At 49.3% G+C, this 280,563-nt stretch overlaps 8 protein-coding genes across 28 annotated transcripts; 5 read left to right on the plus strand and 3 right to left on the minus strand.

The window, feature by feature from the left end:
* Nucleotides 1-1,169: 1,169 nt before the first annotated feature.
* On the plus strand, nt 1,170-93,146 carry LOC102097598 (phospholipid-transporting ATPase ID). 4 transcript variants are annotated; one of them, XM_065047147.1, is made up of 28 exons: nt 1,170-1,307; nt 20,882-20,960; nt 32,181-32,239; nt 44,169-44,282; nt 46,333-46,431; nt 47,384-47,445; nt 49,043-49,115; nt 49,299-49,369; nt 50,521-50,603; nt 54,090-54,248; nt 55,195-55,283; nt 60,167-60,363; nt 62,168-62,376; nt 64,934-64,977; nt 66,539-66,704; nt 67,485-67,673; nt 68,543-68,658; nt 70,170-70,334; nt 72,814-72,925; nt 73,955-74,060; nt 75,373-75,520; nt 78,753-78,936; nt 80,929-81,152; nt 83,299-83,382; nt 84,291-84,536; nt 85,427-85,565; nt 87,449-87,579; nt 90,348-93,146. In XM_065047147.1, exons 2-28 carry the CDS (start codon nt 20,918-20,920, stop codon nt 90,567-90,569), a joined length of 3,534 nt encoding a protein of 1,177 aa, XP_064903219.1. In that variant the 5' UTR covers nt 1,170-1,307; nt 20,882-20,917; the 3' UTR covers nt 90,570-93,146. The 4 variants fall into 4 exon arrangements, with proteins under 4 accessions (XP_064903219.1, XP_064903218.1, XP_064903220.1 ...); XM_065047146.1 differs by lacking the exon at nt 1,170-1,307 and adding an exon at nt 13,820-14,072; XM_065047148.1 differs by lacking the exon at nt 1,170-1,307 and adding an exon at nt 13,857-14,081.
* A 120-nt stretch (nt 93,147-93,266) lies between these two features.
* Nucleotides 93,267-158,850, plus strand: RUSC2 (RUN and SH3 domain containing 2). Of its 12 annotated transcripts, none has more exons than XM_021295354.2 (13): nt 93,268-93,306; nt 117,601-117,706; nt 139,019-141,097; nt 145,213-145,998; nt 146,529-146,729; nt 148,230-148,373; nt 149,484-149,560; nt 151,223-151,397; nt 152,379-152,484; nt 153,533-153,579; nt 155,142-156,123; nt 156,778-156,951; nt 157,251-158,850. In XM_021295354.2, the coding sequence occupies exons 3-13, from the start codon at nt 139,126-139,128 to the stop codon at nt 157,429-157,431; spliced, it is 4,845 nt and encodes a 1,614-aa protein (XP_021151029.2). In that variant the 5' UTR covers nt 93,268-93,306; nt 117,601-117,706; nt 139,019-139,125; the 3' UTR covers nt 157,432-158,850. The 12 variants fall into 12 exon arrangements, with proteins under 12 accessions (XP_064903215.1, XP_021151029.2, XP_021151031.2 ...); XM_005508056.3 differs by lacking the exon at nt 93,268-93,306 and adding an exon at nt 100,796-101,053; XM_005508058.3 differs by lacking the exon at nt 93,268-93,306 and adding an exon at nt 100,796-101,053 and having other exon boundaries at nt 139,019-140,995.
* A 9,604-nt stretch (nt 158,851-168,454) lies between these two features.
* LOC102097950 (receptor-type tyrosine-protein phosphatase kappa) lies at nt 168,455-199,458 on the plus strand. Its single transcript, XM_065047149.1, has 31 exons — nt 168,455-168,678; nt 176,998-177,225; nt 177,734-177,976; nt 178,406-178,645; nt 179,487-179,729; nt 180,788-181,030; nt 181,165-181,407; nt 181,973-182,263; nt 185,840-185,937; nt 187,270-187,462; nt 187,684-187,795; nt 187,933-188,179; nt 188,455-188,494; nt 189,021-189,126; nt 189,307-189,374; nt 189,662-189,804; nt 189,945-190,032; nt 190,654-190,724; nt 191,131-191,167; nt 191,874-191,971; nt 192,156-192,272; nt 193,359-193,516; nt 193,594-193,729; nt 194,472-194,621; nt 194,799-194,898; nt 195,423-195,502; nt 195,932-196,066; nt 196,654-196,779; nt 197,366-197,523; nt 197,806-197,941; nt 198,566-199,458. Exons 1-31 carry the CDS (start codon nt 168,576-168,578, stop codon nt 198,638-198,640), a joined length of 4,506 nt encoding a protein of 1,501 aa, XP_064903221.1. The 5' UTR covers nt 168,455-168,575; the 3' UTR covers nt 198,641-199,458.
* Nucleotides 199,459-199,818: 360 nt separating this feature from the next.
* On the minus strand, nt 199,819-210,677 carry LOC135577425 (uncharacterized). Of its 4 annotated transcripts, none has more exons than XM_065047151.1 (11): nt 209,955-210,677; nt 207,810-208,052; nt 204,516-204,806; nt 204,064-204,161; nt 202,539-202,731; nt 202,206-202,317; nt 201,822-202,068; nt 201,507-201,546; nt 201,118-201,223; nt 200,978-201,024; nt 199,819-200,387 (listed from the first exon to the last, which is right to left on the minus strand). In XM_065047151.1, exons 1-10 carry the CDS (start codon nt 210,064-210,066, stop codon nt 200,982-200,984), a joined length of 1,485 nt encoding a protein of 494 aa, XP_064903223.1. In that variant the 5' UTR covers nt 210,067-210,677; the 3' UTR covers nt 199,819-200,387; nt 200,978-200,981. The 4 variants fall into 4 exon arrangements, 2 of the variants coding, with proteins under 2 accessions (XP_064903223.1, XP_064903222.1); XM_065047150.1 differs by having other exon boundaries at nt 199,819-200,048; nt 209,955-210,178; XR_010469200.1 differs by lacking the exon at nt 201,507-201,546 and having other exon boundaries at nt 199,819-200,048; nt 201,118-201,217; nt 209,955-210,178.
* Nucleotides 210,678-218,127: 7,450 nt separating this feature from the next.
* Nucleotides 218,128-233,694, minus strand: LOC102093450 (uncharacterized). Of its 2 annotated transcripts, XM_065046627.1 has the most exons (11): nt 233,507-233,694; nt 224,844-225,086; nt 224,466-224,708; nt 222,938-223,174; nt 221,992-222,282; nt 221,536-221,633; nt 221,084-221,276; nt 220,328-220,436; nt 219,917-219,963; nt 219,400-219,471; nt 218,128-219,263 (listed from the first exon to the last, which is right to left on the minus strand). In XM_065046627.1, the coding sequence occupies exons 1-11, from the start codon at nt 233,616-233,618 to the stop codon at nt 219,157-219,159; spliced, it is 1,752 nt and encodes a 583-aa protein (XP_064902699.1). In that variant the 5' UTR covers nt 233,619-233,694; the 3' UTR covers nt 218,128-219,156. The 2 variants fall into 2 exon arrangements, with proteins under 2 accessions (XP_064902699.1, XP_064902700.1); XM_065046628.1 differs by lacking the exons at nt 224,466-224,708; nt 224,844-225,086.
* Nucleotides 233,695-251,035: 17,341 nt separating this feature from the next.
* TESK1 (testis associated actin remodelling kinase 1) lies at nt 251,036-263,778 on the plus strand. Of its 2 annotated transcripts, none has more exons than XM_021295366.2 (10): nt 251,036-251,494; nt 258,391-258,512; nt 258,624-258,672; nt 259,571-259,717; nt 259,887-259,969; nt 260,317-260,407; nt 260,651-260,734; nt 261,154-261,243; nt 261,397-261,547; nt 261,749-263,778. In XM_021295366.2, exons 1-10 carry the CDS (start codon nt 251,276-251,278, stop codon nt 262,819-262,821), a joined length of 2,109 nt encoding a protein of 702 aa, XP_021151041.2. In that variant the 5' UTR covers nt 251,036-251,275; the 3' UTR covers nt 262,822-263,778. The 2 variants fall into 2 exon arrangements, with proteins under 2 accessions (XP_021151041.2, XP_005508118.4); XM_005508061.4 differs by having other exon boundaries at nt 251,037-251,494; nt 261,779-263,778.
* A 168-nt stretch (nt 263,779-263,946) lies between these two features.
* On the minus strand, nt 263,947-269,451 carry LOC102093809 (B-cell differentiation antigen CD72). 2 transcript variants are annotated; one of them, XM_005508062.3, is made up of 8 exons: nt 269,206-269,451; nt 269,031-269,120; nt 268,720-268,809; nt 267,694-268,008; nt 267,315-267,463; nt 266,839-266,990; nt 265,335-265,502; nt 263,947-265,021 (listed from the first exon to the last, which is right to left on the minus strand). In XM_005508062.3, the coding sequence occupies exons 1-7, from the start codon at nt 269,288-269,290 to the stop codon at nt 265,361-265,363; spliced, it is 1,023 nt and encodes a 340-aa protein (XP_005508119.3). In that variant the 5' UTR covers nt 269,291-269,451; the 3' UTR covers nt 263,947-265,021; nt 265,335-265,360. The 2 variants fall into 2 exon arrangements, with proteins under 2 accessions (XP_005508119.3, XP_064903224.1); XM_065047152.1 differs by having other exon boundaries at nt 268,983-269,120.
* A 1,580-nt stretch (nt 269,452-271,031) lies between these two features.
* Nucleotides 271,032-274,106, plus strand: LOC102093998 (B-cell differentiation antigen CD72). The gene is made up of 6 exons (XM_005508063.3): nt 271,032-271,303; nt 271,413-271,505; nt 272,623-272,937; nt 273,045-273,193; nt 273,426-273,466; nt 273,767-274,106. Exons 1-6 carry the CDS (start codon nt 271,159-271,161, stop codon nt 273,912-273,914), a joined length of 891 nt encoding a protein of 296 aa, XP_005508120.2. The 5' UTR covers nt 271,032-271,158; the 3' UTR covers nt 273,915-274,106.
* The last annotated feature ends 6,457 nt before the right edge of the window (nt 274,107-280,563 follow it).

The raw sequence follows: 280,563 nt of genomic DNA on the forward strand, positions 1-280,563 counted from the left end.
GGCACCAAAATCCAAAGAATAGATTTAATTTGAAAAAGTCTGCAGAGAACAGTGGTACTGATGAGTCTCTTTTCATTACCTGAGAATAAACGGCACAAAAAAGTCCCTGAACAGACAAGGTGTTTAAGGAGATGTGAACTAGCTTTTAAAACACCTTCCACTTCAATAATGTAGCATATTGCAAGGCAAGTAAAAAAATGAATCTTGTTTCTTTGAAAAAAATGCTTATTTATTTAAACCTGACTTTAATTCTGAATTTTTCAGGCAGAAGATGTCATCAAACCTAAAAGTAGGTGAAGCAGGTTGCAAAAAGGCCTTCAGGAGCAAATCAAGGCTTGTGAATTAGTGCTGGCAGTTTGAATTATAGAATTGTAGGAAAATCGGCAATGTTGATAAATGCCATTATTTAGACTCCTTTTTTTAAATTATTATTTTTTTATTCTTCAGTTTTCATGTCACACCCTATCACATTTGTACTTAGGCCAGTTTTTAATTAATTTTTATTAATTTTTTATTATTTCTATCTCCGAATTATGTTTGTAAACTTTTTTTTTTTGACACAAGTAACTTTGTGTCAAAATCTGAACCTAAAGGTTTTGTTCTCACAGCCATGGCATCCAGGAGCCTGAACCAGGATTTTGTTGTACTTGTCACCATAAACTCCACAAATAATTATCCTACAGAGGTCCCATACATTTAACACATCCTTACGGAAGGTAATGAAATGTCTGACCTTTGAGAAAGAATATGTTTAGTGTTAAAATCACCCAAGTGCTGTCCAAGAAAATAAATCTGTTGACTGCTGGAAGTTGGGCACAATGTCTCACCTGCATGTCTCGCTGCTGCTTTGTCTGCAGCAGTGTGCACTGGCAGGTTTTTAAGGCTGCGTTGCTCTGAGATATAATACAGAGCCCTGCCTATGGCATATACAAACCTTTGTAATACCTGATGTCATACCCGAGTCCAACGATCAATTGCTTTTTATTTACTCAGTGCTACCCAGTGCCATGTTCCACCCACAGCTTCGGGAACTTTGCCTTTTCTCTTGCTGCCCTCACCGGGAACACAAAGCACACCAAGACATCCTGTAACTTCTGGATCGCATTCAGCCTGTCCCTGCCTGGGTTTACCTCCAGATCCTGGAAAGTGTGGTGTTCCCCAGCGAGCTTCGCGGCCCGGCTGGGGAGAACCTGGTGTGCTCTGCTGAGAAACCACCCAGGGATTCTACAAGAAGCTGCAGCCTTTTGTATGGTGCTGAAAAAATCCCTTCTGCTTGCCTCAACAAACAGCTTCAGGTAGAAAAGAAGGTAAGATACACAACAACCAGGCAGGAAAATTGCTTAATTTCTTCTTCTTCTTCTAGAATAAATGCACTGAAATATATATATGTATATGTACACACATATAGGAGCCCTATTTCAGCTATTTTTTTCCTCTCTGTGTTTTTTTTTTCTGTCTTTTCCTTTCACAGACTGGATTATTCTGCATGTTTCAATGTTGGTTCTCGATATTGGGTTTTTCTTTATGTAGTACCAGCAGCACACAAAGGTAGTGTGAGCTGGGACCACTGCAGGGAGGATTTAGCAAAGCTCTCCAGTGTCAATGGGAAAGCACGTGTCCATTTTGCTGGCTTTGGATCTAGGCCCCTCATTTAGAACTTCTGAAGAGAGAGCTGGGCTTCTCTTTCTCTGTATCCATAGATATAAAAGGTGCTCTGAGCTCTCCTCATTGATTGCTTTTTAATTTGATAGTAAAGTCGTGAAACACAGGAACGTCTTGCCCACATCATACAGGGTTTTGCATTATAACTGACTGTCTCTGGAGGAGATGTGCTCTAACTCAAACTGGTATCTGAGCCAGTTAATAAGTATTGTTTTCTGGCCTGTTGTGTACTCAATGATAAATGGTCCCACTGTTTTTAACACTGGAGTGTGCGGGACTGGGATATAGCATTTGTACCACTCGCTTAAGACCCTTGAAGAGATATCACAGGTGATTAGGTTTCACCTGGATATGCTTTTGCTTAGCATGGTTATTTTTGTTTCGATTAACTCATATGTGCCACACCATGCAAAGACATGAGGCCAACTCATGTATGCCCAAAGATTTTTGAAGGTGGAGAACTGATTAGATGAAATGCATCCAAAATACCTTCTGTACCACAATGAAAAATAACTCCTTCCATATCTGATATAGGAAATCTCCCATCCTTCTCCCATACCTGATACTAGCTTGACGCTCAATCCAGGAGTAAGACATGCATGTATCGAAGGGGGATTTTCACCACAAAGCGTTGCTCTTCTCTCTCTGCCCATAAAACTTGACTGTTCAGATACCCTGATGCAAGCAAAAGTCCCACAGAAGCTGGCAGGAGATTTTCTAAGTGAGGCTGCGAGGGGATGAAACTTTTTAGTTTTAGCTGAAGTTAACTTGCTGCACTAACTGCAATGTACACCTCTGCAAATGACTAATTAGTTCAAAAACAGTACTGAAAGATTAAGGCCACACTGTTGATGGAAGAGGCACTTTATCTCTCAGTGTTACTTGCGTGCAAACCATCAGAGCAAAATAACCCATAGCTCATGTTACAAAAGTAACTGTTCACTGCCTTTCAAGCGAACAGTTTGCTTATTCTGAGTGATTAAAACTCTCTCTGGATCTCTCTTTAGCCGACTGTGTGTGGCTTACTGTACTTTGGCTTCAGTTCCAGTTGTTATCTTATTCATGACCTACACATAGTTCAGCATTACTGAAAGTAACTATTCCAGGCTTAAGAAAAACATAGCTGGAAGGAAGACAACAGTGAAGTAGGCTAATTTGCTGATATCAAAGTAAATCATACTGGTTTTTAGGGAATATGAGTCGCTTCAAGTCAGCCTGAAAACCTGCTTCCAATTTCGCGGGGAGCAGTTTATCATCATAGGGCAAGACAGATTGCCAGGGCACGACCGGCCCGCTGGCCGTCGGCTTTAGGCGCTCGCATGGCAGTGCTTAGTGTGGATAGCCATGAAGGTTTGTGTGTGCTCAGCACTGGCTCCAGGACGAGCACGGTTAGGTTTTGCATGTGTGTAAACTGACATAGAGGTGGTGGTGAAGAGCCACCCGAGTCCCAGAGACTCAATACGGTAGGAAAGATCAAATGGGTGATTTCTGCTTTGCTGTCTGTAGCTATGTATTTATTTAAGTATATTTATATGTATTTAAAACTGAATTTTCCACCTCAAAAGTTGCATTATGTGATTTTAGACGTGCTTCCAATGCCATACCCCAAGCAGGAGCACTGAAAGGAGAAAACACAGGTAGGTCACAGTGCATTAAAGACTTCACTTTTCCCTATATATTCCAATGATGGACAGCAGTGTGAGATGCTTAAGCTGAGGTTTGGGCAATACTGTAGTGGAACTGAGGTCAAAGCTGGGTGCATGCCCTGTAGACAGGGCTGATAACTATGCTTCATAGATAAAGAAGACTCCTTTTTCTTTTCCTGGACTCACTCCAGGGGCTTGTGCAGCTCCCTACCTGCCTCCTTAGGTTCAGTGTTATGCTTTCATCCATTCCTTCCTTCATCCACCATTGCTCATGAGATCCTGAGTTAACCAGGACTTGCAGCTACTGCAGGTTGCCATTCCAGTGACCATCTATCTAAATTACTTACTAAATGTTAAGACCTCCACTTTCTTTCCTCCGCCCTTTGGTAAGAGCTGTTGTGAGCAATTTATACTGTTTTTGTTGCCAGGAACATTGCCAGTGCTTTCCCCACCTGCCATTTAACTTATTGGACAAATAAGATTTAGTTTACTTTTCCACATTAAATCTACAGCTTTGGCTTTAGAGCAGTACAAAAGATATTGATACAGGTGTGAGAGAAGCAAGAACAGTACTTTTGCTTAATTTATGCTTGTTTGCAACAGAGTGCTGTCTTGCATCTCAATTAGGGTTGCTCTTTCTGCTATTCTCTTCTGGACGTCTCTACCCTTGGTGCAGTGTCCTTGTAGATTCTGGAAAAATTGTCTCTATCTCAGAGTGTTTCTTTGCAAGGGCTCTCGCTCTGAACTGAGTTAGGATGGCTGGAGTGGCACCTACCTTGCACATCTCCTGATGGCTGCTCTCCCATAACAAAGCCATCCAAATTGCTGCATACCTCCTCCTGAGTTGCTGTAGCTTGTAGGAACTGTCTTGCAAACACAAACTGAAATGGATGGTGATTTATTTTTATTTGCCGGGCTGCAAACCATAACTACTCCGATTAACGTCCTCTCCAGATGTGTCTGCTGCAAGATGAACCAATGCCCCAGCTGCTTGTATTAGACTTCCCAGGTATCTCACAGGAACCCTCAGGCTCCACTCGTAGCAAACACAAGCATCTGCGTGTAAACACATTTAACTCACTGGTTTCCAGGGCTTTTCATCATCATTATATCCATCAAGTACTTGGTTTGTCTTTCAGTTTGGATCTGACTCTAGGGCTGTTTCACTTTATCTTAGCATGCTCCTAGTAAACTGTTTTCTTTTTTTTTTTTTTTCCCATATATGAATCCTTTTCCTCCTGCTGCCCGGCCTTTTCAGGCCCTTAATTGCGTCCCTTCTTCCTTTGACTCTTCCCCATCAAATGTTGTGAGAGCCTTTGGGGAGGCCTCTTCTTGTTTCATTAACAGAGTACTAGAAACACAAGCCAAAAACCTGATTGAAATTGTAGGACACTTGCAAGATGAGCTGCAGACTGAAACCAGCTTCCAGGAAATAATTCATTCAAAAACTTTCCACCACACCAGATATTGATTAATGAAGCAATACACACTTTGGTCTATTTAAATGTTGTGCCTCGATGGCATGGTTGCCTCACATCATAAAGATGTTTGGGAGTCTTGAGGTATAGATATGTGACCCACAACTTTGCCATGTGCCAGAGAGGTTTCTCGGCTGCAGCTGGCCACCAGACACTTCTTTTGACTCTGTCTTCTTGGCAGAGATCATAATTCTCTAGACTGACACCACTGTTTCCCTTCTGGTCAACCCTTGCTGCAAAGCTGTGCCACAGATGGGCTGGCCAGGCTAACGTGTGCTTTTCTTTATTTAGTTTAAACCCAAAATTTCTTCTCAGTATTTTTCCTGGAGTAGTGTAAATATGCTCTTCCCATATATGCTCAGCAAACTCACTTGGGACACTGTCTTTGCTGAACTGCTTTGTGTTTTGTAGTATTTTTTTCTGCTATGGACAAAAGAGCAGTCTGACTGTAGGAAAAAATCCATGTTGATGCCTTTCTGGGCAGACGTGACCTGTCACACAGATGGCATCCAAAGAAACACTCAGACCTCTGTCTGAGCTGTTTGTATCTTCATACCACGTTCCCCAACAAATCTAATCCAATCTTGCTTTTTCTAGAAGAAATTACAACTTTTATTTACTGACACAAGGCATTTATTCTGTTCTCATTATGCCATCATTGCAAAGCTCTTTAGAGACTATATGTGTTTTCTAGTACTTTGCTTCATTTGAGGGAACTTCAAGAGATATTAGCAGTCCTTAGAAGACATTTCTTCTTCACCCAAGCCCTGCAAATATTAACTGTCAAACTAGCCTAAGCAGTTACATGGGCAACTGTACACTTGGTACCAGCAGCCTAATTCGGAGATGGGCAATAAGTAGAGCGGTGCAAAGCTTCACCTTTGAGACGTGCCATGTCTTGGCTGAGGAGTGCTTTGTCACTTGACAAGATTCAAGGCTATAGGGAAGTTTGAAACGCAGATTTGGAAATAATGGAACACAGCACAAAAAAGAAGCTAAAATAACAAAACACACCCTGAAGATGATGCTTAAGAATACAGTTTCTATCTGAAGTAGCTTCCACCTCTTTCTGTTATTTTGAGTTTGGAATGTCCTGTCATTACCTGAAGATTATCTATCTCCTTGTGGGGAAGAGGCACCAAAAAAGGTACAACACCACAGCAGAGGGCTATGGTTCTTGGGTTTTTTTTGGTTTTGTGTGGATTTTTTTTTCCACTTTCTTTTTTCAAGAAAACTCCGTAGAAAACTCTTTATTTCTCCTGACTAGGCATTTGGTGTGGCAGTACTGCTGAAACCTTACTTATTCTCTTTCGTCTCTCAGAGTCTTTGATTAAGTTTTCTGTTGTGTGCCTTCAATAGCACATTCCTCGCTTCAGGCTGTGTGTCATTGCCTTCTGGAGATACACCAGTAAAACCTTGACCACTCTATCAGAAACAGCAAGCACCATCTCTTCTTATGGGGCCCACAGCTAATTTTACCCTGCAAGCAGCAAATGAAAACCAAACATGGTATGTGTCCTGGTTTTGTTAAAAAACAAGTTTATCTTTTAGTGAATTTGCCTGTCAGCTAAAGCTTTCATATTAGCTGCATTTTCCTGGAGAACCAGACACATGTTTTGGTAAACATAGCAATGGAATGCAAACTTATTGATAAGCACGGATGGACATCTTGGGAGAGGGAAGATGAGAAACAAGTGACAAAGAAACTGACCAACTGTGTATAACATTCCATTAACGTGAATACTTCATACAAAAGTGGGAGATCACGAGGATCTTGTCCCTTTTTTGCCCCTTCCCTTTCCCTTCTGCTTATGGCCGACATTAGGAGAGGACCTTGCTAGTCGGCCCTGCAAACTGAGGCCTAGTGAGAGACTGAATCCAGCTCCGGTTGGCTGCAGAGTCCACTCCAGGACTTTGATTGCTGGCTCTGCAGTTGCTGAGACTTTCAAGATTGGTTTTGTATATTTTGTATTATTTTCTCTATTCTTATTAGTAGCATTAGTAAAACATTGTTAATTTTCCCAACTCTCTTCTCTCTGTCCTTCTTTCCCCGCCCCCCCCCCCCCCATCACCTGTCCTTAGTAGGAAGAGGGGAGAGGGAGGGGCAAAAGTGGGAAGCTGGGGGGAGAGGAGGTTAACAATACATCTGCCAGGGTTTTATTGTCACCCCACAATCTAAACCCTCGACAGTATGACAAATTGTAACACTGGAAATAAGACATTTAATTTAAATACCTGCCTCTCTTTCCATGTATCTCCTTGGTTTTAAAAGGATCTTCTGTGATACTGCACCACACCCCAACAGGAGAAATTGCAATGATTATCCCCAAGTAAGAGATATACCCACAGCATCCTTGTGGCTGTGTGCACTGCTGCGTGAGTTTCTCACTGACTTAGCTGCTGCTACCTTCTCTCACTGCCAGGTTCTCCTAAATTGTTGGGAGAAGAACATCCTTAATGGTGCCATCATATTTTGAGGCCCTGTGCATCCATCAGGTTATTCCTTCCTTTCATACAGCCACAGAGTGATTTATGTGCATAACTTTCATTTGAGTTAATGGGAATTCACTGCTTAAAGGCTGACTGTCCATGTGTGTGGAGATGAGAATAATGAAGGCCTTTGTTCTCATCCATGTAAGTGCAGGGGAATGTGCATTTCTGTTAAACACCTGGAGAACAGATAAAGGAACAATCTAACAAAAAATAAAGTTGCTCTGAATAAAAGCAAAGATTGGCAGTTCCAGGACCTGGCGTGCCTGTGGTGTAGCTGTGCTGGCACAGCATGGTTATATACGGCTTATTTACTGCCAACATGAATCTGCAATTGAAGTGCAAACTGTTGATAAAAATGTCATGCAGTCTCCTTGGGGAAATCTCCAGGGACATCAATGGTTTTGTGCCTATTTATGCCAGGTTGTATTAGCGCAGACATTTTTGATCTTTGGTTAATTAGCTAAAATCTGATGTTTCCAAGGGGAGCCAAACTCTCTCTTCTCAATACATTAGGCTCCCTGGGCCTTCTTTTATAAGATGCCTAATTTTTTTTCTGACTTCACCCTGACCACAGTCCTTTGCCACCACGCAGAGGCCTCCTTATTCTTCTCAGAGCTCACAGAGCTTGAGTTATGTTAGGTCAAGAAGTCACCCAGTCCCAGTTATCAGCACTAGAATAACATATTACCACATACTCCTTTTACCTTTTGGGACTGTGCCCCTAGGGAATGCTGGTGCTGCTGCACATCCCTAAAGCAAACATCGGCTGGTTGCCTCTGAGATCCCATGACCTCTCTGAAGTTGTCTATTTTATCACCATCTAGCCAGCAAAAGCTATAACAATATAATAAGGAGATAATGCAGAAAATACTACTAGGAAATATTTGAAAGATCATTGATACTAGGGAGAACTTCATAGAAGGCAACAGGTTGCCTCCATATTTTTCTGGGCAGGATAGATGTGATTGTAACCTGGAAAAGAGACAGTACAGATGCACATACACAGTGTATTTAATCTGTAATGATGGTTGAAGTGTCTATGAGCATAATGGGTATGACATGATATTTCAAGGAATCTTCTCAGAATGCCATGGAATTTTTCATGTGAAGGGTAACTGACTGTCAGAGCAACATATAATGAAAACCGTGAGGGGCTTAAAGAAAGAAATCCCATATGTGATGCTGCAGAATACGCAGAAGCAATCTGCTCCCTGCAGACCCAGGGATCTCCCATCCTTTCCACAGATGCTTAGTGAAGAAAACTGTGGTAGTGGCAATGGGGACAGGGCTGCATTGCCACAGTATGAAACAGCCTGTCCAGCGTGGTGGATACTGCTCCTCAGTGTTCCCTGCAGCTACCATCTGCAAAACTGAAAGGCAGATCCATTGCAGCCCTGTCCTCCTTCCCCCGCCAAGATCTCCCAGCACATCTCTTAGGCTCTGGTGCTTGCTCTCTCATGGCACTGGAGTTTACAGAGAGAGCACACAGGCTAAGCACAACTGGGATTAGAGCATCTCCAGGAGACTGTGGGAGATTAAACATTCTACAGCCATTATACGGCCCTTCAGGTGATGTTATACCATGCCAAAAATGTCATTTCTCCCCTGAGTGAGTGCAGCCCATTTTTCCCATATGCACAGCTCGTGGGAAGACTCTGTAAAATGTCAAGGCTTTTTGTTGGCTCTGCATGGGTTGGATTTCCTCTGTGTGTTCAATCACAGGGTCCCACTGAGGGGTATCCTAGTTCCTCAGTGGTATGAGCTGGGCTTTTTGATGTGTGTCTGAGGAGGGTGTATGTGACAGCGTTTGAAGTGTCACCAGATACAGCATATGTGTTTGTGGCAGCTACTGCCTTGCAAATAACAGCAGGAGGTCTTGTGTAATACCCGTGTTACAAAGGGCACTTTAGTCAGAGACTCTAACAAGCTGGGCTGTTGCTTTGCCCTCAGCTATTGATTTTTTCTATTCATGTAGGCATGATTAGCTTTTAACGAGCCCTCGTAAGCATCCCCCCCCACCCCCGAGATTTCGCTTTGTTCACTGACAATGATTAGGAAATATGTGCTAAAAGCAGTGTAGACACATCTGGGGTTTGCTGCAGTGTCTGATTATTCCCTGTGTTTCCCCATGCAGTTGGGCACATGCAATGTCATAGGCAAATAAGGAGACACAGACCTGTAGTCCAAGAACATAATCCTGAGACTGGTGAATCTCGATCAGCTCCCACCGATTTCTGTGTCCGTCAAATCACCTAATTTCTCACGGGATCACTGCAAACATTTCAGGTACCTGGGACACTTCTCCCCTGGCAACAGCCCCTTCTCTACCAGAGCAATGACATTGTTGCCCAGAAGGGAGTTTGTAAACCCAGGATCCCAAATCTGGTGGCAACTGGACCTCAGAGACGAGATGATCGCGGGTCTCGTTCCCTGCCGAGCTGAGCTCAGTTTTATCTCCCCTTCAGTGTAAACGGAGCAGCTGAACCCAGTTGAAACATCTTTGACCAAAAGGTTTTCAGTTCTGCTCTGTCTCTTATGGGCTATTTTAATTTCTGTTTTAAAATACCAGGAGGTATCACATTTGCAGGTGTTGGTGACAGGAAAATGACAACAATAGTCATCAGAGCAAGTTGCTTCTTTCTTTTTAAAGGCAAGAGGCTGTGCCTTTGTGGATTTCTTGTGATATTCCTCTGCTGATCATTGTTTGTTAAGGGCCTGGAGTACTGGGCACGGGGATCTGATGGAGAAAGGGAATTTCTAGCCATGCACCCTTCCTTCCCTGCTGCAGGTAAGTGGCACTCCACTCAACCCTAACCAGTGTGAGTCATGTCATTCTGCACACACCCACTGAAACTATTTTCTGACCATTTCCATTTGGCACGTACCTTCCAGCACTGTGTCAGCCCCCAGCTGCTGGAGTAAGGGGTTAGGTATGAGAATATTTCTGCATGAACCTGCAGTGCTGAAGCAGCACACTTCAGATCACACCCAGGGAGATGGATGCATACGGGTAGGAATCCAGAGTGTTCCTTCAAATTGAGTTACTCTGGATTTCTATCAGTTTGTCAGTTCCTTGGAGGACCAGTTCAACGAATTTGGCTGAGGAGGTCCCAATAGTCAAGGACAGCTGCAGAGAAACTGGTGGCTTTGTGACATTGCCTTCCTGTGTCCATTGCATTTTCCTCCCACAGTCTGATCATGATAACAGGAACACACAGGGTTTCTTTTTCCTTTCCTCTGCAGCATCATGGTGTGCTTTCTGCTGCCAGTTGGAGTTTCACCTGCCGTATCCTCTGCAGGGATCAAGGACACCGTCAGTATACTTCAAGTTTCCTCACCTGTGAAACAGCATATTTTGGGACCTTTTGTCTTTCATTATTCACTCTATGATTGTGCTGGTGTTTCCTGGACTATGGCAATTTGCAACTTGGATGTTCCTCCTACATCATACTTTTTAAACTGTTCTGTCATATTCAAGGGATAGGCATCAATGTCCCCGTTTGTTCCTTTCAGTCCTGTATTTTTTATGCAACCTACACTGACTTTCCACAGCAGGAGGATGTAGAAAGTCTCTCATAGCGGGGGCAGTTCAGACAAGAGGTCCGTCCAACTCGTTGTAGCCATTGCAGATGCTCATAACAACAGATGTGTGAGTGGTCCCCAAAGCGAAGTATACTCCTTACCCTTCTCCTACACAAGAAGTTCCTCACTTGCCAGGACTTGTTAGGAAAAGGGAGAAAAGTTGGGATGAGGAAATCATAGGCTGTAGGAGCAGGTTTGGTCATTGAAGGCTGACCCTTAGGGGTTTGTGATGAAACCCTTCAGCACCACGTAGAAAGGCTTTTCTGGAACTGTGACTTCTATGGTTAGTATGAGCAATGTGCTTGTATTGTTTTGGGACCTGAAGATGAGGCTGCTCGGGTGGAAAAGATCCCTGCACATTGTGCTGGTTCTGGGCATGGGATAAGCCCAACCTGGCTCAATAAACCACAGCCACTTCTCTGCAGTGAGATGCACCAGCTGTGGTAGAGCAGGTCAAGCTTTAAACCCTGCAGTTCAGGAATTGCAGACTGCAGTTACAAGATAGTGAGGGAAAAGAGTTATCATCAGGGCTCATTTCGAACTATACAGGGTAGCTGGGAAAGCATCTGGGCTGACAGCAATTTTAAAAATAGCATTGACATATGGAGGGTTTCTTGCAAGGACTGACATGTAGTTTAGGTCCACGCTGTGGGATGCTCCAAGTTGTGTTTCTCTCCTGTTTTTCTACTGTCCTCTAGTTATCCTCTCCATTTACTTGGGGGCACATTAAGCCATTCAAAGCCTTACTAGATCACTGGGTATGTTTGGGTTCTGTGTGGTCCAAAGAGGGTTCTCTGCTGTCTCAGCTTTGCTGTTTGGAGGGAGAACATATCTGGCTTGGAAGGTGGGCTGAGGGCATCCCTTAAATATCAGTGTCATAAGTCTTTGGTTTTGCCTCTTGATCATAGTTGAAATGCAGCACAGGCTGAACGACTGGAAATTGTTTTCCCAGTTACAGTCCTAGGATGAGGTCTTAATGGCATGAATTTAAATCCACCGCTCTCTAAGCTGGCACTCTGTGACTAGTGGGCAGTTGGGAAAGTGGAGGATTCAAAGCTGAAGCACCATGGTAGCCACCTGGAGGTAGCCACCTGGCTAAGAAAACTGCTCATTTACTGGAAAGGTGACAAATCAAACTTCTTCCCACTGCATTTCTACCCAACCCATGCTGGCTGCAGTGGGAGCTCAGACACCATGTACATGTACACTCTTTATACAAGCACTGGCATTTAGACAACTGACATTGCACGCTGCAGCTGTCCCTGATGCATTCAGAAATCTACAAAAGAGGATGTGGATGGTATGATTATGAGGAAGATGCTACCCAGGGACCAAAGTGCAAGGCAAGGACAAGAGACCTCAGAGCTGAGTTCATAACACTGAGTCACTCCTGTCCTGAGTGCTTCCACATGTGCTGAGCTTTCCTACATGAGCAGGTTCCTGAAGTCCATGGGGAAGGCATAGCTGAGGGAAAAAGTCATTGTCAGGGTATGTGAGGTGGATTTCAGAGCCAAGAAAATGCATTAACAGAACAGCCTACCAAATTTTTAGCTATTTTAAAGTCTAAACAAGCCTCAAGGCCAGCTGATTTTATGGCTGGGTTCACTATTATGATAAAGGAAGGAGATAAACCTAACTCTAAGAAAAGTGGTTACAAGCAAGTATAAAGAGAGAAGCAAAGAAAGTGGGAATAGTGTGGAATGAATTGTCATTAGCTAACATATTAAAATGGTGGGGGAGAGGGGGGCAGCAGAAGAAAGTTCTAAGAAGGAGGAAAACTCCAGAAGGAAGCAAGATCAAGGGGTTCTCCAAATATATGGAAGGACCAAAATTAATCCAGATCCTTCGTTGTAGGAAAAAATGTGGTATTTGTGGCTGTTGCTATGAGATGGGGTGTGGGTGGTGAGAACGTGAGAAATGGCTAGTGCAGGGGAAATTCCTTCTCAAGGTAGATGATTTTCAGTTCAATAAACTGAAAATCTCCTGCGTCTTGAGGAGATCCTAAATGCCATGTTCCATATTGGCTGTTCATATGGATGCCTTGTCTTGGAATTAGGAAACCAATTCAATGAATGATGTCTCAGATAGGTGCAGCTTGGAAGAATAACCATGAAGTCATTGCAAAGGGACACAGGCTCTTGTTCTTCTTTCAGAAATTGCTTATATTTCTATAGGGTCCTCTTCATTGCCACTCTGCACTTCAGCCTTCATGACCACGGGAGCACTGCCATTGCAGCATCCAGGGTGCTCCGTAGCTTTTCTCTTGACAGGACTTCAGAAAATTTCACCTACTAGAAAATACGCTTTGGCAAAGCCTTGACTCTCGTGTTACTGTAATTAAGCAGCTGATTAATGCATTCAATTGTTTGTGGGTAGGTTTGAAATTAATTCTAACAGTGTTCACATAAATCCAGTGGGAAAACATAGAAGATGAAGGAAAAACCAGAGATAAATATACATAGAAATCTTTCATGTTAAACTTTCTATTGCTGTCTGCAATGAATTGGCATGTTCGTGTCAGGGATTACTTTCAATGCAACTTTGGAAAAGAATATGGTGTTCTTAGAGTAACTGCATTTCACAGGTATAGGGAAGCAGAAGCAGGATTGAAGTTGCAGGTGGTCCAGGTTTAGTCTTTTAGTGCACCTGGTAGGTAAAATGACAGGGGACTGGCACATAGGAGGGCTCTGTATTGCAAAGGGCCCAACAATTTGGGGCAAAAAAAAGTGAACGTTCAGTTGATGGTGGGAGAATGAGTGGGAATGTCAGGAGGCTCATGAGAGTGTGAGGGGGTTTTGGGGAGCAAGGGTCCCCTGGCCAGCAGTGAGGCCAGGCGGGTGTCCCAGAGGGCAAGTGGAGGTCACAGTCCTGGGGATGAGCAAGCCCGGACGTTTTGGCGCCGAAGCAATCCTCTGGCTGGAGGAAGCTCAGTGGTTGGGTTATGCAATTGTGCTCCACAAGCCTTTTCTCTGCAGGGTTTTTGTCACTCACAGCTGTTGGAAACTGGGTGAAGTGGTGCATTGGGATCAGCTTGTAGGACAGTATCTCTACATTTAAGGAGTCCTGACTGACTCCAGAATGGTGCGCACAGAGAGGGGCTGCTGCCGAGAAATAGATCGCTTACTAAGTTCATCCTTTTTTAAAGCAATTTGATATGTTGGACTCTTTTACTCCCTTGGTTTCCTTTTGAAAGCTTCCGCGTCAGCAGGAGGTAGGTAAGGTGAGCAGCAGTTGCCTCTGGAATTAATTGGGGTCCCCCAACCCTAGGTGCTCTGCTTTTCTGCTTTACTCTTTGGCAGCTTGTTGTGCTGCAGCAGTTTATTTTTAAGGGAGCTACTACACTCTCCCTATCTACAGGAAACAGAATTAAAAAAAAAAAAAGGAAGAATTTGGCCAGGAGCCAAACCCAGTGACTGAAGTAAGAAGTAGGGAACTTGGAGTAAGTTTAGTTACCAGGACATTGCATGGCAGAGCGGGTCTGCGGTGGATTTTAAGGGGCTTGGAGGCAAGCACGCGATGCCCATTTCACTGCGCAAAGAAGCTTTGCTTTCTTAGATGAAGGTCTTGGCACTGTGACTACAAGCGAAGCTGTTGGTTTTGGGAGGGAATAAAGCTGCGTGTAAATGAGAAGAGAGGAGTGTACCGGAGTGCTATGGAGGGCAGCAACTTTGTTGTGATTTTTACAAGCCTTCAAGGGTAAGACACAATGCTTTTCTTCCGCCTGTTTGTTTACTTTCTCAGTTTTTGGGGCCAGAAAACTTGCTTTTTTTTTCCGACCTGAGAGTTTTGCAAAGCTTAATCGAAGTTGTTGGGGTTGAGCTTTTTTTTGTGCGGGCGAGCTGATAGACTTCTGGGTGGAGTGAGCTGAGCTGTACATGATTTCAAGCAGCAGCAGCTGCCCTGGGAAGCTGCTATTGTTTGCATTGTTTCGGAGGGAGCAGACTGCAGCCTGCATTTCTGTTTGGGAACTCTCTCTGCCTCAGCTGTTGATCAGTAACTTGAGCGTTACAACTAACTTACCCAAAGGAGCTGAATGCAAATTTTTTTGCCTGCCATTCTGGTGTCAGTTTAAAGAGTGTTTTAATGAAGACAGATGGAAGATATTGGATCATTACTTTAAAACGTGGCAGATAACAGACTGAGTCTGTTTCCCAGCAATTATAGCTAATTGCATTGGCACATTTGAGTGTAGGGGGTAGGAGCACACAGTTCCATGGGTTTCTGTACGTACAGCTTGGAACAGAACCAAAAAATAGCTGGAGGGTTAGCTTACCTCATCCAGGATACCTCTTCAGGTATTTAAAAAGTTACAGAAGTTTTAGGGATACTTTCAAACCCCTTGCACTGAGCTAGTAGATTTAAACCAGAGTCACCACACCTTTTATTAACCCTGATGCCAAGGATGACCATTTATAGCTTTTTGAACTTATTCTAGATTGAATTCAGAGAAATCTGATTTCAGCCCCGAGATTAAAAACACAAGTTTTGGTTGTCCATCTGGCAGCTGACTTTCTGTGTTTCCGACTTGCAAATCAGGGAGTGGTGCAACACATGCTGCTCCTTGTTTTGCCCTTGAGGTGTTTGAACACCAGAGGATGTAAGGAGGAGTGGAGAAATACAAATGCTAATGTATTTCAACGTTAAAAGATTATTAGTACTAATTATTTCTAATGGCTGAAATTTTTGTGTTTGCTTTCGATAGGAGAAAGCAAATGTATTGTGCTCTTTGGAACCAAAATTCGAACAATTTGACTGAAACAGTTAATACCCCAGAAGGTTAAAGGGGTCCCTTTGCGAACATGCCTTTGCAGGGCACATCACAAGGTCAGTCCATGCCAGGGATGTCAGGCCTTTACATTGCTCTTTCTGGGGCATTAGCAAATGTTGTACCATCTCTGATGTCCTCTGTGATACCTGGGAGTGAACACGACTCTCCTTCTTTAGCACCTCACTTTGTGCACCCCCTTAGCAGGCTTGCAACTAAGGCAAGATAACAGTGTTTGGCGACCTGATGTGTTTTGAGCCTTTAGTATTTCTCAGTTGTGCCTCCAAATCCAGTTTAAAGTGATACGTGCTTAAAATCTGGGTACTTAGATTTGGTTCTTGTGGTATTTAACAGCACTACTCCACCAAGGCCACTAGGCAGTACAGACGGTCTTGAACCTTGTCTGTCACAAAGCCCAGTGCTTGGAATCTGCTTTCTAATACATTGAGCTATTGGTTGGATATGTAATACTTTAGCATGGAAAAAAAGAAAAAAATTAAAAGTTCAAAGACCTGTGGGTATTTGTGATTATTACATCAGCTGGAGAGAGATTAAAAAGAAAAATTAACTCATAAATCTTGCTCCTGTACAAAAACTGACCTGATATGGAAAGATGGTGAGTGGAGGCATGGTCTGCTTTCAGAATTTTTACCTGGAATGGGTTATTTAAGCTTTTTAGGGTGTACACATACTGCGCTATATTTGGTGGCAAAGCTAAATAGAGAAATCTTGTTCTCCTGCCTAATTCTCCTGGACTCTGGGTGCTTGCTTCTGATATTACAGCAGAATTTGCTGCCCCCACAGATCTGCTACAGCCACTGCTTGGGCAGGAATTTTGGTCTGTACTGAATTACACCCCATGGTCTGGAATAAAATAACCCTTCCAAAAATGATTCTATTTAGCATGGATCATTTCACAGGGTCTGGGAACAACGTGATGGAAGCAGAAGCATCAAGTATTTTCTAATTCGTATTTGTCACTGTATCTGATATATCGTGTAGATACATTCACAGAAACAGGGCCAAGAAACTAACCATGTTTTCCATCTGCGACATCTGCTCTCAGTTCACCCAAATTGTGCCATGTCTATTCTCATTTTGCTACTCATCACCACCATGGTGGGAAGTGCCTCCCTCCACCTCCAGTTTGCAATACAGCCCTTAGCAAGCCATGGCTTTGGATTAGGCTGTAATCTTTGCAAATTCCACGTGTCGTAGCTCATTGCAACCTGTCCCTCATGCAAGAGGAGCTTTGCAGTTGTGTTCTCAAGCCAAATCTGGCTCTTGTCCCTTTTAAATAAGGCTGAGCTTGGTTTTCGAGAAAGCATCCCTTCCCTATTCAAGAACCTTCAAAGTGGCTTCTCACTGTGGATATTAAATAGCTCAGAGCCCATGATTAAATTGTCAGTAGCTATAAAGCAGGTGGATTGTCTTTGCAGGAGTATAAGCCATAGCTAGACAGTTTGTAGAGCACTGTAGGTAAAAAAGCCTTCTATAGTGAGAAGGGATAATTTATTCATACCTTATCCCCCCAAATCCCCATAAAAGAGGAAATGGAAATCTGGGCTTTACATATTTTTTGCTTTAGCCTTTGGAAATATGGAGAAGTAACATATGTCCTGTTCAGCAGAAGAGTTGGACATGTATGATTATTCAAATACTGTGAGCCCTCATTGATTCCTGAACAGCACAAGGTACTTGTAGTAAACACAAATGAAAACAAACAAACAAACAACAACAAAACAAACACACACCCCCATGAGCAAGCAACAACAAAACACCAACATCAAAACAAACGAACACAAATAAAAACAACAACAAAATTACCAAGTGGAAAATGTAACAACACAAAAAGCCCAGAAGGGCTGACACAGGCTTTGGAAGGCAATTTGAGGAGATTTAGGCAGTGCTTCACTTTGCCTCTGAAAATAGCTGGTGCCAGGGAAAATGAAGGCAAACAGGAAATTGCATTTTTTTTTGACTATGGGAAGTTTTTGTGTGTTTTATGGGTTTTCAGTTAATTCAGGAATATGAGGCCGCGAAAGTGTTGTACCAAAATTTGAGAAGTACTTCATAACACGTGAAAATGAGATGTGAGAGAGATCATTTTTTCCAGAGAGCTCAAAGGGAAATTAAAACCACAGCAGCGTATGTGAGTGATATGAGGCTGAAGACCCATTGTTACAATTTTGGAAGGGAAAGTGAATCTCAGATTTAAAAACCAGAGAGATACGTGAAGAAAACTGAACGGGGACACAAATTTTGATTTATAGTGGAATCTGTGAAAAAAAAAATACCCAGAGGGAGGTTGTTGGAACAGGTGCAAAGATGTTGGACCCTGCAAGGTAGTACTGAGAGTCCAAAATACCCCAAGAAAATGACCTGGAACTGAAAAAAAAGGTTAAGGTCAGCCAAGAGAGCACATCTGTGTGGAGAAGTTGTGGTAAATGACACAAACGGGGGCAGAACTTGAGGCACCACCGAAAGGGACAACTCTACCCTCATTTGCGTAGGTTTGTTTTCACAACCGCAGCCGATGGTCAATGAACTCTCAGACTGAAAACAGACACCTGGAAGTGTGAAGGTGTCCTGGCACAAACAGGGCTGTGAGCAGACATGCACAGAAGCTGTAGCCAGCGTGAGAGAGGCTTGCTAGGTAAAGGAGTATGAGGATTAGGTGTGTGAGTCAATGACAAAGCAGCAAAGGAAGATATTTGTGATATTATGAAAATAAAGGGTACACCTTAATGCAACAGGGGAGTGTCAAGCCCTTAATGCCATCGTGTGTGTGCCCATTGAATTCTGACACATTCTCAAATTGCAGTGTGGTTTGGGCAAGCCAGGAGCTGAGTTTTGCGTGAAGAATCGGGTCAGCTTGGGAAGGATTTGTAACTCCTGGGCTTTAATTAAGTAAGCAGCTATGCTAAAGCTGTGCAATAGAAATGAGGTGCCAGAAATATAATGGCTGCAAATGGGTATGGCAATGTTATCACCCACATCTGCCCTGAAAGACAAGGTTTTACAGGAATGGTGAGCCTGAAAGGACATTTGTGCTGGCCATGATGGTAACTTAAATTTGCCACTGAGCAAAGACGTTCAATGAATGCAATCCTAACCAAATGCACTGTGAAGCTGAATAAATTAAATATACCCTCCATGAAAAAACAGTCTTTTGTTGCAGTCTTGTCATACTGCAGTCATGCCAGAAAACAGTGATTAAAGAATCACAGTAATTAAAAAAAGCCATGTGTCAGGGCTGAATGAAGTTTCAGGTTTTTATTTGTAAGACACAGATCTTAACTCCATTGTTTGCTGCGTTTTATTACTGCTGTACTAAAGGCTTATAACCACCTTCTCTCCTCTTACCCCCTCTGCTGTCATTATATGCCTTGTCAATTGAGTACACAGCTGGAAGAAATTTGGTAGTTACAGATGATAGTCTTTACAAAACATCTGGCAAGTACAGCAAAGTCCAGAATTCATCAGTATAGCCATATGGTGATTACAACCAATAAACCTTTCGCATCCTTGTGCTGCCAGTGGACAGTGGTTATCAGATCTGTGGCTCTTGGTGCCCTAGCAAATCTGAGGTCTTTACCTCTGAGTGTGTGCGAAGCTTGTCTCCCTCTTCCCACCAGTTTATGTCAAGCTCTCAGCCCTCATTAGGAGGCTTTTGTAAGACATAATAGTAATTCTAAAGCATGGAAGAAATTATGTTGAAAATAATAGACTGAGCTCAGTGAGGGATGAAAAACAAGACTAGTCAGCAGCATTGAGAAAGCTTTAGGTTGTGGCATTGAGTATTTTAACTTTAAGCAGTTTAGCTCCACGGACAGAGGAAGTTTTGGGGACAGGTGTTGCTCAAGCATTTGTTTGGGTGGGCAGAAGCAAGTGGCTTTATGTGAGTGAATAGAAAAAGGATCACACTCAAGCACAGAGGCCAGAGGGGCTCCCGAATGCTGCGGCAAGTGGCGGGGAGACCTGCGCTGGGGCTGCACCGTGCTCAGGGTGTGCAGCAGTCGGCTGGCTGGCTGGCCTTTACCTGCTGCTGTTTGCCTTATCTCAGGCTCATTGAATTGCAGCTGCTAAATATAGCTTTGCTTTAGCATCTGGAATAGAGATCTGTGCAGAAATGTTCAACATATGCAATGATTGCAGAGTTTTCCTTAAAGTTTGACTTTCTGAAAAGATGTGAAGCCCAAGCTTGCATTGGGCATGGTCCAGTGATGATGTATCAGGCTTGCATTGGAGCAGTGGCATAGCCTGCATGTTTATTTGCATGTTTCCCAAATAGAATGTATTTGTTATATTTGCCTCCTTAGGTACCATTGCTCTGCACAGATAGCACAGGATAAAGGGCAAAAACTTCTCTCTGTCACTTAGAAAACTTTCTAAATAGATTGTGATCCCCTCAAATGTCTCAGCTTGGCTCCACTGGCCAGTTAAGCAACTGGTGCAACATTCCTGTTGATTCAGACTCATGGTCAGCCAAGCATGCTGGGCAGTGCCAGCTTTTCCCATGCTCACGGATCCTTTGCAAGCTGTCAGCATAAGCATCACCATTAAGTCCTTTAAATAAACTGGGAGATGTGTGGAACACTGGAAGTTTCATTCCTGACAGGTTTTGATGAGGTTTTGTTTAATGCTCAATTCCTCTGTATATCAGGATATACTCAATGCCTTAAATGCATTTCTGGTGCCTAGCTTTTGGCTTCTGGGATAGGATGTTTGCAGCCAGAAGGGGAGAGGTTCACCCCGAATACGGAGGGTGATGGGCAGATGGACAACAGTGTGAACCAGCACATGTTGAGCACAGGCAAATGTACAGGAAACAAGTGCTTCCCGCTGCTTCCTCCTCTTCAGGGAGGCTGGTCTTGCTCCGGGTAGTCACACAGTTCCTCTGTACCTTAAGTACAAGCCTTGTGTGCATATGTCTCCTTTTCATGTAGGGCCAAGTTAGTAGGAATGTCCTTTTCAGTCTTTCCCAGACCAGCCCCTTCTTTGTGCCATGTCAGGAGATGAACAGATCAAAATGTCCAAGGTAAGGCAGCACACACTGATGCAGTGCAACTTGCAAACCTGAGATGGTTTTGCATTTTAAAAGGCACTATGTGATAAACTGTAGCTGTTTGCCAGGGTGCTTAGGAGTTTGGTCTTCCATTTTTTGGGCACAGGTTTATATGAATGTGCTGCATCATGTCATGCTATGGGACTAGAAACTCCCATTGTGAATTACCTTCTGTTTTCTCTTGCAGAAGTTCCATGGAGTTGGACTAAAATAAAGTTTTGGGATGTCTCTATTTGGATTGAAATTTGGAAAGAAGAAACTGAAAGGTGAGTGTGGTCTGGTAATGCTATTGTCATGGGTGATTAAGTAAGGAACATAAATGCAGCACACATGCGAGCCTTTGAGTTTGTGTTTGGGTGCACGTCTTACAGTGGCAGAGCAGGCAGGGGAAGACACACTTTCTTTATTTCTCCTGCATTTCATACCCCCTTGGAGGAGTGCTATGAACTGTGTGCTCGTGAATGGGGGGGACATCATCAGCAGAATGGGCTACAAAGTTTGTGCTGTCTCATGGCTTGGGGAAGCTGAGCTACAAAAGTATTTTGGGGGAGTCGGTGGATGAGCAATGCATAGTGGCCTCTCTCAAGCAGTTTATAAAATATGCTAGAAGCAAGTTAGTGTGAAGGTCTTATACAGTCTTTTGATGATGAAATACGTTGACGGCAATGGCTCAGACATTCCCTTCAGTAATAGGTAGGAAGAAGAGCAGAGTACAGAGGTGCACCCTAAGAGTACCCCAAAAGCTGCTGAGGGAAACACTGACTCTGGAAGAGAAACCAGAGCCTACATAATTGCCTTCCTGCGAGCTCCACCCAAAGAAATGGGTGTGGAGATAGGGAGTAGACATCCTCTGCAGCATGATCCATGCTGGACTTTGCAGCAGAAATCCTTGGAGAGATGAATGCTTGGTAAAAGTCCATCAGGAGGGCTACTAATGTATCCTTAAAGTGGGCCAGCTCCTTAGGGTGCATCTTCATCAGGCTTTGCAGCAGGAGCCACTAAACTGGGTCTCATGTTTTATCACTTCACTTCCAGGTGCAGGGTATGATCTCTGGTCAGGGATCCAGGTCCACAGATTCTGTCACTAGCCTTTCTTTTCCAGGGTGTTCCTCCCTCTATTTAATGAACCCAGAGACTGGTGGCCTACCTGTATTTTGACAAAAAATTATTTTTTTCCCAACCTCTCAATAGCTCAGAAGTCTGAATTGCTTTTTCCCAAAGGTTTATTTTTGCGATTGTGCTGCTGTTTCTCCTTCCTGGCACAGGGTAGATCGTGAGCTGTAGTGTTAAGACAGGACTGTCTCATTGATGCTCTGAAAATCCCAGGAGAGGAGGTTGTGATTTGTCCTGGGGAAGGTTCTCTGCCAGCCTGAGTTCTCTTTCTCCATCTTGGTTTTGGAGATGGGGAGCACAGGCTTGTCTGTGAACCACCTTCCATGCAGGGCATTCTCACTTGTAAAGCAGCAGCTCTCTGTTTATCAAAAGGATTACATTGCTATCTTGGGAAAGTTTTGTGTTTTGCTTGGTCCTGTATCTGAGTTTTAGCAGGCAAGTTCAGCCTCCCTTCAACCGTATGCCTAAGAAACTCATATCTTCCTAGATATAAACCACATATTTCACAGGGAAAAAAAAACACATTTATTTTCGTATTTTATGCGCTTTTGATCACCAGTTCAAAAACAATGAGTTCAAACTGGGTAAGGGAAGCTGGGGTGATCAGGGAAATGAGGCGCTTCCATAACAGGAATCTAAAAGAGCGTTTGTCCCTTCCCTTTATTTTTAATTATTTTGCCTTGCAGCCCAAAAGCTGAAAGGGCTATGATTGCTCCTTGCAAACATTTCACTGGAGTAAATGCCAGGGTTGAAGTGCTATTTTAATCCAGGAGTTTATAAGCCTTTGTATTTGGAGAAGTCCATGGGACTGTGCTGCTTGAGAGCAGACAAGGCTTTCTGCAGGGAACATCTCATGCACTCATCTTGGAGGGACAGTACTGCTCACAGAAGGACCCAATTTCTATTCCAAATCCAAAGTTAGGTGACAGTTAACCTTACTGGAGAGCCATGCTTGTGATATGACTTCCATGGAAGGGAATGGGTTACCTCAGGCGTCAGCTGTTGAAACTGAGATCAGGATTCCTCCCATGAGAACCAGTGATACTTTGCTGTTTCTTCCCAGCAAGACATGGATGTTTCCACATGAGCTAGGATGCAGGCAAAATTAGGAGGTTTTTTTCAGGATAGGTATAGTTTAACAAGACAGGTTACATGGTCTGTATTTCTTGGAGATAAGAGTAATTTTTTTAAATAGTTTTGTGTTCACAAGGAATCAGGGATATACATAAAACTCAACTTCACGGAACAGTTGTGTAGTGTCAAGACAGACACACAGACTGTTGGAGGAAACCAGTTCCTAGATGACTGAACCTTAGTGAAGCTCTTCAAGCTGAAGTGGGGATGTACATCTCTTAGGTAGGCTGCAGTGCTATTTCTGTGGCAGAGATGCCTGAGATCTTTTACACCGAGGTTTAACCTACAATAAACACCAATGAAACAGAAGGGAATGGGGATGCTTTCAGTTCATGGAGTGTGTGGGAAGGAACTGGTGATGGCTAAAAATGTGGAATATCTCTGCTCACTGGCTTGATCTGACAGCAGCTTAACTCAACATTGGAGCTTCGTACATCAAGGATAGGGGTTGTCAAGCAGTATCTATGACACAAAGAGAGACAGGGAACAGAGAGAACTCACCTACACAAACAACTTTATCCCAAGGTGTGAGCTTCCAGGCAATGGCAAGAGTAGTCACTGCCACAGCTTAGTCTCTGTAAGCCCAGCCTAGGGGCCCTGTGAGAGGAAGGAGAAGGATATAAATTGAGCCAAGGCTTTTGGAAAGCTCCACTAGGTTTTCCTTCTTTCTGCTAGGGACAGGCTGCTCTCCAGGGCAGCTGGGTTTTGAGGAGCTGGGCTCTGGGCAGAGCTTGGCGGGGGTACCAGCTCCCTATGGAGAAAGCAGCCGAAAACTGACATAAAGCTTGGCTGCCTTCTGGGACTCCTGTTTAGATCTAATAGGAAATGTTTTACCACAACAGACTTTGAGTATTAAAAATGTATTTATTTTTACATAATTTCCCATGGGGGCAATAACTGTGATTTGAAAAACTTCTCTAAGTTTGTGTCAGAGCTGTATTTATTTTTGTGTTTTTTGCATCACTTCCTATCACTTTGTATTGCTGTTATTAACATGTGCAATCGTGTCAAGCTGTGGCAGTACCAGCACGTCTAGGAGATACTGTTTTCTAGTAAAGGGAATCATATATGCCAGTCTGTCACTGTCAGACTAGGATTTTTTTAAATGAAAACAAATTACTATCTCAGCTGCTTTATTTGGCATGCTGATATGGGTCAAAATATTGTGAACTATGACAAAAACCAGGATACAAAGTGATATAAAATTCTAAACCAAATTTGAAAAAAAAAAAACCACAAATTTTAAAATTAAAATTTTCCAAAATGAAGAAGAGGTGATTGTTACTGCTATTAGTAATATATTTCAAAAAATGCATACTTTAATTCTGAAGTGGACTGAAAACAGACGTGAAAAGATGGAGATGCTTCCCGAGAAGTAATCTGTTGCAAGGCATTCCAGTTATGTTGTGAGTCCTCACCCCTTGCCCAGAGCCAACGCAGGTGGGTGAGGTGTTGCCAGGTGGAGGAAGGGAAGGAAAACCGGAACTTGTGTTATTGTAGGAGACAGGGAAAGAGAGAGAGGAGACAGCCCTGTTCCTTCCCAGAATAACCTAGGAGGCAATATTTTCTGGTTTAAGGTTATCCAGCACTTCTTCCAGGCCTGTGTCCCAAAAGTGGTGTTTGACCGCAAGTGTTGCTCACGCTGGGCAAATCTAAGGCATCCATTTGGAGCTATCTTTGCTTGTTTTCTCTCTCCTCCTAGTGATAATATAAATATTGAAGTTTATCTTATTAAAAATGCACTAGACCTGAGGCAGAAATAATTTCAGTTCATCCTTAAAATTTTTTATTTCAGACCTTGCATCCGCTCTATGAAAATGAAGATGTCAGTACCTCTCCCAAGAGGGCCCTCTGTTAGTGATGCCAGGATAAAAATAATTTTGTATTAATACCATGGGCATATGATATGTTTTACCTGTGTGGGAAATTCCCGTTGCCACGTAGCGTTTGTTTAGTGCTAGCAGGAGGCTGGGCTCAGTACCAAGCACCAAAGACACAATCCATGACCACAAAAGTGTATTTCAGCATTTAATTTCTTCAGAAGGAAGAAGGATTCGTGTTCTTTCAAGGCAAAATGACATAATAAAGAAGATCTTTATTTAATAATGGAGGAACAGGCAGGAGGGAATAGAGCTAAACCCTTTTATGGTGGTGTCTCTGAATGGTCTTGCCGCAGGTTTTTTAAAAATTAAATCCCTCACACTTAGTACAAGCTACTCCATTTCAGAGATGAAAATGCCTGTGATTGCCAGCATAAATCCTCTCCAGCCACAGCAGCCAGAGAGGCTCCACAGAACAGAGAGCATCTACACATCAAAAATGCGCAGTTTTGTAATGTGGATCCCTGGAGAGCCCCTCCTTTGACTCAATAATAATTAAAAAAAACCCAGACACGTTGGTTTGCCAGGCAGCTGGGCATGTTCCTGCTGTGACTTTCCCCTTCCCTGTTTCCATCCCGCCGGGTTCTCACCGCTGCTCCTGCCCCGGCCACGCTGGCTGCACCCTGCTCGGCTCTGGCTGCGGTTCAGGGCAGGGATGGGCTTGGGTTTCGTGCCGCAGAGCAGCTGGCGCACCGACACCAGGCAGGTCACAGCGTTAGCCTGGCACTCGGGTAATGAGAGTTCGGCTTTTGTCTGTGCCCCAGGCTGGCCATGAAATGTAGATATTCAACCAGTGTGAGCCTCAGACACATGGTGTGGCTCTTCCCTTCACCCGCGTATCCTCTGATCCATGTTAAATGTCGAGCTTGCTGGGTAAAGATCGCTGGTTTTGATTTTGGATAGAGTTTGCTGGGTGCAGCTCTGATCCCAGCAAGGCACTGCTGTATTATGAATGTGAAATATTGTGATATTGCTGCTGTAAAAAATAATCCTGTTCTGCTGGCAGCTCCACCCTGGTACAGTGCCTGCAATGGAGATCTTGTTGCATGGTTCCTTCATCTCTCATGATTGTTTTATGGTGCAAGGAGACTTTGGCTGTTAGCTTGTAGAATAACGTCCCTAGGAGCAAAGATTTTAGTTACCTTGCCCTCTCCCATGGATTTGCCTTTCAGTGCACACTGTCTTTCTCTGTTTTGAGGGGAGTATAGAGGACCCGACCATGTCAGGTTTCAGTTACTTGTGCACAAGAAATAACAGTCCGGTAAACACCAGAAATAAGGGGTGAGATTTCTCTGCCTGTGAAGGGATGGGTGATCTCCTGGGTGGCACTTGTGCTGTCGCTGAGATGTGATACCGAAGCTGTCCCACAATGATGATAAGGTGTCCAAAAGCAGAGTCAACAAAAGTAGGAGGGGACGGGGTGCAGTGGAAGGAGGAACATTATGAGATCTGAAATAAAAGAATGTGCTGTGGCTGGGGTAGGTCTTCTGAGACTGCTTACAGCCTGTTGCAGGGGCAAACTGAATTACAGTGTCAGGAAGGACAGATTCATGCCCTTGGGACCAGAATAACCATGTCACAGCTTCCTTGGCTTGGTATAAGTGAGGTTAATAGCTTTGCTGAGAGCCACTCTGCAAGGGAAGCCAGGATCCAGCTCCTGGATACCCCTCTTCATAGCTGGTCCAGAGCAGCATTCATGCTCTTGAGGTCGCTTGTATAAAGGGTGGAGTAGAGATCATTATTTTTACAGAGTTTATGTTGTCTCTGTTCTGTTGTCAGGCTTAGTTAAGCTGACACTCCCCTAATTGGGCTGTGTTCATTTCATGCATGAGGTATGAGGACCTAGTTTGTGTATGACTTGGCAAAACCAGGCAGATCTCAAACCTCCTGTTTCTTGGAGCCACAAGACATAATATCTACAAAACTTTTCCAATAGCCTATTGAAAGCACTGCTTTTGGCATATGCTGCTTAGCATAAACCAGAAACAAATTTCCAGGCTGTCTGACCAGATCTTGAATGTAACCTTATGCAGGACTTTTCCATGCAGCAGTACTAAATGGAGGAGGCTGGTGGGATAGCCAGTTACATTTATAGCTGAATTTTGGCATGGGTTTAATTTTATTAAATACAGATGTTATTCTGTGGTTTAGCTCCTAAATCTGTCTGCCTGAGAAAACATCCACTTTCCCAGTGACTCGGTCTCAGTGGTTAGACCAAGAACTGGGCACTAAGCCATATTTATGTATGCTGAGTTTCCACTGATGAATAATTTTAAATAGTTTTCAGTGGCAGTGAAATGATAACTTGGAGTACAAACCCCATTCCTTTTTTCCAGTGATTTGTGACTGCAGTTTGCAGAAGCAGGAAGTTCGAGTTGATTAGAGATACAAAGAAGTTTTCAGAAATTAAATACTTCTCATCTGATAGCCCTTCAGGTTTCCCCTCCCTTTTTCCTCAGTGCTTTCAGAATCAACAGGGCATGATAAGACATGCATGCTTGGATCTACAGCCAGAATACTCTGAGCTGTGGTTTCAAGGTGAAACTGGTGTAATGCTTGTCTTTCCCTAACTTTTTGTTTATTGTGATCACCCAAGAGGCTTCATTTCTGTCCAAACCGTTCCAGAAACAAGTAAGAGTTGCCTGGTCTGTGACAGCTGGGAACTGCTGGTTTAGGAGGCACAGCAGTAGGACCTCACAGTTCTCTGTTGGTAAAAATAAAACCACCAAAGCAGTGTTGCCCTGTGCATGTGGTCAGTGGTGGTTCTCTTTTGGTGTAGCCAGAGCACAGAAAGTTCTGTCTGCTGATGTTGTTGCATGAGGCACCCTTCACAATTCCTTGTGGTTGTTCTTGCTTTATCCAGAGGTGTTGGCTGTTATCCAGTAAAAAAAAAAAAAAAAGAAATTCTTACTACAGAAATTAGCCTCATATTTTAGCCTTTAGGGACAGGTGGCTGTGGCAGGACAGAGACTTCCCATTCAGTTTTGAACCAGGTTCATAACTATTTGGAGCCTTCAGAAGAGGGTTGTCCTAGAAAATCTGCCGCTGGGTACCATGCAACCATGACACAGGAGAGCAATGCCTTGAGTGAGTTTCATTTGCCGTTTCTGTTTCATGTCCCACTGCTTCATGTTTTTGTGCCATCCCAAAGCTTTTTGCAGCTGTTTGTGAGTCTCACATAAAAGCTGCTCCTCATGCAGAGCGCATCCCTCACTGCGGTGGGAAGCCAGGCGCTTTTCCTCACTGCAGCAGGTACATGCATGGTTTCTTTCTAGGAGCATTTCAGATCCTTGGATTCAAATGCATATGTTAAATGGCTCTTCCACAGCTGTACAGACCCTGGGGGACAGGCTGAGTAAGGGGGACAGTTCCTCACACCCCCCGCAAGCCCTGTGAAGACCAAAGGAGCTCACAGAACCTCCACCTACTACCGGCAGCACTTGGATTTCTGTTTCTGCCTGCTGTCCCCTCGAGGGCTGCCCTGCCAACAAAAAATGGAAAGTCACTGAGGACTTCAGAGTCTCCCAGAAGCTGCTGCGTGACCCCAAGTCTCTGTCGTGTGCCCTGTGTGATATGTCCTGGCAAGAGAATATGTACCCGAAGGTCTCCAGCCCAGATTAGCAGTTCTGGATGTCTTCATAACTCTCCCATCCACCATGTATTTCTGTAGGGCCTTCTGGCGAGGCAGCTGGGTAGACCTGCTGGCTGTGAGCAACACGGACAGTGTGGTCCCCTGTGAGTGCTCAGCCTTTCATTTCAGGGTCACCACAAGTCTTTGGCTTCCCTGTGCTGCTCCACGTGAGCACATGGTCTTCCCAGGACCCGCACAGGCTCTGCGAACGTGCCTCTGTAGCCCAGTAGGTTTTCAAGCTGTGTCATCTATTCCTCTTTACATTAAAGCTGTTTATCTTTTTTTTTGTGGCATTTGTTCCAGGACTAGACCTGTAGCCCTTGGGGAGGGGATCAGAGTAGCACTTGCTGTATAGGAGGAAATGTGCAAGTGTTGGGAAGTTCTGTTTTTAACAAATAGCTTTATCTTTCATCTGCTTTGATAATACTGGTTGCTCTCAGGAAAATTCCTCCAGGGGCACATAACACAATAGCTGAAGCCCTGCAAGCCTGGACCTCTTGAGCTCTGCTTCTGTTTTCCTCTGGGATGTCAGACAAGTTACTCTGATCTCTCTTTACATTGTTGTCTCCATTGTAAAAGAAGAGAAAAATGTGTCCAAGGAAAGCAGTGAAGGATTAAGCACTTTGAGGGTCTTGAATGAAGCCTCTGTGTTGGTCTGAATCACCCAGTAGGAGCAGATGGCAGCTGACTTGGAAATGTCTCACACAGCTAGATGTGCCTAAAGAAAGTAAAAAGCACATTTACCTGCTAACATAGCTTTAAATTAGTAATTAGAGGGCTTGATGAAAATAACCCACAGAGAGAAAAAAAAAGAGAGGTGATTTGAAAAAAAGACTTGAAAATTAGGGAGGCTGTGTTATTTATAGGGTTATTGGAGGAAAAGGAGGAAGGATAGCAGTTCAATGCACTGAATAGCTCAGACGCTTGCTAATGCCAGAGTGAATAAACAGGAAGAACTAGATGTCTTAACTCGTCATTTAATAGGTATAATAGACACATGCTGAGATAACTCATGAGGCTGGAATATTAATAGAAAAGAATAAAGCTTATTCTGGAAGGGTATCAGAGGTTTTCCTTGTATGTCCATATGCTCTGAGATCCAGTGTGAAGAAAGAGATGAACAAATAGCAGATCTCTGAATAATGCTACAAGGGTAAACAACACAGGCACAGCAAACTGAGAAGGGCAGTCTTTTGTGAAAAAATAATACGTAGTTTTCTGAGCATAGTGGTAAATGAAGAATTCTAGTTATGCAGAGACAGAGAGGAGCACAGGGGAGCACGACCTGTTCTGCTGGCACAGGGTTTTGGTGCAGAGGTTGGTAATTTTTTGGAGCTAGAGAGGAGGCTGTTTCAGAACTGATTCCCTCCAACAGGGAGGAGCGACCTGGTCCTAGGAAAGCAGGAGGGAGTGTAAACAGGAATGGTTATGAAATGACGGTACGATACTTAGGAAAATATGACAATAGCAAAGTGTTCAAAATGGACTTTAAGAAGGAAATCTTCAGTAAATATGAAGAACTAGTAACTGAGATCTCATGGGAAAAAAATCTGGGGTGGAGGGAGAATTAAGCAGAGCTGTCTTTTCCTTAAATAGTTGATATCAAGGGCACAGATGTAAGTTACCACCTTTCAGGGAAAGGCTTGGAAGGGTAAGTGAAATGCCAGAAAAAGCTATTGAGGACGTAAAGGGCATTGAAAGTTGTTCTGTAAGAGTTGGGATCTCTGGGGTTCTGTAACCATTCTAGTAAGAGGGCGATCAAAAACAGTTCATGTCTGCTACTCAGTTAAAAAAGCCTAGCAAATAATGTTAAGAAATATTTTTGTTGTTGTTTGTTTTCCTTTAGACGTCTAACGTAATAGTTGCCAGAAACAGGAGAAGTGGGGAGGTTTGGGCATGGAATAGAGAGGGAATGGGTTGGCTAGGTAAGGCAGATGATGTCCTGAGGCAATGATGACTTTGAGAGTTTCTGGTGCACACACGGCTTAAGTTCAGAAAACTGGGAAAAGAACAAGCATAATATCTATCTTGAAACAGGGGGAAAAGGAAAGCTGAGTGATTATAGATATATTAGGTTCTTTACTTGGTTAAAGGTTGAACAATCCAACAAACCACTTCAAAGCAACTAGAAGTGTGTGTGTGGGGGAAGAAATGATTAACAGTCAGCAGCCCTGAAAAACTGCATCAAACCAAAATTAATTCTGTATTAGTGGTAGCCAGAGGGCTTTTGAATTAGCCTTAGATAACTGCCGGGTGTCTTGACTGTCATTTATGGCATTTTTACAAGTAAACTGGAGATACACGTTCAAGATAAAATCACCACACAGTGAATGCCAAACTTTTCAGAAAAAAAAAAATACACTGACAATGGGTATCAGTGACTGATTATGGAACTTGAGAGATTCATGATGGATGTATCCTGAGTCTGGTATTCAATATTTTCTTCTACATCTTGGCTGGCAGAATAAAGAGCATACTTAGTAAATCTGTGAATGGCACCACGCTGGCAAGAGCTACAAGCACACTGAAAGATAGGATTAGAATTGACTAGCTGGAGAAATAGTCTGAAAAAATTTGGATGCAGTTCAGCAGGCATAAATGAAAGATTTGCATTGCCTGATGAGGCATAGGCTCTGCCAGAAGGGATCTGCCAAAATGGATCATATTCTGGAATGCCATCAGCTGCATGCTGGTGGTGCATAAGGATATAATTTTAAATTACTTCTAGGTGAATTTCCATGTCAAATATGCATTGTCTACAAGACAGATGGAGTGTCCCTTGCCCTCTGGCCAGCTTTGGAAAGGCCTCAGCTGTGTAACCAGAATGAGGTGAACTAGCTGGGAACCCCATTGGAGAGCAGCAAGAGTGATGTTATTTCTGACAGACTGACCCATAAGAAATGACTGAAGAAACTGGAGTTGCTTCTATGCTTGGGAATAGAAGACTACAGTAAGGCATAACAGCCTTCAATGCATAATGTGCCCTGTGTCTTTGGCAAGTAGAGCAAGGAACCAAGGGGGAGCAGAAGAGCATGGTTGACCATCCTGGGAGAAGATATAATTTATTTAAATTGAAGTAATGAGTTTTATGTCAGATAATGGGGAAAAACTCCACCAGCAGAAGGACACTGCAGTCCTGGAATAGGCAGCCTAAGGAACAGTCATCACTGGAGCTTTCTAGGACATTTACTGCGAGTGACAGGCATGACCCTGTCTTGAGCTGGAGGATAGATATGATGACCTTTTGAAATCCCTTCCAGTAGGTTTTGATTTCACAATAGCTCTTGTGGTGATGTCCCATCTGTGAGATGATGCTATGAGATGTACTTGTACTGGAGGAAGGTCACGAACAGTAGACTGATGGCAACAGCCTCGGACAGTTCAGGGAGAAGAGAGGAAGCAGAGTTGGAATACTGAGTACCACTAGTTAAGCATTAATTCTTACCCAAGAGAAGGTGAACACCCTGTAAAACCAGTGGTGGCATTGCAGTGGGATGTGTGCAGGGGAAACTCAGAGTATGGGCTTAGAGTGCTGTGGTACCTGTCCACAGTGCTGCTCCATCAGTGTCATCACCAAGCTTCTCAGTTCCCTGACATGGGGTGGTTGCACAGAGCACAGATTCCTGGTGACATTGTCTTTTAGCAGCTCTGCTTGCTTTTCCTGATGGATGTCTGTATTGACTGTGCTTACCTTCAAGCATGTCTGACATGTTTTCTCTTCTTTACAGAGGAAGAGAGACAACTTCAAGCAAACAACCGGGATTTTAATCTGCAGTTTGAATATGCTGTAAGTAACCAGCATATGTTGTTTCATGCAGATGTTGTCACAGATGCAGCTACATCTGCTTCATGTCTTGCGTGTTGTTTCAAGGGGGTGATGTGACTGGATGCTAGCTATGATGCTGCAAACAAGGCAGGGATGTGTCAGATGAACCTCCAGAAATGGTTCATTGCTGAGTCAGCCGTAGGCAGCTCTGCCTTTGGAGTCAGCCCTGCAAAAGGGCAGTTGAAGGAGATGCTGGAAGAGTGAATGCAGTGATTTCTCACACTTCCAGAAAATTATTTGTGAGTCAAAGCTTTTGCAGGATCAGGCTTCAAGGCCTTTCAATAACGGAACCTTGCGGGGAGTTTTATGCTGGAAATGTGTCTTCATTTAAAGGAAAACATGAAAGGAAATGTGTCAGTTCCTCAGCTCTTGCAGTGAAATCCTCTCTGGCAGGAAGGTTTTCAATCTGGCCTTTGTGGCTTCCTGCCAGCTTTATTTCCAGCTCCTTAACAGCATACTTAAGTTCATGTCATGCCCTGAAATCTGTGACTCCAAGGAGCACTATGACACGGGCTGGCTGTGACCCAGGTCTGCCAAGCTGTGGTGCCAGGCAGCTCCTTGAGAAACTTCATTTCCAAAGCCTGTGGACCATTTGCTGATGCTGTGTGCAGAGAAGAGCTGGCTCAGTTGCTAGACCTGTAGTGACTGGTTGCGGGGTCATCTCCTCCTTGAAGCAATCCCAAAGCTCCATTCCTTCGAAGTGTTTGCAGCTGCAATTAGTTTTGTGAACTTTTTTTCCTCTGCATATCTGAAATCCAATGGTAAAATTCATCCTTCAGTTTTACTCAGGAGCGCCTTTGAACCATGTTTTGGTTTAGGAACTTCACAAGTATTTTCTTGGTAAGAACTGGAAGAAGACAACATTTCGGAACATTGTAATTTTTTTCTGAGATAAAGAGTCTGACTTGCCAACAGCTTTGACTAAAGATGTTAATGAAGCTGATCTGCTGGCAACATGAACTGGATGGTTTTCAGTGGTCATCTTTCATCCATGAATTAACCAAAACAGGTTAAAGACTTCCTTGGTACAGAACTACTGCATGTGTCCTGAATATGAAATGTACTGTAGTAAATATATGTAAAGGATTATGCAGCACAAAAGCCTTATCAAGCCTGGTGATTTGAGACTGGGAAAGTGCATTTGATTTGCACAGAATCCTGCCAATAGAGTACCAGGGTGGGTATTGCCACTATGTACAGATTTGTGATCTTTCACTGAATGATTGTAACGTAGACTATGTGCAGCAGTGGGGCAGGAAAGCAGGAGGGAGATGTAAAATGGTGTCAGAGTAGAAACAACAAGCAACACATCTAGTTCTGAGACTGTTTCTGTGAAAAGCCATTTGTAAGGCTGACTTTGTATGTCTCTGTTTCCCTGTTGATTGTTTGCATGCCCAAGGATTTGTAAATAACCCAAATTAAGGAGAAGACTGTGAGACCTCTGAAGGGTTTCTGTAAGAGTCTGTTGATTAGGTATGAACATAAATGCAGCCAAAAGCCAGCTCAATATAATCTGTTAAAACCTGACAGTGAGTTTCAGTAATCCTAGCTCTCATTTCAGTCAGCTTTGACTCATGATTTCTGGAGTCTGGTGTGCAGTGAGGCTTATGAAATCTAGAAAACTGTCCAGAAAGGACCAACCCTTGAAGTGGTGAGTGGGTGGTCAGGTACTGAAAGACCTCCAGTGGTGATGCAGGCACTGCCCTAACTGTACAGGGCTTCACATGATTCCTGGGCTGCTTATTTCCAATAAATCCTGGTAAAAGTTCAATTTATTAAACCCACATTACTACAGTGTATAAAAAGGATTAACCTTGCCCGTAAGTTACTTTAGATCCTATGTTATAGATTGCTGGGTGCATCTGGAGATGCCAAAAAGGGAGAAAGTCTCATGATGGCCTCCCATCCACATATGCTTGATGCTCCTGAAAGTTAGATCTTCCAGTCCTGTAGTCCACTGCAAGGGTGGAAACTGGACCCCTTCCTCATGTCCAGGTTTCTCTGAACACTGGGGTTTCACTGCTAAGCACTAGGATGTGATCCAGGGGAACTGAGACTACCCAAACAGAGGAGCCTGCCCGTGGTTGCTCAGGCACAGCAGCTATGAGGCTCAGTTGTCTCTCAGCATGCTGACATTTTCTGAACACAGTAATTTCTGTCTCATGCAACCATAGTCCTCCCTAAAGACAACTTTCAACCCTCATGTATTTAATTGGACCTGTGTACAAGAAAACAACAGAAATGTTTGTACTGCCTGTGCTTCATTGTGGTACTCAGCTCTTGGGGACATGAGTATTGGCATAAATGGGCAGCCACATTATGATACAAGTCTACTTTTTAGAGCCAGAAGGATAATAGCCATCCTCCAGCTCTCAGTCCCATGGAGAGGACCATTAGTCCTTGTCCTCATGCACAGGAATCCTGTCTTCCCTCGAGGCACAAGGACGGTTGCACCAATAGCTATTCCAGCCAGGTAAAAGGGACACTGGGCAGAAACTGGAAGGAAAGCCTGTAATATAAAAAGCTTAGAAAGTATTTTAGACAGTGAAAGCCTCAGAAGTGAGGTTTCCTTTACTTGGTAACTTAAAGCCATGTTAGCTGTAAAACCTATAGAACAAGTTCTCGTAACAAAGCTAGGTGAGGCGGTAAATGTTTCTGTAGGGTGAGGCAGTTGCTGAGAAAGGCCAGTGAGGAAAAGAAAGGGAAATGCAAACAGGGGTGTAGTGTATTGCCTTATTGCTGGTGTATGTTGCAGCTGGTGTAAAGGTTCAAGGCTTTCACTAAAAAGAGAGTCTCTATTATGTAGGCATAGATCAAAAGTACGGAGATGCTTTGTCCTTGGTCATCTCAGTGAGAACAGGGAAGTGGGAATGTACAATTGGAGGTAGGTGTGTTGTCCCTGAAGAGCTGGTGGTTATCACCCCTTCCTGGTGCAAAGTCTACAGGATATCTATGAAGGGAGACAAGAGAGGATGAGAAAAACTTGTAAACTCCATTGTGTGTGGAGTCTGACATAAGCTCTGGCAGCTGCTGAAAGCTGGCCCTCCTGGTATGAAGCAAGACTCACAAATATGCTCAAACTAGCTTTGCAAGAACCTGATGCTGCAGTGTGGAAAGCTGTGTTTGCCAATGCATGCAAGGACATGTCCAGATCCATCACTTTTGGACTTGCAGGAGACTTTGGAGGGCAACTGGAGGGCAAGCTGGGAGGAGTGGCTGACATGCCAGAAGGCTGTGCTGCCATCCAGCGGGACCTGGACAGTCTGGAGAGTTGGGCAGGGAATAACCTAATGAAATTTAACAAGGGAAAGTGTAGAGTCCTGCATCTGGGCAGGAACAACCCCAGGTTCCAGTATAGGTTGGGAAATTACATATTAGAGAGCAGTGTAGGGGAAAGGGACCTGGGGGTCCTGGTGGACAACAGGATGACCATGAGCCAGCACTGTGCCCTTGTGGCCAGGAAGGCCAATGGCATCCTGGGGTGTATTAGAAGGGGAGTGGCTAGTAGATCGAGAGAGGTCCTCCTTCCCCTCTACTCCGCCCTGGTGAGACCACATCTGGAATGTTGTGTCCAGTTCTGGGCCCCTTAGTTCAAGAAGGACAGGGAACTGCTGGAGAGGGTCCAGCGTAGGGCAACGAGGATGATTAAGGGAGTGGAGCACCTCCCTTATGAAGAAAGACTGAGGGAGCTGGGGCTCTTTAGTTTGGAGAAGAGGAGACTAAGGTGGGACCTCATTAATGTTTATAAATATATAAAAGGTGAGTGCCATGAGGATGGAACCAGGCTCTTCTCAGTGGCAAACAATGATAGGACAAGGGGTAATGGGATCAAACTGGAACACAAGAGGTTCCGCTTAAATTTGAGAAAAAACTTCGTCTCAGTAAGGGTGACAGACACTGGAACAGGCTGCCCAGGGAGGTTGTGGAGTCTCCTTCTCTGGAGACATTCAGACTCGCCTGGACATGTTCCTGTGTGACCTCACGTAGGTGTTCCTGCTACAGCAGGGGGATTGGACTGGATGATCTTTTGAGGTCCCTTCCAATCCCAAACATACTGTGAACTTCCCTCCCAGAGCTCATCAGCAAATACATGAGAAGCCAAGGTGCAGATTGTCCCTTCCGTGCTGCTCCAGCCGTGGAAACTCTTCAGCTGAGCACCAACTGGGCAAGAGGGTTGGACAGTGCAGGAGGCTGGACTGATAGGGTAGCATGGGGATAAAAGGCGGGTAGGAGCTGCACATAGTGAAAATCTCCTTAACACAGGGACTTTGCAGCAAGGGGGAGAGACAGTTTCAGGAGAAGAACTGAGTGTGTCTTGTGGGCATATGTGTTATGTGGTGGTGAAACGGAGAAATAAACTTAACAGCAGAGTCAATTTTACTGTTAGGCAGCATTTTTTATTAACAATGCTGTGGAGCTCTGGGGATCATCCTACATAGGTGCTCCAAAGACTGGATGCTCTTGTGTTGCTTATTTTCACAAAATTATTACATATGCATTGCAATTTTTGAAAATTTTGACATACAATACATCTATACTAAGAAATAATTGATGATGTTAGTTATAATTTAGTTTCTTACTTACAATACATCTATTAATTATTAGTTAAATATAAACTAAGCACTCTGCTTCTCTACAATGCATTACTTAATCTTCTGTCTCCCTCTTGTCATGCAGAAGCATCTAAAACTTGAAAAATATCCCCTCATTTTGTAGGTGGTCAGAAAGCATTTATCTCCTGCTAATTGGTTAATGAAGGGTACATCTTTTAGAACTTAATCACAGTATACATTAATTTGGTAGCTTCTCTTCAGTGGGCTGGAAGATTGGGGAGGTCTCCATTCCACATGAGCAGAGGCAGTACAGAGTGATATGAGGACAAGGGAAGTGCCTCTTATCTTAAGAAGCCTCTTACGTGTCTTGTGATTATTTTTGCTGCTGTTAAATAACAGGAGGTGCCTGTGGTTGAGGGCAGAAGCTTCAAGCAATGGCAGTGCTTGGGTAGGTCAAGATTTATTTGGACTTGGTGTGAAGACTGAATCTGAAACTAGAGCTCTCAAACTAGTGCAGCCCCAGACATCCTTGGCTTTATCCTGCACTGCAAGAACACAGTAGCTTAGAAAAATAAACTTTAAAACAAAGTGCTGTGCAGTTCACTGGAAGGGCTGAGTGTGAAGGTATGTGCAACCCACCAGCTCACAAAATTAGTTAGGAATGACTCAGAAACCAAGTGTGAATCAGTGGCATGCAATGGCACTTAGTGCAGCACAAAAATGGACTCAATATAGACCTGTAAAAATGAAAAGTGAAGTCCTAATCCTGTGTTTATTCACACTGCAGACAAGAAGATCCTTCCGGACTTCAGTGAGAGATTTGCCTGAAATAAAGTGAAATGAAGGGTGCCAGATGTGGTCCAGCAAGATTTAAAGGCTTTGATCAATGTTCTTATCTGAGGCTATTCAATCTGGATGCACTGTCCCCAGTCTGTCTGCACTGTCCCCAGCGCACTTGCAGATCGGACTGACACATGTGAGTCCACCATGATGGGCTCTCTGTCTATCGACGCTCTGCAGAAGAAAATCTCTTCTGAAGGCTTTTAATGTTTGCTCTGATCCCAATTCCCTTTTATTTCTTCACTTTCATGTTGGAATTTAGCACAGCTGCACTGGGACGTCACAAAGGGCTACAAAAACAACTTTGAAACTGGCTTTCAGACAATAGGAGAGGAAATGCAGGGCCCATGAGTCAATGACAAATTTCATCTTGGATCAGGATCTAGGGTCAAACCAGCATCCTTTCTGCAGGGCCAGCAGTGAGGAGGCTGCTTGGACTCTGCTTTTCTTCGCCCTGGTCACCTGATGAACTGTAGTGAAAGAGGAGGGATGTATAAATTCTATGAATCACAGAATATTTGGGGTTGGAAGGGATCTCTGGAGATCATCTAGTCCAACCCACCTGCTAAAGCAGGTTCACCAGAGCAGATCACACAGGAAGGTGTCCAGGTGGGTTTGAATATCTCCAGAGAAGGAGACTCCACAGCTTCTCTGGGCAGCCTGTTCCAGGGCTCTGGCACACTCAAAGGAAAGAAGTTTCTCCTCATATTCAGATGGAACCTCCAGTGCTTCAGTCTGTGCCTGTTGCCTCTCATCCTATCGTTGGGCACCACTGAAAGGAGTCTGGTCCCATTCTCTTGACATCCACCCTAGAGATATTTATAAAATCTCCTATGACAAATACATCTCCAGCTGGGCTGAATCAGCAGATGGGTTCTTACCTCTTTTGAAACTGATCATGGAGAAGGTACTCGGTTCAAGCTCTGCTCCACCGCCTCTTCTTGCCTGCTTTGATGTGAAGAGGATGCCTGGTGGCTTATTCTCAAGGACCTTGTCAGTGTGGTCAAGGTGGCAGCAACAGCTGCCCTCTCTTCCCATATGAACCTGCAGATTTTGCCCAGTGTTCACGACACTCAAGGCTGAATGGAGTGTTGTCTGATCAGGTGAAAAGTGGTCTGAGTAGCTCCTGAAAGTATAGCTGCTCCTTTTGCATTTAGGAAGGTGTTTGCTGGATTCACCCAAACACTAGCTGAGACACTGTCAAGTAGCAGCCAGAGCAGGGCTGTCCTATGAGAGGGGATGAACTGGAAGCTGAGGGTGATCCCAGTGCAAGGAATGAACCCACTGACCAGGACACAGTCCTGCAGCATCTGGTTGGGGAACAGGGCAGGATGCTACTAATGAGGCCCATCGTGGCCATCCCAGACAAGGTGAGGTCATGAGCCACGTCCAGCGTCCATCTAGGGACCTCAGTCAGGGGCAGTGGGAGACAGATTGCACCACATGGCCAAGGTCCACCCAGGAGGCAGAGATGGCTAGGTCTATCTGGGAGACTGGGACAAATGTTAGGCTGGAGACTGATATTCCTACAATGTGGCTCAGGCAAGGACTGAAGGCCCAGGGCTGGGCTTAGGTGGAGCTCCTGAGACCTGTACAGGGGTTGTGGATGGAAACTCCAGGTAAGGTCAAGGCCATTAAGGCATATTAGGGCCCTGACAGGCCCAGAAAGACTGAGCTGTCCCAGACATGAGCTGCAGTGACGATCATAGACTCTCTTTAGACTGAGTCCTCCACTCTTCATCTTACCTTAAACCTCACAGAGACAAAACTACTGCTATACTAGTTGGGAGTCTGACTATGTGAGACCTTAATGAGTACAGTATGGTGGTTTGGAGTTTTCCCCCTCTGCACCTTTTGGCAGTGCTCTGCCTTCCCCTTCACTTCTCCTCCCTGCCTGGCAGCAGGTTCAGGTACTGAGCTGAGTGGGAGGAGAAAGCAACATAGTCAAAGGAGGTAACTAAGAGACAAGACCTTTAGATCCCATGCACTGGACTGTCTGTAAGCAACTGCATAAGATCATCAACCCATACCAACTCCATCTGCCTCCACATCCTCCTCTGCACCACCATGATGAGGACACTCATCACAGTAATGTTACACGGATTCACAGCTCTGTAGCGGGATGAGTCCAGGCACAAGGAACAGCAACAGGAAAACACAGCCAGTGACCACATGTTCCTAGAGGTTTTCCTGGAATACCCAATGTGCAATGGGATCCTAGAAGTCACTTTATTATTTCTGTCAGGAGGCTTTTGAGGAGTTACATGTGTCATAAATTCTAAAAATTGTTAAAAAGAAAAAAAGAAATGAACAAAACAAAGAAAGAGGAGTTTGGGTTGGATGTAGATCCTTTTATTTCTGGGTTTTGGCCTGTCTTTTACTTCTGAGAGTCAGGATGAGATCTTTAAAGAGACCAAATGAGGCCCATCAGCATCCTGTTAGCCTTTCTCAGTCTTCTGTTGAGTTGGGACTCCTGATCACTGTCAGGAATAAGGCAGTGAATTTGGCAGGCTTAAAACTGATCTAGTCTGGCTACTCTGTACGCTCTATGAAAAGAAAGGCTCCCTGGTATCGCATGCCCTGTTACAAGTGTTTATTAAGTATGTCCTTGAGCACATACACAGCTCTGAGGTAACATTTCTGCATCTGGCAGCTGCCTGCTTTCAAATTGTACTACTGCATTTAAACAAAGTGCCATCGAATTGTTCTCCTGCTGTCTCCTTGCAAGGCTTTATCAAAGCACCCAGGAAAGCCATTTCTGCTTCTCTGCCACTTCATTGGACTGTACCTTGTGGTACACAGGTACCCATGAAATTTCTAGGTTTCGTGGCACAGCACCTCCTTGTGGGATGGCCAAGGTTTGCTAGGGTTTGCTTTGACCCAGGTTGTCCAGCTGCTAGAAACTATTGTCACTGAGCCAGGGGTGTGAATTCAGGTGGTTAATATCCTGACATACTCTGTCTTTTCTGCTTATTACCCTTTATCATCTGTAATCTAGTCACAAAAGCAGCAATGTCTCTTATTTCCAGTGACTTCTACCATAAGGACCATTTGTTTGCTCAGCGAACAAAGGTAGGAGCCATCTGCTGAGCATTTGCCCGCAGTCGGACGTCACAGCCAGGCTTCTGAGAACACCCCCAAAGTAACAGCTCATCTGCCAGATCTAGACTTGTGTAACTGTGGAGCGGTGAGCACTATTCTTGGGGACAGCATTTTGGTGGAGTCACACCTCCAGGAGGTGTGAATCTAGCCCCTGAAAAGAGCAGATGACAACAATCCCTCACCCACAGACAACATTGCTCTTGTGTCAAACTTCGCATCTGGGGAGCCTGAGGATGACAGTGGGTACCCACACTTGAGCCTGTTCATTTAGGACACAGGCTCACACAGGGGCTGCCCACCATCAACCAGAAGTCTAGGGCAGACCTGGAAGTAAGTAAGTGTAAAGCTCCCAGTTCCAATCTCTGTGCTCAGCCCTTAGAGTTGCTTTCCTTAGATGTTTGATTTTTATAAATCTATAGGAGAACTGGAACCTCCTGTAAGGCCTCTTGGTACTTAACTGCTGCTTCAAAGACATTTCCGATCCATCAGTTTTCCCTTATGGGAATCTCCCTCACTGAAGGCAGAGAGCATGGGGGAGGTAAGAAGATGATGCTTTAGAGGTATTGCTTATAAAATGATGGCTGTGTTGGGTTGTTTAACATACTGTGGTACTGCAGGTTCTCGTAGTACTCCTCCCATCCCAGAGTCAGGTTCCAGGTCAGCTCTAAAGGAGTGAGAGGGTGTGACGGTGTTAAGCATCACAGAATAGGATAAGATCAAGAGCAGATGCCAACTGAGATTTCTCTGTAGTCAGCTGAGAGCCTGACCAGTCAAAGCATACAGCCTTGGTGTACTGCATGAAAACATAAATTAAGCTTTACACAGAGCTTCAGCTGTATCCTTGATGTTGGAATGCAGAGCTTTGAATTGTAAAGGCTGAAGTTTTCCCTAGTTTGTTTTGATCATTTAATATTGATATTCCCTTAGTTCCCAAGGGCCATGAACAAATTGCTTGATAAGTTAGAAATATTCATAGTGATTATGAGGAGCTCTTTTTTTTTCTGGTGCTTAGTTTTAATTGCAGATTTTAGAATAATGAGCAGACCCGCTACAATACTCCTTCTCCTTACTTTGAGGTCTCTGGTGTCCAAGTGTCACAAAAGATAGTGTGTGCCAAACAATATCACAATCCTGAACTACTATGGAGAAAATATTGGATGTCCAGATTTCTGAAGTTAAGCATTTAGAATTTGTTATGTCTGGGTTTTTTACCATGCCTAATGGCAATAGGAAACAAAATGAATGGCTTTGATTCATTCAGTGATTTTCCTGACGTAATTAAGGGACAAAAATAGAAGGCAGGAATTGAAATAAACCACTCCCTTTCTTTTCATATTCTTCTCTGAGATTTTTGCAGGTCATGTTCTGTAAACCTTATGTGTTTACTGAGTAGTTTTTCCCATGTTGTATGTGACTCTCCAAAATCTGTTGATGCACAAAGGTTGTGTCTCCTTTCTTTTTCCTGCAGCCACTGTCTTAATTTTTATTTTTTTTTTTCTTTCCAGTAAATGGCTGTGATATTTTTCTTTAGATTAGTAGTCAGAGAACACCTTTAGATCCAGGTTTTATTAAAATGTCTGTCAAACTCTGTGTCTGGTGGACACAGACTTGTCAAGCAAGAGATTTAATTCTTTATATGTTGGGTTTGCAGAGGATATTGTTATTTGATTTCTTCTGTTTTAGCAGTGTCCATGGAGCCTGTATGAAGCACATATTCCATGGTGAGGAATTTTGAAACAAATTAAATTTAATCATGTATCATGGCATTTAGATCACAGACAGAGTTAACCACACCCAGAGATGGCTAAATGGCGTCAGGAGACAGGCAGTATTGTTTCTATGTTGATCACTGATAAACGTATTTTCTTGCTGGAGTGCAGTCAATAGGATGATTCGGCTAACTCTTCCATGAAGGGCATTTCCATCTCTTCTCTTTTGGAGATTTATTCATTGGATTGTACAAGGGATAAAACATGATGTTAATGCTGAAGAACGTTGCTGCATTTTGTGTCTGGACATAGCCAGAAATCCAGTAACTGCCTGAAATGAAATAGTTTCCCCATATACACCTTACAGAATAGCTTTCACCATACACACCTTAAGGTGGTGATCTTAAATAATAGGTTTAATGGTGGAAACCTGAAGATGTGTGTCAGTTTAGAAGTCAAGATCCTGGATTAATGCATGGATTGGAAGTTGCCTGTCATCATAATTAGTTGCTTCTGTCCTCCCTCCAGTTTAGCCATATATGAAGGTTATTAGAATACTATAATTGCCATTTTCTCTCTCATTGAACCAGTAAATCTATTACTGAATGAAGGTGCACTGAGTAACCTCTGCCTTCTTGTGCTGTCACACCTTAGGTCCCCCGGGAGGGGGTTAATAGGTGCCTTCTGGAGAACTTCTGAGGAGGAAATTTTAGATGCACTGGTAACAGGTGGCATACGTGCTTCCAGGACTAAACGTGGATGAGTACTTGGTAGAATTCATATAAAAAGAAAGCCTGAGTCTAGCACACCTAAATACTGAAGGGAGAGCCCTAACTGGTGGATTGATGGATTGAGCCCATCTATTAGGTGTCAAGAATCAGACCAGAGAGTTCTGATCTGCCAGGAAGAAAATACCCAGTTCTGTAATCTTGAGCCTGGGTCTTTCTCTGTTTTGAAGAAGACAGATGGGACAGCAGCCATTGCTTTTGGCTGGAGGGGCCATCTGCAATTAGAAAAGGAAACTGGAAATAGGGAACAAAGCTGCAACTTGCTTACTGAAATGGTGAGTTCCTGTATTACTGGCTGTTTGCACAACACTGCATTCAAGGGATCTTTGTGGAACAGAAACAAGCCACTGCTCCAAGTTGCTAAGTTCAGAAGCTGCTGAATCAGCTGAAAATAATAATGTCATGTTCTGCTCCTGAGAGGACCTACAGCTCCTGTGTGGTTGTTCGGCCAAATGACACTTCAAAGTCTCAGACAAGTTACAGATAATTGACCTTGCATGCATTTTCTCACACGGCTTTGTAGACGGTACCAGTGAAATGGTTTACTTGTGTCTTGGTTACAGGTTTTAATTCTATTTGTGCATTGTGTAAATTGAGAGACTAATAAAGGAAAGATGCACTTCTGTGAGCAACTGCATGTACCTGCATCTACCTGCAGTTGCACTAGCACAAACTGAGCATCATGTTTTCACCAATTCCGAGAGGAATTCTGTCTGTTTATCGAGGCTTGGCATGACTGTGTGGGGGAAAAGGAAACGTTTTTTGAGCTGCTGTTGGAAACAATGCTATTGCTAAATATAAGCAAGTAAAAACACAGTTGAAATGGGTTGTGCTGTAATTTTGTTTCCTGTTTTACCGATCTTTTTTTTTTTCCCTTTTTTTCTTCTTTTCCCTACAGAACAATTCAATTAAAACATCAAAATACAACTTCTTCACTTTCCTGCCTCTCAACCTGTTTGAACAGTTTCAGCGAATAGCCAATGCTTACTTTCTTTTCCTGCTGATTTTGCAGGTATGAACTCACTGTGCTGTTTCTAGCAGATTGCGTTGCCTGTTATCAAAGACTGTCTATGTATTGATAGTTGTAATAAGGTGCAAACCATATCCCTGCTATGAATTAGCGTCTTAGTAAAACCTTAAAGTAGATAGAAAGTAGGGCAGAATAAAAGCAATTTCCTCCCTTACCCTTGGATATGAGGGTTTGAACTGAATAGAGAAAAAATGTAATTAAAGTTTTCAACAAATTGTGTACATTTTTCATGCCATGTCTTACTGCCTTTGTATCTACATCTGAGTGCTCCTGGCTGTTCTTGGATTTGCATTACTTATTCCACCTGTAGTACAAAAGGTGGTTGTCTCTTATCCATAGGTTTAAAGGCAAATTTAACTGGCAGTCACAAAGAAAAAGGCAAGAAGATGAACAAATTTGTAACTTGTACTTTTTCTCTAGGAAGGAAAGAGTTAACATCAGGAAGGTTCAAGATTGGACCTAGTTTGCTTAAAGCTGAATATTGCTGCTCCCTGCTCAGCAGGGTGAGGAAGGTATCTAATAAAGGGCATGTCAGACGCTGGCAACACTACTGAACCCTGTGGCTCATCATGGCATTGAGTTGCACTTTGCCCGTTGCTTTGGTAATACTACTCTGTCTGAAAGCTGGATGCACATGAGAAATTTATATCAGGATTTCTGCCCCTTTGCACTTTGCTATAACATGGATAAGTGCAGTGTACTGCTGAATCATACTAGAATACATGTTATCAAGAAAAAAGGTATAATTTTGATTATGTTCAAAGTATACTGTTTTAAATTGGGCCATTCCAGTGCACACAAATTTGCAAAATTACCTTTTTAAAATGCTATTTTTCAATTTCAGCTCAAAAAAAGCATAGGCAAAATCTTTTTAAGCCTATAGCAAACTACATACAATCTTTGCTTCTTTACAGGGAACAAATTTGGGAAATTTCAGCCCACGTATATTTTTCAAGACACTAGTGAAAGTGCCTTTCCAGCCAAACTGACGGCATTGTTCCTTTGTTGTTGTACTGCACTCTAGCTGCTTGTCCGTCAAATTCATAGAATTTCAAACTATTTGCCTTAGATTATTCTCCTGTATTGTTTGCTGAACCATCTAGGAGTGACTGTGTGTGAAACCATACAACTTTTTCTGCTACCTGCATCAAGTTAGGCTAAAAAGGGCAGCCATTAGACATTTATATTTACATGCACCTCCATGTAGCTTTTTTCCCTCTTCCGCCCACTTGCTCCGTCCCTGTAGCACTGGGAGCATCCGTTCCTGCATCAGGAGTGGATGTGATGGGCGGGCTGTGGGGACTCTGCCTCTCCACTCCTTTGGCACAGCGCAGAGGGACATGCCCAAATCTAGTCTAATGGATGCACTGATCCTGGTGTCACATTGCTTCCATCATTAGTGTCGTGCTTCTTGAGGAAGGGGAGAATTACACTGGGGAAAGAAATCCATCTTTACATCACTGAAAGCATGACAGAGTCATCTTCAAGTCTTGTGTCCTCTCAGTATTAAAGTTGTGGGAAATAAAACCAGCTCTGTTAATCTTGGAAGAGCAAGGTCAACCCTGGGAACAGCTTTTCATAATGTATTGATAGGAAGTTTACTTCAGCAAAATGTGAAGAGTTACTGAAGCAAAAAAACGGAAGTATTTGAAGGCTCTGCCACAGCAGACCTTGCTCAGATAGCGCTGCGTCCCTCACAGAAGGCTTGTCCATGTCAGTAGCTCCAAAGAAATTAGTTGGGACTTTACAGTCCTAGTTTTACAAACAAGAAAGAGCAACCCACTACACTTCCTGACAGCTCTTTGTTCATAACCTAACTTACAACTTGTTTTGTAAGCAAAGCACAGATTCCCTGGCTCTCTCACCTTTGTGGGATCAAGTATAAATGATAGAGCTACATTGTTGTCTCTATTCTACATTCAGGTGTCATAGAAAGATGTTATCTGCAGTTTCCACAGAAAACAGTGGTTTGTTTCCATCTGTTGGCTGAACTGGCAGGAAATTTCTTAACTCAGATCTTTTCTTCCTGCAGTTGATTCCTCAGATTTCCTCGCTGGCCTGGTTTACAACGGTGGTGCCCCTGGTCCTGGTGCTGGCTGTGTCGGGAGTCAAGGATGCCATTGATGATTTTGTAAGATTTGTATTGCTGACCTGTACTTTGGACTTTGCCCATGATTCTTCAGCACAATCACTAAAGTAAACCGCTTAAAATAAACACAGCCAGTGGCAAGCAGTTGGAGAACTGGTCTGTGGCCAAGATGGAGTCTGAGATTAGGTCTCCAAATCTATAGTTCATTACCTAAAAAGGAGCTAGAAATTCCAAATTGCTGAGAAGCCCAGCAGTTCCGTTGACTTTTTCTGAAATGGCTCAGCATGTCTGAAAATGTGGTCACTGGATATGTCTGGATACCTGCACAGAAGTCTGTTCTCAGGCTTCCACTTCAGAGAACTCATCCTTTGCTGTCTATCTGCAATGTGGGTGGAAAAAAACATTTGTTAGGAAGTAAGCATTCATCCCATGCGTGATTTTTCAAGCTTGCCCAGCTTTCACTCAAGTCTGCTTCCGTCACAGCTGGATAAAGTTCCATTGACTCAATGGGGTGATGTTAAAGCTGAGTTTAGCACCTGAGTTTCTCCCATTAAAATAATTTTGATGCTCTCTGGACACTTGGTGCAGCTTTACAAGTAGAGGAGGCAAGGTGCTCTCCCAGGGAGCAATGCCAGGACATCTATGCGCACTTTCTGTGTCAGAGCAGAGGAATGGATTTCTCTGGTGTTTATGAAACTGTGCTGGGAAGGATTAATGCCAGTTGAGTAAGGACTGTGCTAAGTGACATACAAGGCTCTACACTCTTTATCCCCCCTCAAGAGCAAGCCCTGTATTTGCCTGTTGCTCTTTGCAGTCCAGTTATGCCCTATGTCATGAGTGTAAACGTGGGCTTGTCTTTGACTCAGTTGTGACTCAAATCTGCTTGACCCATTCAGCCAGCTGGGTTAAAATCTGAAATGTTAATGAACTGCCTACAGCTTTTGTCTACTTGGTTTCTTGGAAATGCCTTTTAACGTACTGTTCAAATTTTCAGAATCGACACAAAAGTGACAAACATGTCAACAACCGCCCAGTCCAGGTCCTGATCAATGGCATGTAAGTAATTTTTCCTTTACTGTAACTTTGACTGGGAAGAGCATTTTATTAGTATTTTCTTTTTTTCCTCTGTGATTCTCAGTGATCACTGAACTACCTAAAACCCAATTGTCTTTCACACCATTAATTCACCATTAAATGCCAGACTATGTATCTAATTAATGAACCCAAGACATAGTACCACAGTCAGTGCTGACATAATTTCTGTGACCTTGCACCGACAAAAAGTGAACTACTTCCCTTTCCTGGACATATATATATATATATATATGTTTATATAAGTGATACTTTGAGAGTATTGTATTATTTTACTCCTTACCATAGAAATGACAAGCAAGGCTATATTCCAATGTCATTTATGTTCATAGCAGTTATTGCTGCATTAAGCAAGACTAGGCCTTATCAACAAGTTCTTTTAAATAAAGAAGCATAAATAGCTTCCTCATACATGTCATAATACTTTGAGTGTGTGTAGCACTTCTGACTTAGATGTTCTCAAAACATCTCAGCTGTGTGCTTTGGACACTGTACTGCTAGCACTGTTCTTTCCTGCAGAAAAAAGAGCAGAGGCTTAGGCTTTTGTGGCAGACAGATGTGCTGTTTATTTGAGGCTCTATGGAGTCCAATTGTGTGTGGGACACAGCTGTAGACAGCTGTGAAGTCTCTGATGACGTTTTTTTTCCATACTATAGATAGCAGTATGTTGTGTAAACTCCAGTAGATGATCAGACAGTTAAAAATATAACTGGAAACTGAAGAATAGGAAGATATTTTTTGTACTTTGTGCTACGTAAACCAGTTTCTTAGTTAACCATGTATGAGTTACTGTATCTAGGAAACATACATTGAAATTGAACTTTTCTAATATTTTTACTTTGTTAAAAAACTAGGAATCATAGGTCCTACCCAACTCCAAACAACACTGAAAAACCAAGGCGGAGCTGAACTCAAACTGGAATGACAAATCCTGTTTTGATATAGCTCTTGATATTTTTCACCTCTAGATTTTGCATATACAGCTATCGTGACTTGGTCACGTTGGCGCTTGCAGCCTAGCAAGCTGTCTCCATGCACATCTTGCTTAATGCTGTAAACACCATTGCAGACGTGGCTTAGCTGGCCACAGGCAAAACCAAACCACCTGCATTGACCTTCCTGACAGACAGGCCCACACAGAACCAGATCTGTTGCTCTGGCCCTTAACACCACTTAGGAAAACTAACACAACTGGCAGTTTTCCCAGGTGTTTGGAAAGTGTTATGCGAAGTAGATTTTTTTTCTGAGACAATGTGGCCCTTTAGGAGAAGGAAGTGAGTAGTCAGTCCAAACAGGACAGTGCACATGGACTGTGATACTCTTGTGGGGCTTGGTCTTAACCCTGCACGGGTCACCGTGACAACTATTACCACTTTTTTGTATTGTGGTGATCCTTTAGCTTAGTATGGATCAAGTCACATCATGTCAGATCCTGCTCCATCTAATCAACAGCCCAAGTCCTGATGGCACCTGCAGTCTGGATTCAGGAGCAGAGCAGAGTATCCTACTTTCCCAAGTGGGGTTTGCTTTATGTACCTACTTACTAGGAGTTTTCTTGCAGGTTAAAGGATGAAAAATGGATGAATGTCCAAGTGGGGGATATAATAAAACTAGAAAACAACAACTTTGTGACGGTGAGTACAGTTTCTCTTCCTCCTGCGTACAGTCTCTGTAATTACTCTTATCACTCACATGCAAATTAGCCAGTAGTGATAACTGCCTCAGAGACCTGCAGTGTGCAGAAACCACAGGTAGCCTTGTGGTGCCATGCCCTCTGACCAGCGAAACTCATGCCAAGTCTCTCTGTCCACATTCAGGCTGACCTACTGTTGCTGTCGAGCAGCGAGCCACACAGCCTGACATACATCGAGACAGCTGAGCTGGACGGGTGAGTGAGCCTGGGGTGCAATCACTGCTGCCAATGCCAGGCCAGATCTTCTCTGGTGACCCTGAGTGCTGCAAGCTTTTGTAGCAAGAGGTTCCTAACACACAGAATAAACTTTGCATAGGTATCTTGAAAGTAGCATGTTCTGGTGGATACTTCCACTGCACATGTCATGTGAGGAGGGGATTTTTATTTTGAGGGAGAGTTCTAACATTGATAGTTATTTTGAAATGTGTTCTTGCAATATGCCAGGTCACTGGCAGAAGCTTTCTGTTTCTTGTATCTCACTTCATCTTTTCTCTTAGTCAGATTATCTGGGTGAGATAACCATGATGAATAGGTCCAGTCCTTCGGGCTGCTATACCATAATATTAATGCATGCACACTGCAACGGCTTCTAAACATTGCTTACTCCAGGGCAAAACTGACTTCAAGTCAAAGGGCTGCAACTAATTTGTATTCATTAGAATAAACTGGATCTGACCTCATCTTTATGACCCAATTTGCATTACACTTTCTGCATTCCCTGGAGCTAGCATCAGCTTGAAGAACTAAGCAAAACCAGGGAGATCAAGAAATCATGTCACTCCCAAGACCCTACAAACAGTGCTCTGGATTCTCATTGTCTAATTTCTGCTGAAAATGAGCTTGTAGTTCTTGTACATGGATGTTCCAGGAGACCGTGAACAAATGCAGAGTTTCTTTGACATTGCATTTAAAACTCATCTTCCTATCTAGATAGTCCCAGGACCTGAGTACTCTTCAGGACAAGAATACCATGGGAGAAGATCCATAGCTCTCCTATGTACTCAGATACCTCAGTGCTGAGTGTGGTATCAGTGGCAGGACAGATGGTGAGCTGCTCAGGGAACTGAGGTGGCTGGTCTTGCACTTCGTGGTGAAAATGAGAAGACAGAGCCACCTCAGCCCCTTTGCTAGTGTGGTACCATGTCCAGAATTCCTTTGACTTGCCTGTCTTTGCAAACGAAGGAGACTACTACACTCTTTCATCAGGCAAAAAAAAGCTGATGACGGCATGGTCCATCAGATGTCTAAGAAGAATTCTGTCCTGAAGAGCAGAACTGACTTTCAGGGAGAGCTTTCAGTTCACCACATAGCTTTCAGTTCATGTTTTTGTCTCCTGTTTATTGCAGTGAAACAAACCTCAAGGTGAAGCAGGCACTGACAGTCACTGCAGAGCTTGGAGAAGATCTTCAGAAACTGACAGAGTTCAACGGTGAGTCTACATGGAAAATTCACTTAACCAAAACATTTGCCCGAGCACCAGCGTTCACAGAGTGCCCATGAGTCTTCCTTCCCAGCTGTGCCCTGCTCCCTGCTAGGGTTTCTCTGGATACAGGGGCAGAAGAACAGAATGGGCACGTTGAAGTCTGTACAGCAAATATCACCAGTGTACATAGAAAAAGAGGTCCCCCTTTGCATGCAGGTCTTCCCATGCTGTGCATGGCTACAACCTGAAACAGATTTGCTGGCAATTCTCCTTCTGGTTGAATACTTTTCTTTAACGTCAGCTGTGTTGATACTGCTCACATCAAACATCAGTACAAGAGTCTGTATAATTGCACCGTGGAAACTGTTTTCCCCAAATTGCTTGCTTCATTCTGATCTCAAATTATTTTCACAATGCACTTTCACACTGATGCAGTAATGCTGGTACGTTGATTACTTTTACAGCAGCACTTTTCAGACACTGTGCAGACCCGAGGGCTAACTGCGCACACAGGACAGGGGACAGCTTCCCATCCTGAAGCCTTGCCCTGCCAGCATTCCTCTCCTCTCTTGATGCAACAATAAAAACTGCATTTTGAGATATTTAAAGACAAACAGTGCAGACATAGTTAGTGGGCAACGTGTCCTTTCTTACCACTGTATTGTATATCAAATATATAGCAGCACGTCCACAGAAAGAAGCCAGACCTGTCAAAATCAGAATACTCCGTGCTCACACATCATCTCTCTGTGGAGAGGATGGGGGAACAGACCAAGTGGTGTTAGTCATGCTCTACAGTGCCCTGCTCGCTCAGGTACGAGGGCAGGATTATGGGAAGAGTTGGTGTGGAAAGGGGATAGAGTGAGTGCTGCTGTCCTTGGAATGTCTCAAGGACTGCAAGCTGACAGGAAATATTTTTAGATAAAGAGGAAAACTAATTTTTAAAAAATGATTCAAGGATAAATGATGGGGACGTGGCAGAGAGTACAGAGCATAGCTGTAACTGTCTCTGGTAGAGTCATCCAAAGGCATGGGCTTGTCTTTTGCTTTCTACATCAAGGTTTTGTGAAATAATGTACATAGTTTCAGTTGGGTGTCAGCTCAGTATATCAGGTTTCCTCTGAAGTGATGGCTGAGGTTCTGAGTGTTTTAGGTCTCTTGAAACGTATTTTCACAGGTGCAGTTAGATGCTTTTTGTTAATAGTCAGGGTGGCATGCTCTAAGTATTTTCCTGAAGAGGCTGCAGTGTGTATCAGTTGTAAGCAAATTTCTTCATCTGAAATAATTTTTCAAGCTTTTTTTTGCATCTAATTCTTATCTAAGAATACTACATTCTTGAAAATGTGTAATTAAAAAAAAGTTTAAAATCTTTTAAAGTCAAATGTTTATTTGTCCCTTAAATCTCTGTTTTAGTTATATTGTAAATAAAAGTGGCCTCTTCACAATACTTAAAATGAATAAAATGTTTCCCAGGATGATTTATATTTGGCAGAGTACTGGAAAGAGTGCCTGGAATCAGACCCAACCTCGCATTTCCCCAGCAAACCTCTGTAGAAGTATTTAAATATTTATGTAACTCTTTATCTAATTACTTCTTGAGACAGGAAGAGAAGGAAGGGTCGAGCAGCTAATACAGGCACTCACTGGAATGCTTAATGTGAGTTATGATGTTTGTTGACGTTGTGATGGTTCAGATAAGGAAGATGCTTGCAAAACGCTGACCTTTTCATTTGATTTGGGGAATTGGGAGATGAGAAAGTAAACAATTGTTTCCAGTTACCTACTCCTTATCACATGTAGACTTGGCAGTTTTTAACTCTTTCCGGTGAGATGCATTCCAGATATCTTCTTGCTGTTAATGGTAGGAGAAGACAGGAGGCATGGTGCCCTGCTGGGGCATCTCCAGCTGCAGAGTTACTGGTGTCAGTGCAGGTATATTTGGTGGATCTGTAGAGCTTCTCGCTGTTTTTTGTGTGGTTGGTCTAATCTGGATGAATCTCTTCTGATCTCAAAATCAGCAGAACAGTAACCCAGACCAGCCCACCTACTGGAAAGCAGATGTGGGTGTTGACAGGCGAGGTTGTCCCGCAATTGGCGTGAGGAGAGGCACGGTCTTCCTGTTGAGGGATCGTGCCCCGCGTTCTGTCCACCAAAGTCTCGTTGTGCTGTGCGTCAGGTTGCAGTGCAAAGTGTCTGTTTTCTTCGTGCTTTTCAAGGAGTTATAAGGGCTGCAGTGAGATGGGTCTGGTTGCTGCAGACTTTCAGAAATGATGGAAGACAGGTCTGATTGTTGTTGGGTTGACTAGATGACAAAATAGAAGACCAGCATAGTTGTTAGTGCGAGCTCTGACATCGTATGTGTCGTAGAATTTTCCATTTGCTTCATCTTTCAAGTCTGATGATTTGTCTGCCCTAGAGAAGAGCTACTTTTCTATGAAAAGAACATCCATTCTTTATTTCAGAATTTGCAGTGGTGGAGATTACCACGATACTTATAGTTGTACTTTTTTTTCTGTACTTCTCTGGATTTTCCTTCCAATCTGTTGAGCTTGGTGTGTTTTGTCTGAGAACAGCTGGAAAAGCTGTATTCTCTGCAAATGCCAGTCCTTATGTAGATATTTGCAGCCCGCAATCAAAATAACTTCAATGTTCCTACTAATTAACTAAACAGACCGAACTCTTGGATTCCCTTTCAATATTGTGTATTTGTATTTTCCAGTCCTTGTTATATGTTCATAGGGCTCTGCTTTGAATCTTTAGATATCTGGTGCAAATTTTGATGTAAATAATAATTTTTATACCAGAGTGTCTGTGTTTACAGTTTTGTGTGAGCAGATTTTATTGTAAGAAATAAATATAAAGCGAGGAAATAGAAACAGGTTCTCCAATCACAGTGTCAGCTGCATGGCCAAAGGTAGTACTATCTTTTTTTCGTGTGCCACTAGGACTTAAAGTATAAAACAGATGAAATTAAAAAACGGTGAACAAAGACACCTCACTTAATTACTCTCTTGCAGGCTTCAGGCTATGATTTTCTTGCTTGTGCTCCTGCAGTTTCAAAGAAAATGGAATAGGAGTTATGTGAAATCAGCACTTTTATCTAAAGTTATCCAGTGGCATCCTACCACTATGAACTTGCTATGGAAGGATTAAAAGTATGTTGCTGGTTCAACATTTCTTTTTACTCAAAAAAAGGGCATGGAAACTTTGTTTTGGACTCTATCAGTGCAAAATTGATGTGTCCAAAGAATAGGATAAATTCACAAATTCATTATGGTCTGTTGGATTATGACCTGAATATGAGGAAGGACCAGCATCCCGAAACTTCAGTAAATATGGGGTATAGGATGGGAATGTCAGGGACAGGAGTGGACTGCAGCTTCAGTGGGAAATATTGCCTGTCTGGGGAACAGCTGAGAATCCAGTATTGACCGACAAATATCTGTCCAGGAATATTTCCATTATATTTTTCTTTTTACCTTCCTTTTACAGGTGAAGTCAGATGTGAGGCACCAAACAACAAACTGGATAAGTTCACAGGAACTCTCACTCTTCGAGGAGAGAAGTATGCCCTGGACAATGAGAAGATGTTGCTGAGGGGTTGTACGATTAGGAACACAGAGTGGTGCTTTGGTCTCGTAATTTATGCTGGTAGGTAGAAAAATTGACATATGAATTGCAGAGCACATCAGCACTAACGTGGAAGTACATCACACCCAGTATACACAAAGGAACCAAGAATTTTCCTCTTTGGAAAATACGTTTCTACCAGCTACAAGAAGAAAAACAAAACAATACATGAGATCCCTTGGCTTAATTCTAGGCTGCAAATGACGCCTATTGCAGGGGATTTCAATCTGAGATTTTTTTAATAGTGGTCTATAAGACAAAATGGCTACATGACAACATCCAATTCCATCTTAAGTGCTTTAGTAAGATGAAGTGGTCTTTTATTTCAGAAATGCAGCAAAGTTTATGAGAAAAGTCTTGACCAATTGATAGGAGAGAATATAAAAATTAAATCTGTTTAAGAATTAAAACTGAATTAAATCTGCCTTTACTGGCCCATACTGGGCCAACTGACGTCTTTCTCTCACCAGGCTTTTTAAAAAATTTTCACCATAAAGGCTATTGTATTAAAAAATTCACATAATTTCTATATTATTTGAATACATGTTGGAATATAAGGGTCATCAATAATATTACTGTAGTCCATCAGATCTATGCTTTTATGAGCATAGACCTTCTATTGTTTCTATACTGCTGTAGACATGTGAGATGATGTATAACATGTCAATAATAACAGAGAAGTATCAAGTATTCTGTGAAAAGTAATTAAACCTGAAAGGGAGGATTGTGTGTTGAAAGAAGAGAACAGGATCAAAATCCAGAATAAGTGGCTTTATTTTACTCTCTCCATATAACCTAAGGCCTAAGTTTCTGCCTAAGTTTCCCACCAGTGCTGTAAACTCTATGTACCTGCCTTCAAGAAAGCTGTGATGGGTATTTTTAGGGTATTAGGCGGGGCCTCAAAGGGAATTAGCTTTAGAATAGCTAAGCTTTATTACTAGAATTCATGAGTGTGTTTCATCTCCAGGGCCAGACACCAAACTAATGCAAAACAGTGGAAAAACAACTTTTAAACGTACAAGCATTGATCGGCTCATGAATGTTCTTGTGTTGGTGGTAAGTCTGATTCATGTGTCTTCATTTTTTCAGATGTTTTAATCATTCCCAGACGCTCCACCCCTTTGTCCACACAAATGAGGGAATATCAGAAGTGACTAATGATAAAAAGAAAAATTATGTAATAATTTATTAGCAGTCTGCGTTCCGTAGGGCCTCTGCCAGCCCATCTTGCAAAGCAAGGCCATTGCTTTGACAGCATTAAGGACCTTTCTTCTGAGCTTTTCATTTGCTCTGCTCTCCCTTGCTCCCTTTTTTGTGAAAATCACTTTGAAGCCTGCAAATGCCCTTTTTTCCTAGTAATTTTGTCATTTTCTATTTAAATAAACATTAGCAGTTCTCCTTCTTCTTCCAGATTTCTTGGCATCTCTGGTGATAACTGCATAGGACTTTGTAATTGAGTTTGTTAATTTACATGATGCCAGCTTCTGACTTAACACATTAGGGTGAAATATTAGACATGGTATCATTAATACTCGGAAACTGGTGTTTTTAGGGGCTGAGAAATTTGAGAACACTAATCTTATCTAGCAGGCACTCTCCTCAAATTGGAAAACAGATATGATTTGAGCATTAAGCTTGTCAGTGGTTTTAACAAATGGCAAATAGTTCCAGGCAGGGGTAGTGATTCTTTTATAGAATCTCCCAAGATTTTACTGCTCAAATTCAAAACCACTCAGGGAAGCAAGACACATACTCTGACACTGCTTTGCTCAATGTTGCTTGGAGAAAAAGTCTTTGGTTTCAGGCTTTTATTTTAGAGAGCAGTGTAGAGGAAAGGGACCTGGGGGTCCTGGTGGACAACAGGATGACCATGAGCCAGCACTGTGCCCTTGTGGCCAGGAAGGCCAATGGCATCCTGGGGTGTATTAGAAGGGGGGTGGTTAGTAGATCGAGAGAGGTCCTTCTTCCCCTCTACTCCGCCCTGGTGAGACCACATCTGGAATATTGTGTCCAGTTCTGGGCCCCTCAGTTTCAGAAGGACAGGGAACTGCTGGAGAGGGTCCAGCATAGGGCAACGAAGATGATTAAGGGAGTGGAGCATCTCCCTTATGAAGAAAGGCTGAGGGAGCTGGGTCTCTTTAGTTTGGAGAAGAGGAGACTGAGGGGTGACTTTATTAATGTTTATAAATATATAAAGGGTGAGTGCCATGAGGATGGAGCCAGGCTCTTCTTGGTGGCAAACAATGATAGGACAAGGGGTAATGGGATCAAGCTGGAACACAAGAGGTTCCGCTTAAATTTGAGAAAAAACTTCTTCTCAGTGAGGGTGACAGACACTGGAACAGGCTGCCCAGGGGGGTTGTGGAGTCTCCTTCTCTGGAGACATTCAAAACCCGCCTGGACATGTTCCTGTGTAACCTCACCTAGGCATTCCTGCTCCAGCAGGGGGATTGGACTAGGTGATCTTCTGAGGTCCCTTCCAATCTCAAACATACTGTGATACTGTGATTTTCCTGCAGGTGGAAGTTTGTTACGCCTTTTCATGCATGCTGCACCACCTTTCATTTATGGCACTGGGAAGGTCTGGTGGCCACTGTCCCCTTCTCTTCCTTTCTGCTTTTGCTCTCTAGCCCAACCTGGCAGCCACGCTGGGGCTGGATCTGTTCCCAGGCATTGGAGCAAGGCATCCAACAGCAGCTTGCCCATCACAGCAAGGCTATTCCTGAGCTGTCCCTGCTCTCTGAGACTTCATGCCTCCTCAGCACTGGGGCTTCTCACACAAATGTCTCCAGGATGGCACCAGTCTCCAGCCTGGCTGCTTCACCCTAGCCCCCATCCATCTGCTTTTTTCTCAGGATCCCAAAAGCACTTTGGGTGGGCTCAGGGATGGGAGATGTTAGTGGACAGAGACAGCCGATCTCTGTGAGATTGGAACAGGATTAAAGCAGCCGCAATTAGCTGGACTCCCATAGCTGTGAAGCAGTGCCCTGAACATCTGCATGTGCTTCTTTGCTGTAAAGCAGTGCCACAGGACAGAGAGCCACTCCACAGTCATCTTCAAGCCCTCTTGAGTCTTTGCTCTATGTACGCTAAGGACATGTGCTTGACTTTAGGACATGCCAAGTGAAAACCTTGATTACCACCATCAGCTTGTTTTCCTCAGTGTTTTCTTCCCTAACACTTAAGGGGACAGCAAAAACATACAAGGTTTGGGCCTCTTAGGTTCAGTATTTTGCAAGCATCTGAAAAACTTCACATTTTCTTGCTACGCTCCTGCTATGCTCCAGCTGGAGAGGATAGGCAGTGGGGTAGGGCTGTGGCGGAACCACAGGGCACAGAAATGGAGCAGGTAGAAACTGAGTAGGGTACTCAGGGATCAGCATTCAATTAAGTTCTGCCAAATGTCCTTTTACAAGCCAAGGGTCCCACCCAAAACTTTCAGTCTGCTTGGCCTCTCTTCATGGACATGAGTGAGATGAATTTATCTCCTGGCTCCATTTTTAAAAACTGAGCAAGTTGCAGCCGATTGCATCAGCCTCTGCCTGGGCTCTTGGGCGATGATGGAGCCAAGGGTGTGTTTTTCTACTTTACTCATTTTTAAGGCGCCTAACATCTTGGTGTCTAAGTAAAGCTCTGTCCTACCCTAAGCAGCAGGCTCTTTGCACAACCAAGGGGCCGTGGCATCAGATCCTTCCAGCCCACTGGGTGGTCAAAGGCTACGAAGTGCGGTCATAAAAAGAGACAGTGTATTGCACTCAAGTTTGGAAATAAAAAGCAGCCACAGCTCACTATAAATAGCTCATTTTAAGTGTAATGAAACTTGTTCCATGTTAATACTGGCAAAGCTATTTTGTGTTTAATTGCCCATAAAACTTTCAGGCACAAAGTAGTGTTGAAGTAGGGCTCACCAATGGAGCGCTGGTTAAATGTTGCCCTGGTCTGTCCCAACAAGGGTTAACCAGGAGTGAACCTTTCCAGATGCAACCATAGCTGCTTTTTTTCACATTTGGGAGTGTTTCTCAGGGATCTGAGAAAGAAGTGAATGTTTGTCTGCCAGGGACGCACCCACCAGCTCCAGGAATGCTTTTTCCTCCAGAGTTTGCTCTTTAGTAGTTTTGGGGAAGCTTATTTTCAGGCAAGTACAGCTGTCACCTCCATCTCTTAAACAACTTATTGCTTCAACTCCTGAAGCAGAACTCAAAATGCCAACAAAGAAACAGAGACAGTTTTATTTCACAGTCCAACAGGAAGTATTTGTCAAAAGTCGCCTCCTCTTTACAAAAATACAACTCACTCCCGCAGAGGATCTGCATTGGCAGGTCCCAGGGAGGGAGGATGTTCATGCTGGGAAGCCCTATGAGCACACATAAGCCTGTGATCAGGGCTTTTTTATGTTCTTCTGTTGCAGAACTGTGGTTACGATTACAACACCCTGCATACAGTTGTTTCTCTGCACAGAAATTAATCTCCGGGGCCGCTGTTAACAGCTTGATCTTTTGCATTTGTCTCAAAGTGAACAGCATGTTAGTGAGCTCAGTGTAAGCATGAATACTGCAAAGAAGTAGAGCTGTTAGGGACGAGAGCATTGTAATGCAAAATGCACATAAAGCAAAATGTACATAAAGCAAGTGCAAGCATAGACAAGCACTGCTGCGACATGGGAAAGTTCAGCTACTGTCTTGCCCCATGTATATTTCTGTTGGTAAATCCTGCACTGGATTACCTACATGGACTGTGATATTCTACAAACTCACAATTTTTGACCTGTGAGGCAGCAAGAAATTATTCAGGCTATAGTGATAAAATAGAATAGCCAGCTGGCTCTTCTAATTAATTTCTTTGACAACAAACAAGGTCTGCAGAGAGAAGTAACATCTTTTACTCTACCAACAGAAATATGTATAAAAATGGATGGGCTTGTCTATTTTATCTATCTATGTCTATTGGTTTAGTAAAGGACACGACCTGTCCCCAGGATGTGCCTCTCATGTATCCTTAAGTCCTGATTATTTCAACAGCACAAATTGAAGCCTGTTTTTACTGCTGGCCACAGAGGTTTAAAAACACTGCACTACATTCCTTACCAGCAAGCCTGTCTTCATTTCACAAGTGGAGGAATTTATTTGGTTGCCCACAAATAAATAGAAAAGCTGCTACTGATGTGGGAAATAAATGTGTCCCCTGAAATTCAGCTTATCACCTTTACTTACTGCAGTTCACTTTGAGCAGCTTCTTGATATTACAGCTTGAGTTGGTCGAACATGAACTTTTCACCAAGTGATTCAATTCACTCCATTAAATCATCCTTCTTCCTCACATAACCTCAGCGACACAAATATCAGCATCACCAACAATGTTTCTATGTTTGTACCTCAATTATTGTTTTTTGAAAAGGTTGATTACTGTTTTAATGTGATTGTTACTGGGTGGCCTTACACATAATAGCCTAACTTACTCATATTTCCTCCCTAATGATTATACTTGCAAAAGATTATTTTTAACTGCTCTGTTGTGCAGCCTGTTGATTCCATATGTTCACATTTTTACTAGGACATTGGTTGTTTTAAGTCAAATGTTTGGAGAAGTGTATACCAAAAGAACTGTTTTATTGTTATATGTCCAGGGAGGATGTCAAGCTAGCTTCAGTTTATCTTTCCCATGATCACTATTTCTACCTTTCAAATATTGGAACTATGCTAGTAGATGTTCAGTATGGTGGAGCTTCCCAGTTTCCAAATTGCCAGGCTCTGCACTGTGTGATTTTGTCCTTGGGGTAAAAGTGTCATGACTCTGCTCTTTCTCCTCCTTCACCCCTAGGAACTTTTCCCTGTGATTCAGACCATCCAACTCAGTCTCATTAAGGTCTTCTGATTAACCTATACATAATTAATTTATTGTTTCTAAACAACAGGTTTGTTTGTTTGTTTGTTTGTTTTCAGATCTTTGCATTTTTAGCACTGATGTGTCTTATCCTAGCCATTGGCAATGGCATCTGGGAATATGATACAGGCTACTACTTCCAGGTCTATCTGCCATGGGCAGAAGGTGTCAACTCTGCCCCCTACTCTGGCTTCCTCATGTTCTGGTCATATGTGATTATTCTAAACACAGTGGTGCCAATTTCACTCTATGTCAGGTACGTGCCAGAACCTTCTTTCATGTTTCATATTAGGAGAAGCTTAGCTTTTGCCTTGGCTGTAAGTGCATTTTCTCTAGACACAATTTACACCCTATTGTGGACAATCAGACACAATCACCGTGATGCTTTTGTTTCCGCTGTCTTTGGAGGTCTTTGTCAGGGTTGGAGCAGGGGCAGCAGTGAGCCCTGGAAGAGGAAAGCATGATTTTGCAGTTAAAGGGGAGGCATAGGTCTAAGATGCTATGGGAGTAAGACTGGAAGCCTGCTACGGGTGGCATCTTGCTCTCTCTTGCTTGCGTTGCTGTAGAGGGTTAAGATTGCGGGGTGACAATAAAACCCTGGCAGATGTATTGTTAACCCCCTCTTCCCCCCCCACTTCCCCCTCCCTCTCCCCCCTTTCCACTAAGGAGAGGGCGATTGGGAGGAAAAGAAGGACAGAGTGAAGAGAGTTGGAAAAAATTAAAGATGTTTTACTAATGCTACTAATAAGAATAGAGAAAATAATACAAAATATACAAAACCAATCTTGAAAGTCTCAGCAACTGCAGAGCCGGCAGCCGAAGTCCTGGATTAGACTCTGCAGCCAACCGGAGCTGGATTCAGTCTCTCACTAGGCTTCAGTTTGCAGGGACAACTAGCAAGGTCCTCTCCTAATGTCGGCCATAAGCAGAAGGGAAAAGGGCAAAAAAAGCAAAAAGGGACGAGATCCTCATGATCTCCCACTTTTATATGAAGTATTCACGTGAATGGAATGTTATACACAGTTGGTCAGTTTCTCCGTCACTTGTTTCTCATCGCCCCTCTCGCGAGATGTCCATCCGTGCTTATCAATAAGTTTGCATTCCATTGCTAGGTTTACCAAAACATGTATCTGGTTCTTCAGGAAAACGCAGTTAATATGAAGGCTTTAGCTGACAGGCAAATTCACTAAAAGAGAAACTTGTTTTTAACAAAACCAGGACAGTTGCCCACCAAACAAAGTGAATGGCATGTACTTCGAGGTGGCTGTAGGGTTCATGTGAAGAGTGGATTGCCAGGTAAGGAAGTATAACCAAGCTAAGGATTCATAGTGCTCAGTGCCATATAAGCAGATTGACCACCATCGCTTCCCAGAGAATGTAGTTCTGTGTTGATTATTGCAGATAAGCAAACAGGGGTAAAGGGTAAAGCAGTGCATCCAGGATGCTCTCAGAACCTGGCAGTTGGACCTAACTCTTCAAGGCAGCTTTGCTACTGAGACCCTCTTTTGTGTTAGTAAATATGAGGAATTTATCCCATTCCTACCCAGCATGTCACAGTAGCAGCAAAATGGAAATTCACATCATTTGTGAACTGATACGACTTCTTGGGTGTATTGAGTTACACAACGACTCGCTTGTTGTGGAGCTCTGCGATGTTTCAGCCGTGGCTGTGCTCATCACCCAGCAGTGGGCTCAGCCCAGCCCAGAACCCCACTGGAGATGTTCCCATCCAAGCACCACTCCTGAAACAGCATCAGTTGAAACCCACAGCTCCTGCCTTGCTTTTCAGTCTGAAAACTTCTGAAACTTTTCAAATACATTTGTAAGAAACTGTTTTATAAATAGAGGTAAGGAATTTACTATAAACCTAACAGATAGTGTCAGCAGGACTTGCTTCAGCTTTGCTTACTGCAGGCCATTTGAGAACAACCTGATGAGTGCACCTGTCATTACCTTCAAAGTTGTCTTCTAATTGCAACTGCTAATGGTGGTGCTAAAGATAAAGATCTTGTCCCTTAAACTAATGAATATTCCATCACCTTCTCTTTCTCTTTCACCAGTGTAGAGATTATACGCTTGGGTAACAGTTTCTACATTGACTGGGACCGCAAAATGTATTACCCGCTGAACGACACGCCGGCTCAGGCCCGTACCACTACACTCAATGAAGAGCTGGGGCAGATCAAGTACATCTTCTCAGACAAAACAGGAACTCTCACTCAGAACATCATGTGTTTCAATAAGTGCTCCATTAATGGCAAATCCTATGGTATGTTATCTATTTGTCTTACTCTCCAGGTTTTATTCTATGATGTGCCTCTTGGTCCACAGAGACTAAATGTGAAATCCAGAACAGAGTGTCTTGTTAGAAACTGCAGTGATCAAGTGTAGGGCTGCGCCTAAGGAATGCCTGTACAGCCCTGATTACATCATTTGCATAACTTAATACCATTTTCCTGTCACTACTCTCCCCTTTTTGCCACCCTTTTACCTGCCTTTTTCTGCCCCAGTATCATCCCAGCTAAAGAACCTGCACCTTATTACTTCTTCCTCGTTGGTTCCAGTTTTACTACATCTGTACTCAAATTATTTTTTTCCTGATGTCACTATCTAGGTAATCTCAGCCTTTTATGGTATTATTGACATTGTTACCCAGATATTGCTAACCCTGCAAAACATAACACATACCTCACATAACTAACTCCCTCTTAACCATTTGTGAAATCAGCCATCGCTCGTGGGGTTATCTTCAAATTTTGTCAGCTGCTCACACTGTCCTCTCTCACATTCAGCAATATCTCATGCCGTGAGTGGCAGATTTCAAACATCCCATTCAGGCAGCTTAACCTTTGGTTGGCACCCAGTCAGTGGCCTGGTCATTTGTCTGTAGCTCTGATGTACGGCACCTACCTGATGGAAGAAAAGTTTTTAGGGAGTTGGAATAAATGGGAAACAGGAAGTGTTAGCTCTGTTGGATCCTGACAGTCATTGACTTAAATGACTTGTTCTTTGTATGGCCCTGGGCAGTTTTCTTCATACTGCTCAAGAGGTGCTAGCTATCCATAAACTGACTAGTCTGTTAACATCATTAGATTCCCCTAGATGAATCAGTCACTTGTTGGCTTGTTGATAGATTGATGCTTGTTTTGCCTGTGTCAGACCTGCTGATGTACTAGTGTGCCAGAAAGCTTGTCTTCTTTTCTCAATGTTCTCAGCTGTCCTAATAAAAGAAGTTATTTCTTCCTATAAATCTTGTTTTGTGTATATTTAGAAACCATAATATCTCAAACAGTGCTATGTAGCCAACCTCAGAGCTGCTAAACAGTTTGGGAAATATTCAGGCTGCTCACTCATGTATCCTGTAGTTGGCTTTCCCACTGTCACCGCTGAGCACAGATATAGGGTGTGGGTTCATGAAATTAAGGGGAAATATGTGGAAAGAAGACACAGTCTATTGCTTTATATTTTTCTAAATGTTTAACTTCTTCCCCAGAATATATGTCTTTGGATTTGGAAAAGCCGTGCCAGAAGGACGAATGAGTTCTGCTGCCAGGGATGGTATTTGGGAGGTGTAGGCTTCCCATTGGGAATCATAGCATAAAATCATAGAATAGTTTGGGTTGGAAGACCCAAATGTCATCTAGTCCAACATCCCCTGCAATGAGCAGGGACATCTTCAACTAGATCAGCTTGCTCAGAGCCCCATCCAGCCTGGCCTGAGGTGTCTCCAGGGATGGGACATCAACCACCTCTCTGGGCAACCTGGGCCAGTGTGTCACCACACTCAGTATAAAAAATGTCTTTCTCATGTCTGGCCTGACTTCCCCCTCATTTAGTTTAAAACCTTTACCACAACAGGCCCTGCAAAAAAGTCTGTCCCCATCCTTCTTATAGGCCACAATAAGGTCTTCCCAGAACCTTCTCTTCTTCAGGCTGAACAGCCCCAAATCTCTCAGCCTGTCCTCACAGGAGAGGCGTTCCATCCCTCTGATAATTTTTGTTGCACTGTGGGAAGGAGGTATCCTCTTGGTTACAGTTCCCAGGGGATAACTGATGTGCAGTTCTCAGAAGACACAGCTTCTTAGTGTCTTTTACACTGTCAGGGCTTTTGTGAGGGAATATCAGTACCTACAATTGTCTTAGTTCACCACTGAGTTTGCTAGTGCAGATACGGATCTATCATTCATGTAATTCACTGTGTTTCAATCTTATTACAAGGAAGTGTTGAATCTGGCTGAGCTGGGCATAGTCCACACCTTCTAAGTGAAATTTTTCTTCAGGCAGAAGAAGTTTCAATAGTGTTTCCTGGAAATTAGATGTCTTCCATTTCTGTGACCAGATCATCAGTTCAGTGAAAATGGATAGAGCAACCTTGCTACCTAGATGTGGGAAGAATGGGCTCTGACAACTCTTTCTCTGTGGTTGTCCAGGGACTGCTGCAAATGCAGTATGATCCAGAAGCTGGATTTTGTCTCACATTCCAAAGGGAAGGTACAAAACAAGTCACCCCCTGAAGACACCTTTGTTTCCTACCCAGCACTATGTCTTTTTTGGGTTCAGCTTGAGCCAAGATTTCTTTGCCCAAATGTCAGTCATTTTTATGGTAACTGCTTTGAGTTTCAAGCATCTATCAGTCTCTGGATTTTGTCATGGAACTGATTGATACGAATTGTCAGTCTCCAGTGCCCATGTCAAGATATTTGTGCTTACTGCAACTTTTTAGATACTAGCTTCAAAACACTTTAACCAATTTTTGTGGTAGAGAAGCTCAGAGACTGCACTTACATGGAGTTTGTGACTATAACCACAGTCTTTCTTGCTTGCAGGTGATGTATATGATACATCTGGACAAAGGATAGAAATAAATGAGGTAAGTACTCGAGTTCTAGCAGGATCTGTGCTTTCTGTTGAGACTGCCTGCATATTTGCTAGTGGACATGACCCACCCAGGCATAGATCATTTTCTTAACCCCACCAGAGCTGTTGCTCTTGACCCTGACAACAGGGATTTTGGTGTCAGAGTATCAACAAAGTTGTGTTTCCATCCAGTAAACCCGGTTTAAACCTGCAGGTCAGGCAGCCTGAGTGCCCACAGTTCCCTCAGCTTACCGTGACATCCCGGTGCATGCACATACTTGGCTATTAATATTTGTTGGAAGTTTGGACATTGGTGAATTTTGATATCCTTGACAGCTAGTTGAAGTTTTGGTGAGGAATCAGTGAGTTCAGTTCATATTGATAACAAGGTCACTGTCAAATTCCCCTGATATCTGGACATTGGAAAGTGTGAAAATGGGTGACTCCTCCAGTTGTCTCCAGCCTCTGCTTGCTGGCACAAGCACACATCATGGATTCCACTGTCTAAAATGTTGGAAAACTGCATGCAGCAATCCAAGCAACAAACAGAGTGATTAAAATGAAAATACCACTCCTCTTTCAATGATTAATTTCCAGGCCATTTGAAAATTAAATTACCCACTGAAATTGGCTATTTGTAAAGAGTGTTATGCCTTCAGACTGCCTTTTGCTCAGAGAGAAAAATGCAAAGGGCTGACTTGCTTGGGGAAACATGCTGGTCTCCTGCCAAATGACTGCCCCACAGCTCCTCCTGCCCATAACACTTGCTGGAGTCCTGCAGGTCGGAAGGCTGCTGCCCACACACCCGTGGAGTTGCAGTGCCTGGATCTTGCTCGCAAAGTTGAGTGTGTGCGTGGGGTGGGCCTGTGCTCTTGTGCAAGTGCTCATTGTCCGCTTGCAGAGGTCAAAAGGATGACTCCCGTCCTGGAAACTCTGAGCTCATTGGGGATGGGGCTGGAGTCAGAATCATCCCGGGAAGGCTCAGCAGTGCATTCCTTCATGACACATCATGGTTCGAGCTTCTGGCCATTTCTCCACTGTGTTCCCCTCTGCTTGGGGCTTCTTGTTTTTATACAAATTGGGCAGTGCCTGTGGAGCCGAACCTTTACATCACTTGTCTGTTGTCTTTTTCCATATAATGTTTTTTTCTTGCTTTAGGAGAATAAGGTGAACAACACAGCCTCTTGAACTGTTTTAAACTGGGCTTCCACATTCCCCTGTCACAGGCAGCCACTAAAATCTGGAGTATGATTCCACCAAGCAGGCATGTGTCAAAGGCAGGAATTTTTCTTTGCTGTAGAAATCCTTTGGCAGGGACCCTTTAGGAGCATTTGCTATCTTTCAGAGAGGCATCTTTAGCTAATCAGGTTCTCAGCCTGAGTGCTGCTGTGAACAACACCCCAAGTGACTGTCCTCTCCTGTGATTCAGTAGCTTTCAAGACCTCCCACTTAGACTCATCAGCCTCTGTCATGAACAGCCCTACAGGAGAAAGCCCTTTGTAAATGTAAGAGAGAGGGCCTATGGTGGGAGCGTGTGAGGCCTCTGCAAATAATACCAAACCATATTTTTGCAGAACACAGAGAAGGTTGATTTCTCCTACAACCAGTTAGCCGACCCAAAGTTTGCCTTCTATGACCATAGCCTGGTGGAAGCTGTGAAGCTGAGTGATGTCCCGACGCACAGGTTCTTCCGGCTACTCTCACTTTGTCACACAGTGATGCCAGAAGAGAAGAAGGAAGGTGAGGACTGTCAAAGACATCAAGCTGAATTGTTATGTTCAGCCTGCACCACAGTATGTCTTCTCTCCGCAGAAGCTGTTATTGGTCCTTTTGGCTCCTTGATGATTTTCTGTAGTCTATGGCTACACATAAATCAGTGTCTTTGGAGATGCCACATGGGAAGAGAGAGGACCAAGGCCTCTAGTCCCTGTGTGTTCCTGTGGTGGAGCTGGCACTGCTGCAGACACCACAACTCTGGAGTGCAGAAATAGCAGGTGCCACAGCTTCCCTGAGGTGGCAGATAGCTTGCCCCATTCTTCCTCTGCTCTTCACAAAGTCCCAGTCCTATAAAGCAAAGAGCACAGAGCACCCATCCACTGGAGACTCTTTAGCACCGCTCACTCAGTGTTCCTGTGGGTACTGGGTCAGCCTCCTCAAATCCCAGATGGGAAACACTGTGCTTGAAAGTCTAGAGCCATTGATACATACAAGGTGAAAATGCTTATGAGAAGAATATATTCAGATGTAACTAGAAGGGGTTAAACCCAAGGAATAAGATCTATTGGACTCCAAAGAGAGTGAGAAAAAAACCCAAAAGAGTCTAGGGGATCTCTTGCCCTGTCCTGGAGGATGTGTTTGTGAGACTTGATGGAGACCTGTGCACATAAGGTTCTTCTTAGTGGTGCACCTCTGGGGATACTTGTTTAGCCTCAGAAAAAAGGCAGAAAACACATTACTCTTTTTCTTTTTTTTTTTTTTTTTTTTTTTTTTTTAATTATTATTATTTTCCTTGCATGTCAGGTAACTTGGTGTATCAGGCACAATCTCCTGATGAGGGAGCCCTTGTCACTGCTGCCAGAAACTTTGGATTTGTGTTCCGGGCTCGCACACCGGAGACCATCACTGTTGTGGAAATGGGAGAGACAAAAATCTACAAACTCCTGGCTATTCTTGATTTCAATAATGTTCGCAAGCGCATGTCTGTTATTGGTATGTTCCTTTTGCTCCCTTCTTTCCTTCCTGACTTTTAAAGCTTTCAAGTTGCCCCTCATCTTGCTGTGATACCTTTTTCTAGGAGACCTCATTTACAATGCTTTCTGAATAACATTTACCTCTGAGCACTTGAGATGACCCGCTGTACCTTTTCAATTGCACAGCAACAGTGGTATTATATTAAATACTGAATTTGGGCTGGTGGGAAAGCATCTTAACATCTAGACCACAATGATGGAGCAGCCGGCTGAAGACACTAAGCTTTTTGTATATCTTACCTCCTTCATGAGAGTGCAGGAAAGGCCTTCTTCCTAATCAGCTTCAAAATTACCAGTGAAATCTGAGAAAGTGGGAAAGAAGAATGCAAGGACAGGTAGAGAAGCCCACTTCCCTGAAAGGAAAATTAGGAAATTGTTCAAGAAACCTCATCTGGCCTTTTTTAACCCTCCAGTATCCTCAGCTATTTCAGAAATTGAAATATCGTAATTGTGGCTAGAGAGTGGTAGTACCTTTACTGGTAGGAGCAATAGTGCAGCAGGACCAGTTCCATAAGAACAAGTTGTTCCTGACTTTCGAACACAAATGTCCTACCTTAAGTGTTGCCTGTAGGAACCATGTAGTTTAACAGAGCATCTGCTCAGACAAGTGCGATCAGGGTACAATTGCCTGTGCTGCTACTGCTAATGTGAAGAGTAGTGGCATTGTCTCCTGTTCTAAGCAAAGCCTGTCTTGATTCCTGTGAGGCTCCCAACATTTGGTACAGTTTGGACACCTCTAAAAACCTTTATTTGTTTTGATGCAAAAGCTGTGAATCTCAAGTGCCTCAAGTCTGGGATTTGTAGCATTTCTCTTCCTCTTCCTCATAGTGCGAAGCCCAGAAGGTGACTTGACTTTGTACTGCAAGGGGGCTGACACCATTCTTTATGAACTGCTTCATTCATCCTGCGAATCTCTCAAAGAGGAAACCACAGAACACCTGAATGTAAGTGTTTCCTTCTGCATGACATCTCTGCATTTAATAGCTTCCTTTTCTCCAGGCATGGAAATGTACTTTGTATTGAGAAAAAAAAAACAGGTTGCAGAAGCAGCACCCAAGCAGTAATTTTTGTTTGTTTGATTCATTGTTTAATTGAGTATTTGTTTGATTAATTGTTTAATTATTTGTTTGTTTGTTTGTTTGTTTTTGATGGGGAATGAAGAAGCAAATTGATTTATAAAGCCTGAGGTCTCAAATCAGTTGCCTAAGCGTAGGCACCAGGTGCCATTTGAACTGCTCTAGGATATCCAGGACATCTGGACATGGATGGCAAATATGTAGCTGGATATTCAGAAGACTTGTATATCTATGGACTAGGAGCTGGAAGCTAGGCAGAATAGGTGAAACACCTGAAATGGCACTACACATCTGTGTTTTGGCAGCTAAATTCCATCCAGGTCTGCTGTTACTCTACAACACATGCACCTGATGCATTCAAGCATGACTTGCATGAGAATAATTCAGCTGATCAATAAAGTCCCACAGAGCTGTTTACCTTCTTGAATACAATTCAGATTGCAGTGACTGTGATCCAAGAGGTCTCAGTCAGAAAGGACTGAGCAGGTACTGGAACATGCCCAACTCCCCTTCTTCTAGGCCATATAGGGGCATATTGGCTGCATAGGAAGACAAATGTATCACTCAAACTTGTGGCCTTTTACATTGTCATTGGTGTGCACAGCATGGTGGTTATTCACAAAAGTGGATGTTTTGGCCAATATTTGCTACCCCTTGTGATGCCAGATCCTGCTGGTACAGTGCAGAGCACAGAGTAACAGAACGTTTTGCTGGAGGGTTTCTGTAATAGCATTAATATCTTTGCTCACTGCTTGGGGCAGCCAGAGAAAGTTGCTGGTGAGAGCATGGGCAGAGCAGAGCTGTGGAAGTAGCCTGATGTGCCTTTACTTCAAGCCTGCAGGAACACCTCACTTTTCACAAAGACATCTGTTATTCCACCAAACACTGAGATTCATACTGTCAATCATACATCTGCAGAAAGCACACTTGCAAAGACTTGCTGAGTTATCATGACTGGCTGCTCACACTGTACTTTTCAGCCAGCATTTGTACGCTCAAAATGTCGAGCCCAGGTCCAAAATTCAAGTCTGTGTTCAAGGCTTATTTAGATTTCACTGTTCTGAACCTTATGTGGAGAAATGCAAACCTGGGAAACAACTACGTCGTTAATGTAAAGCTTTAGAGCTAGAATGTAGGAACGCTCTTTTGAATTTGTTCTTTGGAATTACCGTGGATGGCAATGATAAAGTGGTCTGGAAGCAGTTTTTAAAAAGTACCCTAAGGCTTGTGGTCTAAGGTGTGATTTTTTTCACCTTTTCTCTGCAGACTTCAGGCAATAAGCTTTTACAGATAGCCATTTACTTTCTGAAGGTCCTTTGTAAGCCTAGGTGAGCAAACTGCTTATTTCTGACTGATTCTGCCTCACCACTGTCTCGCAGGAGTTTGCTGGTGAAGGTCTGAGGACACTCGTGGTCGCCTATAAAAACTTGGATGAAGACTACTTTCAGGACTGGATCAGGCGTCACCACGAAGCAAGCACTGCCTTGGAAGGACGGGAAGATAAATTGTCGGAATTATATGAAGAGATTGAAAAGGACCTGATGGTTGGTGTTTCAGGGAAACTGGGCCAAGCTCTGGGGGAGGCAGTGAGGGCGGTGGTTTGTCAATAAACAGCTCAGTATGACTTCGGTAAACATTGCTCTGCAAACAGCTCAGTGGGTTGTGTGACGGGAGCAGTTGAGAATATGGCAGTCCTGGGTTTTCACTGGCACCTCCATCAAGAGCCTGTAACTGGGGTGTTAGCCACCAGTGCAGGGGAATGGTTTTATTTTAACTCATGTGGGTGTCAGAGTAGCTTTCTCGTGATGAAGTGACATACCAGAGCCGGAGGGAGCTGACGTGGACACAAATATTTTGTAGTGATCCTTTGTATGTGCAAATGGCTGATCTATTTATTTTCCTGTCTTTGAAATGTCAGGCAGTGAATAATCCCCAGTGCCCCTCCTTTTCAGAGAGTGTCTTCTTTGTTCTTGCAGCCCTGGGCAGGATGGGGAGATGATGTCCGTGAACATGTTTGTGTCAATTTGAAATAGGGTTAAACTGTGATCTTCAAGTCATTCTTTTCTCCGTGAGTGTTGTTACAGCTTTTTAAATGCCCTGGGGGGGCCTCCCTGTGTTTTAGAGCTGTGAATAATGAATTATAAGGATGTGTGGGATCTGAGGGGAAGCAATTCAGCTTTTACACTTGCAGCAATGCTTTCCTGAAATCTTGGAAATCCTGAGAAACGTGCTGTTGCTCCTTCCATTAGTTTTATGCTCAAGATGCCAGCAGGGCCTGGGAAGGTGCAAATATGAGCCAAGGAGCTGCTGACCTCTGGAAGCTGTATAGTCCATGGAGCAGAGCCTACTGCCCTTCTGGGTCTGGTCTGGGAAAATGCTAACCCTCTAGTCCAGAGAATGCTTTGTGCAAGTGGTGTGTGGGTTGTGTCCAAAGCAGGAAAGATAAAGAGCTTTAGGAGGTTAAGGAGCCAACTGCTTCGCAAGGAATGTTTGAAAAGTTCATAGCGTGAGTAGAGAAGGGGTCATGGACCCACAGCAGTAAGAAGCGTGGCTCAAAAGAAAACACTCCTTACACCAGACCCTACTCTGTACTCTGTACAGGAGTGGCTTGACTTCCCAAAGGTGCTTCAGGGAGAGACAGAGGGCAGGTGCAGGAAATCCTGGCTTGTGACAGAGATTGGGTGTGGAAGCCTGAGTCAGCAAGGAAGTAGAATGGTCTTGTGGAGATGTAGAGGACTGTCAAATACCATAATCAGGTTGATGGGCAAGAGCAGAAGTCCCTCCGTGTGGCAGCCTCCTGATAAAGGTCCTTCGAGAGAGTAAGGATGTAAGGACAAGGGTGAACAGGGTTGGAACATGGTTAAGTTCAGAGAATAGTAGTAAAAATAGTATTTATAATTGGTTGAACTAAAAACTAAGGAAGATGCACAGTCAGGAAGGCATCACGATTGTCCCTCCAGCTGCTCTTACACCAGGTCATGGGCAGAGAGGCAAAGGCCTGTCAACAATACTATTGTGGCTTCTGCAGCTCCAGAAAGACAACAGCTGAGGGGTGTGCATGCCCTTGTACTCTGTTTCTGAGCATACGAGCATCAGTGTCCATCTTTGAGCTTCCAGCTCAGACTCAGGATGCCAAGGATGAGCAGGTACATCCAGGAGATGGCTTTGTATGCTACAAGCATGTAAGCTCTCGCTAGCTTGACCAGGAACTACTGCTGTAAAATGTGCATTGTGCAGTTTTGGGGACCATATAGAGAAGTTACCTCAGAACTGTTATCTACATTGATAACACTCATAGCTGATGAATGATGAATATCCCAGGAAGCCAGAAGGAATCTTGGGCTTAAAACCAACCACTGAATTTAGTCTCCCAACAGCAGGAGGTAGGTGGTAGCAGATGCTGTCTAAACCTGAGCTAGCGATGAAAATTTCATGTCCCTTTGACAGCAGGTTAAAGCCACTAAGTATCTCCAAAATGCAGAAAAAGCTTTACTTTAAAGCTTTACTTTAAAGGTAATGCAGGTTTGTGTCCTGAGCCATCTGTGGTTTAGTTGTGTGACAGTGTAAAACAAGGTGGGGGACAGGTCTGTTGTGGGCTCAAGAAGATGCTCAGCAGCCGTATGACTGCAGTAGTACAATATGGCTGGGATCAAGCTCCACACTAGAGGACGCATGTGGAGGTTTGGGGACATGGATCCACAGCTGATCTTGGCCCTCAGTGGCAGCTCTATCTGCTGTGAAGGGGACATGTGGAAGAACATAGACTTACAGGTCTGCAAACATGCTGGCATGTAATTTCATGCATGTTCATGATCCAACGGAGCCTGGAAGATTGGAGACTAGAACGCTTGTAGAATCGGGGCTCTACTCTGTTCCCTAAATTTGCTGAGGGAGAATGAAAATCAGTACAGCTGTACTCTTGAATTTTTTTTGTGTTTGCGTGAGTAATTAGCTGGAGGCTTAATGTTTTCTCCTTTGCTAGCAATGGGAAAACTTACCAGTTCCCTGCCATTTTCTGTTAAGCTGCTAGGTGCCACAGCAATTGAGGACAAGTTACAAGATGGAGTCCCACAGACAATTGAGACTCTTGCCAAAGCCAACATTAAGATATGGGTTCTCACTGGAGACAAGCAAGGTAAAGGGGCTACACTTTTGGATGTTTCTCTTCCACTGGTGGGATAATTCTGCTATGTTCTCATTCTTCTCCTTTGAAAAACTTTACAGAGGACAAACTTTTACGGCTTTCTTTCATTGTCAGTGAGGCAAAACTCCAGTTACTTGGAATTAGACCAGGTAACTGTAGGTAGTGCCTGTTCTTAACTCCTGCCCTGAGAATGGAAGGAGCATCCTTTGCCTTTAGAGGTGTGACAAGGAGCATCCCATAGTCTCTGCCATGTGCTGTGAAAAGGTGTCAACTTAGTACAGTTGACCATCTTGGTGAAGAAGGTGGAAAACATCTTGTCCTGCTTTCCAGGAACTTTAATGCTAACATGGATATTGGGTCTGTTTCAATTTGGTCCTGGCATTAAAGATCCAGAATAGAAATGCAGGAAACATGGACTTTCGGATAAAGCATTGAATTGGAGAGAAATGTGAACAGACTCAAATAAATTCTTTCGGCGAAAAAGCAACTTCACTGAAACAGTGATGCTTCAGGGAGGCCAAAAGTGTTTGCGAATGCTTTCATGCAAGAAATGAGAAGAAAATTTTTGAAAAAAATGAAACATTTAATTTCGTCATGTTCTGACTGTAGTAATCCTGTTCATGAAATACCAAAATACTTTTTTCCCCCAAATTTTCTGAACAAAATGTCTTCATTTTCTTATTCAGAACTATGGTTTAGGGCTTTTCTGGGGGCAGGGGAAGGGAAGGATAATATTCTGAAAAAAATATTGTAATCAGCATGAGATGGTTTTTGTTACTTCAAGCGTATTGGCCAAAGGGTAGTTTAAGATTTTTCATTTTGGCAGAATTTTTTTTCTGTGGCCACTTATGGGAGATTTGCCGCCATGTCCATTAATCTGATTCTCCTGACTCTCTTAAGCTGTTGACTATGAAAGAGTGAGAAAGACAGCTTTTGTCATATGTGTAAAAAGGCCACAGAGATGGTGTGTGAGTTTGAGGCTACTAAGATGGGTCATCTTCCTGGTTTTATCTTTCCCAGAGACGGCAATGAATATTGGTTACTCCTGCAACTTGCTCTATGACGACATGGATGATGTTTTCGTTATTGACGGCAGCACATCTGATGACGTACTTAATGAGCTGAGGTAAATGGCTGAAACATATGTCTTCATTGCTGTGCCCTGACACTGGAATGGAAAACTATTTGTATTTTATATTATTCCACTTTTTTTTCCCTATGGGCTTTCCTTGATGCAATTAATTCAGGGGCGTTAGATAATGGCTGGTTGAGTCCCTGGAAGATCCAGCAGCGATGTAGTGTAGAAATCTCCCCTGAGGATAAACTCTGAAGCTTCGTGATGCAAGAGCTCAAATCTACATAAATGTATGAGAAAGCAGGGTCAGGGAGGCAATGTCAGCTGACATTCAACAAGAGATCTGGGGCCACAAAGTCTTTGGCTCCAAGGTTGAACTGTGCCGTTGCTCTGCTGCTATTGCCATTCCTCCATATTGTGGTCCTTTGGATATGGTCCTTTTCTAGCATTATCTGCAAATTTCTAGCATTATCTAGCAAATCTGCGTTCTGCCATAACCTCCTCAGTAGACACAAGGTCTTTGACAAAGGTGAAAATGGGAAGGTTTTTCAGTCATTTTCTCTTGAATTAGGTGTTTGCCACACAACATATATAGACAATTGGGATGCTCTTTGGGACACTGTCCTTCAAGGCATTCGGATTGTTTGTTTAACTTTGCATCAGCACAGGTTTAGCACACGCTTTTTAGAGCTTCAGGAGCATATTTAGAGCAGGGCAGCAAACATGATTAAGGGAGTGGAGCACCTCCCTTATGAAGAAAGGCTGAGGGAGCTGGGTCTCTTTAGTTTGGAGAAGAGGAGACTAAGGGGGGACCTCATTAATGTTTATAAATATATAAAGGGTGAATGCCATGAGGATGGAGCCAGGCTCTTCTCGGTGGCCAACAATGATAGGACAAGGGGTAATGGGATCAAGCTGGAACACAAGAGGTTCCGCTTAAATTTGAGAAAAAACTTCTTCTCAGTGAGGGTAACAGAGCACTGAACAGGCTGCCCAGGGAGGTTGTGGAGTCTCCTTCTCTGGAGACATTCAAAACCCGCCTGGACATGTTCCTGTGCGACCTCACCTAGGCATTCCTGCTCCAGCAGGGGGATTGGACTAGATGATCTTTTGAGGTCCCTTCTAATCCCAAACATACTGTGATACTGTGATACTGTGATACTGTGATACTGTGATACTGTGATATTGGTGGTCTGCACAAACACCAGCAGCTAATCCATGCATGTTGTTGTAGGGATACAGGGAAAATTGAACTAAACTATCAAAGGGAAACATCATTTTTTTTTTAAATTTTCATAAAGTTGATTTAATAAAACATACATGTCTTTGTAAGCTTTCCAGTATTACTCTGTATTTTTTTTAGGAATGCAAGGAAAAAGATGAAGCCAGACTCCTTTCTGGACAGTGATGAACTCAACATTCAATTTGAAAAATCATCAAAAAAGCCAAAAATTTTACCTGATGAGCAAGCAAATGGAGTGTATGGTCTGGTTATCACTGGCCACAGTCTGGTAAGGAAGGTTCAGAGTCATGCTAGGCCTGAGTTCTCTTAAGAACTTAATGTGAGAGGGGCATACTGGAAGTCTGAAAATGCTTAAAAATTTAGCTCTAGAGAACTGTGTTGTGTTTTGTTTTTGGTTTTGTGGTTTTTGTTTTTGTTTCTTTTCCTAATTGAAGATTGGGCTCAGTGGTTATTGGAGACATCAAAGGTGGTGGACATGGTTTCAAAAGACTGGAACAGGAAAGAGTTTGCCCTGATGCTAGGTGAACAGGAGGGGTAGAGTAGCTGGATCAATTTGCATTTCCAGAAAGATACCAGAAAAATAATCAGACAGTTTGTGGATGCAGCAAGAAGATAAGTTAACATCAGACATGTTTGTCAAGTATGACAAGAACACATTCTAACAAATATACCTGATAACAAATACATTTGACAGGTAGGATATATATCTTATAACTTAACTAATCAATTGTTTGATGCTCTCTCCCATGATGCTCTTCCAAAGAACCTGAATTAACACAGTCTAGATGAAGTTGTTAAGTAATAGATGCAAGACAGCTTAGAAAGTATGACTTTCAAGAGCTCACTGTTGATCTACAGCAACAATTAAGTGGCATCTGCAGGGGGCTATCCCACATCTATTTGATATTCAGTGTTTTCATTAACTGCTTAAAAAAAAAAAGAGCACATGACATCAGGGTGGGAGAAATCACAGGCATGATGGAGTAGAAAATTAGAATTTAAAACAATTTTAAGAAGTTGGAGAAATACTTTGGAACAATGCAGAACGCAATTCTGTAAGAGCAAATGCTGTGTTCTCCACTTTCGCATAATGGACTGCACACATATAAAATCAGACAGATGTATGTAAAAGCATCATCTGTAAGACTTGTGAAGGAAGGCTCCTCCTTCATTTGGCATTGGTAAAGTCTTGGCTGAAATTATTCAACTTAGGGCCATTTTCTTTCAGAAAATGTAAACCAACTAGAGGGAGTACAAAGAAAACTGTAAGAGTAGTCATGCATGATCTGAAAAGCAAAAGAGAAAACTGAGAGAGAATTTCTGAGCCTGGAGGATACTGTTCAGTCTTGATAATACTTTTCAAATAACAACAGGTAAATGAAGTAATGCAATTAAACTGAGCGAAGAGATTTTTAGGTGAAACATCTTCCTGGTGAGAATGGTGAAGCACTGGAGTATATTTTCCACCCTTGGAAATTTTTTAGAACAGGTTATAGAAAAAAAAACCCAACAATTTAGATACATTTCAACCTGTCTAGGAGGAAGGCTTCATCTAGATCAGGTTTATTTGTCTACTGTATTTTGCTTTCCCAGACTACAGGGGAAACAAATAGGTAGAAATGGAAAGAGCTGGGAGGAACTGCCTTTCAGAGAGAAGATGCTTCTCTTCCCTCTGGTTGCTACATCTCTTGATGGCAGTCCGGCAAATTTAACTCCCAGCTCTGTACCAGCCCAGCAAGTTGCTATTAAAGGAATCTTATCTTGATCCTTTTTTGGCTTGCATGCCCTGTATACAGAGCTTGGACTATAGGGGACACTTTCAGGAAGTGTCTATGTTGTCACGTGCACCCTCTCCCTGTTTTACACTTGCTCCCTCTTTAACTCCAGGGCCTTAATCCCCTTTAGATCCCCACTGCAAAACAGACAAGAGCTCTATCAAGTTTGGTGCTTCTGCGTGAGCAAATCCTCTGACATCCCAGCCACCTGCAAGCCCCTGCCTGCTCCTGCTCCTTACCTTCAGCCTGCAGGACAGACCTGAGTACAGTGCTATAAAAGCACCATTGGCAGTTACAAAGCTTTCTTTTTATTCCTGGAAAACGACACACTTACCCACAACCTGGCAAGGAGATATGTACCACACAAAGAAATTCAACCCTGGGCTGTACAGGAGCAACCAACTCACATAGCCTGCAGCAGAGAAGACACAGTGAGATTCACCAACACCTTGGCTTTCTCCTGGGTGTGGGCCACAAGGAGAGTGTGGACAAATACATGTTATGTATTTCTGTGAACCTAGAGCTTGAAAATTGTAATAGTGCTGATACTGTCCCAATCCAGCACAGCTTCTGCTCTACCCCATGCTATGCCTATGTGTAGATGGGTGGGATGGCTGCACTGGGGCTAGGCACATGTGTTGTCTTGCTTAAACTAAGCAAACAAACAAAAGAACAACAGCATCTGTAATGGCATCATCATATAACTAGTTGTTTTGTGTGTAATATCATGAATATACTGTATGATAATGTTTCGCTAGTGCTGTACATGGCAAAAGCCACTTCTAACAGCAGCGACTGGCCGGTACTGAAGCTCAACCATGAAAAGGTCTCTTGTTGAGCAAGCCTACCTGCCATGGATGGGACGGAAGCAGGGGTGCTGCTGACTCATAGCTCTGTTTCAAGAAGAAAGGGTATCTAGCATAAGAATTGTCTGCAGAAAGGACAGTGCACCTGCTGTAATGGCTCTGAGGAAGAGAGAACCTTGTAGATTCTTTCCACACATGTCTACAGAGAAGACACATCAAAGAAAAAAGCCAAAAAGCCTGTCCTGAAAGAAATAAGAAAACCTAACACTGCTCCGTTTCTCTTGTGCAAAGCTGGAGGAGCGACCAGATATCCAATTATCTTGATGTGTCCAGAACAGAAATAACATGGTTGACTGATTTAAAAGGTCAGCACTTAGACCAAAGTTGCGTTCTCCCTGGCTTTGTGTTTTGCTTTGTCATGCCCACCTAAGCTCAGCTATTTCCATGTTTTGTTTTGTTCTGTTTTTAATTAAGTACTCCCACATTGAAATATCATCTATCTATACCACAGATCTCCCAGAGCTCAAAAAATAAACCAAGAGGGATGAGCAGAGACTTACATGGAGATATGCAAGGTTGTCTCATGCCCAGCAGTTGTGTTAATTTAGTGATCCTATTGTTTGACACTTCTGCTGCACTGTCAGGTTACATCAGCCGGAGCAGCTGTTGTGCAAATCCAGCTGTGGTGAATCCAAAGTGCAAACCTGTAGGTGTGTGTTGTGTGATTTGATGTTGTGCTGTGTGGATGGTCCCTACAACTGAATGGGTGGCCTCACTTGGGGTATCTCATACTTTCCTTCCACTGAATACAAATGGAAGAACTAGCTCAGTTCTTGTTTCTATTCCACTCCATCCTCATTGTCAGCTCGCAGGTTGCTGTTAGTCTGACCTGAACACCCCCTTTGCTCCTTCTTCTCAGGCTTATGCATTAGAAGGGAATCTGGAGCTGGAGCTGGTGAGAACTGCTTGCATGTGCAAAGTGGTGATCTGCTGCCGGGTGACGCCACTGCAGAAAGCCCAGGTGGTGGAGCTGGTGAAGAAGTACAAGAAGGCTGTGACACTGGCAATTGGAGATGGCGCCAATGATGTCAGCATGATAAAAAGTGAGTGATGGCTGACAGCCGGCATGCTCTAGCAAACTGACTCACCGAAGTATTTGCTATATCATAGAATCATAGAATCATTCTGGTTGGAAGAGACCCTCAAGATCACAGAACCACAGAATGTCAGGGATTGCAAGGGTTCACAGTCTACCTCACTACCCAGTTGTCCAGACCACACTTCCTCAGTTTAGCTGTAAGGATGCTGTAGGAGACTGAAGTCAAGGTAGACCATATCCACTGCTTTGCAATCACCTATCCACCTCGTTGTGTCTTCAAAAAAGGCTATGAGGTTGGTCAAGCACGACTTCCGCTTGGTGAAGTCATGTTGACCGCCTCTAATGATCCTCTTATCCTTGATATGCCTTGAGATGGCACCAAGGATAAGTTGTTCCATCAGATCACAGAGTCCAACTGTTAACCTAATACTGTCACTCAACCATGTCCCTAAGGACCTTATCAACTTTTCTTTTAAACACCTCCAGGGATGGTGACTCAGCTACTTCCCTGGGCAGCCTGTTCCAGTGCCTGACAACACCTGAAATATGAGGTGGCCTAGCAGTACAAACACATATCTGAATGCCTTCTGTACCACCCTCCTTGTGGCACCAAGTGGCAGTGTCCCAAGTTCTGGCAGGTTTCTGCAGAGCACTGTCACTATAGGCTACTCATGTCTTCTGCCTTCCAGGACACACAGGAGGGCCATTTGCTGTTAACGCACCTCCAGGATTGCAGGAAGCTAAGGTTGCACCTATTGCCTGTTTCTCTGTTTCTACCTCAGAACAGGCAAAAGCCCACCAGGGCTGTGACATGGGCATGTGTGTGTCTGCAAGGCCACCATCACAAAGACAACAGAAAGAGCAAACAAGTTTGTTTCAGAGAGGGCCTGTCTGCAATGCAGAAAGAAAATCTTCGTGCTTGTAAATAATCTGTATAATGTTACATTATTTATTTTAACATTTTGATGTAGTAGTGTCATTTGTCAATTATCTCCCTTGAGCTACAAATCAAGGGCTTCTAGGCCCCTTCGTCCTTGAGCATAATTTGATTCTGCATTACCTCAGTGAATTTATGAAAAAAAATCCCCTAACTAGGTATAATTAAATTAAGATTTTTCAGAAGGGCCTATTGCTAATCTTCCTTGTGTTAATTTGCAAGAATTTATTAACTGTAGCCTTTTAATTAAGAAAGAAAAGGCTAAGTAGGGAGCTTCAAGGGAGATAAGTCAGGCAGTCAGTAAAGAAAGGATAAGAAAAGCAAGTTGAAGTGTACATGATAATTAGAAACTAAACCACTCCCCCACGGGAGGGCTGGGACTTTGGGATTTTATCAATTCTCTATTCCATGGAAACTTTTGAACTTAACCAACACCCAGCCATCAAGATTGTTCTAATTAGTTAGAGCTGTATAATTAGCTGTCACATTAAACTTATGTCCATGTTTAATAAACCTAAGTTATTATTAAAAAAGACGTGACTCGTCTATCTAATTATTTGATTGAACTAATAAAATCTAGAAAATATAAAAAGGCCACAGGCTGCCTTGTAGCACCATGCCTGAGAAATCTATAAGAGGTTTGAAGATTTTGTTTGTCTGGAGTGACTTTTTAAGGCTGCTGGAAGGACATATATACATGTAAATACAAGTCATATATCTATATCTATATATATATATACATTTTTCATAACAGCAGCTGTTATGAACAACAGCATTTATGCAGTTATAAAACATTCAGAGAGAAAATACAAATTGTCACTGAGGGTGTAATTTCATTCAAATAAAACAAACCAAGTTACTGGAAAAGTATCACCACAGCCAAAATCATAACAGGATTAGTGCCCTATTTTTTTGTTTTCTTTTAGTAACTTTACACATGACTTTTCGTGAAAGCTGGGAGGGAATTAACACAGTGTCCCAGTGCAGGGGGCTCTTTCAAAAACCAGAGTAATCAAAACTCTCACTGTAATTACATGATCAATAACCTTCTTGTTGCAGCTGCCCACATCGGGGTTGGTATCAGTGGCCAGGAGGGGATGCAGGCAGTCTTGTCCAGCGACTTCTCCTTTGCACAGTTCCGTTACCTGCAGCGCCTGCTCTTGGTCCATGGCCGGTGGTCCTACATCCGCATGTGCAAGTTCCTCAAATACTTCTTCTACAAGAATTTTGCCTTCACATTAGTGCATTTCTGGTATGGCTTCTTCTCTGGCTTCTCAGCACAGGTAGGTCGAGCTTCTGTTTTGTCATGGTCACGTCTAGCATTTTCAAGCAAAGTGTCTGGAAACATTTTAGAAGGAAATAGACTAAGCCATTCCTTCCACCTTGCTGCATAGCACACAGGTCTGTCTTCTGCTGTATAAAGCAGTTATTGCTGCTCTCATTGTACTGCTGGTAGAGGATGGATGCCTGATGACATTTCGAATAGAATCATAAAATCATTTTGGTTGGAAAAGACATTTAAGGTCATCGAGTTTAACCATTAACCTAACACTGCTAAGTCCACCTCCAAACCACATCCCTAAGAACTTCAGCTACACATTTTTTAAACACCTTCAGGGATGGTGACTCCACCACTTCCCTGGGCAGCCTGTTCTAATGCCTAACAACCCTTTCTGAGAATAATTTTTTCCTAATATCCAATCTGAACCTTCCCTGGTGCAACTTGAGGCCATTTCCTCTCATCCTATAACTTGTTACTCGGGAGAATTGGGGGATTGGACTAGATGATCTTTTGAGGTCCCTTCCAATCCCAAACATACTGTGATACTGTGATACTGTGAGAACAGAACAACACTCTGCCTTTCAGGCAGTTGTAGACAGTGATATGGTCTCTCCTCAGACTCATTTTCTCCAGGCTAAACAGCCCAGTCCCTTCATCTGTTCCTCAACAGACTTGTGCTCCAGACCCTTCACCAGCTTTGCTGCACTTCTCTGAACTTGCCCATTGAAAGCTTTTCTCCTGTGTAGTGAAGGAAGGCCCAAGAAATCTATGAGACCAGTAATTACATAGTCATAGCAGCCTGCTCATAGGAAACCTATAAAGGATCCATGACCTCTGATGTTTCAAATTAAGAGAGGCTTAGCAACATGGATTCCTGTATCCATAAACCTCTCAACAGTTTGGAACCTGCTTGGATGGTCTTCATCTTCTCTGTGGAGATAGTTTAAATCCACTTTGTTAAAGCCAGGTGCATTATGAAGCACACAGTTACCTTGTGGGATTACCAAAAGTGTTCAAACTGCCTACATCCACCAAACAAGGATACAGATCAGACAGAGGCCAGACCAGTTTGGCCACATTTGTATAAGCCCCGCACTTGCCTGATGAGCACATTTCACAGAACTACACATAATCACAGAATGTCAGGGATTGGAAGGGACTTCGAAAGCTCATCCAGTCCAATCCCCCTGCCGGAGCAGGAACACCCAGATGAGGTTACACAGGAAGGCATCCAGGTGGGTTTGAATGTCTCCAGAGAAGGAGACTCCACAACCTCCCTGGGCAGCCTGTTCAGTGTCTGTCACCCTCACTGTGAAGAAGTTTCTTCTGAAATTTAAGTGGAACCTCCTGTGTTCCAGTTTGTACCCATTGCCCCTTGTCTTATCATTGGTTGTCACCAAGAAGAGCCTGGCTCCATCCTCCTGACACTCACCATTACATACTTATAAACATTAATGAGGTCACCCCTCAGTCTCCTCCAGGCTAAATAGGCCCAGCTCCCTCAGCCTTTCCTCATACAGGAGATGCTCCACTCCCTTAATCATCTTTGTTGCCCTGTGTTGGACTTTCTCCAGCAGTTCCCTGTCCTTCTGGAACTGAGGGTCCCAGAACTGGACACAATATTCCAGATGCGGTCTCACCAGGGCAGTTTAGCCCCTGGTGTGTTCCACCAACTTGCAAGAGGAGCAACTCCTGTGCAGCGAAAAATCTGGTGTCAGTTTAAGATAAACCGATCTCCAACCCAGACCCTGGGCATGGCGGACAGCCTGCCAACGTCACGGAAGCGCTGCAGGCAAGGCCGGTGCTGCAGGCAAGGCCGGTGCTGCCGGTGCTGCCGGCGCTGCCGGCGCTGCCTGCCCGCCCGCCGCGGAGCGCGGCCCCCACCTGCCGGCGGCCGCGGCGATCTTGCTCCGGTTGCGGAGCAAACGGGGCTGTGGTGGGATCCTTCCTTCCCCTGCGTGTTCACACAGCCCATGGTAATGAGCCGTTTGGGGCTGCTGAGATTGAGTCACCTTGTAATTTTGGTCTCAGCAGCAACTCAAAGTAACATGTCCCAATATTTAGTCGTGTACACTTTTGAAGAGCTGGAAAAGGAACTGTTCTGCTAACTCCATGCTTGTTTATTTGTTTGTTTGGTTTATCTTTAGACTGTCTACGATGAGTGGTTCATTACGCTTTACAATTTGGTATATACCTCCCTCCCGGTGCTAGGAATGAGCCTCTTCGATCAGGTACTGTTTCTATCACCACTTCTATTTTTTTTTTTAATAGAGATTTTATCTCCAGGTGCTTCGAGCTGGTTCCGTGAGGGGAAAGCAGCTGATTTGTTGGCTTGCTACTGTGGTAACTCCTAAAATAGTTGCCTGCCAGTGAGACCTGAGAGTACAAAAAAAAAAAGGATGCAGCACAGAGGATATCCTGATTTGGCCAGTGGGTTTCCATGTGTGGTGAGACGTTTGTGTTAGGCAGTTGACTACAGAGAAATCAGCGGTTGGAACACTCCCTGAAGCTCTATTCCTGAAGCCTGACAAGTGACTTTTTAATGACGGCACAGAGCAATGAACGAACTAGAACTCTGAAGCCAGGTTTTGCAGGTTGAGCCTTTCTAGTGGCAGTCTTCTTGCAGTAATTTCACATACACATTTATATCTCATGCACTATTACTGTTCAGCAAGACAAAGGAGCACTAAAGCTGCTCCTATATGACTTTTTCAAGTTAAATAAGTAGGAACTTGCCACTCTGTAATGGTTCACAGTGTTCAGTTCTGGACACTTAAGGGATATATGTGAGGCAGCTTTGCCTGTGTGTGGACCCAGGGAAGGTATTTTCTATCTCTTAGCTTCCAGGCAACTCGCAGGAGAGCAGAACATGCAGTCTGCTTAGGATCAAGTGTACCTTCTTTTTTATTTTTTGCAGCCCTTGTCAGCTTTCTCAGCACAAGAAAGGTGAAATTCAACAGGGAAAATATGCCTAGGTGATCTTGGGATAATAGTATGCTTATCAGCACAACAGAGTGAATTGTGTGCTAAACGTTTCCTCATGGAAATGCATGTCACAGCAACATGGCAACCCTAAGTGATTTTGTGTGGTCGGTTGGGCAGGTGTCAGAAAATCTGACCAGCTCCACTCTACTTTCAGGATGTGGATGATCGTTGGAGCATGCTGTTTCCTCAGCTATACGTGCCTGGCCAGCAAAACCTCTATTTTAACAAAATAGTGTTTGTCAAGTGCATGTTGCAAGGAATCTACAGTTCCCTCATTCTCTTCTTCATCCCCTATGGGGCCATGTACAATACAATGAGAAGTGATGGGAAGGCCATTGCTGACTACCAGTCCTTTGCACTGATGGCCCAGACCTGCTTATTGATTGTGGTGTCTGTACAGGTAAGCCATCCCAGGTAACATTTTTAGGAATTAGTTGTTGTTTTATGAAGGCAGCATCTGGAGGGCCACTTGGGATCTTGATAGCATTGCATTTGCTGCTGCATCTTGCATTCTTGAAAAAACACAAAGCAAAACAGTCTCTTGACACCAGATTACTCTCCTCAGTTCAACAGAACAATAGATTTGTATGTTATGAAAGATGGAGGTGACAGCAGGAATGCAGATTCTTCGCCCTGGCAAGTTTAGAGCCATAGCAGAAAAAACAAACAAACAAGCAAACAGTTAAGGCTGGGAGTAAAGAAGGACTCATTCCCATTTTAGAGGATGGGTTTGAAGCATGGGACTATCTGTCTGCTATCAGGCAGTCGTTTGCAGGGTCTCCATCATAAGCCTGTCTCTGTAGCCTGGCTCTATGCATGATGCAGGTTGTGCAACTGCACTTGCTGGAACAAATAACTAAGACTTGGGTGGTAAAAAAATGCAGATGGTACTAGCAGGATGAGAGAAATTTCTTAAAAGAGAAGCCAGTCAATCATACCTCCATAGATAATATTTTCTGCTGTCTGAGGTCTTGTGGGCTCCTTGTCCTAACTTTCGATACTAGATCATAGGTTGTGATGGTGTTGTAAGCATTGCTCATTAAACTTAGTATCTTGTCCCCAGTACTGACCACTGGTGAATGCTTAAGAAGAGTGCCAATGTAGTAATGCTTACTTTGAATGGTGTCCCAGCATCCTGTGATCTGTGTCTTGGTGTTTCTTGAAACTTGAATGAATAACAGTCTTGGGGTCAGGCGTCAAAAGAAGAGGACAAGATCTCTACCTGTGTTCAGCACAGATCTGCTAAATAATGAAAGCACTGACAATAACTGTATTGCTCTGTTCTTTCAGATTGGCTTGGACACCTCTTACTGGACAGTTGTGAACCAGTTCTTCATCTGGGGCAGCCTTTCTGTTTACTTTGCTATCACCTTCACCATGTATAGTGACGGCATGTACATGATCTTCACAGCCTCCTTTCCATTCGTTGGTAAGCCCTGGGATGAATTGGATTGCACTCAAAATGGGCACACTGCAGGGCTTAAATCTGTCGAGTATTTCTAGTACATATTATTGCCTCTCTGGAGGCAATAACAGAATATATTGATTGCCTTTTCTACAAGAAATGCCAGGGTATTTCTGAGGGCTACTGGGAATGCTTACTTTGAATCCCATCCACGCAGGTGAACTGTGCCACGTCCACTTCCTTGCATAAGAATGCACATTCACAGACAGCCACAGGAATGAACCTTTAAATAAACCTACTGAGCTGGCTGGAATGCTTTCTGCAGCTCTTTTATATTCTGTTTCTAGGTGGACACACAGATGGATACATAGAGATACCTAGGAATACTTTGTTTGCAGAGGGGTGTATGTTCTTTTGCAAATAACATATTGATATAGGAAAGCACAGAAGTGCAACATCCAGTTAGACATGAGAAAAATGTCATGTGATTATGGTGAGACTTCTGCCAGGCTAAATGGCAAATTCCCAACAACCAAGAAATCCAGTGACAACCACGTATTTTGAGTTAATCTACATACCAGATATTTGAACACATGCAAAAAGTGAAGGATAATATAAAAATGAGTCCATCTCCTGAGACTTTGACTGGAAGGAAGATGAAAGCACAGTAAAGTAATTCATATGTTTTTTAATAGTTCTCTGCATCCATAGCCAACATTGATACAGTATTGCAATGAGACTCTATTTCTAAAATCCCAAAGACTTGTTCTCTATCTCAGGTTAGTGTATTGATCAGTGTCTTTATTTCTGGATTAATTGTTAAGCCAAGATTTGTTGTGCCTCTCTTCACGGCAATATCAAGGGGTTTGGCCATTTTAGAAATATGTGATATGCAGGTTTGTTGTTGCAATGTATTTTCCAAGCAGATGGTCACAGACACTGGAAGATGGCTTTTAGTGTCAAAAATGCTGAGTGAGAGAAGACAGTGTCTGTTCAGTTTCCAAGGACAGGTAGTAGCTCACTTGCCAGGGATATCTCTATCTGATGCTCTATTGTTACTACATAGGTCAAATTAGCCATAATGCTGAGTGATGCTTAATAAGGCATCAGTCCGAAACTATTTTTAATGAAAGCGTTTCTGGTCTGGACTGAGACAACCTGTTTACTTGAATTTCAGTGGAGCTGTATTACAGCAGAATTTGGCCAACTGAAAAGAAAACATTAAGCAACTTTACTGCCAACAACAGCATCACTAAGCCCTGTAATCAGAGTTTTGCAGACTGTTTGTTCTCTCTTACATTCCTTCAGTTTTGGAGAAGCCAAAAGTGAGTGCTTTGGTTTCAAAGAAGGTTGCAGTGTCACGCCAGCCAATGGCAGCTACTCTGCCAATACACCCTTTAGAGTATGCTGTCCATGCAAACACCAAGGGCAATACATGCTTATTTCATAAAAGGCTGCGATCCCGTTGTCTGCTGGGCAGAGCCAGTACTCTGTATGCCTCAGGAAATGGTGCTGGAAAGTAAGAAGATAGTGATCCTTCTTTTTGCACTAGAGTTTCTGGCAAAACATGGGAGGGCTGGAGTGCTGCTCAAAAAGGTCTCCCGAACATTTGTATGAGTCATTTGCAGTTATTTGACTCTTTGTAAAGAGATTAGGCATTCACTCTGATACCCTTGTCTCCCTGAGTTGCTTCATTTGTGTCTGGATGCTGCATTTTTCTTTGCTCGTCTCTGTTACTGGTATTGCTGCGCTCTCTAGAGCAAGCTGATTTCACTGTTGGAGATGATGTCTTCTTTATATTTTCATCTGTTCACCAAGTGCTTCAGAATCACAGAGAGTGAGAGGTTCAGGTGAATGATGGTGAGAGGTGCTCCTGTCACAGTTTTAATCGCGCTTTTGTTTTTCAGGTACGGCTCGAAACACCCTCAGCCAGCCAAATGTGTGGCTAGCAATCTTCCTCAGCATCACCCTCTGTGTGCTGCCTGTGGTTGGCTTTCGGTTCCTGAAGACTCAGTTAAAGCCAACTCCCAGCGATAAAGTAAGGACATACCTTACCAAGCCAGAAATCCTGCTTACTACTACCTATGCTTACTGTGGAACCATAATGCATGGGCTTGGGCATTGCTTAGAGTCCATATCCCTATAGGTGCAAGTGCTGCCACCCATCTGTCCCCTAGTCCCTCGAGAAGGAGGATTGAATATGGGGTTTGGCACAGTTCAAACCATCTGCAGCTGGGACCAAGGCTGAGATTATTCAGCTGTGGATTAGATTGCACTGCAGCAAGGAAGCTGCACTATTTTTAGGTGAAGGGTGTAAGTGCTGTGGCTCAGTGGCAAAGGAGTGGCCTGTTCCTCCTGCCCTCCCGGCAGACCACAGCCCTTCACTCTCCACCCAGGCATACATGTTTGCTGGGGATTTTTTTGTTTATTTCAGAATTTACTTCATTTCTAGCCAATGGTTATATGCCCCCTCTGAAGCCAGCTGCCCTCCTACCCCTAGGAATAGGAAGATAAGGCCATTAGGACAAGGAGAAGCTGTGGGAGATGAATAGATTATGCCAGAGATATCACTGAGCAACTTGGCCCCCTTAACCTTCTCAAGGATCTTCTGCAGGTGGCTCCTTTGCTGTTTAAGACGGATGCACCTGGTACTTTGTGTATGGTGTGGGCTGTAGCCCCATCTCAGGGAGTTGGCAGTGGTTTGATGGAACCTGAGCTCGCTCCTTTATTCCTCCTGTGAAAAGATGGTGGGTTTGTAGCTCAGAAAGCAGCATCTTCCCTGAGCTCCAGTGATTTTGGTATCTCTGCTGCATGGTCTCTTAAGTTACCTCTGTCGCAAATGTATCCCTTAGGGAGAAAACACCTTGTTAATTGCACTCTTCTAAATGATAAGGGATGAGAGAATTTGGTTGCAACAGAGAAGCTTCACTGGGCTTCTTCAGTTTGTTATCTGGAGTTCTGTGTCCAGTCTGGGCTCCTCAGTTTAAGAAAGACAAGGAATTACCGGAGGGAGTCAAGCAGTGGGCTGCAAAGATGCTGAGGGGTCTGGAGCATCTTTCTTATGAGGAGACACTGAGAGATCCGGGTCTGTTCAGTCTGGAGAAGCTGAGAGGGGACCTTATCAGCGCTGATAAATATCTCAAGGGTGGGTGTCAAGAGGATGGATCAGACTCTTTTCAGTGGTGCCCAACGACAGGAGGAGGGGCACCAGACTGAAACACAGGAGGTTCCATCTGAGTATCTGGAGAAACTTCTTCACAGTGAGAGTGACAGACACTGCAACAGGCTGCCCAGAGAGCCTGTGGAGTCTCCTTCTCCGGAGACGTTCAAAACCCACCTGGACACATTCTCTGCTCTGGTGAACCTGCTTTAGCAGGTGGGTTGGACTAGATGTTCTCCAGAGGTCACGTCCAACTCCAACAATTTTGTGATTCTGTGACCACATAGCTCACTACAGCCATTGGACTTCTCCAGAATATGAGCATAAACACAGCTTTCCGGAGTTGCTGCCAAAGAGGAGCATCTGCTAAATGCTGCTGCCACCTGGTGCTTCATTCCCCTTCCTGCACCGAGCTGCGAGACACCACTGTGTGAGCACAGTCCCGAGGGTGTGCTCCTCAGTGACTGTCCTGGTCACCCTTGGGATGTCGGCGAAGCTCCCCCGGTCCTCCAGGACTATTGGAGAAGGAGCGAAAGGGAATTCTCAGCCCTTGCAGAGGGGGTAGGTGGGTACTAGAGAAGACTGCTAGGTAGGGAGGTCCCCAGGACACAGAGGCAGTTCAGATGTGAGAAAACAGGCTGAGTTTACCCTTCAGTTGAGTGGAAGTCCAACACAGCTGTCACCCAGGATTCCAGCCTCGGTGCCTGGGTTGAGCATCTCTCTCTAGTGCCAAATTGCTTTACTTTTCTACCTCCTCTGGGAAGTGAAGTGTCACAGGAGAGGAGTGTTTGTGTTTTCTGCTGTACGGAGATCTTCAGCCATCAGTATGACAGGAACTTAAATACAGACCTGATGTTTGGAGAGGCCAAGTACCTACGGCTGCCATTGTCCCAAGCCAAAAGTACCTACAGCTGCCATTGTCCCAAGCCCAAAGTACCTACAGCTGCCATTGTCCCAAGCCAAAAGTGCAGCGGTCCAGCAGCTGGTGATTCTGCTGACCCACTGACACTCTGCACTGGCCTCCTGCCTTTGACAGCCCTTTTCTGAAAATGTGCTTTTCTGCAGATGATCTTGGTGGCCACGTGGGTGCAGAGAGACCACTACCTGCAAAGAAAGTGCATTATTTCTTTCCCTTCTGCCACGGAATATAAGAATCTATTGATCACCATTCTTATCATAAAAAGCTTTTATATATGAGAGATCCCCTTTAGTAGTCTGTTTTCTCGATGAAGTAAGCCAGTTCCTAAATGCTTCCTTATTTGTTTTCTGGACTATTGATTATTGTTGAGATGACTTTCACATTTTTGGTTATTTGACTGAAGCGCCCAAAGGAGTTGCAGTAATACAACAACCAAAGCATCAGAGAGCTGCGAGGACAAATATGCTGAAATTATCCCTTTTCATGACTTACAGTGACTCTCCCATTAATGCTTTTTAGGATAAGATTGTCTTTTTCTTTTACCAGGCTGCCATCCTATGCTGCCAGTTCAGTTCCTGCTCCGCAACCCCTCCTGCCATCCCTCTGTTCCGTCAATAATTTTTGGCTTTGGACCTCTGCTTCTGTTTCCCTTTCTTTGCTCTTCTCTTACTGTTCTTGTGAATAATGATGCACTTCCCATGTTTTCCATCTTATTTTCTGATATCAGGTCCTGCTTAAGATCAAAGAAGCCAAAAAGCGGCCACCTCCACCCTCACCCAAGAGACGCCTGCGTCGGACCAGCACCCGCCGCTCCGGTTATGCCTTCTCCCACCAGCATGGCTTTGGAGCACTCATTATGTCTGGAAGAAACATGCGGCCAAAATCACCTTTCGCCACAACAGGAACATTTTCACCAAATAGTGACAAATATAAACACAAAGGACTGTAAAAAACAAGCAAGCAACCAACCAACCACAAAAACACCAAACATACCCCTAAACCCAGACAAACAAAGAAGAAAAAGACCAAAAAACCAAAGCAAACCAAAACAAAGGGCTATCAGGAGAGGAGGCCGTGCTCCCTGCAAAGCATCAAGCCGGTGGTGGCTCAGAGCTCTGTTACCTCTGGGCTATCAAATCAAGGACTTGGGCCTTTCCTTTCACCCACACGTGTGCTCTGACTCCAGCTTCTTTTCCAAAGACGTGTGCTGCTGCCATGGAAGGCAGGCAGGGTGAATAAGAGCTGTTTCAGGGTATCCCAGAGAGCGTCCGTGGAACAAGACAGAACATACTGCAGGAGGCATCTCCACTTCTTGAGATTGTTCCTAATGCTATTTTATTTTTTTTCCTCCCTTTAACTACATACCTCAGAGCAAAGAGAAGTCCAGGCTGAGGGAAAGGCTGAATTGGTGATGTCTTTCTCATTCACGTGCCTTTGTTTTTGTCATAAATCCACTCCTGGCTGTATTACTGGGGTGACAGTATTGACCCCAGGTGTGCCTTAGGTCCAGCCACACAACCCCCAGATCCCCAGTCTTTGTAATACGTGTAATTTTTTAGCCTTTTGACTGTGTACAGGCACTTTGAAAGGCATGAGTTGGAAATAACCTCCTTCCAAAGAAACTGTTAATCCAGTTTCTCAAGAGATGGCCAGTGACCAAATACCAGCCTCATCCCACATCTGCAGTCAGGAAGTGCTGCAAGCTCAGAGAAACCCTTAGTTGGTCAAGGGACAAGGACTTGACATTCATCAGCCTGCCCTGTTTTATCTGCATTGCAAATCTGCTCTCGTAAAAAGATCATTGTCCTCAGAGCCCTCTCAGGTTTTGTAGCTGGGTCCCAGCCATTTCATTTAGACTCAAAGGGCTGAAGCAGCTCAGGCTGCCATAAGAATCAAGCCATAAAATCTGGCCCTGAGAAGCCCAAGACACGGTTAGGGCTCATCTGAACTGCTGGCACCCAGTGTCTCTCCCACCATGACAAACTGAGGCACATGCACGTTTGACTTGATGAAGGTCACACGAGCAGTATCAGAGGCAGAGATGCTATTTCATGGATAGTGGAGGGTGTCCTGCTCCACTCGTGCTGTTGCTCAGTGTAAGGAATGAAGCATGACCCGGTGACTCCCTCTCCCTCCCTGACGAGTGATGTGGGTCAAGTTTCAGATGAATTTAGTGAAGATTTGGGGGCTGCTACAGAGTTTCCCTGTGCTGGCTATATTTGCGAATGGCTCATCTGGCAATCACCATCTCCAGAGAGCTGAAATTCCTATCAGCCTGACTGCCAGCAGAGGGCCCTGAGATGCACAGGCACAGCCAAAGTCACAGTGATCCTGGGGGACTGGGATTTGCTCATTGTTTTGTTACACCAGCTCCATAAGCAGCGGGGTTAGTGGGTGGAAGGCCAGCGTGGCGGCGTGAGAGTCTGTCCTGCCAGCACTGCTGAGCTGTCTAAATGAAGATTTTAGATTTTTTTGTGCAGACGACTAAGCAGCATTCACTGGTTTGTGGTTTTTTGGTTTTTTTTGGTGCTTTTATACAAATGTAGACTCCTTTCTTGTTTTGAATTGGAATTTTTTGCACAGTAACCATCTGGTATTTATTGGTAGCTCTCTGCCTCGAGGCTGAGCTATCGATGGAAACAATGTATGATGGCAACAGGCCAGCCATGTCCCTATTAATCTGATTTGCCTGTAACACCTTGCTGCCTGTGGTCCCAGTTTCAGCAGTTAATGAGTGTTGAAGCTTTAATAGAAGGTTTCATCTCCCAGCATTTACCCCAGCACCGAAAAAAGATTGTTGCACCTGCTGCTTTGGGAGGGTCGTTGCAAACCGTGGTATTACATTTCAGCGTAGCCAGTGCAAAACTAGAACTGGGACTGGATCCAGACTTCAGCATCCAGGAACTGCTTGCTAGGGAAGGACCAAATTCTAATAATTGATCTCTCCTGCAAGGAGATACCTAAGTAAAGTGAGCGCCTGCACTCTGACTGACGAAACTGCTGTGATGTGCTTGTCACCACCCTCTGATTTAGCATTCACTTTGCAGAGACAATCAGGACTTTTTGATGAGGATTGTGGGTTTCACAGTCAGCCTCCCTGGGGCTAGAGGAAAATGGGGAATTTATGCAGTTAAGCAGATATCCCGACAATACCCAGCTGGGTCTGTGGCCTGAGAGTACTAGCAAAGCTGTTTCTAGGATGTAATGCAGCAGAATACAATGCAGAGTAGCAGAGGCAGACCTTTTGCTGACAAAGCAAGGCAAATCTGAGACTGTGTCACTCTTCTCATACGGTTTACGGGCAAAGCATTCACCTTCTGGCTGAAGCGAACTTGCACATGCTGCATAGGACGCACAGGGGATAATAGAGCTGCTGGTGAATTTGCTCCGGATACAAATACTTCAGTGGTTTGACAAGATCAGCATATGAAATATATCAGCTAGCAGTGATGTCTGTCCTACATCGCTCCTGATTTTGTAAAATAATTTTTTAAAAAGAAAAAAAATAAAATATGGGGATGACTGATTCCTTTGCCAGTCTGTGAATCGATCAAAAGGAATTTTATCACCAGCTGTGTATGTTTGCTCTCGGAGCTCCAGACGCCAGAGGACCCGGGCGGGAGGCGGGGAGCGCCGAGATCCCGCCCTCCGCCCGGCTGTAAACAGCGGAGCGGTGCGGGCGGCCGGTAAGGGACGGCGGGGTGCGGGGTGCGGGGTGCGGGTCCTGTCCGTGGCCGGATCGGGCAGCCCTGCGCGGCGCGGCGCGGCGGGGGGCTCGGTATTTGGCGTGTGCGTGGTGCTTTGCTCGGTCGCGCTGCGGGGCTGGGGGGAGGGGGAGATGTCAAAGCTCGTGTCGTGGGGTGTGAAGGTGATAACGTCATCTTGCTGAAGCTCAGTATTTGATAGGTATATCAAAAATTAATCCCTGAAATGGATTTTATTTTTTGTTGTCTCACCCCTCCTTTTCCTCATTATTTCATAATATAGACATTCATTATTTGAATCCTCTTGTTCTCCTGTAGCACCTAAATACTCAACAGTGTGCTGGGCAGCAGTTTCAGGATCATAAATGATAATGCTTTGATGATAATCATTGATAGAAAATCATAGATTCAATTTTTTTTGGAAGAGACCCTCAAGATCATTGAGTCCAACCATAACCCAACGCTAGCACTAAGCCATGTCCCTAAGAACCTCATCTACATGTCTTTTAAACACCTCCAGGGATGGTGACTCACTCACTTCTCTGGGCAGCCTGTTCCAATGCCTGACAACCCTTTCCATGAAGAAATGTTTCCTAATAGCCAATGGTGATACCATTGTAATGATGATATCATTGTAATGATGATAACATTACTTTTATTATACTGTAGCAGAGGATGGCTTAGAGTCTCTTTCCAGTGAACCCAACATGGTGACAGAGAGCAGCCTGTGCCACTAATACTGTGGGGCATCAGGTGCCTTTGAGCAGAGATATGTTGAGAAGCTTTTGGGCAGAGGCACCTCAAGGATGTTTTATATGGCTAACTGCAACACCTGCATTCCTGCTAGGCTGCCTAGTGGCTTTCACTCTGTTGTGTGCACCCACACGATTCTCTTCCATGGACCTATATCCTGGAAATCGTTATACATGAGCAGCTCCTATGGAATGGAAGGGCAAAGGAGCGCCTCATGCTTGCCCTGGGCTTCCCAACTGGAGTGATCCTCAACAAGGTCTGTTATAAGAAAGGGGCCATCTGAATAATGATGTGTGTTAACTACCAGCTGGGAACAAAAACTGGAGCATAAGGGAACTCTTGGATACTTGTAGGCAGAGATGCTGTATTCTACAACCCCATCAGACCACTGACAAAACTTCATCCTAAAAACGGCTGTTCTAGCTGAAAAACTTCCTGTTCTGATGGTTGATTCCCCACGCTACCTCTAATTTTCAACCTAAATGTGTTCCCAGTGTGCTTATTCTCTTGTCATGCCAGCATTATCCTTTTGCTTCAGCAGTTTTGTTTGTCTCCTGTGATATATTTAGAGAGCAATCCTATCTGCGCTCTGCCTACATTTGGCTAGGCTAAACAAGCCAGGCTCTTAAATTTCTTCTTGTTTGATAGGTTTTCTGTTTCCCTCCAGACCCTTTCTGCACCTGTTAATTTGAGTTTATCATTTTTAAATGTGGGTGACCAGAATTTTTTTGTATGTTGCTCCCTGTCATCAGTGTCTATACAATAGCACTGGTATTTCACTGCCTTGTCTAGACTGCATTTGGTTTTTTTATGGCCTCATCTGTGATCCCTACTGCAGCTTTAGTGGTTATTTTTCCTAACTGTGCTGTGAATGTGCACAATTGTTAGCTAAATTGTGTTAGCTAAACAAATACCTCTCGTCTGTCACTATCTCATGCCTGGTAACGTGAGGAGGAGCTGAAGTCGTCACAGCAAAAGTCTGTGCATGTTGATGCCTTAAACTGGTGCCTTTTCCTCAGGGGCAAGCTTTTTCCATGAGGGCTGGCAAGGGCTTTTTACTACATCTGTTTATGTGTTGGCTGATGTAAATATGCTGGCGTGAGGGAGCTGTCGTTCCTCCTAGCAAAGGCAAGTTCCTAGCCTCAGCTCCCTGTCTGGGAGCCACCTCTTGCCCCATTCCAGTGACAGGGGAGTGGGTTGCTGGAGGGGTGGTCGTGATGCTGTGCTCCGAAGAAGGGCACAGAGCCCTGCAGCCGGGGCTTGACCTGCGAGTGCTTCTGGCTGTAGCTGCAGCTCAGCTGCTCTTCAATTTTTCCAAACCTGGTCTTCTGCTGCCCTACTTTTTGTAATTCACTCAGAAGCAGAGTGTTTTTCTCTGCCTGGCACTGTGGAGGAGCAATGTCTCTCCCGTCGCCTCCAGCTTGAAGCGGTTTTCATACCCCCGTCTCTTTCCCCAGCTCTCCTCTCCTGCTGGGTGGAGCTGGCTGTACTGAGCTGTCAGCTCCCTGCCTTTCCGCACAACGCTCAGCCCTCTGCCAGACTTTTCAGCTATAAATGGATCTGGCTTTTTCCAACGCCCCTTCCCACCCCCCCCGACACCAAGAGATGTCGCGGGAAATCGGAGCTGGGCCACGCTTCCTCTGAATTAGGAAAACATATGATCCAAACACTGGCTTTTCGAAGGTTCTCTGGAAGCATCGTGCCTGGCTTTGGGGAATGGTCTGTTCCCCCGGTGAGGGCTGTGCTGCTGAACTGCTTCTTTGCACTGTGAGCATGGTTATTCCCACATCCAAATGCAAAGCTAGGGCAGACCTATGGGTGCTGTCTCCAGCCCCACGCATCACCCCACAAACAAAGACCCGTCTGATCTGAGCATCATGTCTCAAGGGAAGACCAATGTTTTGTTACAGGCTGCATCCTGCTTCCGCATCCTATTAGGCACTTAATAAAAGGAGCTTGGCTTTTGTACATAATGAACAACCCGGTTTGCCTCCCTTAACTTTGGGATTTAAGGCAGAGGTCCTGGGATCTTTTAAGCTTTATTGCTTTCCCCTCCCCTGAGAGGCAGGGAGGATCAGTCTCTTCGTGTTAGCTGCGAGCTGGGGCCTGAAATATGCAGACCAAGGTGACTCAGGCAGTCCATAGCTGCCCTGAATTTTAAACTGAAGCCTTTTGTGTCATCTGGAGCAGAGTGCTACCCTCCATCAGCCCTGCAGGCACCCAGGCCATTCATTCCATGTAGAGTGCAGGTCTGTATTTAGAAAACTAATTTGTACTCTCGTGTTGAAAAATTGTAGTCTGAAAATTTCCCAGTTCATGTGCTTCGCAGGAGCTGCTGGGCCAGGTTCCAGTCTGGTGACCATTTGCTGACAGCAGTGCGTTTGCATCCCTTGGGCTTAGACAGCAACACCTAGAGGAGATGCTTCAGAGGCTTCCTTACCCCCTGGCAATCGTCCCTCAGAAACCTTAAGGCTGTGGATAAGGGAACATATAATATTTGAAAGGTGCAAGCCTGGTTTATGGTTGCCCAGTATTCTGCCTGCAGTGCTGCTTCTGGTTCAGTTTCTGCTGTGGCAGCAGATGCTGTACAACACTTTTTCCTGTGCAGGATGCCTGGTATACTGAGTTTTCTCTACTCAGTGACTTGATTGTGTTGCCTGTTGTATGGGTTGACGGAGCTGTTGACTGGGCAGTATGCGATGAACAACGTGCAGAAATACATCTATTTTCTTTTCATGTGAGCTGGCTGCCCCAGACCAGGATATTACATAGGGGTTATGGTTGGCTGAAACCTCCTTTTCGTCTTTTTGCAATATTTTGCATGTAATGTATGAGACATAGATGAAGTGGCTGCTCTGTGGCAAGGGTACCTTTGAACTCTGGGAATAAATGAAATGAAGATAGCTGTGTGTAGCTCTAGCTGCCTGGTGCTCTTTCCTTTGGTAAGCTCTGCTGAAGCTGGGCCAGGCAGTAGATCCTACTGATCTGCCAGCTCAACTTGGGGTACTTCAGGATAAACTTGCCTGGAAGCAGTTTTTCTGCTTGCCATATCCCTTCCAGATGTTCAGAGAGGCTGGTTACCCCAGTTCTGCTTAGCCTTAGGCAACCTGCCTTCTTCTGAACACTTAATACCCAGTTCTTCACCAAAGCCCTGAACACATAGCAGGGTGTTTTCTGAGTTTTGTTTGGTATAAATCTCTGTTCCTCTGATTCTGGAATGTGAAACCTTATTGGGGTTCTGCTTGTGTTATCTGCTGCTCATCTCTAGCCCACAGTTTCTCACACTCTTCTTCCCATTCTTGTGTTCTTGCCTGGATTGGGAATGTTGGTTTCCACAATTCACAGATGTTGTGCCTGGTGGTTATTTGCTGGGCATCTTTGTAGCCCTTAAACCTTGCCCTGGACTCTGCACTTCGGACTGAGTCCTCAGTGGTGTTGTGGATGGGTGTGTGTGTCCACCACCTGGCACTGACAGGTTCTTTTAGGGATCATTGGCAGATTGATGACAGCACTAGATCATAGTTACAATTAAAGCTTTATTTTCTTAACAGGTTCTTGGCACCCAGAAACCTTGAGGCTGGTATGGTGGGGAAGAAGAAATCCATTTGGTTTGTTTATTTGGTGCACAGGACCTTCAGGGCCTGATAAAGAGTGGATGGGAATGAATACATGATCCATTCGGTCACAGAGAATGGCAGCTCACCTCATAAAATGATGTTAGTTGTGCTAATGACATTACCAGGGGTCAGGAGCAGGGATTACCAGTCACACCATGTCCTCAGGACCATTCATGTCTGAACAGACTCCCCATGGGCAGCTCTAGGGCTGCAGTTACAAATGTTCTGCTCACACCAGTATCTGTCTGGCACAACCTGTGAAGGTTGTTGGAGGACACTGCCTTAGGGTGCTTTCAACCTCTCTGCTACTTCAATTGCTTTGCGTAAAACTATACACTGTGGTGGTGGTGGTACTTCTTGGGTGACTCATTCATGTCCTTTACAAGAAGAACTGCTTGCTGGCTGTTTTCACCATGCCTGGTTCAAACTGCTCTAGGATCCCCCGTGAGTGCCAGGACAAGACACTGGTTCAGTTGCTGCCATGTCAGCATAAATTTGATGTGCTGCTCATCTCATCCCAGCACTGGGATGTGTCGTGCCATTGTCCTGCTGCTGTAATGGTTGTGCTACCATACACACAGCATCGAGACTGTGCCTAGCAAAACCTGTGGAGTATCTGGTACGGGTGTCTGCCTGTGCGTGGCTCTGTGCCAGCACAAATTCAGGTGCAGACCACGAGCTTTACAGCTCCATAGGTCCTTGCATCAGACTGCAGTGAGATATCCCCCTGAGACCAGGCATCCCTGGTCACCATGCTTAGAGCACTCCTTGTCAAACACTTGGCTTTGCAATGCATCAAAGCTCTGGTATCTGCAGTCCTGGGTCCCGTGGGGATCCCTGTGGAAAACATGCTGTGTAACTCATCTAGTTGTGTTTGGAGTGAAGATTAGAATTTTCTGACAATTCTAAGTTATTCAGGGTGGTTGGTTTGAAAACTACCTGAAGAATAATAGGGATATCTTGCAAAACTTTTAGCATGATAGAAGAGCAAATGGGATTCCATGCTGATAAATTCCACAACTTTATGCATGTGATGATGATTTGTGAACAGTTTCTTACTGCCCATAAGAAGACCTTTGAAGTCACTGTGGATTGTTATTTGAGCTCATCAGCTCAATGTTCAACTGTAGCCAAAAAGGCATCCCTGATACTGGAAATAAAGAATAAATTTAAAAATGCTGGTATATATTCTTGTATACTTAGATATACAGTCATGTTGTGCCTCAGTCTTGAGAACCACACACAGTCAGGTCACTGTCTCTCAGAAAAGAGTGGCATAGACTTAGGCATGATGCAGAAAATGGGAATGATGATAGGACTGGAATACTTTCTGTAGGAAGATAGATGAAACAAGGAAAAAGTAGATGATAGTAGGAAAGAGTAAAGGCTTCTAAAATAGTGTACAGTGTGGAGAAGCTGAGTAAGCAATGACCTTACTCAACTTTGCTGTTTCTCACAGCACAGAAGCATCCCATCCAGCAAAATTATTTATTAGGCAGGAGGTTAAGGAAGTCCTTTTTCAACGCTGTTGATTTGTAGAACGTGTTGCTACGAGATGGCATGAGGGCTGAAAATACACACAGATACCAAAAGGAACCAGACACCTCAATGACAGAGATGTGTTTCACTGACTGTTAAACATGGTGGTCAGTGTGCCATCTCCAGCTCTAGAAGTTCCTTGACTGCCAAAAGAGTATGGCCTTAGGAGAGCTCACTCAGTACTCTGTGATACGTTTATGCCAATGGCAAAATGTCAAAGATAGGACACTAGACCAGAGGAGTTGTTGGAGTGACTCAATGTGGTGGTTCTTGTTATGTGAACATGCCAAAAAAGTGGGGTGAAAATGAACTGAATTGGTTTTGAATGCTTCTGATCAGATGACTCTGCTGTGGACATTATGCACAGGTCACCACTGATTTTATTATATATTTTATTAGAAAATCTGAAAGCACTTGCAGGAGAAAGGGCCTGGTGCAGGCACAACCCACCATCTCAGCGTGCCAGATGCTGTGGTTGTTGCAGGGAGGATGCCCCAGCTCAGCGACTGTGCCCACCCTGCCACGTGAGATGACGGATGTTCGTTCCCCTTGGCTTCTGATTAGGATCTAGTTTATGTTCCTATGGAACAGAATATGGATTCTTAGAGACTCTTTTTCATACAGCTGTGGGTGTTCTTGTCATCCATCCAAAGTTTCATTCTACAGTGAGGGGAAAGAGCAGGCTATTGCGAATTCTATTGTGAATTCCTCTGTCCTTTCCAAGTCCTGTGTTGCAATTTCCTTCACAGTCTAAGTAGCAAAATGTCTCTAGTCCCTCTCCACTGAGAAATGGGAAAGTCTGGAACTGTACTGCCTTGAAAAATCTGTTTGCTGATGTTGGAGTGCCTTAGATGCTCCTTTTAGGGGCAACAGCAGAGCCACTGTTATTTGCCACTCACCCCATTGAAAGCTTACCAAAACTATGTGGTTTTTTTTTTATGGAAGCTGAAGGAGGTTGTAGAAGAAGCAACCAAACAGCAATGGGCGTATGATTTTTGGCTGGCATTCAGTTTGCTGAAGGGGGATTCTGAACTGCTGAAGCCTGAGCCTGGTATTGCAGTGAGATTTTGGCAACACTTTGCTCAGAACCCAGGCATAATTTTACCTCTGCCTTGTTCCTTGAACCCAAGTCTGCACACTCACGAGCTGTAATGTTTGTGTCTCTTTCACTGAGGTGGATAAAGAGTTTAAAGCCCCTGTTGTGCTGCCCAGTTCCCTGCTCCCTGCAGAGAGAAAAAAATAAATCTCCTGGCAGCCTCAAGCTGTTTTTAAACGAGACAAATGCCCAGGGTGCCTGTCTGCCAGAGCCCCCAGCCAGTACACCGAGTCCCTTTTTAGCATGCCTCTCTGCACGGCTATATCTAGCTCCAGTTCTTTGCTCTGGGAACGTGACCTCATCGTTGTTTTGATATTTCCAGTGATTCAGCCTGGTCCGGGGCAGGGAGGAGTCATTCCTGGTGCAGGCTGACGGGGTGTTTGCACGTTGCTGGAATTCCAGAGCGGTGCAGCCCCAGCCCTTCCGCTGCCTTGACAGCTCGGCTGGGCTGGTGCATCGCATTCCTGCTTGGCAGATGGCCTGGACGCAGCTGGTAGAAGGACTAAAGCTCCTGCTTTTGGGGTTAATGGGGATCCCTGTCTTCGCAGCGTATCTGATGTGGTGAGGGTGAAGAGGGCTTCATGCAGTAGCTTGTACACCTGGGAAAGTCACGAGGAGTCTCTGCTCAATGGGTGGAAAAAGAGTCTCGCAGAATGCTCGGTACTGTTTACAGACTGCCAGCATCCCATAATGCAGTTAACTTCACAACATCTGCAGCAGCTTGGTAAGTGTCATGATCCTTATTTCACAGTGAGGGAAACTGAGGCACCGAACAGGGAGGTGGTCTGCTTGAGGTTTTATGCAGCTGAGCTGGAAAAGTAAACTCTCGTGAAGTGGTGCTGACTGTGCATGTCCTCTCCTGTAAAGGCTGGGTTCCTCCAGTGAATGATGAACGTGGGCAATGTGTCAGACTGAGGTGGAGCAATGCTTGTAGGGAAGAGCAGCTCCCGAAGTGAGGCAAGGCCAGGCTGTACAGATTGTTAAACCCCATTTTCTGTGGGTATCACTTTTCCTCTGTCTCTCCAGGTGTGGTCAGAAAGCCCAGGGGAGAGCTTGTAGACAGGGTTCCCCAGACAAGGTCAACGCTCATGCTCCTGGCAGGCTGTAGATGCTGCAGGGCTGTCACTTGTGCCTTGGCAGGATTGTTGTTGCCGCAGATGCGGCGAGCCTTATTGCAGCCTTGATCTAAACACTCTCAACTGCCTCTCTGGAGCCTGGGTTGTTGTGAATGTTTTTTTAAACCCGATGGCATAATCTGGTGGTTAGCCATTCCCTGGCTGAGACCTGTTTGGCTGCAGAAGCACCTTGGTTGAAGATGTGTCTTCTGTGTTGTCTAGTTTAGCAGTGAACCAGACCGTCAGTGTAGTCGCTTCATCCCAGCAGAGACTTGTTCCCAGTTTGTTACTGTACAAGAATAAGTTGTGAAGGTTCATCATGTTTGGAGAAGAAGCCCCCTGTCTGGAGCTCTCTTGTGGGTGTTGATGAGTACTTGGGTGTATTTTGTCTCAGAACAATTTGGGAACCTGCACCTTCTACCAGGTTCACCGCTGTTAAATTGGAAAGTTTTCCCTTTTTTATTGTGCAAGGGTAGCTCAATGCTGGGAGGGTTATCACAAGGTCAGCTAGGCTGGGCTGCGGCGGAGAATCTCTGCACTGCAGAGAGGGAGGTGTGAAGCACCTTCTCCATGGCAGGCACCATCAGCCTAGGGAAAGAATACCAGCATGTATCACAGTATCACAGTATGTTTGGGATTGGAAGGGACCTCAAAAGCTCATCTAGTCCAATCCCCCTGCGGGAGCAGGAATGCCTAGGTGAGGTCGCACAGGAACATGTCCAGGAGGGTTTGAATGTCTCCAGAGAAGGAGACTCCACAGCCTCCCTGGGCAGCCTGTTCCAGTGTCTGTCACCCTCACTGAGAAGAAGTTTTTTCTCAAATTTAAGTGGAACTTCTTGTGTTCAGCTTGATCCCATTACGCCTTGTCCTATCATTGTTTGCCACTGAGAAGAGCCTGGTTCCATCCTCATGGCACTCACCCTTTATATATTTATAAACATTAATAAGGTCACCCCTTAGTCTCCTCTTCTCCAAGCTAAAGGGTGTGCAGGGAGTTTTGACTCCGATAACCTTGCTTTCCCGGTTGTAATGAGGGGTAGTGGCTGTACCAGCAGTTTGCTGGAGAGAGGAGACAATGGATAATACAACCTTTTCTTTTTACCTACACACTTCTGCTTTCATTAACAGGGAACACGTCAAGCTGAGTTGATGTCTGGCTGGCTTCAGCCCTCTTGTAGGTATCCCCAGGACATACACCTGTTACTTTGGGGTCCCTGAGCTCTCCTTGAAGCTAGGTTTTTAACAGCACTTGCTGATGCAATTTGCCTACGTCAACTGTTTTCAACCATCTTTCTTTGAGACCAGGTAATATATTTTCAAAGGAGGTCCCTGCTGCCTCTGCAGAACAGACTTATGTTTGTTATTATGTAAGTTATTATGTAAGTATGTGAACTCCCTGATTTTAGACACTGGTTACACCCAGAGGTCACTGGTGTAAGCTATAGGCCTGTCTGGCACTGTGTTTACTGAAAATAGGCCATGCCCACTGTGGTGTGCATCCTGACACAGCTCCTTCTCAGCCTCTCACTGAAGACTTTCAATGCTAGTTTAATGGGCAGTAGCCAAAACCTGCAGACCCCCTGCTGCTTTCAGCTGTGGGGACAGCAGAGGCAAAGGCCCAAAACCTTTTGAGACATTGCTTCTTTGCTGAACTAGTCCCTGTCCCCCATCTTCCTTATTTTGTGTAAATCCAGTTGCAGTACAGCTTGTAAGTTATTCTGAACTGGGAGGAAAAGAAGAATCTTAGTAGGAGGTGCCAAAGACAGTGAACTGGAGAGAGAGTTTAAGTCCCAAAGACGTGGAGCATAGAGGGAGAGCCTGGACAATGGGAATGGGCTCCTTCACCATGAGCTGGTCACACATGTGGATGGAGCCATGCTCTGATCAGCCATTCTCCCAGGTGTGATGGACTGCTGTACCTCTGCGCAACAGAGAAGGTGTGGGTCTGGGGCTGTCCCAGGTGGGATGTAGGATGGAAAATTGCATAGGTTTGCATTACCACTATCTAGCAGGTGCTGTGTATGGAGTTGTAGGAGCTGCTGAAGAGTGTGGGGTTAGGGGTGTCCACTGGCTAGTGGTCACTTCACCCCATGGCTTTCCCTCACAGGCAGCTGCCCTGCCAGCCCCTGCCTGTGCAGGAATCAGCCTGCAAAGCCCCATCATGCACGCTTCTTTCTGAGCTTACTGTAAATGGCTCTCTGTAACACGAGCTGCATTTCTGCCATAGTCCTCTCCAGAGTGCATCTGTATTTACACTGGGGCTTTCATTAGCAATCTGGCCCTTGCATCGCCAGCAGCCCGCAGCCCTCGCTTTTGACTCCTGCCCACTTGCTCTGTGACTGAGCCCAGCGCCCTGGCACCGCTGTGCCCGAGGAGAGGCAGGAGGAATCCCTGAGCCAGCTCCCATCTGGAAGAAGTGCCTTGTCATGTTGCCTCTCGCCCTCCATCCTGCAGCAGCGGGGCAGCCGCCTGCAGAGACTTCCCGCAGCATGGCTCGCTGATCCCTGAGCCGACACGGCGACAAGCTGGTTTTGCTTTGGATTATCACCAGCTCTGCTTGCTATATCCTTCATGCTGCTCTCATGCTGTTACTGCTGCACCCAGCTTCCAGCTGCAGCAATCTGAGCCTACGACCTGGGGGAGATTTTATCTGGCAAGGTAGGAGCTGATCCCTTCCATTTCTTCTGCTAAAAGCAATGTGGCCAGTCCTGCCCCTGTCTGGAGAGCATGCTTCTATTAGTAGTGTGTATGTGGTTTTATTTTGCATTGTTCTGTAGCTCTGATGAATAATCAGTATTCTGCTCAGGCAGTAGCCTCTATTACATGGAAAGAAAATGCATGTATCCGTTTTATTTTTACCTACACCCTTGAAAATGAAACCGTGGCTCTCTTTCTACTCCAGGATGGTGGGCTGGTGCTCCAGAGCCTGTCTGTCTTCTCTATTCTGGTGCAGCATCGTGTGCATGTTCTGCAGGGCATGTCATCTGCTTCTCCAGGTGACATGGAAGGAGAGAGAGTAGTCTGAATGTGTCTTGGGAGAAAGGGGGAGGGAGAGGAAACTCACGGGAAGACAAAAATCAAGGAAGTTCAATAGGCACGGAAATGGCTTTAGAGAAGTTATTTTTACCCCAGAATACTTAACAGAGGAAGAGCCTCCTTTCCCTGGGTAGTCTCAAAAGGGTATTTTTTTTCTTCAGTCTCTTAGGCAAGCTGGTTTGATATGGAAAGGCCTGACGCTGCTGTTATCCCCAGGGACGAAGGACAGTCAGTCTTGTTAGTCTGGTGCCTTCTTTCCAGCGAACCTCACTAGCATTTAATGCTTCATGTTCCCCCACCACTGCACGCCTTTACTGGGGCTGTAAAGGGAAAAAAGGTGATGCCCGAGGAACCCCACCCCTGCTGGATTTCCCTGCAGTAGCCAAGGATAGATAAAATAGGAGGGCAGCAGCATTTTGTTCTCACCTAGCTGGTGCCTAGGCACAACTGTTCCCTTTTTAGTCCACAGCAGCTGGGGTTTACCTGCCCCTGTGCACACAGCCATCCACCTTCCCCAAGCTTGCTGTGCTTGGCCTTCCCTCCCATGTGGACAAGAGTCTCTTAAATATAACAGAAAAGGATATCAAGCCTTCTGCAGGTGATGATGGTTTACACCTGAGGACTAGCCCAAACAACAAACCGTGTTTTAAGGCGCTTCTATATCCCTAGCTTCTAAGCTGTGAGGAGGAAAGGGGGTCCTTTAGCTTTCCCTCCTTAGCACATCCTACTGTGCTGCCAGGGGGTGTATAAATAGTGCCCACAGTATACTATTTTGGTGACAAGCTCTTCCCAGGATTCATCCAAAGAGTTATGTGAACAAGTGTTAAAAATAACACCGAGCCCTGCCCAAATGCTGGCATTGTTTCAGCTGAAGTGTTGAGAATCTTCCATAGAGAGCAGCCTTGGACCCTTGGGAGGGAGCAGCAGGAGGGGGTCTGGCAGCCCCCCCCATATTTTCCTCTTCTGACCACAAAGGACACCAACCCTCAGCTTCAGCAGATGTGCTGTTCACTGAGAGGATGTGAGACTTTCACTTCTAATTAGCCTATTTGCTACAGAGCTTTCCCTGTGTGTTCTAGGTATTATCACTAGGTCTAATGAGAGGTACAGGAAATTCCAGGAGGGGTTAACCTGAGCTTTAATCTAGATTGCTGCCACATCCTTACCAGCAACCAATGCTGGCTGCTTCCCTAAAAATTCTTGGGCTGTAGCAGTGGTCATTTCTGGCCCTGCATTAAGGTTAGCCTGAGGACTGGTAGCTGGAGATCAGTTTAATTGTGGAACGCATATTAAATCTGTGTATTGAATTAACAGCTACAGCTCTGGACTTTCTTGCCATCCATATAAACACAGAAGTAATTCCAAAATTCTGCCCTTTTCATGGCATGGTCAGTGCCTATAGCTGAAAACCAGACTGCACTGCAGAGGCTGCTGGGGAGCCGTGCTCTTGGGCTGTGCCGCCACCGCAGGGTGCACCATCCCACTGAGGAACTGGAAGCTGCAGTTTGTTTCCCTCAGGCTGGGTTTTGCCTGTTGTTGGTCAAGTCCTATGTGATTCAGCTGCTCTCATGCTGCTGCAGCATCATCCCCTGCTCTGGGCTGGAAAACAGGAAACCCCACTGGAAAGCAGCAGACCCCACTGAGTCCTGATGTTCACTGTGTGGAGCTCAGAGCTCACAGAGATGCTTCTTGGGGATCTCATGCTCAAAGATGCCCCATGTGAAGACAGAGATGCTCCCTCTTACAGATAGATGATGTGTGTCCATTCTTGCCTGGTCTAATATGGGACATAGGAGAAGTGACCCCCTGTAGAAGTGCAGTCCCCATTGCTGTTACACGGCTTAACACGTGAAGCCTTGCACACAGAAGATGTAATGAGCCAAGATGTCTTCTGGCTGCAAGCTTGGGGGCGGTGCTTGGGTTTAGTAGTTTGCTCTGAGCTGAAGGCAGCAGTGTCATGGACAGGCGACACCACGTGTTTTCAGATGCTAGGGTTTAGAACTACAGCATTGATCCCCTTCTATAGCTCGTGGCCTGCACATTTGCATCCCCAGATACATCTGTGCTAGTTTCTGACTTTGTAGAGGAAGGGCCAGATGCTTCTGCAATCTCTGAGTATTTCAGAAGGGCTGGATTTATTTTAAACTGATACAGAAAGTTGCTGTGAAAGCAGCAGGCATGCGAAAATTGCTAAAAAGGTCACAAACACTGTTTGGCACACCATGCTTCACCTCCTCTGATAGGGGATTACTAATTCCATCAGATGGTCCCAGGGATGGAGAGCAGGTGCTGTCAGTACAGAGTTTTCTCCAGGCCCTTGCACTGAGAATGAGAGCAGAGCAGCGCTCATCTTCTGGCTTGGACTGTTGTACCTCACATGCTCAGCCCTTGCTAGCCCTTCTGTCCACCTCACCATTTAGCTGATCTTCTCTTTTCCTAGCTGTGTGTTGAGAGGCACATGCTGGGTTTGTGCACAGGATGGAGTGCTTTCTTAAGTGTGTATTGAAAGCACAGACTTTGGAATTGTCTGGAGATGGAAATACGTCATGGAGATGAAAAGCATGTTTCTGTTTTTCCAGGAACATGCTCTGGGCAATCAGTCAATGAGGGGCTTCCTGCTTGTTCCTCCTGTTCCTCTCCCATGTCCAGCCAAAAACGGAGGTCTCTGAGTCATTGTCGTTGCTGCTAATTAGGCCTGAGCCAAGGTTCTGTGTATCATCATACATTACAGAGCTCCTGAGGTCTCTTTCAGGGCTCTTTCCACCCTGGCATGCTCTTGTTCCCCTGACTGGAATGTGTCTGGCGTGCATAGGGACACATGACTTTGTTTGTCGTCTTAAAGCACCTCTTTGCTGGATGTTTCTGGATATTCTTAAGCACGTCTTTGCTGGATGTTTCTCCATAGTCTTCTGTGCAGTGCCAGAGGCCCACACCACAGTTTCCAGTAGTTCCCCAAGTGCTGAGACATCTCCACGGGGAACCCTGCAGAGCAGTGCACCCCAGCTCTTTCGTCTGCTTCACATGTGGCTGAGCCCTGTTGTAGTCTGTCCAACACAGTCTAAGCTTGGCGTGGTTTTCAGGCAGCTCCTGTGACCTGCTTTGCCTTTGTGGCTGCCTCCTTGCTGGTGCCAGGTCATCGGCACTCTGAGCTTCACCTCTACCAGCTTTGGTTTTCTATTTTAAAGAACATATCAGGATTTCCTCCAACACATGGATCCCCTTTATCCCTATAGCATTTCCATTGCTGTGGGTCTTTCTCCAACTTGAGCAAAACTGTTGCACGCAGTTGACAGACACTTGCTTCCCGTTTCTGACTCCGTGTGCCTGCCTGTGTACAAGATGGCTGCCTATGGTAGCACATGTCTTTTGGAGGAGGTAGACCTTGCACAAGAGGCTGCACAGCAGTTGATGTTGCAGATGAGACTCTGTGCCAATGAAGCATACTCTGATAAGCACATATAACCAAAATGTTGTTTAATCATGGGCTAACCTGACATGGAGATGTTCAGTAAAGCTGACTGATGATCCAGGACAGCCTACTCTATTAGATGGGAAGAGGACAATAATAAGCAGAGAGAACATTAGAAGGGTTCTTAGCTGTGGGCCTGTTGTGGTAGGAAAAGGCATGTTGGTTTTAAACTAAAGGAGGGGAGATTCAGGTTAGAAATGAGGAAGGATTTTTCACTATGAGAGTGGTAAAACACTGACACAAGTTGCCCAGAGCGGTGGTGGATTCCCCATCCCTGGAGATATTCAAGGCCAGGCTGGATGGGGCTCTAAGCAACCTGAGCTGGGTGAAGATGTCCCCACTTATGGCAGGGGTGTTGGACTAGATGAGCTTTGAAGGTCCTTTCCAATCCAAACTATTCTACAATTCTGTGATCATCTTCAACAAGATCGAATTAATGAGAAAAAAATCTTTTCACAGTGGTGGATGAAAGGAGGATGAATCTACTGGCTGAAAGCTGGTGGTAAGCATATTCCATTTAGGAAAAACAAAACAAGGCAAAACAAAACTGGAGTATGTTGTTAACAGCCAAGTGTATTAGCTACCAGATCAGCTGGCATGGGATGCTCTTCTACTCTAAGGCTGTACCTGTAGATTTGCTGTGTCTTTCGAGGAGGGTGTTTTTGTTTCTCTAAGTATTCTGCCCCACAGAATAAGCTGCTCGAGGCTTTTAATCTCACATTAGAGGCTTCCTGCTCCTCTGAGTCAAGCAGAAATCACGCAAGAACAAGACATCCAGAAGCCATATAATTACATCTGCCTTACCCAGGCATACTGAAGTCGGGCCATGCCATTCCTTGTGTTTCTTCATTTCATATCTCTCTGCAAGCTCACAGTGACTGGGGCATTATCTGCTCCATCCTGTGTCACAGCAGTTCAGTCCCTTCCCTTAATCAGTACCTCCAGATCTCACACTTGGTTGGTCAAGACACCAAGATATGCATTTCTTCAGTGGCAAACTCAGAAAAAGAAAGTATTTATAATTTCTGAGGCTAAGGGCCTGTGAAAACTAACTGGAATGGATGCCTCCACATAAGGTAAAGTGCTTCTGAGATGGACAGGACCATGCGAAATATTAAGAAAACCAATCTTCTCTCCTGACTGCTGTGGTGGAGTAACGAATGGCTAGTTTTATCTGTTATACCTTCTGTCTAACCTGAGCTTCCCTGGCTGCCCCTCAGGGAGCCTATTCCTGTTGTCACAAATGTGGAGAACAGCTTATTCCCTTGCTCTTGGCAGCAGCCTTTTATGCGTTTCAGAATTGCCTTCACGTACCCGCTGCTTTTCTGCAGAGAACTGGCCCACTTGCTTTGCAATTTACTCTTTTCTGTTTTACATTGCTCTCTTTGAGCTCTTAGCAGTTTGTCCATGTAGGACATGTCCATGAGCCATGTGCCAGGGTTGGGCAGAGAGGAAGGATTACTCCACATCTTGCATATGACGTGCCTATTCATACAGCTCTACATACTTTTTGCCTGCTTCAAAGTAAGATGCCATTATTATTCAAGTTCAGCCTGTGATCTACAGTAACCACAGGTCCCTTCTGAATGAGCAGGTCACGCATGATGATTATGGGTGGGGATGTACCATCTGTGACATCTGAGGTGTCATGGTAATGATTATAATTTATGTTCCTTTGCTGTTTGTGTACAGAGCTTATCCCTTGAGCTAACAGTATCGGTACTGTAGATTATACAGATGAAGAGTGAAAAACAATTACTCCATTTGAGACCCAGCAGGTTAAATGCACAACTGGCGGATGGGATCTCCAGGATTTTGTTACAAGCCTGTATTACAAAGGCCTTTTAGCAGAAGTTTTGAGTGGTTTTCCCTTTACTGTCCTGTTCCCTCTCCTCTTCGCAGCTTTTCTAGGTGCCTATTGGGATGCCAGTGCACAGGCACTCTCGTGGGTGCCATTGGAGTCCCATGCCTGCCAATTTTGTGCCGTAGCGTAGATGTTGGTGGTTTTCGAGTGTACCTTCATAGCCTATTTTAATCACAGAGTGCTTTGCAGAAGCACAAGCTGTCTAGACATTCCTTTATTTGCCACTAAAAAGAACAGCTAGAGCAGGTAACACTGCGGAACAGTGCTATGTGTCCAGTTTGGGTAGTAAATGGAGAAACTTAGGAAAAAAAAAAAAAATCTGTATAAACAGCCCTAATTAATATCACCTGTGTCTGATAAATCAGCTGGTGTTCTCCTCGAGAACGGGGAGGTCTGCAGGGGATGAGCTGACAGATCTCACTGCGTGACTTTTGCTGTTGCCCTGAGCAGCAGTGTCAGAGAAGCACTTCAGCATGCGCAGAGGGAGGAGAGTGTGGGTTTTCTGCATGAAATCCAGAGCAGTTTTCATACTTGCCGTTGCCGTGGAAAACTGGAATATTTATGACTCAGTACTGAAGCAGGAGGGCAGGAGGTTTTTCCATTCTTGGATGTGGCCTCTTGCGTGTGTGACAACGATGTTTTTCTCCTCTGCTGCCCTTTCCTTGCTGCATCCCTGTCACTGCAGTTTCTGTGAGCAGAGGCTTGTTTGCAGCTCAGTCACCCTCGCTTTGAGTCAGCCGGGCGATGCCCCTGGAGCGGGAAGGAAATGTCACTTCGGTGTACATCACGGGAACCATAAGCAGTCACCTTCCCTGAGCAGTGCGTGCTGTGTACACAGCGGTCTGTGGTTGTATTTAGTATTTAGTATCTCAGGGCTGCGGATTCAGCTCAGCCCTGCAGCTTTTCAGCTGCTTAGTTGGAAGTACGAAATTTTTATTTGAGGTCAGAAAACAAGTGGGTGAATACAGCAGAACTGTGGCTGCCAAATTCACCAGCTCTTACATAGCATGTGATGTGGCAACTTAAGGCTTTTCTCATGGCAGTGGGGAACTATAAAGTTATGGTGAAACTAACAGTTTCGGTAAATTGTGCTGTAGAGGCGACATTGAAAAAATTTTGAAACCTAATTTTAATAGGACTGAACCCAGTAACAGCTTAATACTCATTGTTAGCATGGGCTGCTTGGAACAATTCATTGCCAGATTAGAAGGCATATTTATATTATTATTATTATTTTTGTAATAATACCCTTTCTGCTCCTTTTGCCAAGGCTTTAAAGAGTTTGTATTTCCACTCAATGTACCATCAATGTTAAAATGAGTGCTTGAAGAAGCAGGGTTGCTATTGCTGACCTCCTGCTTCAGACACTCCGAAGTCTCAGGCTAGATCAGTTATGTCCAGGCTTGGCTTTAGTTCAAGGTTTTCTGTGAAACTTTATGAACTTTATTTATCAGATTGAAGCTGAGACTTGAGGCGTGATTCAGGAGCTGCTTTGTTGTTTCTGTCCTGATTTCCCTCTGCCTAAAAGTATTCAGGTATTTCTTTCTGCTCTTGCTTGCGCAGCACTAATTACTAGGGCTAAAAGATGGGCACTGGGGTTGTAGGGTCGGTTTTCCCTTTCCAACAACCTTCCAAGTGATTCACATCTCCTTCTTGCCCCAGTGTCCTGCATGTAAAATGTTGATAGCAGGACTTTCCTAGAAAAACAGTATGAACATACTGGAATCCTGGGCTGGAAGGGACTGGATGCAGATGGCTGGTTGTCTGCTGGGCTTGGTTTTCCTGTAGACATTTCCATACTGTAGAAGTATGTGGAGCCAAGCCCAGCCCTGATACAAGAAGGTGGAAATCAAGATAGTGACTGTAATGAAGGAACCACCTTGCCCAGAATGATTTTTTCAAAAGTGGTTGCAGGTGGCCAGCTAGGGAGGACAGGGAGCAGGGCAAGTAGGTATCATAGCCTAAGCAGGTATCATAGCCTATTTTCTTTTTTATCAGGGGATTTGCTAAGTCTATTGTATTTTATCTGTTTAGTAAGCTGAAATGGATCTCTCAAGTGCTTGTCCTACCTCCCCTTGAATCTCTGTGGACTTCTTCCATCCATAATACACTTTGAGAACTAAGGAGCAGTAAACAAACTAGAAGAAGATAACAGGAATGTTAAAAGAGAAACTACTGGTCCAAAGGGAAATTGTTAGTTGAGAGTAGCCTCGAATTGGAGGCTATTCAATATATCAAATAATGCTCTGAGCATTTGAAAGTCAGATTTCAGTAGCAGTGTTTCCTGAAGACACAAAAGCAGGAAGCAGCATCAGAGGCACTTTGGGGTTATTCAGCAGGAAGAGCTTGGAAGTCCTTAAAGAATAACACAAACGGGAATTGGGTAGTTCAAAATGTTGTGGTTGTGTGCATGAGAAATCAGCAAAAAGTTTATCTTCAGCTGAGAGACGCTCGTTGGAGAAAATGGGAGATATGGGGGAAAACCGAAGGTCTATCAGTGATGTGCAAGATAACTGTGGGGATCTACTCTGATGCAGCCATGAAAAAGATAAGTGTCATCCAGTGTGACACATTGGACAAAATATTTGTAGAAGAGATGGGGAAGTTTGAGCGCATTAAGGCACATCTTTCTTGGAAGACTGTGTACATTTCCAGTCACTTTCTGAAGGCTGTGTGCAAACTGGGTCAGGTCCAGAGAAGGGATATGGGTATGATCAAAGAAATGGAGAGACTACCTAATGTGAAGTGATTAAAGAACTCAGATGATATAACTTTAAACACAGACTGGATAAACGCTGACGTTAAAGCTCGTTTTTGGAACACGAGTGAATAGGGGTGAGCTGTGCATGGATAAAGATAAGCTGGAAATTCTGAGAATGTTCTTAAACATCAGAGGAATGCATTTGGGGAATTAATTCTGCTAGAAGAAAGTTAACAAACAACACAAAATGTCCAATTTTGGGGAAAAAACAGCAACAACTTTATCTTTTAAAGCCATTTTGTTATTTGGAGATGTGACTCCTGCCTTGGGTCACTAGCCCTGAGGAAATCAGTCTGCTATTCTGGACAACGGGGAGGGCTTGCTAGGTCGGCATCATCACAGGGGGCTGGTGAATCCCACTGTTGTGAACGTGTCTGTGGCTGGCATAACCCCACAGAGTCATGTGCCCGTGTCCTCAGATCCTCTCGGAAGGCAGGCTCTGTGAGGGTGGGCTAGTGACCCCCTGGGGAAATGTGAGGACTGAAGGCAGGCATTGCCACCATGCTGAGATCTGCTTTTATCAGTCTGCTTGGATATTTGACCCCTCATTTAAAAGCTCCCATATTTGTTACTACCGAATAGAACAGTTGTCAAGCACATATTGGTAATGATCAGCCTGTATTGATCTCTGTGTGTCTGAGAGAGAGAGGGTGTTTAACCTTGAGGGGTAGGGCTTGCCAGGATGGGGAATTATTTTGTTTCTCCTTTCTAAAGATTTTTATAAAGTTTTAAGCATCTCCTGCTTTCCTGATAGCCTCTGTGTTCTGTTCCCCCTTGCTCCAGTTGAGCAGGACCATGCTCTTAGATCAGCACTGACCAACATGTCTCTCTCTGGCATTGCTGAAATGGTCTCAGTGGTGATGGATGAGGTGGTCATGTCTTGGGTATTCAGATTTCTGCCATGAGCAATGAGTGAGCAAGATGGAAAGGCACTGAGCTGCTCCCACCTTACTCCTGAGTGCTCCACGGACCACAGACCATAGAACATGTGGGAAAGAGCAGTGATGTCACTTCCTCCCTGTGACCATGCTACAAACAGGGTCATGATGATGTAGAAGCTGTAGCCTCGGCATGTTCTTGCTGTTTCACTCACAGATAGCAAGGCATGGATTGTGCACCATGGCAATGAGCTTTCTGTTGCTCATACCACTTTCTGTTTTCCAGAGAGGCAAGGACACACTGAAGCTAATGAGGGCTAAATCAAAATATCCATCCTTCAGGAGAAGGTGGAAGGCGGTTCCCTGTGCTGGGTTATACCCGTGAGCTGCAGCTGAGAGGTGGCAGCCCTGGGGCTGTTTGGCTATTGCCAGGGTGGGCAGGTTGTGCACCATGTCTGACGGGAAGGGATGATTAAAGACCTGTTCCTGCCCGGTGCTTGGTGTCAGAGCTACAGCCCAGGCAGCCAGCAGAGCTCTGAGGATGAGATGTTTCCAGTTCACAGCTCACTGGAGCAGATTTGCAGTGAATAGGTGGGAAGCTTGGGCTTCTGGTGAATGATTTTGCTGTATGATGACAGTAAAAGTGGAAAGGTTTCTTCCTTCTTGTATGTGGGGGCGTGCTGACTTTAGCAGCCTATTTCTACATGGTATGTTAAGGAAGGAGCCTGAGGCCAAGGCAGAAATGCGCTGGACTTTTTACCACCAAGATGATCTGTTTGTGTCCTCGTTGTTGTCAGGAAGTGCTCCATGTGTGCACACAGCTCGTGTCCAGTGTGAATGCAGCACATAAAGCTCCCCCAAAGTGGTGAGCTCTGCTGCAGCCTAGCACTGGGAATGGGATGCCCACCTTAATGGGTGGGAGAACCTGTTGTTTAGTGAGTTGTCACACCCTTGGAGCAAGGGGGAAGGAGGCAAGATGGCAAAAACCCTGCCTGACACCCAGAATGCCTGTGAATAATGAGATCAACGTTGCTTGATAAGTAATTTTCTTCTGCCAAGCTGCATCTCAAGATCTGGGGTGTGTGGGGAGCACGTATCCCTACCTCACCAGGCCAAGCAGGATGAGGACCCCTGTTGCTGTAGGGATGGGCATGTGCTGGCACTTCTGTCTCCCTCACCTCGCTTCTCTAAGCAGCACCGTCACCAGCCTGCAGTATCCCTGCTCCCCTCCCTGCATGAGACTCTGGAGTCAGCCACGCTCCCCTTCCTGCACTGACTCATCTCTGTGATCAAAGAGAAGTCATCTCCTAGAAGACAGTCCCCAAGAAAGAAAGGTCTTCTTACTCATTAGCGTCTGTAATCTCTTACTGCCTATGAGGTTTTGGGACAGCCCGTCAATTTCTGCCGCTGTTGCAGATCCTGGGGGGAGATGCGGCAACGGGGTGCTTGCTGCAGAGGTGCAAGGCCACATGAGCTCTGAGAGGGGGAAACATGCTGAAAATGTTTTGGGGAGGAGGATACAAGTGTTTATGTTGGGAACAGATAAGTAAATAGGAGTGTTTCTCAGGAAGCCCATTGTCTGCTGCATTGCTCTGTCTGATTTTTAACAAAACAGTCCCCTGACTCCATCTGCTCTGGTGTGTGTGTCAGGCATTGCTGTCAGTGAATTGGTTAATGCCAGTGTCCTGGGGCAGGGACAGGGATGCGGGCAAGCACCCAGCCTGCCGGCATTTATACCTCGTGGCGTCAGCATTGGCAATGCTGGTGGAGGACTGGGGAGGGCACCGAAATAGTTTCCATTCTCCTCTCTGCTGTGGGAACGAGTCTCCTGGGCAACAAACGCTCCTTGTTCTGCACAGAGCTCCACAGCTGAGACTCTCTGTCTCCGTCCTCGCTGCTGCTCCCCGACTGTCCCAGCTGAAGGGGCTGGACACGTCTGCGTAAGCCTGCCTTAATTAACGCTGACAATACAATGGGACTGGCCGTACAGGGGTCCAGGGGCTGCACGCTAATGGGAGTGCAGTAAATAGTCTCATTTGCTGCAGCTCGAGTGGAGCAGAGCCCAGCAGAACTAGCTTTCTGCTTGCTGTAATAGCCAGCTGTGGAGGTACATCCCTCTCTCCTGTGTCCTCCTTGGGACTTGACCCAGCTGTCTGAAGGTGACCAGCTGGTGGTGTGGGTCCTGAGCCTCCAAGGAAAGGCAAGCAGTGTGCTGGCGAGCATCGGGTACCACAGATGGGGCGGATGCACTGGCCTCTCGGGAAGGACCTGGGGAGCCTGAACTTTGGGACGGGCTGAGGCATCATTCCCAGCATTTTGGAGGTGAGTAGCAGATCTGTGTATGTGATGTGGGCTTCAGTGCATTGCAAACAGGCTGCACATCCCACAGCCAGACCAAGGCTCTGTCTCCTTTCTCACTGGAAGGGCCTCTCTGCACTGGGGCTGGTCCTGGACTCCTGCTTCTGGAGCCCTTGGTGGGAGCCACCCACCAGCCACTGGGTTCTCAGTCAGAAATCGTATCTGAATGTCACCTAAAGAGAGATTTTTAAAGGTTTCAAGTGGTTTGGGATCTGAGACAATTGGCAGCTGCTTCCAGTAATGAGTCTGACATTTTTTCTGGCATAGCTTTTTATGTTGGCCTTTCCAGAGGCACAAGCTTCTACAAAGTGTTGTAGAAGTCTGGGCTGTTGTATTTGTTTTGTTTGGTTGCTGCTTTGGGTGCATCATGGCATTGAGCAAAAAATACTCAGGCATGTGAAGGTTCTTAGTTTCTTTGAACGGGGTGTCTGTGTGACATTTTTACCTCTTCTCTGACTTACCTGCTTCCCATGAACTATCACTTTAGGAGACGGGGTTTGGTTTGGGCTTGTAGGTGTTGTTTTTTCCAATGTGGATGCTCTGTTTTCTGGGCTCTGCTTAGTTCAGCAGAGGGTGGTGACTGTAGGAGCTGGGGTATATGGCAAAGTGCAATAACATTGAGTGGTCCCTCAAAGATGGTTGTCTCAGGGCAGCTGCTCCAGCACTAGAACCATCTCCCCTGGCACAGCCTTGAGCACAGCTGAGTTTCTGGGGTGTGTGGCCATGCCCACATCATGGTAGAAAACCAAAAGTAGTCACATGTGTCCTTTGGGGAAACTTCCTGTGCCCTACCAGGAACTGCACCAACTTGCCTATGGAGCAGGATGCAGCTGCCCCTGGTGAAAGGGGGTGATGTAAAAATCCTTTAACATGGCCCCAGGATAGCAAGAGACCTTTGGCTTTCACAGGCAGTCATGTCTTGTTTCAGGAAGGAATATCTGCCAGGATTGCTTTGCAGAGATGCTGGGTTTTAGCCCAGGTTACAGGCAGCTCTTTAATCACAAGCTGTAGTTAGTAGTTGCTGGGGTCTTGACTTGAGATTCTCTGTGACAGCAGGGACTTCAGCTGTCCTGTCCCTGGCAGGTGTGTTTGGCACCAGGGGAAGTGCTGGTGATTGCTTCTTGCTCTGGGGGTGGCTGCAATTCAGGGGTACTGTTGGTGAAGCTCTTTAGGACAAGGCACTACAGAAATGTTAAAGAAGCTTCAGGAAGCTTCTCGTAGTCGTCCTGATCTCTCAGTAATAAGTCCTCCCATCCTCCTCCTCCTCCTGTGTATAGCTTTGGAGACTAGCATTTTATCTCCAAGGGCTCTGGCTGCCATTATCAACAGTAGGAACACAGCACTCCAGTTCCTTCTGCTTTCCTTTGCAAATCCAAGAGATCAGGCAGCTTGCAACCGCACAGCATCTGAAGCCCAGGCTCACCACAGAATAGGATGCTGCAGCTCTATTTTATGGCATAAGCTTTAGTCTTCTTATTTCTCCTTATGCTACCTTCCCCGTTTCCCAGTTTCTGTCAGAATCAGTGCTCCATCTTCCAGCTCGATTTATTTCCCCTCCTCTCCTTCTGCTCTCCCTCCCATCTCCTGCCTTGTCTGAGGTCCCGCAGGGACTGACTGCGAGCTGGAGCGGCAGTGCTCTGGGCATGCTTGCTCCTTCACATACAGCAACGTCACAGCAGCAGCAGCAGGAGCATTGGAGATGTAATTGCGCAGACCCTCTGCATTGCCAGGGATGCAGCTGTGAAAAAAAAAATTAAAATATTAAAAAATTGACTCTGTGTTTCCCACAGCATCCTGGTGAGAGAGCACAGAGCCTGCTGGGATGCCAGCACTCAGCATTGCCGGAGCAGAGCGTGTTCAGTGAGAGGAGACAGGGAGCGGAGGATCTGTGGAAAGGTGAGATGGAGAGATGAACGGGGTGGGCGTTAGTCATACTGATGGTTTTCAAGCCGTTTGTTGTCCTGCAAAGTGGCCAGTTTGCTTCTGTAGAGATTGCCAGCTAGCTGATGAAGCTTAAAGATTTTCGGGTTGCTTTGTCTCTACAGAGGCTGCGTTGCTTTGGATCTGCCGTGATTATAATGGATGTAATCAAGTGAGGAGGCTGGTGTGGCTGTGCAGAATGCGTGTTTGTCTATTGTCGCTATGAAATAGCATTTGTCATGTCCGGGGCTGGTTGTGCAGGGGTGAGCCGTGCTTCGCCCCGACAATGCGACCTCACAGCTCTCCATTGTGCCTGCCATGACAGCCGAGCCCACACGGATTGTTTTGGTCCTGCCAGCTACCATGCTTTCTGCGCATCCCTGGCGGTGATGCTGCTGTGCAGCTCAAAAGCTGTTTTGACAGACAGTGCTTCCATGAAAAGACAGAAACAAAGGACGCAGACAGGGGAAAGGCTGCTGTCAGTGTGGCTTTTGGATTTTTTTGTTTGTTTTGTTATGTTGTTGTTGTTTTTTTTTTTTTTCCTGAATACTGTTAAAGAAATTGCTCAAAAGGCGTTAGGATAAAATATTGTGGCAGGTAAAACCCTGCTTTTCTGCTAAGAGATACACGGGCTCTGTGCGCGCTGGATTCCTTTGTGTTGCCCAGGGTGTGTCTGTGCTGGCTGTGTAAAAGGATGCTTTCTCCCTGCCTTTTTCCGTGGATCAGATGAGAAAGGTTATCTAGGAATGGAAGAATTACTGCTTTTAATTACTGAAATGAGGAGTCCAGGCTGCGTACCAGTTACTAGAGCTTGATTACATGGTCTTGTTATAGCCAAATCCCTCTTTTCCCTCCCTGCCTTCCTTCTTCTTCCCTCCTCCACCCTCTGCATAAATCTTTCCATCAGACTGCCTCTGCAAATGCAAAGGGAGAAGGGCTTGAACAAAGACAAGGGTGTATGTGGGATAGGGATATAGATGCCAGAGAGGTGATACTCAGGATGGCAGCCAGCAAGAACAATAAGGGGAAGGTATAAAAGAATGAGATTTCGTAGAGGTGTGTGGTGTGTGGGGGAAGTGGCAATCTGCTTTTTTATGTCCAGGCACCTACAGCCTTATATGCCAGTGTTGCTAAAGAGTGAGCTTGGCAGGTCTAAGCTATGCACAAAAGCTTTCTGCTTTTTGCCAGTGACCCAAGAATAACTTCAATAAAGCAGTTTTAGGCCTGTCAGGAGCAACAGCACTGTAGGAAAAATGTAAAGAAAGTGGTAAATATTTGGAAGAACTGTAAAGGAACCTCAGAGCAGAAGAGGCAGGTGTGAGGGACATTGTAGAGCTGGAGGAACAGGGGGCTGTGGGTCAGAGACCAGCAGTAGAGGGCAAAGGGGAGGAAATGCAGGGATATCATTGTCAGAGAATGTGAATGTGCGATTTGTACGGTGATTCTCCAGCCTCTCACTGTGTTGCACCAGACAGGCAGTGCTGGATGCAGCCCCAAGGGGTCTGTGGAGGTGGGAGTGGTCCTCAGCACAGCCTTTTCTGCAGCAGTTTTCTGAAGGAACCATTTTGCTGCTGCAGGTTCTCAGTCGGTTGCTCCATCTCCCTCCCCATGGAGTGGCAAGCCTCTGTGGCCTTTGCACCTGCTGAAGAAGGCAGATAAAGCCAGCATTTCAGTGCAGGGTGCCAGGTGGGAAGGAGAGGAATTCCAGCAAAGCCCCATAGTGCAGGATGCATTCTGCTCACAGCTCTGTGACAATGTTCTGGAAGCACCGTAGTGTTTCCTGAATTGCAGCTCCTTCTCTTCCCTGTTTTGCCCTGAGACCTGGGAAACCTCTCTGTGTCTCCAGGTCTGTCCCATTCAGCCTGATGGGAGCAGGAGATGCTCCTGATGATGTGTACCAGGCTGTGTTTGTGGTGCTGCTGCAGAACAAGCTCCCGGGGGAGCTTGGAGGGGGGTAACAAAGAGCACCTGTGTGTTTGTAGGTGCATTGTGGGCTGGAGGAGAGGACACACAACAGGACATATCTATACAGGATACACATCCTGGCATCGTGGTGTGAAAGAAAAATTGTGTGTGGTTTGTGTGCACAATGCTTACCTAAAGGAATAAAAAAGACAGGCATGCAGCCTTCTTTTCCGTGTGGGATAGGAACACTCCCCAGGTCATGCAGGCTGTGCCTAGCTAGCAGGTGCCACTCTTACAAGAGCATCTGTTAAACAGTGAGAGTGCACAGATAATCTCTGCCTTGAGATGCTTAAAAGATGTGCAAAAGCTTCTGGTGGCTGGAGCTGGCTGAAATGATTCATGGGAAAGAGGCAAAATTGCTGCTGTGTGTCTTCCTCACTGCATCAATGCAGAATGCTGGAGATAAAGTGCAGCTGGATCTCTGGATCTCAGGGATCTGGACCTGCATTGCAGAAAGTGCAGGTGGCTGAGGAGGACGTGCTGTGGACTCAGGAATGGCCTGCCCACAGCTCCATTACCACCTGTCAGATGTCTGAGGCTGTGACAGCAAATGAAAAATGAGTTATCTGTACCAGTGATCTTAATTTTCTTCCAGTCTGATGCTCCTGGTAAGGCAAGATCTCACTGTGGTATTATTCCTGATAGCCAGACAGTAATCCACCTTTAGCAATCCCATGTTCTGTTTTACCCCATTTTTCATTTATTTCCCAGTCTTCTTATTCTTTTCCAATGCTTTCTAAAAGCCTTGTGTAGAATTAATGTCAGGTCAATAGATCTAATGTGGGTCACTTTCCTTCCTCTTTCAGAAAAGGTACAGTTTTATTATTTACCAACACTCAGCTTCCCCTTCTTTCTCTCTTTCCTGATGGATATTTTCATCAAAAGCCCTGTTGCCACCTGCGATCATGCAACTATTCTTTTATTGTTCTGGGATCAAAACTATCTTGTGCCTCTGACTTGAGTGCATTTACTTTCTTGAATTTGTTTCCACTTCAAAAGCTCATTTCTTCTTTTGCACCTTCTTCCATCTGTATCGTCTAACCTGAGGTTGCTGCAGCTTCAGTATTATTTTTCTTGCCAAAACAGCACCAAAGATGCTGTTTTGCTTACCTGTAGTATCCTTCTTGGTGTGGTCATTCACCCAGGTTGATTAGGAACCCTGCTCTTCTAATTTCCTCACTTTGCTTCGTGATTCCAGATTTATTTTTTTTTTTAATCTATGATATACATTCAAAGTCTCTTCTGCAGTACTTCTCCAAGCTCTTTGTTCTTGCTGGCACTATAACTGTTTTCCCTGACGCGCCAGAGACCTGATCTTTAAAAATTTAAAAGGTTTCATTACAGAGCTGTTTGCTTTCTACCCTTCTGTTTAATATAAACTGGGTCAGCTTGAGATAGTCTGTCCAAAGCCACTTCTATATTGTAGATGCTGGGCAATAACTCCCTCCAGTAGGCAAGGTTGTGATGGACCTGAGCAACGGTTAAAGCCAAGATAGGCAAACAAAAAGTGAGAGATGTGGAGATCTCTGCAGATGGGTGAGACACAGAAGACCAGAGGTGGAGGTGCCTCCTCATCAGCTGTGAAATAGCAGCAGGACAGTACTGGATGAGAAGATTTTTGTCCCTGTGTTTGTGGAAGCCATTGAAATCCAGCTGGTGGTGGGAAAGCTCATCTGCTGCCTGTACTGCTTCATAAAGGTGTCCCAATGTGGATAAAGTGCTTCTGGCAGCCCAGACTTCTGGACAAAAGGGCCAGAAGTTCGCCCTGTTCTAGAGCTATGTGGAAGGCTGCACAATAAGGCTTGAGGGAGCTTGGCTGGCAGGAGGTGAAACTGATAGCAATGATCTAGCCTTAGTAGGGATTTGTTGAGCAGGTTCCCTGCATGCCCTAGCACTCCTCTGAAAGTTGGTTACTGTCCAAAGAGGAAGAAACAGGCTGTCAAAATGGCTCTAGTCCCTGATTCTGCTCCAGTTTTCTCTCTTGATGAAAAGTATTTTAATGTTCATATTCAAAAAGAAGTGGGTCAAAGCAGGGACATAACTGTTAAGATGAGTGCAAGAGCAGGCATGTCCACAAACCCTTCCTCTTCCCACTGCCATTGTGTTGCAGCCTCAGGGTCATGTAGACAATGGGGTTTTTTTGCCCATCAGACTCATCCGAATATTCCTTATTGGAATAGGCTGATGGTGGTTATATCAGCAGATGTGAAAAAAACCCAGAAAACAAAACAAAACAACCCCCCCCCAAACAACAACAATAACAACAGACAAAAAAACACTGCAGTTCTTAACTCTTGTAATTGGGAGGGAGGCAGGAGGCAGAGCTGTAATGTAGGTGAGTGGCCATAGCATTGTTAACGGCAACTCCTGGCTCAGGCTCACCCTTTGAGTTTGAACTACTGGGAGAGAGACGGTGTGTTGGTCTTTGTGCAGTGCTGAGGGAGTGGGGTTGGCAAAACCTTTGAGTGATAAATAATAAATATTTGAGTGATGGCAGCAGCGCTTTGTACTGACATTGTGCCAAGTGATGGGAAACTGGCACTACCGCCAAAATACCTCTCTCTGCTCCAGCACAAGTTGCTCTCCAGAAGCAGAGACCAAGTGTAAGTGTTGTGCTTTTTGGGCCAATGGTACAGGTATCTCAGGGTGGTGGGAGCTAGGAGTTCCTTCTAGGAAGAGGGGATTTTCTCCTCTGGGAGTTATAGGGAAAAAAAGAAAAAAAAAAAAGAGACCTTGTAGGGCAGACCTTGGCAAATTTTCACCTAATTAACTTCCCTGGGACCTACTGTCACCTCAGACTTGACGGTGCTCTGTTCTTGGGGAAGGGTGGGACACATGGACCATGGGTGAGTACCGTACTGGGAGAGTCTGACTTACCCCTGGTTCCCAGATGTGGAGTCTTACCTGAGCATCTGTGGCTCTGACGAACACTCAGGAACTTTCCTGCATATCGGTGCCAGAACAAAAACCGTACATACACTCGCAAGAAAATAAGTTTTTCACAAGAACTCAAGTCATGATGTGAGGTTTGAGCTGATGCGTTGCTTGACTGTGATGCAGCCAACCCTGGGGAAAATTTGTTCTCCTGAGTGTTGGCTAACACAGACCTGGTTCTGCACCAACTACACCATCTCAGCTTCTTCTAACCCTCTGGGAACGGGCTGTTCATGTGTTACCCTTTAAGGGAGCAAGGAGTCCTTCCTACATAGACTCATCTCATCTGTTTGTTTTTACTCCAGTACTGCACCTTATTCTTTGTAAACTGGCACCAGCTGCCATTGCTTCTGGAAAAGTCTGACCTAAATACTTTCAGTGGGCAGGCTCCTCTCTGTTTTGCTCTGCCTCTGTTGCTGCAGGAGCAACTGCAGGCATACTCAGCCTCCTTTTGCCTAGTAGGCCAAATTCACCTAAATTGTCTACCAGGCCACCTTCTTTTGGTCCCTCTCTGAGTTCACATGGTGAAGAGCAGGGACGTCTGCATGTGTCATGTGTCTCCTGTGTAGCTCGGATAGCATAGCTGTCCTCATAGATATCCTTCTCAGCAGGGAGGATGACCCATCTGGACCGTTGCGCCAGTGCAATTTACTACTCTTAGTAGTAAGGCTAGTTCCAGCGCCTGCTTTCATGGCATTTTTCTCTGCAGTCTGACCCTTTCCCACTAACTCAGGTGATAGAGTCATAGGTCCATACATGACAAGATCTAGTAGGAGTTATTGATATCTCTGGTCCCAATATATTGTTGGGCCACGTGGTATATCTTCCCTGGCTTTGCCTAGTTCGTTCTAATGGTTGATACCTGAAGTGGCACATCTGCCCTGGGGTTTGGCTTACTATGATTGACCTCTCATTCACCACTTGTTAGTATGTGAGTAGTTGTAGCCACTTCTAAGGGATGTGGATGTGGCTTATCATGAGCAGTTATTGTAGCTTTATCCTTCAGAAGAACAAGTGGATTTCAGCGAGCATCAGCCATTTTCTGTCAGCAACAAGCTGTTTTCTCTCATCTACACTCAATGGCACCTAATTTAACCTACTGCTGGGATTTATCTCCAGTGCAGGTACTTGAAATGGTCATTGAGGAGATAATCTTCCTTACCCTGATGTCTCCTCCTGCTTTCAGCTCTGTGTCCTATGCCTCATTTTCATTTCTGCAGACACTTATGATATTTATAAAGCACTGTGAAGGTGGTGATGACTTACAAGTCTGACAGCATTTTCGTACCCCTGTGCTTCCCTTCCTTGTTTCCTCTTAATATTGGCTGTTTTGGTGGGAGGACTGGGTTAGAGGAAAGATGAAGCAGCATGGAGCAGGGGGGGAGCTCAGACATCCCTGGCAGTCTGTAGACCCTAGTACAGCAGGGCTAGGCAGTTCATGGCACAGTAACAGAGGAGGAGAGGAGGAACTGCCAGAAACAGGTATGTCCCAGCTCTGACAAGCAATGGCATTAGAGTGGTTAATGCACAAAGGTGACACCCCTCCAGTCACACGTCATTCAGGTTGTGTTTGACCATATCTTGTTGAGACACTGGTGGCAGCTTTTGACCCAATGGGGTTTCTGTTCTCTGTGCTTCTGCTGGTGACTTTGTACAAGCTATAGAGACCCCAAAGAATGTCATCTCCTCTGTAACCCTGACCTCTCCCAGGCTTTGTGCTGCTGATGTGATTCGGTACAGCATGGTGGAAAAACACCCCAATCTGAAGCAAAGCATTTGTATGAGTCCTGGAGGCACTGAAAGGTGATTCCCCTCTGTACCAGAGCATGTTTGACAGCAAGTATTTTGGTCTACTGCCTTATTGTCTGCTTTCCTCTTGGCATTAGCTGAGGCTGAAAACAAAAACCACAACAATCTCTTGGCCTGCCCATCAAAACAGAGGGGGAATCTTCTTTCATGGAGGAAAGCCACCAGACCTCATTGATTTAACGAGGCAAATTCACCAGGGAAAATACCCTTCAGCCCAGACCTTAGTCAGACATAGATGCCCTCCATATCTCTTGGGAAACCACAATGAGAATTTCCATGGGAACATGCAAAACCTCTCCCCACACGCCTATGACAAGAGTTTGTGCAACTTGAGGGAGAAAACCCCCGAAAGCCACACTCTACATCTAGCAAAAAGAAACTCCTCAGATAACAGATACATAAGAAAAAAGCCTGGTTTCTAGTAGGCTAGTTTTGATGCAAAGCTTGAGCTATTGATTCTATGTTCTATAAATGTGTGTAACACAGGAGAATCACAAAAGTACAGTTCATTTGTTTCCAAATCATTAAACTGATTAAATTGATCCAAACTCATTAAACTGATGTAATTAAACTGCAAAAAAAGCACCTGGGTGTCACTTTGGTCGTAAGAAACTTTACTGGGTGAACATCTACGCAAGAATGTTAGGGTACATAAGAAATGGAATAGAAAATTATGGTACGGAGTCTCCTAATGTTGATACAGAAAGCAGAGAACATCCCAGTGTTCATTGGGAAACTGTGTGCAAAGAGTCACCCCAGCTCAGAAGCGTGACTGCAGAGTTGGAGGAAACTGAGAAGCTGCCCAGAAAACTGCAGAAAGCCCTGGAAAACTCTCATAAGAGGAGCAACTGAAGAAGTGAGAATTGTGTTAAAGGGGAAACTGTAGGGCTCACGATGTAAAATAATGAACAGTCTGGAGAAAGATGATAATGATTTATGTTCTGCCCTGCTTGTAACATGGAAGTATTCCAGAAAATTAAGGAGTATTATTTGAAACTGATAATAGGAATAATTTTCACATACTGTGATTAATTAGTCCAGGAAGCTTTCTGTCAAGCTTCAAACCCCAGCAATATTCCCCAAAGGCCTGGCATTTGTGTGAATAAGACTACCCAGTGCATTTATTGTAGAAGTTTAGAAGTTGTGGAGTTTGAAACCTCCTGGTTGAGCTGAGGCACATCTCAGTGCAAGGGCTTAGGAGAGAGAAATTCTTCCTCACCACCTGTTGCAGGTACTTCTTCTTTTCTCAGACAACCTGGCACAGAAAGGATGTAGCAGCTTCAAGAAAGGAGGTGTCCAAATGTGAGCATGTCCTAGCTAGGGAGATCTGGGAGCCTACAGTCTTAAGGTGTCTCTTCAGTTTCTTGAGCACCCTTGAAGTGATTAGAAGCAGAATGGTCATCCGTCCAGTAGTCTTGCTGGGACTCTGACCTGCTCTTCCAGTACAGAGCCAAGGATCATCCCCATTTGCCCTCCTTTTTTCTCCTGCTGAATAACTCTATGCATCCTCTGCAGCCTGGCAAGACTTTCCTTAGCAGAAGACCTTGGTTAATCCAGGGTTATCAGATTTAGTTAGTTAGACCCTTAATGCTCTGTTGAGCCCAGTCATTCCAAACCTAATTAGCACATGAGCTGTCTTGTGGAGCAACATCCTAAAATAAACTGTCCCAAATAGCTACAAGCTGAGTTAGGTTTGGGGTGCCAGCCCCTGAAAAGGATAAGTTTCTCCTCTCAGAAGAAAAGTATTTGTAATCATTAGGAGCGCCTGGTCTGCTTCATAAGTATTTTATTAAGGTTCTGGCTTGCCTTTTGTTAGTTCTGTTGCATGGAAAATATTCTGTTACGTAAATTGATGCTGCGGTTTCATCCAGACCCTCTGAGTTCTGCTTTGCCACTGGCCATGCAAACATGGAAACACACCCACACATCAGGAGGACACTTGGAGAGAGGCTGGTGACCAGACCAAGGATCTGAGAATACTCTTGTATGTGAGCAGAATGAAAACCTTGGGACGGCTCAGAAGGGTGGCAAATGTAGTAGAAAATACAGTACTTTCCCCACCCTAGCCCGAGGACAAGCAACAAAATTAAATGCCCGTATGTTCAAAAGGACTGATAGACTAACTACGTATAATTTGGTGTGGAACTCATTGGTTCAGGAAGTTACAAACCCTAAAATTTGCAAGATTTCAGGGAAAAAAAAAAAAAAAGCAGGATGTTAAAAGGGATGTCAAGAGTATGTAACACTATGATTGTATAGGCTCCTAACTTTCTATAGTTGTGTTATGAAACCCACTACTAGACATAAACTGTTCTCATATGAAGGAGACTGCCTTGGATGGGGAGGAGTCTTGCAATAGTTTGAGGATTTGTTCCCATTTCAGAAGCTTCTTGTCCTGTCATCTTTGGAATCATTCTGCCATTTTGTCACCCACTGAATTCTTCTGAAATGAGCTTCAGACAGCATTGGGACTTGATTACAGTGGACCTGTTTGTTCAGGGACCTGACCGAAAAAGGTACAATAAATGTAATGTCAATAAATGTACAGTCTTGACAGTAATCAGGCAAATTCCCTTTTCAACCCTATGTGTTACAGGATCTTTTCCTGTAGCTACCTTCAAGGGACTGCAAAATCCAGCCTGTGATCTAAAAGCATTTGGACATCAGCCCAAAAGTATACACGGTCCTGATGTCCCTGAGAGAGCAGGATAAATTGGATGCATTAATCTCATCAGATGCTGTCTTTATTGGGCTGTTACTTGGCCTTTTTGCTTTGTAGCATGCTATCATCCACAAATCGGGGTGCTGCCAGCCTCCAGACTGTTGAATTGCTTATTGCATATTCCTGCTTTGGAGAGATGGAAAATTTCTTCTTGTGTATCCTGTTACTGTTTCTGGTCTTGGCAGAACTACCTAGAGCTAAGAAGCATTAAAGTTTCCTGCGGTCTTTGCAGGAGTCAGCTGTTGGACGTAGCTGCTGTTTAAAAAACCATTTGTATGTGCACTATGTGGAGGAACATCTAATAAAACCAGGCTGCTGCTGAGATGTTTTCTGTTTGTGCTTGATTTTGGAGCTCCTGATCTGGTTACACACAATGCGTATTAAATAACATGTAGGATTGCCTGATTTAAAAATAATACAGCTATGCAGATGCAGGCATTCTTGCTGTCTGGTAGAACTGATGCCCATCTCTGCTAGGTAATGCCACACCTGCATTGCTTCTCCTGCTAGGTGACGGCTACCTAGTCCTGATAGCAAACCATTGCACCACTGCTGTGTTCAAGACTGAAAATAATCCTGCTGGACCTTTCTGACATCTCCAGCGGCTTTATTTATGGTGCCTTGTGGGATTGTACTTCAGTTATTTCAAGAACTTGGACCTGCTGTGGTTTTACTTCACTGTCCTGTAGCCACCTTTGCCACCTGCTTTGCTTTTGCTGTGTTGCTACATGGGCCTGTACATTTGTAATCTGCTGGGCCTGTACATTTGTAATCTGCTGTCCCATAAATGTTTGTTTTTCACTTGATGGTGAGCGATTCCTACATACATGGAGCTCTGGACTAAATAGGCAGTAAGCATGATTTTACAGCCTCTCTAACTGAGTTATCTTAAGACTGAGTTCCTTATTGGTCGGCCTTTCTCCAGTGATTGCTGATGCTTTTGCCTTTCAGGGAGGGTTCAGGATGGTTTTGCAGCTGTGATTCCTGCAAGGCGTGGTCTAGACAGAAATGCAATGTCAGTTTTTATCTGCATGGAGAGGAAGCAATAGTGAAGCTATGTGGCTGTGGAGTGGCTGGAGTCTGTATGGGTGTGCTGACCTGTACAGCAGTGAGATGATTGTGAAGACTGACCTTTGTCCCTCTCAGGACTTAGCTCATCTTTTTTCCCCAAGTCATTAAGGTAATTGAGTATCTAAATCTACTTGAAATGGAGCTGTTCTCATGTGCTTTTTCTTTGTTCAGATGAAACTTGTTTCTGAAATTATCCTACCATAAGCCTTGGCTAAGCAGAGCCTCTCCTTTGCCATGGTCTGGACAATAACAAGTTGCCTGAAGCCAGATTCCAGTGAATGTTATGGGGGAAAGTCCCAGGCGGCCAGTGGAAGTGATTTGTGACTCGTTGAGAGGTCTTTCTGAAGTTTAGTAGTTCTTGAGGTGCTTCAGATCATCAGCAAACCCTGAAACCTCCACTGCTGTTGACAATATCTCCATATTAAGCATCCATACCCTTTCCATCTCTTGCTGTCATCTCAGGAGCCTCCGCTCTGGCAGTGCATACCTGAGCAAGAACAGCTGCTCATTCGCTGTTGCCTGTAGCTGTGTAACACACTTTGGGAGCAGCTTTGCCATCTTGTACACCCGCAGGCATAGGTCAGAGAGTCAGCTTTGATCCTCTAAGCGCCACTGAGTTTGATGCCTGACTCCCTCAGCAGGTCACTTTATTCCCTGCCCTCCTGTGGCTGTTGTGATGGAGAGTTTTGAGCTCAGAGCTTCCAGGCATAGGAGCTGGTAGGAAAACCTTCATTCTGCATTTCTGCTGGCTTTGACTCTGGTTCACCCACAGCTGCTGGTTGTGTTTCTGTCAGTCCTCAGCTGCAGCCCCTGGCTCCTAGGGTCCTCAGGCAGGCAGGTCTGTAGAAGGAGCATGTTCATCAGGGAGCCAGCTGACAGTCCTGCTTTGCAGCTAAGCCTTGGCCAAAGCTGTGCAGTTAAGGAGGAGTTAAGCTTGACACCTTCAGCTACTGATTTTGCCCAGCTATTTCCTTTGCTTATAGGATTGTTTTTCTTTCTTCATGGGTTCTTAAGTGCTACAGGAACCCTTCAGCAGCCAGGCTCCAGCACCCAGGCAGAGCCCTGTTTCAGAAAGGAATTGTGTAATTTCTGCTCTTGTGAGATCTTCTGTATGTTTTCAGAGTGCTCAGGCAGAAAGGTGCTATAGAAGCGTGGTTCATCTTCCTGCTGCTGCCACTAGGGCAGCATCTGTGTTGAGAAAGGATTTACTCTGTCTACAGTTAATTCAGCCGCAATTTTGGTCTGATATTAACAGCTAGAAACATCAGTCTTTTTCTCCTCTGTGGATTTGCATATAGTAATTAGGAGCATGTGCAGTGGGGGCTGGGGCAGAGGAGGGCCAGTGGGGAGGAGGAGGAGCAGGTTCCAGCCCAGATCACCTCTTTGGATGCTCATGAGTCACAGCCTGTAAGTGGCTCCTGCCGAGTGCCACATGCCAGATGATGAGTCACGGAGCAAGAGAGCACAGAAATGGGAGAAACTAGTTTGGTGACTGTCTAGCTCCTGTGTTAGCTGGTATAGATCTGCTGCTTGAGCTATTTCTGAATGTCTTCCGTAACTCAAAATGCACAAAGCAGGTGGGGCCTCTTTTCCTCTGACTGGGAGACAATACTTGCCTCATGCCAGTTGTGTTCATCAGCAGGAATGCACATTACCTATTGCTTATGTTCGTCTCACACACCCTCTCATCTCTGCTGGCAAGCCCCTCAGCCCTGACCTGTGCAGCTCCTTTCTGTCATGCGCACAAGGGCTGTGATTGATCGTCATGTGCTGCAGTTTCAATTTTGAACACATCATAACCCTGTATAGTTCTGGGATGTAATGATACATTAATAATGAGCTTAGTCAGGCTGTCCTGGAAACCACTGGAAAAAGCCCTGGCCCAGGCAGCACCTCCCTGAGGAAAGAAAATAGAAGTGTTCTTTTCAGGAATCACTGTTTGCTCAGGGACAGGAGGGGAACCAGCCTGAGCTGAGGCACAAATGTATGAAGTATTTAGTCTTACTGCAGCTCCATTTATGTACAGGGTGCTGGAATATTCACCCTGGGACCAGCCAGACCACCATCACTATGCTCCCTGTTCTCTGAGGCAGGGAAGAAGAGCTAGAGTTTTAGGATGAGTCAAACAAGCAGTTTTTTCTCCTACACCTTTTATTTCCTCAAACTGGATTATTTACCAAAGCATTTAATGAAGGCTTGAATTTGGCAGAGATGTATTAGCTGGCAAGAAATAAACAGATGTCCAAACAAATACCATTGGCTAGTCCCACCCTACAGCAACTTACACGCTTCCTCACCTCCACCCTCTTCTTACTCACAGGGGTGGTTCAGACCCGTTCCCAGTACACTCATCCCATGCCCCTCGCCCCATCCTCTTCATTCGCGCTGCTTCCTGAATGCACTCCAGCTTGCTGGAACTTTCCCATTTAATGTTTTTTAAAAGCATTCAGTACTTTCTGGCAGCTTTTGGAGTGGCAAAGCTGGAGCAGGGACAAACTGCCTTACTGGGATTCTGGAAACTGGTGCTGGAACCAGTGAGCTCTGAGATTCCCCGTGCTGTCTGAAAAGTGGCTTTCAGTTTGGATTCATCTCTCAGCCCTTTTGCCTGGAGGTAGACTTACAGGGAGTAAACTGAATATATCTCTCACTGTGGGGCAAAGAAGAGAGGTCTGTATTGTGCCCCCATCTGCAACCCCACAGAAGCCTTTGGCTTTTTTGCAGCATTTGTGATCATGCTTGTTTTGTAGATCTGTGTGGTTTCTTCAGGCGTGTTAATGCAAATGCTCTATATCAGTCAGGGATGCACATAGAACAACACTCAATGAACAAGCAGCTGCAGTACGAAGGTATTTTTGCTGGCTCATCTATGTAATTGAATGCCAAGATTTTAACCCTGATTTTTCCATCTTTCACCTTTGAGTGACATGGTGGATCTTGGTTAGTCTGAGGAAGATGATAATGACAGTGAAACCATAGCCATTCAGAAAGAGACAGCAAGAACCTTCACAGTTAAAGGTTTCCATGAGGCATTCAGTTTCATAGATGAAGTGACTTGAGATTTGTAGAAATAGTAATGTGTTCAGAAAAGCCAGCCTCTGAAAAGCCAGCATCACCTCCATCTGACTGTTCTGATGATCGTGCCCCTGCCTTTTCATCCTTGGTGCTACATATGCACAAACTTTTTGCATTTAAATCACATTTATTTCTTACATTTCTGCATTCTTCCCCCAGTATTGCATTACATTTTGTGAGGAAACTTGTGTCACAGCGTGACCCGTCCATCCCACATGTGCAGCTGAGAGGACTGATCAGAGCAGGGTATTAAGCAATCAGCGATGGAACTCCAAAAGCGTGGCTGGAGGTGTAACAGATAGTGGGGTATGCCTGGAGATATGTGACCGACACACCTAACACATCAACACTTAGAGGCAAGGCTGGTGTTTGCAGCAGCCCCCTCTAACTGAAGAAGAGCCTTGCAGGCCAGTATGGAGCCAGCTCTGATGGCTTCTGCATCTTCTCAGCAGCATTGCAGAGGCAGGAGGTTGTAATCCAGAAGCCATGGAGCTGCACTGCCCACCCTGAAAATCAACACAACGTCCTTAGTTTCTGAGGATAGGACAGAAGGGAGATTTAGAGGCATGAGGTGCAGAGCCTGAAGGGCTTAGCTCTGCAAGGTGCTGCATGTCCCTGTTATCTGTAGCTTTCTGCCTCCTTTCTACAGCACAGACACGGCTTGGCAAGCAGCTCTCAGATCAGTGCTGAACCATCTTTTGTTGTTCTGTGCTCCTCTCCTGCCTCTTACCTAGAGCTTTGCTGCAGTTAATGAGTCTTTGACATGTATATTTGTACATATATATATATATACACACACATGGAGATGCAAGCATTGATCACAGAATCACAGAATCACATAATGTCAGGGATTGTGAGGGACCTTGAAAGATCATCTAGTCCAATCCCCATGGCAGAGCAGGAACACCCAAAAGGTGTCCAGGTGGGTTTTGAATGTCTCCAGAGAAGGAGACTCCACAACCTCCCTGAGCAGCCTGTTCCAGTGCCTGTCACCCTCACTGTGAAAAAGTTTCTTCTCATATTTAAGTGAAACCTCCTGTGTTCCAGTCTGAATCCATTGCCCCTTGTCCTGTCACTGGTTGCCACCAAGAAGAGCCTGGCTCCATCCTCGTGACACTCACCCTTTATATATTTATAAACATTAATGGGGTCAACCCTCAGTCTCCTCTTCTCCAAACTAAAGAGCCCCAGCTCCCTCAGCCTTTTCTCATAAGGGAGATGCTCCACTCCCTTAATCATCTTTGTTGCCCTACGCTGGACCCTCTCCAGCAGTTCCCTGTCCTTCTGGAACTGAGGGGCCCAGAACTGGACACAATATTCCAGATGTGGTCTCACCAGGGCAGAGTAGAGGGGGAGGAGAACCTCTCTTGACCTACTAACCATCCCCCTTCTAATACAGCCTAGGATGCCATTGGCCGTTCTGGCCACATTGCCTCTGGTGTTGGTTTTATCTGCCATGTATCTGAAGAAGCTCTTTCTGTTGTCCTTGAGCCCTCTTTCAAGGTTTAATTCTAAGGAGGCCTTAGCTTTCCAAGTTGCCTCTCTACACCCTCTGACAACAGCCTTATATTCTTCCCAAGTGGCCAGCCGCTCCTTCCATGATCTGTAAACTCTCCTCTTCCACTTGAGCTTACCCAGCAGTTCCCCATTTAACCACGCAGGTCTCCTGGGTCCGTTCCTTGACTTCCTACGTGTTGGGATGCTCTGATCCTGAGCTTGGTAGAAGCAGTCCCTGACAGCTAAACAACTATCTTGGGCCCCTTTACCTTCAAGCAGCCTTGCCCATGGGATTTCCCCTAGCAATTGTTTGAAAAGGTCAAAGTTGGCCCTACTGAAGTCCAGGGCTGCAATTCTGCTTGGTATTTTGTTCCTGCCACATGAGATCCTGAACTCCACCATCTCATGGTCACTGCAACCCAGGCAGCCCTCAACCTTTGCCACTTCAACGGGACCCTCCTTGTTAGTGAGGATGAGATCCAGCAGCGCACCTCTCCTAGTCGGCTCCTCCACCATTTGCATCAGAAAGTTATCATCAACGCACTGGAGGAACCTCCTGGACTGTGGCTGGCTGGCTGAGTGGTCCTTTCAGCAAACATCAGGGTAGTTAAAATCCCCCACGGTAACCAGGACCTGTAATTGTGAGGCTGCTCTCAGCTCTCTGTAGAAGGCCTCATCAACTTCCTCACCCTGGTCTGGTGGCCTGTAACAGACACCCACAACAGTATCACCCCTGCCAGCCTGCCCCTTAATTCTCACCCACAGACTCTCAACTGGCCCTTCATCCGTGCCTGGACAGTACTCAATACATTGTAGTTGCTCTCTCACGTGAAGAGCAACTCCACCATCTTGCCTGGCTGTCCTGTCTTTCCTGAGAAGGACATAACCATCCATGACCACATTCCAGTCATCCGAGCTGTCCCACCATGTCTCTGTAACTGCCACCAGATCATAATCACCTGACCAAACACAGGATTCTAACTCCTCCTGCTTGTTCCCCATGCTGCGTGCATTGGTGTGCAGGCATTTCAGAGAGCGAGCTGAGCACTCCGATTTCACCCTGGCGGGATGGGAGGCCTCCCTGCCTTCATCAGTTCTAGAGTGCTGCCCCACTGGTGCAAGCCCATTACAGCCCCATCCCCCTTCAAGTCTAGTTTAAAGCTCTCCAAATGAGCCCTGCTAATTCCTGTCCCAGCATCCTTTGCCCCTGCAAGATAAACCTTTCCTACATACCACTGTCTGGACTGGTGTCTTATAAAACCAGCCATTGTCAAAGAATCCAAAGCCCTGCCTGTAGCACCAGCCTTGTAGCCAGTCCTGTATGGACTGAATTCTTCTATTCCATCCCACATTTTCACCCGAAAATGGAAGGAGGGAAGAGAAATTCACTTGAGCCCCAGAGTCTTTCACCAACCATCCCAAGGCCTTGAAATCTTTGTTCATTTCCCTCAGACTGTGGGATGCAGCTTTCTCCCCACCTGTCTGGAAGATAAGCAGTGGGTAGTAGTCTGTTGGGTGCACTAGGTGATATCCCTGATCCAGGCTCCACGTAGACTACAAACTTCCCTATTATGAGGGTCAACTCTGCATATTGAGCCCTCTGTCCCTCTCAGAAGGGAACTGCCTGTTACAATTACCATTCTTTCTTTCTTATCAGAGGCAGTCTTGAGGTGTGGAGTCAACTGCCTCTTTCTATGTGACCTTGTAGGTGGGCCTTGTACCACATCCTCACCTACCTCTTCTTCAAGATCCAGGACCTCAAACCTATTATGGAGGGGCACCTTGGGAAGCAAATTCCACACCACACCATAGGTGGATGGAAAAAAGCTGTCCTTCTCTGCTATTAGGGAAGCACCCCAATGTCAATTTAGGCAGGCAACAAGCTCTGCACAGCCTTTATTCTAACCATATCTGTTTAACAGAAACCATCTGCAAATGGGGCTTGTCCAAAATTATTCAGCACTCCAATAACCTTATACAACATGGGTTTGGACAATAGTTAGGAGTTCAATTACTATGCAACTGACTGAAACTTAAAAGGATCAGATCCTAAAACTCTAGAGTGATGGTTCAAAATGCACATCTTCCCACTCTGTGTCTGAGTGATGACTCTCCACGGTACCTAGGTCATTTACCAGTTTGGCAAGGTGTTTCAGTCCCCAGGGAATGTTCCCTAGGTGGCCAGTCTGAAGAGAAGAGTCTTCAGCTACAGACTTGCTACCCCAAGGAAGACCAACTCAGCTGTGGTCTCCGGTGGGCTCCATTTATACCCAAGTTGAATCTGAGCTGTGGTCATCTATGGTAATTGTTCAGAACCTTCTTTCAACCAAGGTGTCTTACTGGTCAGAGTCCTTGCCTGTCAACCAAGTGGTGTGTACATGACCATAGTGGTCTATCAGCCTAGAAGTTTCTGTTGCTCTTGGGAGTGGGGCGGGCAGAGGGCGCACCTGCCATATCTGCTCTGTATTAGCTTGGCTGGAGTGAAGCATCCACTGGTAATGAAGTGTCTGGCCTTCTCCAGGTAACCCTTAGCACCTCAAGAAAAAGCTGACTGAATAAACAACCCATACCTCCTGTGTAGCAGCAGATGGTGTCAGTATGGAGAAGGTAAAGAATTTTGAAATTTGCAGTCAAAGTGACTCTTGTACTGATGTGTTTACAGTCATGGTGCTTCCTGTATGCCTACCAGCCTTGCAGTGCCATCACATGCTTTTCTGGGCAGGGATCATTGCTGTATGCTGTGTCTGGTGTTATATGTATAGGACTGAGCAGGATTCAGCTCACTGTGGGCCTGTGCTATTGCAAATGATAAATAAAAAGAACGAACTGATTTGGCAAAAAGTGTTCAGGTACAGTCTGCTATCCCTTCATCTGGAAACTTCCACTTGCAAAGAGGTGTGAAGGTTTTACAAAGAGCTGATCAAAGCCAGCAAAATCTAAAACTACTTTGCTTTCTGGATTTTATTCTCCAGCATCAATCCCAGCCTACCAGACCCTGAATAGAAGAGGAAGGATCCTTATACAGTCTTCCAGAATAAGGGTGGGAGAGACAAGGGCTGGTATGGCCAGGAAGGCTGCTCTGGTTTTGGGAACTGAATAGTCCCTGATCTGTCAGTGCTACTGCCAACCTCCCTGCATCCTTGAGACAGGAGGAAGCCAGGAGACGTGTCCCAAGGGAAACGGGGTTATCTAGGTCACAAAAAAAGTCATGCATACCCCTAGGGAAGCTGTCAGACCGGCTCTGGGCAGGAGCTGGCTGTATGCTGCCTGTGATATTGGACCTCAGAGCCTGGTGCTGGGAGCAGGCTGTGGATGTGGTCAGGGTGGGCATCCGTCTGCTGCAGCATCTGCGTCAGCCAGTGAATCACAGCCCGCCCGGGGAGCCTGTGCTGCCGCTGAAACCAGATAGCTGGGCAGAACTGCATGTTGCAGCCAGGGCTCCAGAGTGACAGCTGGGAAATGGCTGCGTGTCAGATCTCTTGACATTTTACTGTCAAATGTCAAAGTGTGCCTGTGCGAGCCTTGTCCTCCCACAGCAGCATCTGCACCAACGTGAAGTGTGTGTTGCTCAGCAGGGCTTGTCAGTGGATCAGTGCTGGGAGCCAGCTCCAAGCAGCCATTTCCCAGAGACAGCAGAGATTCAGTGCTTCAGCCTTGAAGTGTGCTGTCATCACGGTCTGTATCCTCAAAATTATGCTCTTCAAGTCTTTGCATTGTGGCAACACTCAAAATATAGCAAAACCTTATGGGGAGATACGATCTAAGCATTACAATCAGCTACCAAACCAGTAACAAGGACAGACAGACAGTGGTGGAGCAGCTTTTTTGCCATAGTTCTGGAGAGGGATTACAGGATGAATAGGGGCTCCTGCTGCTACATGTACAAGCAATGGTGTGCAAGGTAAAAAATGGGGCATGAACACTGCCTCAGCTCCTGAATATCACTTTCAGTGTGTGGGTGTGCTGGACACGGAGCCAGGAGCTGCTGTTGCCCATGGTGGTTCTTGAACACTGTGAGCTTGGGAATCCCTCATGTGAAAGATCTCAGCCCAGGAACTGGGCTGAGGACAGACTCCTTCCTTTTGGTGGCTGTGGGAAAGGAGCCAGAGGCTTGTGAGACAGAAGACTGAGGAGTCACTGAAAGGGGAGCGAGGGGTGATATAGGCATTGTGGGGGCTATATGTGGGGTATGGGTTAGGGGTCCCACAACAGTCCAGCTGGATGTGGTCCAAGTGGTCCAGATGACCTTTCTTCTTCAGAGCCTAATCCTGGGTGAAACATCCCAGCAAACACAGACATGGAGGGTGAGTGTGTCCCTTGTGTAGGTATCATTATGATCTTTGGTGGAGTCTACCAGAAGGTTTGTCTGTTCTCTAACAGTGGTGCTAGCATTAAATTTTACATCGTTAAGTGTTTACTGTAAACACTAGGTCCATTTCTATCTCAGTATTTTTTTCCTGCCAGCATCATCCTGTGTCTGTGAGAAGCACTACTATGAGTGGGAGGAAAGTACTTCTTTTGATCATTTTTTAAGCACCTTTTAATTGCCATTCTTATGCCATGAAGCTGAAAGAACTGAAAAAAATGAAGTCCTTGATCTTTCTGTGGGGCTGTCTCATTGCTTATACTGTTGTTCTAACTTTACTTATCTCACATTTCTTAGTTGCCCTCCTGGGCTCCCATGTGCCTTTGCAGCTCTGCTCCAGATCCATTATCTTCCCATAGTCACAAATGCTGGGGTAAAGTACACAAACACAGATATAGTGAATGCTACTTTCTGGAGCCTGAATGTCAGCAATTGCAGCGGGCCCAGGATCCAGGAGTCCGGAACAGAATCATGGTGTGTAGTGTCAATGTGTTTTAAGCATTGGGAATGCCTGAATGAGATATAGGATGTGGAATGCTGACCAAGTGTGTCTGAGCCAAGGTTTTCAGAACAAGTGATGGATATATGAGAGCACTAGGTCATTTTTTTAATCCCTCATGATCATCCTGGATCGCTGTTGTCTTTTGTGGTTTCTCCCTCTCCTTGCTGCCTTAGCTTCCCTCCCATGCACTTCTCTATGCTGGCTTCTTTGACATGTGAAGGGAAGGCAAGAGGGAAAACCCCTCCATACTGTCCTGGAGGTGATTGCATGTTGGACCTCCGGATTGGATGTGGAAGGAGGAATTAATATGTTCTCTGCCCTCTCATATCAAATGCTGGTGAACGTGTTCCTCTAGCTTTATTTACTGGACACTGAGGGAGTGGGGCTCTTAGTGTCCTGCCTGTACAGCTCCTGGAACTGTGGGCTGTGTCAGTCGTACTGTTGTGAAGTGCAGCAGGTGATAAAATGAGCAGATAAATGCCACAGATAACGTGGCAGAGTGCTAGTGGAGAGTGAAACAGGAACCCGAGACCACAAAAAGAACCAGTTTGAGCTCAGGCTTAGCCATCAGCAAAAGGTCAGCAGAAGGCAATGTGCAGTATGGGACCTATTTAACCATCACCAGTAGCTTCCCATGGCCTCCCTGAAGTCATCTGCTGCTTTTCACAGGAGAGGCATTTGTACGCAGAAGTAGTTTCATACTTTGGCATGCTCCCCTGGCACCATTAGAAGAGCTCAGGACTCCCTGGGGGTTCCTGGATTTTGGAAAAGGATGATTGTTGCTACTTTCCTGTTCAAGTCTGTTCTTGCTTTCCAGTCTCAGCTGAGACTTGTGTCTCTGTAATGTTGCATGGTCTGGCAGTGCCATTCAGTGTTTGGTTCTTAAAGTGAAGTTCGAGGTACCTAGAGGCAGGCAAATGTGTTGAATCCAGTGCAGGAAGATGGCCCGCTCTCACCAGAGTGCAGCACTGCATTTCAGACCCTGTGCTGCCTGCATGTTTTTCTGTGAGCATACACTGCCATCCACAGTCAGGTCTTCATTTGGCCCAGAGCCTCTGTAACCCTTTAGCTACTTGAGTGAAATTAGTAGTTCACTTTGGGTAAGTTTGAGAGGGGTCACTAGGAAACACAAGTTTTGTTTCAGGAGCCTGGGAACAAGTTTGTCTTACATTGTGATGCTTTCCCTGAAGAAGGCCAGCTCTGGACCTTGTGCTCGGGTGCTTGTGCTGACAAGGACCAGTCTGTGTGGCCCTTGTCAGCACATAAAGTCTTCAGTCAAACTAAGGATGTTTCAAATAGCCACTGCCTTTCCTGAGAGGTGACTTCTTTTGTGTTTTTGTCTCTTTCTAGGTATCTGAATTCCCCCATGAGAAGTGTCCTCCCTGCCTCTCCTGTGCAGCCCTGCCTGTCCATGGGTAGCACCAGCTTAACTGATGTCCTGAAGAGCATTCCTCACCATGGATAGTCCACCCAAACTGACTGGTGAGACGCTGATTGTCCATCACATTCCACTGGTGCATTGCCAGGTCCCTGACAGACAGTGCTGCTCCGTGAGCAAAAGGACCAACCCCTTCTGCCAGCCAGAGCTCAGCATTACACGGACCTCTGCTCTTCCAGACAGAGACCTTTCACAAACTGACTCCTTGGTGTACAGCAGCTTTCTCCAGACCTCCAAAACCTCAGCAGAGGCCTCGGACAGCAAAGAAGGCAAAGCAAGGGATTTGATTGTCCCTAGTGTCAGTAAGCGACACAACCCTTTTCTGTTGACTGAGGGCGAAGACCTCAGCGTTTTTGGGGATGACTTGGGTCAAAAATCTTTCCACCTTCACAACTCACTTGTGGCTGGCAAACCTCCCTTTCATCTGCACGAGCTGTCCTTGCCCCCTTTCCACCTTCACGACTCCAGCCACATTGTGAAATCCTGGAACATGGCCAGCCGGTCAGGTGTGGTAGATGGGCAAGAGGACAAAATCAGCAGTGATGATGTCCAGAAGAGGAACAATGCGAACCGGTGCCACCAGGCCTCAGAATGCATGGAGCTGGATGAATACAGCTGCCATCGTGGCAGCTCCTCCAGCTTCTCCTTTGATGGTGGTGACCAGGAGTGGAACCAGAACACAGGTGAATTGCTGAGGAATCAGGATGCCCCGCACAGCCGGACATGTAGCTGTTCCAGCTCGGAGCTCCAGCACTGTCACTGCTACAGTTCGTCAAGTCAGTCTGAAGTGATTGACCAACAGATGGGTTACATCAGTGACTCTTCCTGCAACAGCTCCGATGGCGTGCTGGTGAACTTCAGTGCTCTCTACAACAAAATGAATGGCCATTCTCGATCTAACCTGAATTCAGCCAACCTGTCTTGTGACTCTTCCTTCTGCAGCCACTCGGACACAGGAGCTTTTTACCTGGATTTGCATTCATCACCCACAGAATCCAAGATGTCTTGCGAGTCACATCACCCAGACAGTTCAGAGAAGGTGTGCGGGTGTCAACACTCCTCCTCACCTGTTCTTGACGCTAACTGCAACTCCTATCACCTCCACTGTGAGCCTTGCACTTCGGAGAGCTCAGACCTCACTGCCTGCTTCCAGAGCCAAGCACGGCTTGTTGTGGCTACTCAGAATTACTATAAGTTAGTCACATGTGACTTGTCTTCCCAGTCATCCCCCAGCCCAGCAGGATCTTCCATAACTAGCTGCTCGGAAGACCAAACCAAAGGTAGCCCAGCCCAGCCCACTGAATACTATCTGTTTAGAAGGCCTGACCTGAAACAGGAAGAAAGCAACGTGGAGTGCAGTGAAGAGGAGGCAAATGGAGAAGCCACCCAGAATATGATTGAGGGTCAGGTCTATGTGAATGTGTCACCACCTAACCTCAACACGAGCCGGCAGCGCTCCAGGAGCTATGATCAGAACCTGGACAGGAGTCCCAGCAGCAGGCTGGGCTCCTTGGAGCGCATGGTGAGCTGTCCTGTCAAGCTGAGTGAAAGCCCAGCGATACCCATCCAGAGTTCCCCGCCAAAGCGAGTGACATCTTTTGCTGAACTGGCTAAAGGCCGGAAGAAGAATGGCATCTCCCCACCACTCCGGTCCAGTGGTGATTCCTCTTTGGATTTCTCCCCTATCCCTGAGGCACAGCGGGATGGTCCAAGCTTTCTTGAAGAAAGAGCTCGCCGCAGCCAGAGTCTTCCACCCATGCCCTTCATCCATGGCCTGAACCGGAGCTGCGAGGGCTTCTGTTTAAATGATGCTTTTGTGGACAGCCAGACTTTGTGTTCCACCAAAGACTCGATCTCCACTGAGAAGGTCCCCAGTGGGCATGGGGCAGGTGAGCAAGCTTCTCTCTCCCTGCTGATGGAGGCAGATGCCAGCTTCTCAGGTGGTTCTGCCAGTGGCCACGGACAAAGAGATGCTAGAGCCCATGCAGACGGTAAGGAGACAAACTAGTCAGAATGGAGAAGTAAAAAGAAAGGCTGCGGTTTGGGACTTGAGGGGAGCAGCAGAGTAACCGGCATGGTGATGGGAGACCAGTGCCTGTGCAGGTTGTTTCATGGTCTACCATTCCCTAGGAGAAAGCTCGGCTGTGCTTATTTCAGACCTAGATCAGTGCAAGTGCTGTGTCCTTTTATGTCTGAAGCCTCTTGAGGTTTTCTGCAAACCTCTCATGTCATGTAAGGGAGGACATGGCATTAGCATTTAGGGTCAGTGCAGCTTGGACGGTTGTCTCCTTTCCATGGCGTTGTAGTCCCCCCAGTCCATGAAAATCACTTGCCTTTAGCTCCTAAGGCAGAGATCTGAAGATGCTCAGCAGAGTCATGTTCCCAGCAGACAAAGTGAAGGGAACCATTTAGGAGTTTTTAGCCTTCTTTGAAGCCTCATGGGGCAGAGATGGAGAGGGAAGAGGTGTAGCCAGTGGTCTGCTCTCACTGCAGGGTCAGGGACCTTCCTACAGTCTCTGCCAGGACTTACAGCATGAGTCCTGCAGAGAGTAGAGGACCTGTGTGTCTCAGCTGGAATCTCCTGGCCATGTCCTCCACAGTGCGTTGGGCTGCAGCAAAGGTTCCTCTGGAAGGTAATTGTGCCAGCTCCCTCTGCAGGAAAGCTTTTAATACATTAGTTGCTTTCCACCTTGATACTGTGTTTCCATGTCCTGATGAGGAAGCTGTGTGACAACCCCGTGTAGAAGTAGGGCCATTTCTCCAGCATGGCAAGAGATCTGCACCCTAGACGGCACTTGTACCTGCTTCACAGGTAGGAGCCTGTTTAGGGGTGTTGTTCAGCCTGGAGAAGAGGAAGCTCCAGGGACACCTTATTGCGACCTTTCAGTACTTAAAAGGGGCTTATAAGAAAGATGGGGAAGACATTTAAGCAGGGCCTGTTGTCATAGAACAAGGGATAATGGTTTTAAACTAAAAGAGGAGATTCAAGCTGGACATGAAGAAGAAACTTTTTACAATGAGGGTGGTGAAACACTGGCACATGTTGCCCAGAGAAGGAGTAGATACCCCATCTCTGGAGACATTCAAGACCAGGCTGGACAGGGCTCTGAGCAACCTGATCTAGTTGAAGATGTCCCTGCTCGTTGCAGGAGAGTTGAACTAGATGACCTCTGAAGGTCCCTTCCAACCCAAACTGTTCTATGATTCTATGATTCTAAAATGGGGCTCTGACCAGACTGCTGCAGCAGATAGCTCCTAACATGCCAAGTACCAGACTGCTTCCTTTTAATGCCCTGAAGATTTCTGGCAGGAGATAGGAAGAACATGTGACTCATTGCTGTGGCAGGTGTGGGAGAGATTTTGGCCTTTGGAACGAGAGTGTTTTTGGATATGATCCTGTTTGTTTATTGGGCCTTGAACATGCACTCTGTTCAGGATGGCAGGGAGGGCGGGTCTCTACAGGAGCAGGCAGCAGGTATCAGCCGTCTAAGTTTACAGAGGGAGTGCTTGGAAGGAGCAAGAGCTGCTCAGGAAGGAGGGGACAGAGAGGAGCTCTCATGACAAAATTCCCCAGCAGTTCTTACACCCCCTGCTGCGATCCCTTCCTCTGCACTGTCACAACAAGAAAGGCATTAGGGCTATGGGGAAAGCTCCTGCCTGTGGCTGGAGATAGAGGCAGAGCTGCCTCGCACCAGCTGGGAGCCACATGCGAGCCTAGAAGGTCTGAGGAGGCACTAGAGGGAAAGCAAGCCCTGCTGAAGGTTAGCTATAGGGAGACAGGACTGGAACACACTGCATGCAGCAGTAACACCAGGGGTCTGCTTGGAATGGGTCCTTTGTCCCAGCATTCAAGGTGCAGCCTCACCAGTGCCCAGTACAGAGGAACGATCACTGCCTTGGTCCTGCTGGCCACAGTAGTTCTCACAGTATCACAGTATGTTTGGGATTGGAAGGGACCTCAGAAGATCATCTAGTCCAATCCCGATGGCAGAGCAGGAGCGCCTAGATGAGGTCACACAGGAACATGTCCAGGTGAGTTTTGAATGTCTCCAGAGAAGGAGACTCCACAACCTCCCTGGGCAGGCTGTTCCAGTGTCTGTCACCCTCACTGAGAAGAAGTTTCTTCTCAAATTTAAGTGGAACCTCTTGTGTTCCAGCTTGATCCCATTACCCCTTGTCCTATCATTGTTTGCCACCAAGAAGAGCCTGGCTCCATCCTCATGGCACTCATGGCACTCACCTTTTATATACTTATAGACATTAATAAGGTCCCCCCTTAGCCTCCACTTCTCCAAACTAAAGAGACCCAGCTCCCTCAGCCTTTTCTCATAAGGGAGATACTCCACTCCCTTAATCATCTTTGTTGACCTGTGCTGGACTCTCTCCAGCAGTTCCCTGTCCTTCTTGAACTGAGGGGCCCAGAAACGGACACAATATTCCAGGTGTGGTCTCACCAGGGCGAAGCAGAGGGGGAAGGAGGACCTCTCTCGATCTACTAACCACCCCCCTTGTAATACACCCCAGGATGCCATTGGCCTTCCTGGCCACAAGGGCACAGTGCTGGCTCATGGTCATCCTGTTGTCCACCAGGACCCCCAGGTCCATTTCCCCTACATTGCTTTCTAATATGTAATTTCCCAACCTATACTGGAACCTGGGGTTGTTCCTGCCCAGATGCAGGACTCTACACTTTCCCTTGTTAAATTTAATCAGGTTATTCCCCGCCCAACTCTCCAGCCCGTCCAGGTCCCTCTGGATGGCAGCACAGCCTTCTGGCGTGTCAGCCACTCCTCCCAGCTTAGTGTCATCAGCAAACTTGCTGATAGTACACTCAATTCCCTCGTCTAAATCGTTAATGAATATATTGAATAATATTGGCCTCAGTACTGACACCTGAGGCACTCCACTAGATACTGGCCTCCAACTAGACTCTGCACCATTGACTACCACTGATACAAGCCAGGACACTGTTCACCTTCTTGGCCACCTGGGCACACTGCTGGCTTACAGTGGGGGACAGGCAAGGCAGAAAGTGCTGCAGTAAGCTGGGATGCGGCATGGATAGCAATCAGGGATCCCAGTCAGCCCTGTGTGTGCATCCAGTCCTGTGTGTGTTTTGCACTGTGTGCATGGCATGTCACCCTTCAGCTTTGTCCCTTGGGATACTGTGGCCCCACCAGGAGCTACAGACATGCATAGGGGATCAGCCCAGCACACTCCCTTAAGGACATCCCTGTTAGTTGTTTGATGGATCAGACCAGCCTTCTCTAGGTTTGGAAGCTCTTTTAATTCTGCTGTGGTCTGAATGTCCTGCTTGGATCTGGTATGGGCAGGAGGAGGAAGGAAGTGGTTTGTTCAGAGGTGGAACAGTTACAGGAGGAAGAGGAGGGAAGGAGAAGGGGAAGCAAACAGCCTTTCCAACAGCACTGAGAGCAGTGTGGGCTGCTGAGCTGCGGTGCTATTGCATGTAATGCCTGTGCTTGGCTGGGTGAGTTCTCAGCACATGTGATAGGGAATGGTCCTTCGGGATAAAAAATCTTATGGTACCACAGTGCATTGGGCCATGTCTTTGTGGTGTGGCCTGGGCAGAGGCATGTCAAGGGCAGGAGCTTGGGGCCATGACATTGTGCTGTCCTGAGAGCAAGGCATGGGGAAGGGGTGTGGAGGTGGTAACCCTGCCAGGAGAAACAAGCTGCTGGCCCAGCCCTCTGTGCTTCAAGACAGCTGTCAACAGCTGGAAACTGTGCATTAGGGCCACATGTATTTACCATGCCAGCTCATGATGTCTGTAACCAGTTCAGACTTGAACCACTCTGCATGTGTCACTGACCTCTAGCTCATCCTCTTTCTCCCTCAGCTGAGAACGTGCAGATGCCCCATCCTTGGAAACATCCAAGGCCAGGCTGGACAGGGCTCTGAGCAACCAGATCTGTTTGAAAATGTCCATGCTCATTGCAGAGGGGTTGGACTAGGTGACCTTTGAAGGTCCCTTTCATCCCAAGTCTATTCTATGATTCTATATTCCCTTTTGCCTGCGATCTGCTGGGCTGATGATGACTGTCCCCCTGCCCGTCCTCACACTCTGTCCTCCTTTCTCTCCTCAAAGGTGGTGGCACTGACAGCAAGCCTGTGGTACGCTACAGCAAGGACCAGCGTCCCACAACTCTGCCCATCCAGCCGTTTGTTTTCCAGCACCATTTCAGCAAGCCACCCAAGGCCCGTGCCCTGCACAGCCATTTTGCCTCCAGCCTTTCCCAGCTCTACAGCTTGTCCAGCAACCGGCCTGCCAGCCAGCAGATCTCCTCCAATTCCCACTCCTCAGCCGTGGCCACCTTGGCAGAGCAGTCAGGGGTGGTGGGGAGCCAAGCCCACAGCACGTTCCTGACCCAGCGCTCAGTGGATGGAGCTGCCTCCCGCAATGATGGCTGCATGAAGAAGACTGCTCCTGAGACAACCCGGCCATCCCCCCTGGGGAGTTATTCTCCTGTGAGATGCAACGTGCCTTTCTTTCAAAACGTGGAGTCCTCTTCGTCGCCCACCACAGAGCGAGCTGGAGAGAGCCAGCCCCCCAGGAGCAGGTCCTGCCCCATCTCTGCCAGCCTGCTTCCCACCAGGTCTTCCCCTGCTGTCAGTGCCATGCAGCCCTCCCAGGCCACCAAAGCTGATGCCCTGAGGCAAAAGGAGAACCCCAAGCCAGTTCTCAAGAAGGAGACATCACTGGCATCAAGCCCACCTCTCTCCGAGTACCGACTCCACAGTGGGTCCCTCCCGCCGCTCTCCATGGGTATGCCCATGAGCAGGGTGGGAGGCCATGCAGATCCCCACTGGAGAAGTGGCAGCGAGACCAGCAACTCTGGTCCCCTGAGCAGCATGGGAATACGGCCCCTCAATGGTAGGTACCTATCTTCCAGGACATGTTAGTCTGGAACATCTCCAGCTCCCTATGGCCATGGCTGCTCCCTACAGTACCACCCACCTGTATAGCCACAGCCCGGGCCAAAATTGCATCTGGGTGCTGCAGTGCCAAACAGCCTCTACAATTGCTCTGCCTGCAAAAGAGAGTCCTGCACTAAGAGCATGTCTCTCCAGTCCTGACTCCTAGACTGTGTCTCTGGAGAAGGCATCGTGGACCTGCTGATCTTACAGCACCCCATGCCACGTGCTGGCACCCTAAACCTGCTCCCTCTATGCCTGCAGCCACAAGGCCACCCAGGACCCTGCCCTGCTTTTCCAGGCTGTGGCCCCCACCTCCCTTCATGTTTATGTGCTAACGACCTGGAACGCTGCTGGACTTTTAACTAATGTGCTGTCTGTCTTTCTCTGTCCCTCCTCTTTCTTCTTCTCTCTCTCCCCATTTCCCCTCCACATCCTCTTGTCTGCTCACGTCCTCTTGTCTGGTGCTCACTGCCTGCGGCATCCTAGCGAACCACCTCTCCCCCCAAGCGCTGAAGTGGCGGGAGTACAGGCGAAGGAACCCCTTGGGTCTGGATCGTGTTTCAGGGCTGCCTGGCTTAGCAAGCAGCCTAGACAGGAGGCAGCAAGAGCCCCGGCTGAACCGGGGGAACCCCGTCTTTGATCTCCCAGGCACTCTCAACACCAGCCATTTCCACGGCAAACTTAACGGTGCGCACCTACTTTCTGCTGGGGGGTCTTGGGAGGTGGCCTTGGGGCTCAGGGTCAGACTCTTTTCAGTGGTGCCCAACAACAGGATGAGGGGCAGTGGGCACAGACTGGAGCATAGGAGTTTCCATCTAAACATGAGGATAAACTTCTTTACTTTGAGGGTGACAGAGCACTGGTAGGGGCTGTGGAGTCTCCGTCTCTGGAGACATGCAAAATACGCCTGGACACGTTCCGGTGTGATCTGCTCTGGTGAACCTGCTTTAGCAGGTGTTTTGGACTAGATAATCTCCAGAGGTCCCTTCCAACCCACACCATTCTGTGATTTTGCGATCCCTTGGGACTCAGGTTCAGCCTGGACTCATCACTGCTCTGTCTGCTGCTGGCAGGAGGGATGATGAATTTGATCATAGGTGTAGAAGAGGAAGGTGAAAATTGCCTCACTGATGGGTATACTCTGTGTGGAGCCCCCTTTTTTCTCCACAAGCTGAGAACAGTTGGGTCCAGATTTGGTCTGGATTGAAGAGGAAAGTGAATGGCCCAAGAGGTGGCTCAGACCTCAGAAGTGTCAGCTTGTAGTTCATGTCCCGTTCAGGAGTTGTAGCCCTTGGAGATGTTGTGTTGGTGCCACATGGGGTCTGCCCATCTGTTGCAACCCTGGCAGCATGGCAGGTGCTGGGCTGTAGCTTCCATGGACCAGCTGTCAACACTGTAGGGCTCCGTGGGACTCTGTCTTCTCAAGACTTTGCCCTTAAGATCTTACCTGTCCTCCAAAACCCATGCAGGAAGGGCTGAGAGGGGCTGGCTGCTTTTGGCTGAACCTGTGAGAGTCCTCTGGGGAGAGCAGTGGGGTCTGTCTGTGGAAGGGAGAGGGTTCTTCAGGCCAGTCCCAAGTCCAGGAGGGAATTATCCAAAGCTCTACACCTCACTCTGCCAACCAGAACAGTTTCTCCATCTGCCTTCATGGGAAGATGTCTAGTACAAAGCTGGAGAATCAAAGAGTTGGAAATAGAGCACATGAAAGTGCTCCTGCAGAAGTCACCTCTTGAAAACAGAGGCCATCCCAGGGGACAGGCAGAAGACATGTAGTCTGTTGCCCATGGATGCCTGTGTGTGACAAGTAGTAACTCTTTCTGTGCTTTACTTCTGACCCCATTTGCAGGAGCTATCCACACAGCAGCTCTGAGATCCTGCTGCGACAAGATTTCCATTAGTACCAGCCCATGGGGGTGAACCTCCCACAGCATCTTCCAGTGCCTGTGAGCCCCCACTCAAGCTGGGGCTGGATGTTGGGTGGGCTGTGGGGTTGAACTGCACAGGCTCACATTGCAAACCATCGCTGGTAGAGTCGTGAGCCTGTAGCCCTGCTGTCCCAGTCTTGGAAAAGCTGAGGTGGAGACTGTTGCTCATGCAAGTTGCTTCTGAGAGAAGCAAACAATGTGGGAGAGGCTTCAGTATAAGGGCGTGGGGCTGATCTTTCTCCCTCCTGTCTTGGCCCTGCAGGACAGTCTATGAGGCAACTACAGCTTACCTACACTGACTTCTTCCCTGACTACTTCTCACTAGCAGAGAAACCCCCTGCTGAGTTCTGCCTCTCCCCAGATGGCAACACAGAGTCCATCTCTATCGACTTGCTGCAGAAGAAGGGTGAGTCTGTGAATCTCTCATGAAGGAGGATGTGGTGTAGCACAGCATAAGGTGAACAGTGCTTCTTCCTGTCTCATCTCATCTCTGATGATTTCTTTCATCTCATGATGAGATGATTTGTCATTTCGTAATGGTTGATTTCACTGCCTTTCTGTACTGTAGCGTGATAACTGCATGTCTCCCTGGACTGATGGCTGTTTCAACAGCAGGTTCTTGCACCATGAAATATGCCACTGAGTATGCTGGAGCAGTTTGCCCCAGGAAATGTGATTAGAAAGAATCTTGAGTCCACAGGAAAGTGCAGAGAAAGCAGGCAGGCACAGGAGTATGACTCTGCAGGACATGCTCCCACCTTTGCCTCACTATATATGGGTAGACCTGTCAATCCATGTGAGGTGGCAGGTGTGCTAGGCTGAGCTTTTGTAATTTGGGTAAAAGGTCTGTTGGGTTCTACATGGTAAAGTGTTTATGTAAAAGGGTGGGAGAAAGGATTCCAAAGCAGAACAAGGTACAGCTGTGATGAGATCCATGACAGAGGCAGGCTTAGGGACTGGGTATTATGTAAGAGGCAAGGGATGTGCACAAACGTTCCATGTCTTTGCCAGCTATGTGTTGGTAATTACCAAATAGCAGCTTTCCCCTCTACGCCACTTCTCTTCTTGCATCATACGGATGCAGATGTTACGTTTCCCAGCACTGGTTTGTTACTGGAAACCATTACATAGCTTGCCAAAGGCATGGCTTCTGCCCTGCCACCCCATAGGATCGAATCAACAAAAGACTCTATTGCCTCAGACCCCATCTCTGCTCCCTCAAGGGATGGTCTGGGTAACGACAGTCCATGTCTCTTGGGAATATTGACAGGGTGTCTTATCCTTCAGCTAATTCTAAAGGTTGTCCTGCTGCTGGGCTGGTAGGTGGGTGTTGGATCCAACAGGGATAGATTTGGTGAGGAATTAGGAGGGGCTCTGCCATTTTTTTTTTGGCACAGAGGATGTGTGTGTTGTCATGGGCTTGAAATGCTGCTGCCTGATTTCTTCATTAAGTGTTGGATTGGGGTCTGTCCTGGAAGCCCTTCAGGCAGCTCTCTGACTTGGTCTTTCCCCCTAGGCCTGGTGAAGGCAATCAACACTGCTGTTGACCTGATTGTGGCTCACTTTGGAACCAGCAGAGATCCAGGGGTGAAGGTAAATCTTGCTTTCAGTTTGATTTCTCAACATTATGGGTGACATGGAGAGGATGGGGAAAGATTGTCTCTCCATTCTCTTCCTGTTTGAAAAATATGGGGTATTCAATGAAGGTAGTAGTACCAAGAACAAAACGAAGGTGACTATATATCATGCAGCTGATAGTAAACCTGTGGCAGTTCTTCCTGCTTGATTGTGGGGGTGCTAAAAGATTATGTGGATTTAAGGGAAGATTGGAAAATTACAGGGAAGGGAAATTCATTGAGGTCTACTTAAACACATAGGAATAATGTCCAGCCTATGTAGTCTCTGAGTCAAAAGTAGTTGTAGTCTGGGAGAGAATTAAGGTAAAGTATTATATATATGTTTACTCTGGTTTCATTATTTCTTATACACTTACTCATGGCTCAAATGAGAGGGGATACCAGGCTAGCTGGACTTCTGGACTGTTGCAGTACACCAGCTCTTTCTTCCCATGTAGTGAGGAGTTGTGTCTCCCTCCTCCACCCATCCCACAGCAGCAGTGTGACACTAGTTGGAGATGACAACTGCCCTGGAGTACCATCCCTAGGAGAAACCTGACTAGGACAGATTTCAAGCCCATTCAATGTTATCTCAGACCCCAGGGTAATTTGCCCCTCATTACTATTGTTACTGATGCAGAGATTGCTGTGCAGCTTAACCAGAGCTGTTTGGATTCTCATAGCTTTTTAAGGCTTCACTGTGAACTTACTATTCTTGCAGTTCTGGTTTGGAGAATAATTGCAACATTTCCCCATTACTTTACTTACCAGAAAATGCTGTGGTTTTGAGCTGGGGTTTTGTTATGCATCAGTGTTCCAAAGGCTGAGCATTCACCTGTCAAGAGGCAGCAGCCGTCCCTGATGCTCCCACGCTCAATAGATCTGTCAGGATTATTCCTGACCCAGAAGTTCAATCTCAGTTCAGGGCCTTTGTGGACCCATGCCAACCAGCCAGTGTAATTCCAGCTCAGCTGGTAAAATCTGTGCCCTGAACACAACTGCCTGGAGCCACCAACACAATGTGCAAAGCCTGGGGCTGATCCCTATGGATGGACCCCTCAGCAGCTCAAAGACCAGCTGCAGCAGTATATGTCCCCACTCTGCTGATGCTGGGCTCTTATACTTTTCCTCACCTCATCCTGAGCTCTGTCCATCCATTTTACCCTTACCCTGTTTATTTATAGTAATCCCTAGGAATTACAGCTCTGCATGTCAGTGAGTTAAGTGTTCCTTAACCCCTCGGTGATGGGAGTTCCTATTTCACTTGCTGCTTCCTGCTTCAAAAATAGCAACAAGAAAATCTAGAGCAGCAGAAAAATCCCCTACTCTTCCTCCAGCAGGACAGCCTTGTTATACCTCTAGGGAGGACCAGGCATCCCTTCTAACTGGGATATCCTCTTCCCAAGCTGTTGCCTCATCCCAGCCTGGGGCAGACATTGCAAGGAGCAACCCAGAACTGGTGTATGAGGCAGCCTGTATGGGGAAGAGCCTGCTTGTTCAGGGAGCTGTGGAGCAGCATCATTGTCTAGATATTGCTTGCTAGGTGTCTGTGGTAGGCAAGTGGGGCTGGACTGTTTGCATGCATGTGTACCTTGTGGAGCACTTACCAACACTCTCCCTGTCACCTGTTGTCCTTTAGGCCAAACTTGGAAACAGCTCTGTGAGCCCTAATGTGGGGCATCTCATCCTGAAATACCTATGCCCTGCTGTCCGGGACATCCTGAGTGATGGGCTCAAGGCTTACGTCCTGGACATGATCATTGGCCAGAGGAGGAACATCCCCTGGAGTGTGGTGGAGGCATCTACCCAGCTAGGTATGGAGGGTCTGCAGTGATGCCCATCTCTCTGCGGTACTCCCATGTTGTGGCTGAGAGGGGCTGGGGAAAGTTGGCTGTAAGGATGGGGATGCAGAATAATACCCAGCTCCCTGTATGGAACAGGGTGCACCTTGACCTTCTCTTTGCAAGGCGGTAGAGCTGCTGCTCTGTTCTTCCCAAATATTTCTTGTCATTTCTCCTGAAATTTGCAGATTTCCAGGATCTCGTATAACAGGCCCTAGCAAAAAAAAAAAAAAAAAAAAGGAAAAATGAAACAAAACAAAACAAAACAAAGAATGCGCTTTTTTCCTGCTCTGAGTTTCCAGGGTATTTCTAGACCTTCATCTTCAACCCTGCACAGCTACTGTGTAAAGCAAAGTTGTGCTATAGCCTGGTCTGTAGGAGAATTTGCACACATAACTCACTTGGCTCAAGCATCCCCACAACATCTGCACCTTCTTCTAGTACCAGTCTGCATCCCCAGGCTGTGAAGGTGGCTACCATGCAGGAGAACTCCTTTCTAAGGTTACAGATGGCAAGGCCACACTGATTTCTGCATCGCTGAGAGCTCACATCCAGGGTTGGGAAGCTGCCCAGCCTGTTTGTGGTAAATCACCAGCTCTGGGGTTTTCTATCTGATTGCAGACACCTCAAATTAGAACAACCCACCACAATATTCTGTTTACCTGCTTATTTTGAGACAAGGGCCATGATTGTCCCTCAAGTGTGGGAGGCAGGTCCTTGTGGTATTGAAACTCTCCAAGAGTTTTAGAGTGGCAGTTTGGGACACACCACAACCCATGTCCCAGACCACATGTTGGGATGGAGCGAGCTCATCTTGATGTTTGGTAGAGGGGCAATGCACATACAGGAATGGGCACACAGCCAACATCTGTCTTTGCCTTGATGCCTCTTCCCATGGTGGTATTTTGTCTTTGCTGGCCACAAATAATCTCAACATTTTGCTTCTCTCCGTAGGCCCCTCTACAAAGTTGCTGCACAGCCTCTATAGCAAAATCAGCCAGTACACGGAGCTCACCAACCACACCATGAGGTTCAACGCATTCATCTTTGGCCTCCTCAAGTAAGCAGACTCCCTAGGCTGGTTGCGTGTCACTGTCCAGTGCTGGCAGCAGATGCTGGTCCTCAATTGCAGGCAGGCACAGTTGCCAATGAAAAGACTTAAGAAACCTGGGAAACTGCTCCCAAGCTGTAGATGAGGGAATGAGCTGTGAGCCTCAGGGAACTCCAGAAGGATAAAACCTACCCTACCAGGCCAGAACTGAGAAGGGGTGGCTGTAGCCAACTGAAGAACATTGTCACCTTGCTTTAACCCCAAAATGTGAGGTGGTAAGAGTCTGTCTGTCAGGGTTCATGTAGGGAAAGATAGAGCATGAATAAATTACTCATGAAAAATCCCTACTTAAATCACTGATTCCTGAAGTTGCAGTGCATCGCAATGCATAAGGCTCTGAAGGAGAAATTGCCCTGATCCAGGACTCAAGGCTGACCCTTCCAAGCTGGATAAGCAGAGTGCACACTACACTCAGTGTTAAATAGAAGTAAGTAGTGATGAAGGGCAGAGTGCTGCTAGGATGGTCTTTCCCTGATCCTCTCCACTGGTCAACAAGAGCTCTGGCAGTGGAGAGAGTTGCCAGGATTTCCAAATGTTGAGGAACCCCTACAAGCAGGAGCAAGCTCTTCGCTTCTGTCCCCACTGAGGGTGTTCCAGGTCTCCTCAGCTGGCACAGGATGCCAGCATACCTTGGGCAAAGCCTGCAGAAGTGGTCTCATCTTCATAGGTGATTTGCCTCTTCCATATGAGCCCTTCTCAGCAAAGCTAAGCTCTGCCAAAGACATAGGACCTAAATTATGAGGAAACTTCTGGAAACATGGTTGTTAGGGGTTATGGTTGCACAATGCCTCATGTAAAGCAAACTGGGTGGCTCCATGACAGGCTGGGTACCTGTGATCTGTGCATGCTGATGGAAGTGAGCCACCGTCCTTTCACTCAGTCTTGAAGTTCACAAGGTTCATGCTGTATAAATGCCCTTTCCCAGCCACCTTTCTTGAAGGAGATGAGTCAATTATCACTTTTTATTTCTTCCTCTGCTTGTTTTCCCTTTCTGCAGTATCCGATCCTTGGAATTCTGGTTCAACCACCTCTACAACCATGAAGGTAAGAGCCTAAGGGCTATGGGCTGAGGCATGGACCAAATTCTGCACAGTGTAGAGCACAGATGTAAACTCTGGGGCATGTGTGTCTCTTGTTGGTCTCTCAGTCTGAGCTGCTCCCTTCTGCTCTGAGCTGAAGGACTAGCCTACACGCAGTCCAAGTGCACGTGTTGCTGGAAGGCCACTCAGCAATAAGGAGGAAGGTGGAAGTCACAGCTCCATGCAGATCCCTCCACCTGTGCCTGGACAACCATGTGCTTCCCGGCTGCAGATAGTATCCAAGGCTTTCACAGTACCCAAGGCTTCCACTTCTACTGCAGATCCCTCAGTCTACTCACAGGAGACCAGATCTAACCCTCCCCAAATTTTTGCTGTCCCTGCCTAGTGCCTGAGAGCTCTGTGTGGCTGGAGCTGTGCACACTTCGCTGATACCCTTCAGGCATGTGAAATGGAATGGAAAACTTCGTGCCAAACAAAAGGCACATTTTACTAGATTTATCTGTTTTTTCGACCAGAAATGGTTTTAGAGCATGCAGATCAGCCAGCAGCATGACCAAGCTGCCTGATGCCTAGAAGCAGCATGACTAAGTGCTAAGAGCTCAGTTAGACAAACACCCCTGACCTGCTGTATCCTCTGAGAAGGCTGCTAGCTCAGCCTGTGCCCAGCCCAGAGCCCCAGGTGCTGCAAGAAGTCCATCCTAGTGTCTTCTATCAGGTTTGGGACCTGACAGCGGACACTTTGCAGGTCTTCACATGCAATCAATATTTCTCCATGGAGCAGACAGGAGAATAGACTTACCTTTGTACTGAGCCGTGTGGCAAAAGAAAGCACCCTGTATTTCTGGAGCAGAAGATGACTGTCTGTTTCAAGCCAACATTAAGAACTGGAAGTAGCTAGAGGTGTCAAGATGATGAAGGTTAGGTAAAGGGGTTGGATATAAGGTGCAAGTCACGTCTGTGGTGTAAGTTTAGTATCTCACTGGGGCCTAATGGCCACAAATCCTGTTCCCAGCTCACTCTCTGGGAGAATGAGACCCAACAACAAAGTTGAGGTGGTGGAGCACTGTGGAGGTGGTCAAATGAAGGATAAATGCTGCAGGTAGAAATGCTAGTTCATTTTCTGTTAGGATCCACAGTTCAGCGCAGCCAGGTCCCTCGAAAGACAGTATTCAGATGTCCCTGATTCCTCTCTCTTCAGGGGACTGGTAGTGGCCAGATCTGCAGCTCCTTGTTTATCTCCAAGAGGTGGGGAAGAGAATTTTAAGGTGTGCCAACCCTTTGATGCTCTTTATTCACACCTTCCTGTTATGGTGTTATGCGGCAGAGGTCATCCCGGTGGATAGTCTAACAGGCATGTCCTGGCTGCAGATATGACTGGAAGCAGGACCTGGGCCAGTTTGCCCAGAGCTCTCAGAGCATCTGGTGCTCCCTGAACCAGTGCTGAGCCTCATGCTGTAGCCACAGTTGTGACCAAAAGCTAGTGCCCAACTCCTTTCCCCATAGCTTCACCAGCTTCTTGGTGGCTGGTAAGGGTGTCTCCTCTAATAAATGTCTCTTGCCCTACAGATATCATCCTGGCACACTACCAGCCAGTGGGCTTCTTGTGCCTGTCTCACAGCGTGTGCCAGCCTCTTTTCGAGGAGCTGCTGCTCCTGCTCCAGCCTCTCTCCCTGCTGCCCTTCAACCTAGACCTCCTTTTCGAGCACCACCTGATGCAGATGGGCAAAGAGCAGCAGCAGCAAAAGGAGCTGCTGCGCGTGAAGCAGGACCTGCTGCTTTCTGCACACTCCACCCTGCAGCTGATGCGAACGCGGGGCAGCAGTGAGGATCCCGATGGCTGCAGCGTCACCCCTGAACCATGCAAAGTGGGTGCCAGAGATGGTGACATCTCACCCAGCCACAGCCCTCAGCAAGCTGCGAGTGAGAGGGTGAAGGGGGTGGGGGCCTCCTGTGGAGACGGTGACAGGGAGGAGGAGCGGAGGAAGGTACAAGAGAGTACGTGGGAAGAGAAGAAGGACAAGCAGGCGGGCTGGTGGTACCAGCTCATGCAGAGCTCTCAGATTTACATCGAGGGCTCAGCTGAAGGCTCGAAGTTCATCCGCTATGAGAAGAAGAAGAAGGCTCTGAATGCTGTCCCCAGGACAGCGGAGACCCATAAGGCACCACCCCCCCGTGAAGGGGTGGTGGAGGGTGCAGAGGCTTGTCCCATTGCTGAGGGCACCTTGGAGGAGAGGCCCAAGGCTGCCAGCAAGCCAAGTCCTCAGCCTGTGGAGGAGCCCTTGGAAAAGCCCCAGCAGGTACTGGTCAGCGAAGAGGTGAAGGAACGGAGCTGGCCCTTCTGGATGGGCAGCCCCCCAGACTCGGTGCTCACAGAGCTGAAATGCAGCAAGGAGAAGGAGACAGGGCTTCAGCAAACATTGGGAGCAGCAGCAGCCACAGCCCCTCAAGAGGAGAGCCGCACCAGTGCATCAGAGGGCAGCCAACCCATCAAGTGGGGCCACTTGTTTGGGTCCAGGAAGGTGCAAAAAGAGCCCAGGCAGCCTAACAGGTAGGGACGGGGACGGTTTGGGGCTGGAAGGGGCTGGTTAACCTCAGATTGCAGCAGTGCTGGTGGAGGTCGGGCCAACCATCGACCTGTTGCACCATGGTGGCACATGAGAGACAGTGTGTGAACAGAGAGGTCTGTCACTCCTGCTCAGCCCTGCCCGCCTGCCTTAATTCCCACCACACCACCATTACCCTCTTTGGCTGCTGACCTTGTTCAAACCTATCTCAGTGGTTTTCCTCTCCTGCTTGAGGTGTACACCTGCCTTGGCTCCTAAGCCTCCTCTCTGGGGCATGGGATCCTGCTGCACCACCCCCATCATCATTTCATCCCTCCCAAAAATGCATGGTAAAAGAGAACAGAACACAGAACCATCCCTGTGGCACACAGCAGGTGAGGAGGAGCCATTAAGTTGCCCCATGTACCTGAGACCTCCCTGCCTTGCCTCTCAACCTGCACTCTTCTTAGTTCTACAGCCCCTGGAAATGTGCTTCCCAGCCTAGGCCATGGTGTGTCTGGGGGATGCTGAGCCACCCCCATCAGGAGACAGCCTGGGGACTACAGTGTGCTGTATGCACAGAGCCAGACCTCTAAGGCATGACCATGCCGTGAGAGCAGCTGCTTGCCTGACAACACCTGCTTGTCTCCTTCTTGCAGGTTGCCCTCTGGCTGGCTGAGTTTGGACAAGTCTGTGTTCCAGCTGGTGGCCCAGACAGTTGGGGCAAGCATGTGGCGAGAAGCAGCTCCTGAGCCAGAGCCCCCCCAGCCAGAGTCACCTGAGGTGCCCCCCGTGGCACGGCCAGCGCGAGGGCTGTCTCCTCACCCTCCATGGTGAGTGGTACTGCGTGGCCATCCTGCGGGTCCTGGAACATGGTGGGTTGTGGTTGGCACGGCTCTGCCTGGTCTGCTGTGTACTTGTGGGACAGGGGATGTTTTGGGGCAGTGATGTAGCTTGCGCATCCATCCACCCCAACTCTGCAGTCTGCAGGCAAGGGGCATCTGGGAGCCTGGCTGTGTAGGGAAGCAGGGCATGTTTTCCTCGCTTCTCTGTGCCCATGGTGGTCCCTCGGCTTCAGCAGGATTAGTCTCCTGTGGTGAACTAACCCTTTCTCCTCTTTTTTTGTCTGCAGCGAGGTGAAAGCTCTTTGCCATCACATTGCCACCGAGGCAGGACAGCTGAGCTTCAATAAGGGGGACATCCTGCAGGTCATCTCCAAGGTGGATGGTGACTGGTTGCAGTGCAGCCTCGGCTGTGAGAAGGGGTTGGTGCCCATCATGTATGTCACCCACCCAGAGGACGAGGACTATTGACGTGGCTGGGAGGCCAAGCACAGTACCGTGGGCTGCTGAGGCTCCTTTGGGGAAGCCCACCCTGCCAGAGGAACAGACACAGCTTCTTGCTAGTTTCTTACCTTTCTTGCCATTACAGAATACAGTAACCATAGATGGTTCCTTCTTGCTCCTCCTTGTGCAGCTGCCAAAGGCCAACTTGGCCCCTGAGGTCTTCTGTGAGCTGCACCTTGTATTGCCAGGCATCACCATGCATGCAGCCACACCGGGGACCACCTGAGACCCCTCCACCCCACACCACCCCATAGCCCATGGACTCGTACATAGCAGGAACCCAAGCAGTCCCGGCCAGGGCAGTGCTGCCCTGCTGCCTGGCTCAGTTTTGTGCTGGCTGTCCCCTCCTGTTGGGTGGCAGTGAAGTCTGCATCTTTCAGCATCCCTGGCACCATCAGCTGCAGGGGTGGGACAGCCATTCATTGGGAAGGTCTCCGCAAGTCTGGGCTGATGGGTTGCATTGTGGCTTGATGGGGGGCCGCGAGGTAGGTTCCCCCATGCTGGAGCAGCCCTGTTCTGATGTGTTACAGTGGTGCCCGGTGGGTTTTAGAGAGAAGGGGCCCAATACTGCCAGGCTGCAGGGCTGGGGACTGTGCCTGACCACAGCCAGGGGAGGGGGAATGGGGCAAGTGTGTGTGTGTGGAGCAGAGGGGTGTGTGGGGTTGTGAGGAAGGCGTATGGATGTTCAGTGTTACATAGATCCGGGACAGGTGGTGCCACCCTTCTCAGAGGTGGGTGTTTTTTGGGGTGGCCCTGTGCCCTCCATGCAGAGCACAGAGCCAGTGCCTGGGAAGCCCTGGGATGCTCAGTGGAGGGGGGTTGGAGGGGGGGGGGTGAGGGCAGGGTCCCTGTCTGAGCTAGGGATGCTCTTTGGAGTTGGGGGCAGTGCTCCTGGCAGGTAGATCGGGGGGGCTCCCAGAGGGAGCCAGGGAGGGAGGGGTGGTGCTCCCCTTGGCATAGGGTTTCTGATCTTGCTGAGCAGTGCCATGGGGTGGGGAGGGGGGGGACAAGTGTCGTGCACGAGCACAAGGGGATGTTGGGGGTCCTGGGGTCCTCGGGAGAGGCAATGCCAGGCGACCCCTTGCCATGTTCATGCCGCCCGCTCGGTTGGGGATCATCACCTGCCTGTCAGGTGGAGAACAGTGTTAATGAAAGGCCATGCCAGTATTTGGTACCTTGGCCAGGTTGACGCTGCTCACAGCATCGTGCCTGGGCTGGCTTTTCCATGGTGAGGGGCCCTGGTCTTGCAAGGTTACCTCCTGCTTGTACATCGCTTAGCTGATATTGCACCGTATTTAATTTGTATTTCCCTGTTAGAACAAGGTGTCTCGCCTTTATTTATTTCTTTATTTATGATGCATATTAATAAAAAAGGTGCTGATTGAACTCCCTGCTATGCAGCCTTGTGATTTCAGCCCGTCCCTGAGAAGGGTCTGAGGGTTATCTGTGCTGGGACACAGCACTGCAGGCTTCATCCAGCCTCCACCACAGCCAACAGCAGACCTTCAGAAGGAGATACTATGTCCCCAGCTATCAGACCTGTCAGTTCAGGCTTGGGGAACTACATCACATCATCAGATGATGGTATGTCTTGGAGAGGCGGTGTTGTTTGAGGTTCCTTGTGCGTGCTGGAGGGGGACCAAGCAGAATTCAGACAAAAGCTCACACCATTTCAGTTGGGCATCTGCTTCCCCAGGGTGCTCCATGTATTGTCAGTAAAGTGTCCATAGGTGCAACCAAACTGGAAATTTTAACCCACAGGCAGCAGCAGGTAATTCTGAGCATCCCAGGAAGGAGGCAGTGAAGTATGGGTTGTGGGGCTGTGGCACCCAAGCTGGGACCCAGAGCCTGGGACAGCCTTGCCACAAGGCTCAGTGGCTCTGGGTCACCCACAAGGACAGTCTCCAGGGCTTTAAAACTTAGACTTGGACAAGAATTGGACCTCCAAGTCCAGCAGGAATGAGCCCCAAGAGCCCATTCCTTCCCTTTACACCCCAGTAGCTCCCAGGAGAATGGAAGAACTCTGCTTAAGGCTCCAGCTTTTGCTGCAAGGATGCCATGCTGGAGTTCCTTGCGACCATGTGGACAAATCATCTGTGGTGGTGGAGTGAGTCAAAACAGCGGAAAAAACATCCAGAAGTGAAGAAGCGTTAACTCCAGTCCTGGCATGGAGACACGTGGAGCAGCCAGGACTTTAACCAGTCTCTCAGAGGGAGTGGTGGTCAGGCTGTTTACAAACTGCATGGAGCCAGGCTGTTCTCCCCACGTGCATGGGCTGACCCAAAAGGGGAAATGGACCGTGTGCTGGCAAATAGCCCCATGAGCTGAGTCAGCCCCACCGTGGCAGAGGGGATTTCCAGCAGCCTGTGCTGCCAGGACTGACACAGAACGGCTCACTGTGTGTTCACTGCCAGGGCAGCCCGGGATGCAGGGGGACGGTAGTGGGCTGGTTATGGTGTCAAAGTCTGGATTTGGGGTTGTTGCTACAGTGTTTGCAGCTGTTGAAATCTTCTTCAGTGTCATCTGGCCAAACTCAAGCTGCGTCTGGTTGGTGGTTACCAGATAGCCTGTCCCCATCTGGGGCTGAGCACAGGACATGAAACTGTGAAGCCTGCATGGCTGGAAGACATGCAGCAATGTGTATGGGGCAGTGGCTGCCACTGCTGCTGCTGTGGTTGGGTGGCCTTGCTGGTGTCCTGGTCCCAGAGGGTCACCTGTGGGATCCTGATGGGGATACAGAGCCATGAGGCTCTGGAGGCAGGCAGAGCCGGGAGAGGAGCTGCCGGGTGCTGCTGTGTCCTGGAGCCGATCCTGTTGTGGGGAGGCCAGCTCAGCCAGCCCCTGGCACAGGGACCTCAGCATCCCTTGGTACCCGTTTGGCTGGGACACAGCAGCAGCAAGGTGGGTGCTATGGGTTGCTGGTGGTGATGGAGAGAGGGATTAGTGCTGGTCCACAGCCTTGTGAGCACCTCCAGAGGAGATGGGAGCAGGTTAGATGGTCATGCTGTATCCATCACCCCTCCTGGGTGCTTCCCTGAACCCAAACGCAGCAACCCTTCACTAGTGAACAGTGCAGGTCCCTGACTTTGTCACTGCACTAAATAAAGTTCCTTCCCAACCTCCTAGTGCAGGCTGCCTGCCAGCACTGGCTCCATATCCCCCTGCCCTCCACAGGCATGGGACAGAGGAACTGCCAGCCCCATCACCAGTGCCACCCCATCACCAGTGCCAACTTCAAATGTCCTGAGGTGCAGAGCGAGCCCAGGGACAGCTCTGGACCAGCAGCAAGATGCACAGTCAGTCCTGCCCTTCACATGTCCCCTGTGCAGGGTCCTGGAGCAGCAGCAGTGTCCTTCACTCCTGTTCGTTGAAGGCAACTTCAGCCCCTGCTTGGCAAAGGTGCTTCTGGCATCCTTGCACATCATGGTGGAGATCTTGGCAAAGAAGTGCTGCGCTCTCAGGCTGAACCCTGGAAACAGAGCATATAGTATATGGGTAGCAAAGAGGAGCCCAGCTTCATGGAAGAGGGATCTGCTCTGAGGTCGTGGCAGGGGACTATGGGACCCAGTGGTGTGGGAGGTAAAGGCGTGGGGTGACAGCATGGCTGGAGGCAAATTAAAGGTGCAGTGGGAGTCCAGACATGACGTGTGCATAGGGACATAGAATCACTGAGGGACACAGAATCATTGAATCATTTTGGTTAGAAAAGACATTTAAGATCGTCAAGTCCAACCTAGCACTGTGAAGTCCTCCTCTAAACCATGTCCCTAAGAACCCCATCTACATGACTTCAACACCTCCAGAGACAAGCCCCAGCTGAGAGGCAGAGACCTGCTGGTGCCAGGGGTCCTGGCAAGTCCCCTTGGACCTTCTCTGCCTAGGTCATCATTGTCTGGCTCATCTCCAGGCTGAGGGCTGTGAGCATGGCCCCTGGATGACTGCCAGGACTGAAGCAATGCACATGGAATCAGGACAGTCATGGGGAGGCGGGACAGGGATGCACATGCAGTCAGGACAGGCAGCCCCAGGGTGAGCACAAGGCCCTGGAGGTCTGCAGCCACAGCAAGAGAGCTGTCTTCAGAGGAGTAACCCCATGGCTGAGCCACGATGTTATGAACAGTTATTAAGGACAGACCACAAACCATGCCAGCCAGCAAGGCTCACAAGAAAGCAAAGTGTCTCATCACACGGTGCTGGTAGCAAGCAGCCAGTGTCAGGCCTTGCAGAGAAGTGTGAATGTCATGTCACCACAACTGTGTGGCACCTGATGGAGAACAAAGAAGGTATCACATTAGCATGGGAGATTTTCAGGCACATATTGGGAAGGGGTGAGGGGAAATGCCTTTCCTCCTCATGTCTCTCCTGGAAGCCAAAACCAGTGCTCACCCTGCCAGCATCCAGCAGTTAGTGACACATCCCCAAAACCCTCAGCAGCCATGCCATACAGGGCAGGGGGTGCCAGGCTGAGTGTGGGCATGCAGGTTGTTCTGACACCTCTGCAACCACTGCTTTGGGGACATCAAACCATATATGAGCTCATACTAACCCCCAAGAGCTTTGTGCATGCCCAAAACAGCTGAACATCTAATGGTATTCTGGGGTGCCTTAAGGAGAATATGACCAGACAGCTGAGGGAGGTTATCCTCCCCCTTACTCTGCCCTGAGGCAGCTCCATCTGAAGTTCTGTGTCCAGTTCTTGGCTCCACAGTTTAAGAAGGACAAGGAATTACTGGAGAAACTCCAGTGGAGGGCTACAAAGATGATTCCTTCTTACGAGGAAAGACTGAGGGATCTGGGTCTTTTCAGCCTGGAGAAGAGAAGCTGAGAGGAGATCTTGTCAATGCTGATAAATATCTCAAGGGTGGGTGTCAAGAGGATGGGACCAGACTCTTCAGTGGTGCCCAACAGTAGTATGAGGGGCAACAGGTATAGGCTGAAGCATAGGAGGGTCCATCTGAATATGAGGAGAAGCTTCTTTGCTTTGAGGGTGCCAGAGCACTGGAACAGGCTGCCCAGAGAGGTTGTGGAGTCTCCTTCTCCGGAGACACTCAAACCCACCTGGACACATTCCTGTGTGATCTGCTCTGGTGAACCTGCTTTAGCAGGTGGGTTGGACTGGATGATCTCCAGAGATCCCTTCCAAACCCAGCCATTCTGTGATTCTGTAACATCCAGCTTTCAGACTAGCCTAGCTGCAGCATAGCCTGGGTACAGGCCAGCTCCCTGCATGGTGGCTGTCACAGCTTGGGGTCATGGGAGTGGTTTCACAGGTCCTTAGTCGCTGTGACCCTGCTCATGGCAGTAGCCCAGGAGTGCTGAGACAGGACTAGAGGCTGGGGCACAGCCTGGTTCCCTTCCAGCGGGATGAAGGACAGAGCTGCAGTTATACCATCCTGGGAGTGAGCGCTGAAACTGGTGTTTGCCGTGCACAATCCCTTCCTTGGCCCCTTCGCTGGCTTCCTCTCTGCCTCAGTGCCCCCATGTGTACAATGAAACCCACGATGTTTCCTCTGAATGAACTTCAGTGGCAGCATTACTAATGAGTGGCTTTCATGCCCCAGAGCTCCTGTTTCCCCTTACCGCGATGCTCATGGCCCAAGAACCAGTCTCTGTGCACAAGCAGCTGTGCGTGGTCCATGGGTGAGGGGACAGGGGAGATTTAGGTGAGGACTGGCAAGCCAGGTGGTGCTCCTAGAGAGCATCATGCAGGGGAATAGCATGTGTGGGTGCAAGCACCACCTTCCATCTGCAGGCAGGAGGCTGGGAAAAGGCAGGAGCACATCCACTGAGCTGTGGCCTCAGCGACTGAGATGCAAAGAGGAGAGATGCAAACCTCTTTGCACCACAGATAACGTTTGGGAACTGGGATCCCAACCAAAAGGTGCTGGAAAGATTTCAGAGGAGAGAATGGAGCTGGTGAAGGGTCTGGAGCACAAGTCTGATGAAGAGCAGCTGAGGGAACTGGGGCTGTTTATCCTGGAAGAGGCTGAGGGGAGACCTAATCACTGTCTGCAACTACCTGAAAGGAGGTTGTAGCATGGAGCGTGTTGGTGTCTTCTCCCAAGTTACAAGTGATAGGATGAGAGGAAATGGCCTCAAGTTGCACCAGGTGTCACGGTTTAAGGCAAGGCAGCAATAAACCGTGGCAGACGCTCCCTGTTATCCCCTTACTTCCCGCCACCCCTTTCCTTTAGATGGGAAAGATGATTGGAAAGATAAGAGGAAAGGAAGAGAGACTTAGACTTCAAGTTGGAGAGTTTTAAAGGAATGCTACTAATAAATAGAGAATATATACAAAATATACAAAAACCAATCTCGAATGCTCGATGTGCAGTTGGCGTCACTCCAGCGGTGGAGCTGGGTGTGCGGAGCTGGCGGCTCCAGCAGGTGCAGCTCAGGACCCCAGAAGTCATGAGTGGGACTGCACAGCAAACTGGAACCTGGCTGCAGGGATGCAGGGCCTGAGGCCTGTAGAGCACAGGCAGACAGACAGGGTGCTCTCTAGATGCCGGCCATGGTCAAAGAGAGAGTGACCCCTGTGATCACCCTCTTATATAGGGGGTATGACGATTACGCGATAGAATACTTCTGTTGGCCAGTTCTAGTCACCTCTTCCATCCTCCCCTGCTCAAACACGCTCCTCTCACAACAGAACGTGGGAAAACTTATCAGTCTTTCTTGGCTCCCATAGTAATAAATCTAAACACGAGCTTCTTCAGCATTCCGTTGGTCTCTTCTCAGCACTGAGTACAGCATCCGAGGAAAAATATGAAGGCTAAAACTCAGAAAAGTACAGCCACCTAGAAGAACTTAGCTGAAAGAAAAAATCGCTAAAAGAGAATTGGTCTTTTTTTAACAAAACCAGGACACCAGGGGAGGTTTAGATTGGATATTAGGAAAAAAAAAACATTCACAGAAAGGGTTGCAAAGCACTGGAACAGGCTGCCCATGGAAGTGGTTGAGTCACCATTCCTGGGAGTGTTTAAAAGATGTGTAGATGAGGTTCCTAGGGACATGGTTTTGTGCCAGTGTTGGGTTAATGGCTGGACTTGGTGTTCTTGATGGTCTCTTCCAACCAAAATGATTTTATGATTCTATGAAAAAGCAAGGTATAGTATGCTGCTGTTGGTCCTCAAGCATCCCGATGGCTGGTTGGCAATACCAGGCAGAGGCACATGGAGTGTTGGTGTGTGGCTATTCCACATGCACCACAAAGCCAGGGAAGAAGATGGGGAACTGTGCTCTGTGCTGAACTGGGCCGAACACGTTATCAGGAATGGGCTGCCTGCTGGTGACAGCCACAACATGCTTCATTTCCATGACTCTGCATAATCACCAAAGGTTGAAAAGTCCAGTGGCATGTTGGTTCAGTTTCAGAAAGGGGAAATACAAGAAATGAGGAAACGTGGGTAAAATTAATCTAAAAGAAGCAGCATGGTCACAGTGTCCAGCAACCTTGCAAAGATTTAAAGTAGCCTTTCAGGGATCCTGGTATCTAACGGTAGAGAGGAACCAGCAGCACTAACCACCAGGGCCAGAGGTTATTTGACACAGAGAGGGCCTTCAAAGAGGTGAAGTAATTTATAGATGACAAAAAATAGTATCAGGCAGATAAGATGTAAAAGCTCAATAAGATGAAGAGAAAAGAGAGCAAAGAACAGCCAGTAGAAGCAGTCAGCAGTCCTTTTTGCAAACACATAAAGAGCTTCAAATCTGCCACGAAGTCCGTAGGGTTGACAGGAGAGCATGTTCTCGTAACAGGGGAAGGATATCCCCCATGGTGACAAGTCTGCTGCAAAACGAGGTTTAAATGCCAGTACACTGCGAGATTTGTGGCAAAATGGGACAGGTGCGTGGCAGTATGCCTGGACCTTGGCATCACAGTAGGATGCAGCTCCCTGCCTACACCCTGCTGAAATACACCCTGCTGAAATACACCCTGCTGAAATACGCCCTGCCTAAATACACCCTCCGCATCCTCCCAGCTGTGCCAGGTCTACCGGCTGCATTCTGCAGCAGATGACATGGGGGAGACAGTGGGACCTACCAAACCAAGAAACCCAGGGACACCTGTGTCCTGTCTTACTGCAAATAAGCTAAAGCTTTGTGGCTTTGGGTTTGCTTTGTGTGACCAGAGCATGTAGCTGCTGGACCTGCTGGGCAAGGTGGCACCACCTTGCAACAGTGCTCATCTTCTGTGCAAGAGCCTGGGTTATGCTCAAGGCTGGATTTTTCTGGTGTGGAGCAAGGGGAAGTGTGAAGAGTGAGAGAGCGAGAGGGCTTCCTGGCAACTGCTTGTGACACACTTCCTCATGGCTTTTGAGGTTTCAGATGGGGTAGTGGAGGGCTTTTTTAGATGCCATGTAATGTTAATATAGGAGCTGACCGTGGTTGTGCTGGAAGTGGTGAACAGAGGGACAGGGGAGGTGATTGGTTTAGTTCTTTTTAATATATGAAATTTCCCTACTCATTTTCCAAAGATGCTCCAAATTAGGAACCTACTCCTACTGAGATGGCTTGCTTTCACAGCTCTTTGACTATTTCTTGGAAGACCCAGCAGCATCAAGGGGCAGGGAGAAGTCCCGCCCGAGTTGCTGCTACTGTTGGATGCAGAAGAGCCATTGCTTCTCCCCACTCCACAAGCCTCCCACCCAAGGCAGAGCACAACCACCTCCCAGCTACCTTCTGGGCTGTGTCCTGCTGCAATGCATGGTCCTGACTGTGCACTTGCAGCCCCAGGGCACTTTGGCCAGGGCAAGTGTGTTTGGGTATCGGTAACTCTCCATGGGTCAGCTTCGTATCTAAGCAAAGTAAATAAGAAGGCTGGTTCCTAGGGGGAACCAGTGGTCCTACCAGTTCTGTTGTACGAAGAGATGAAACGCAGGTAAGGGAGAAGAGGCTGAAATGGCCTTTCTGAGCACAGGAGGGCACAAGAAAGGCTGCTGGGCAGACTCCAGCTCTGTCCTTGAGAGGTAAAAGACTGACGGAGCATCCGCTCTCAAGCACCATAATTGCAGAAAGAAATAAAGCATGACTTCTGTCATGTTTTGCTCATGGTCAGATTTTTTTGGGAGTCTGAGGAGTGTGTATCTGGACAGGGCCACCCCATGCTGGTCTGTGCAGTGCTGCCAAGTAAAGGTGTTGCAGGGTGCACCAATTCAGTGGAGGATATGCATCAGCAGAAAGCGGAGCCTGATCCCAGGCTTGGGAGCACTGTCCCTTGCTGAAGAACACAATAAAGAGGAAGGACACCACAAGGGGCTGCAGCCCTGCTTCAAAGCCTCAGAGAATATTTCAGGGCTTGTGTTTCTCCCAGCTGTGTATTTCAGCTGGAATGCAGGCCAAGCACATCCAGTAAGGGCTTCTGAGTGGCTGGGGAAGCTGAAGCACAAATTCACCAACTCCTGCTCTGTGCCATCTCTGGTGGTCCGGTCTGCTCCCATGGCCAGTGCCACCAACCTCCAGCTGCAGAGAGAGACTCACTGGCAGCCCTTTCCTTGCTCACTGCCATGTCTGTGCCACCTTCTCACCCCTTCATGGTCATCCCCACTCTCAGCATGTGTTGGTAACACAACCTGCTACAGCACTGCGGTTCCAGGTCCCCAGTGTTTTCGGCAGCTTCTTCCCAAGCATCTGATTTCTTGCCCATGGCAGGCACTACCAGGCAATTAAGATCATGAGCGCACTTCAGAAGTCCTTTTTATCACAGTACTTATCAGGCAGTAACAAGGTGAGGGTCACCCTGATGTAGTCTCTGCTTAACTTCACCATGTGAATGTGGAAGCTACATCTTCCTGCAAAACCCTAGTCATGAACCAGCACAGTTCATAAATAACAATAGAATTATAGAATAGTTAGGGTTGGAAGGGACCTTCAAAGCTTATCTAGTCCAGCCACTGGCAATCAGCAGGAACATCTTCAACTAGATCAGGTTGCTCAGAGCCCCATCCAGCCTGGCCTTGAATGTCTACAGGGATGGGGCATTGACCACCTCTCTGGGCAACCTGTGCCAGTGTTTCACCGCTCTCACTGTAAAAAGTTTCTTCCTCATGTCTAGGCTGAATCTACCCTCCTTTAATCTAAAACTATCACTACTTGAATTACTGCAACAGGCCCTGTGGAAAAGTCTGTCCCCATCTTTCTTATAGAACCCCTTTAAGTACTGAAGAGCCACAATAAGGTCTCCCTGGAGCCTTCTCTTCTCCAGGCTGAATACCCCAACTCTCTCAGCCTGTCCTCACAACAGCTGTTCCAGCCCTCGGATCACTTCTGTCTCTCCTCTGGCCCCTCTCCAACAGGTCCATGTCTGTCCTGTACTGAGGGCTCCAGAGCTGGACACAGGACTCCAGGTGGGGTCTCACTGGAGCGGAGCAGAGGGGTAGAATCACCTCCTTCCACCTGCTGGACACGCTCCTTGTGATGCAGCCCAAGATACAATTGGCCTTCTGGGCTGCAAGCGCACATCACTGGTCACATCCAGCTTTTCATCCACCAGTACCCCCAAGTCCTTCTTGGCAGGGCTGCTCTCAATCAGATTCATGACCACTTGGGGAACTTGGACATACCTGAGTATATGGGACCTGCCAACATGCATCCCAGAGTCCTGATGGAATGATGTAGTTGCAAAACCACTCTCCACGGTATTTGAGAAGTTGTGGCAGCCAGGTGAAACATCACATGCATTTTTTAAAAGTGTGGAAAGGAGGACCCCAGGAACTACCAACCTGTCAGCCCCACCTCTGTGAGACAGAGTTAATTTTCTTCACAGCTAGGACCCCTGAGATCTCTTCCAGGAGAGGAGACAACCCAGCTGCTGTGGCTAGTAGCTGCTCCTTCCACAAGACCTGAAAACTGTGGTTCTCAGATAAGAGATCAGAGAGCAATAAGACTGCAAAAGGGGCGTGAAGTTGCCCTGGTGCACAGAAGAGAACGAAAGCAGCACTGACACTGGCGGAATTTCCCTCTCCAATGAGGAAGCCTCTTGCACCATATGTGATTACTCTGTGTGGCTGCTTCCTTTCTGTCCTCACAACTCTTGTAATCAGACTGGTGTGCTGTGAGGCAGCCACTGGGGCTGAGACCTCAGTCCTGCCCCAGGTGCATAAGCAAACATGGACTTACGATGGACATTTCTCCTGGTCCTCATGCTTCTGCTGGCAGTGACAGAGCAGGAAGAGCCAGACCTGCATGTCTCTGGAGAACCTTCAGAAACAGGTAAGAAGTGCTCACTCCTCTCCCTGCAAAAGGTTTTGCTGCTCTCCTGATGCAAGGTTGCTGTGTGTCTTTACCACATGCAGGATGCAGTAGGTTTATCAGAGAGAAATTGAGCTAATGTCCATACCAGGGCTCAAGACACTCAAGTATCAGCTGGGTTGTGGTGGGATGAAGCTCTGTTTGGGAATGGAGAGCAACAAGCCTTGGTGTGCTGAGAAAGCCTCCACAGCGGCCCTATCATTCCTCTGTGGAGGGGGCAGTGTGCCTGGGGGCAGCAGTTAGCCATCTCTCTTTGCACAGATGCCGTGTCCTCACTGTAGTGTATATGGGTGCTGGTGCTGAACAAAAACCTTTGAAGCCATGAGCTGAGCCCTGGTGTGTCCAGGAGACCCCAGAGGAATTATAGTGTGCTGGGACTGCTTTTTAATGGGCTTCCTTGGTGCCAGAATTCCAGGGCAGCCCCGGGGCTGGGCTCTTCCTATGCAGGCTGCACACTTCCACCCTGGCAGAGTCAGTTAGTGGGTATCTGCAGGCTCACATGTTATCTGACCTCCCAGGAGGCAGGTGAATCAGTGCCATGCAGCACCGTCGGGGATCTGAGCTGTGGTTCACAGGCTGTGATTTTGCATTGGTCTTCATCTCTCTGAATTCGAGTATTTCCTTGAACTCATCTTGCTGGGGCTAGGTGATGAAAATCATTACACTAACTTCTACTCATATTGTCCTGACTTGCTGCAGGGATGCATCTGGGCTGGTAGAGGCTAGAGAAACCTGCTGATTAAGGACCCTGGCTATGATAGAGGCCAGGGAATTGGCCCAGGATCTTTAGTTGCTGATGTAAAACTTGTCAGGGTCAGTACTGTGTGGTATGGACCATAGTAGCCCATTATCAGGGTAATGTGTCACCGTGGTTGCAGGGAGCACAAGCACAGAACACTGTCACTCAAAAACTGAGGGCTAAAACTGCAACGGAGGATATTATCCTGCCTAGAGTAGCTTCCCCTTGCCCAGATTCCTCGCTGAAGATGTCCTCCCAGGTTAGTGTGTGCAACAGTATCCAAGTATGGTGTGGCCCTCTGTCTTGTTCGCATGGTGCTCACTAAGGCCAGGATCTGGCCATACCTTGCATGGTAGGATGCAGCGGCGACCTGGTGGCCAGCAGACCCTTGTCACGTTCTGTACATCTTGGTCACTCAGCCAACCCTGAAGAACCCTGGGGCTGCCTGCAGCAGAGATTTTATTGCTGAGTTTGCACCTTGGTATTTGTGTAAAGCGGAACCAACACAAAAGCATTCGTCAGCTGCACCCAGCAGCGCAGGCAGCCCTGCCTGCACCCGCAGCACGTGAGCTCAGTCCATCCAAGGACCTGTGCCAAAGTCCACACCTCATGGATCAGGGACCTTCCCTTGCTGAGAGACAGGACAAGGCGGGTGACCAGGATAGGGCAGGAGGATTCAACCCATCTGTTAGTGTGGAACAGGCCTTTGTGGGGCGGACAGTGGCAATGGGGCAGGGTAAAGCTGTTGGGCAGAGATGGGGAACATGGGAACAAGACATGACCCAAGTGTCCCACTTCCCAGGCATCCCTGAGCATCTCCCATGACCCTGGCAGATGTAGAGTACAATCCGTGAGGCAGAACAGCCCAGTGCGGACAGTGGACAAACTGTTCCTGCTTCATATTGCTGTCCCTTTCCATGCACTTACAAAGACCCTCACACTGGAGGGACCAGGGTACCAGTCACTGTGGGGCTGTCCCTGTTCAGCAGGGCTCCTGTATGCCAGAACCACTGGGCCAGCTTCCCCCACTTGCCTCATCCCCAGCACTGAGCGCTGGCAGCGCCAGCTCCTGAAGAGCTACAATAATTCTTGGGAAGCACCGTGGGCCACAGACTCAGCAATCACCAAGGAAATGAGGGCAGATGGCAGAGTCGTGTCCCAGCATTGGGTAGGCAAGATGGGGGTGCACATGGTGCTAGTGGGGTCACACATGGTGCTGCCAGGAGCCTGGGTAACAGCAGAGCAGCTGCTGGCAGAGGATGTGGTCAGTGCCTGCAGTACTGACCTGAGTGTGAGCCAGCACAGCAGTGCTTCTCTGCACACTCCGTCACCAGGACACCATGCACTGAGCAGGGTGCATTGTTTCGTTGCCCTATTGTCACTTTATTGTCTTGCTGTGCTCCTCTCAGAGGGATTTTCTCTCTCCTGAGATGCCTTGCCTGTGTGAAAGCTGCATCTCCTTACAGTCCCCGTGTGTCTGGGAGGCAGGTGGAGAAGCTTCTAGGGGGTGATTCCCCTGCAGAGTCAGAGACCATGATCCAGGCTGGCCCTGGTTCCTTTCTCATCAGTCTTGCTTGACATTATGCAGTGATTTAGTGGCAGATTTCAAAGCCCTAGCTGGAAGACTATCTGTAATGCCTGGTGAGTGGGAGAGTGCTAGGTGAAATAAGGCCACACTCAATCTGAAAGGTTTTGTGTTAGTGGGGCTCGAATTTCCAACAGTACCTAGAAAAAATGCTGTGGGGGTCACAAACGCTAAGAGATGCTGTGGAGGAGTGCCTTGGGGCTGGACAGCCTTTGAACTGTGAGGTGCGTGCTCCACCGCTTCCCCTTCCCATTACCAGAGTACACGAGGATTCAGGAAACAAGTGTTTCACCTCCTTTTCTTAAAACTCTGTCAGATGCCCTTTTGCATGGCAAAACAGTGCAGGTTAAAGTGCCACCATTGCCCTGCTGTCCTCACACTGCTTGCTTTGCCACCTCCTTTCCCTGGCACTGCTCCCACCCTGAGCCCTTTCCCCACCCTCACATTGTTTGTTACTTTTAAAGACCCACTCAGCAGTCTTGGCTGCTTCCAACGAATACAGAGATGCTTTAAGAACTGTGAGTGTCTTCTTCGTGGTTTGCCATACCACTCTTCACTGGTGGAAATGGTGCTTGCTCTTCCTAGCTCCTCTCAGCAAGCACAGGGCATCAAATGCAGCAGGACTCCAGCATGCTTTGCTATCGCCTTTGTTAGGTGCTGAGCTGCCATGAGAAAAGGGTTGAACTTTGCCTGCTCCTCCTTAGATTTCACCTGGTCTTTTATTCTTTGTGATAATATAATGTAAGAAAGTACATCTTTTGCTGGTAAGCAAAGGGCTGAACCCAGGACCTTGACCTGAATAACCAGCATAGCTCTTTCTCCTTTCTCCTGATCCTCTGTGACTTCTGCTTCTAGGGCATGCTGAGGCTTTGTTTTGCCTGACAGACTCATAACCCTTTTGCAGAAGGGACAGGCAGTACAGATATTTCTGTAAAATGCTTTCTATATTCATGTGTATTAAACAATATTAACAAGGAGGTTATTCATTCAAAACCATAAACTAAAAACAAACAACAACAAAACACACACACATACCAAAAAAAAAAAAAAAAAAGGAACAAGCCAGAACAAAGCCAGAACAGTAGAACAGTTAATCTCTGACTATATGAGGCAAATAGACTAACCTTTTGTTACCACTCCTGCCTAGCCATTCAGCATTCTCCACTTCGCAGTGAGCACACATTGCATGTTATCAGAAGTGCCTGTTTGTTCACATCTACACCATATTTTCCATGCTGAAATTTCACTTGTCTCAGCCTTTTTCTTATAGGTGGGGGTGGAGGGCCTGTGAGTGGTTCTCTGCATACCATGGTGCAGGGTAAAAAACAGTGTCTGACGACTGTATTTTTACCCTCCCGGATGTCGTTAGTCCCTACAACGTTAGAAGATGAACATTTCTTTCCCCTTTCTGAGCACCTTCCCTTCTCCAGCAGTGCCCTGTGCCCCCACGCACAGGGGTGTGCATCCGTCTCCTTCACACAGATGGTGAGCCCCAGCCTGGTGAAACTGCAGCAGATTTGATACCCTCTGACTCATGTGTGCCATGCAGCTTCCCATGGCCACCACCAAACCACACAAACAGCCACCCTGGGTTAGAGAAAAGTCTCCTTTGCTCACACAAGCTCTTTTCCCACGCAAATGTTACCAAGTGGTTGGGGATGGAGTGTAAGAAAGAGGCTGAGGACAGAGGTGTTGGTCCCCTAATCTGTACATCTCTATTGCACTCAGCAGTCATAGATTAGCTTCTCTCAGTGAGTCTCAAGTGGTAACTAGATGCCTGCTTATTGGAGAGGTGAGGCTGAACTGGGTTTTATTCAGCGATGTTCTTGAGGTTAAAAAAGACACGGACTGAAAGTGTCTTCTCTTCCCCTTTCAGTGGGGAAGCAGAGACTTCTAGGCTTTACCCACAAGCAGTCACTAGAAACGCCACCAGAAAGGGCTCTGAGCAGCTACAGAAGCCTGAATGCAGATGGTGTTGGTGCTGTAATGCCTGGCATGTCTTCAGCTCCTCGTCAGCAGTGGGGTGGAGGTAGGAGGGAAGCTCTGGAGGGGTTGTGGTGGCACGGGTGCTGCTATAAGAACACCCTGCAAACAGGAGGCAAATAGGCTTTGGCAGCACCCCAGGCTGTCTCACTGCTGTACACTACCCCTCTGGAAGGCAAGCAAGCTCTTTTTGTCATACCCTTCCTTCTGCCTGACAGTGTTAGTTCCTGGGCTAATTGCAGAGGTTGGTGCACTCCCCTACAGAAGCACTCTCCCGGCTCTGGCTCCTCTGAGGCTGGGGATGAGCTGTGGGGTCTGTTTGCCTCTTCTGATCTCTCCCAGCCAGCCCCTAGACACTGACCAGCGTGGTCCATGTCCAGCCTTGGTCTGGGTGCTGTGTTAGCCCCTGCCTGTCCCATGCATGAGGACAACAGGCCCACATCTGCCAAGCCAAAGTGCACAGGGGAGCCTATGGAGAAGAAAAAAGGGGGCCAAATGACCATCCTTACAGCTCAAAGGGGACAGGCATCCTGCTGGTGGCTGGGGGCTCTGTAGGCACAGCCAGGTACAGGGAGGGAGCAAAGACTGCTCCCCAGTCTAACCCTTGTGCCCAAAGGGCAGACGTGGCCCCTGACACACCGCTGGTGCATGTGCGGCCTTTGCAGAAGCACAATTCAGCCCTGTGTCCTTGCCTGATGCCACAATGGAAACCACAATGGATCACAGCAGAGGCCCACCACCCCCTCCTAGCAGACATGGTCAGGAGGACAGAGGAAGCCCTGGAGCAAAAACTGCGCCTCTGCCAGGCCCATTTCACCTGGAAAAAAGGAAAGGGGGAAAGATACCAATGTCTCTGGCAAGCAATTAGGGATGGCAAATGCCAAGGTTTAAGAAAAGTGATTTACTAGAGTCCTGATGAAGGTGGCCAGCCTAGTCAGAAATGTGTGGCTGTTGTGCCAACTCTGTCCAAAGGATTCCATCACACATACTTCCAGCCTGGGAGCCTTACAAAGCACGTATTTACATGTAATTCAGTCAATTGCCCATAAACAAGGCAATCAATCCTAAGTGCTTCTCAACAGCAGTTTCATTGTGCAGAAGCTTCACCTTTTAGTAAAGGAAAAAAAAAATAATCATAAACTTTAAACAAAGACTATTTCTCCTTTGTACTACAGTAAGCCTGCACCGTATTACATCTCTGAAGCAGCAACTGTAAGAGATGGTGTTTTTAAATGTAGTGTTACCCTTGGCTTCTGTAAGGAGGCACCACACAGGGTCAAAACCTTCCAGAGAGGGTCATTTATAGTTGCATCAGCATCAAATGCTTTGCTACATGAAGGGCACTACAAGTTTCATTGCAAGGCTCAAAGAGGGCTGGGAGCAAGGCAGAACTCTGGCACACAGCTGCAACCACCCCTCCCAGTAGAGCATCAGTGGTTGTAGGAAGACATGTCCAAGATATCTCTTGAAACCTGCACCTGCATCAGCAGTTCACACATCCCTCCTGAATTTCCCTCCTGGGATGCTGGCGTGTCCTGTGCTTCTGGTGAATTTTGTGTCACTGCAAGGACTGTAACAGCTACCAGGAGATACAGAAGCACAAAAGGGAAAGCAACCAGGTCCCCTTGTGCTTAAGGTAAAGACTTGGACAGTCTGGGAGAGGCCAGCCATGCCCATGAGCACTCGCAGCCCCCTTAGTTCTTAGGGCTGTCCCCACTGGACTGTCGCCCAGGATGTGCTGAGGCATGACCATGTCACGGAGGGTCTGATGTCAGCTGAGGACCCCAGGATGACATCCCAGGGTGACACGGGGCTGTGCTTATCCTCACAGGTGGTTGTCTCATTCCACAAGATTTGTGTCCCGCTGGAAATGCATCTGATCTGGGGGACTGATGGCACATACTCCCCAGCTCCCCATACTCCCCATAAACCCCAGGAGGGTTTCATTCCCTCAAACCACTTCTTGCTTGAGGTCAGGCCCTGAAAACCTCTTCTCCAACAACAATTGTTCATATTATTCTGCTGTGACCCTAAGATGGAAGGATCCCCATCAATGAGTAAGCTTTGTACAAGCATGATTTTAGGCCCTGAAATGCAAAATGAAACACTGGAAATGCCTTCATGAGTAGCTCTCACCTGCCTGAAATTGCTCCTCAGTTTGCCAGTCTAGTGGGATTTTATTCCATTTGTTTGGCAGGAGCTTTATTCTGGCTGAAATGATGCGGCTGTTGTGGTCTGTTGGCCTGCTGCACAAGGAGAGCAGAGCAATCATAGTTTCATGGTGAGTCTCAATGCCATTTCGGTGTGTTGGGAAGCAGTGCAAACTCACTGTGCCTGCCTGGCTGCAATCCAGTTACTCTGGACAATGTTTGGGTACCTCCAGCTGAATTTGCTGGATGAAGAGAGCACACAGAGAAGTACATTTCTTATTACATGACGACTGGTATCTGCTCAGAGGCTAGAGACTCAGATTAGTTCCCTGCAGAAATACAGCAGCAATCCTGTCTAGAAATCAATGGAAAATGAAAATGTAATTCCATCAGTTGTCCAACCTATATGTTGCAGAATGCGACTAAACATGCAGCTGGTTAAATATGTACCTGTAGTCCCTGTCAACTCCATTCTGCCAACCCAGATGTGGGGGTATTACCCTTCCTGGGTGAGGATGGGAGGGATATGGGGCAGGAGGTACCCTTTCCTAGAGCTGGTGGGTATTTGGGGCAAGGGATGGAGAGAAGAAAATAACAAGTGTAGCCTGCAGAGCAAATGAATTGGTACAAGAGTGAGCTTTTTGCTGCAAGTAAGTGTGCACATGGGTGTGAGCAGGTAGTGCCCAGCAGGATGACAGGAATGTAGGTGAGTGGTGCCAGCAGAGACTCGCTGGTGCTGGTGCACTCCCACAGCCCCTGTCTTGGGGGGAGAGAGCACAGGAAAAGGCAGCATCCTCCAGATGGCTGGATCCCACTGGCTGGGATCCCTCCACATGTGTGGGTGGGAAGGAGGGCTTGCAGGCAACCCTCCTGCACTGCACCTGAGGCTGCAAGGAGGGTTAATGCACCCCAGGTCTGGGGGCTCATCTTGGGAGGTGCTCATCTCTGCCATCCCTCTGAGTGAGGAGGACCAGGACCCCTCTGGATGAGGCCTCCTCACCCCTGAGAATGCTGCCAGAGTCCAGTGATCCTCAAGGCTTTCCCTCATGGCCTCCGCACACAGGTGGATGTAAAGCTCCCTCCAAGTGGGACCCCAAGCTGCAGTTTACCCCAAACCAGAGTGGCTACACTGTGAACGATTTGGTGCAGCTGAGCTGTGCTGGGGAGTATGTGCCATCAGTCCCCCAGGTCAGATGCATTTCCAGCGGGACGCAGACCTTGTGGAATGAGACAGCCACCTGCGAGGGTAAGCACAGCCCCGTGTCACCCTGGGATGTCATCCCAGGGTCCTCAGCTGACATCAGACCCTCCGTGACATGGTCATGCCTCAGCACCTCCTGGGTGACAGTCCAGGAACAGGGCACCTGGATGCCTCAGATTTCCCCCTGTCCTGGCAGTGCTGGGCCACCTTTTATCTCAGCACCTTGCTGCAGGCAGCTGCTGGAGTCTGAGCTCCTGTGAAGGAGTTCAGATGGGAGAACAAGGGTCATGGTACTGGCGGCTACTGTAAGACCCATGCCTTCAAACAGTGCCTGGTTGTATGGTCAAGGTGAAAGGAGTGGAAAGACTTCTGTGTAAAAGCTGGGCAGTAGCCCATTCCCAAACGAAGCCTGAGTGAGAAAGCCTACACATCTCTAGGGATGGATGGAACAGCACTTGGGGTGGCCTGCACCCAATCTTAACTCTACTCTGGGCTGCAGGAGAGGGATTTGGAGTTGAGTTAGTGGTAACCAAAGAAGCTGGACACTGTCAAATCCATGGTAATAGACCCCACAGCAGGCCTTTTCCCATCCTCTTACATCCACCCTTTCTCCTCTGTGCAGACGGATGCCAGCAGCCCCAGTGGGACTCAAGGCTCCACTTTACCCCAAACCAGAACTTCTATGGGCTCAATGAAGAGGTGACACTGAGCTGCTTTGTGGAAGACTCCCCTCCCCTTGCTGTGATCAGATGTGCAAAAGGGATGACTCCAGGTTGGAAGAATGCTTGGGAGGTGAAGGACAATAAGGACATGTGGCATGAGGTGTCAGAGAACCTCACCTGCACCACAGGTAAGTGGAGAACTGTAGGTCTCCATTGCAAAATGAGGGGGGGATCTGCATGTCTGTATCTGTGAGGTGCCTGGGCCAAAGCTCAGACATGGGTCCCAGGTGGGAGCAGTCTCCAAGACGGGGAGGGACAGAAGCCTTCAGCGTGGGACAGGGTTTCTCACTGTCCCTCTGTCTCCTCCTTGGCTATTGCAGAGTGAGTTGCAGGCCATAGGGGAGCTGGAGGAGGCCAGACCCTGCCTCTCAGTTCTCCTGTCTCCCAGTGTCCTGTATTACCCCCTTGCCCAGGCTCACACTCCTTTCCTGCACTTGGGGCCCTGAGTTTCCTCTGGGTGTTCAATGCTGAAACCACAGTCAGTATCACAGTATCACAGGATGTTTGGGGTTGGAAGGGACCTCAGAAGATCATCTAGTCTAATCCCCCAATCCCCCAGTCATGGATCAGTCTCAGCCCCTCCTGCCTTGTGCATCCCCTGTCCCCGAGATGGTATCTCAGAATTTCTCCATGCAGGAAGGTGCCCAGAACCCCAGTGGGATGAACGACTTCGGTTTTCATCAAACAGAAGAAATTACCGACAGAATGAAGAGCTGAACCTGACCTGTCTGGGAGCTCTGAAGCCATCCTTGCCCAAGGTCAAATGTGCAAAGCAATTTCTAACAGTGAAGTATGGAGAACCAGTCTATGGAGAAACCTGGTGGGGCAGGAACAGCACAGGTGCCTGGATACCCATTGAGAGGGCCCTAGAGTGTATTGGTAAGTGAGGCAGCAGCAACTCTGCTATGTCCCCTCTCTACCTTCACCCTCGATAGCTCGTTGTGACGTTGCCCCACTGAGCAGCAGGCACAACACAGTCCCTCCTTCATGCTGTGCTGCCCCTGCAAACTGCTTGCCCCTGCAAACTGCCCCTGCATTCAATCCAAGAGGACAGCCCAGGCAGGCGATGAGACAAGGTAATGCCAACCAGGCAAGCCAGCAACTCCTGCAGTGTTTTCTGGGCAGAAAAGGAGAGTCCTCTCCCAAAAAGACCCACTGAGGGGTCATGTCCTGACAGATGGATGTTTCTCCTTCCTTCTCCTGTCAGCAGCTGGAGGGATTGCTGTGGATTGCTGATACCCCACCACCTACCTCTACCCTGCCTTGTCACTTCCCAGTCCGACTAACACCCACTTTCACCTCTGCCAGAAATGTGCCAAAGACCCCAGTGGGACACAAGGCTGGAGCTAACCCCAGATCAGGAGAATTACAAGAAGAACGAAGAAGTGATGCTGAGATGCCCTGAGGGTTTACAGCTGTCCTTCACCAAAATCAAATGTTCAGTCGTAGTCCGGCACGACAGTAATGGGAAAGCTGTATACAAAGAATTTTGGTATGGAATGGACATGCATGGTGGGATCTCCATTCAATCCAATGTGGAATGCCTCGGTAAGAAGGGCATCAGGAGCTCTCCTGACTGCCCCGCTCTGCCCTTCCCGAGCCGGGGAGAGCAGGCTGTGTGTGCACAGGGGGTTTTGGGTGCTCTGCCTGCCTGGGGAAATGGCAGGTATTGCTGAAGGCCATGCTGAGGCATCCCCTGAGCCTGCCTTGTGGCTGTACCATGGCTTCATCAGAACCTTGGTGGGGATGTGTCTGGTGCCAGGCTCAGTCCCTGAGGGTCGCGCCAGGAAGGGTCTGTGGGATCAGGGTTGGGACAGTGGCCAGAGCTGCCCATACCAGGCCAGGGCAGAGTGCTGGGTGTGCAGATCTCCAGCATGTGATTCATGGATGGACTGGAGGTTCCTGGTGAAGGTACCAACTGTGGGGCTTGGTCAGTCTTTGGCATTGGGCTAGAGGCTGTGGGGGACTAGAGGCAGGAGCAATGCCCTCCCTCAGGCAATGGAGATGTGGGGCTGCCCCAGGCAGGGACAGAGCTGTACTGAGTGTGGGGACGGCTGTGCAGGGGCAGCCCAGGGCTGGGTGGAGCTGGACAGGGAGAGACAAGGTGGGGAACTGCCTTCTACTGGTGGTGGGGGGTGGCCGAAATTGTTGTGAACAGAAGTTGGATGGGGGAGATTCACAGATGAGTGGTCCTTCATGCTTTGGGTGCACAAGGAGGTACCCTTAGTCACAAGCCTTGCTTATGGGTAATGTCCTAGCACGTGGACATGTCTCCTTCCCTCTCTCTTCAGCAGCTGGGGGGTTTGTGGCCAATTGATACCCAGCCTGCCTCCCCTGTCCAAGCTCATCACCTCCCACCCCAAATAACACCCACATTCATCTCTGCCAGAAACATGTCAGAAGCCCCAGTGGGACACAAAACTCCAGCTGTTACCAAGCCAGTGGATCTACAAGAAGAATGAAGAAGTGATGCTGAGATGCACGGCAGGTTTCCAGCCATCCTTCACCAAAATCAAATGTTCAAGTGAAGACCAGCACAACAGTTCGGAGAAACCTGTATACAGAGGAGTTTGGCTTGGAATGGAGAGCAGAGGTGGCTGGATCCCCATTCAGTACGGCGTGGAGTGCCTCGGTAAGGAGGGCGTTAAGAACTCTGTTGTCTCAGGAGCTCTCCTGGCTGTCCTGCTCTGCACTTACTGAGTAGGGTAGAGCAGGCTGTGTGTGCACAGGAGGCTTTGGGTGCTCTGCCTGCCTGGGGAAATGGCAGGTGCTGCTGAAGGCCACATTGAGGTATCCCCTGAGCCTGCCCTTTGCTTGTCCCAGGGCTCCAGAAGAGCCTTGGTGGGGATGTGTATGGTGCCAGGCTCAGTCCCTGAAGGGTCTGTGGGATCAGGGTTGGGACAGTGGCCAGAGCTGCCCATGCCAGGCCAGGCAGAGTGCTGGGTGTGCAGGGCTCCTGCCTGTGATTCATGGGTGGTTGGAAGATTCCTGGTGGAGGTACCAAGTGTGAGGCCCTGCAGAAGGGTGTGAAGGCAGAGGGCAGGATCCAGAGCCAGCACTGAGGTGCACACAGAGGTGCCCTGGTCCTTGCTGTCCCTCCAAATGCTACACCAGAGTGCACAGATCTGCTCGCCCCCTGCCTGCCCATGCAGGTGAGGGGCCCTGGGGAGATCTCCTGCAGCCCTAGGAGCTGGAGTGGCAGCAACTGAAGGGAGCCCGAGTGCATGGGACTGGGTCAGCCCTTGGCATCAGGCTAGAGGCTGTGGGGAATTAGAGGCAGGAGCAGTGCCCTCCCTTGGGTGATGTGTTTGTGGGGCTGCTCAAGGCAGAGACAGAGCTGTGCTGGGTATGGGGACAGCTGTGAAGAGGCTGCGCAGAACTGGGGGAACTGGGCAGGGAGAGACAAGGTGGGGAACTGTGTGCTGCTTGTGGTGTGGAATGGCTGAGAGTGTCCATGGACCAAAGTGGATGGACGGGGAGGTTCACTGATGGCTGGTCCTTCATGCTTTGGGTGCATAAGGAGAGGCCCCTCCTCATAAGCCTTGTTTATAGGTAATGCCAGGCAGATGTTTCTGCTTACCTTTCTCTTCAGTGCCTGGATGGATTACTGAGGATTTCCCTGCTACCCCCTGCCCATGCCCATCCTCAGCACCTTTGACCCCAGCTAACACCCATTTTCACCTCTGCCAGAAACGTGCCAAAGGCCCCAGTGGGACGCCAGACTCCGGCTGGTACCAGACCAGGAGAATTATAAGAAGAATGACCAAGTGACACTAAGCTGCCCTCAGGGTTTCCAGCCATCTGTCACCAGAATCAAATGTTCAAGCAACGTCCAGCCCATCAGCTCTTGGAATCCTCCACACAGAGGAGATTGGAGTGTATGGGACAGCAGAGGTGTCTGGATCCACGTTGCGTCCAGTGTGAAGTGCATCGGTAATGGAGCCATCCGGAGCTCTCCCAGCTTCCCTGCTCTGTCCCAAACTGAATGATTGCTGATATCCCTCCTCCCACCCCAACCCAGCTTTTCACCTCCCACCTCAACTAATATCCACTTTCCCCTCTGCCAGAAATGTGCCAAAGGCCCCAGTGGGACATTAGACTCCAGCTGGTACCAGACCAGGAGAATTATGAGAAGAACAAACAAGTGATGCTGAGCTGCCCTGAGGGCTTCCAGACACCCTTCACCCATGTCACATGTAGAGGGGCAGGCCAGCCCGTCAGTAATAGGCAGCCTGTGTACACAGACCAATGGTTTGGTTGGGACAGCAGAGGTACCAGGACCCGCATTCGGTACAGCGTGCAGTGCATCGGTAAGGGAGCCATCAGGAGCAGGAGGGTACTTTGCAGGGGCAGGATTCTGGGAATTTGTCAGGGCAAAAATCAAGATGAAGGTCATGGTTTTGCCTTGGGGCCAGTGCCATCAGACTGATGACCTGAAAACAGTTCCAGGATGAAATATGTCCTGTTGTGCTCTCCATGGCACCAAAGGAAGACTCCAGCCACACAGCTCTGGGGTGTAAGGGCAGAAGGATGCTTTTGTTCCTCCCTGTGAGCCGTGGTGTAGCCCAGCTGGGGATACACTGTTCTACCCTTCCCCTTGTTCTCCCTGCCAATGTCCTGATGTTTGACCAAACGAGGGCTGTTGCTTCACTGGGGGAATTCTCCCAAAAGGTCATGTCAAGCCTTTGAGTGCACCATGAGCCCAAACTCTGCCGGCTCCCCTTCCTGGAGAGCTGGAGTGACCAATTTCAGCCTCTTGCTTTCCCTCCCTCCTGACTGGGTGGGGAGCAGGGTTGTCTGACTGCAGCATTCTTACAAGGTTCAGGTGGGAAGGGAAGGGAAGGGAGTGACCCTCTTGCAATGTCTCCTTCCTAGACATCCTCCAGGTTGTCCCTGGGACCCTGGAGATTTCCAGCACCAGCATCAAACTGAACTGGACCTGCAGTGTCCCTGACGTGTGCCAGCGCATGCGGGCCAGGTGCCGTTTGGCAGGACCTTTGTCCTCTCCCTGTGAGGCTGAAGAGGTGAAGGGAGAAGAGACACTGCAGGGCCAGGAGGGAACGTTCACCTGTCCCGCTCTGCAGCCCTTCACTGACTACAGTGTCACCATCTCCCTGCCACCCAACATGATCTTGTACACACAGCTCTTCAGGACAAAAGAAACAGGTATGTGTTCACCTACATGAAATGTAAAGGTGGCCTTTGCCCAGAAGGTCAGCCTGGTCATCTGCTTACAGCAGTGATGGTCTGGGGTTGAGGCTTCTTAGAGCCTGTGGGGCTCAGGGAAAGGGCCTGTGAAAGGCCCTGGAGCAGAGCACATCACCTCCTCCCTCATGGGCTGCTGTTGTCCAAAAACCAGGGTTCTTTACCCAGTGTGCATGCAAATGAGCCAAATTTAGCACACAGAAATGAGATGTTGTTTATTGCAGAGTTGCACAAGTCTGGATGCTGTACACCAATGCACGCAGCACGGGGAATAAGCAGGAGGAGTTAGAAACCTGTGTTCGATCAGAAGGTTACCATCTAGTGGCAATTACAGAGACATGGTGAGACAGCTCACATGACTGGAATGTGGTCATGGATGGCTATGTCCTTCTCAGGAAAGACAAGCCAGCCAGGCGTGGTGGTGGAGTTGCTCTCTATGTGAGAGAGCAACTACAATGTACTAAATTCTGCCCAGGAGTGGATGACAAGCGAGTTGAGAGTGTGTGGGTCAGGATCAAGGGGCAGGCTGGCAGGGGTGACACTGTTGTGGGTGTCTATTACAGGCCACCAGATCAGGCTGAGGAAGTTGATGAGCCCTTCTATGGGCAGTTGAGAGTGGCCTCACAGTCACAGGCCCTGGTTGTTGTGGGTGATTTTAACTTCCCTGATGTTTGCTGGAAGGACCATTCAGCCAGCCAGCCACAGTCCAGGAGGTTCCTCTAGTGCATTGACGATAACTTCCTCATGCAGATGGTGGAGGAGCCGACCAGGAGAGGAGTGCTGCTCAATCTCATCCTCACTAACAAGGAGGGTCTGGTCGAAGCGGTAAAGGTTGAGGGCTGCCTGGGTTGCACTGACCACAAGATGGTGGAGTTCAGCATCTTGTATGGTAGGACCAGGGCAATAAGTAGAATTGTAACCCTGGACTTTAGCAGGGCTAACTTTGGCCTTTTCAAGCAATAGCTGGGGGAAATCCCATGGGCAAGACTGCTTGAAGGAAAAGTGGCCCAAGATAGCTGGATTGCATTCAGAGATTGCTTCTTCCACGCTCAGGATCAGAGCATCCCCACACGTAGGAAGTCAAGGAAGGGAGCCAGGAGGCCTGCGTGGTTGAATAGGGATCTGTTGGGTATGCTCAAACAGAAGAGGAGAGTTTATAGGTCATGGAAGCAGGGGCTGGCCACTTGGGAGGAATATAAGACTGCTGTTAGAGGATGTTGGAAGGCAGCTAGGATAGCCAAGGCCTCCTTAGAATTAAACCTGGTGAAAGGGGTCAAGGACAGCCAAAAGAGCTTTTTCAAATACATGGCAGATAAAACTAACACCAGAGGCAATGTAGGCCCGCTGATGAATGGGGTGGGTGCCCTGGTGGCAGAAGATACAGGGAAGGCAGAATTACTGAATGCCTTCTTTGTCTCTGTCTACTCTGCTGGAGGCTGTCCTGGGGAGCCCTGTACCCCTGAGACCCCGGATGAAGCCAGGTCAATGGAGGAGTTTGCTTTAGTCGATGAGGACTGGGTTAGGAAGCAATTAAGTAGTCTGGACATCCATAAATCCATGAGTCCAGAGGGGATGCACCCACGGGTGCTGAAGGAGCTGGCTGAAGTCATTGCTGGACTGCTCTCCATCATCTTTGCCAAGTCTTGGGAAATGAGAGAGGTGCCCGAGGACTGGAAGAAAGCAAATGTCACTCCAGTCTTCAAAAAGGGCAAGAAGGAGGACCCGGGTAATTATAGACGGGTCAGCCTCACCTCCGTCCCTGGGAAAGTAATGGAACGGCTTGTCCTTGGTGCTCAAGGCATATCAAGGATAAGAAGGTTATTAGGGGCAGTCAGCATGGCTTTACTAATGGTAAGTCATGCTTGACCAAACTCATAGCCTTTTATGAGAATGTAACAAGGTGGATGGACGATGGCAGAGCAGTGCATGTGGTCTACTTTGACTTCAGCAAAGCGTCTGACACAGTCTCCCATAACATCCTCACAGCTAAGTTGAGGAGATGTGGTTCTGGACAATAGAGTAGTGAGGTGGGTTGCAAACTGGCTTAAGGAGAGAAGCCAGAGAGTGGTAGTCAATGGTGTGGAGTCTAGTTGGAGGCCAGTATCTAGTGGAGTGCCTCAGGGGTCAGTACTGGGGCCAATATTATTCAATATATTCATTAACTATTTAGACGAGGGAATAGGGTGTACTATCAGCAAGTTTGCTGGTGACACTAAGCTGGGAGGGGTGGCTGACACGCCAGAAGGCTGTGCTGCCATCCAGCGGGATCTGGACGGGCTGGAGAGTTGGGCGGGGGATAACTCGACGAAATTTAACAAGGGAAAGTGTAGCGTCCTGCATCTGGGCAGGAACAACCCCAGGTTCCAGTATAGGTTGGGAAATTACATATTAGAGAGCAGTGTAGGGGAAAGGGACCTGGGGGTCCTGGGGACAGCAGGATGACCATGAGCCAGCACTGTGCCCTAGTGGCCAGGAAGGCCAATGGCATCCTGGGGTGTATTAGAAGGGGGCTGGTTAGTAGATCCAGAGAGGTTCTCCTTCCCCTCTACTCTGCCCTGGTGAGACCCCATCTGGAATATTGTGTCCATTTCTGGGCCCCTCAGTTCCAGAAGGACAGGGAACTGCTGGAGAGGGTCCAGCGTAGGGCAACGAGGATGATTAAGGGAGTGGAGCATCTCCCTTATGAAGAAAGGCTGAGGGAGCTGGGTCTCTTTAGTTTGGAGAAGAGGAGGCTAAGGGGGGACCTTATTAATGTCTATAAGTATATAAAAGGTGAGTGCCATGAGGATGGAGCCAGGCTCTTCTCGGTGGCAAACAATGATAGGGCAAGGGGTAATGGGATCTAGCTAGAACACAAGAGGTTCCACTTAAATTTGAGAAGAAACTTCTTCTCAGTGAGGGTGACAGTCACTGGAACAGGCTGCCCAGGGAGGTTGTGGAGTCTCCTTCTCTGGAGACATTGAAAACCCGCCTGGACATGTTCCTGTGTGACCTCACCTAGGCGTTCCTGCTCCAGCAGGGGGATTGGACTAGATGATCTTCTGAGGTCCCTTCCAATCCCAAACATACTGTGATACTGTGATGCTGGAATAAAGCCAGCATGCCAGACAGGAAAGTAACAGTTGTTATATACAAAATCTTATCCTTACTTAGCGCAGTCCTAAAAGCCAATTGGTTACACATTTGCTTATGGCATTACATAATCATTTTAGTGAATAGTGAGCAATGCCCAACTAAAAGACACTTTATCCAAGAGTTTCAAGATAACGCGTTAAAGCGAGACTCAACTAATTATGCGGGCTTCAAAATGTCTAAAGCTGCAAGTCAGTCTCTCTGATTGGGTGTTTTGCAAGTCACTTGTATCTTTGTCAGACTGACCTAAAACTGAAAGGATTTACGTATCTTTAGGTTAGTAATTGCAGACAGGATTCATTCTTTTAAGTGCTAACGACAACACCAGGAGCTGCCTGCACGCTGCTCTGGGCTCAGCTTCCCCTTGCCCACACCACCTGTGACCCTGTCCTTCTGTGCTTCCAGTGCCAGACAAACTGGAGAAGCTGTGGCTGGATCCCAGCACAGGGTTCCTCAGATGGAAGCCGCTGCCCTCCTGCAAAGGGGAGATCATTGGATACCAGGTACCAGGGGAATAAGGATTCCCTGCGGTTCCCCTCACCTTGCCAGGCACCTCCCTGCCTGAGCTCTGTGCAGGTAAGCGAGAAGCATGGGGAAGGGAAAGCCACGATGAGCTGCAGTTCCCACCCAGTCCAGCTGAGTATCTCGCTGTGGTGAGCATGAGCATTTTCTGTCTCATCCTCAACATTTTCAGTGCTGTGTATTTGCACAGAGAGGTGGTGGGCGCTTCCTCCTATCTGGTCTTCCTTCCCAGGGCTGGGCAGGCTTTGCGGCTCAGTGTGCAGCACTTGGTGACGTGTCTGCTGGGGTGACCTCCCAGGGTTTCCTGTGCCTCTTGTTTTTATGTTTCCGGTTTCTGCCACTCAGAAGCCTGTGGTTTGAGTTGTCCTCTGAAAACTCCTCTTCTTCTTGGAGAGCTGCAGCATTTCCTTGAAGTTTCCTCAGTGTGTGCCTTAATGCACCTCTTCTGTCTGTGGCTTTGCGGCTCTTCCCACAGTGCGGCCCTGCTTTCCAGCACTGAGGTGGAGTGACACTCTTACCAGTGTGTCCTGTGATCTCTCTGAGGAAAGGCCTCTCTGTGGGGTGACAGGAACCCAGACATGCTGCTTCATCCGGCCTCTCTTAAATCTTTCCTGGAGAAAACAGCCAACAGAGGCCCTCATGACATTTCTTGTAGGTGTGTTCCACCTGCTTCTCTGCTCCAGACACCTCTATTTGTGAAAAGAGTCCTTTTTCTGGTTTCGGTAAACTAATTTTTTACATGTTGCCAAGATTTGATTTCCATAAAGACTATGACAGCTGCAAGGAAGGCCCAGGATCTCAGGAGAAATAGAGATGATGCATTGGAAATAGGGAGCCTCCATCAGTATCCCTTGTGGGAATTCTGTCTTTCCCTTTACATGTAGACAAAGCCTCTGGAGATCAACCTTCCACAAAAGGAAAGAGAAGTTCAGGGCTCCTCTTGTGGGGGATGTCACCACAGCACCTGCAGTGCGGCAGTATCATACCAGTCACCTGGCATCAGGCTCATTAGAAATATATACAGCTATCCAAAGGGACAGCATCCCCCTTGCACTCAGCTCTTCACAGAGGCTTTGTCCTTTGCTTACAGAGGCAGTCACTCTAACATCTTGGGTGTTGGCTTCAAATTCCTCCTCTTGTCTGCACGGGGTCAAGGCTCCTGCTGGTTCCCCGCTGGGAGCCTTCCACAGCTGGGGCAGGTGCAGAGAAGGGGAGGCTTGCAGGGGTGCTTGGCTCTCTCTGGGTATGCTGTGGGCAGGTTCCCAGAGGCAAGGTGGGAGCTGCTGCCCTCCAGCTCTGTCTCCTGTTCCCAGCTGAACATCACAACAAGTAGCACGCAGGACGGCAGCCTCCTGGAGATGGAGCGGCTGTGGCTGAATAGCCCTGTCACTGAGTACCGCCTGCCTGAGCACAGCCCTGGCAGCAGATATGTGGTGATGATACAGGGACTCACGGCTGCTGGAGCCGGGGCTGCATCACTGTGGGAGCTTCAGGCCAACAGCTCGGGTAAGGCTCGCTGTGTCCTGGTCTGTCCAGTGTGGTTATGACAGGTGTCCTGGCTGAGTCAGCTCTGTGTCCCCAGCCCTGTGGCCTCCTGGGTGGCCTGGAGGAGCCTGGGCACCGAGGAGCTGAGCTCCGCAGCCCGCACCACCCAGGGTTTCCCTGCTCCCTGCATGGCCCCTGCTGTGCTGCTTGCTGATGCTCAATCCCCAGGTCTTTCCCTCCAGATACCCCACACCCTCTCGACATCAGCTGCCACAGCATCCGTGACATCTCCCCATCCCAAGGGACAGCAGTGCTTCCTCTCCACCCCATCGCCCGTCCCTCTGAAGCAGTGAGGTGAGTGCAGCCCCAGCAGCTCTGCTCTTCGCAACCCCGACATGGGTTTCCCCACCAGCAGCACTTGCCCACAGCCACCCCCATCCCTCTCTCCCCGTCCCTGTCTCTCCCAGCCCTCTCACCATGCTGCCTTGCAGGGAGCACCAGCTCATCGTGGCTGTGATGGACAATGTCACGTCAGTGGAAGGTGCCTGTTCATGGGAGCCGCAGCCCTTCAATGCCAGCCAGCAGCCTGGTGCTTACGTGGCTGCTGTGCTCAACCTCACGGCCCCCACAGAATTTGTGTTGGGCAATGGGACCCACGGGCAGGGTTACCACAACGCTGCCCTTCACCCGGGTTGGGACTACATGGTCCTTCTCCGTCTAGTCCGCCGCTCACAACAGGTACCATCTACCCATCCCAGGGGATCTGAGGATGCTGCCAGCTGGGGCCAGGCCCCTCAGCAGGGTCTGGGCTGTCTGACAATGGCAAGTGGCAGTCCTGCAGAGGCTCTGCTCTGGGTTCCTGTGCTGAGAGCCCAGGCACCTTGGCAGAACAGTGTACCCGGGGTCCTCGGTCACAGCTGAGGCATTTGGTGGCCATGGGTGGGAGGCCCTTGCCCCCAGGGCAGGCTGTGGGGCAGGAGTGGCCTGAGCTCTCCCTCCCTCTCCTCCAACAGGCAGAGAAGTTCTCCTGCATCTGCTACAGCTTCTCTCTTGGTAAGTGAGCTCCTAGCTCCCTGTGCCTGAGGGTCTCTCCTGCAAGCTCCCTTTTCCCAGCCTGGCTGCTTCCCATGGAGAGGAGCTGGCTGAGAGCAGGAGCTGTGTGGTCTCTTTTTTCTAATTCCATCTTCATGCAGCTTCTCTGAATCTTGAGGCTACCTATGGTAGATAGGCTTTGGGCAACTGTGGGCCACTTGAGCAGGTGTGGCACGAATGTCAGTTGGACACTGTGCATTATTCCTGCATCTTAGTCCTAGTGCTCCCCTGGTGCATGTGTAACCCCGTAAGTGAAACTTCACTTGATTCTGGGCTATGGCTGGGGCAGTCAGAGAGACAGGGCTCACACCAGAGAGTATCACATCAAGCAAGTACCTACCCTTTCTGCAGCAGCTTAGCTATTCTCCAATGCACAGCCTGTGGCGGGAGATGAGGGAAGCTACTTTTCACCCCTTGCCCCTCTGTGATTTCCCAATGTCCAGTTTGGGCTCTGCAGGAGCCTGAGACTGGGCTATGCTGGTTGCAGGGCGGGAACCGGTGCCTCGGCTGGGCAGAATGTCTGTGCTTCTGGCAGTCTTGCTGGTGGCTGCACTCCTGGTACTGGGGATTTTGCTGCTCTTCGTGCTTTTCAGGTCAGTATGTGCCTCACCTCTCCTGCTCTCTGCAAGGCATCCAGCACCTTGCACTGCCTGGAAGTGTCCAAGCAGAACCTGAGATAAAGCAAGGTGGGAGGCCAGGGCATTATATGAGCAACAACCTCTCCCCTGTCTCTCTCTGCTGTTGGTCTATGGGCCTGACTTGATGTTTTGCAGGAGAAAGCACAACAGTTCAAAAACCTCAGAGAACAACAGTGTTATCCCCCTGCGAAAACGTCAAGGAGGTGAAGTATGAGCAGAGGCCCTGCATGTCTTGTCTGGACATACTGTCTGTTAAAAGCACAGGCAGGGTGCTTACAGGCTCTGTAAGGTCCTTACAAGAACAAGGGGACCAGAGCTGGCTGGCATGGGGAAAGTGACACCTCCTAGGAGAAAGAGACCTATACGGGGGAGAGACAATCTAGGGTTTACTGGAGTTCTGACCACCGCAATGCCAGCTCAGTCCCAGCTGCAGAGCTATAGGATCAGCCATCAGGCACATGCTAAACTGCTGGCTGCATGGTCTCCATAGGTGTGGGCAAGCTGAACACACAGATCCCAGTGGAGGAACTGCTGGAGGCTCTGAAGAGGTTCAAAAGGGCAGAAATAGAATCAGAGCAGACAGAGGATGAATCAGTCAACAGGCATGGCGCTGGGCGTCTGAGAGAGTATCAGGTCTGGTTTAGTTTTGCTTTTCCACCTGGCTGCACTGTCCACTCAGCCCTCACCCCTTCCTTGGGTGTGTGATGCAGTTGGCCTTGGCCAGCCCCAGAACACATGCCAGTGCAGAGTGGACTTGTCTTCTTCTTCTGCAGCAACTGTCCTCCACTTTGTTGCACCCCTGCGATGCTGGGAAGGAGCTGCGTAATCAGAACAAGAACCGCTACAACAGCATCATCCCGTGTAAGCAGAGCTCTCCAGGGGTTGGCACAGGCACTTGGAGGTGGCTGGGTAGTACAGGGTTCTGGTCTGGTGTAGGTACCACTCCAGCTCATTAGCAGAGCTGAGCTCCTTCTCACATCATCTGTGGCCACCAAAACCCAGAGGAATTTAGCAAAATTGTCGCGTTGGACCCACTATTTTATATCCAGTTGGAGAATCCTTGTTCTGTCCCTCAAATCTCCTTGCAAGCTCAATCATTCATCATTGTATTCCTGTTCCTGCTGTTAGTCGTTGCTGAATGCTGCCGTGTCCCATCCAGAGGTGGGTACTTGTGCAAAAGTGGAGGGAGTGACCCAATTTCTATCAAAACTTAAAGCTCCTCTGGGGCCCACATAGTGTGGACATTTGGCCACTGCATTAGCAGTCTTCCCCAAAAACATGTTGTATTTACTGCTCTGCCATGTCACCTTTCATCTTCTTAGCTGCTCTCTACCTCTGAACATGTCCTGAGGCCTGAAGTACTGCTGAGGAGGGAGAAGACAGTCCCAGACTTTCCTAAATTACATTTTCCTCCTTAAACAGACACTTAAGTTGGTGCCCTAAGGAGACAGTCCACTAACTCCCACCTCCCTTCTCTTTCAGACGATCACTGCCGCGTGGTGCTACAAAACTCTGACACAGAGAATGGCTACATCAATGCCAGCTACGTGGATGTAGGTAGTGAGGAGCTGCTGCCCTGGGCAGGGTGGAGGTGCCTGGGCAGGGCAGGAGGGGTGTCTGTCTGCTCCAGGTGGGGACAGTCCTGTTGACATGGGCAGCCCCAAGGTCTGGCACTTGCTGCCCTCGAGTCCTGCCAGATCGGGGGGTGTCGCTTTCCTTGTGTCCTCTCTGAGCTACTCGGAGTACTCTGAGTTTCTGTGCAGTTCTCGTCTCTAACAATAAGGGACCTGCATGAGGGACAGAAGCCAAAATACAGTCCCTGGGTACCCACTCTGTGCTGGCCAAGTGTGGTGCTGTGGGACACAAGGGCTCTGGTGCCTGTAGGGATGGGTCCTTTATTTCGTTCCCTGTTAAACATTTAACCCATGTGATCGGAGATGTTTGAACTTCTTTCCACAGAGCTACCGGAGTCCACACTTCTTCATTGCAGCTCAAGGTAGGTGCTTCCAGCCCTCATGCTCAGGACACGCTTGTCGCTGTTGTGAGCACTTTGGAGTGTGAGAGCTAATAGCTTGGTCCAAGGTCCTGTGTCTCCTGGGCCTCTGTCTTAGATGGTGGTTATGGCTGCTGCAGGGTACGGAAGGCCTTAGTGGCAGTTTGGTAGTGACTAGCTGGAGCTAGTCCCTGGCTGAGGACTAGCCATGTTCCTTCCACACACAAGCCTGGTTTGTTCATTTTGGTGGCTGGTGTGACAGGGACAGACTTGCAAATGCCTGACACGTCTGCACTCAGTGCACTCGAAGACAGGATCCTTCCAACGGTGTGAAGCCAGGATGGGTTAGTCTGCTCTGCACAGCATGTGGTGAGGTCTCCTGCTCCTTACAAACCTGCAGAAATGCTCTTCAGGAAATAGAACCCTAAATGTGGGAGCAGCTCATGGTTGTCTTGAGCGTCTGGATGGCAAAGCCCCTGAAGCAGCAGTGAATCCCTCATGTACCCTGGGCTCAACTGCCCTCCCTCTTCCTTGTCGCCATTTCTAACATTGGTGATGAAGCCAAGGTGCCCATCACCACTGGTCAGGTGTTGCTGTCCCCAGGCAGAGGGAACCCAGGGCTTCTCATAGCCTGGGAACATCTGAGTTGTGCCTGGGAGCACGCCCATGGCTTGGACACTGACACAGAGCTCTCCTCTTCTTCCCCAAGGCCCCTTGCCTGGCACAGTGGTGGATTTCTGGCAGATGGTCTGGCAGGAGAAGACCTCAGTCATTGTGATGCTGACGGGCTTAGTGGAGCAGAACAAGGTAGAGAAAGCATCTCAGCCTGTGCTCAGCTTGGGCCTTCCCAAAGCCCAGGCTTCCTTGCCTGCTTTGCTTTGTTCCTGGTGCAGCTAGCAATGAGGGCAGAGAGGAGCTCCGCACCACTGCTGGCTTGCAATGCTCCTCTCATCAGTTTGCTAGTGCTTAACAGTCTCACTGCTGTTGACAGACCAAGTGTGAGCAGTACTGGCCAGAGCAGGAGCAGGTATACGGGGACTTCACTGTGACACTCAACAACACCAGGACCACCACGAGCCTTGTCACACGCGTCTTCTGCCTGCAGAAGGTAAGTCTGGCATGTAGCTGAGATGCGGATGTGAGATGCTTTTGGGTTTCAGCAGCTGGTGGGAGCTGTTGGCCAAGAGATGATGTGGGAAGCCATGCCTGGTCTCCAGCATGATCAGGTCAGTGTTGCTATCACTGGATGCCACGCCAGGGCATCCGCCCCACGTTTCTGTGCTAGGCAAAGGCAAAAAGCTCCAGTGGTCACCTCAGCTGGGTCTGGACTGATGATGCACATGGGCAGTTCATGCATCTTTAAGGGCTTGGATGAGGCGACCACAAAGCTTATAAATACAGTTAAAGAAGTGCATCCAGGATGATGGGAGAGGTGCCTGCTTGTCCTGGATTAATCTGCAGAAGGTCCACATTGAAGCTCTGTGGTCACACAGCTCCTAAAGCTGAAGAGATACTTTATAGTTTAATATAGCTTAATTACAATTCTCAAGATGGGTACTTCTGCTGAAGTTGTAACTCAAATAATAAGCAGAAATGGAAGGAGATGCAAGGAGGAGAAAACAGGTATCATATAAAGAAACTGCAGTTATGCATATTCTCTTCTTGTCTTGCCCTTGTCTAGCTAAAAGGTAAAGTTCCAAGATCACCTGATGGTGGGACAAAGTTCATTAGTTCAGGTCAAGTGAATGTGATATTTAGGGAAAAATACATGATGGGCTGGTAACAAACATCACTACATTCACATCAGTGCAGAACCAGCCTTAGGAAATGCCTTAACTGGGCAAGCCAGAGCTTTTCAGTGACTATGGAAAAACTCTACGCTGTGATTTTTATTTTTTTGCTTCCTCTGGGGCACAAGCTGTATTTACCGCTCTGAATTCACTGTACACAGCATGGGGAAGCAGAGAACAAAGTGAATCGTGTGGCTGTGCACTGTATGAATTTGGCCTTTGCTGTCTGACGAGCTATACTGGAGCAGTCATTGTCATAGGGGCTCTAGGGGGAACAATGGGTGCTGGTTCCCCCACTAAGTGATTTTCTCCACTGCTCTCTACTTGCTGGCATGCAATTACTTCACACAAGTTTCCAAGCTAGCTGCTGCTCCCTGCTCCCAGACATGTCTCCCTCTTTGCAGGCGGGCTGTGCTCTCCCAAGAGTGGTGGAGCAGTTTCACTACCTGCTGTGGCCAGACCACGGAGTGCCCAGAAACCCTGCCCAGCTCCTGTGCTTAGTGGAGGTGGTGAACAAGAGGGCTTTGGAAGCTCCTGCTGGACCCGTGCTGGTGCACTGCAGGTACAGGGCTGAGAGCACTTGGGTGCTGGGGCAAGGCTGGCTGTGGCAGCACTGACCCCAATTTTCTGCATCCTCAGCGCAGGGATTGGGCGCACAGGTACCTTCATCGCCCTGGACTTCCTCCTGAAGATGGGGAAAGCTGAGAGGAAGGTGGATGTGTTTCACTGCATACAGAAGCTGAGAGAACAGCGGGTCAGCATGGTGCAGACCAAGGTGAGGAGAGTTACCTGCTCCCTGCACACGGGCAGGCTGCAGATCTGCTTCCCACCCTTCCCAGGGATGTGGTGTGCAAAGCCACGCTGGCCATGCTGTACATGGTCTAGCCACAGGGACTGGAGCTGCCAGGTGATGGAGACTGCAGGATCTCATTTTCACTGTTGTGTCTAAAGCCAGTCATGATCCCTGTTCCCCTGAGACCCTCTGAGGTGTCAGAGGCATTCAAATGTACCAGTCATCCTGGTACAGAAGGGCTGTCTTGTAGGCAAGAAGCATAAACGAGAGTTCACGTGTCGTTCAGGTTTTCAGGATGTCTGCCCTCATGGCATCTTCTGTGCAGCAGTGTGCTGGACTAGGGACTACGTCCCCATGATCTGCTCAGTGCTGGGACACTATGCAGGAAACTAAGTTGGGTGGCATCATCCAGCTGCTTGTAGGAGGACTAAATAGTTCACTGGTTTTCTGGGTTTCCTTCCCCAGAGCAGGGACCTGGTCTAAGAGGGGGCATTAAACCACAGGAAGATGGTCTTGTCTGGGTTGTTGCAGTTGCCGGCTGCTTCTCAGAGCAGGGCTGCCTGCACTGAGAAATGTCTGGGCTTGGGACCCCACAGCAGGAGGCTGAAGGATGGACCTGGCTCATTCCTGGCATGGTTCAATGCCAGTGAGCTGGTGGTTGGAAGTCCCAGGGCTCCTCACAGAGCTGCTCCAAACTATGCAGCTGACCCATGTTCTCATGCAGGAGCAGTACACCTTCCTGTACGAGGTGCTGCTTGAAGGCTTGCTCTGTGGCAACACCGGGGTCCCAGTGGAGAGCATCACCAGCCATGTTCACTGCCTTCGAGAAGCTGAGACCTCAAGGCACAACAGTGTCCTTGAGAAGGAGTTCAAGGTACCACCAGGATCTGGTGAACTGAGTCTGGTGCTGTGGGGGACTGATCTGTGAGGCCTCCCTGCTACTGCTCCCTTCCCCAGCTGTGGGATGGAGATGGGGGAGCATTTCTCTGGGGTGGCTGAAGAAGGGGAGGAGCTGACAAGCACGTCTTGCTTGGCTGAATCATCCCTACAGGCCCTGCAGAAGTTTTCTGAGTTGTTCGAGCTCATGCCATGCAGAGAAGCAGAGAAACCCAGCAACCAGCCCAAGAACCGCAAGCCAGGGATCCTGCCAGGTACTGCTGAGAGGGCTGGGCAGGCCCTTGTTCTGCGACCCAGCGCCTGGGAGCAGCATGGGGGGATGATGATGCCCTGCTGCTTCCCTCCCCCACACTGTGACACTGGCACGTTATATCCAAGAACCAATTTTAATTTTCTGGTTGGTAATAAATGTGAATTAGTCTGGTCCCTCCACAGGAGCAAGACCACATCCCTGCTTCCTTCTGCGCTTGCAGGTGCTCCTGGGATAAACATGTCCCTGGGTCTAACCTTTCCCAGTGGAGGATCCCAGATGAGGCATTAAGGATCAATGAGGATGGTGGACCTGCTGTGCCTCTGTGTCTCTGTACATGGGGTTTTGGACATGCCATGTCAGGCAACCCTGAGCTTTCATAGCCATGGGGCTGGTAGTGCCTGTTAATCCAAGCTTCTCCAGCCCATATCGCAGGGAGCCACGATGACCCCACTGCTTTCAGGGCAAACCCCTTGCCTCTGTGCAGGGAGACAACGGTTTCATTTCTCCTGCTCCTTGCCTCCACAGCGGATTCCTGCCGGCCCATCCTCATGTCCTCGCTGAATGCAGATGGTTCACCAGGTTACATCAATGCCGTGTTTGCCAGCGTAAGGCTCCAGCCCCATAAGGGGGTGGGAGCTGCTGAGAGCAGCAAACCACCCCCCCTCCCCAGCCTCACTGCTCGAGGCCAGGGTAGACCATGCTGCCCTGGTCTGAAGTGTCCCAGCTCTGGGACTCCTTTCATAGTGATTATTTCCCAGTGGCTGTGGCCCTGCTGCCAGGAGGTGGCCCCCGTGATCAGCCTAAGCCCTGTCTGCACAAGCAGCTCGGGCCGGCCGTGATGAGCTGAGGGGCCAGCGGGGTGCAAGCCTGCTCTGAGCAGGGCTGGGGTGCCCTAAGTCTTCTTGGGCTTTGCTCTACTGCTGGACCAGAAGAGCCCTGGCTGGAGGGAGGCAGACAGCTGCTCCTGCTGTTAGAAGGCTGTCAGGGAGTGGATTGTGTGATTTCTTCCCCCAACACCCTGGTGTGTTTTGCAGACATACACCAAAGAGGACAGACTCGTCATCACCCAGCTGCCTTTCCCCACCACGCTGGTGGATTTTTGGGCTCTGGTCTGGGATTACACCTGCACATCGGTGGTTGTGCTGAACCAGCTCCAGGAGCTGGACCAGGTCAGGAGCCCATGCACAGCCCTGCCCTACCCTGTCTCCCCATGAGCCTGGGCAGTGTACTTTCTGCCTTTGCCCCCATGCAGCTCTTCTCACAAGAGCTTGCTCACCGCAGGAGCCCACTGCAAGCTTCTGGCGTCCCCCTGGGAGATCCATGAAAACAGTGCCTGCACCATGCCCTTTCCCTGAATACATTGCAGGCCAGGCTGGACGGGGCTCTGAGCAGCCTGATCTGGGTGAAGATGTCTCTGCTCATGGCAGGGGTGTCAGACTAGATGACATTTAAGAGACCCTTCCAGCCCAAACTATTCTAAGATTCTATGGCACTACAGAAAAGTGGTGTCACCAGTCTCACAGCAAGGGAGCACCCCTCGGGTTTTGGTTACCCCGGTGTCTTCTCTACAGAAGTGCAATTCTTCTGACTGCAGCACTGTGGGTTGGTCCCTAGCAAATGGCAGGCAGAGCACTCCCATGCACACCATAGCTTATCGATGAGGGGCTGGTGTGAGCACACCCACATGAGGTGCTGAGCTCTGCCATGCTTGCAATTCAGGGCTGTGTGTGATAGCACACCTGTCTTCCCCCCGCAGACATATGTGGAGTTCTGGCCCACCCAGGATGAAGCTGCCTATGGCCGTTTCCATGTCCACCTCATCTCAGAGGAGCCTGGAGATGGATTCACAACCTGGACATTTGCTCTCACCAACAAGCAGCAGGTAGGTTTTTTGCACAGAGGTGGCAGAAGTCCTTCGAGAACAGCCTTTGCAAGATCTGGAAGAACCAGTTGGGCTCCGGAGTCAGCAGGCTTTGATTTGGGGTCAAAATTAAAGACGGGGTGGCAGAAGCCACAAAAGTCAGAGGGATCTGATGAGGTCCTGGAAGGGCACTGGCCAGAGCAGGGTCTTTTACCTTGGGAGAGAGGTCAGTCCCAAGAAGATGAGGCTGCAGGCAAATGTACAAGGCAGAGGCACATTTCCGTAACTTCCTAACTTGGAGGACTACAGCTGCTGATAGAGTCTGTGCATCTTGGTGGTGGTCTGTGGTTGGAGAGAGCTGTCACAGGCAGCTGGACACTGGACCAGCATCAGTCTGAGCTGTATCCGGTGGGCAGCCCTTATCTTGTGCTATGTCTGCCTTCTCAATGGAGGTCAGTGGCTAGGATTGGGCCATTCCACTGTGGAGCTGCTGCCTTGATCCAGTGTGCATGGCTGAGCCAGGACTGACACACGCTGTCCCTCTCTTTCCTCCATGAATCCAAGGGGCGGCTTCTCTGCCCAGCCTACTGTCTTTCTTCCCCACTAGCCCAAGAAGTCTGCACTAGAAGTCCAGTTCTGGCAACTGAAGGACTGGCCCATGCAGCAGCGTCTTCCCCCGCACCCTGCCACCATCATCAGCCTGCTAGGGAAGGTGGAGACACACCATCGGCAGAGACAAGATGGGCATATCCTGGTCACCTGCTGGTGAGTGATGTCTCTCAGAGGAGCAGCCTTGGCACAGAGCTGGGTCAGCGCAAATTGCACCAGTGAACTTGGGTCACAGCAATATCCTCAGCCCAGGTGGAGGGTGGACATATGAACATGAAATCAGCTGTGTTGAGGGAGAAAGGCTTCCTGTGGAGGCTGGCTGTGTGCAGGATCTGAGGACATGACCATCCTGAGAGTATGGCTATTGGGACATCTGTGAGGCTCAGCACTGCCAGGTGACCCCAGGGCAAGTGGCTCTCACCTTGCTCTCCCCTGCAGGGACGGTGCCAGCCGGAGTGGAATCTTCTGTGCTGCTGGTTTCCTGTGTGAACAGATCCAAAGTGAGGGGCTGGTGGATGTATCCCAGGCTGTGAGGATGCTGAAGAGGCGGCGGAGACAGATGATTAAAGATGTGGTAGGTGCTGACTTCAAACCCAGCCAGGGTGACAATAGCAGAACAAGAGCCATAGCCTGGACTGTCCCAGCAGCTGCCTGAGAACCTAGCTCAGATCATCCTATTGGCAACAGGAGCAGATTAGAACTCTAAAAATCCTGCTTTCTGCTGCTGGGACCAACTCACTGACTTAGGGGCAGGTTCTGCCGAACTGGATGGGCAGCAAAGCATTCTGTGGGCTGAGTTGCTCCTTTCTGGTCCACCTGGCCTGCTCAGTGCAGGGCTGCACTGATGGGTGCTCAGGTGCATGTCCTGCATCCACCTCACCACTTGGTCTGGGTGCTACAGGCCATCATAGGATGAGCACCCTGGATGGGAGTGAGCAGCAGATGCTACATGTCATGGATGCTGGCTCTCCTCCCAAGAACAGCTGGCTCCAGAATTGGGGTAGCCCAGCTCCCAGCTACATGGGAGCACAGGCACATGCCTGTGATTCCTCAGTGGAGGAAGGTGGTCTCCAAAAGAGAGGAGAAGAGTGGGCTGTACCTGCACCTGGCTTGCTCAGGAAGCTGTTGGCAGCCAAAGCGGGCCTTCTGCTGCAGGTGTTGGTGTACCATGTTCTCACACGCATCCTTCTGTCCACAGGAGCAGTATGGGTTCTGCTACGAACTCGCCCTCAGTTACTTGAATTCATTTGAAACATATGGGAATTTCAAGTAGAGGTGTGACCACAGCCCATCTCCAGCCAGGACTTTGACTCTCTTGACAGCCCTCCATCAGTAACAGTGGAAACCAGAGGAGATGAGAGGGGTGTGTGCAGCCCCAAGGTGCTTTACTCCCCTGAAAAAAAGCCATCCCAATGGTCTTCTGCAGCTGGAGAGCACAGGCTGGAATGTCTCCAAATTGTGATCACACTTTGAAGTGGGGATATGACCCTTTCCTAGAGTTTGCACAAGAACTTACCTGGAATCACAGCCCAAGCACACAGACCAGAGCAGAGGCATGATCATTTGACCTGTCCCATCCAGGCTCCCTTGTTGCCTCAAGCAGTCCCAGGGAAAGTGGGGTAGCTCCACCAACACTCAAACTGTGTTTTGCCAGGGAAGCATCAAATGGCTGTAAGATCCATGGATCTCAAAGGCACAGGGTATCTGTCCTACTTTGGGAGAAACATGAAGCCCAAGGCCAACAAGAGCCAAAGCAGGGACAATCCACAGCCCTGCAGTACTAGCCTGGTTCTTCCAGCCCACACAATCCCTTCCTGGATTTTCATCTGTCTGATGCTGATTCAGGTGCTGCAGCCCTACCAGGTCCAGCGAGGCTCCCTCACTAGTCCCTCTGGCTCCACCATGACAATCCCTGGTTGTAGCACCTCAACTCAGACACTCTGGATGTTGTTCTGGCAGGCTACTTCCCAGAAAAGGGCTGCTGCACCGTGAATACTGGTTCTGCCTTTTCTGGTCAAGGGTAAAAGGCTTCACAGCCACGACTGACCCCATGGCACTGTTCTGTGGCTCACCAATAAAGGCTCTCTTCTGGCCATGGTGATAGTGACCTTTGATTTTCACTTTTCTTCCAGATTTGACCCGACATCAGGCCTGTGAAAGCGCTGAGACCACACAGGTCCCTCAGCTCTAGCCACAGCATGAGCATAGAACACACTCCTGCCCAAGATGTGAGTTGAGGAACATCAGCCTCCACTGATTTCCACCACACACCTCATCCAACTGCACATGAGAGCTGCCCAGCATGGCACTGAGGGTTGGTAGGGCTGTTCGGCAGCACTCAGGAACACGGGGTCACAGCAGCCCTGCTCACAGCCACCTCTCAACAGGGTGCAGTTAACTCCATGCAGGGAGATATGACCCCAGAGTGGCAATAAGGAGACAAGACAGGAGTGGTGGGGCAGGCAGATCCCTCCAAAACACAAGTCTTTATTGGTTGTCTACACAGAGAGGGCAGAATCATAAAGGCAGCCAAGTCAAGCCAAGCTCCAGCAGAGCCCTGGGTCTGGCTCGGTATCAGCAGAGAGGGGTTGGGAATCCAGGACATGACAGAATCACGGGCATGCCTCAGCCTGAGTCCTGCTGAGTCATGGACTGGGAAACCTGATGTACAGTTCCTGCTTCTAAGAAAGAAAAAATAAAAGCAAAGTCTAAAAAGCAGGCACTACAAAAAGTTGTGGTCAAAGGCCTTGCAACAGAGATAAGTGAAAGCTAGGAGGTAAAGGGGGTGAGCAAAGAAAAAGCTCACAACCCTCCTTGGCCTCCTGATTTCCTCTTGCTCTTTTGAATTGGATAAGACCCCTAGCACTGGTCACAGTCACAGGAGAGCCAGGGGCCCCGGCAGACATGAGCATGAAGCTGGGGTCATTCTCCCCATCTTCTCCACCCCTCACCACTCCGAATGCCTCCTGTGCTTCTGGTCAGGGGATAGAGTGACTGATCTCCAGCCTGGCCACCTTTACCTGTGGAGACCAACACCACCCAGGGCAGAGGCTGCTGCATGCCTCGGCTGTGTGGGGAGCTCATGACACCACAGCTGCCTGCACACACAAGTGTCTGAGACAGGACAGAGCACAGGGCAGTGCTTGACACAGCCTGACCTATTCATCCCAGCTGTGCGCAAACACAGGTCCCTGGAAGTGCCCATCAGGGTCTAGGCGAGAGCAACAGTCCCTGAGCCTGACCCTCCTGAGACCCCTCCTGGCAGATCTCTCCTCTGGAAGGGGTGACATGACCATTGGTACCTCCATGGTCTGAGCCATAAGCCACCCTTTGGGATGGATGTTTTTGCTCACCCCTGCCCCTGCTCCAGGCTGGGAGCACTGTCTGGAGCCACATTCTGCTGCTGCATGGGGCTTAGTGGTGAGAGCCATCCCTAATGTCCCTGGCAACACAGGGCTGGGGTAAATGGAGAGGTGTGTCAGTGAATAGGTTGAGATGATGTTTCTCCTGAGGGTCAGGCTCTCCTTTGAGATCTCCTCTCTCCTCCCAGTTGATACCCAGCCATACAGCCCTTCCTGTGATGATTGTCTAGGGAATTGCATTTTCCTACCTTTTTAATGATCCTCCTTAGCTTTGCTGGGCAAAGACTTCCTTTTCCTGGAAAGTCACAGAATCACAGTAAAAGGGGAGACCTGAGCAAGAGACTGGAGTTGCCCAGGGCCATGCTGAACCTGCCCCCTTCCTACTCACCTGGAAAGCACGAACCACAGGATCCCTGCAGAAATGAGGAGGAGTATCAACAGCACAACCACCCCAACCACAGTCCCATGCCACGGCCCTGGATGCTGCCCTGCAACTAACACACAACCAGGGGTGGGTGCCAGAGCCTGGGCCACATTCTGGCAATGGCCCAAACAATGGCAAAGGGTATGTGAAAGTATGTAGATGTTTGTCTTGGCTTAGGTTTCTTCTGAGATGGAGGGTCACCCCATGTATAGAAAACAAAGGTTTCCTCTGCCACTCATAAGACCCCACAGCTCCTGCTCTCAGCCAGCTCCTCTCCATGGGAAGCAGCCAGGCTGGGAAAAGGGAGCACGCAGGAGAGACCCTCAGGCACAGGGAGCTAGGAGCTCACTTACCAAGAGAGAAGCTGTAGCAGATGCAGGAGAACTTCTCTGCCTGTTGGAGGAGAGGGAGGGAGAGCTCAGGCCACTCCTGCCCCACAGCCTGCCCTGGGGGCAAGGGCCTCCCACCCATGGCCACCAAATGCCTCAGCTGTGACCGAGGACCCTGGGTACACTGTTCTGCCAAGGTGCCTGGGCTCTCAGCACAGGAACCCGGAGCAGAGCCTCTGCAGGACTGCCACTTGCCATCGTCAGACAGCCCAGACCCTGCTGAGGGGCCTGGCCCCAGCTGGCAGCATCCTCAGAGCCCCTGGGATGGGTAGATGGTACCTGTTGTGAGCGGCGGACTAGACGGAGAAGGACCATGTAGTCCCAACCCGGGTGAAGGGCAGCGTTGTGGTAACCCTGCCCGTGGGTCCCATTGCCCAACACAAATTCTGTGGGGGCCGTGAGGTTGAGCACAGCAGCCACGTAAGCACCAGGCTGCTGGCTGGCATTGAAGGGCTGCGGCTCCCATGAACAGGCACCTTCCACTGACGTGACATTGTCCATCACAGCCACGATGAGCTGGTGCTCCCTGCAAGGCAGCATGGTGAGAGGGCTGGGAGAGACAGGGACGGGGAGAGAGGGATGGGGGTGGCTGTGGGCAAGTGCTGCTGGTGGGGAAACCCATGTTGGGGTTGCGAAGAGCAGAGCTGCTGGGGCTGCACTCACCTCACTGCTTCAGAGGGACGGGCGATGGGGTGGAGAGGAAGCACTGCTGTCCCTTGGGATGGGGAGATGTCACGGATGCTGTGGCAGCTGATGTCGAGAGGGTGTGGGGTGTCTGGAGGGAAAGACCTGGGGATTGAGCATCAGCAAGCAACACAGCAGGGGCCATGCAGGGAGCAGGGAAACCCTGGGTGGTGCGGGCTGCGGAGCTCAGCTCCTCGGTGCCCAGGCTCCTCCAGGCCACCCAGGAGGCCACAGGGCTGGGGACACAGAGCTGACTCAGCCAGGACACCTGTCATAGCCACACTGGACAGACCAGAACACAGCGAGCCTTACCTGAGCTGTTGGCCTGAAGCTCCCACAGTGATGCAGCCCCGGCTCCAGCAGCTGTGAGTCCCTGTATCATCACCACATATCTGCTGCCAGGGCTGTGCTCAGGCAGGCGGTACTCAGTGACAGGGCTATTCAGCCACAGCCGCTCCATCTCCAGGAGGCTGCCGTCCTGCGTGCTCCTTGTTGTGATGTTCAGCTGGGAACAGGAGACAGAGCTGGAGGGCAGCAGCTCCCACCTGGCCTCTGGGAACCTGCCCACAGCACACCCAGAGAGAGCCAAGCACCCCTGCAAGCCTCCCCTTCTCTGCACCTGCCCCAGCTGTGGAAGGCTCCCAGCGGGGAACCAGCAGGAGCCTTGACCCCGTGCAGACAAGAGGAGGAATTTGAAGCCAACACCCAAGATGTCAGAGTGACTGCCTCTGTAAGCAAAGGACAAAGACTCTGTGAAGAGCTGAGGGCAAGGGGGATGCTGTCCCTTTGGATAGCTGTATATATTTCTAATGAGCCTGATGCCAGGTGACTGGTATGATACTGCCGCACTGCAGGTGCTGTGGTGACACCCCCCACAAGAAGAGCCCTGAACTTCTCTTTCCTTTTGTGGAAGGTTGATCTCCAGAGGCTTTGTCTACATGTAAAGGGAAAGACAGAATTCCCACAAGGGATACAGATGGAGGCTCCCTATTTCCAATGCATCATCTCTATTTCTCCTGAGATCCTGGGCCTTCCTTGCAGCTGTCATAGTCTTTATGGAAATCAAATCTTGGCAACATGTAAAAAATTAGTTTACCGAAACCAGAAAAAGGACTCTTTTCACAAATAGAGGTGTCTGGAGCAGAGAAGCAGGTGGAACACACCTACAAGAAATGTCATGAGGGCCTCTGTTGGCTGTTTTCTCCAGGAAAGATTTAAGAGAGGCCGGATGAAGCAGCATGTCTGGGTTCCTGTCACCCCACAGAGAGGCCTTTCCTCAGAGAGATCACAGGACACACTGGTAAGAGTGTCACTCCACCTCAGTGCTGGAAAGCAGGGCCGCACTGTGGGAAAAGCCACAAAGCCACAGACAGAAGAGGTGCATTAAGGCACACACTGAGGAAACTTCAAGGAAATGCTGCAGCTCTCCAAGAAGAAGAGGAGTTTTCAGAGGACAACTCAAACCACAGGCTTCTGAGTGGCAGAAACCGGAAACATAAAAACAAGAGGCACAGGAAACCCTGGGAGGTCACCCCAGCAGACACGTCACCAAGTGCTGCACACTGAGCCGCAAAGCCTGCCCAGCCCTGGGAAGGAAGACCAGATAGGAGGAGGCGCCCACCACCTCTCTGTGCAAATACACAGCACTGAAAATGTTGAGGATGAGACAGAAAATGCTCATGCTCACCACAGCGAGATACTCAGCTGGACTGGGTGGGAACTGCAGCTCATCGTGGCTTTCCCTTCCCCATGCTTCTCGCTTACCTGCACAGAGCTCAGGCAGGGAGGTGCCTGGCAAGGTGAGGGGAACCGCAGGGAATCCTTATTCCCCTGGTACCTGGTATCCAATGATCTCCCCTTTGCAGGAGGGCAGCGGCTTCCATCTGAGGAACCCTGTGCTGGGATCCAGCCACAGCTTCTCCAGTTTGTCTGGCACTGGAAGCACAAAAGGACAGGGTTACACCCAGGGCCAGTGCAGAGGGGCTCAGGCAGCTCCGGGCACAGGAGACACACTGCAAATGGCCCCTCAAGTAGGGTTTTTCCCCAACAAAGGCTGTGTGAGCCACAGCAGGAGCAGCAACAGTATGGTGAAAAGGGGGAGGTTGAGGAGGGAATGTGCTCTGCTCCAGGGCCCCAAAGCCCCAAAGGCTCCAAGCAGCCTCCAGCCAAGGATCATCACTGATGGGTGCGGATGATTGGGTTGAGCTGCTGGGTGAAGGAGACATTTATCCACCTGCCCTAGCTGTGACACCAGGCAGGGCTGTCCCTCCTATACTTATGTGCACATACCTGTTTCCTCTGTCCTGACCAACCATGTGAACAGGACTGTGCTGGGTGGCAGGGAGATGGTGACACTGTAGTCAGTGAAGGGCTGCAGAGCGGGACAGGTGAATGTTCCCTCCTGGCCCTGCAGTGTCTCCTCTCCCTTCACCTCTTCAGCCTCACAGGGAGAGGACAAAGGTCCTGCCAAACGGCACCTGGCCCGCATGCGCTGGCACACGTCAGGGACACTGCAGGTCCAGTTCAGTTTGATGCTGGTGCTGGAAATCTCCAGGGTCCCAGGGACAACCTGGAGGACCTCTATGAAGGAAACATTGCAATATGGTCAGTCTTTCCTTCCCCTCCCCACCTTGCATGTGTGCTGCCATCAGACAGTCCTGCTCTTCAGCCCACCAGGAGGGTGGGAAATCAAGAGGCTGAAACTGGTCATTCCAGCTCTCTGCTAGGGGAACAGGAGGCGTTTGAACAGGAATGAATGTGAGTGAATATTTGGACTACTGTTGCTCAAAGCAATTTTCCACATTGAGTCAAAACTGTCTGTTGGTCCCAGCATCTCTACAGTACAACATACGTAGCTCCTAGAAAGACCTGTCCCTTTCCTGCTGTGCATAGATCCCAGGAGAAAGGTTCATTTTTCCTGGCAGTATAGTGAGAGGTGAAGCTCTAGGACACCATACTGGGCAGCCATCCTACACCACAACCCCAGGAAGGGGATGAGGGGAAAAATGGCCCCATGCTGCTTCCCCCAGGCCTCCCAGGAAAGGCCAGCAGGAGTAAGAGCTTGAGGGAGCTGTGAAGGGTCTCATACTATGCACAGGGCCTACACATTAACTGATCAGGGTTTGACCATGGTGCATTGTGGCATCGTCTAAGAGGTCAGGGCTATTTTGTGCCTTAGGAACCTGCCACACAAAGTCAGCAAAGAACTTGACAGGACCAGGCAGGACACCCTGAAAACTTGGGCCATGCATGGAGCTGTCCTCAGGGGGAGGTCAAAGGAGAAGCGTCCCCTTTCCCTCGCACAGACCTCCCCACACCACCCAGGCTCAGAGCTGCCAGCAGGGAGCCAGCTCTGAGTTCTCTTGCTGTGGCCCAGGTCTCAGGGCTCTCAGTGGGCTGGGAAGCAGCAGACAACTACTGTTTTCAAAACTTCAGGGACCTCTCATCAGGTTCCCAAATCAGCCCACTACTGCCTTGTTCTCTCTTGGATGTGACCTCTGTGCCCCATGTTGTCAGAAGATGGTGCAAAGCCTGTACCCACCATGACACTGAGCCTAGAGGGGACCTGCCTACAGGGAACAAGCTGTGGTATTCACAGCTGCACAGTCAGAGAGGACACAGAGAGCAGAGCCCTCTGGTCCTTAAGATCAATTGTGTTCCAGGTACCCAGCCCTCTGAACCAGAAGACAGGGATGGGGAGCAGAATGAAGCCCCAGTAATCCGAAGGGAAATGGTTATTGACCTGCTACACCACTTAGACATGCACAGGTCTATGGGGCAGGTGGGATACATCTAAGGGTGCTGAGGTAGCTGGTGGAGCTGCTCACTAAGCCACTTTCTGTTTTCTATCAGCAATCCTGGCTAAATGTGGAGGTTACAGTTGACTGGCAAACATGATGCTCATCTGCAAGAAGGGTCAGAAGGAAGATGCAGGAAATTACAGGCCTGTCAGTCTGACCTCAGTGCGGGAGAAGGTCATGGAGCAGATCATCCTGGGTGACATCACACAGCGCATACAAGACAACCAAGCGATCAGGCCCAGTCAGCATGGGTTTATGAAAGGCAGATCCTGCCTGACCAACCTGATCTCCTTCTACAATAAGGTGACCGGCTTAGTAGGTGAGGGAAAGGCTGTGGATTTTATGTACTTAGACTTCAGTAAAGCCTTTGACACCATATTCCACAGCATTCTCCTGGAGAAGCTGGCAGGTCATGGCCAGGGTGGGTGAACTCTTCAATGGATAAAGAGCTGGCCAGAGGGCCAGGCCCAAGGAGTTGTGGTGAACGGAGTCAAATCCAGTTGGTGGTCAGTCACGAGTGGTGTTCCCCAGGAATCAGTATTGGGGACAGTTCTGTTTGATCTCTTTATCAATGATCTGGATGAAGAAGGGATCGAGTGCACCCTCAATAAATTTGCAGATGACACCAAGTTGTGTGGGAGTGTTGGTCTGCTGGAGGGTAGGAGGGCTCTACAGAGGGATCTGGACCTACTGGATCATTGGGCTGAGGCCAATTTTATGAGGTTCAACAATGCCAAGTGCCGGGTCCTGCATTTGGGTCATAACAACCCCAGGCAGTGCTACAGATTCAGGGAAGAGTGGCTGGAAAGCTGCCTGGTGGAAAAGGATCTGGGAGTGTTGATTGACAGTCGATGGAATATGAGCCAGCATGTGCCCAGGTGGCTGAAAAGGCCAACAGCATCCTGGCTTGTATCAGGAATAGTGTGGCCAGCAGAACTAGGGAAGTGATCGGCTGCCTGTACTCAGCACTGGTGAGGCTGCACCTCGAATCCAGTGTTCAGTGTTGGGCCCCTCACTACAGGAAAGACATTGAGGTGCCAGAGAGAAGGGAACAGAGCTGTTGAGGACCTGGAGCACAAGTCTGATGAGGAGCGGCTGAGGGAACTGGGGCTGTTCAGCCTGGAGAAAAGCAGGCTGAGGGGAGACATTATCACTTTCTGCAACTACCTGAAAGGAGGTTGTAGCATGGAGGGTGTTGGTCTCTTCTCCCAGGTAGCAAGTGATAAGACGAGGAAATCGCCTCAAGTAGTGCCAGGGGAGATATAGATTGGATATTAGGAAAAAAATTATTCACAGAAAGGGTTGTCAGGCATTGGAACAGGCTGCCCAAGGAAGTGGTGGAGTCACCATCCCTGAAGGTGCTTAAAAGTTTCTTAAGGACATGGTTTAGTCCTAGAGTTGTGTTATGGTTGGACTCAATCATCTTGATGGTCTCTTTTGACCGAAATGATTCTGTGATCCTCCTGCCCCATCCACGATGCTGTGCAGACTACAAAACTCCATCATACATAGCTCTTCTCTCCCTTGTGTACATGATCTTGCCAGAAGCCTGCAGGGAAACCCTCATCACCCACACCTCCACCAAGGACCTCCCACCCACTGGTGAACCACCGGCTGGACTCAGGGCAGGCTCAGGCGGTGCCTCAATGTGGCCTTCAGCAGCACCTACCATACCCCCAGGCAGGCAAAAAGCCCAGAACTTCCTGTACACACCCAGTCTGCCCTTTCCTGCCCAGGAAGGGCAGAGCGGGGCAGCCAAAAGAGCTCCTGATGCCCTCCTTACCAAGGCACTCCACACTGGACCGAATGCGGATCCAGTCATCTCTGGTGTTCCTTCCAAGCCAAACATCTCTGTATACAGGTTTCCCATGACTGATGGACTGGACTTCCCTTGCACATTTGACATGGGTGAAAGTTGGCTGGAAACCCTCAGGGCAGCTCAGCATCACTTCTTCATTCTTCTTGTAGTTCTCCTGGTCTGGTGACAGCTGGAGACTTGAGCTCCACCGGGGCCTTTGGCATGTTTCTGGCAGAGGTGAAAGTGGATGTTACTTGCAGTGGGAGGTGAGAAGACAGGGCAGAGGGAGGTGGTAGGAAAGATGACCCCAGCAATCTATCAAGCCCCTGAAGGGAGAGGAAAGGTGTCATGTCCATCTGCCAGGATGTGACCTGTATGCAAGGCTCTCCTCGTGTAACCAAATTGTGAATGATCACTCATCCATAAACCTTTCCTACCTACACTTGTATCCAGGGTCACTCTGTTCCCTCCCCCACAGCAGGGAGCTTCCCAAGACAATCACCCTTGCAGCAGGAGAGTCCCTCCTGCTGTTGTCATCACTTAAAAGAATGAATTCTATCTGCAATTGCTAACCTAAAGATATGTAAATCCTTTCAGTTTTGGGTCAGTCTACTCATATAACAAAGATAAGAGTGACTTGCAGAACACCCAGTTATGAACTATGGACACTACTGACCTTGCAGTTTTAGACCTTTTGAAGTCCACACTGTTAGTTGAGTCTTTATGTAATGCAGTATATGAATGTGTAACCAATTGGCTCTTTAGGGTGTGAACATAGTGATAAGATTTTTTATATAATATCTTTTAATTTCTTGCTGGCATGCTGGCTTTATTCCAGCATCCAAACTTGTGCAACTCTGTAATAAAACAGTATCTCGTCTCTGTGTGATAGATTTGGCTCATTTGTATACACACCAGGTAAAGAACCCTGGTTTGGGGACAACACAGCCACTTGTTTCAGCATGTCACCAACCTCAGCTCAGGCTGCCCTTGAAGGGCCATGGCACCATGAACCCTGCTGGGCTGTGTGTCTCTCCAGCCATGGCTCAGCCCTCCCTGAGGCGTCAGAGACAGCCCTGTTACAATTATGAGGTCCTTGTTCTGGCTCAGTCAGTCCCTTGGCTACTGTCCTCTTGCACCATGCCACCATGCAGTGGGACATTGGGATGAGTAATGACTTCTCCATTCACATTCCCTGCTTTACCACAGACCCTGTCCCATTTTCCTACTCTCTTCTCCAGATCCCATCCTCACCACATTTGCCATCCTCTGGACTGAGCAGGCACAGCCTGTCCCAGCATTTTGCTGAATGCTGTGGGCTGAGGCTTTGTGGCAATGATTTCTACAGGCAAGGATGCTGGCACATGGGAAGGAGCACTTCCCTGTTCCAGCCTCTGCAAGGGTCTATGGGAAGCCTCAAAGTGCTTAAAATACAACCTTCCTTCTCCCAAAGGGGCAGAAATTAATCTCACAAGGTTCAGACCACCTTCCAAACAGACATTAATATATACAGACATGCCAGTGAATAAGCCACTTGTGGTCAGGCTTTGCTCCTCAGCAACCCTGATTGCAGAAGTCAAGAGATGCTCAGCTGAGCACTGCAACCAGCAGCTCTGTCCCACGGGCACGCAGCTGTGACCCACCTCACACACAGATACCCCATGCCCCAAGACACACAGGCCCCTCCAGCTGGCAAAGCCACGCAAATTCCCTTTTTGCTCTGCTCTCAGACCGTACAATGTTCCTTGAGCACGCCTGGGGACAGGATGTATACAGAAAGTGGTAGCTCTGCCCCTGAAGACACTGATTCATGATGCATAAATTTATGAAACTTGATTCACAAGACCTGCAGCCTCCAGTGAACCACTGGCAAACTGGCTTGGTGCAGGGCATGGCCCATCCCCGACCACCCGACCCAATTCAGTCCTTCCACAGCACACCTGGTGCACCCACTCCACACCGTATCTCCTGTTCCTGGTGTCTCCCAGAGACTGCAGGCACCCCAGCTGGCACAGCCCTCAGGCGTCTGCCGGGGTTTTAGCCCAGGCCTGCAGGCAGTAAAGACAGGTATCAAACTTGCAGGAGGAGGAGCCCATAATCTCTCCAGGGAAGAAGAGGAACACTTCTTACCTGTTTCCTGGGGTAATCCTTGAACCTTGGGATCAGGTGCTTCCTGGCCCTGTGCTGCCAGCAGAGATACAAGCACTGGGAGAAACCTCAGAGACAACAACTGCAGGGCCATGCCAGCATGAAATCCCCAAGCAAAATTGAAATCTCAGCCCCACTTGCTGCATCTGAGCTCAGGCATTTGTAGATGACTGCAAGACTTGCAACCACAGGAAGGAAACAGAAGCATGGGGAAATCTCTCGAGATACAGGAGGCTTCCTCTTTGGGGAGGGAACCTCCCATCAGTGCTGTTGCCTTTTGCTGCCTTTTTTCCCCAGGGGCATCCAGCCTCTGGTACTAAAGAACCCTGTCACCAAGATCCCAGAGTTTCCCCCAAAAACCCTTATAGTTGCCAGAGTGCATTCAATAAGCACTGCTCCTCTTTCTGGGGCAATATCCATGTGCTTCCCAAGACTACTGCATGGGTTTTAGAGTTCCCATGAGTCACTGCACTTCCCCTCAATGATCACAGGAGATGGAGGACCTCTGAGAAAGCATATAAAGAACAGACAAGACAGGAGATAAGGATGTGAATCCCAAGGAGTACCTCAAGGTGTGAAACAGTCCTTGGCACTTCTGAAAGACACACTCAACCCACATTCTCTCTCGTCCTTCCCTGCTCCTCCGCCCACAGCTATCCCCTCCTGCTCCCCCTCAGCCTGGCAACGCTCTGTCCCCAAGTGTGCAGAACATCCTGCTCTTCAGTGCCAGCTGACTGCCTGAGGAAATCCTCAGAGCTACTAAACCAGCCCCCTTGGTCCTCAGCAGCTTCTGCTTTTCTCTTCCTCCAGGACCTCCCACAGGCCATCAGGCATGTTTTGGATGCCAGAGAACTGGGTGGTCAGACACAGGAGCTGCAGAGGAGTAAAAGACCATGCTTGTCCACGTCACATGCTTTGCCCTTGTCACATGCACAGGACACACTCCTCTCCAAGAAAAATGGCAGGGAGTACCACCACTCACTGGTTCTCGATGCACATTCCATCCAAATGCATGTTGGAGCTGCCCAACACAGTCCTGAAGGCCTGGGGAGGCTGTCCTGCTCATGGCCTCCTTAGCAGCCCTGCTCATGGCCTCCTCTCAGCAAGGTGAACTTAGCTCAGCATCCCACAGGGGCAATGAGGGGAGCAAGAAGGAGCTCAGGGCAGGTGCAGGCAGCCCTCGCCAAACCAGTAGCCATTATTGGCAGGCAGAGTCATGAGGCTGACACCCCAGGATCTGACTCAGCCCTGTGCATTCCCCTTTCTCAATCAGCAGCAGCCACACAGCGTTCAGCTCCTTCGCCCCCTCTCTGCCCAATACCTATCAAGAACAGCTCCATCAGGTGTGCAGATCACACAAATGAATGTCCATGGGAAGGAGATACTTTAGTGACAGGGACCACTCACACCACTGTGATGGTCAGACAACTCATATGAATGACTGCCAAAACTTGTCCTTACTGGCACATGCAGTTCATCCTAGAACTGGAGAAGAGTGGTCAATTGCCCCATGTCCCAGCAGTGTGCTGCTCACCAAGGACAGCCTTCAGGCTGTCCCTCAGCATCCAGGCTGCATCAGGCACCGCATCCCTGAGTGCGGGAGAGGCAGTGGCTGCTGGAGGCTGAACCAGAGCAGCAGCAGCCAAGATCGAGCAGATCCTAAAGGCTGCAGGATGGACATTTCCCAACAGGGCCAGGGACAACTGCATCTCACAAAATGGGACACAAGCACCAAAATCCATGAAGGAGGTCACAGACTGACACTGAGGTCCAGCTAGGCCTAGTCGAGACCATGCTACCTGTAGGATGGGGAGGAGGCAAAGTAGGAACCCCAGGTGTTGTGCGGGGAGCACACGGCTTCTCAGATGTGTTTCCTCAGGGCTGCTGGGGGCTGGAAAAGCCTAGTTCAAGCCCCTCTTTCACGGGAGGATGTTCTTCATTCAGAGGGACAGGGCTTTCACACACAAAATAGGGAAGAACCATGACCAGGTGGGAGCTGTCATGGGGCAGGCAGCCCCTGCAAGCAAGAACAATTTATTGGTTGTTTGGATACAACAGAACAGCTGCAACGGCAGCACTGTTGGGCCAACTTCAACCAGAGGTCATCTACATCCACATGGAGATGTGAAAAGAAGAGCTTAGACCCAGAGAGCTGCTTCAATCTCATGGGACAGTTTCAGTCACCTTGAACTTTCACAGTATCACAGTATGTTTGGGATGGGAAGGGACCTCAAAAGATCAACTAGTCCAATCCCCCTGCTGGAGCAGGAACGCCTAAGGGAGGTCACACAGGAACATGTCCAGGCGGGTTTTCAATGTCTCCAGAGAAGGAGACTCCACAACCTCCCTGGGCAGCCTGTTCCAGTGTCTGTCACCCTTACTGAGAAGAAGTTTTTTCTCAAATTTAAGTGGAACCTCCTGTGTTCCAGCTTGATCCCATTACCCCTTGTCCTGTCATTGTTTGCCACCGAGAAAAGCCTGGCTCCATCCTCATGGCACTCACCCTTTATATATCTATAAACATTAATAAGGTCCCCCCTTAGTCTCCTCTTCTCCAAACTAAAGAGACCCAGCTCCCTCAGCCTTTCTTCGTAAGGGAGGTGCTCCACTCCCTTAATCATCCTCGTTGCCCTACGCCGGACTCTCTCCAGCAGTTCCCTGTCCTTCTGGAACTGAGGGGCCCAGAACTGGACACAATATTCCAGATGTGGTCTCACCAGGGTGGAGTAGAGGGGAAGGAGAACCTCTCTCAATCTACTAACCACCCCCCTTGTAATACACCCCAGGATGCCATTGGCCTTCCTGGCCACAAGGGCACAGTGCTGGCTCATGGTCATCCTGCTGTCCACCAGGACCCCCAGGTCCCTTTCCCCTACACTGCTCTCTAATATGTAATTTCCCAACCTATACTGGAATCTGGGGTTGTTCCTGCCCAGATGCAGGACTCTACACTTTCCCTTGTTAAATTTCATTAGGTTATTCCCCGCCCAACTCTCCAGCCTGTCCAGGTCCCTCTGGATGGCAGCACAGCCTTCTGGCGTGTCAGCCACTCCTCCCAGCTTAGTGTCATCAGCAAACTTGCTGATAGTACACTCTATTCCCTCGTCTAAATCGTTAATGAATATATTGAATAATACTGGCCCCAGTACTGACCCCTGAGGCACTCCACTAGATACTGGCCTCCAACTAGACTCCGCACCATTGACTACCACTCTCTGGCTTCTCTCCTTAAGCCAGTTTGCAACCCGGTGGTCTTTGACCTTCATACTGAAGCCATTACTGTACTTCGGGCACCACCTCGTGGAAACAGTTAGTAATTCTACTTCTACCTCTCACAAGCTTTTTATGGAGGAAATACAGAATAGCACCTTTGCTACCTTCTTCTGTGATGTCTCCTCCTTCACTGCAATAATTTGTCAGTACCTTGAACATCTTCGAGTAGTTTAAATGTTGCTATTGGAATCTTTTTGGAATATTGTTTCAGTTTTGCCTAAGGTTAGCAAGCAACTTAAGAGTACCTTAAGATCTGTCCAAAGCCTGGGTAGTTATGAGTGGCAGGGCATGTGGAATAGTATAAGCAAGTTCCTAAGACAGTGGGCACCTTCAGTGTTTTGGAGCTTCACCAAGTGCAGAATCCTGCAAAACTAGTAGAGTGTTTGGAAGAAGTGTGTTGTCACCCAGGTAAATCCAGGGAGACACAAATCACCACAATGTGCCTATTGAGCCCTGCTTAACATTCTTTGTACCCTAAAAGGGAAGAGAGGTTCTCTGGATCTGATGACAATGCAACAAGCACTGCGGCCACTCCAGTCCCCACAATGCGCACTGCAGTTACTCAAACTGCAGCAATATGCACTGTGGCTACTCAAACTCCAACAACAGACACTGCAGCTACTCAGACCATTGTGACAGGGACTGCAGATGGACCAGAGGACCGACTCATCCAGGTATCAGTCACTGCTATACCAAAGAAGAAAGTTTGGAAGCAAAAGTCATTTCGTTTAGCAGGGGATCATAAAAAAGCAGGGCCATCTTGAGAAAGGGAGGAAGAAGAGGAAGACGACAAGATGGTAACTCCCCAACCCATATCCCTGAGTGAGCTGTGAGATATGCGAAAAGATTTCAACTGTCATCCGCACAAGCACATTGTCACCTGGCTTCTCTGACATTAGGATAATAGGGCCAATAGCCTGGAACTAGATGATAAGGAAGCCAAACAGCTGGAATCCTGTGCTGCTTTAGTTGAAATTAGGTTAATTTTCCATGTAGTTACAATGTTTTCCTCTTAGAAGCTGGCACAGTCTCTTGGTTTGGATTTAGTGTGAGCATAACGTGATAACAACCAAGTTTCCCATGTTTTGCTTGAGAAGAACTAACATTTCTTTCAGTAGCTAGGCTATATTTTGGAGTTGGTGTTGTGGTCATTATCACTTAAAAGAATGAATCTTGCCAGCAATTGCTAACCTAAGGATATGTAAATCCTTTCAGTTGTAGGTCAGTCTGCTCATATAACAAAGATAAGAGTGATTTGCAAAACACCTAATTATGAACTACAGAGACTACTGACCTTGCAGCTTTAGACCTTTTGAAGGCCACACAATTAGCTGAATCTTACTTTAACACTTATCTCAAGACTGTTGGATAAAGTGTCCTTCAGCTGAACGTTGGTCACAAAACACTAAAATGATTATGTGACCAATATGCAAATGTGTATTCAATAGTGTCTTTAGGGTGTGAATGTAGTGATAAGATTTTGTATATAATGACTGCTACTTTTCTTGCTGGCATGCTATTCCAGCATCCAGACTTGTACAATTCTGTAATAAACAACGTCTTGTCTCTGCGTGGTACAATTTGGGGTTTTTTGCACACTGGGTGACAGAACCCAGCTGCAGGTGCAAGATAGCAGGAGGAAACATAATGGGAAAGCACCTAGAGTGACATCCAGGTTGATCCATGAAATATTCTCTGTTATTAGAGATATATATGCTCTCTATATAATTAAAATTGGCTTTTCCATCTCATTAGTTCAGGTTTTCCAGTTTGTTTGGTTAGTTCTGCTCCAGTTCGGTTCCACTGAAATTGGGCCTTTTGCTATTCTGGCATTTTGCAAGTTAGCTTTTGACCTGTTTGCCTTTTGCCTTTTTTGCTTTTTAGCTGGGATTGGCTGTTTGAAACCAGAGTGTGCTCCTTTCCCAAATGCACTATGATCAAACAAGCCAAGCAGTTCAAGTTTCTATGGTATGGAGGACAATGGCTAAAATACAAATATGGGGAGGCCTGGAAGATTGATTATATCACATTTCCACAAGCCTGCCAAGGCAAGTGCCATGTGCTTGTAATGGTGGAAGCAGCCACCAGATGGCTGGAAACATATGCTCTGCCCCATGCCACTGCCCAGAACACTATCCTGGGCCTTGAAAAGCAAGTCCTGTGGTGATATGGCACTCCAGAAGTAATTGAGTCAGACAACAAGACTCATCTCCAAAGAAATCTCGTAGACACCTGGGCCAAGAAACATGGCATTGAGTGGGTTTAACACATCCCCTATCATGAACCAGCCTCTGAAAAAAATGGACTGCTAAAAACTACATTGAGAGCAACAGGTGGTAGGACCTTCAAACACTGGGGTACACATTTAACATAAGACACCTGATTAGTTAATAGGAGTGGATCTACCAATCAAGCTGGCCCTGCCTAATAAAAATTTTACATACTGTAGAAGAGGATAAAGTCCCTGTAGTTCACATAAAAAAAATACGGTGGGGAATACAGCATGGGTTGTTTCTGCCTCAGGCAAAGGCAAACACATTCATGGGATTGCTTTTGCTCAAGGACCTAGACGCACTTGGTGGGTAATGCGGGAAGATAGGGAAGTCCAATGTGTACCTCAAGGTGACTTGATTCCAGGTGAGAACAGCCAATGCTTTGAATTGTATCATGTTAATTTCTACATAATACTGTATGGCATCACTACTATGGCTGCTATCGGCCACATCAGTGTTGTTATAGTAAGGATCAACCAGATTAGTGAAGAATTAAATTTTGCGACATTGAACAAAGTGTAGTGATGATGGAACAAGAACCGGCTTCAGCAATTAATGCCCAGCAAATTCCACAAGATTGACACCTTCAACCTGCAGACCATGGGCATGGACTGCACCAGATACACCAGCTACCTGCTCCAGATGCAGCAGTGACCTGAGATGCTTTGGTGCCAAGTAACTCCACACTATCTCTGCTGTCCTGAGTGAACAACATTAGAGAAGGAGCCCAAAGTCATGGGCATAAACTCAAAGGGCATTTTGTGGACATTTGTGGACATTTTACAGACATTTCATGGGGCTGGGGACCAAGGGAGTGAGATCTGTGTATTATATCAAAGGATGGGAAGGGTGGTAGTGGCTAATGAGAACGTATTGGGTAGTGTGAGACCTGAGCTTGACAGAAATTGTATAGAATAAAGGGTGGATATGGTCCTGGTTTTGGCTGAGACAGAGGTGTGGGGTTTTTTGTTTGTTTGTTTTGGGTTTTGTTGTTGTTGTTCTTGTTTTGTTTTTTTGTTTTTTCCTAGTAGCTGTATTTTGGATATAGTGTGAGAAGAATGTTGATAATTACATGGATGGTTTTGGTTGTTTCAGGTAGTCAAGGACTTTACAGCTTTCCATGCTCTACCAAGTGCAGAAGAATTTTGCAGGGAGAGAAGCTGAGACAGCTGACTCAGGCTGCCCAAAGGGGTATTCCTTGTGCTGGGACGTGGTGCTCATCATATAAACTGGAAATGACTGGGAGGCAAATGCTGCTGCTTTGGAACAAACAGGCTATTTGTGTCATAAGCGGTGAACAGTTATTAATTTCACTTCCTTTTATGTCCTATTAAACTGTTTTTATCATAGCCCATGATTTTTTTTTTTTTTCACTTTCTGATTCTCCCCCTCCATCCCACTTGGGAGTGGGGGAATGAGCAAGTGGCTGCATGGTCCTACTTACCGGCTGGGATTAAACCTCAACAGTTCTAATAAAGGTACAGCACAAGCACCTGTCACTCAGCTGTTAATTTCAGGTGTCAGTAAGGGGACTTGTCTCCAGAACTCAGAAGACATGCAGGATATGCAGCCTTTTGGGATGGCAAATGTAAAAGCCACAACTTGCAGACTTTGGAGGTCTCTCATCAACCCAGGATGTTTCTGGCATTCCCAAGAAAAGGCAACAACACAAAACCAGGTACCAAGGGAGCTGGCAGCTCTCCAGTTGCCACTTTCAATCCCTGGACACTCAGCAGATGTGCAAAGACCAGGACAATGCCTTGACCCTGCAATCGCAAGACTGTGTTGCATTGACTGCCGGGGCAGAATCAAGGTCTCACCCCACACACTGCATCCCAGCACACCTCTGTGTGAGTGCCTCCAAGAGGTGTAATCACAGAAACCAAACAGCCACAGCATCCAGGTCAAGAGGCTTCCTCGTTGGAGAAGGAACATCCATCAGTGTCAGAGATGCTGCTTCTCTATTCTCAGTGCACAGAGATCTTGTGTTCAAGGTCCAAGGTTTCCTGGAATCCCCCAGGTGGAATAGCCCAGCCTGGTCCCTGTCCCTTCAAAGAAACATCCCCAGACTTCCCCTGGACATTCTCCTGCCAATGGAGGCTGTTCCTGCACCTGCTGCTCCAGGATTTGCTAACTTTTTTCTCCTGCCCCACCGAGAGGTACTCCTGCAGGCTGTCCTTTCTTCTCCAGGCAGAGGAACCTCACATGTGCAGTGATGCTGCATTTAACAATCCCAAAACTTTGATTCCCAAAGAGACTCAAAGGTGCAGTGCCCCAGTAGCTGTGCACTATGCTTCATACAGGACAGGGGTGAAAAGGCACCGAGGTCCTGGAGGATACTCATGATCAGCACAAATATTAAGATTGATAGGAATCAACTATGAAAGACAGCAGCAGAAGAGTGAAAGGAGTTGCACACCATCACAGCTACAGAGATTGAGTGGCTTCAGGCAAATGACCAGCTAGTAGGAAGAAAAAGAACAACTTGCAGCTCTTAGAAGGTGAAATACAGCGCTGGAGTCTCAAAATTCACAAGCCAAGAGAACAAAGTGTCAGGGAATTTCATGCAATTAGCCAGAGTTTTGGTAGGCGAGACAGATGACACTGAAGCAAGAGACGACAATGAATCTGAGTTCAGGTTTATAAAAAGCACATCCCATAAGGAGCATGTCATATCCAAGCCCATGGAACTCAGGAATCTGAGTGCCCAAGGGCAACACAAGGAAGTGAAATGTCCCAGGTGACACACAGAACCGGAGAAGAGAGTGGTCAATTGCTCCATATAACAGCAGTGTATTCCTCAAGAAGGACAGCATTTGGGCTGTCCCTCAGCATCCAGGCTGCATCAGGCACCACATCCCTCAGTGCGGGAGAGGCAGTGGCTACTGGAGGCTGCACTGGGGCAGATCCTAAAGGCTGCAGAATGGACATTTCCCAACAGGGCCAGGGACAACTGCATCTCACAAAATGGGACACAAGCACCAAAATCCATGAAGGAGGTCACAGACTGACACTGAGGTCCAGCTAGGCCTAGTTGAAACCATGCTACCTGTAGGATGGGGAGGAGGCAAAGTAGGAACCCAAGGTGTTGTGCTGGGAGCACATGGCTTCTCAGATGTGTTTCCTCAGGGCTGCTGGGGGCTGGAAAAGCCTAGTGCAGGCTCCTCTTTCATGGGACGATGTCCCTCATTCAGAGAGACAGGACTTTCACACACAAAATAGGGAAGAACCAGGTGGGAGCTGTCATGGGGCAGGCAGCCCCTGCAAGCAAGAACAATTTATTGGTTGTCTGGATACGACAGAACAGCTGCGAGGGCAGCAGTGTTGGGCCAACTTCAACCACAGGTCATCTACATCCACATGGAGATGCGAAAAGTAGAGCTTAGACCCAGAGAGCTGCTTCAATCTCATGGGACAGTTTCAGACACCAGGATGCAGGTGAGATGGCTTTGCCACAGCACTGGAGGACTACCAGAATAAGGCCTTGCACTGCTCCTGTTCTGTATCAGAGGATGCTGGAGCATGATGAGGGAGAAAAGTTGAGGGAACCACAATAATCCAGCACAAGCTATATCAGGTCTTACTTCCAGTGGTGGGGGACCAAGACTTGAGAAGGGTCTATGGAAACACCATCAGCACTAAGCCTTGAACATCCGCTCCATCTTCTCCTTCCTCTGACTGTCCCGTGAGGACTCCAGGACAGGCAAGGGCTGGGGCAAAGGCTTTCCAGCCAGGCCACCTTTACCTGTAGAAACCAAGAACACCCTGGGCAGAGGCTGCTGCGTGCCCTCAGCAGCATGGGAAGCTCATGCCATCACCACTGCCCCTCTCCACCCTTGCCAGGCCCTGCATGAGAACTGGCTGGGCACTCCATTTCCTACCTGCATCTTCGTCTCCCAGCAGAGTTTCCTTGATCACACAGTAATTATCGAGGTTCTCATAGGGCTGGAGCTCTGCAGGGACATGACAGAAAGAGCCTGAAGGGCCCAGGGCTGCAGGAGAAGTATCAGGGCAGACCCAGGCCCGCAGCAGCGCTGGGGGCTGCAGGACACCCTGGGACACACACCGGCAGGACAACAGGGCTGGGCAGAGCTGCTGCATCCCCTGGGCACAGCAAGAATGAGGGGCAGCTCCCAGCCCTCACTGACACCAGGAGGTGACCCCAGGCAGGAGCCACTGAAAGGGGCAATTGGAGGGTGCTCTCAGCCAGAGACAGCACATGTGGGACACACTGCTCTGGTAGGTCAGCCAAGGCCAGCTGGGCTGCCTGCAGACACCACAGTTCAGCAAAAGGCCCTGCAGATATTCCTTCTGAGGGACAGGCCCTCCCAGTACAGACCTGCTCTCAACACAGCTCCAATCCCAGCCCTACAGCTGTCTCTATGGTGGAGACACTACCTGTGTAATGGTCTTCCTCAGCTTTCTTGGGCAAGGTCTTCTTTTTCCTAGGAAGGCAAAGGGCAGTCCTGAGTCAACGGAGAGGCTGACACAGGCCAGCACCTTACTGAACTCAGAGGCAGAGGCATGGGGGGCTCTGAATACCCTCCCCGGAGTGTCTCATGGGTACCCCAGAGAGACAGCAGCAATGGCAGCAACAGAAAAACAGGAATGGGGTCTCTGAGCACACACAGTCCCTGCCCCCCCACCCCCCAAGGAATATGCTCATTAGCCCCAGTCAGACAAGACAAAGTGAGACCAGCCAGGTGCATCCTTGGCACCCAGAGACAAGTGATTTTCTCCATCCCCATCCACCCCACAGCATGGCATGGCCTGAGGCAGAGCAGCTACTCCAAGTCTCCTGCCACTCACCTGGACAACACAGCCCACAGGATCCCTGCAGACAGGAGGACCAACACCGACAGCACCACCACCACTGTGACCGCCATCCCTGGCCATAGACCCAGAGGCTCCCCTGCAACTAACACACAGCCAGGAGTGAGTGCCACAGCCTGGACTGTGCGCCAGAAATGGCCCTGACCTCGACATTGGGTGTGTGCATGTGAGCAGACACGTGTCCAGGCTCCGTTGTCCTGTTCGCTGCAGGAACAGGCAGTGAGGCACAGCCTTCCCTTGCCCTCACATGGGCTGTCCAGGGCAGGGCAGGGCAGAGGGAGGCTCTGGAGCACAGTGTCTTGTCCCAGCTCCCATACACAACCAGAGGGTTGGGAAGCCCGCTCAACCAGGCTATGCACAGCAAGAGGACACACAGACCCAGGCTCAGCAGCCCTACTGCTCTCTGACTGTGAGACCCCATGCACCCAAGAGCAGAGATGAGTATCATCTTCTTCTGTGGAAGAGCAGAGACACCCATTCTGCTCTTGCAAACGCAAAGAGGGGCTGAAGTGAGACAGCTGCTCTGGGGACCAGGCCATGTACCCCCCACAGCAGGACTCACCCAGCCCCACAGCCCCATTGCTGAGCTGGGCTGTCAGGCTGCCCACGCTCCCTGTCTGTCTCTTGAAGGGGATGGGATGAGTGTACACACAGCTCTGGAAGCAGCTCCAGGTTCAGTGCTTGATCCCAGGGAGGCCACCACAACCAGATCCATGGCAGAACAACCTTTACCTGAGAAGAAGCTTTGAAATTCCAGGACTGACACAGCCCCAGCACCAGCTGCTGTGAGGCCCTGCACTGTCACCATGTATTTGCTTCCAGGTGCCTGATGAGGCGGTGCGTACTGAGTGACAGACTGGTTCACCAGCACCTGCGTGAACTCAAGGAAGCTGCCATCATGTGCTCTCCAGGATGTGATGTTCAGCTAGAGGAAGGACAGGGAGCTGTTGGGGAGCAGCACCAACCTCCCACTCCAGCACTGGGCAGCTCTACAGAGAGCGGCTGCTACTGATGGCTGGGGACAGGAGGGGACATGACCCCACCAGAAACACCAGCACTGCAGAGCTGATGAACCCTGCATGAGGAGGGCTCACACCCCTCCCCCGGCTGCCTGCACAGAGCTCAGGCAGGGAGGTGCCTGGCAAGGTGAGGGGAACCGCAGGGAATCCGTGTTCCCCTGGTACCTGGTATCCAATGATCTCCCCTTTGCAGGAGGGCAGCGGCTTCCATCTGAGGAACCCTGTGCTGGGATCCAGCCACAGCTTCTCCAGTTTGTCTGGCACTGGAAGCAGAGCAGGATGAGGTCACGCATGGGGTCAGCAAGAAGGGGCTGATCATAGAGCAGGGTGCAGGCAGCTCCTGGCCCAGGGGACACGCTGCAAAGGGCCTCCCCAGGCAGGGTCTGTCCCCCACAAAGGGTGCGCGAGCCACAGCAGCAACAGGAGCAGCAACAGTGTGGTGAGAAGGGGGAGAGAACAGACATTGAACAGAGCACACTCCAAGGTCCTGCACAGCTCCTTTTCCTGAGCCCCACACGTTCTGAGCAGCCTCAATCCCAGACCATCACTAGAGGTAGTGGATGATCAGGCTGAGCTGCCAGCTCAAGCACACCTTTACATTTCATGTAAGTGGACACATACCTGTTTCCTTTGTCGTGAAGTGTCGTGTGTACAGGATTGTGCGGGGAGGCAGTAAGATGGTGACAATGTAGACAGTGAAGGGCTGCAGAGGTGGACAGGTGAATGTTCCTGCCTGGCCCTGTAGTATCTCCTCTCCCTTCACCTCTTCAGCTTCACAGGGAGGGGAGGAAGGCACTGCCAAACTGCACATAGCCCTCATGTTCTGGCAGGCATCACGGAGCCTGCAGGTCCAGTTCAGTTTGATGCTGGTACTGGAAATCTCCAAGGTCCCAGGGACAACCTGGAGGACCTCTGAGAACAAAGGATTGCAAGATGATCAGTTCCTTCCCTCCCTCTTTGAGCTTTGCAGCCAGTCTCTGCCATCCCCACTGTTCCCTCACTAGCCTGTCCCCAGCACAGCACAGACGAGGCCAACCTGCCTTCTCCCAGACTACACTCAGCCAGTGTCTGCACCTTCCTCTGGACCTGGAGCGTTCCCAGGGTACTCTGGGTGCTGCAGTGACTGTGGGAGGGTAAGAGCTAGCACTTGTGGCCTCTCTGCAGCTGCCACCCTGGAGCCAGCAACCGATCTGGTGACTGGTCCCGTTCACACCACCCATGACCTTGCCAACAATCAGGCAGCCAAAGCTGTCCCTGCTCTCCTGCTCCTGAGCTATCATCCTTTCGTCCAGGGAGACACACCTGGCTGGCCCGGGCACGCTGCCTGGGGCCCCAGAACAGTGGAAAGGACTTGTCCCCCTTGGCACTGTGCAGGGCGCGTCAGCTGCCAACAGTGCAGGCACAAACCTGGGATGTGTCAGCAGTAGGTTTCTCTGGAGTGAAAGCTCACTCAGTGCCTGGACCACCCCAAGCACAGAGCACTAATGCTGTAGAACACATGCAGCACTGCCCCCTCTGCCTGCGGAGCACAGACTGAGAGCACTAGGAGAGTGGCTGGTTCACTCACCCACACAGGTCATGTTCCCCTCTACAGGGTGCCAGCGGCCTGTGACATTCTTCACCAACCAGATGCTGCGAGAAGTCGTGGAGCCTTGTCTTGGGTTCAGCTTCATACATTTTATCTCTGTAGTAGAAGACCAGTATCCTTCGGGGCACTTCATCGTCACCTCTTCATTGACATCATAGAACACCTGGTCTTGCTCAAAGATAAACCTGGGGTCCCACTGGGGCTTATGGCATTTCTCTGCAACAACAAGACGGAAAGGTGTCAGCAGGGCAGAAGGTGGTCTTGCCAGGCATGCCAGGGCACGGAGCAGGAGATCTCCTTCCCTGGCACATCAGGGTGAGGGATGGAGCTGTGGGACACCACAAGGAGCTGCCCTCCTGTACCATGTCCCTGGCAAGAGAATGAGGGCGAAAAGGACCCCATGCTCATTCCCCCCAGGGGAGGCCAGGAGGGGCTGGAGCTTCAGACACCAGAAACACCATGCAGTGCTCCAAGCTGCATAGGGATGGAGAGCTCAACATTCAGCCTTCGGGACTCACAGGCCGCTCAGTTGAGGCCGGACACCTGCAACATTAAGGGCTGGCAACAGACTACAAGGAGACTGTACAGGACACCCTGAGAGCTCAGGCCATGCATGGGGCTGCCTCCAAAGGCCCTGCACAAGGATCCACAGGAGAAGCATCCCTTTCCCCTACCACTCACATCCCCACACTCTCCATGCTCACAGCTGTCTGCAGGAAGCCAGCCTCGAGACGTCTCTTTATGGTCTGGCCTGAGGGGTCACAGGCCATGTGGCAAGCCAGGCAGTGCCAGAGGACAGCTAATTCCTGACTTTAAGCATGTTTTACAGGGCTTCCCACAACAACACAAGTTCTCTCTGGCCTCCCTCTTAGAGGATCACAACACCCTAGGGCCTTCTGAGAAGACAATAAAGCCTGGACCCAAAAGCCATCTCCTCTAGTGGTAGAATGCAGCAGAGACCAGTAGGGGAGATGAGCACATGGAAATCAGAGCCCTGCAATCTGCAGTCCTCCTGCCAAAATCATGATGCCATGCAGACCAGAAGTGCCACTACACATAGTTGTGCACTGCCCAGCACTTAAAATTCTCTCCATTGTTCACATGCTGTTGCCAGATGCCCTCAGGGAGCCCCATGGCACCACGCACCTCCACCACCAACCTCCTACCCACCTGTGAATCAGACAGGAGCCCTGCATACCCAGCACTCTGCCCTGGCCTGGTATGGGCAGCTCTGGCCACTGTCCCAACACTGATCCCACAGACCCTTCCTGGCGGGACCCTCAGGGACCGAGCCTGGCACCAGACACATCCCCACCAAGGCTCTGCTGGATCCCTGGGACAAGCAAAGGGCAGGCTTAGGGGATGCCTCAACGTGGCCTTCAGCAGCACCTGCCATTTCCCCAGGCAGGCAGAGCACCCAAAATCTCCTGTGCACACACAGCCTGCTCTCCTCTGCTCAGGAAGGGCAGAGCGGGGCAGCCAGGAGAGCTCCTGATGCCCTTCTTACCGAGGCACTCCACGTCCGATTGAATGGAGATCCAGCTACCTCTGCTGTCCTTCCCCAGCCATGGGCCTCTGTATACAGGTTGCCCGCGACTGACAGACTGGACTTTCTCCCCACATTTGACAAGGGTGAAGGGTGGCTGGAATCCCTCGGGGCAGCTCAGCGTCACTTCTTCATTCTTCTTGTAATTCTCCTTATCTGGTGCCAGCTGGAGCCTTGAGTCCCAGTGAGGTTTTTGGCAAATTTCTAGCAGAAGTGAAAGTGGATGTTAATTGGGATGGGAGGTGATAAAGCAGGGCAGGGGTGGGTGGTTCTGTATGAGAAATCATTCAGTTTGTGGTAGAGTGGGACAGCCAGGAGAGTTCCTGATGCTTCCCTTACCAATGCACTCCACGCTGGTCTGAATGTTGATCCAGCTACCTCTGCTGTCCCTTTCCTGCCATAGCTCTCTGTATACAGGATTCCAGTTGCTGATGGGCTGGTCTTGTCCCAAACACCTGACATGGGTGAAGGATGGCTGGAAACCCTCAGGGCAGCTTAGTACCACTTCTTCATTCTTCTTGTAATTCTCCTGGTCTGGTGACAGCTGGAGTCTTGGGTCCCACAAGGGCCTTTGACATGTTTCTGTCAGAGGTGAAAGTGGATGTTAGTTGGGCTGGGAGGTGGTGAGTTTGGGCAAGGACAGGTGGTGGGCTACCTGCAATCCGCAGCAACCCCTCTAGCCACTGAAGGGAGGGGGAAGGTGACACACTCATCTTCTGGGACATGACTCCTCAGCAAGGCTTGTTGGGAGGGGATTATACTTGTGCACCCAAAGTAAAAACCAATACTGATCCATGAGCTTCCTCCATCCACCCCTGTGTCCAGCTTTTCACTACACCCTGCAGCAGGGAGTTACCTGGGACAATCCCCTCTGCACCAGGAGACACCATTCAGCCACTCATTAAGACCCACCACCGTCCCTGGCTCAGGTTGCCCTTCACCTTGCTGTGGAATCAGAGAAACACTTGGGTGACAGGTCTCCAGAGGAGGCACCTCATGCAGCCGTGGTCTCCACAATGCTGACACAGGGGAACACCATCCTGCATGAGGAGATACCTTCTTTCCTTCCTTTGGACTTGCCAACTTCCCTACCACAGGTTTTGCAAAAGACCCTGAAACACTGCCTCAGATCCCTCCAGGCTCTAGGATCACAGAATCACAGAATGTCAGGAATTGGAAGGGACCTCGAAAGTTCATCTAGTCCAATTCCCCTGCCAGAGCAGGAACACCCAGATGAAGTTACACAGGAAGGCATCCAGGCAGGTCTTGAATGCCTCCAGAGCAGGAGACTCCACAACCTCCCTGGGCAGCCTGTTCCAGTGTCTGTCACCCTCCCTGAGATGTTCCCTCTTCAACCTCATCCATGCTAAAGAACTCTGGTGTCTTTCTCATTCCTTGAAGAGAGGCTTATTCCATCATGGTGCATCCTTCCCAACTACCCTGTCAGAGCTGAGGTGCAGGCAGCAGGTCAGCATGCATTTTTGCATGCTCAGACCAAGAGGGCACAGGCATCAAGCAGGGAAGTTCTCTCTCCCTGTCTAACTCCCCTGAGCACTGGGCTGCAGACATGTCTGTAAGAATTGTAGAATCACAGAATGTCCTGAATTGGAAGGAACCCACAAGGATCATTGAGTCTTACTCCTGTCCCTGCATTTGACAACCTCACAGTTCACACCATGTGTCTGAGGGTGTTGTCCAGTCTCTCCTTGAACACTGTCAGTCTTAGGGCCATGACATCTCCCTGGGGAGCCTGTTCCAGTGTACAACACCCTCTTGGTGAAGAACGTTTTCCTAATGTCCAAGCTGAACCTCCCCTGGCACATCTTCTTGCCATTTCCTCAGGTTCTGTCATTGCTCACTAAAGAGAAGAGTTCGGTGGCTGTACTTCCTCCTCCCCTTTTGAGGAAGCTGTAGACCGTGATGAGGTTTCCTCTCAGTCTCCTCTTCTCCAGGCTGAACAAGCCAAGCCACTCCTTATATGGCTTTGTTCACCAACTTCGTAGCCTCTTCTGGACACTCTCCAGTAGCTTTATATCTTTTTTTACCCTGTGTTGCCCAGCCCTGCACACAGTGCTCCAGGTGAGGCCGCAGCAGTGCAGAGCAGAGCGGGACAATCACCTCCCTGCCCGGCTGGCAATGCTGTGCTGGATGTACCCAGGACACAGCTGGCCCTCTTGGCTGCCTGGGCCACTGTTAGCTCATGTTCAACTTGTCATCAACCAGAACGCCCAGATCCTTCTCCATGGATCTGCATTCCAGCATCTCCTCCCCGAGTCTGGATGTACATCCAGGTTGCCGTGTCCCAGGTGCAAAATCTGGCACTTGCTCTTGTTGAACTTTATGTGGTTGGTGATTGCGCAGTTCTCCAAATTGCTCAGATTCCTTTGCAGGCCCTTTCTGCCCTCCAGAGTGTCAACAGCTACCCTCAATTCTATGTCATCAGCAAACTTGCTAAGTAATCCCTCAAGTCCTGAGAGACATTGAAGAGTGCTGGCCCTAAGATGGTTCCCTGTGGAACCCACTAGTGACTCGTCACCAGCCCAACACAACCCCATTCACGAGAACCCTCTGAGACCGGCCTGTCAGCCAATTGTTCACGCACTGCACTGTGCATTTAGCCAGCTGTATGCTGGACATCTTGTCCAGAAGGATACTGTGAGAGACGGTAGCAAAGGCTTCACTGAACTCCAAAAAGATCACGTTGACAGGCTTCCCTTCGTCAGCTAAGTGGGTCACCTTGTCATAGAATGAAATTAAGATTGTCAGGCAAGTCTTTCCCCTCATGAACCCGTGCTGGCTGGGACCAACGACTGCATTGTCGTTCAGATGTTTTTCAGTAACTCCCAGAACAATGTTCTCCATGATTTTGCCAGGAACAGAAATGAGGCTGACCAGCCTGTAGTTGCCAGGGTCATCCCTGTTGCCCTTCTTGTAGATTGGGACAATGTCTGCAAGCTTCCAGTGAACTGTGGCTTCTCCATATTTCCAAGAGCATTGAAAAATCATGGAGAGAGGTATTGCTGTGAGGTCAGCCAGCTCTTTAAGCACCCTTGGATGAATCCCATCAGGCCCAACTGACTTGCAGAGATCCAGCTGTAGTAGCAGACCCCGTACAAGTTCCAGATTGATTGGGAGTTTATTGTTCTTACAGCCACGGTTTTCCAGCCCAAGGTTATGGTGGTCCCCAACATCGGTGTTGAAGACTGAGGTGAAGAAAGCATTAAACATCTCAGTTTTGTCTGTGTCCCTGTTAATAAGGTGACCATGCTCAACAACTAATGGGCCGATGTTAGTTCTAGTATGCCTTTTGTCATTAACATATTTTTAAAAGCCTTTTTATTGTTCTTCACAGTATTGGCCAGCTTCAATAGGCAGCATTTATTTCCTCCCTACAATGGCGAACAGCATCTCTGTAGTCCTCCCATGATGCCTGACCTTGCTTCGACTGATCATGTAATTTCTTTTTTTGCTGTATTTCAAGAAGAACTCTGCTCAACCAAGATGGTTTTTTTTACCTCACCTGCTAGATTTTTGGCATTTTGGAATGGCTTGGTCCTGTGCTCTTAGTAGGTGACACTTAAAAAGCGACCAACACTGATGGACCCCAAAACCTTCAAAAGCTTCGTCCCAGGGAATCTTACTAAGTATTAATCTGAGCAGCCTGAGTTCTGCTCTCCTCATATTTACTGTTAAGGTCTTGCTGGCAATTTTCCTCAAATTAGCAAAGATTTTAAGACTGACTTCTTCATGGTCGCTGTGGTCAAAGGAGCCACTGGTCACCACGTGTAAGCACAAGACCATCTGTGTTAGTGAGAATCAAATCTAGAAAGGCACCTTTCCTAGTCGGATGGCTTAGTACCTGCACCAAGTTATTGTCCAGATGTTTCAAGAATCTTCTGGACCTGTTGGTTCCAGCTATGTGATATTCTTAGTTGACATCTGGCAAGTTGAAGTCCCCTGTAAGGACAAGGGCAGATGATTTGGAGATTTCACTTAGTTCCCTAAAGAATACCAATCAGTGTCATCATCCTGGCTGGCTGGCCTGTAGTAGACACCCACAATGACATCCGCTTTATTTGTCTGTTTCTTAATCCTCAGTCAGAGGCTCTCAGCTTTGCCATCACCAACTGCCAGCTCCACAAATTCCAGACCCTGCACTAGATACAGTAACAGCCTCCACCTCCCCTGCCCTGCCTGTCCCTTCTGAATAGCCTCTAGCCATCCATCATGGCACACCAGTCACAGGATTCATTCTGACAGGTTTTGCTAATGCCATTTATATCATATCTCTTGGACCAGGCCAAGGCTTCTAGCTAATCTTGCTTGTTCCTCATGCTGGGTACATCAGTGTAGAAGGAATTCAAGTGTGGTTGATTATGCCCTTCACCTCGTGGCGCAGTCTGAGGAATCTCGTTGCTGAGCACCTCCTCAAGCTTTGGTGTAGAATCCCACTGCTCTTTGCTGACCTGTCTGCTACTGCCCCCTTCCAATCTAGTTTAAAGCCCTATCAATCAGTTTTGCTAGCCCCTGAGCAAACACCTTTTTTCCCTTCTGTGAGAGATGCATTCCATCAGATGTTAGGAGACCTGGAGAAGAAACGACTTTCCCATTAAGTTCCCTGAAGTTCAATTCATGGTACCAGTTGTTTAGCAATGTGGGTTGGGTCAAGTTGGGATATCAGGCCCTCTGTTGCCTTAAGAAGGGACTTGCCTATGACAATTGCCTGTCTTTTTCTCTTTACATGTGGGGTTTTAATGGGTTTGCTGGGTTTCACGTGGGGTGTGGTTTGTCTAGAGGACCCCTCCTTCCCTAAAAGGTCTTCATCAGCAGCATCAGCTGCTTGCCCATCCAATTCCAGGGCCTTGTAACTGTTGTATACAGGCATCTGGGGAGGTGGGGAAGGCTGAGAGTGTGTTTGCCTGCTGCCCTGAGCGGTAACACATTTCCACTCTACCCCATCTTCTGGCTCACCCCTCACAGCCTGGTGCCAAGAGAGTAGCGTGTTCTTTGTGTATGGTGCCATGGCTGGTTTCTGCTCCCGCATCAGGGATGGTAGACTGCAAGTCCACCAGTCAATCTCCTTTTCTGATTCTGATGCTACTCAGCCTGGACACCACCTCTCAAAGCTCTGTCACGAGGCTGAGCAGCTCCTTTACTTGGGCACATCACCCACAGGTGAGTTCACTGCTGCCATCAGTCTCCAAGCAGAAACTCAGTCACACTCTGCAGCCTGGGACCTGGACAGCTACATCTTCTGTCCTAAGCTCAGTTTGGGTGGCTGCATCAGTTCTTGCAGTCAGAGTGACCATGAGGGACGCTGAAGGTACTGCTCTTCTCCGGGTGGATACCATGCCTCCTGCTGTACTTAGCTCCTTGCTAGCGGGTTGTAGCATGTTTGAAGTGGCAGGGTCCTCCCCGCTCGCCCTTGCTGCTCACCCTTCTGTTCAAAGTGCTGCCATAACTGTCTCACCCCTGTTTGTTGGCCCTGTTCACTGCGTCTGTTTGACTGCACTCCTGGTCACCTGCGCTCTTTAGGGACTGTTTAAATATCCTGGCAATGCCCCCACCACATCAGTCTGTCTTGCATGATCAGTCGGTTTCTGGGTGGTCCCTCTGCCTGTCCACAGATTTGCCTGGTGCCAGGTCTGCCCTCTTCTCTCCTTGATCCGTGCTCCGCAGCAGAACTTACTGCAACTGCCACTGTGCTCCTCACCCACCTGTCGCTGACTGAGTGTTGCTCTCGGTTGTGCCAAGAATGAGTGTCCACACTCTGCTGCCCTGGCTGCTGCAGGGACAGGCAGTGAGACAAGGTGCTGAGATAAAAGGTGCCCCGGCACTGTCAGGACAGCGGGAAAGCTGAGGCATCCAGGTCCCCTGTTCCTGGACTGTCATCCAGGAGGTGCTGAGGAATAACAATGTCATGGAGGGTCTGATGTCAGCTCAGGACCCTGGGTCCAGGGTGACACGGGGCTGTGCTTACCCTCGCAGGTGGCTGTCTCATTCCACAAGGTCTGCATCCCGCTGGAAATGCATCTGATCTGGGGGACCGATGGCACATACTCCCCAGCACAGCTCAGCTGCACCAAATCGTTCACGGCGTAGCTGCTCTGGTTTGGGGTAAACTGCAGCTTGGGGTCCCACTTGGAGGGAGCTTTACATCCACCTGTGTGCGGAGGCCATGAGGGAAAGCCTTGAGGATCACTGCACTCTGGCAGCATCCTCAGGGGTGAGGAGGCCTCATCCAGAGGGGTCCTGGTCCTCCTCACTCAGAGGGGTGGCAGAGATGAGCACCTCCCAAGATGAGCCCCCAGACCCGGGGTGCATTAACCCTCCTTGCAGCCTCAGGTGCAGTGTAAGAGGGTTGCCTGCAGTAACCCACATGGGTGGGGGGATCCCAACCAGCGGGATCCAGCTGTCTGGAGGATGCTGCTCTTTCCTGCACTCTCTTCCATAAAGATAGGGCCTGTGGGAGTGCACCAGCCCCACAGAGTCCCATTGCACACCCTCCTGACTTGGTCCCATGAGGCACCTGGCAGTACCAACATCCTGGCCTCAAAGCTAACACCCTACTCTATGCACCCAGCCTTTTCTGTGGACTTCACCCAAAATGAGCCTGCCTTCCCCTGGCCTGGTAGACATGTCACCCAGAATTGCTCATTCAGTGCAAACCAAGTCATGAGAAGACATCGGGGTAGGAGATGGCATCTCCTCGATCAGGATGGAACACCTCTCTTCAGCTACATGCATCTCTACAACTGCCCACTTGATACCACCAGTGCTTCTGCGGTTGCACTCCCTTACACAGGAAAATGGGTATCACCACACTTCCCTTATCTGGTAGCTGGTTTTCAAGCCATCTTCTCTACCCTGCACTCTGGCTCTCCACCACAAAGAACAGTGGCCACCACCCCCATTCTTTGAGACCACCTATGTTGTCCAGACAGGAAAAAACTTCTCCCAGACGTGGATCCCTCTCAGTACCCTTAGATCATGCACCTCATGGACACCTAAAGCCTTGACAAAACTGAAACCCTTGACTCAGACTGTGCCTATTTAGGCATCCCCACCACACATCTTCCCCCATCCCATTGTTAAATGCCCCTGAAGGAGCTCACACACCCTCACAGTCCTGCCCCAGGGTGATATCCAGGATCCTTGCCTACCCAGATGTGTTGGGGCTACGCGCTCAGCACCAAGCATTTGACCAGGGACACCAGCCAGCAGGGGAAAAATGCCTCTGATGACAGAAAATGAACCACACTGCAAAGAACAGATTTCCACCTGTGCAATGGAACTTTTTTTCCTGCTGGCATTTGTGAGGAAACAGATCCTAAAGGCTGGCTGTCCCTGAGATGCTCTACAGCCTCAAAGGACAGGCAGAAACCCCTTTACACAGAATGAGGACAGAGGATGCAGTAAGAGCACAGCCTAGCTCAGTCAGGAGGCTGACGATGACCTACAATGCAAGAGGACACAGTGACAGGCAGGTTGCACTCCTAAGGGAGTAGAAATCAACAAGAGCCCATGAGGAAACAGCTGGCAAGGCCAAGGCACAAGAGGGGACATAGCAAGTGTCAGCACGAGGCCGCCTCGTGCAGACCTCGGTGGGGAGCAGAAGGTGAGCGGAACTGGGACACCCGCAGTGTCAGCAAGTAACAAGAGTCTTTGTTTTCTAGGTTTGGTCTAGAAAATGCATGTGGGTCATTCAGACTTTGATGGCGATCCTTGAATGGCAAGGACACAGGACATAAAGACAAAGTGAAAAAAAGCACACGTCTACAGCAGAAATGATTCCTTGATGACACTTGAAGGGCACTGATTGCAGATAAAGCCCTCTTTGCATGGATTTGTCTTGTCATCAGGCATTTCTTCTTGCTGCAGGTGGAGGGAAGCTCTGCCCCTGCTTGCAGCTCTGCTGGGCTATCCATAATCCAGACCCCAAATTCCTCCTTCAGTGATGCAGACACCAGCAGCACAGTCAAAGATACTGGTCAGCACTTCAATTCAGTGCCACACAGCTCTTCCTCAGACACAGATGCAAGAAATCTCCCGCAACTGCTCAAAGCTAACACCTCTACCATGCCCATGGCAGCCTCCTCCAGCTGGGACTCCTCAGGCCAAGAAAGGGAGAGCTGTGAATAGAGGAAGGGGCAGGAGCTGCTGCTGAGTGAGGGAAACAGGGTCTATCCTGCCCTGGATAGCGGAAGGCTGCCCATTGCTGGAAGGGTAGCATCCCTCCAGTCACGAGAGATGGTTAGCATGACTCATGACCCATCCAAAGACTTGGGAACCCACTTCTGCTCCCATTTCCCTGCAGAGGCAATGACTCATGTCTCAGGCCCCCTAGCCCATGGTGCAAAGAGCAGCCGCTCCTGCTGTGCCCCATTGGGACCTCGACAGGCACTGTCAATCCCAGGGCACAACACACAGTCTCTATAGGAAAACCCACATTCTCCATAGGAAGAGCCCAGCAGAGACCCAGGAGGTGCCCCCTCACCTGGCATGGAGAAAGAACAATGTTGTTAAAGAACAATCCCACCAAACTACAGCTCCTCCAACCCCAGAGACTACAGAAGATAGCAGGAGCCCCAGCTGACACAGGGATCTTACAGCTCCTCATGTCTTTGCTGAACACCGTTACCACCTTCCTCTGCAATAGGGACGCTGCCCAGATCACCCTAGGAACGCCACATACCCCAACTTCATCTACTCACCATGTAACAAGAAAAGGCTACCTCCTGCACACCGGAGGGACATTGCAGCTCCTGTGGTCATGGAGGTTTCCCCAGCACATCGAGGCTAGTTGCCTTTCATCCCCAAACAAAGCTTCACCCCAACACAACACAATGGATGCCCACATGTCTTGGGACCGATGCAGACTCCAGGCTCAGCCCTCCCCAACACAGCCACTGTAGGCTGAATGGGCTAAAGGTGCACAGCAAATGTACAGGGAGAGAATAGCAAAACCTTTTCTGTAAGAGAGAGGTGCATCCCACTCTTACCTGCTTCCATGGGTCCACCAGAGTCCTTGGGACCAAGGTCATTCTGTCCCCGTGCAAGCAGCAGAGGGGCAAGGACCAGGAGAAAGGCCAGAGCCAGCCCTCGCAGGACCATGCTGGCACGAAGTCTCCAGGTGGGACTCAGTCTGAGCTGCCTGGGAAAGGTCTCTGCTCAGCCCAGCTCAGGAGAGGTGCAGACACAGAAATGAAACAGCCAGTAACAAAATCATATGTGGTGCAAGAAACTTCCTCTTTGGAAAGAAAGCATCCCACCAGCCACAGGGCTGCTCCTGTCCTATCTGCCTACAGGAAGCATGTCCAGGCTTGATGGGGTCTCCTGGGTGCCTTGGTCCAGCCTTTTTGCTGTCTGCCTTGTAGTCCTGCACTCACAATCACCTCCATAACCTTCTCAGTTGTGCCTCACTCCTCTTTCCCCACAGATCAAGTGGTAGGTCTTAAGCCCAGCAGTGGGCTACAAAGATGATGTGGGCTTTGAAGCACCTTTCTTATGAGGAGAGACTGAGAGAGCTGGGTCTGTTCAGCCTGGAGAAGAGAAGCTGAGAGGGGATCTTGTTAATGCTGATAAATATCTCAAGGCTGGGTGTCAAGAGGATGGGACCATACTCTTTTAAGTGGTGTCCGGTGATAGGATGAGAGGTGACAGGCACAGACTGAAGCGTAGGAGGGTCCATCTGAATACGAGGAGAAACTTCTTCACCTTGGGTGCCAGAGCCAAGGAACAGGCTGTCCAGAGAGGTTGTGGAGTCTCCTTCTCTGGAGATATTCAAAATCTGCCTGGACACTTTACTGTGCAATCTGCTCTGGTGAACCTGCTTTGGCAGGTGAGTTGGATAAGATGATCTCCAGATGTCCCTTCCAACCCCAAACGTTCTGTGATTTTGTGAAAACATCCCTGTTTCACCTGCCCAAGCCCACGCCAGAGTGCTCCCATCACACCCACAGATGAGCCACCCACAAAGCACCTTGAGGTGGTGAAATGAGAAATCACTGCTCATTATTCAGCATGGGGAGTGAAGGCTGAGCTCAAAACACATCAGCTGCTCATGTCCTGGCATTGCCAGGGCAAGGCTGCCCTGCTGGCTGCGCTGGCCCTACAGCAGTGTCTTGTCAACACCTGCCTGCACCTACTCTCTCCCCAGGGATGTGGGGGGACATGCAAGGGGCAGCAGCAGGTCCTGATCAGCATCAGTGCCCATTGGTGCCCATCCCTCCTCAGGGTTCTCAGCAGGGTCTCTGTGAAGAGAGGCTGGTGCTGTCCCTGGCTGGTTATGCAGTAGCCCTCCCAACAGGGTACAGCCCGTCCTGTCAGCAACACTGTGGGTGCCTCTGGGGAAATGGGTCCTGGCAGCAAGAAATTAAGAAAAAATTGTGAGAAAAGGCCCAGCAAGCACCCAGACAAGGGCAGGAGGAGGTGCTGTAGGAGCACATGCAGGTATTTCCCTGCAGGCTGTGGGCAGGAGACAGCACTGGAGCAGGGAATTACCCAGGGATAGCTCCCACAAAAACATGCACTCATCTAGGTCTCAGGCTGCCAGGCATGCCAGAGCCTTTCATCAGTATCTGATGGCAGTGATAAGAATAATGGTATGAGGTGTGACCAAGCAGATGATCTGTTCAGCTTGGTGGCAGAGCTTCAAGAGGAAGTGGACAGGTTAAGGAACATCAGGGTACCTGACAGAAAGATAAGACTGTTGGAACCATGCTCTGACCTCACCGAGACAGAAACAGGAACATCCACCAGAAAACAAACAAACAAACAAACACATTAGCAACCAACCAACAACAACAACAAAAACAACAACAAAACTACCAAGATCAAGGGGATCCTGTGTCTTCCCCTCACCAGGCAGAAAGTAACTTCAAGGAAAGGAGTGAATGGAGGCAAGTCTGTGCTCAGGGTGGCAGATAAGCCCCCTCCTTGCCCATCTTGCCTTCCCAGGTGCCTCTGTGCAACATGTATGAGGCTCTGGATGTGGAAGGTCAGCCAACCGGGTCCACCTACACCAGAGGTGTTGTCAAGGACAGAAAGACATAACCGTCGTATCACAGCCTTCTCCACAAGGAAGGAAAGACAGTTTATAGTTGTGGGTGACTCCATTCTGAGGGGAACAAAGGGTCTATAATATGCTGGACAGACCCTTCTCTTAGGGAATTCTGCTGGCTCCCTGGGGCCTGGGTTAAGGACATCACTAGGAAACTTCCTAGCCTGGTTCTGCCCTTCGACTGTTACCCATTACTGCTCTTCCATGTGGGTGGCAATGCAGCTGCAACACCTAGTCCAAGGGAGATCAGAAGAAACCTGGATATGATTCTTAAAGGAACCTGGACCACAGGTTATTTTTGCCTCTATCCTTCCAGTTGCAGACAGACATGTTGGAAGGAGGAGAGGGACCCTAGTAACTATCTAGCGGCCATTACTGAAACTTGATGGGACAAATCCCATTATGGGAATGAGGTTATCAGTGGCTACAGGCTGTTCAGAAGGGACAGGCAAGGAAGGAAGGGTGGAGGGGTTGCCCTCTATATCAAGAGATGAATGGAGTGTGAAGAGCAGTTTCTGAAGAATAGCCACAAACAGGTTGAAAGCTTATGGGTAAGAATCAGACACCAAGGAAAGTCAGTGGCTGGTGTTTGCTACAGGCCATCCAATCAGGGGGAGACAATTGATGAAGCCTTCTTATCCCAGCTACAGGAGGCATTGCACTCGAAGGCTCTTGTCCTGCTGGGTGACTTCAACCAGCCCAGCATCTGCTGGAAAAGTAACACAGGGAGCTATAGGCAACCCAGAAGACCCTGGAGTGCGTGGAGGATAACTTTTCAGCCAGGTAAGTGACAGTCCTACCAGAGGAGATGTGATACTGGACCTGATTGTCACCAACTTAAGCAAGCCCATTGCTGACGTCAAGATTGGAGGCAGCCTGGGCTGCAGTGATCATGCACTGGTGGAGTTCTCAGTCCTGAGGGAGGTGGATCAGGCAAAGGGTAAAGTCAGAACTATGAATTTTAGGAAAGCAAACTTACAGCTCTTCAAGGAGTTAGTCAACAGGACCACCTGGGAAACTGCCCTCAGGGACAAGGGAGTAGGACAGAGCTGTCGGATCTTTAAGGATACTTTCCACAGAGCACAAGAGCTCTTGATCCCCAGGTGTAAGAAATCAGGAAAGGAGGTCAAGGGACTGGCATGGACAAGGCGGGAGCTGCTGGTCACTAAAGGGCAAGAAAGAAATGCACAGGCAGTGGAAGCAGGGATGGGTATCCTGGGAAAAGCATAGGGATGTTGCTCCGTTGTGTAAGGGTTGGGGCAGCTGAAGCTGGGCTTGGCAAGGGACAAAAAGAATAGCAAGAAGGGCTTCTACAGGTATGTCAGCCAGAAAAGGAAGGTCAGAGAAAGCGTATTCCCCTCCAATGAACACAACTGGCAAACTGCTAACAACGGACAAGGAGATAGGTTGAAGTACTTAACACCTTTTTTGCCTGAGTCTTCACTGGCAATTTCTCCTTCCACATCTCTTGAGTGGATGGAATGCACTGGAGGAGCAAAGTCCCTCCTATTGTAAGTGAAGATCAGGTTCATGACCACCTGAGTAACCTGTACATACATAAATCTATGGAATCTGACGAGATGCATGCCAGAGTCCTGAGAGAACTGGCTGATGTACTTGCCAGGCCACTCTCAGTTATATTTGAGAAGCCATGGCAGCCAGGTGAAATGGTTGGTGACTAGAAAAAGGGAAATATTGCACTCATTTTTTAAAAAGGTAGAAATTAGGACCCTCAGGTCTACTGACCTGTCGATATCACCTCTGTGCCTGGAAGGATCATGGAATGGATCTTCCTAGAGCTATGCTAGGGCACATGGAGGACAGGGAGGTGATTCAAGACAGCCAGGATAGTTTCACCAAGGGAAAGTCTTGCCTGATCACCCAAGTGTCCCTCTATGACGGAATGACTACAGCAATGGACAAAGAAAGAAATACTGATCTATATGGACTTCTGTAAGGCCTTTGACAAAATATTCTCTCTAAATTGGAAAGATATGTATTTGATATGTAGACTGTTTGGTGGATGAGGAATTGGATGGCTGGTCACATCTGGAGGGTAGTGGTCAATGGCACAATGTCCAAGTGGAAACCAGTAATGAGTGGTGTCTGTCAGGAGTCCGTACTGGGATCAATCCTATTTAATGTCTTCATCAACAACACAGATAGCAGGATCGAGTGCACCCTCAGCAAGTTTGCAGATGACATCAAGCTGAGTGGTGTGGTTGACATGCCTGAGGGACGGGATGCCATCCAGAGGGATCTGAACAAGCTTGAAAAGTGGGCACCCATGAGCTTCACAAGGTTCAACAAGGCCAAGTCCAAGGTTCTGCACCTAGGTTGGGGCAACCCCTGGTATCGTTTCAGGCTGGAGGATGAAGAGATGGTGAGCAGCCCTGCCAAGAAGGACTTGGGGGTACTGGTGGATGAAAGATTGGACATGAGCTGGCAATATGCGCTTGCAGCCCAGAAAGCCAACCGTACCTTGGGCTGCATCAAAAGGACCATGACCAGCAGGTGGAGGGAGGTGATTCTGCCCCTCTGCTCCGCTCTGGTGAGACCCCACCTGGAGTCCTGCGTCCAACTCTGGAGCCTTCAGCACAGGACAAACATGGACCTGTTGGAGAGAGTCCAGAGGAGGCCACTAAGGCGGTCAACCTCTCCTATGACGACAGGGTGAGAGAGTTAGGGTTATTCAGCCTGCAGAAGAGAAGGCTCTGGGGACACCTTTCAGTACTTAAAGGGGGCTAATAAAAAAGATGGGGACAGACTTTTTACAATGAGGGTGGTGACACACTGGCACAAGTTGCCCAGAGAGATGGTCAATGCCCCGTCCCTGGAAACTGTCAAGGTCAATTTAGGTGGGGCTCTGAGCACCTGATCTAGTTGAAGATTTCTTCAGTCATCATAGGGACTTAGATTAGATGACCTATAAAGGTCCCTTCCAAACTATTCTATGATTCTGTGAGGAGGAAGGAGCAGCTGAGAAGAACCATTTTGGACTGACTGCAGCTGCCATCCCCTGTACCGCCTGGGGGGAGGATGATGGTAGCCACGGTGTGAAGCTGAGCCGGGGAAAGGAAGGGAGGGAACTGTGTTAGCTTATCTTTTTTTTTTTTTTTTTTTTTTGTTCTCCAAATCTGTATAAATTGGAAATAAATTAAATTCATTTTCCCCATGTGGAGTCTGTTCTGCCCAGGACAGTGACTGATCAGTGCTCTTCCTGTCTTTGTCTTGACCCATGAGCTTTTCCACCATTTTCCTCCCCCTGAGGAGGTGAATCAGAGACCGTCTGTCAGGGGGTCTGACTGCAGTGCCAGGTCAGCTCACCACACCTGTGTTCACCCAGGACTTTACTGCTTTTTGTCAAAGCAATCAAAGAGTAAAAATGTGCTCTGTTCTTTTTTCTTAGCTACTCAGCTGGCCTCCAACTCTGTATCACTTTTGCCTTGAAATCTCTCTACTTATTACCTCATACTGGCCTGGCTGCAACAATCCTGCTGTTGATCCCCAACAGTAGACCCTCTAGATCTGACAAGTTCCTGAACCAGCCAGATGTCAGTGTTTTGCCTTCTCCTCCAAACTTTCCTGCTACCCTGCTCTGAGTTCTACTCTCTCAATGCCGTCTAGGATGTGAAGCACGTCCATATGGGCAGTGCACCAAGCACTGAGGGTAAGAGTGTCTTGCTGGAGTTGGATGGAACAAACTTATCCCTGTCCCTGGCTAGGTCAGGAGGGGTCTTTAGGTATGGGAGGGAATTCCTTTGGCGCTCCTTATTTTGGGTCGTAACCCTAAGAATGGATCGCTCACGCTCCCCCAGTCTCCTGTCCCTGAAGATGCCACCACCAAGCTCTTCTCTGAACCCATTTCCAGCTCACACACTGCTGCATGGCCTCATGTTTCCGTGAGTCCTGGCTACCCATGCTGTTGCAGCTTTCCTGGGCTGCCCCTTTCACTCTACGTTTTACATGGCCTCTCTCTCTCTGTTTCCCTGGACAGAGAAGCATGTTCTGGAAACATGTGCTGTCACCCAGGGTGCTCTTCACCGCCTGGCTGGGACCAGTTGGCCCAGAGTTCCATGGCAGATCCTTTCCCAGGAACCACGATCCTCAGCACCACAGGACAGTGCTTGGTGTGTCTTTCTGCATTGCCCTAGGAGAGCAGCAAGACTGAGGGATTTCTGGAAGCTAAAATCCATTCAGGTCCATCAGCACATCAAGCCCAGCTGTCTCGCATACAGTTGAGATTAAGGGGGTAAAGTCTTGCAGCAAGAGGAGCAGCAGCACTAAGTCATGTCCTCCCTGTTTCCTTGGTTCCTTGGGCTTTGGGAACTAGGCATTTTTTTTTGTCCCTATTAAGCCAACAAAGGTGCAAGCATTCAGGAGAATGGCCACAGCCAGCACTCTCTGGGTAATGTCCTCACAAAATCCCAGCATTAGATATAGACATTCTCACAGCCTCTCTTTGCTGCATGAAAGAAGCAAAAGGAGTGAAAAGAAATGCTATATGAAAGAAGCAAAACCAGCCAAGCTTTAAAAATGCACATGTGGTGCAAGACGCTTCCTATTGCAGCTGATGTGAGTATTTCTTTTCTTTTCTCCTATCCTGAAATGTGCTGTGGTCTAGCAATCTGTTTGGCCTCCTCCTCCTTAGAAATTTATAATTTTTTTGAGATCTATTGTCTTGGTGCATAGCATGCACTAGCAAAATGCTGAGGAAATACTGAAAGCTAGCACGCTCTGTCATATACCTAGCTCTCACACAATTAACATTAGAGCTGCTAGTTCAGTTGATGATGCCTTGCTTCACAGGGAACCAGACAGCAGACCTCAAATGAGAGAAGGTTTCCAAGGGACCGTCAATTCTGCCAGCAAGTCATGAATCCAAACTCAGCATGGCAGGATCAGCAGCAGGTAGTGAGCCCCAGCCTGATGAGACCACTCACTGCGCTTCCAAGAGCACATCACGTGTGGACTGCGCATACTCTGCCTACACCACTCTAGCCCTTGCAGCACGACTAAGTCTCACAAAGCCATCTCACACTTCTCAGATTCTTCCTAATACAAATTTCTTGCTATAGCATACAGCAGATGTATACATTTTTGCACCTAATGAATACAGCCAGCCATTTACCATCCTCTCAATGGGTCTGAGGCCCTAAGGCAGTTGATTTCTTCCTTGTAAACACAATTAATGAGCTGTTTCCTGAACGTCCAGTTTGATCATCAATGAACTAACAGAACACAGAACTTCAGAATGAAGAAAGAAATACCCAAACTACCTGCAGTTTACAATCAGTTTTACTTCTGATAGGGAAGAACACTCAAAACTGAGAGCTCAAAACCATACACAAAACCACAAGGAAAGGAGAAGTAACTGTGGCTTTTGAGGATCAGGCTTTGTGGGAAGCACTGCTAACATACCCACAATGTTCCTCTGCAGTAAAGTCTATTCCTATGTCAGAACTCACAAATAACAGAAATACATTTGTGGCCTTCCCCCATCCCTGTCCTCGAGGGACCCCAGTGTGAGGCATACCCATAGATTATCAGATATGGCCATGGTGATGAGGGTGTGCTGAGGCCAGGTTGGGATGTCATCCCACAGGTGGGTGAGGATCAGGCCTGGGGAGGGTAACCCAGTCAGATCCAGCCCCAGGATGGCCAGGCACAGGTCTGCTTCCAGCACAGCACCAGCATATGACCCTGTGCGATCTGGGGGCTCCCACTCCAGGACACAGCACCTACATCAGTCAGGGCTGCAGCCTTCACTGCCAGAGCACAGAGCCTCTTCTGGCAGGAAGAGCTGGAACTTGCCCACAGGACCCCAGCTAGGCCCTGCTGTGGGTCTCCCGCACCTCTCCAGCAACCTTCCCAGTCCCATCGGCCTTGAACCTTCTTCCATGCAGGGATCTTGCCATGCCATCAGGGGGACAAACACCAGTGCACTGTGCCATGCTAAACTTAGGAGCCTTCCATTCCTTTCCCCAAAGTGACAATGAAACCCTGACATCCCGGTCCCCTACAGCACATCTCCCGCAGTGCTGAGGGAAGAACCCCAGACCTATGGAGAAAAGTAGGGTAAGGGGAGAGTTTCAGTAGTGCCAAGGTGCAAAGGGATTTCTCCAAGGTGACAGTCTGGTCGTGATGGGTTATCACAGTCTGCTTTGGGCCCAGCAAAATCTTTGGGAGGTCTGCAGAGAGCTGTGCCGGCCTAGCAGAGGGATGGCGTTGGGGCATCTTTGCTGTCACCCAGTTGGCAGCAGCAGCAGGGGCAGAGACTCCCTCTTGTGGCACTTGCCATCCAAGGCTGTCATCTCTTCTCCCAAGGTGGATTATGGAACGAACATGTCTGCCTGTGGCCAGGCTGAGAGCAGAGGTGCAATGAGGGACAACCTGGCAGGGTGCAGGGCTCCTAGGAGGGCACTCCTGGGTGCTGGGCAGAGCTGTGGCAGGTCGTTGGGGCTGGACGACCATTCCTCCTTCCCCTCTGCTCTGAGCTAGAGCAAACTCGTTCCAGGGAATTGAGCAGGACCTGCTGCCTGCTCTTCACAGCAATCATCTCCCCACATTTCTGAGACCATCTGTGCATGTCCCCCTGCCATGACCCTCTCCCCAGAAGCATGGACCCAAGCCAAGGAAGACTCTCTTCCCTGTCATTGCTACCTTGATGCATGTCCCTCTGCCGTGACAGCCAGCCCACGGCCCCCCACCCAGCCTGCCCAGGCACATCTGGCCTCTTGCTGTCACCCACACCTCCCCCAAATACACCCCCACACCCCTTCGCTCTCAGGCTGCAACTCCCTCCCATCTGGCTGCTCACTTGCTGACCACCCAGAAAAGTATTTTTAGCACAGAAAATTGGACATAAGCAGTTTGCAGCTGGGAGCAGGGTGGAGTAAGGCTGGAAGGGTGTGGGATGCTGCATTTTGGTTTGAGGAAGATGTGCTGGAAATGGGGTTTCCAGCTCTGACTCCGAGCAGCTCCACAACTGGTCCATCCATTCCTTCTCCTGTCCCTAGAGCTATCTTCAGCACATCCCACCCTGGTTCTTGGACAGAGAACCTGTCTAAGCCCAGAAGGTGGGAACTGTAAGATTTAGAGCAGTATCTCGGGACAGACTAGCTTCTGCCAAACCCCTGCCTGCTGCCTGAGGGTGCCACTTTCAGAGCAGGTTCTCTGCACCAGGATCAATACTTCCAACCTGCTTTTTCTGCCCTATATTTCATACCCACATCCCCTCATCTGGTCGCTGGTAGGGGAAGCACAATTGTGCCTGTGGTCTCTCTCTCTCTGTCTGCGTGGAGCAGCACTCTGTCTCCTAGACAAACCCTTCACCCTGCACCTCCTTCGTTGCACAAGCCTCTCTACATTGCTCCCATTCAAATGCTCCACCCAGCTCCATGTGCTGGCCCCACACGTCACAGCTCCCTTTCATAGGCAGCTGATGGTGTGCATGTGTTTGGTGGAGTCATGAGTGTCTCCTTTCATACACAGGTCTTAAATAAAGGGCTTGTCGTTTCCCCTTTTCAGTTCTTAGCCTGTACAATTTCCAGAGGAAAGCAAATCCTGAGGAACCGCCTGTGCCACCCGGGGTAGCTGGGAACAGAGAAGTGCCCAAAATATCCTGAGCCCGGAAGGAACCAGATGAATAGGGAACAAAAAGCCAACTAGCTGTTTCCCCAGTGAACTGGAACCAGTGGCCTGGTGGAGGGCGGAAGGTGGCACAGCTGATGGTGTTAGCTGATGTTCTGAGGGCTGCACAGCCCCATTGTCATATTTGGCCTTGCACCAATGATGCCTTGGGAAAGTATCGCTACTGCTGGGGGGGACCCTGAGTTGGCACAGCTCCTGCCTGGCCCACCCCAGGATGTCTCTCCATGTTCTGTCTGTGTGGTTCCCATCAGCAGAGCACTGTGTCTCTCCAAAGCAGCTCACCTGACACATGGGGCACCAGAAAGCCAAAGTCTGGGATGGGCCCCTGCTCCCCACTTTCCTCAGTGCGTGGTCCTGCAGAGCCCCTTGAGAGCCTGCTGGCTTCCCCCAGAGCCTCTGACCAAGGCTTGTCATAGCACGACACTGTTTCCCACAAAGGCTGGGCAAGTAGAGGAGAAGGAGGAAGGAGGGCACTGCACCCTGGTAAGTCCATGCGAGTGATGGATGTGGCACAATGCCCAGAGCCCAGGGAGCAGCTGCCCTTTGTTGTATAAATAGGTGCACAAAGTCATGTGCATTTCGAGGCCAGGATCAAACCAAGGGGAAGATCCTAAGCAGATCTACAGCAGTGCTACCGCTGACCTGGATGCAAAGGGAAGGTCTCATTTCATGCAACAACCTCCCAAGGGGAGCCCAAACTTAGTGTGGCCTATTCCCCCTTGGCCAGCAGAAATCCTGTGGAGCCCAGGGCCATGGGACAAGCAGGCTGAGGAGCCAGGTTTCCAGGTGAGAGTCAGTGAGGAGGGAGGGTGGATGCTGCTTCACCCCTGCCACAGAGGAAGTCAAGTGTCTGGCTGGCACTGGGAGGAGGATATCAGCCTCCCTCAGAGGAGCTCGGCAAGGTGATGCCTGTGACGGTCCTTCTCGTGAAAGCCCAGGCTACATGGCAACCACACAGATGCTCCTGAATGTCCTGTAAGAAGGGATTTGCCATGAATCATGGCGTGACTTACATGCCAAGTGCTAGAGTGGTGGTGACACACTTGGCTCACCTACAGCCTGCAGCACCGGCTCTCTCCTGGCTGTAATTACCCCAGGAGACCAGTTTGTCCAGTGCTGGCACAACCAACCACAGCAGAACAAGGGCTCAGTAGGGTGGGGTGACCAGCCACCCATGACACAGGTGAACAGAAATTAGGCCATGGTAATCAAAGGTATTAATGTGTTGTGGAGGCATGTAGGTGCTGTCTGGGAACAGGGCTCTAGCTTGCAGGGCACAGCAGAATCACAGCTCTGCCCCATTCATCTCAGCTCTACCTTTCGCTGAAGCCTGCAGAGACCCCAGGTTAAGGCAGCACTACCACAACTTGTCCTGACCCAAGTATCATTTGCTTTACTGTTACTAGCCTGGGACCATCAGCCACTAACGTAGCTGAGTAGCACCCACCTTTCTTCCTCATTTTTTACCGTCCATGGGGTACAAGGCTGCTATGCGTGGACAGCCCTACTCCCTCATCCTGTTGTGGTGTAGAGACATCCCCACCTAGAACAACATGCACCTCATCAAATCATAGAGTACTTTAGGGTGGAAGGGACCCTTATAGGTCATCTAGTCCAACCTCTCTTCAATGAGCAGGGAAATCTTCAACCAGATCAGGTTGCTCAGAGCCCCGTCCAACTTGACCTTGGGTATTTCCAGGCACGGGCATTGACCACTTCTCGGGGTAAACTGTTCCAGTGTGTCATCACCCACATTGCAAAAGCCTGTCCCCATCCTTCTTATAGACCCCTTTTAAATACTGAAAGGCCACAATAAGGTCTCTCCAGACCCTTCTCTTCTCCAGGCTGAACAACCACAACTCTCTCAGCCTGTCCTCATAGGAGAGGTGTTCCAGCCCTCAGATCATTTTTGTAGCCCTCCTCCTTGCCCTTGTGTTCGTAGCAGACCCTGGCACACCTTGTCTGTGCCTGACCCATCCATGTACACCAAGGTGTGGGAAGATTTTTGGCCCAGGCCCCATGGAGGGTGGTAGTGCACCCTCTTGAAGGTCAGGGTGTCTTGAGTCACAAGAGAGGGTGGAAGATGAGAAAGGCTGGCAGCACTGCTCACAAAGCTTGCTAAGCCTAAAGAGATTTTCAACAGCTGGGAGAAGCAATAAAGAGCTGTGATTGAATCAGCTGCAAGAAGCAGCACAATGGTCACTTCCACGCTGAACACAGCACAGCTGCATTCCCTCCCCATGCAGGCTGCCTCAGTGTGTCCTCCCTGGCCAGGGAACAGGGACAAGGGAAGGGGTTGTGAAGTGTCCCCAGTCACGGCGAGCTCGTGGTCTTGCTTGTGCATGGAAAGCTAACGCTCAGCTTTTCAGCCCCTCTAACACCTGGACAGAGCATCACTGTCCACAAGTGGATGTGGCACTGGTCACCTCCAGGTGGGAGGCTCTGACGGACATTCAGAGCCCAGCACCTCCACCCTGCACCTCTGTTCCCCAGCACAGAGAGGGGAAGATGAAGGGAAAAGCAGCAGCCACAGGAGGCTGAACGCATGGCTCCACTCTCCTCTCTGTCTGGAGGTGGCCATGTCCATGTTTCCTCCTGGGAATGGCCCTGACCCATGACCTCCATTGACCCTGTCCTATTTGGAACAAGCCGAAACCATGTCAGGGAACCAGCCTGGCAGCATGGACAATTACAGGGCCATGCTCAAACTGAGGACTTACTCAGAGACGTATAGCCTGAGTGACTTCTGGCTTGAGGGTGGGGAGCCCCTTGCAGCACTTACCTCTTGTTCAGACATCTAGAAGAATAAGCAGGGCTCCACAGCCTATATTTGGGGGAAGGAGTGCACAAGTATCTGGGGACATCTCTCCCACCCATGCTGCTGTTGCCAGGGTGGGATAGGCCATTCCTGAACAGAAGGTCAGAGCTGGCAGGATAAGGGTTGTCCAGCCTGATGCATTGCTTCCTTCCAGAAGGTTTTCCTTTTGTCAGCTCTGGGATGGGTAAGGAATCCAGGGCAGGGCTAGTAATGTTGGTTTGCTACGTAGGGTCTCTGAGGTGGACAGTGCATGTGGGTTTGTCATGTGGGGTTTCTGGCAGGCACTGTGCTGAGTTATGCATGCCCTCACTGGCCTTTCCCTCCACATTGCTGTGCTGTTTCTGAGTTCCTCCCTGCAGCAATGGCAAGCTGTGCAGATCAAAGAGCAGCAATGAACCACAGGTGAAGGCTCTTCCCCAAAGCCATAGGCCAAGGCTCACTGAGCACTCTCAGCCCTGCTCCCTGCCCTGCTCTCCTGCAGCTGGTCACAGGGCTGCTCCCACCAGCTCAGCCGAGGCCAGTCCTGGACCCGCTCTGACGTGGTCCCACTCAGCCCACCAGTGCAGTCAGACCAGGTCCTTGGTGTCCTGTTTCTGGCTTACATCTGGCAGAATCACAAGCACTTCAGGAACACTGCAGTGGCTGGGGAGTATTACTAATAGCCCAGCAAGGAGCAGGACATGGAACAGAGCTGGCACAGCCTCCTGGGATGAGTGTGGAGCTGCTGAGATGCCCATTGTCCAGGGCTAGGTCAAGAGGGCAAGAAGCAGCTCTGTTACCTGCTGGGCAGACTTGGAGGATGAGAGCATGGCACATATTGTGAGATAAGCTGTTCAGGCTGGTTCAGGAGCAGGGTGGGATATACTGGAGGTGACAGCATTACCCCTGCCTGTTTGGCACAAGATGACCAGTTTCTGGTGAACAGTGAAGCTCCCTGCAGTGCTGGTTCCCTGCAAGAATATAGTTGTGCTCACATGAGTGCATGTCATGTCACCATGGGTCACAGCTGGTGCAAGCACGGCCAGGGCTGTCCAAGCCTCCTTTTCATAGATGGCAGTTGGCTTTGTTTTGTTCTGTTTTGGTTTGGTTTTATCAGTGTTCTCAGTGTTTTCAAATTCACAGTCCACATGGCTTCCAGCAGGAAGGCACTCAGCTGCATTTAGGCATGAGCTGCTCAGTCCCCTGTCACCTTGTCATGCACCCTGGCAGGGGTATGGGGGCTTGTCTGAGGAAAAGCAGAGCAGGGTGCTGAAATTGTTGCCTGCTGCTAAGAGACAGAGATTGGATGTGGATGCTGCCTCCACAGATGTCACGGTACCAGCACCCAGGCGTGAGAAACATCGACAGGAGATAACAGGAGGCAGTGAGCCAATACTGCCAGGTGCTGTGCTGAGTCTGCTTGTGGAAAATTAACAACACAACAAATATTTGCCGCCCTTCCACTGCATGCAGCCCCACGTTAGCCTTGCAGCTGTAGTGCCGGGGAGGGAATGGGGTGGGAGGCAGCAATGTGCCTGCACAGCAGGGACCTTACCAGTCCCTGATGGCAGCTGGACATGGGCTGTGCAGCTTGCAGCCATGGTGCTGGGTGTGGAGCAGGAATGGCCCTGTGCTCCCCGAGCTCAGCAGCATACAGCGTACTGGGAAATGTAGTCCTGCTGCACCACCTGCACTGCATGCTGTTGGGCTTAATCAGGCTGCACATGAACCACTGGGTCTGGTACCTTCTCCCATGTAGTCTAGGGTCCTTGCACTGACCAGGCCTTCTAGCAGGTTGCAACAGACCCTGCTGTGCCCCCCTCTTCTGTTTCCTGTGGGGCAGAAGGGGGAGATGTTTGTCAGGGACCAGCCCTCTCATAAGCAGGAAGCTGGGGAACATGCAGGACAGTGGCAGGTGGGGAGGTCTTCTGGGTGATGTGTGGTAATATGGGAAAAGACCAGAGGTTGTCAGGGGACAAGAGATGACACCTGGGACCAAGAGGCTACACCCACATTCTGGGAGAAAGTACCAAAGAGAGTTATTTGAGTCAGTCGATGCTCCTTGTCCTGCTTACCTCTAGGTCGCACAGTCCCTCCAGGCTGGAAAACTCTCCTGCAACAAAGCATTGTGCCTGCTCGGGCACAGCTTCACTTACTCCCCACAGCTATCCCTGGACTCCCCACAGCAGCAGCCATTGATTTTCCTGAGTATTTGCAGAAAGGAAGCCTCAGGTCTGGATGGGCTCTCACACGTGGGTGCAGAGGAGGGACCTGCTCCAGTTCAGGTTCTGGGACTCTGAACCCAGCAAGCCTTTCATCAGGGTGGGTTACTGTTAGCTGATCCCAACCAGAGCTCTGATGAAGGGATCTGGTGCTGCAGGTTCTGGTGTGGAATAACACCGGGCTTTCTGCGTGGAGGCCCCCACTGCATCCCTCACTGCCCTGCATGCAGCCTGGCCACCCCACAGCCATGGTGTGCCCTGATCCTCACAGAACAGCCCCTGACCCTGCACCTCTCCAGCACCAGCTTCCTTGGGCTGTTTGAAGGCTCTCACCCCTGCTCTGCAAGGGTGATGCACCATCCCCAGCAGGGAGGGAGGAGATGTTTGTTAATCCCTGTGCCTTCTCCTTGTGAAAGGGATGTGGGTGAAAAGCCCAGACAGAGAAGGGTGAAAAGGACAAATCTTGCTTTCTCTCCCCCTGCAGCTCCACAGGAGAAGAGCACAGCCAGGAAGACATCCTTCCTAGTCTTCCTCAACAGGGCTTGAGGAGCTATATTCAGAGTTTACTGCAGGCTCAGACCAGCCTGGCTTTGCACCCAGCTGCCCAGAGTGTAGCTGCCTGCACCATGGGAGGGATTTGGGGCACTGGGGACCTTTAGCCATGTCTCAGCTTAACGCTGCTGTGCCAGGCAGGAACAGAGCATGGTGGAAATAGCACAGTAAAGTTACCAGCGCTGATGAGAGAAGGGACTGTAAATCCTGCAGCAGCAATTTCCACAGTCAGGGCTGTCTCTAGGGCTTTAATTTATCCGTTACAACTTAATTGGATGTAAACCCAGTCACTTGTAAGCAGCAGGAGCCCTGAACAGGCAGCGGTCCTGAGCTTTTCTCTGCAAGATTCCCCACCAGGACTCCCGTATCTGCTGTGATGCCTTGACCCTCACGGGGCTACTGCTCAGGTGCACTCAAGGGAAAGGGAGACATGACGTTTGCTCTCTTTCTGGCCCCAGCTGAGCTGGCTTTGCTCCTCTGAGCAGCTCCCTACACCACTGAGGAGCTGGTCACTGGGTGCAGCAGGGTGCTCAGATTTCGGGTACCAGGGCTGAGCCTGGGCAGGCAGGAAAGGCGCCCGTTGCCATCCGAACAGCTGCAGCTGGCCATGGTAGTGGAAAGGCAGAGCCTGCAGCCTCCCATCCCATGACGCGCAGATGCTGGTCTCTCATCTCCATGGCCAACACAGGCGCCCCGTGAAAGCTGCTCCTGTCATTCAGGCCGTTGTCAGTGGAACAGACATGTGAGGCCTGGGAAGCTTGAGAACGTGGCGTGTTGCACAGCACGGTTCCCCATGGCTGCAGCAGCCTCCCTGGTACAAGCCATCAATCACCGTGGCAGGCAAAGACACCAGGCTGGAGCAGTACTGGTGAAGACAGGGATGGCTCAGACCCTGTGAGATAGATGGGGCTGACAGAGCCCTGTCCCCAGGCTGTGCCTCCCCACAGGCAGGAAACCTGCCCTACACAGACCCAGTCCTTTACGTGAACCTGGAAGAGTGGAAATACCAGGCATTTCCAGGGGGCACAGGGAACTGCTCCCACTATAAAAAGGTCAGAGGCTCCGTTCAGCTGCTGTAGCATGCAGGCTTTTTCTACCCTCTAGCATAAGGAAGAGAATCCCAAGCTTCTGATCCATGGTGTCTACATTGTGTTTGGTGGCACCTGGAGCCAAGCCCTGGCCAAAATATGCCACACCAGGAGACACATCCTGTGCCTGCTTTTCCCAGCAGGGAAGGCAGCTAGTGTGGTGCAGGGCGTGGGGAGCAAGCCGTACTGCACAGGGAAACAGCTGGACCAAAGCAGTCATGGGGTGGCTGCACCGGCAGGGCAGCACCAGAGGGTTGTGGCAGCACTGGGAGAGGTGGCTGGGCCAGGGCTGGGCCAGCACAGGCAGGTGGATGCCAAAGGAGAGCAGCAGTGGAATGTGTGAGATAGAACAAGAGCAGATACAGCTGCAGGGAGTGCTTGCCTGGGAAGAACAGGACAGACGAGCCTCTGGGAAAAAGCCTTGGGGTGGGAGAGCACCAAGCAGGAGGAAGCTGGGTAGAAGTGGCAGAGCTCATGAAAGGAAGACAAGCAAAAGGGTGAAACAAGCACTGACATTCATTGACAGCCTGCAATTCCATGTTCCTCCAGACAACAGACCCCCACAGGCCACAGGACACCATCCAGGCAGGGGTGGGTGCTTGAGAAGCAGAACCCCATATCTACAGTGTCCATCCAGCCTGGTGATGGCTGTGAGGAGACATCCAAGCCTGTACTGATGTTGCCCATCCTGACAACAGCTGCTTGTGTGGGAGAATTGGACCCATGACACTAACGGGGTTGGGGATGGATATATGGAAACCTCAGATCCCCACGCTGTTGGCTTATCCGCTTGGGGAGTGGGGGCTATGAGGAAAAAGAGAGTCTTGCATTTACAGTGGGCATCCAGATGGGACCCAGGGGAGAGTGAGTCCCACGTCTACAAAGAACATCCAGGCAGGGCCCGGGGTAGGGGAGGACCAGGGCACTGTGTCCATGAGGTCTGCCCAAGCCGTGTACCAGGACCTCAGCTCCCCATAGCCCATGCAGGAGCGCAGAAAGACGCCAGCTCAGCACGGGGGGCTGGTGCTGGTTCACGCAGACACCAGGGCGTGCGGGATCCCCGCCCGCGCGGGTAGGGGGAAGGCTCCGTCCGGCAGGTCTCGGCGGTGGCGGCGGGTCCCAAGGAGTTAAGGGCTGTCCCCGCCCCGGCTCCGCCCCGCCGGTGCCAGCGCTCGGGGCGGCGGAGGCGCAGCGCCGGGCCGCGGCGGGGGTCGGGGCAGCGCCGCTCGGCTTGCGGGCCATGAGCGCCGTGCGCCCCGCCGCGCCGCCCGCCCCGCGCCGCCGCCGCCGCTGCCGCTGACATCGCCCCGGGCACCGGGACCGGAGGGGGCTGAGGAGGCGGCGGCGCCCCGGCCGCGGGGCTGCCCGGCCTCTACCGCGCCCGGGCGGGGATGTGAATGGCGCTGGGGGTGCTCGGCGGGACCGACATGGAGTGGGAGAAGCTGCCGCGGCGGCCCGGTGAGGGCGAAGGGGAGGCGGCGGGGCCCTGGCCGGGCTGCGGGCGGCTGCGGCCCTCCTCGTACCGGGCGCTGCGCAGCGCCGTCTCCACCCTGGCGCGCATCGACGACTTCTACTGCGAGAAGATCGGGGCCGGCTTCTTCTCCGAGGTCTTCAAGGTGTGCAGGGCGGGAGCGAGGGTGGCGGTGTTCGGCGCATCTCCCCGTGTTTGGCCATCCCCCCGGGGAGCGCGGCTCCCACTCGGCCCAGGGGTGCGGGAGGGCGGAGGGATCTGGTCCCCAACCCCGACAGCTGGGCGAGGTCGAGGGGTTTGTGCCGTGTGGTGGGGACCTGGGGTGCCGCGGAGCCCCGTCCCCCCCGGGAGTGTTGTTCCTCCGTCCCTCCGTGCAGTGGGAGGGAAGGGCGGCTCTGTTTACAACCCGAGAAGGCTGAGTTCTCCGAATCGCTGCGTGGTTCGCAGCGAGGCCGTGTCGGGGGGTCGGGGCACTGCTGGGGTGCTGAGCAGCCCAGCTCTGGGGACCGCTGTCAGAAGCCTGGAGCCCTCACAGCTCCAGGCCCGGGGTGTGCCTGTGGCAGGGGATGCAGGCAGTGTTTGCAGACCAACTGTGGTGGTTTCCAGCGTTGCTGGGCCTGCTCCAGCCTGCACTGGGCAGGTAGATGTGTGGGGTGGGGTGCCCCACTGCAGCCTCCCGAAGGTGCCCAAGTCTGCGAGAGGTGTGTGATGCTGCAGAGGAGCGCGGAGGAAAGTTCCCTGCTGGGAGCCCGGAGCTGCCTTTGTCCTCCGTCCTCTCTGGGTTTGCCAGCCTGGGGACGCCCGTGTGTGGCCCACACCCTGGTTAGGGGTGTGTGGATGCTGGTGTGGAGCTCCAGGTCCCGACAGTGTGGCAGAAGTGCCTGGTGATGGTACTTGGCCAGACCACGCAGTACTGCCAGAGCCGAGGGGCTGTGCCCTGCCCTGCTGCCACGGCCGCCTCTCCCCATCTGAAGGGAGGAGTGTTCACGTGTTGTTTTCGTTCTTGGCATCACGCAAGGCGCCACGAGCCGTTGGGCAAGGACTGCCTGTAAGAACAGCTTTGGTCTGGGCAAGACACCCACCACCTCCCACCGCTGAGGTCCCTGGCAGCCCTGTGCTGTGTCCCCTGCATGGAACCACACTCCAACATGCAGCACACCTGGGTGGCCATGACCCAGCAGGATGCTGAGGTCCCCTCTCCAGCCCTGCTGCTCTTCCCTACTCATTGGGGAGACCCCGAGACCTGACTTCTTTGCAGCCACAAGAGGTACCCTTCAAGGGGTGCCTCTCCTCTGTGCTCCCTCTTGCCCTGTGAAGCTGTGGCCTCTCTGCTGGCCAGGTTCCTGCTATTGATCTCTGGCTTGGAGAGCACGGCAGCACCTTGGAGCAGAGGGAGGCATTTAATAATGTCAGGCGTGGATACGGCTCTTTAATAATGGATGCTCCTGTGTCTCAGCCAGGCCATGGTCTTTCCTTGCCTCACTGTTTCTATTTCCCTGGGTCCGGCAGGAGCTACAAAATGCCCCTTCTCCCACCCATTGGTCATGTTCTTGCAGGGCCACTTCTATGTAGGATTTGGGGGAGCAGTGGAGGCTGGAAGGTGAGAGCAGGATCAGGCGGCAGAAGCCAATGTATGTGTATGCTGTAGAGGAAGCAGGGGCAGGAGGGGGCCAGATGGGGCTTTGTGCTTTTGTGGTGGGTTGCATCCAAGATCTCAGCAGGATGTTGGGGCAGGCCCGAGATCTGAGCTGGGGCTTGGCTGCTTGAGCTTGTGAGGAGGATGGAGCTTGGCAGGGCAGCACAGGACCTGTTTTCCTCCCACCTCCCTTGTTCCTGCTGTTGATTTCCCTGGCTGTGGGCACTCTCTGCTCAGTCTCCCTCCTCCATGTTGCTGCTGGTTCCTGCTTCATTCCAGCCTTGGTGGGCGTGGGGGATGAGGAGGGGACCTGGACATCTCTGTTCCTACGCAGGTATCTCAGCCCTCTGTAGCCAAGCCAGGACCAGGCAGGGTGCTGGGGTACGGGCACAGGCGTCTGATGGTGTTCTCAGCATTAAAGCTAAAGTGCTCAGCACGTCTGAGCACTGGTGTCCCAAGCTTGCCCTGTGTTGAGCCTTATCCCGCTCCACCCACTTCTGTTGGAAAGGGCGTCTTTAGTGGATGTGAGACACTGGCAATGGAAAGCTGCCCTTTTCCCTGGGGGTTGTTCCCTGCCAATCCCCCACTGTGCTGCAGAGCTGGGCCATTTCCCTGTGGAACAGCTGGTTCCTATTGCCTTTCCCTGTGCGATTTCAGAGGCACCCAGCCCTACCATTTTCTTCAGTACATGGACACTGCAGCGAGACGTCTCTCCATCTCCAGTAGACTGAGCAGATTGAGCCGGGTGTGTTTGTGCCAGACATTTTCTCCAGCCCTTAAACCACTGTTACATCTCCTCCCCAAATCCCTCTCTTACTCTTCCGTGATCAGCCTGCAGCAGACGCAGGGGCTGCGAGCAGCATCCTGGCTTCGCTTTCCTGGGGCTGTATCCAGAGGTTTTCGGTCATCCTACTCTGCACATCATGCCGTGCTGTCCTGCATCCTCCACGAGACCCAACTTCCCAGGTCACAGCCCTTCGGTGTGCTTGGCCTGGTGCCCTATTTCCACAGAGAGATTAGCATCCCCCAGTGTGGACAGAGCTCAGGATGGGGGCTTTGGTGCTGGAGCCACCTGCCCTTGTCTGCTCACTTCCCCGCCAACCTTCGAGATTTTGTATTTACTCCAAATTTACCACCACGACTAATGACACAGCTCCCTCTCTCTTATCCTCTGCCCTTCATCAGTGGACCTTGCCTTGTTTTACAAAGGAGGGTGGAGCAGTGTGACACAGATGGGGAAATTAAGGCAGGCGGGGAGGAAGTGAATTTGCCGAGGTCAGCCAGCCGCGGCGACGCCGGGAGCAGCGCTGACCCCGCTGTCGCCGCTTGGGAGCTCTGGGCACTGGAAACACGTTTTGCTGACCAGCCAGGGAGCTGCCAGCACCTCTCCTGTGCTGTCAAGGGGTGTGATCCACGTTGCTGGTGAGAGCTGGTGATGCCCCGCTGCCGCGGTGCAGCACCGGCGCTGCCCCGGCACCTGATGTGCCCATGGTGCTGTACCTGGGAACGTGGGAGGTGAGGGCTGCTGGTGCTCAAGCATTCGTCGGGAGCAGGTGCTGCATGCCCTGCTTCTTCTGCTTCCTCAGAGGAAGCCTGTCTTGACTGATTCTACCTTTTCCACATGATGAGCAAGTTTTCCAGTCCCCCCCAGTAAAAGACCTGTTGTACTACTGGAATTCCCATGAGTTCAGATGCAGCTGTCGCAGGTGGCTGTGGGATTACTGGCAGAATTGCTAGCTCCCGTACCTGCCCACCTGTCTCTCTCCGCTGGGTTCCTCAAGGCAAGGGATGCGGGATGATGTCCCTGTGTGACTGTGCTTTGCCTGCGCCAGGCTGAGGCAAGGTCGCGGGCACTGAGCGGGATGATGTGCGAACCTGTCCCCAGTGTGGGGTGCAGGGGAGCTGGCTGCTGAGACCCCAGCATGGGGAGACTAGTGGGGAGGCTTCACCTCATGTCTAGACGGGAGTGCCAGCTGTAGGGAGGGAGCAGGCCGGCTGCTTGCTCTGATTAGCATGCTCTTTAAATAAGACTCTAATTTCCGCTGTTAAAAGAGCTCAGATCCCTTGTGCCCAGGCTGGGGCCGCAGCCAGCCCCATCCCATCCCCCAGGCCCACACACTGGCAACAGATGGGATGGGGACCGATACAGAGCAGCACCTCGGCTTGGCCACGGTACCCCCATGAACCACCCAGCAGAGGGGCCATGTAGGGTGCTGGGGGACATCGGTGAGGGCTTGCCTGGTTCCTGGATGGGGGCCGGCAGCTTGTCCTCCCCCTCAAACCCCAGCACGGCTGCCCGGCTGAGCTCAGCTCCGGGGAATGCACTGGGATTCCTGGGCGCCATGCCAGAGCACGGAGAGGCGAGGGGGGACGCCATCCTACCCGGGGAGGCTCAGCTGCCCGTTGCCTTCCCCAGACAGCAGTGGAAAAGCCCCTAGCAAGGGGCTGGAGCCCACCTGGGATCATGGCTTGCTCCCTCCTCTGCTATGCCTGTTGCGAGGGCGCTGGGCTGCTGCTAGCACCTGGCTGGACAGGGTAAACAGGGCAACGTGTGGGAGGCTGCGGGAAGCACAGGGGAGTATAATCCTGTCGCAGCCAGCCTGGGCAGTGACTGGCCTTGAGCTGCAGAGTGTGTAGAGGGGACAGCAAGACAAGGGACTTACAAGCAACCTCAGGATGGTGGATGCCCTCGAGGAGGTCACCTGCAGTGTGTCTGGGGCTGTTGCTGTCCTGGGAAGCCCTGGAGCCCTGCCTGCCCCTGGGGATGGAGTCCTGGAGCAGCGCTGTGCTGGCCGAGGCCTCCTGGGGTCCCTGGGAGAAAACCCAGGGAAGGGGCTTTCACTGGACCTTCCCTCCCCCAGGCTGCCTGTCCTCTTGGATTAAAGCATTAGATGCCGTGTGGCTGCACTCAGGCTTTACCCAGCCAATTGCAATGGCAGGAGGCTTATTAACAGGGAATTAAGCCATGGGCACGTCCCAGCTATGTGAGCCTGAGCTGGTGCCTGTTGGGGGCTGCACACTGATGCAGGAATGCTGCTGCTGACAGGGACCCGGCCAGCCCCACGGCGCGCGGTCACCGAGTGCCAGAGCTGTGTGTGCTCCCCGGCGTTCCCATCGTGGGCGCATGGCGCCGGAGCCTCGCCACCCGCAGCCATCCCGGCGGGACCGCGCCTGCCTCCGCCGTCGAGCCGGGTCCTGGCGCCTGGCAGCTGCCGGTGCCAGCCAAACCGACTGAGCCAGTCCTGCCAGCCCCACACAGCGTGGGAAGGGAAGGCAGCGCTGCCGCCGGGTGACCTGGGTTAGGAGCACTGGGCTTTGCTGGGCAGCACCCAGTGCCGGAGACTTGGTGGAGCTGGGGGGTCCCACTGGCCTTGTCCCAGGCCCTGGTTCCCTTGGCCCCTGGTTCTTCAAGGAGCTTGAGGGGCAAAGGGACAGCCTGCCCACCCTGCTTTGGCCTGGCAGATCCCATCCTTAAAGCCCACACAGCTACCAAAGCTGGGCTGGGAGCCCCATTTCTGTGTCTGGCACTGCCTCCAGCTGCCTCGTGCATGGAGATAGGATGGGGGGAAGGCAGCGGTGGGGTTAGGGTGATGGTGCCCCTTGCTCTGCCTGCTGGTGCAAGTGTGGGTAGGGAGCCCCTGGGCATCAGGGTGGGACTGGCAGCAGTACTAGGTGCTGCAGGTGATGGGATGGGGTAGGCAGGATGGTGTCCACAGGGAGGACCTGGGGTGCCGTTAGACGGGGAGCCCTGAGGGAGCACAAGGCTGGAGGAGCTGTGCTCCCCACAGCAGGGACTGCGCTGTCACCCTGGGATGGGCATTTTGTCTGCTGCTCAGCAAGGAGGAGGCACGGAGGGCACCCATCCGCCCTTCTCCCCACAGCGTGGTAAGGGGCCAGGATGCAGAACTACGATGGCAGTTGTCTGGGTTGTCCCCTCCTCACTCACCCCAGGGTCCATCCTGATCTCTGCTGCCACATGGCTCCTGCCTGCAGACCAGGGGTCCTGGCTGGCCGGAGCTGGCTAGAGGTCAGGCAGGTGTAACCAGAGTGGGGTGCCCATGGGCAGGCGGCTGCTGAATTATTCAGAGCTTCTCCATGTGAATACAATGAGCTAGTGGTGGCACAGCAGGGTCGGCTGTTGCCTCTCACTTCCACTCTGCCTGGGGCCGGTTTGGCCTTGGTGCATCCAGACATGCATTATAAAGCAATAATTTACACCCCAAACCCTTTGCTGCACATCCCCTGCATATTGGGTGCTGGATGAGTCCCCACCTCAGCGTGCACTCCAGGACAACTGCTCCCCAAAGCAATGCCAGCCATGGGGTGGGAACAGAGCCCCAGAGAGCTCAGCACACCAGCCTCCCCCCACTGTGATGAGGCTGGGGACTGAGCTGTGAGCAGGATGAGGGGCACTGGGGACCCTGCCTCCAGCCAGCCCCCCTCCATGTTTTGCCTGGGGAGGTAATCCCTGGGGCGAGTGGGATGTGGGACAGACCAGGGGCTGGCACCGACACAGCAGTCTCAACCAGCATTGACTAAAAAGGAGAAGAGCAGGGAGCTGACGGCAGCACTGAGGAATGCCAGCGCCTCTGTGCACAGCTCGGCGTGTGCCGGGGGACAACTGGGACCTGCCGGGGTGTCCCCACACTGCTGCTACTCCAAGGGGATCACATCACACCCCAGCACCCACTCAGGAGGGGACCTCAGCCCTGGTTTGGCTCCCCTAGTGTGGTGCTGAAGCAGAGAATCCCATGCTTGTCCCTCACCCTGCACAGGTCCGGGGGCTGCAGGAGGACGGGGGTGTCTGTGCTTGGCCACGCTCCCAGCTGCTGTTCCTGGCAGGGATCCAGGTCCCCAGCTCGCATGACAGCGTTGGGCTGGGGACAGCTAAATATACAGCCTTGTCCAAACACCATGCCCCACAGGGCTGGGATCATGCACCGGGGCAGTGTCAGCCACCACCAGGGCTGGTCTGGGGCAACTTGCCCCTTCTGTCCTCCACCTCGTGCTGGTGGGGTCTGGCTGGGTGGTACTGATCCAAAAAAGCTCTCCATGGTGCACCCCAATTCTGCACCCACCTGTCTATGCAGCAGGGTTGGGGTCACAGCTTGCAGGAGCTGCACTTACCTCCTTGGAAGGGCTGGGCGGCGTAGTGGGCAGGGGCACGACAAGCGGGGTGCCCTAGTAAGAATGGGGTCGTGCGTCATTGACGCTGAGGGTAACTGGGATGCTGCTGTGCCAGGAGAGGCCACCCCAAACCCTAATGGTCAGCAGGGTGCCCCATACGTTGAATGTGTGGGATGCTCAGCTCCTACATCTAGGGCTGTGGTGGGCGCTGGGTGCAAGCTGACGTCTGGGGGGCTGTGGAGACACGTGGGGCTCAGCCTCCCTGCACCCCCCTGCAGGTGCGGCACCGCCAGTCAGGGCAGATCATGGTGCTGAAGATGAACAAGCTGACCAGCAACCGGGGCAACATGCTGCGGGAGGTGCAGCTGATGAACCGCCTCTCGCATCCCAACATCCTCAGGTAGGACCTGCTGCTCTGCTGCCGTTTGCGCTCAGAGCTGTTACTGGGGCTGGGCAAGCTCCTGGGGCTGGTCCCTGCTGTGGCCACCCTCATGTCCCCTCTGTCTCACAGGTTCATGGGGGTGTGTGTGCACCAGGGACAGCTGCATGCGCTGACAGAGGTGAGCATGGGGCGACGGCTGGGAGTCTCGGGGTTCCTGCGGGACTGGGAGGGGACAGCCATGGCTTGTGCAAGTGCAAGGTCCTGCACCTGAGTTCGGACAACCCCCAGTAGCAATATAGGCTGGGGGATGAAGGGATTGAGAGCAGCCGCATGGAGAAGGACTTGCCTGCAATGTGCACTTGCAGCCCAGAAGTCAAATTGTATCCTGAGCTGCATCACAAGGAGCATGGGGAGCAGTTCAAGGGAGGTGATTCTGCCCCTCTGCTCCACTCTGGTGAGACCCCACCTGCAGTCCTGTGTCCAGCTCTGGAGCCCTCAGTACAGGGCAGACGGACATGTTGGAGAGGGGCCAGAGGACAGGCTGAGAGAGTTGGGATTGTTCAGCATGGAGAAGGCTCCAGGTAGACCATACTGAGGCCTTTCAGTGCTTGAAAGAAAGATGAGGACAGACTTTTTAGTAGGGCCTGTTGTGATAGGACAAGGGGTGATGGTTTTAAACTAAAGGAGGAGAGATTCAGACTAGACATGAGGAAGAATTCTTTACAGTGAGGATGGTGAAACACTGACCCAGGTTGCCCAGAGAGGTGGTGTATGTCCCATCCCTGTAGACATCCCAGGCCAGGCTGGATGGGGCTCTGAGCAACCTGATCTAGTTGAAGATGGCCCTGCTTATGGCAGGGGGGTGGACTAGATGACCTTTGAAGGTTCCTTCCAATTCAAACTATTCTGTGATTCTGTGGGGACACTTTCTCAGGCCATGGCACATGCGCAGAGCGTGGTCTGCTGGGGAGCTGTGCCGTGGGGGGGTTGGAGGATGCATTGGGATGAGAGGTGGGATGAGCTTCATGGGGGGGAAGGGGAGCACAGCAACATAATGGCCTGGCTCTTCCCATCAGTACATCAATGGCGGGAACCTGGAGCAGCTGCTGGACAGCCCTGTGCCTCTCTCCTGGTCCATGCGCGTCAAGCTGGCCCTCGACATTGCCCGTGGCCTGCGCTACTTGCACTCCAAGGGCATCTTCCACCGTGACCTCACCTCCAAGGTACAGGATGCTCCAAAGCATCCCATTGCCCTAGTTCTATCCCACATTGCTGCCTGGGCACAGCCAGGCATGGAGCAGGAGGCTGCATTGTGCCAGGACATCCCGGGAGCAGTGTCTGACCAGGCAGGGCTGGTGAGGTTGGTGTGACGGGGTCCTCCTGTATCCCTAGAACTGCCTGGTGCGCTGCGAGGCCAACGGCTACACGGCTGTAGTGGGTGACTTTGGCTTGGCGGAGAAGATCCCCACCTACAGGTGTGTGGGCAGCATCCATCCCCATCCTTGGAGTCGGGGGTGTCCAGCCCACTCAGGGAGGGATGGACATTTGGGATGCAGCTAGAAGGGCAGAAATGGGAAAGGGTGGGGGTGGTCCCCAGGGATGGGAATTCGTGGGACACATGGACACATTTGGGGCTAGTTAGGAGGTGACAGAGAAGGGGATGGTGTGGATGGGGAGAGATGAGTTTGTGGGCTACATGGAAGAGGGTTAGCGGAGAAAGGGAGATAGAGATGGTGATTTGGGCTGCCCCAGAGGGAGAGTGGGAGGTCAGACAGGGACAGAAGACTGTGGGCAGCTCCTGATGTCCCTCTATGTCTCCCAGTGAGGGCAGCGAGAAGGAGCCGCTGGCTGTGGTGGGCTCCCCATACTGGATGGCACCTGAGGTGCTGCGAGGGGAAATCTACAATGAGAAGGTAAGTCTCTGTGGCTGCTGTGTGTGGGGCTTAATCCGGGCTTGTGCCACCAGCAGTTTGTAGAATTTGCAGCCCGGGCAGCATTTGGGCACACACAGGGAAGAATATGGGCATCCCACAGGTGGCAAAGTGGCAGTGCCCATAGTGTTGCTCTGCATGGAGGTGGGGGGCTGTGGGTTCACAGAATGGTGGGCATGTCACCTCGGGGCTGCAGGGCCCCCCGTGACTCCCTGCTCTCTGTAGGCTGATGTGTTCGCGTACGGCATCATCCTGTGCGAGACCATCGCCCGCATTCCCGCCGACCCTGACTACCTGCCGCGCACCGAGGTGACTCCCTGGAACAGGGACGGAAGGGAGGGTGGTGGGCAGCAATACTAGGGCTGGGACTGCTTCACCAAATGAGGGGGACCACCCTTCTGTGCTAGCAGAGAATGCAAGAGCTGCCCAGCATCTTGGGGCAGGGGTGCCAAGTCCCAGCTGTTGCCTGGGAAGGGATGGTCTCTGCTAATAACCCATCCTCAAAGACCATAGTCAGCCCAGGTGTGAGCAGGGTCCCCAGCCTTGCCCCAACTTGGAATGACTGCAAGGTCCCCCCTTGCTCTGCCCCAGCCTGGAAACTGTCAGGTCCACAGCCCTCGGTGGCATGCAGCCAGTGCAGGGAAGGAGAATCGAGCCATTCCTCGTCCTCCAGGCCCTTTGGTGCCCCAGGGCATCCGACCTCACTCTTTCTCCTCTCCCTGGCACAGGATTTTGGTCTGGACGTCACCACTTTCCGAACCATGGTGGGAATCGACTGCCCAGCAGCCTTCCTCCAGCTGGCTTTCCACTGCTGCAGTGTGAGCCCTTCATCTCTGCTGCCCTTCCCTGCCGGGGCAGCCAGGCAGGACAGACAGACTTGCCTGCACAGGGGGAGAGGCAGGGAGCTGCCTTTGCTGGGCTGGGGTGCTTGGGGGGCCATAGACCTGATGGGGAACCCCTCCCGCCTGCAGATGCAGCCAACCTCCCGCCCCTCCTTCCTGGAAATCACGCAGTGCCTGGAGGGCATCCTGCAGCACCAGATGGATGCTGAGGGCTCCAGGACCACCCTCTTCAGTGTTGGGGAGAATGTGCCCACATCTGGGACGGCGGCCACACTCCATGGTATGTGAGCACTCCGGGAACAGGCTATGGGGGGTGCAAAGACGGGGGGTGTGGGGTGTCCCATCCTGCCCTAGCAGCTGGAGGGGAAGGAGTCGGGGGTTCTGTGAGGTCTGCAGGATGAAGCCGGTTGTTGTTTCCCCCTCGGGGTGCGCCCCTGGGTTTTTGGGTGCCTGGCAGTCCACCGCACCTCACTCTTGGCAGCTAGTGACCCACTCCTGTGCCCATGCCCAGGGGTAGCCGGGAGGGCGGCCGGCCGCACCGAACAGTCACCCCTGCACGAGCTGGGGACACAGCACCTGCAGCCAGACCAGCACCTGTCCCGCAGCCAGTCCGACATGTTCCCCCCCAAGTCGCCCCCCATGCTGCGGCCGCTGGAGCCTTACGGTGGGGCCAGGACCAAGGAGACGCCCCCCCGCGTCAACCCCTTCTCCCAGCGCGAGGACCTGAAGGGAGGGAAGATCAAGCTCTTTGACACACCGAGCAAGTCCGTCATCTCGCTCACCTTTGATCTGCCCCCGCCGGCCCCACTCCAGCTCAGCACCCCCGTGACACCTGAGCCCACCGTGGAGGTGCAGTGTGACTTCTCGGCCCCTGCCGCCACCCCCCGCAAGTGCCGCTCACTGCCCTCCTCCCCCGAGTTGCCTCACCGGGAGGGCCTGGCACTGAGTGTGGGGTCCCCCCATCACGCCGATGATGCCCAGCCCCCTGCCCTCCCTCCACCCCCAGATTGGGGAAAAGCCTCTCCCGCCAGCCCTGGGGTGGAGGAGCAGATGGACTGCGGCTCTGACAGCCCAGAGCTACCGCAGCCCCCACCACCACCCTCCAACAGCAGCTTCATCCGCACGGCATCCTCGGATGCACAGCCCTGGCAGCCAGAGCTGCCGGCCCACAACGGGCTCCTCTTCAACAACAACCATGTGGTGGTCAGCAAACCCCTGGCTTGGGGCAGCGGGCTGGAGCACGGCTTCTCTGAGGTCGGCATCACCTGCACGGCGGCGCTGGAGCAGAGAGAGTGTGTGGCCATGCTGCCCGAGAACGGCTCCAGCGGCGTGCTGGAGGAGGATGAGGTGCTGCCCTGCCCTGGCTGCTGCCTGGGTCCCTTCAGCTTCAGTTTCGCCTCTGTCTGCTACCGTCCAGCACCAAGCCCACCTCACTACCAGAACCTCAACTGTGAGGCCAAAAGCCTCCTCTACCACAACCAGGGTCACCACCAGAAATCCACGGGGCTGGTGCTGGCACAGCCCAGCCGGAAGCTGCCAGAGGCACAGTCCTAGTGCTGGGGCTCCCCGGGGAGCAGGGCAGTGTCCCCTCGCCCCTCGCACCACCCCACAGCCGCAGTGCTGAGCAGATGCAGGGGTCCGGTGCATTCCCATGGTCCATCCTCACTCGCTCAGTGCTTCGTGGCTGCTGGTGGCCACGGTGCGCCGTGCCTTGGCCACCACAGTGCTGCCCCAGCACTTGGGTGCCTGTAGAGCCACGATCAGTTACAGGTGGCTGTGGGGAACCCTGGGGGCGAGCTGGGTCCCTGCCAGGGACTGAAGTGCAATAACACCTGTGCTCCGGGCACGCTTCAGCGCTGCCCTGGGCAGCAGGGCCGGTCCCCCACGGGGCCCCTGGGGATCAAAACCTGGGTGTGGGACCCTCTTTCCCCAAGGGCTCACCCCTCTGTGGGGTCTCGCAGAGGGGTATGCAGTGAGCCCGCTCCCCCAGGAGAACTGGGAGCCTCCTGCAGCCCCCAGGGTGAGGGGTGAGTGGAGCTGGGCTGAGGACAGAGGGGTCAGTGTGTGTATGTGTGTTTTTTTGGGGATATTTTGGGGCTGGTGGGTATTGCCATGCTTCCCCACAGCATGGGCAACACAGCCGGTCCCTGACACGGGGAGAGGTGTGTAGGGGGCCATAGGGCAGTGCACAGGGAGGACTGCCAGTGCTGGTCTTGCCCCTGGCCACCCAACACTGAGGGCTGGGTGCTGAGCCGGCACGTCACCCTATGTGCCCCCCGGCACACGAGGTGGGGAGCGGGGTGCTGGCAGAGGGGCTGGGGTTCAATCCTGGCACTGGGGGGAGGGGCTGCCCAACCCCTGGCAAGGGTAGGAGCCGGCCTTCCTCCCTCCCGCACAATGCACTGGTGAATGCAGAACTCTTGTGTTTTTTTTATTATTAATAATAATAATTGCTAGTAATATATACCCAGCTTATTTAAAGTGTTCAATAAAAACTGAATGTCCCAGCAACTCGGGCTGCTGCTTCTGTCTCTTGGGTGCACATCAGAGGCGAGATCAGCCCCCAAAATTTGCATGGGCTTGCCTGGTGCTTCTGGGGAGCCCTATGGGAGCCACAAGCCAGCCTGGCTCAGCCTAAGATCTCAGTGCCCTAAAAGAGGCCATCTGAGTTGAAATGGCTTCAGTCAAATTCCAGTTTATTATTGAGGTTCTTTGGGTTCATGCCCTTCAGTCCGTGTTTGTGGCGGTGCACAAGAAAGCAAAAAGCAGACAAGCTGTGTCTCTTTATTGCTACGAAGTGGGTTCAGCCAGCAGACAAGACAGAGAAGAGACACATGCCACCTCCAAAAAGCCTTCCTCTAGCACCCTTTTTCTCTTCAAGCAAGCTAATTCCCATAGCAATTAACCAACTATATATCATCTAAACATGGCCCACACAACCCCATCATAAAATAAGAATATCTTCGCCTGGTTGATCATGACTTCCTCTGCTCTTGCCTGGCTGCAATGTGACATCAGGGCTATTTTGCTTAATCTTTGCATGTGCATGTGTTTAGTAACTATATTTAAAGTCCTGATGACTTATCTCACAAAGCGTCAGTCTGCTGCAAGTGATAGAGTTGCTTTTGCTTTTGAGAGGCACCATCACATCGCACAATGCTAAAGGTCAATGCCCTGATTCCTAATTAGCAAAAAATAAGCCCAGCAGCCAGCACGGGTGCTGGTTGGTTCAGGTGCAGCTTCCCTCCTTGGGCACACTTGCTGGGTTGCCTGAAAGCTGTGGCCAAGCTGCTCCTGGGATGGGGCCAAGCAAAAAGTCCCTGCCGTGGCTGACTGGGTGTGGGGCTGTGCCGTCCCCTGTTTCTGCATCCGTGCCAGCCAGCACCACAGCTGTCTCCGTGCTGGGGATGTCACATGGCTGCAGCACTGAGCATCGGGGCCGGCTCTGCTCTGTGGCTGGGTCTGGGCTCCCCATTGCGCTCTAGCCCCCGTGCTCAGGAAGATTCAGAGTACCCACTGCAGGTGTGGGGCTGGGCTGTGGGGCCTGTACTGCTCTGCTGAAGCACATCAGGTGGGGGGAAACAGACACCACCACTGCCTCCCCCAGCCTGCATGAAACCCAAGCATCACTGGGCATTGCGGGGAAGGACCTGGGCAGCCCATCTGTGAGAGGGAGGTGGGTTGTTCGCAGGGATGGGACATCCTGGGAAGAGATGTAGCCGGGCTGAAGCAGAGGTGATGCAGGGTGCAGGTGCTGCAAGGGAAGACAGAGGGTGAGATGCTGCCCATCACACACAGTGGGCCTGGAGAGGCAGTTTGCAAAGGAGTTTCCCCCTTCTTGCCCCTTTGCTGCACCACAGCTTCAGGGGGGTCTCTTGAGCTGCCACAGACCGGGGGCTCCCATGGCAGCAAAGGGATGGAGGCAATCTCCATCCAGCACAGAGAGGGGCCTGCATCCCTCTCCATTTCCAAGGGAGGGGATCAACATGCCCCACGCAGAGGCCCAGGCTCCCCACTTCCCTTCATGTGTCCCAGAGCTCAGCAGAGCCTGGCATGGGCACACTCACCATGGCAATGCTGGGGACAGCAGTTGTCATCCCATGAATGGGGAGCTTGGCCCCGCCGCCTTCTCGCAGATCCAGAAGTGCAGGTCATTGGGACCAGCACACTGGGCAGGTTTGATGTTCCCACGGCTTATTATAGCACAGGACCCATTTGACTTGGACTGCCACAGCCTGGATGGAGAAACAGCAAACACACTGGGGGGCTGCCACTCCCCTGCCCACCACCCCTGCTGAGGCAGCCAGGGCTGCTGATGGCTGTCTCTTGCACGCTCGCATGGGAGGGGTTGAATGCTGCAAAGGGGTGATACTGCAGTTCTCCCCTACTGATTTCACAAGCTGGAGCCTCATTCCTTCCTTGGGCAGGCTGAGAATGACGGAGTCACAGAATCACAGCATGGTTGGGGTTGGAAGGGACCTCTAGAGGTCATCCAGTCCAACCCACCTGCTAAAGCAGGTTCACCAGAGCAGATCACACAGGAATGTGTCCAGGTGGGTTTGAATGTCTCCCGAGAAGGAGACTCCACAGCCTCTCTGGGCAGCCTGTTCCAGGGCTCTGTCACCCCCAAAGTAAAGGATTCTCTCCTCATATTCAGAGGGAACCTCCTATTCTTCAATCTGTGCCCTCATCCTATCAATGGGCACCACTGAAAAGAGTCTGGTCCCATCCTCTTGACACCCAGCCTTGAGAAGTTTGTCAGCATTTATAAGATCCCATCTCAGCCTTCTCTTCTGCAGGCTGAACAGACCCAGCTCTCTCAGTCTTTTCTCATAAAAAAAGAAGATAAATTCCTCTGCAAAAAGTTTGCATCACTTGCAACTCCCCTTAGCCTCCCCGCTGCCTGACTCTCAGCCTTGCTGCTGGGGGATATTTGGTCCCTGCAGTGCTGGGCAGGGGGGAGAGCCTGGTCCTCCCTGATGGCATGTGGGTGGCCGGAAGATCTGCCCTGGGCTGTGGGGCACTGATGGGGTGCAGCCCCCTGTGGTGGGGCTGAGGATGGAGGGGCAGGCAGTGGACAAGGGCTGGGTACCCAGCACCCAGCCAGATGGGTCTGTTCCTCCCCACTGCTCTCAGACGCTGCAAGAGGAAGCAGTGGCAAGCTGGGGATGGGGTGCAAATGTCAGGGAGGAGCCCAGGACCCTCTGCAAGTGGGAAGGCTTGATTTCCCCTCGAGGAGGAACCAGAGAAGCACGTGCGTGACAGAGGTGATGCTTGAACGCTTTGTCTAGACCTCAAATAAAACTTGCAGTTTCTTTTGCCCCTTCTCACCACTTCCTGTCTGCACAAGACTTGCACATGCCCCCTCCTCCAAGCACTGGCTTTCCATTTGTATGACCTCTAAGCATCTCACCACACCACTGCACACACCTCTCCTCAGCCTCAGCTGCCCCAATATTCTTTGTTGCCCAGTGCTTGTGCCTGAGACTGGGCACCGATGGGATTTAAAATGCTTTCTAAAGTCATGCTGGAGGATTGACGGCTTTCACAAGAGGCTGTGCTGCCCAGTACCTTTCATAACGAGAGCCGTCCACCCAAAACCAGGCATCTGAGAACCCCTCGCCATCTGGGTCCCCTTCCTCCAGCCAGCCATAGTCATACCAGGGGTAGCTGCTCTTCTGCAGCCCAATCCAGTATGGGATGTCTGCATTCTTCAAGAAGGCCTGTGGAAGGAGAAAAAGATAATTTTAGTTACTTTTCCATGGTACCGAACAAGATGAGGTGTTTGCAGGGGATGGTCATCTTCCCAAGGAGCCCTTGGGGCTGGAGCTCTTTGAGGCAGGACACCTGAGCAGCTCTAGCGTATACAGCATCCAGGGGTGCCAGAGACTCTCTGCCCCATGTCCAGCACCAGCCATGAGCTTCAGAGATCAGCCTTTTGCCCTCCAGTGTTTGGCAGGGTAGGGGCCCCAGACAAATGCTGGCCCACCTGGGGAGCCCAGAGCTGGATGCACCAGCTCCTGCCCTCAGCTACCCCGGTGTCCTACCGGCACAGTCCAGCGACTCCAGGATTTGGTGACCAGGAGTTGGGAATATTTCTTCTCACACTCATCTTTGCTATCTTCCCATGTCTTCTTTTCCGATGAAACAAAGAGACACTTGCCCCTGTACAGCAGCCAGCCTGCAGGGCAGCAATCTGGGGACAGGGATACAGTTTGACCAAACACAAATGGCAGCAGGGGACTGCAAACAGCCCTCCATCTTCCCAGTAGACAGCACAGGCTCTGTTTCAGGCATAGCTTCAGCCTTAGGACCACACTGTCCCCATCACATGGCCAAAAAATCCGGTGGTCATGCCTCAGAACTGCACCTTATGAGGGTGCCAGTCCCCTGGGTCACCCCATCCCTGCTCCACCAACACCTTACCTATAGCCGTGCAGGAGCGTAGGATGGCCACTGTGCTCTCACTGTTGTTGAGCTTCCCCTGCACCTCTTTTATCTCCTTCTCCATCTTCCCCATGGCACCCTTGATGCTCCACAGCTCAGCGTTCAGGCTCTCCAGCTCCAGCTGGCTTCTGTTGCCCTCCCGCCACGCTTGCTGCAGCTCCGCTTTGGCCCACGCCAGCTCCAGCCGCGTCTGCTCCAGGCTCTGCTCCCGCGCACTCACCTCCTGAGAGAGGCGGCCCTGCTCGGCCGTGTGCTCCCGGGAGGTGTCCTGCAGCCTGCGGGTCACCTGCCAGTCTGGGGACAGGCTGGGTGAGCTGGGGCACAGGGACGGGACAGCCCAGGCAGAGGGACATGGGACTGACCCTGCTCAGGGGGTACGATGTGCAGGGAAGGGCAGGGAGGTGTCCATGCTGGATGGGAGAGGACGGGAAAGACACGGCAGGAAAATGTATGGGCAGGGGAGAGCAGGGTAAGGCAGGACAGGATGCAGCAGCTGACACAACAGAGCAGGGACAGGGATAATGCAGCAATAAAAGGCTGGGGAATGGGAAGGGAAGGGAAGGGAAGGGAAGGGAAGGGAAGGGAAGGGAAGGGAAGGGAAGGGAAGGGAAGGGAAGGGAAGGGAAGGGAAGGGAAGGGAAGGGAAGGGAAGGGAAGGGAAGGGAAGGGAAGGGAAGGGAAGGGAAGGGAAGGGAAGGGAAGGGAAGGGAAGGGAAGGGAAGGGAAGGGAAGGGAAGGGAAGGGAAGGGAAGGGAAGGGAAGGGAAGGGAAGGAGGTGGGGAAGATGGGTGATGGGAGACAAGGGAGGCACCCATGACATGCAAGGGATACAGGGCAGCTTGTGATAGACAGGGCAGAGGGATCAGGCCATGAGCAGTGTGAGACACCATGCTTCTGTTCACCCTCCTCGTTCAGCCATGGCACCCACCCCAACCCAGCTGTCTCCCTTTGCCTGTGCTGCCCAGCCACCGCCAGCCCCAGAACTTCCCACGGACCACAACTCACAGCAAGCCCCCAGGGCCACAGTGGCCACCAGCAGCACCAGGAAGGTTGTCAGCAGCCCCACACGGACACACCACCAGCGGGACCAGCCCTCTGCAAGACACAACCAGCCACAGGCATCACCTGGTGAGACGGGGAACCCCTGGCAGCCCCCCCACCTCCTGCCCACTGGCAGCAGAGTGTCAACATGGTGGCACAGGCGGCATGGTGTGGGCACTTCCTCTTCAAGGATGGGAGTGGGAGCACCCCAAAACACCACTCAGTACCTGCACCGGGACCTCCCCAGCTCCCCTGGGCTCCAGCTGGTCCCTCACCTGGGCTGGGCTGGGCCCCACCCCCATCCTGCCCCACTGGCACAGACTGCATATTCTCGTAGGGGCTCTCCGTGTCATCCATGCCAAGGGCTGTTGGAGAAAGGCAGGGGAGAACAGCTGAGTCCACAGGGCTGAGCATGGCAGGGACAGCGTGGGGTGTCCCATGGGTTCTTACCTGCCTCCAGCGCCTGGTTGGCCACGCTCCGGCCCCCCACCACCTTGGCAAACCTCAGGTCAGCATAAACCACGCTCTGGGCCATGTGGGCAAACACTGGGCAAGCCCTGTCTCCCACCCTGCTCTTGGGATGCCTTGCTGGGATGCCCTTGCTCCCCGGTGTTTGCGTCGTCTCTCGGGGGTGCAAAGGAGAAGAGTGACCGGTGTCTGCAGAAACAGAAGTTGGCTCTGAGCTGTAGCAGATGGGGTCAGTGAGGCATGGCTGCAGAGACCAGCACCTTCTCATTGGTCCCAGCATAACCAGCCTGTCCCCTCCCACACCCCGAAAGTGCTCACAGTCCCCCCAGACATGTGGCAGGGCCAGGGCAGTGCAGCCTGAGGTCAGGGCAGTGGCAGAGAAAGGGTGGGAGTGGTAAAATACTGCCAGTTTCCCCAGAGAGGTGGTAGATGCCCCATCCCTGGAAACATTCAAGACCAGGCTGGACGGGGCTCTGACCAACCCGATCTGGGTGAAGATGTTCCTGCTCATGGCAATGGGGTTGGACTAGATGAGCTTTGAAGTTCCTTTCCAACCCAAACCACTCTATGATGGACCCAAATGCCTGGGACAGGGTAGAGCTCAGGAAGACCAGGGCCAGCCTGGACACAGGAGCACACTGACCTGGGGACAGGCTTGTGGAGGGCTGGAGGTTCTCACAGATGCAGATTTCCCCTCCTGGGCCCTGGGGATGGGAGTTTCCCCATGATGCAGCTTGTGCTGCTGCCTCTCGTTCTTTCCGTGGTGCCCTCTTGAGAAGACCCTGGCTTCAGCATCACTCCACACCCCCTCAGAGAGCTTCATACGGCAAAGACGTCTGCTTCACCTTCCCTTCTCCAGACCACAACACCATCACTTGCAGCATCTTCTCCTTGGTCCTAAACTTCAAGCCTCCCTGAATTTCAGAGGTTTTTACTGAACCACATTGAGTGAAAGGCATGTTTTGGAGGGGGACACTGAGGTGGGACCAGCTGGGCATAGCTGGACACAACCATTTCCTGGGACAGGACTGGAGATGTGCAGGAGTGCTGGTGGAGCACAGTATTGCAAGAGCACTCTTCATCATCTCTGCAAGAGCATAAGTCCTTCCTCACTGGAGAAAAGCAAAAATCACAGCGAGCTCCAAATGGCACAGGAAGGAGGCTTGGAAAACTACAGGTTGAGCAACTTCCACGCAAACGCCAGAAAGTAGATGGAGCACATCCTCCTGGACATGTGATGGTCCAGGCCTCGGGAGGACACGCTGGTGGATGGGGAAAGCCAGGCAGGATTTACCAAGGGCACGTGATGCCTGTCTAACCCACCAGTCTGCTGTTGTGGGAGAACTGGGCTGCGGACAAGGGAAGAGCAATGGGTGCCATTTATCATGAACCTTTGAGGTCTGGGACACGGTTTCCCGTGGTCTCCTTGCTAGCAAAATGGGGAGATGTGCCCAGGGGGATGGGAGAAGAACATGAGCTCACTCTATAATGTGGGAACTTGTTTTAGGCATCAGGGCAAACATTTCTGCACAGCAGCAATTCTCAAATCCCAGACCAGAGCACACAGAAGGCCATGGATGGGGCCAGCCCCAGAGCCACATGTTCCCATGAGGAAACCACCCCCACTCTCCCTTGCACCATGGATTTGGGTAGACTCCCAGTAGGATGAGACCTTCAGCTCTGCCCAGCACCTCAGCCCTGAGCTGCACCACCCCACTGTCATCTCAGGGGACCATGAGCAGTTTCGGGGCGTGGAAGGGGACAGGTTTTTGACACTAGGGCCAATGGTGAGACACCAGTGAGCTTTCTTTCTCCTCATCTCACATCGAACTTCTGCTTCTGCAAAAACCAGCCACACTTCTCCTTTGCAGCCCCAAGAGAGGAGGCGACAGTGACGGAGCAGGGGTCATCAGACTCATCAGAGAAGCCCAGGGTATGGCCGAGAGCGTGGTCTATGCTGACTTGAAGTTTGCAGTGGCCCTGCCTCCCACCACCCCCGCCTGCCCCACAGCCCCTGATGAGGACGACAGCCCCTATGAGAACATGCCTCTGGGGACAGTGGCCCCAGCACCCAGCCCAGGTGAGAGCCAGGACACAGCGACGGGCCCAGGGCTGCCCTGCCAGGGAGAGATGGTGGTGGGTGGCTGTGGGACCATGAGGTGACACCCAGGGACTCTCATCTCTTGCAGGGAACTGGCCCCGGCGTTGGCGTGTCCCTGCAGGGCTGCTGGCAGCCAGCCTGCTGCTGCTGCTGGTGGCCACCATTGCCCTGGGGACTTGCTGTGAGTGTGGGCAAGGGCCGCGGTGCAGCCAGGGAGGGGGGGCACTGGAAGCAGTTTGGGGTTGGGTGAGGGCCGGGTTGCCGGGGGGTGTTGAGGCCAGGGGGTGCCGGGGGCTGGTGGTTCTTGCTTGGCTGCCCTGAGCTGCCTTCATTTGCCTATATCTGCTTGCATTGCCTGCACTGCCCACCACTGCCTTCCCCTGCCTCTCAGTGCCTCCCAATGCCATCCCACTGCATTCCAGTGCCTCCCAATGCCATCCCACTGCATCCCACTGCCTCCCAGTGCCTCACAATGCCTTCCCACTGCCTTACCCTGCCTCCCAGTGCCTCCCAATGCCATCCCACTGCCTTCCATTGTCTCACAGTGCCTTCCATTACCTCTCACTGCCTGTCCACTGCTTCCCCATCATGTTCCACTGCCTTCCCCTTCCTTCCCATTGCCTTCCTGTTACCTCCCACATGCCTTCCCTCCCCTTGCCACCATGGGGCTTCCTTTCCCTGAGCTGCCTCCATCTGCCTCCATCTGCTTGCACTGCCTGCACTGCCCATCACTGCCTTCCATTGCCTCTCAGTGCCCCCCACTGTCTTCCCACTGTTTCCCCATTGCTTCTATTGCCTCCCAGTGCCTTCCATCATCTTTCCACTGCCTCCCGCTGCCTCCATCTGCCGGCATCTGCCTCCCATTGCCATCCCACTGCCTTCCCAGTGCCTTCCAGTACCTCCCACTGCCTACCATCACCTTCCCACTGCCTTCTCCTTGCCTCCCACTCTTTTCTCACTGTCTATCCACTGTTTCCTATGGCCTCCCATTGCCTCCCAATGCCTTGCACTGCCTTCCACTGTCTTCCTGTTGCCCACCACCTCCTTAACCATTGCCTCCCACTGCCTCCCACTACCTCCCACTGCCTCCCGTTACCTCCCATTGCCTTCCATTGCCTTGCCAGCCTTGGGGTTTCCATTCCCTTCCCACTGGCACTGCCGGAACAGTCCCTGCCCAAAAACAGACATTCTTATCTCACTCTCCCTTGCAAGGGCCATGCCCTGAGCAGGGTCAGTCCCGTGTCCCCCTGCCTGGGCTGTCCTGTCCCTGTGCCCCAGCTCACCCAGCCTGTCCCCAGACTGGCAGGTGACCCGCAGGCTGCAGGACACCTCCCGGGAGCACACGGCCGAGCAGGACCGCCTCTCTCAGGAGGTGAGTGCGCGGGAGCAGAGCCTGGAGCAGACGCGGCTGGAGCTGGCGTGGGCCAGAGCGGAGCTGCAGCAAGCGTGGCAGGAGGGCAACAGCAGCCAGCTGGAGCTGGAGAGCCTGAACGCTGAGCTGCAGTACACCAGGCAGGAGATGGATGTGCTGCAGAAGGAGATGCAGGAGGTGCAGGTGAAGCTCAACGACAGCGAAAACACCGTGAGCAGCCTGCGTGCCTGCGTGAATACAGGTAGGGCTGTGGTGGGGAGGGGCAGTGATGCTGCTGGGGAGATGTGGGGGCTGAGCATGGCCCCTTGAGCATCTCTAAGTGGGCCTAAGCCCTGTCCTTTCCCCCAGATTGCTGCCCCTTGGGCTGGGTGCTCTACAGGAGCAAGTGTCTCTTCGTCTCAATGGAGATGAAGACGTGGTTGGACAGCCAGATGTACTGCAGAAGCAACTTGGCTCAGCTGCTGGTCCCAGACAACTGGTCACCATGGACGGTGCCGGTACCGAGCAGGGGGGCTGCAGCATTCCCAGAGGGTGGGGGTGATGGCGGGGCTGGGCAGACCCCTGTGGGTTCAGCAGCAGAACATCTGCTGAAGTGCTGGGGTGACACTGTGAGCCCCAGGTTCCCATCCCGGCAGGCTGCAGTTGGGAACACAGACAGCCCCGGGGCTCCTGGGCAGCAGCTGTGTGCTGGGCAGGGGGGCACGTGGCTGACATCTTCTCTCCCCACAGCATTTTGTGCAGGCGAGTGGTGCCAAGTACTGGATTGGAGAGTAAGTATCAAAATTGCACTTGTGAACTTGAGGGACCCTATGAGAATTCATATGCAAAGTAAGTTGTTCCATCCCGGCTACCTACACTGCTCCCACCTTCATCCGTCACAGGCAGAGGTGCTGGGCACTGCCTGACTGTCTGTCCCAGCCATGGGACGGATTCTTGGGCATGGACAGTGCTGTGGCCTTCCTGCCCAGATTAAGGGGCTCTGAGGCTGCAACTGCCTAGGGGCCAACACTGGGCTGGCAGTGAGCTGGGGCCATGGTGGTGGCACCTCTCATATGCTCTTCCCCTTGTAGGAAATCTCGGTACTCCTACTGTTCAATAACATACTCTGGGAAGAGACACACCTACCACTGCTCTGGAAATTTCCCATGGATCTGTGAGAAGTCCCCAGATCTGAGCAGCCCATCCAAGACCCGCCTTCTTCTCCTGGCCAAGGGGTGAACTCTGAGACCCTCTCTCCATCACTAGGACTGAGGGACAGGAGCTGGGGGTGCACAACAAAGACACTCTGTCCCTCCTGCACAGCTACACCCCTGTGCACCGTTACCTCAACCGCATTGCAAAGCTCAGGGGATATAGGTTGGGAAACAAGGTGTTTGCATTTTTAAAACAAGACTTATTATGGAAACTGTACTTCTGTGTTCCAGACTCATGCCCACACCTCCATCCCCAGCCCCCACCCTACAGCCCCGGCTCCTATGACCCAGGATGGGGACACTGGTACTGAGCCCTGCTCGCCTTTGCTGCCTTCCACTGAGACTGGTTTGGGAGGTGCTTCTTGCACCTTGTGAGGCTTCCTTGGGGAGTCCTTTGGTTTGCCTGGCTGCCCCTCTCCTCTGCCACTGGCTCCTGTCCTGTCCTTTCTCTTCCTTCCATCAGCTGCCTTCAGCCACAGCCTGTCCCAGAGCCGAGCTTTCTTCTCCCAGTTGAAAATGAGCTTTGATTCCAGTAAAAAGTTGGACCATGTCCTCCTGGGCATGTGATGGTCCAGGCCTAAGGGGAACATGCTGTTGAACAGGGAAAGCCAGGCAGGATTTACCAAGGGCAAGTGGTGCCTGTCTGATCTTCCTTCTTGCTGCTGTGAGGACACTGCACTCTGTACAAGGAAAGAGGAATAGGGGACATTTATAATGAACCTTTGAGGTCTGGGGCCTGGTTTCCCATGGTCTCCTCACTGGCAGAGTGGTGAGATGTGACCAGGAGAAGAAGAGAAGAAGATGGGTGGAAACCTGAATGGTAGAAGTGCTACAAGGGGTGTCAGTGATGCTTTTGTCCAGCTAACAACATCCCTGTGGGGTCAATCCAGGATCTGATGCTCCTTGAGGTCTTCAGCTGGTGCTCTGGATGATGGGATGGGGGTGGCCTCGGTCAGCTTTAGGCCAATACCAAACTGGGCAGTAATAAGTATACTTGAGGGCAGGACTCGTGTTCAGAAGGGCCTAGAGAAATCAGGGTACAGGAAGTGTTGCCATCAGCATGAGAAACTGCTAGGAAGCCCTGGGATATCTGGAACTGCTTGGGAGCCCTGAGACCATGGAGGGTGAATGAGGGAACCCTGAAATCATGGTGGGGAAAAGGATGCAATGAAGAGCTGTGAGACCATGAAGGGTGAATAAGGGGGCCCTGAGGTCATGGGAGAAAATGAGGGTGCAGCAAGGAGCCTTTTGACAGAGGGAGAGAGGGGGGAGCGGTGAGAAGGCTTGGGAACATGAGGGAAAGGGGAGACCCCTGACACCATGAGGAAAATTTGCCTAAGACCATGGTTGGACCTGAGCTGCCAGGGGGTGATGAGGGTGCCTTGTCCCTGACTCAGTTCGGGGATGAGGGTGTCCATGGGCAGCACTGACCCTCCATGTCTCACTCAGAGTTTCTGAAGAGAGGGGGATGCGGGCAGCTCCTGGGAGACGATGTGTAGAAGGAGGTTGGTGAAGCCAGCCCACAACATGGAGAGACTGCAACAGGATTGCAGGAGGTCCCCTGCAATCTCAGCCAACATGTGAAACAAGCTTTTGCTGTGTCTGGTTCGTCCTGGGGAGCCCAGACGTGTTCTCCCTGGTGTCCACAGAGGAAGCCTCTGGAGCCCTGAGCTCCAGCCACCACTGCCCACAGTGTCATTGGGCTTTGCCACCACAGAGACACACCACTGACTCCTGTCCAGCCTCTGATTTGTGGATATCCTACAACTGAATAGTCATAGTACAGCTGCCTCCTTGCCCAGCTTGACACTTGCTTTTCCTTCCTTTCTTCCTTCCTTCCTTCCTTTCTTCCTTCCTTTCCTTCCTTCCTTCCTTCCCTTCCTTCCTTACTTCCTTTCTTTCCTTCCTTCCTTTCCTTCCTTCCTTCCTTCCTTTTCTTCCTTCCTTCCTTTCCTTCCTTCGCTTCCTTTCCTTCCTTCCTTCCTTCCTTCCTTCCTTCCTTCCTTCCTTCCTTCCTTCCTTCCTTCCTTCCTTCCTTCCTTCCTTCCTTCCTTCCTTCCTTCCTTCCTTCCCCACTCCCTTCTTCCCTTCCTTCATTCCTTCATTCCCAGCTGCAGGACTCACCTTTTTCCACATCCAATGTCAGCAGGCTTCCATCACCCATTTTCTCCAGATCCTTCCAAAAACCACTCCTGCCCTCCAGTATACCCACTACTGCCCAGTTTGGTATTGCCATCAAGCTGCCTGAGGCCACCCCCATCCCATCGTCCAGACCACCAGTGAAGGCTTCAAGGAGCATCAGCCCCTGGATTGACTCCACAGGGATGTTGTCAGCTGAACAAGAGCATCACTGACACACCTCGCAGCCTTTCCACCATGCAGGTTTCACAGAATCACAGAATCACAGAATCACAGAATCAAAGAATCACAGAATGTTGGGGATGGAAGGGACCTTGAAAGCTCATCTAGTCCAATACCCCTGCTGGAGCAGGAACACCCAGATGAGGTTACACAGGAAGGTGTCCAGGTGGGTTTTGAATGTCTCCAGAGAAGGAGACTCCACAACCTCCCTGGGCAGCCTGTTCCAGTGTCTGTCACCCTCACTGAGAAGAAGTTTCTTCTCAAATTTAAGTGGAACCTCTTGTGTTCCAGTTTGTACCCATTACCCCTTGTACTATCATTGGTTGACACCAAGAAGAGCCTGGCTCCATCCTCGTGACACTCACGCTTTATATATTTGTAAACATTAATGAGGTCACCCCTCAGTCTCCTCTTCTCCAAGCACAAAAGCCCCAGTTCCCTCAGCCTTTCCTCATAAGGGAGATGCTCCACTCCCTTTGTCATCTTTGTTGCCCTGCGCTGGACCCTCTCCAGCAGTTCACTGTCCTTCCTGAATTGAGGGGCCAAGAATGGGACACAATGTTCCAGATGTGGTCTCACCAGGGCAGAGTAGAGGGGGAGGAGAACCTCTCTCAACCTTTTAATACACCCCAGGATGCCATTGGCCTTCCTGGCCACAAGGGCCCAGTGCTGGCTCATGGTCATCCTGCTGTCCACCAGGACCCCTGATACAGGGAATTGACAACTAATTTATTAACACTTAATAACTAACACTTAAAGAACTAACCCTACTCCACATCACTAAAGACACTTAGAGAGCTAACCCTTTAACCCACATCACTATTGCCTAGACTTCCTTAGCTCTGTGTAACTTTTGTACAAAAAAACAGGACTTCACTGATGCCTTTCAAAAATAATAATCCTTGGTGCATCCTTGGGTGAACTGGATTACAGAAACTTGGGCACAGGACAGGAGATATGCCAGTTTTAACCAACTCAGCAGTCTGAGACCTAACCAACTCATCACACTGGACCAAAGGTGACCATGTACAGGAAAGAGGACCCGGGTTCATGATCACTGTGCAGCTGCAACCAGGAGGAGCCAGAGGTGGAGACTATGGAAATGGTCCCCCGGAACTCATTGTAATATGAACTGTCTTCTCGGAGACAGGTTATGAATATGTATAGGCATTCCTAAAACTTTCATGAATATGTAACACTGTACTGCATTTAACCAAACTCACAGCTACTGTAATCTTACACACGCATTAGGTGAAATGATTCCCCGTGTGTCTGGCATCATAAATAAATGCATACCTTCCTTATAACTTCAAGGGCTGTAAGGTCATTCCGCACCACACCCCCAGGTCCCTCTCCCCTACACTGCTCTCTGGTCATTCCCCAACTTATACTGGAACCTGGGGTTGTTCCTGCCCAGATGCAGGACTCTACACTTGCCCTTGTTATATTTCATTAAATTTCTCCCCACCCAACTCTCCAGCCTGTCCAGGTCTCTGGATGGCAGCACAGCCTTCTGGCGTGTCAGCCACTTCTCCCAGCTTGGTGTCATCAGCAAACTTGCTGACAGTGCACTCTAGTCCCTCATCCAAGTCATTGATGAATATATTAAATAATACCTGCCCCAGTACTGACCCTTGAGGCACACCACTAGATATAGACCCCCAACTAGACTCCAACCCATTGACCACGACTCTATGGCTTCTTTCCTTCAGCCAGTTCACAGTCTACCTCACTACCCAATTGTCCAGACTGCACTCCCTCGGTTTAGCTGTGAGGATGCTGTGGGAGACTGTCAAATGCTTTACCGAAGTCAAGACAGATCATATCCACTGCTTTGCCGTATCTATCCACCTCATTGTGTCTCCATAAAAGGCTATGAGGTTGGTCAAGCACAACTTCCCCTTGGTGAAGCCATGTTGACTGCCCTTAATGATCCTCTTATCCTTGATATGCCTTGAGATGATACAAAAGATAAGTTGTTCCATCACTTTCCCAGGGATGGAGATGAGGCTGATTGGTCTATAGTTACCGGGTCCTCCTTCTTGCCCTTTTTGAAGACTGGAGTGACATTTGCTTTCCTCCAACCCTCGGGCACATTTGCCGTCTCCCAAGACTTGGCAAAGATGATGGAGAGCGGTCCAGCAATGACTTCAGCCAGCTCCCTCAGCACCCGCGGATGCATCCCATCTGGACCCATGGATTTATGGATATCCAGATTGCTTAATTGCTCCCTAACCCAGTCCTCAGCAACCAACACAAACTCCTCCATTGTCCTGACTTCCTCTGGTGTGTCAGTGGTACAGGGCTCCCCAGGTCAGCTTCCGGCAGAGTAGAAAGAGACAAAGAAGGCATTCAGTAACTCTGCCTTCGCTGTACCTCCTGTCACCAGGGCACCCACTTATTTCATCAGTGGGCCTACATTGGCTCTGGTGTTGGTTTTATCTGCCATGTATCTGAAGAAGCTCTTTCCGTTGTCCTTGAGCCCTCTTGCAAGGTTTAATTCTAAGGAGGCCTTAGCTTTCCTAGTTGCCTCCCTACATCCTCTGACAACAGCCTTATATTCTTCTCAAGGGGCCAGCCCCTCCTTCCATGATCTGTAAACTCTCCTCTTCCACTTGAGCTTACCCAGCAGTTCCCTGTTTAACCACACAGGTCTCCTGGGTCCGTTCCTTGACTTCCTACGTGTTGGGATGCTCTGATCCTGAACTTGGTAGAAGCAGTCCCTGAATGCTAAACAACTATCTTGGGCCCCTTTACCTTCAAGTATCCTTGCCCATGGAATTTCCCCTAGCAATTGTTTGAAAAGGCCAAAGTTTGCCCTGCTGAAGTCCAGGGTTGAAATTCTGCTTGGTATTCTCTTCCTGCCACATGAGGTCCTGAACTCCACCATCTCATGGTCACTGCAACCAAGGCAGCCCTCAACCTTTACTGCTTCAACCAGACCCTCCTTGCTAGTGAGGATGAGATCCAGCAGTGCACCTCTCCTAGTCAGCTCCTCCACCATTTGCATCAGAAAGTTATCAATACACTGGAGGAACCTCCTGGACTGTGGCTGGCTGGCTGAATGGTCTTTCCAGCAAACATCAGCGAAAATCCCCCACGACAACCATGGCCTGTGACTGTGAGGCCACTCTCAGCTGCCTGTAGAAGGCCTCATCAACTCCCTCACCCTGATCTGGTGGCCTGTAATAGACACCCACAACAGTATCACCCATGCCAGCCTGCCCCTTAATTCTCACCCACAGACTCTCAACTGGCCCCTCATCCGTGCCTGGACAGTACTCAATACATTGTAGTTGCTCTCTCACGTGAAGAGCAACTCCACCATCTTGCCTGGCTGGCCTGTCTTTCCTGAGAAGGACATAGCCATCCATGACCACATTCCAGTCATACGAGCTGTCCCACCATGTCTCTGTAACTGCCACCAGATCATAATCACCTGACCAAACACAGGATTCTAACTCCTCCTGCTTGTTCCCCATGCTACGTGCATTGGTGTGCAGGCATTTCAGAGAGCGAGCTGAGCACTCTGATTTCACCCTGGAGGGATGGGAGGCCTCCCTGCCTTCATCAGTTCTAGAGTGCTGCCCCACTGGTGCCCCAGTCACAACCCCATCCCACTTCAAGTCGAGTTTAAAGCTCTCCAAATGGGCCCTGCTGATTCCTGTCCCAGCATTCTTTTGCCCTGATAAACCTTTTGCCCTGAGATAAACCTTTCCCATGTATCACTGTCCAGACTGGTGTCTTGTAAAACCAGCTGTTATCAAAGAATCCAAAGCTCTGCCTGTAGCAACAGCCTTGTAACCAATCATTTATGGACTGAATTTTTCTATTCCATCCCATGTCATCACCCAAAAATGGAAGGAGGGAAGAGAAAATCTCTTGTGCCCCAGACACTTTCAACAACCATCCCAAGGCCTTGAAATCTTTCTTCATTCCTCTCAGACTGTGGGATGCAGATTCCTCCCCACCTGTCTGCACGATCAGCAGTGGGTAGTAGTCTATTGGGTGCACCAGGTTCGGGTGCACCCTCGTGATATCCCTGATCTGGATTCCAGGTAGACTACAAACTTCCTATGATGAGGGTCAACTTTGCATATTGGGCCCTCTGTCTCAGAAGGGAATTGCCTGTTACAATTACCATTCTTTCTTTTGTATCAGAGACAGTCTTGAGGTGTGGAGTCAACTGCCTCTTTCTTTGTGACCTTGTAGGTGAGCCTTGTACCACATCCTCACGTTTCCACCCATCTTCTTCTCCTGGTCACATCTCACCACTCTGCCAGTGAGGAGACCATGGGAAACCAGGCCCCAGA

This window comes from Columba livia, chromosome Z (genome assembly GCF_036013475.1).
Source record: "Columba livia isolate bColLiv1 breed racing homer chromosome Z, bColLiv1.pat.W.v2, whole genome shotgun sequence".
Classification (NCBI taxonomy): domain Eukaryota; kingdom Metazoa; phylum Chordata; class Aves; order Columbiformes; family Columbidae; genus Columba; species Columba livia.

Bases quoted from the DNA above. Each gene is read 5' to 3' on its own strand.
- RUSC2 (XM_021295354.2), top strand. From the start codon at position 139,126: ATGGATAGTCCACCCAAACTGACTGGTGAGACGCTGATTGTCCATCAC. The intron at 153,580-155,141 runs GTAAGAGCCTAA...CTTGCCCTACAG, and splicing joins CCACCTCTACAACCATGAAG to ATATCATCCTGGCACACTAC. The intron at 156,952-157,250 runs GTGAGTGGTACT...TTTTGTCTGCAG, and splicing joins CTGTCTCCTCACCCTCCATG to CGAGGTGAAAGCTCTTTGCC.
- LOC102093998 (XM_005508063.3), top strand. From the start codon at position 271,159: ATGGCCGAGAGCGTGGTCTATGCTGACTTGAAGTTTGCAGTGGCCCTG. The intron at 272,938-273,044 runs GTAGGGCTGTGG...CCTTTCCCCCAG, and splicing joins GCGTGCCTGCGTGAATACAG to ATTGCTGCCCCTTGGGCTGG. The intron at 273,194-273,425 runs GTACCGAGCAGG...CTCTCCCCACAG, and splicing joins GGTCACCATGGACGGTGCCG to CATTTTGTGCAGGCGAGTGG.
- LOC102097598 (XM_065047147.1), top strand. From the start codon at position 20,918: ATGTCTCTATTTGGATTGAAATTTGGAAAGAAGAAACTGAAAG. The intron at 46,432-47,383 runs GTAAGATTTGTA...TCAAATTTTCAG, and splicing joins AGGATGCCATTGATGATTTT to AATCGACACAAAAGTGACAA. The intron at 47,446-49,042 runs GTAAGTAATTTT...GTTTTCTTGCAG, and splicing joins CAGGTCCTGATCAATGGCAT to GTTAAAGGATGAAAAATGGA.
- LOC102097950 (XM_065047149.1), top strand. From the start codon at position 168,576: ATGGACTTACGATGGACATTTCTCCTGGTCCTCATGCTTCTGCTGGCA. The intron at 181,031-181,164 runs GTAATGGAGCCA...CCCCTCTGCCAG, and splicing joins GTCCAGTGTGAAGTGCATCG to AAATGTGCCAAAGGCCCCAG. The intron at 189,805-189,944 runs GTCTGGTTTAGT...CTTCTTCTGCAG, and splicing joins GGCGTCTGAGAGAGTATCAG to CAACTGTCCTCCACTTTGTT.
- LOC135577425 (XM_065047151.1), bottom strand. From the start codon at position 210,066: ATGGCCCTGCAGTTGTTGTCTCTGAGGTTTCTCCCAGTGCTTGTATCT. The intron at 202,318-202,538 runs GTAAGGCTCGCT...CTTTCCCTCCAG, and splicing joins GCTTCAGGCCAACAGCTCAG to ACACCCCACACCCTCTCGAC. The intron at 202,069-202,205 runs GTGAGTGCAGCC...GCTGCCTTGCAG, and splicing joins CGTCCCTCTGAAGCAGTGAG to GGAGCACCAGCTCATCGTGG.
- LOC102093450 (XM_065046627.1), bottom strand. From the start codon at position 233,618: ATGGTCCTGCGAGGGCTGGCTCTGGCCTTTCTCCTGGTCCTTGCCCCT. The intron at 221,634-221,991 runs GTATGTGTCCAC...CTCTGCTTCCAG, and splicing joins CTTCACGACAAAGGAAACAG to TGCCAGACAAACTGGAGAAG. The intron at 220,437-221,083 runs GTAAAGGTTGTT...GCTGTGTGTTAG, and splicing joins ATTTCAAAGCTTCTTCTCAG to TTGCAGGGGAGCCTCTGGGT.
- LOC102093809 (XM_065047152.1), bottom strand. From the start codon at position 269,290: ATGGCCCAGAGCGTGGTTTATGCTGACCTGAGGTTTGCCAAGGTGGTG. The intron at 268,009-268,719 runs GTGAGTTGTGGT...GCCTGTCCCCAG, and splicing joins TGTGGCCCTGGGGGCTTGCT to ACTGGCAGGTGACCCGCAGG. The intron at 266,991-267,314 runs GTAGGACACCGG...CTCCTTCCACAG, and splicing joins GGAGTCGCTGGACTGTGCCG to GCCTTCTTGAAGAATGCAGA.
- TESK1 (XM_021295366.2), top strand. From the start codon at position 251,276: ATGGCGCTGGGGGTGCTCGGCGGGACCGACATGGAGTGGGAGAAGCTG. The intron at 258,513-258,623 runs GTAGGACCTGCT...TCTGTCTCACAG, and splicing joins TCGCATCCCAACATCCTCAG to GTTCATGGGGGTGTGTGTGC. The intron at 259,718-259,886 runs GTACAGGATGCT...CTGTATCCCTAG, and splicing joins ACCGTGACCTCACCTCCAAG to AACTGCCTGGTGCGCTGCGA.